General features: G+C 55.7%; 3 protein-coding genes and 1 long non-coding RNA gene across 6 annotated transcripts; 3 read left to right on the top strand and 1 right to left on the bottom strand.

Moving 5' to 3' along the window:
• The first annotated feature begins 7207 nt into the window (after window positions 1–7207).
• On the top strand, window positions 7208–187789 carry TG (thyroglobulin). The gene is made up of 48 exons (XM_016145636.2): window positions 7208–7274; window positions 8282–8390; window positions 9880–9977; window positions 10578–10769; window positions 11130–11289; window positions 15128–15234; window positions 15730–15873; window positions 16046–16237; window positions 19431–20531; window positions 20924–21511; window positions 23109–23348; window positions 26666–26797; window positions 27168–27245; window positions 27708–27820; window positions 28706–28808; window positions 29695–29895; window positions 32424–32636; window positions 32932–33080; window positions 34269–34425; window positions 35791–36015; window positions 40077–40226; window positions 41768–41938; window positions 45829–45945; window positions 46473–46588; window positions 47455–47563; window positions 52511–52702; window positions 56555–56719; window positions 58038–58103; window positions 59523–59603; window positions 61186–61323; window positions 62111–62287; window positions 63530–63641; window positions 65534–65613; window positions 66309–66452; window positions 70380–70439; window positions 89092–89226; window positions 90476–90640; window positions 94346–94565; window positions 95873–95966; window positions 98455–98614; window positions 103624–103826; window positions 158032–158196; window positions 158859–159026; window positions 168688–168869; window positions 171617–171724; window positions 184707–184841; window positions 186310–186500; window positions 187480–187789. Exons 1-48 carry the CDS (start codon window positions 7208–7210, stop codon window positions 187590–187592), a joined length of 8286 nt encoding a protein of 2761 aa, XP_016001122.2. The 3' UTR covers window positions 187593–187789.
• Window positions 109789–140964, bottom strand: SLA (Src like adaptor). Of its 3 annotated transcripts, XM_016145638.2 has the most exons (8): window positions 140730–140963; window positions 129348–129445; window positions 120858–120957; window positions 119969–120055; window positions 117977–118080; window positions 115892–116023; window positions 112070–112202; window positions 109789–111143 (listed from the first exon to the last, which is right to left on the bottom strand). In XM_016145638.2, the coding sequence occupies exons 2-8, from the start codon at window positions 129406–129408 to the stop codon at window positions 110930–110932; spliced, it is 831 nt and encodes a 276-aa protein (XP_016001124.1). In that variant the 5' UTR covers window positions 129409–129445; window positions 140730–140963; the 3' UTR covers window positions 109789–110929. The 3 variants fall into 3 exon arrangements, with proteins under 3 accessions (XP_016001124.1, XP_016001125.1, XP_016001123.1); XM_016145639.2 differs by lacking the exon at window positions 129348–129445 and having other exon boundaries at window positions 140730–140964; XM_016145637.2 differs by lacking the exon at window positions 140730–140963 and having other exon boundaries at window positions 129348–129786.
• A 15919-nt stretch (window positions 187790–203708) lies between the features above and the next one.
• Window positions 203709–211086, top strand: LOC118612020. The gene is made up of 3 exons (XR_004954675.1): window positions 203709–204142; window positions 209824–209910; window positions 210939–211086. It is a non-coding gene; the product is annotated as an uncharacterized LOC118612020 (long non-coding RNA).
• Window positions 211087–215931: 4845 nt separating this feature from the next.
• On the top strand, window positions 215932–244444 carry CCN4 (cellular communication network factor 4). The gene is made up of 5 exons (XM_036233051.1): window positions 215932–216313; window positions 226799–227078; window positions 233980–234240; window positions 237124–237317; window positions 239134–244444. Exons 1-5 carry the CDS (start codon window positions 216245–216247, stop codon window positions 239431–239433), a joined length of 1104 nt encoding a protein of 367 aa, XP_036088944.1. The 5' UTR covers window positions 215932–216244; the 3' UTR covers window positions 239434–244444.
• Window positions 244445–246660: the final 2216 nt, after the last annotated feature.

The raw sequence follows: 246660 nt of genomic DNA on the forward strand, positions 1-246660 counted from the left end.
CTCCGGCTCCAAACGCGCAGGCTTCCCCCAGGTGTCTGTCAGCAGTGAGCGTGCTGGTTCTGCAGGGTGAACGGCGTGTGCTTTCTGTTTCTCCCTCTCACCGGTAGTCCGCCATTCTTCATAAAAATCACGTCCCGGAGGTATTCCTGCTGGCTTCGTCTTCATTCTAATTCACAATGGTCACGTCCAGGCTAGAGGACAACTCTCAGTGAGGGCCTGCTCTGTGCCAGGGAACACAGGAAGGTCTTTCGGGATGGGGAGACTGAGGTTTAGACACATTTGGAAACTCGTCCTGGATGAGACTTAAGTGACGGGTTCAGGATGCAAACTGTACGTTTCGCCCTCAAAATCTTTTCTGAAGCAGGTGGATTTCAGCTTCCTTGTCATTTCAGTTTTCTGCCCTGAAACCTCTGTTGACTCCCTGTTTATAATCAGGTCTGTGTAATCTACCTTTGACATTGTACCCAACTCTCAGATTCCTGTAAATATAGCCTTACCGTTGGGTAGATGATGACTGTTTCCTTCTCTTGTCTTCGCATAATTTCCCTCTTTTGGAAAATTCTTTGTTGTGTCTCTACAAACCCAGACAATTCTTTTAAGCTTCAACTTTTCTAAGAGAAACAATCCAATATTGAGGCCTCGTAGAACATCCTGCATTGCACCAGCTGCGGAGGAGGAACTACATCCGTGAATGATAGTTTATGTCGTAGCGCAGGCTTGAACTTTGCAACCCTCTGCTCAAGTTCTCACAGTGGCAGTTTCTAGCTACGATCTCTCTGAGCTTTGTTTACCTTATCTATAAAATGGGAACAATTCCTAACTTAGAACCTTGCGTTGAGAAGTGAAGCAAATGAAGTACCTAGAAGTTCTTACTGAATTACGAAGTAGCAGACGATAGATTGTCATCTGTATGCTAAGCCTTAAGTTTTGTGGCTACATACAGAATTAATATTAAGATCAAAGTCTGTAAGCTAAAGGAAATATAAAAGCCATATTTTTCAATGAGACAGGTAATATCAAGTAGTACTAGGACCCAAAGAGGCAAAAGAGGAAAGATAATTAGACTGGTAGGTGGAGCGATTTGGGGCACATAGACTATGTATGTTAAAGTGGTCTTTGACCTCTATGCAGGAGTCTGTATAATTTCCTCCTGGCACTTGTTGTCTTTGGGCGCCCCGGAAAGTAGAGCCGGAGACGGGACTTAACGTATTGAGTTTACTTACTGGCGCATCCAAGGAAGTTGGGGAGAGGGGGCGGGGGCGGGGAAGAAAAAGCCAGTATGTGCAGAGTCGAGGACACTGCTGTGGGCCACGGGGCCCTGGATTCTGCCATTTGACGTGATACATTTAAACAATTGCAAAGGGCGTGATTTCCAATTTGTAAGTGTTGGCACATTAAAAATCAACCTTTCATTTAAAAATATATGCAATAGGATCAATATACTCTTGCTATTTAACATCTATTTTAAAACTACATGGCCAAGATTTTCCTTAATATTTGGAAATTTTACTTATTTTTATACTCTTTTTTTTTTTTTTGCCTTTTTATTTTACTTGCCGATAAAATGTTAAAGGTCTTCGTCATTCTCTCATTTTTGTCCACAAAAAATAGTGAATTGTAGTTTCAAAATATGTTTATAGGCTTCATAATAGAATATACGAAGGGAATATATGGAGGGAACATGAGTACCATGGAATAGAAAAAAAAAATCCATAATTACTGAAGATTTCAACCCTCCTTTAGCACTAATAGAACAAGTATGGAAAACTAGGATACAGAGGACTTGAAAAAAATGAACCCTCAAATTGACCAAATTAACATTTTTAGAACATTCTACTCATAAAAATACAAATGTCCTTTCAAGTGCACATGGAACACTTAAAAAGGTGGTCTATACATGAGGCTATAAAACGGGTCTCAATGAATTTAATTGAAATCTTGTGTGCTCTGATGACAATGTAAAGTTAGATTTGGAAAAATCCAAATAGTTTGGAAAATATACGTGGAACTAACATGAATCAAAGAAAAAGAAATTCAAGTAAAATTAGAAAATACTTGAAAATATGCTAAAATGCATGGGGGGTGGTTTAAAGCATTAAATGTTTATATTAAAAAGAAAAGTGCAAAACTACTGACCTAAGATTAAAAAGCTAGAGTGAAGAACAAATTAAAACCAAAACAAGTAGAAAAGGGAGGAAATCTGCTATAATCAGTGAAATATTAAAACAGGGAAGCAGTGCCCTTGGCCTCTTGTCCCACCCCTTACTTTTCCAGGGATGTCGTGGGGACCGGTTGGTGGGTACCTTCCCCTTTTTACTAATGTAAACATTGTGCTATGACTCTGCCTCTCGGCACTGCTTTAGCTGTGCCCCAGCATGTTCTGATACGTTGTGTAGACGTTTTTATTTCGTTCAGTACTTTTAAATTTCCCTTGCGACTTCTTTATTTGACTTATGGAATATTTACAAGTGTGTCGTTAAGTTGCCAAATGTTTGGACGTTTTCCTGTTGTTTTTCTGGGATTGATTTCCGGTTCGATTCCATTGTGGTCAGAACACAGACTCCATATGTAGCAATGCTTTTACATTTGTCGAGGTTGGTTTTACGGCCCGGGATCCGGTCTTTCCGAGTACATGTGCAATGAGTGCTCGAGAAGCACGTGTGCTCCGCTCTTGTCATATGGAGTCTTCTATTCATGTCGATTACATGCTATGATTGACTGTGTGGCTGAGTTTTCCTGTCTCCTTGCTGATTTCCTGTCTCCTTGTTCCGGTGGGGCCATTTTTACTGTTCTGTCTTTGAAGTTCGTGGGCTCTTTCCTCTTTTTCTCTCATGTTACTGTTTCGTCCATTGACCATTTTTTTTTTAATTTGGTTATATTATGTCTTCTACAGTTTCCGCATGGTTCTTCTTTGTAGCTTCCGTTTCTTTGGCGAAACTATTTCTTTACCGAAACTCTCCATTTCTTTACATCTGTTTCGGTGTGTTCATTGTTGCTCACTGAAGCGCTTTTGCGACGACTGTTTTAAAACCTTTGTCACATAATTGTCACATCTGTGTCCTCTTGGTGCTGGCATCTGCCTTCTCTCAGTCAAGGTGACACTTTCCTTGGTAAGATGAGTGATTTGTGGTCAAAATCTGGACAGTTTGGGTGTTATGTTAACAAATTCGAGGTCTCGTTTAAACTTTCTGTCCTAGTAGAAGCCTTCCGGCATCACTGGCGGGGGAAGGGCTTGCTACCTCACTGCCGCCCGGTGGGGATGGGAGTCCAGGTTCTCGGTCCCCCCTCCGCCGACACCCGGCAGGGACGTGCTCCGCGTTGCTGCAGGCCGGGGTGGGAGTTTAGGCTCCCCGCTAGGCCTGTGCTGGCTGTGGGTGGGGGTGGGGGGGTGCCTTATTATTGCTCCCATGTGGCCTTCACTGACTCCAAGGGAGATGGCTTTCCTGCCGCCAGGTGTAGGCGAGGGTCCTCTCCTGAAACCGCCCCCATGGGAAGGGGAGAGCAGCCCCTTATTGCCGCCCAGTGGGCCTGGAGGTCGGGCTCCCCACGGGGCTCCCCTGACTCCACAGAGACGGGGGGCTCCCGGCTGCCCATCCAGGGGGAAAGTCCTGGCCCCTCGTGTGGCCTTAGGTGTCACCACCCTGGCACGGGACTTGGGGGGCCTCCTTGTAGCTTGGCAAGGGTAGAATTCTGGGCTCCCCAGTTTGCTCTCGCTGGCAGGTGTGGGGGCGGAGCCGTGATGTTTGCTGGACTAAGGCGTTTACTGTCTAAAAGGTTTCTGTCTTGCCAGGCCGCCCCTCTACTGGACTTTTGTCTCAAGAGGCTCTCCTTGGGGCTTTTTGGGGGTCTGAGCTTATCAGAACCTCTAAGTTGCTGCTTCTCCATCACCTGGTCGGCGATAAACGAGGCAAAGTGAACTCCGGGGAACGTATTCCCATCCTGCTCCTGCGTTCAAGTTAGCTGGCTGGCCGTCTCCTGTCTGCCTCTCAGTGCGGTCTTCTGTTTGTTTTATATATGGCACCCAGGGTTTTGAGCTGCGATTAGCAGGAGAAATAGGGAAAAACACGTCTTCCACCACTTGGGAAGCAGAAGTCATGTGCCAGAAATCTCCGCGATTCCTCTGGGAACGCAGGAGAAGGAGAGACGTGGCTTTGGGCCGCCGGCACGGGGGAGATGGGGAGCAGCCGCTGCGGCCGTGGCGAGGCCGGGCGAGGGGAGGGCTGCCTGGTGGGCGACGGCCGAGGCTTGTTCTGGAGCAGTTGCCCCCTCTCTGCTCCAAGTGCTCTTATCCCCCCCGCCCTCCCCTCCCCGTTCTTCAGCAGGTGCTTACAGGCAGCTCGCTGGCGTCAGAGAGGAAGGGGGGTGACAGCAGGGGTTATAGTGGTGTGGGGGGCCGAGGGGGGTGGGAGAAGCGGCAGCAGGGCCCGGCGGAAAGACGGGGGCCTGAGCCAGGAGCGGGGTGGTGACGACCAGGCCAGGGCATCGCCCCCGAGAGTCGCCGTGGAAGCCGGCATGTCCCCCAGCGCCGCGGCGAGGCCGCGCGTGCGGCCACAAGGAGCTGAGTCACCGTGAGAAGGAGCTTTCGTGGCGGGGGGCAGTGCCCGGCGCGGGGCAAGGCTCTCCGCTTTGCTGCTCGGGCGGAGAGAAGCGCCTCTCCTTCTGGGTGCTCTCGCGCTGGCTCTGAAGGAAGCCCGGCGGCTCCGGCCCGCTGAGCCCCGGCTCCCAGTCTGAGTGTCGCCCCTTCTCCCGGTGGGGTCCGACGTGCAGTCGGCTCACGGTCTGCACCGCGGCTCCCCGCAGCGCCCTGCATTCCAGGGAGATGGAGGCGGCGCCCCCGGAGCACCAGGCCCGGTGTGCGGCCCTCGGTCCAGCATCCCCCAGGTCCCCGCCCAGCAGAGCGGAGCGACGCCCGCGCAGGCCGGGAGGCGCAGCTTCCACGCTGTGCTACCAGGGCCCAGGCCAGCGAGGGTGACTCAGCACACCGGTGACCCGGGCAGGCTCCGTGCACGCCCTGCGGGGCGGGGGGGAGCTCGGCGAGGGCGGCTGCGGTGGACCTCGAACCCTGTCCAACGCTTTCTAAAACTCGTCTGCTTTAGAAGGGGAGACATGGCGGGGGGCTGCACAAGGCCACGCTTATGACATCATTACAGTGAAGCGACGTCTCCGGCATCTGCGCAGCCCGGGGCGTAACTCAGCCCACGTAACGGCGGCGGCGGGGCCCGCGCGTGGGGAGTCCTCCTGTGTCTCCTTGTCCAGCAAACGCCGACACATCTCAAATCATCTTTGCCTGAAACCTGAGTCTCATCCAGCCACGCCCCTCACTCCCCACCGCTGAGTGGTCTCCGAGACCTGCCTGTGTCTCCTGAACATCTGAGGATGGGGTCTCCACCCGCTGCCCCTGCAGCTGGACAGGCAGCCGGCGCGGGCCAGGGTCGGAGGCGGGAGGCCAGGCAGCAGGCTGTGCTGGTCGGCTAGTCTGGAGCTGGGTTCTGAGGATGCAGAAGAGGGCCGGTCCCCGGGGACGGGGGTGGGGCGGGGCTGGGGCTCGCTGGTAGGATTCGGGAACTGAGGAGAGTCGAGGGCAGAGGTCTAGGCTGGCACTCAGGTTTGCTATGAGAGAGACAGCAACGGCGTGTTAAGGTGCAATGTGGGACGCGCTGGATTTGAAATGTGTGGAGCACCCAGGCGGAGTGGGCCTGAACGCTGGGCAGAGAAGGCTGGCTGCAGCTCGAGCCGATGCTGAGGCCGAGGCCGAGGCCGAGGCCGAGGCTGAGGCCGAAGCTGGTGCTGGTGCTGCAGGTGGAGCTGGAGCTGGAGCTGGAGCCGGAGGTGGAGATGATGGAGCTGGAGCTGGAGCTGGTGCTGGTGCTGGAGGTGGAGATGATGGAGCTGGAGGTGGAGATGATGGAGCTGGACGTGGAGAGGCCGGAGCCACAGGCGGGTGCGAGTCTCCGGGACGGGTGTACTGAGCAGGATTTCTCACCCATTCTTAATCCCGCATCCTGTCGGTTGAATTAGCGATCGAGTTTTACTTTCTGTAGTTCGTATCACAGACACGATAAAAGGCGACAGTAGCGGCACTGGGGACTCACGCGAACGCCGTTCTCGGCGCCTTGGTAGCGCCGAGCCGTGCCACACCCACGGCGCCCCTGCTGCGTGGTGCGGCCCGCGGGGCCAGGGTCACGCGCCCTTCCTCGGCCTCCCCAGAGCAGCGGTGCTCCGCCTCCCAGCCAGTCCTCCTGCCCGCCCCCCTCCCTCAGACGCCGTCCCTCCAGGTCCTCGCCCCCCCTCCCTTTCCCGGACCTCACCTACCACCCTTCCCGACCCGTCCCCAGCCCATCGCCCTGCTGGGCAGTTCTGTGTACCTGGACTTCTCTGTCAAGATGCCGTTTGCACATGGGAAAACCAGTGCTAGCAGCTGCCGGCATTCCCTGGGCCCATGCTCATCGGCATCTCGTTTCTCCCCTTCAGCCACCCAACACATTCTTTTCCTCCTGTCGTTTCTGTTTTCCAGAGAAGGAGGCTGGGGCGCAGGGGCGCGGGGTGACTTTGCCATGCCCTGCAGAGACGGGGGCGAAGGCAGGAAGGGGGCTTCGTCCAGGCTTTGTGCGGGAGACACGGTTCCTGCTCCCTTTAGGTTGGCGGTGTCTGACGTCCTGGGCAGAGGGGAAAGGGGGACAAGTATGGACATGAGCGTGCGTGTGTATGTGGCCTCCCTCGCCAAAATGCTTACATTCCGCGTTAACGACCTCTGTTTTCGCTCCGCCGCACCCTCATCGCCTGGCACGCCGTCTGCCACCTTTGGGCTCTAAGGCGAGGATGCGTAGAAGGAAGAAAGGGAGGAAGGGAGGGCAGGAAGGAGAGAGGGAGGGCTCGCTGTTCTCCCTGGGCCCTGATCCTGTGGCCCACAGCCTCTGTGGCTTTGACTTTCCCCTTGGAAAGATGAAGTTTGAAGCCACCCCACCCACACCTGCCCCCGCCTATCCTCAGCAAGATTTTCATCCCCTGCTGGAAACATGAGTGTCCTCAGAGGAAGCAGGCGCAGGTGGAGGACCCTTTGTGACCAGCAGAGCGATCAGGGCAGGTGCCGCTTCACTGAGTGCCCGCGGGCGGGGGAGTGGGCCCAGCGGCCCTATAAAGGCTCCCCGGCCAGAGCCTGGGGCAGGCAGTGGCTTCTCCCCCGGCAGCCCTGGAGGAGCCCGGAACGATGGCCCTGGCCCTGTGGGCACTCAGCCTCCTGGGCTCCACCTGCTTGGGGGCCGCCAACATCTTCGGTGAGTTCCCGGCACGAGGCCAAGGAGTGTGGGGTGGAGAGGGAGTGCCCCGGCCAGCTGCAGGCCGCCGGGCTCTGCCCCAGGGTCTTCCAGCATCTGTGGCCTCATTTAATCCCTGCCACGCCCCCAGGTCGGTCGTTTGCTCTTTCCTTTACAGGAGAAGAGACAGAGGTTCCTAGAGGTGGACAAAATTGTCTGAGGTCCCAGGGCCAGTGGCTGGTGGAGAGAAGATGGGAAACCAGATCTTCCTGATCTACTTCTAACTGCCCTCATCCCGCCCCATTAGCAAATTCTTGACAGGGACGTTCTTTATTCTCTTAGCTGTCTCGAGGCCTAGGCTGCGCACATGGCGCGTTCCCGTGGTCAGCAGCTAGTCATCAAGCAGATGTCCCTGCGCAGGGAAATGTCCCTCGGTTCTGGCCGTGGCTCGGCCACTTCCTGTGGGACCCCGATCAGTCTAAGCTTCAGCTTCCTCGCTGGAAAAGGAAGCAGAGACGCCCGGCCTCCGAAGGGGTCGTGGTTTCTTAGCAAACTGCATGTCACACGCGTCCTCAGTGGAAAACAAGACACACGGGATCAGTCCGTTCGTTCCTCCCCCGGCTCTGAGCCGGGAAGCTGCTCTGTCTGCAGGGGGCGGCCTGGGGAACCCCGAACCCCTCCTTGGCGGGGCTCTCACCCAACCACAGCCTGGGTTGGGGCGAGCCGCCGAAGGGTTATGGTGACTCCTCTTGCCAGCGGCGTGACCTCGAGCGGGTTATTTTCGCTCGTCCCGGTCTTCACGCCGCGTGGGCAACACGGAGACGTGGCCCCCGCCCCGCAGGAGCGTTGAGGCTCCAACGAGCTAATGATGTCTTTCTCGGGCAAGTGTGAGTAGCTACAGGATTGCGAGCTGGGGCTCGACGGTGGTGACGATGATGGAAATACGGCCCGGAAGAGCGTCTGTGGCCGTCCTTGTCCCTGGAAGCCGGTTCGCGCCCCTCTCTGACGAGCCGCCTCCCTTTCTGCAGAATACGAGGTAGACGCCCAGCCTCTCCGCCCCTGCGAGCTGCAGAGGGAGGAGGCCTTTCTGAAGCGGGCAGACTACGTCCCCCAGTGCGCAGAAGACGGCAGCTTCCGGTAAGGCTCACGCCGGCCCGTCTCCTTCCTGCCCTGCGCCCTCCTCCATGTGCCGAGATGTGGCCGCTGTCGTTTGGAGGGCCCCTGGCCGCCTCACGGTTCTCCAGGCTGAGACACGCCGGGCGATCGGACCCAGAGCGCCCAATCCCTGCTTCTGCCCAGCTAGGACCAAGGCCCTCCCTTCTCTTCCTGCCAAAGCTTTTACTGTAACTGCTTTAATAAAAGGCATCGGATAATTTGCGCTTTGCTCCCCGCCACCCACCCCCCCATCTTCTCGAAACAGCAGAGGTGGAGGGAGCAGAGCTGGCTGGGCTTCCGGGTCAGTGGCTGCTGGGTCCAGCTCCGGCCTGTGTCCTACCGTGCCCCCCAGTGGGCTTCAGCTGCTCCATCATGAGCCAAGGACCAGGGCACTCCCCCTGAAGGGCGGAGTGACAATCTAAACAACTCCGCACACAGAATGCACAGGAATCCTTCGTGTGTGATGTAGTTTAACTTCCCGGGCTCCCCAGTCAGGGTGAACTAGGGCAACCCCCTCTGTAGCAGGGGCCCCCGACCCCTGGGCCGCAGACCAGTACTGGACCGTGGCCTGCGAGGACCCGGGCCGCACAGCGGGAGGTGAGAAGCAGGCCAGTGAACATGTCTGCGGCCGCTCCTAGCGCCAGCACCACCGCCTCGGCTCCGCCCCAGACCCTCAGGCACCAGACTCGCAGAGGAGCGCCGGTCCCTGGCGCCACAGGGGTCGGGGACCGCTGCCCTGCAGGACTCGGGTGCAGAGCCTCGTGAGACTGACAAAGCTCCGACGTGCTCCTGAGAGCGCAGAGTGACGCCCCTAGGCCGGCCCTGGCTTGGGCCCTTGGGAGTCCCGAGCCGGCAGAGGAGTGAGGAGAGTCCGCCCCCACCTGCCTCGCCTCGTCTATGTGGCCTTTCTCGTCCCTCGGTCCAGCCGCCTGCAGTTCCCCGCGGGCGGGCTCCTCCTCGGGAGGCTTTGCCTGCACCGCCCTCTCCACCTGGAACCCTTTCACCTCCTCCGTTCCTCGTGGCACAGCTCATCCTTCTGCTCGCCTCCGCGCGGCTGCCGTGTCCTCTGGCGAACCCCAGACATGCTTCCCTGTGCCACGCGTAAGCGAAGCCCTGGGCTCTGCCGGCCCCGCCCACCCCCCTTCACCCCTACGATGAGGCGTGTCCGCCCCAGGCCCGCGAAGAGGGCACCGCCTCACCCTCTGCAGCCTCACGCGGCCGAAGCGTCGCACGCCAGGGCGGGCGTTTGAGACGGAGCGTGCAGACGGCTGGCCGGAGGGCGAAGGGCCGCGGGGGTCAGCGAGACAGGAGCCCTTATCTGCTCCCAAGTCGCCTGGCCCCTCGCCCCACTCTCTGCCTGGTTCACATGACTGAAAACTTGGAAAAATGGAGAGGCAGAGTGAAGGCGGCCGGGGTCGTGGCTTCGGGAGCCGCTGACGGCGACCCCGCCCTGCGTCTCTCCCGCCCTCAGGACTGTCCAGTGCCGGCAGGACGGTCGCTCCTGCTGGTGTGTGGGTGCGGACGGCAGGGAAGTGCCTGGCAGCCGGCAGCCTGGGCGGCCCGCGGCCTGTAAGTGTGATGGGGGGGCGGGGCCTCCCGTGGGCACGGGGACCTTGCCAGGACCACGCGCATCCAGAAAGGAGCACCGGGTTAGGCGTGCGGCCACACGAGTGCCACACAAGTGATGATCTAACACACGTAGCACATCAGACACACAGCAGGTATTCAACTGGGGCAATCATCATGAGTGCCACTGGTCCTCAGGCACCGAAAAAGGCAGGTGCATCTCAGCCCTGCAGATAAGCAGAGTGGAGCACGGAGTGGAGAAGCGACGTCCCCACCTTACACTGCAGACACGAGGGGGAAATCGGATTCGGACGAGCGCTGCTAACAGCCCCATCTGCACCAGCGTGGCGGCGAGGGGCTGGGCGGGGGGTGCGTCCGGTGACCTGCGGGACACGGTGAAACTACCCTTCTCCGACTGGAACGAATCCTGGGGTGAAGAGGGACCGTCGGAAGGCTGGCCCTGAGCCCGCCCCCAACTCGCCGAGCGTCCAGGGCCTGGGGGCTCCCCTCAGCTGTGGGAGGGACCCTCTCCCCGCTCGCGGGACGGGGCGAGTCCTGAGCCGCCCCGCCGCCCCGCTCCGACGCTGCCCTCTGCGTCCTCAGGCCTGACCTTCTGCCAGCTGCAGAAGCAGCGAGCCCTGCTGAGCGGCGCGGCCACCTCCCACCTCCCGCGGTGCCGGCACTCCGGGGAGTACTCGCCCGTGCAGTGCGACGTGCGGCGGGCGCAGTGCTGGTGCGTGGACACGGAGGGCATGGAGGTGTACGGGACCCGCCAGCGCGGGAAGCCAGCGCGATGTGAGTCTCGCAGCGCCGCGGGACCCCACGGGGCGGGCGGAGCGGCTTCCACGCGGTGACCGAGCCCTGCCAGGCGTCCCCGCGGAGGGCGGAGAACCCGCCGCTTCCGACGGCCCCACGTCTTGGGCGGCACTCGCTCTGCCACGTCAGTTTCCACGTGGCGCATGGTCAGGGTTCCCCGGCCCGTGGTAGGAAGCAGAAGCCGGATTTCAACGAGCACTTGCCTGTCTCCTGTTGCAGACCTCTGTCCCCGTTTGGGTCTCTAACTGTCGCGTGCATAGTTACATACGTGAATGCAGACGGCAAAAGCATAGGCGCCTACTCATTCATACGAATTAACTCTTCCTTGGCAACGTGCAGGTCCAAGAAGCTGCGAGATCAGAAACCGCCGTCTCCTCCACGGGGTGGGCGACAAGTCGCCCCCACAGTGCTCTCCAGAGGGCGAATTTCTGCCTGTCCAGTGCAAGTTCGTCAACACCACGGACATGATGGTTTTCGACCTGATCCATAGCTTCAACAGGTAAGGGGAGCCAGCCTCCGTACCTTCCTGCCTCCTGCCACAGCGCGCTCACGTTGGGGCTGGATGCCAAGGAGTATCATACGCGCCTGGTGGGAGTTGCGAGAGGCCTGACTTTCCTACGCTGCCGATGTACATTTAAAAGGTGACAGAATTTTTAACAAAGAAAGCTGGCAACTGCTATGCAAATTAAAAATACATGAATCCTCTGGCCCAGCCAGCCCGTGGAAATAAAAACACCAGAACGGGAAGACATATGTACTAGGATGTCTACCGCATCTGTTTTCATTGTAGCAGAAAACTGGGAACAAAGTGTCTGAGCAACCCTGAGGTGGATGGCTGAGTAAATGTGTATCCACCATAAATATTTATGCAGCCATCAAACGGAATGCATTAGAACTACACCGGCTGACTGGGAGAAGGTTCTGCAGCATGTTACAGAGTACGGATAAGACAACATGGTTTAGTTTTTAGGAAACAAATATGCGTACACATCCCCTTACGTGCGTATATGAGTATATGGTTATACTCGGTCTGTACAGCGCTAGCTCAGCGCGGAGAATAATGTGACTATGCGCGTACTGGGTGATCAGGCTGCCGTGGGAAAGCGGGAAAGGAAGCGGAGGCAAGGAGAGGAGAGTCAGCAGAAAGGGGACAAGGATCGCACTGCAGAGAGCACGGATACGATCGTGTTTATGCATTTTTGTGAACCGTGCGTATGTGCGCTCTTACAAGTTTAGAGACTTAAATAACAAATATAAAAAGAGCGATGCATTATGGCGCTCAGCCCAAATAATCGGATAACCCGGCGATTCCGGTAGCTGCTTTGTGGTCGTAGAGGGCCCCGCGCAGACTTCAGATAAAATAGGAACGTCCTGAGGACATAGGGCCCCCCCGATCCGAAGTTTCGCGCCTCTTGGTTTTAGTCGTCCGAGGTCAACTGCAGTCCAGGAATACTAAATGGACAATTCACAAGTTTTAAACTGCTTCAATACTTACAAAAATAACTGAATGGATAAATATGGTCTCCAGCATACGAACAAGGAATCCGAAGCACAGAGGTTAAGGAACGCACCCTAAGAAGCACAACTAATGGGTGCTAGAGCCGCCCGGCTCCTTTTACTACCCCACGCAACCTCAATTCATCGGTTTCCCCTGGAGTGCATAGCACAGGGCCCTGCACACAGTAGGCCTACAATCAGTGCTTATGGCCCTGCACACAGTAGGCCTACAATCAATGCTTGCTTACAATTGATGCATCGAAGAACGTCTCCAAAGGTGTCAACTTGAGGCGCAATTCACAGCTCCTCCCACCAGAGGGCAGTCGAGTTAAATGCAAGAGTTCAGGACTTAGCCTCCATTGTTTCAGACAGACAAAAAAAAAATTTACTCTTGAAATGGGATCTTTTTCTTTTGTGTAAGCAAGCCTTTCTCAGCGGATTTTGATTTAGGTGGGTCATGGGAAGGGTCAGGTTGTTGGTTACTGGAAGCTGTGCCATGTTCGGGAATTTTCTGATAAGCAGATCTGGGCAGTGCGAGGCCCAGAGACCCTGCTGGGCACAGCGGCAGCAGCCATGGAGGCCACATAAAGATGGGGAGGCTGGAGCTGCCAGATAGGAAAAGAAAAAAAATACCGGACAGCCAGTTATATTTGAATTCAAATAAGCAAGGAGTAGTTTTTTAGTGTAAGCATGTCCGTAATATTGCACCAAGATTTTTAAGCTGGGGGTGAGGGGTGGGGAGGGGTTGGGTCTATCTTGATGGCCCTCGGAGTAGGGCTAGGATCCAGAAAAGAATGGGCCGAGATCGGAAAAAGCTGAGTGGGTGGCTGGGAGGCCACCCTCCCAGGGAGGTCCGGGTCCTGGGTGGCTTACAAGACCAGAAACCCAGAGGGAAGGGCTCGGACCCTAAGGGGATGGGATGAAGGTGGCTCAAAGACCCTGCTGGTTGCACTGGCCCTGGGAAAGAACGTGGAGGTGGGCCTTGGGGTTGAATCAGCCGAACGTGGGACTACAGCGAGTCAAACTTCACGTGCTCGTGCTGAAATGGAATTCGGACTCTCAGGTCAGCCAGGTGACCCATCAATGCATGCATCCAGCGTGTGTGTCTTTGACATCTACGAGATGCCGGGAAAGGCTAGGTGTCGGCATGCAGAGAAGAACATCGGGACAGAACGGAGTCACGTGCCTTTCAGGATAGGGGGCAGGAACCAGACACAACCAAACACACAGAGGAACACGGTTGGCAGAGACGGGTATCATGCAGGGCGTGGGACGTGGATTCGAAATTCCGGCTTTCCCCGCTATTTCGAGATGGTGACCAACATATCTTACCTTTTCAACCTCTAATACGGGGATGCAAAGAAACACCACCTGACTTTTAGAGGTGTCAAGTGGATTAAACAAGTCCACGTCACAGAAGACCGTCCTTTACAAAGTAGCGCTCGATCAATGGAGGCGATTATTATACTATTATCAGCACTTTGAGAATCGAATCATCTCAAGTTCCAGTGATGACCCTCCGATCAGTGGCAACGGGACACAGTGAGTTTTTAGTCTCCATTATGTATGACTCACTGTAATGTCCTTTTCAATTTGGCTCATATACGCATAATAATAGGCCAGCAACGTGGAAAGAAAATCCGTAATTTTACAGTGCTTTTCTAGGCTTTGTTTTGATATCCTTCTTCATTCAAATTAACTAATGCTCGTTGCACCTCTGTGTTCGGGCTCCGAGCAGGATCTGCACAACTCATTGCCTCCCAACACCGGCTTCCTTAGGCGGTAGTCATCGCTGTGTGTGAACAGGCTGTCGTGCACTCTGCCCTTTTTACACAGTGTCGTGTACACATCCATCGAGGGGAGTTGCTATAAACCACTTTTTAGTTTTCCTATCATTGTACCGTAAGGTTGTTTTCGAGAGTTCGCTAGGCCGGCGTATGCAGCGATAGGACCTCTTTGTGCAGAGAGCCGCTGCTTCTGCTAACTCGGGTGTATCGCCAGACGTAGGTGAGCTTGATTCGCGTGGACGAGCTGCACAGGGCATAAAAACTATCTCTCAGTGTCGCGTAAAGATGACAAATCTTCTTTGGTTGCTCAATCCTTGCACGTGGGGTGAGCTCCTTGACGTGGCTTCCTGTCACCTGAGTGCCAGATTCTTCCCAGGAGGAGGAACCCAGCCAGTTAGCTCCTTCCAGCAGTTGCCAGGGCAGGCATGGCTGAGGTATACTTTTCCTCAGCTTATGGAAAGGGCTGTGTAGCCCTCGGTGGTGAGGTCATATTGATCTGTGTGTGTGTTTTTCTTTTTTACAACTGGGAAACTGGGAAATGTCCTTCTCAAGAATTTCCTGTGGGGGAATCTGGCTCCCTTTCAAGCTCTTGAAAAGTCGTAAAGGGCTCTGAAGTCGTTTGATCTCCCAAATGAGATCATCGACGATGTACTGCATGTTTGTACAGCAAACTTGGCCTTTCGTCTCCGGAGTTCCAGTCTAGTAAGGGAACTGGCTAATGTGCTGTCTGATACCTGTTTTTTGCCAGATCCCGTGAGACACGGACTCGGGTGTAAACTGATCAAATGCTACGAGTGAGAAAAATGGCTAATTAGTAGATGACTGCTAAGCACAGCTCTGTTTTCACAGGTCCAGCCTAGCTCTGGCCGGGTAAAACCAACTTAGAAAAGAAATACCATTTTCTGCAGGAAGCATGGAGCAAATGGCATGGGGGAAATCAATCAGATATTCCTATTCCGCAGACGAGATGAGGCCGCATTTATTTATTTCCACAGGAAGAGCTCGTGATGACTTGCCTTTTATGAAACGGTGACCGTAAATCTTCTCTTTAAGGTTTCCAGAGGCATTTGCAACCTTCAGCGCCTTTCGGAGCAGGTTCCCCGAGGTGTCTGGGTATTGTCACTGTGCCGACAGTCAAGGGCGGGAACTGGCTGAGACAGGTGAGCACTCCTCAGGCAGTCCGAGGGGGCGGGTGGCATTTGCCAGCGCCGAGAGCTCAACTCATGACCTGCAGAGCAGGACGAGCAGTGGCCATCTGCTCCCCTGCCGGGCTGCGTGGGTACAGGGGGGGCACAGCCAGCAGGCTCGCGTCCGTGCGACTTTGGACACAGCTGTGGCTGGCCCGCCTGGCGCCTCTGTGTGCTGGCGAGGGGTGTCCGCCCTGGGCAGAGGCCGCTCTGAGCGTGGCACGTGGGGCGCAGGATGTACCTCGGTCCACTCGCTCTCTCAGCGGTGGGTGCCCCTTCGCGCTGTGGACAACCTGCAAGGCCACCCAGCGCGGCCCTCGCCTTGGGGACCGTGAAAGTCTGCTTCCGACCCGTTGCGGAGCGAGGCCCGGGCGGGCCCTGGCCTTCTTAGTAGCGGTTCCCATGGTGCGACGGGGTCCTCCTCTCCGCGGGAACCCGCACCTCGCAACGCTCGCGGCCTCTGCTCAGGTCTGGAGCTGTTGCTTGATGAAATTTACGACACCGTGTTTGCCGGCCGGGACCTGGCCCCCACCTTCGCCGAGACCGCCCTGTTCCGGATCTTGCAGAGACGGTTCCTAGCAGTCCAGCTCGCCGTTTCTGGCAGATTCCGATGTGAGTAATGCGCCAGCGGCCGACGTGCACGTTTCCGCCGGGAGGAAACAAACCCCCCTTGGGTTTTGGAGCCGCCGCAGGCTCCGCGGCCGGCCGGCCGACCCACCGAAAGGGGGCGGGGGGATGCTCGGATTTTAACGGGCCCCTCCTTCTCCGCCTGGGTTTGTCCTAGGCCCCACGAAGTGCGAAGTGGAGCGGTTTGCAGCGGCCAGCTTCGGCCACCCCCACATCCTCAGCTGCCGCCGAAACGGGGACTACCAGGCCGTGCAGTGCCCGAGGGACGGGCCGTGCTGGTGCGCGGACGCCCAAGGAAAGCAGGTCCACGGAGCACGGAGCCCGCCGCGGGGGGCCGCGCCGTCCTGCGGTGGGTGTCCCCTCGGGGTTCCCCCCCCGTCGCGCGCGACGCGACGGAAAACCCGCCCATCCTCATTAACTTCTAGCGTGTTTCCTGTCCCGCGTCAGGCAGTGTCTTCCTCAGGGAGCTTAGTGAACATCGAGGGTCTCGCAGGTAAAAAACAAGGAAGGAGAATGGCGTTTATGTGGGCCGCAAGAGGAATGTGTACAGGAGCACAAAGCTAGGCGGCTTCGATCCCGTCTCGAAGCGCATGTGAGAAGGAGACACTCCGGGAGGCTTCGTGGAGGAGGCGGCGCTGGTTTAATTCGTCTTCTAAAACAAAGACAATCCCCGAAGGGGGAAGATAAGGAGAGGTGTTCTCCATGTAGAGAGCAGGAGAAGCAACATTATAAGGACATAGAGCGTAGGCTTCGATGCGCGAAGGCCACAGATTCTGCAGGAACAGGGAAGAAGAGCTGGAGTCCGATCAGGCTGGGGCTGATGCTTTAAGACTTGGGAAAGGCAGGGTGAGGTTACGAGGTCTTTCGCATGGGAGCAAAGGCTTGGGGGCGTCATCCTGCAGGTCGGGGTGACTCAAGCGGGCGCGTGCCGTGCTGGGCTTTGCGTGTGAGAAAGACCACGGCTGCGTGGTGGAGGACAGCCCGAAAGCAGCGTCCGACGGGTGCGACGCGACCAATTTGGAGAGCGATCGGGGGGCTGTGTTACGTCCCCGGGGCCGCTGTGCCGCATGGCCACAAAGCGGGTGGCCTGGGTCCAAACGCAGGGTGCCAGCAGGGCCGTCCTCCCTCCGGAGGCCCCAGGAGAGAGCCCCTCCCGGCCTCTTCCTTGCTCGTGGTGGCTGCTGACAGCCTTCGGCGCTCCCTGGCTCGTGGCCTCGTCACTCGAGGCTCCGCCTCTGGCACCACAAGGCCGTCCTCCCTCCATGTCTGCGTCTGCGTCTCTTCTCGTCCCACAACGACGCCGGTCGTGCAGGATGAAGAGCTTCCTCTTCTGTGACGTGTCTTAACTAATCGCATCTCCAAAGACGCTTTTTCTAAAAATAAGGTCACGACCTGAGATTCCGGGAAGGAACATAAACTTTGGAGAGACACTCTTCACCCCAGTCCAAGGACCAGTCCTAAGGTTAAAAGCAGTGGGCTGGGGACGAGGGTGTGGCCTCGAGAAGTGTCCCTACGGGTTCCAGAAGACTCCGTCCCATGTCCTCGGTAAGCAAGGCCCCGAAGGAAGGAATCCAGGCGCGCGGTCGTCTGGGCCGCTTCCCACTTGGCCGGGCTGAGCCGACTCAGCAAGATTTGAAAGCGAAGGACTGAGGGTCCTTTTACAGCCTCAAAATAGCTTCGTATTCGTATTCATTCAGCGGTTCCCATTAAATCATTCGGTTTCGCCAACCTAACATTCCGAGTATCCCGCACAGCGTTTGGTGGTACTCTCTCTGGGAAGCATACGGATGTGGAAAAGGAAAAACGTGAAGCTCTGCTTGGAAGGCGATTTGCAATTACACCTTGTAAATGTGATTTACAAGACATAAATGATCTCGCGCCCCCCGGTCTCCAAGCGGAAATGAACTGCCGCTCCCCAAACCGAGACGCAGAGCGCTACCAAACGCATGGACCACATACTTTTTCTTTTTCTCTCCGGTGTCTCGGTCCAATTTCCATGGAGACACATGCCACATGGAACCAGTATCTGAATTTGTTTGCCATGGCAACTCTACATGCGAATGGAAGGGAGACGCTCTTGATCTGGAAAGAGAGCCAGCGGAGCAGGACATTTCATTCCTTCCCTGCCTTCCTGTAACAGCTGTCAGAGGAAGCCATGGCCTCACGAAGGGCTGTGCTGTGTGTTCCGGCGTTGCTGGTCTTTTCTGTCTGTCTGTCTGTCTGTCTCTCTCTCTCTCTCTCTCTCTCTCTCTCTGACCACTTGTTCCAGTTCTTTCTCTGTCGCCTGGGTACAGAGGAACATTGTCTGACTTCTTTTTTGGCATCTAGGAGAAAGAATTATTTTCAAAAGTTGGGGTGGTAGGCAGTCGAAAACCTCTAAGATTTATGGTTTTATGGAGCAAAACAGAACTTTGTTACTTTTGCCTATATAACTGAGACATTAGAATTTGAATTCAAAATCATTTTTTTTTTTCCTTAGTATGATTAAAATCAAGTTGGGATATTCAGATAGAAAGCCCTGACCATGCCTGGCATTGACTGAGTAGATTGCTATTTAATCGGTAATTTCAAGGGAAGGTAAAGAAGCCTAGAAAAATACACTAAGTGTGTTTGCTAAGTGGGCATCATTGTTATTATATGATAGGAGGTACTTCCTATAATACGTAACGATATTATATATTATGACGTAGAAGCGTATTTATTATAGGAAATAGCAACAGCATTTAAAGAATGGCTGTGATCCCCAGAGAGGCTGTAAACCAGTTAGCCGAGACCAGACGGCCCACAGGAGGAATCCAGTGGCCGCGCGAAGAGCGTGCAATGAAGCATTAAAGTCCAGCACGAGAATGCTGGGAAGCGACATTTTGCTTAAAAAATCGGCCCTTGCTTCTGCACTCGTTGCCTTGGGCGGCTGTAACACATGACCATGGGCTGGGGAGCCTGAAACGGCAGGCATTTATGCTCGTGCAGTTCTGAAGCCCGTGAGTCTGAAGCAAAGGCATCGCCAGGGCTGCGGGTCCTCTGAAGGCTCTAGGGGAGGCCGTGTCCTTGGCCCGACCCAGATTCTGGTGGCTGCCGGTGACCTTTGGTGACCCTTGGCTTGCAGCTGCACCCCTCAGTCTCCCCCCCAAACACCCCCGCCTCCCGTGGGCTCCTTCCCTGCCGTCTCTCCGTCTCTCCGTGTCTTCACACGGCCTTTTAATCAGGACGCCAGCCACAGGGTGCGGGGCCCGCGTTGACCCCGCGTGATCTTAACCGATTACGTCTGCAAAGGGCCCTCTGTCCGAATGAGGGCCCACCCCAAGGCCCCGGGCGGACATGAATCCTGAGCGTGGGGGTCGGGGAGGAGGGAGACATCATCGACCAAGGGCGGTTGACTCGTGAGTGTGGCGAAGTTTTCAGATACGGAGGAGAAAGAGGCACAAAATGCAGGTGTCCTGCACGGGGCCTTTTGACATTTCCCCACCGGGAAGACCTGGGGGGCCGTGTCAGGATGACTTGTGACGCAAAACCGTTTTTCCTGTTTGCTCTGTCCCGTGCAGCCGAGGACACATCCTGTCCCCGGGAGAGGCGGCAGGCCCTGTCCAGACTCCTCTTCGGGCCCGCGGGCTACTTCAGCCAGCACAGCTTGTTCCTGGCTTACGGGAAAAGACAGGGCTCTCGGGGGGCAGCCAGACCGGCCTCGCCCTGCCCGCCCTCCATCAGGGAGCTGCTCGTGGACTCTGGGGTCCTCCACGCAGTGGCGGGAGGGCAGGGCCAGCTGCTTCCCGCCTCCGAGAGTCTCCTCGAGGAAGCCATCCGAATGATTTTCCCCTCCCGAGAGCTGGCTCGCCTTGCCCTTAAGTTCACCACCGACCCACGGCGACTCCAGCAAAACCTCTTTGGAGGAAAATTCTTGGCCAACGTCGCCCAGTTTAACTTGTCTGGGGCCCTCGGCACGAGGGGCACGTTTAACTTCAGTCAGTTTTTCCAGCAACTTGGTCTCCCTGGCTTCCAGAATGGTGGAGGACCCCTAGATCTAGCCAAGCCCCTCTCCGCGGGATTGGATTCGAATCCTGCTGCGGAAAGCCCTGGAGCCGCCGAGAAGGGCAGGACTATGGATAAGCCAAAGGCCGGCAGCTTTGGCTTTGAAGTGAACCTACAAGAAAATCAGAATGCCCTGAAATCGCTCGCTTCTCTCCTGGAGCTCCCAGAATTCCTTCTTTTCTTGCGGCAAGCCGTTTCCGTGCCGGAAGACATAGCGAGGGATTTAGGTGACGTGATGGACGCAGCGCTCAGGTCCCAGGGCTGCGGGCAGACGCCCGGCGGCCTCTTTGTCCCGTCGTGCACTGCGGAAGGAGGCTATGAGGATGTCCAGTGCTTTGCCGGACAGTGCTGGTGTGTGGATCCCCAGGGCAGAGAACTTCCCGGCTCGAGGGTTAGAGGCGGGCAGCCGCGATGCCCCACGGAGTGTGAAAAGCAAAGGGCTCAGATGCAAAGCCTCTTGGGCAGCCAGCCTGCTGGGTCCAGTCTGTTTGTCCCTGCCTGTACCAGTGAGGGCCGCTTCTTACCTGTCCAGTGCTTCAACTCGGAATGCTACTGTGTCGATGCCGAGGGTCAGGCCATTCCTGGAACTCGAAGTGCACCTGGTGAGCCCAAGCAATGTAAGTACATTGAGTCCTCAGTCTATAAACTCTGGTTCTCAATCGAGGCTGTAACACAGAGCATCAGAGGAACACGAATCTGGTCATAACTAAACCCCAAGCTTCTATTGATGGAAAATGTTGCTTGGTTAATCTAAACATTTTCCAGAGAAGGCTTGATAGGGTTAAGCATTTTGATGAGCGAGTAGGGAGATTCATTTGGCCTTAAGGAATGGCCACGTACGTGCCTGCAGTGCCGGTACCAACAGTGCCTGTTTAGTGACAGGAACGCTGTCTGTCTGGACCTGATGGGGTCTGTGGCCGTAGACGCTTTCAGTTGAGATTCTCCATCTCAGTCTTCCGCGCTTGTGAAACTCCTTCGCCTGACACACCGGCTCGCCCTTTCTCCGCAGGCCCCACGCCCTGTCAGCTGCAGGCGGAGCAGGCCTTTCTCGGGGCGGTGCAGGCCCTGGTCTCCAATTCCAGCGTGCTGCCCACCCTCTCCAGTATCTACGTCCCGCAGTGCAGCGCCCGCGGGCGCTGGAGGCAGATCCAGTGCGATGGGCCCCCCGAGCAGGCCTTCGAGTGGTACGCACGGTGGAGGGCTCAGGACGACGGCGGCCGGGAGCCGACCCCCTCCGAGCTGCTGATGGAGATCGCGCGCTACAGAGAGGCAGCTTCCGGAAGCTTTCGTTCCTTTATTCAGAGTCTGTTTGAGGCCGGCCAACAAGGCATCTTCCCAGGGCTGGCAAGATACTCTTCTTTCCGAGAGGTCCCGCTGGCAGTGCTGGAGGGGAACCGGACCCGGCCTGGAGAGAGCACCCTCCTGGAGCCCTACCCCTTTTGGCAGATCCTAAATGGCCAGCTCAGCCGATACCCGGGGCCCTACTCGGACTTCAGCTCCCCTTTGGCACACTTTGACCTTCGGACCTGCTGGTGTGTGGACAGAGCTGGCCAAGAAGTGGAAGGAACCCGGGTTGGGCCGAACGAGGCCCCCGCATGTGAGTTAAACCGTGCAAAGAACTGACTCGTGCCTCTGAAAAAAGTGTCTGGTGGGTACAGGCTGGACTTAGCTTCAGATGTGGCCAGGTGCGTCCCTCCAGTGTGTGTTTGAGGAAACCGGTCTTATGTCAGCTCGGGCTGCTGTAACAGAATGCCCCAACCTGGGAGGCTTAACCAAACACATTGATTTCTCAGTTCTGTGGGGCGGAAGTCCAAGACCAAGGTGCTGACAGTCTGGGTTCCTGGCGAGACCATCTTACCACCTTGCAGGTGGCCACTTTCTTGCTGTGTAGTCACATGGCAGAGGAAGAAAGAACTCTGGTCTCTTTTCATAAATAAAGATAGCAATCCCCTCATGAGGACCCCACCCACCTCACCTCATCTAAACCTCATGGCTTCCCAAAAACCCACCGCAGACCCCACCTCACTGGGCTTTAGGGCTCCGGCCCACGCAGCTCAGCGGACACAAACATTCAGTTCATGGCGCGGGGCTGGCACAGTCAGTGTCGTTCGTTTGTTAATTTTCATATAATTGATTGTTTAAACCAATGCCTTGAATTTTAACTGGATGTCTTCTGTGTATGGAGCATTCTCTTAGGCCCGAGGAAGGCCGTAGGCTAGGACGACCTGGCTCTCGCCCTCTGTGGCGAATGCCGTAGCGATCTCTCGGACGTCGGGCACACCGTCTGATCGCACGGCATGTTTTATGGTGGCCTTGCTGCTCGCAAGGTCACCGCTGGGTGCTCGGGACCTCAGGAGGAGCGTCCGCCTTCAAAGTGCCTTTCGTTTACTCGAGGGGGTTTAATCAGGGGACTAACGGGCGAGCTGCTGCAGGGGGTCCGAGAGCCGCTTCGTGGGGAGTGGACTTGTACCACAACAGCAGCGTTGAGGCCGAAAGAGAATGAGGCTGACTCTGTCCCCAAAAGTAAAATGCCGCGTGACCCAATGGCCAGGCCAGTTAGAAACAACGCCCAGACAGATGCAGAATCTCTCCAGCCAGCAGTTGCTAATATCACAGGGAACAGTCAGTCAAGCCCAGCACATTCTCCATTCATTCTTCGCAATGGTCTGCTGTATCCAGATCCTTCTGGATACCGTTAAAATTAATCAGACTATTTTGACATGAGCCGCGGTGTAGGCTTTAGCAGCCAGGGGGTGGTGTTTACAATGTTTGGTGACGGGAACGTGTGACCAGAGCTGTCATAGCCTGGACATCGAGACCGAACGGCCTCGAGACGCCACCGCTGGGATTCCCCATTAACAGGCCGAGTTCCGGCAACAGGCCGGCCCTCAAGGCCCGCACAGATGCCGGCCGCTGCAGAGATTAGATTAGACTGAGTAACCGTGCTTAGCACAGTGCCTGGTGTGGATCAGACTCATCTGCCCACATAGCAGGTCCTCCATGCTGCGGAGCGAACATTCCAGGCTGTGAAAAGAGCTGGTAAGAAGGAGGAAACGGCTGATGTAGAAGTGCGTGCGTGCGTGTGTGTGCGTGCATGTGTGTGCGTGTGCGTGCGTGTTTCTGTCTGCGCACACTTCAAAGGGGTTGCAGGGCGCTGCGAGCCCTGGCGAACCGCGATGCCTCTACTCGCCCAGGTCCCGGTTCCTGTGCGGAAGTGAAGCTTCGTGTCCTGCAGTTCGTGAAGGAAACAGAAGAGATCGTCTTGGCCTCTAACAGCTCTTCGCTCCCCCTCGGGGAGAGCTTCCTGGCGGCCAAGGGAATCCGGCTGACCGATGAGGAGCTCGCCCTCGCTCGGCTATCCCCGTCCCGGGAGACCTTCTCGGAGGAGTTTCTGACAGGGGGCGATTACGCCGTTCGCTTGGCAGCCCAGTCTAGTGAGTGTCACGTGCTTCTGGTCTCGGGAAGCAGGGCCCTGAATTAGTTGCTCTTCAGTCTTCGGGACTTTGCTGCCTCAGTTTCCCCCAGGCTGAGGGGGTCCTGGGAACGGAAAGGCAAAATGGTTTTGCGATACCAGTTTAAGCTGGAGCGTAGATGTGTCTCCAAGACGCTCTGACACCCGCCGGCACAGCCCCTGGGGATTGGGGGGGGGGAGGTCTCCACATTCTGCACTGCAGATGGGACCTGTTAGAATGTGAGGGGCTCCAGCCTCGAATGCTCCCACTCCCCTCATGGCCTGTATGATGCTTCCCTCCATTACCAAGGATTTAAGAATAACCCCCCAGGGGAACCTGAGAACAGGCTGCGTTTCGGGCTCCTTCTACTGCTGAGCTCATCTGAGCCTCACGGGGACGGCAGAGGCAGGACCTCCTATCTGCCTGTGACAGGGAATCGCCCTCTGAGAGCCCGCGGTACTCGACCCCGTAATAACAGCTCCACGTGGCCTGAAGCTCACCCCCAGCCGAATCCCAGACCCTGTGAGAAGGATGCTGTCACCACCATTTGTGGTTCTTTCAAATGTGGAGACCAGGGTTAAGTCACAGGGCCAAGCCCACCTAGTTAGTAACCAGCAGGGCCCAGCTGTGCCGCTGCGGTCTGGCCGCTGAGCCTCTGGCCCCTGCCCGGCTGATCTGCAGCCTCGATCTCGTGCTCACCCCAGAGCCCCTGTTCTCCCTCCGCGGCCAGCAGCCTGCTCCAGCCGGGGGCCCGTGCCCCTCCCGGTTCTCTCACGGACCCCACACCAGCTCAGCAGGAAGAAAGGACTCCCGTCCCCAAGCCTGTCCCCCAGGCCCTTGTCCAACTATCTCAGCTGATTTCATGCCTGAGGGTCTCCGGGTTTGGGTCAGAAACAGCAAAGCCCCTGACAACATCTGAGCCAAGAAAAGAGCCCCCTCTCCCGCAGGCCGTTCCTGGGTGTCCGCCACTGCCTGGGGGTGGGGGGGGTCTCACTTGCCTGTGCTCTCCTGACCCCACGGGAGGCGAGACCCTCCCCAGCGCCACCTCCGTGTCCTGCTCCCTCCCTGACCAGTCGTCTGTCTGGGGGGACAAGGCACCGTGTCTTGTTCGTCCTGTCCAGGGCCCGGCTCAGGGCCTGGTGGATCGGAGGAGCCCAGGAACTGTTGGTTAACCATCTTTCCACTCCTCCCCCTGCTCCGTCTTTCTCTTCCGGCCCCTACGCGTCCCCCATGCCCGGGCATTCCTTTTCTCTGTTCCTCAGACACTCGGCGACTTCTGCTTTGGGGGGGGGGGGGGGCGGGGGAAGACCCAGTTGTTTCACATTTTGTACACTGGACAGGATTCGATGTAATTGGAAGACGTGGGGTGGGATTACGTACGCCCTGGAGCTGTGACCACTTTGGTTAGGGCAGCGGGGGTGGGGGGAGCGCGGAGGAAGGGGACCCGGGGCCGTTGGTGCCGCAGAGGTTTATTCTCTGAAAGGCAATGACGGCGTTTTCTTCGGAAGCCGAGCTAAGGAAGTTCCTCCGCCAGCTGTGCGCGCTGACCTTGGGTCCGATGCCATGGGGGGAAGAGGAAGAGTCTCTAGAGGAGGACCAGAGTTGCCTGTTTCCCCCCGAGTTCCTCAGAGCGAGAGGGGACGTCCCTGCAGCTGCAGAGGGGAGGAAGCTCTTGGCGTGTGGACCTCCGGGGCCGGGAGAGTCTGGGGACTGAAGGCCCAGGACAAGAAGAGGTTGAGGGCCACAAGGTGTCTTTGGACAACGGAACGTGGTAGCAACGTCCTCGGATGAGGGCCGGGGAGGCACACGGCTGTGCCCGGCGAGAGCTTGGCGCTTAAGAGCTTTGGCCATAAACGTAACACTAAACCCTGGACATAAACATACCAGACGCATTTCTCAGACGAGGAAACTCACGCTCGGAGAGCTTGACGTCTTGCTCATGGTCACACGGCCAGGAGGTGCCATGCCAGGGTTTGGGCGGTAGCTTATGAGGCTGCCGAGTCCTGCTCCCTGCACCAAAGGCGTCCTGCTCTCCTCACGTGGGTCGGCTGTGGGTGGCGGTGGAGTGCGGGCGGCGGGCTCTCGCCGCTGGGAGCCGTGAAGCCCGTCTCTGAGTAGCCAGGCAGGCCCCTGGCCCCTGGGCTGCCGGAGATGCGGCCCTTCTCCGCCAGGATCCCGGGGAGGACGCTGTGGCTCTGTCCCTCACCCCGCCCCACAAGCAGCAGCAGGAGAGGACGCTGGAGGCTGGACTTGAGCAAGGGCCTGGGAGACAGTACCTGGCTACTTGGAAGGATGGCATTGGGGGCGGATCCCACCGGGGAGCGAGAGCCATGAGCCCCGGACTAGCTGGCCAGCTGTCGTGGCCACTTCCGCTCCCTCCCAGCATGCATTTCTTCTTTGCCTCACTCACCAAAGGTTTCTGGTCACCTGCTATGGGGTAGGCACTGCTCTAGGTACAACACACTCAGATCTCTGCACCGAAGGGCCTAAGAGCGAGCGTGGAAGGGACAAACCGAAGCAAAGTAAGCAGTGCGCTATCTAGTGCTGGGGCAGGCTGCGGGGAAAGGCCAGCAGGGAGGGCGGCCCAGAGCCGAGGGCGGGCTGCCATTTGGTGAGCAGGGGGCGTCCACTGATCGCTCAGCCTGCCTCGTGGGTCAAGTTTCCTCACGCTTGGGGTAGATAGGCATTCCGACTTCACGGAGCTGTTTCGAAGTCAGGAGAAAAAAGATGTTGCGGAGAACAAAGCTTCAAGGGGGATAAAGGGCCGAAGGGTAAGGGTTCGGCAGGAAGGCACGTGGGCCGTTGGTGCGCACAGGCCGACTTCTGTGTCCACGCGCATCCCCTCCCTGGCCCTGCTGTGACGCCTTGGGTGAGCCGCCCCGTCCACCCGCGCCTCAGTTTCCCCACCCATCAAATAGGATAATATTAGCTCTCAGGGGGGCTGTTGTGAGCATTCGGTTAATTAAAACAGGTGCTTGGATTGCGCCTGGCACATAGTGAATGTTTCATGTGTTATTACTGGGACCTCACGTGCGGAAGACACTCCATTGGCCTGACTGACTCCGTGTGGAAAGTTACAAGAAAAAGGACTACAGCGATCCCTTCAGACTTCGTCCCGCATGTTTATTTCTAAAGGACGATCTGGCGAGTGCCTCCCCGCTGTTCCAGGACCCTCCCCGTCCTTTTGGGAGAGAAAAGAAGGCCTCCGTCTGTGGGAGCAGGGGCGTGCCTGGCTCTGCTGGCCCACACGGCTGGGGCTTTCGCGGGTCAGGCGCTCACCCCTCTGCTCCTCCCTGCAGCCCTGGACTTCTATCGGCAACGCCCCCCGGGCTATTCCTCGCGAGCGGCCGCCCTTCTCCCGTCCGGCCCCTACGTGCCTCAGTGCGACGCGTTTGGAAACTGGGAGCCTGTGCAGTGCCACGCCAGGACTGGTGAGGGGGACAGATGCCCTCGGGGGGCCAAGGGACAGCCCTCGTTTTCATTTAGAGGAAAGAGCCCCACACCGGGGCCAAGTGAGCTGGACTCCAGGGCCCTCTGTGGCAGCCGATGGTACATCCCTTAGTTCCTCCGGCCTTCGGTTGTCTCATCTGTACCATGGAGCAGTGACCTTCTACAGGCCTGAAGGTCAAGCGGGTGTTGGCTGCGGGATCAGGATACTGAGGCCTGTGACTGTGGGTGGTGTCGGGCAGAAGGGATGGACGAAGGCCCTTCCTGGCATTGCCAAGAAGGCAGAGAAGGCAAGTCGTCTGTGGGACACCCAGGGATGAGTCCCTGAACTTCCGGCCTGTGTCTCTTTTCTAGGCCACTGCTGGTGTGTGGACAGGGAGGGAGAGTACATCTCCGCCTCGCTGACCGCCCGCTCCCCGGAGACACCCCCATGTAAGTGCACCCCTGGGAACGCTCCCGCTGGACCCTGCGGTGGGCTCAGGGCTAGGAGAGGCCAGTTCACAGGCTCAGCCAAACCACCTTCTCCCAGGGTCCCAGCCTAGAGGACCTTCGCCGACCTCGGCCCTCCCGAATTTGTGCTCCCAGGTTCCCAGGTGTAGAGGGGCAGCTGAGAGGAGACCCAGGCTTCCCTCCCCGCCCCCCACGAACCCTCCTTCCGGGCAGTCCATCCGCTTCTGCGGTTTCTACAGCTGCCTCCCATCCGCCCCACAGCCCTATGCCTTCACCTGTCTCGAAGATGCTGCATCCCACACGGGTCTTTGTCCCGGAGCCTCGGCCTGCCCCTGCTCTGAGGTTCCAGTTCTGTCCACAGCTCTCGCACTCTGGCCAGCCTGGGCGCCCCGCCCTCGCTGGAGCCCGCACAGTCCGTGAAGAGACCCTCTCTCCCCCCTGCAGGCCCCACCGCCTGTGAGCTGTCCCGAGCCACCGGGCTGATTTCCAGCTGGAAACAAGCTGGGGTCCGAGAAAACCCGTCTCCAAAAGACCTGTTCACCCCAACCTGCCTGGAGGTAGGGCCAGGAGGGCCCTGGGGGCCCGGGGAGGGAAGCCAGAGCTCTGCCCCAGGTTGCGGATGGTCTTTCTAATTTTCAGTAAACCGGTTTTTGCGAAGAACTCAACGGAAGTTCTAGGCCTGGGTAACTGTCTCAGTCCTGACAGACCCTGGCTGTGCGACCTCGGGCAATGTAATTACCTTCTTTGTGCTATAGTTATTTTTTGTTTTTTGTTTTGTTGTTGTTGTTGTTTAATCGTAAGATCGGGCCACAGTTTTATCCCACGTAGTGCTAGGATTGTTTGGAGAACCCAAGGGATTGTATTTCGTGAAAACTCCTTGAACACCATCTGCACATATCAAATTGCCGCCATGCTTTTCCCGAAGTCGCCACGGCAGAGTGGCAATGCCTGTCACGTCTCAGTTTCTCATTATAAATGGCAGACCCCATGATCGCGCCGGCTCCCTGGGTGATGGGCATAACTGAGTGCAGCGGCTGACTTGAGCAATAAAAGCTCCTGGAGAAAGGATTCATGCTAGAACCTTAACCACTCCGGGCCACAGAATGGCAGCCCCTGTACCTCGGTTTGGGCTCCCTGACGTGGGGAAGGTAGGAGCAGTCTGCCTGTCCCGCTCAGGCCCCAGGGGCTTTGGGCAGATCGGACGAAATCCCTCCAATGGGACAACTGTGGTCCCTGCCTCATAGGACTGTTATAATCATCAGTTCAAATAATACATGGGAAAGGTCTGGACGGGATAGCGCCTCCCCCAGGCCGCCTCCCTCCCTGTGGAGACGCCATCACCGGCAGTTTTGGAAGGGACATTCTTGACATCTGCCCACTGGCCTGTGGGCCGCAAAAGCATTATCTTCCCTGGGGTGACATTGACCTCGGCTTTGTCTCAGACAGGAGAGTTTGCCAGGCTGCAGGTGTCGGAGGCTGGCTTCTGGTGTGTGGACCCGGCCTCCGGAGACGGCGCCCCGCCTGGCGCTAACAGCAGCGCCCAGTGTGAGTGCCCACCCCTCCCCCGCCCTCCCCCATGAGCACTGGCTGTCGAGTCGTAAAAGGTGGCTCGATGTCCCAGCTCTGCAGTTTCCAGAGCTACGGACAGACGCCGCTAACCTCACTGTGCCTCAGTTTCCTTGTCTCTGCCATCGGAGCAGCATCCCCCGACCTCAGTGGGTTTGTGGGAGGAACACACGTGGCCGGGGGCGGGGCCGTGCTCGGTCCCCGAGAGACGAAAACCAGAACTGGTCCCTGACAAGCCGCTTTCGTGGGCTGAGCGCATGTAGAGCGCCGACGCCACCCCGGGGCCCCACCTGGTCCCTCGGCGTCCCGGCTGGGCCTGCAACCTGGTTCCCATGGTGAAGCCAAGGCGCAGGAATGTGCCGACCCCCCTCGTTTGCCTTAACGCCGTCCGCGCTCCCCATGGTCCCGAGGGGCAGGCCCGCGCTCCTCGGCACGCCGCGAGGGCCCCTGCGCGTCTGGCTGCTGCGCCCCTTGTCTCCCCGTCTCTCGCCATCCAGCATCTGGGCGTAGTTAACTCCGGTCAGACTTTTCATAGCTGAGTCAGCGCCTTCCCCTGGGCCCCGAGACTGCCCCGAGTATCTCCTGTTGTTCTCACGACTCTGAACTGTGACTGCTCGCTTACTTATTGAATCTTCTAAGACTCTAAGCATCTTGGGGGCAGGCAGTGTGTGTGTGAGGGGGGGAAGTGTGGGGTGCTGAGCTGAGCGAGCCCCAGACTTTGCCCTGTGCTAGTTCAACGCCCCAGAGGGAGGCAGTGCAGACCCTGGATGGCCACGCAGGAGGGCAGCAGTGGGAGGCGGCATGCGGCGGCAAGGACTGGCAGCTGTGCAGGTGAAGAGCCCACCTGGCTTGTCTTTGTGTCAAGGCCCGGGCCTCTGCGAAGCCCTCCGGAGCGGCGTTTCCTCCCCGAGAGCCAGCCTAGGCTACGCCCCGGCCTGCAGGGCAGAGGACGGAGGCTTCTCCCCAGTGCAGTGTGACCCGGCCGGGGGCAGCTGCTGGTGTGTCTTGAGCAGCGGAGAGGAGGTGCCGGGCACCCGCGTGGCCGGGAGCCGGCCGGCCTGTGAGCGTAAGCTGTGGCACCCCGCGGGGGCTCCCTGGGCTGAGGTGGGGTGGAGTAGGGGGCGCTGCTCATCTCTCCCCTCTCCCAGGCTGGGGGACCCCAAAGACATCACGCCGGTGGGAGCGGGAGGGGAGACGGGGGATGTGGGTGCGGGCGGTTCCCACGAGGCTGAAATTCGCGTCTGCCCCTTCAAAGCCTCGCCCTGGAGCCGAGGTCAAGGTGAGCTTGTGCGGGGATCCCCAGAGCCATCGCCCCTGGGAGCTCCGGTGCTGGCGACTGAGGGCTCAGGTCTTGGTCTCCCACCCTTGATGGGGGCGGAGGGGCCTGAGGGCAGGATCGCAGGATCCCACGGTAGTAGCTCATGCGTGAAGAGATTTACCTGTTAAAAGGTGCTTTTCACATCCCTTGTCCCATGTGGGTAAATAGAACAGTCCTATCTCCTCAGTTTACAAAGGGAAAAACTAAGGCTCAGAGGTTCATTAGCATGTCCCAGGCCGCACAACTAGCGGTCGGAGAGTCCAGCATTAACGTGAGCCCCCAAATTCCCTTCCTTCTGACCTACTGCAGCGTGTGCTGGAGGAAGCTCAAGTGGGGGGGGGCAGACAGACTCGAAGTTCAGCTCTGCCACTCCCTCGCTGGGTGACATTGGGCTGGTCCCCTAACCTCTCTGTACCTTAGCGGCCCACTCTGTGAAACAGGCATGCAGAGTCATAGCTATTTCTCCACTCATTGTCAAGACGAACTCAGTCTCTGTGAATTGCATGTCTTGGTGGCACAGCCTCTGCAGGCTGTAGGGCAGAAGAGTTTACCTCCCTACGGCCTGTGCCCCAATGCCCTCACCTGTGGAGTAAAGGTTCTCATCCCACGACAGTTGCTCGGGCACCCATATCCTAAAACTTCCAGCGTGGGCAATACTGTACACTCCCTCTGCTGTCATTAATAATAATGACGGCCAACATTTATCGAGCATTTATTATGTTTCGGTAACTCTTCCAAGTTCTTTGCGTGCCTTAATTTATGTCGATTCCCTCCATCCTTCAGGGGTAGGCTTGACTGCTGTCCTCGCCCTTTTATGGGCGAGGAAACGGAGTCACAGAGAAGTCAATTAACTTGTTCTAGGGAGCTCAACTGGTAAATAACTGAGCCGGGATTCGAAGGCTGGCAGGCCAGCCCCAGAGCCCAGAAGCTGACTCGACCTGAGCCCCCTCCACGAGCACATGGCATTCTGGAAGGGCCACCTCTGTCAGCCCACTGCAAATCCCAGTGCAGAATCTGGCCCAGAGGCCATCGATCTTATTAGACAGAAGCAGAGCCTGTACCGTGGAGATCAAAATGAGTCATTCTCCACTTCTGAGGCCCCCGAGTACTCCTGGATCACATGCGGATCGCAAATCTTAAAGCCAGATGTCAACGGGCAGCAGGGCTGTGCCCAAGAGTCAGATGATTAACTAAGTCTCCAGCCAGGCGCGAAACTGTCATCCTGAGTGTGCGCACGCTTAATGCACTCATCCACCCACTCGTACGACCCACACTCACAGAGCTCGTGTCGCGGATCGGCACTGTGCTTTGGGGGCACCAGTGTGCAGGGGATCAGACTCGCGAATAATTGATAACCTGGAGGGCTAACGCCAGGTGACCAGCAAGCTTAGAGGAAGGAGAGCCAAGAAGCCGCAGGAGAAGCATGGGAAGTATCAGAGAGCTCGAGGCGTCGAGCTGATAATCAAGGGCCAGAAAAGGAATCTTCTAGGCAGATGAGCAGGCGGGAGGGAAGGGCGTGGGGCACGTGGCCACGCCCGCAGGGAAAGGGGCCTCGGGGAGCCGAGAGCGGAGAGCGGAGAGGAGGGGCGGGTTGGCAGGCACGGGTGGGAATCCAGAGTCGATGTCTAGCTTGGCCACGATCTCTTTGCTGGCCGTGGGGACTGGATTGGACGTGGGAGCAGAAAGGCAAGGGATGAGGCCCAAACTGGGGGGGCCCAGTGAGGCAGCTTCGGTAGCAGTTCAAGGGAAAGATGACCAACGTCTAAACGAAGGAAGTGCAGCGGGAAGGACAGGACCTTGAGAAGGCGCGCGGCGCAGGCTTTGCTGGCAGAGGAGCTGGGGCCGCCCGGGATGTTTCTGGCGTGAGACCCCTGGGTGGCCCGAGAGGCCTCACGCTGAGCTGGGGTGCCGGCGGGAGCTGGCCTGGGCAGCAGACGAGGCGTGATGACACGTTGGCCTGGAGATGGAGAAGACCACGGGGAGCTGGATTTAGAGATGGGAAGACGCTCCAGAGGTCGGAGCCGGAGATGAGGATAGGGGAGTGAGTCAGTCGTCCAGGCTCCGTGTCTGTTAAGACCGGGAGAGGATGGGCTCGCGGAGCGGGGGTGAGGAGGAGCAGGCCAAGGCCAGGGCCCCCGGGAGCCCCCGGGCATCCGCGGGAAGGGGAAGGGAGGGGAGGGGAGGGGAGGAGGACGGTGCCTGAGGGGAGGGGGCAGCACGCGGTGGCCCCCCCGTGCTGGGCAGATGCCACCGCGCCCCCCTCTTCCCTCTCCTAGGCCCGCGGTGCCCGCTGCCGTTCGACGCGTCGGCCGCGGCCGGCGGAGCCGTCCTGTGCGAGCCGGCCTCGGGCCCGGGCGGGGCCGCCGCCCAGCAGTGCCGGCTGCGGTGCCGTCGGGGCTACCGGAGTGCCTTCCCGCCGGGGCCGCTGCTGTGCAGCCTCGAGAGTGGACGCTGGGCGTCGCCGCCGCCTCAGCCCCGGGCCTGCCAGCGTGAGTGGCCTCGGGGGTGTCTGCGGGGCACCCCACTCCCTCCCGTTTTCCACACCCAAAAGTACAGCTTTTCCACGCGGGTCAGGGGGGCTGCCGAGAGCAGCAGAGGGTGCTAAGTGATTTCGGAGACGAGCCATCACGCCAGGAAGCATTTCCACTCGGCCATGCGGATGGCGGAGCTTGTGCGCTCCAGGCTAAACGAGGGGGCGTTGTTTCCACAGAGGAAAAACCAAACAAAGACAAGAGCCCCGCAGGCCCGTCACGGGCGCCCGCTGACCTCTGACGCTTCCCGCAGGCTTCCAGCTGTGGCAGACCCTCCAGGCCCGAGCACAGATCCAGCTCCGGCCGGGTGGGCCGTGCGGCGCGGACGACCAGGGCTTGCTGCTGGCCTTCCAGGGCTTCGTGCTGGACGCGCTCACAGCCCGTGGCTTCTGCCAGATCCAGGTGTGTGCCCAGCCTTCCCCACGGCGGGGGCCTGGGCCATGCTCGGGGCCACCGTGTCAGAGAACCTAGGGCTCAAATGAGCCTACAGCTCGACCTTCAGTCATCTTACTGGTGGGCAAACTGAGGCCCAGGATGAGAAAGTAATTCGGCCAAGGCCAATCACAGGGCGGCAGAGGCGGGATCAGGACCTATCTCCTCCCTGGCCATTCCGGCCACGTAAAGATGTCACGTCAAACGTGTCCCGAGTGTTTATCACGTACCAGGCACTATGCCCCCCTTGGCACGGATTAGCTCACACAATCTGCACAGGGACCCTATTAGTGCCACTTTTTAGATGAGGGGAGGGAAGACTGGAGGATTAAAATAATTGGCCAGAGTCGCACAGCTGGGAAATGGCAGAGCCAGGCTGACTGCCCTGAGGACAGACCTGCGGTCCCAATGGGGCACCGTGAGCCTGGGAGCGGGGGGCAGGACATCTGGGGGGCCATGAAGGGCTCCCTGAGCGGGTGAGCCAGGCGTGTTTCTTAGTGATCCCGCCCAGAGGCATTATGGGTCTTCTGCAAAAAAAAAAAAAAAAAAAAAAAAGGTAAACGCCACCTGGAAAGAAGAAGAACCATAAATAATGATCGCCAGAGCTTTTAGCTGCGTGATCGGCAAGGGCGATCTGAAGTCGCGAGAATTCACAGGGAGAGTCCTTACAAGTCACCCAGTCACTAGGTCCTTGTCCCCTGCTCACAGCTAACTTGTCAGAGCAACTCATTTTTAGCACCTCGTCCTAAAGCTTTCGTAGAACTTGTATTTTTATAAAACCAAATACTGAGAGTGTTGATTCTAAAACAACATTGTTTCCTTTTGTCCAAAGACATGCACATAACGACAATGTCAGCAACATCTAGTAATTCATTATCGAGCCCCAGCTGCGTCCCTGGCACCAAGTGAGAAGCTGTAGGTTCCTTAGCTCTAAGCATGTCGGCGTCTGCTCTGTGGGCGTCCTTAGCCCTCAATTTGTAATTGAATTAACTACCAACCCTAGAGGGTGAGCTGTTCAAGATTCCGCATAGCTCAGTAAGTCCAGATCCATCTGGACTCTGTCATTACGCCAAGCCGGCTCTGGTGTCGTCTTGCATGGACTCACCAGAGCTGGCCCCCTGCTCTGTGTTCCTGACCGCGAGGTGTCTGTCTCCCCAGGTGAAGACATTCGGGGCCCCCGTTTCCATCTCTGTCTGCGACGACTCCGCGGTGCGGGTGGAATGTCTGGACCAGGAGCGTTTGGGGGTGAACGTCACCTGGAAGCTGCAGCTCGGGGACATCCCGCCGGCCTCTCTTCCTGAGCTGCGTGACGTCGGTACGTTTCCTTTCACGGCCACCTTGAAGAAGCCATGCAGACGCTCTGGGTCCCGGTTTCCTCATCTGTCAGGTGGAGCTAGCGAAGCCATAACGTCGTCCCGGGAGCGTCTAGGGAGAGTAGTAGGTACCTGGCTTGTGTAGGGGCTGAGTGTTAAAGAGTATGTAAAAGCCAAGAGAATAGCTTACGAGACTTAAGAATCAGCTGATTGTGTTTTTGTAAACATTTTCTAATTCTTCCCTTGATTTTCTGGGCACAGAGAGGGGACATTGGTGTGAAGGAAGGGTGGGCGGGGTGGGTGAAGGAGTCTCTATTGCTTTATAATTTACACCCTGCCCGCCTCCAATTACAAAACTTCTCAGCCACTCACACTATTGAAACCCATGACTGCACTGTCCAAAATGAGCAGTTACGGTATGGATGATTCGAGGATCCAGGAGAAGCAGGGTGGATTTTACCATAACCCGAGGGTCAGGACCGGCTGGAGCTTGACCTCTCTCTGTTCCATGTCGGGAACCTTCTGGAAAACATGGCCGGGGCGTAGCCAGGAGGGAGGCTGCATCTCCGCCATTCCATAGTCCTTGTGGCAATAACCACGCCCCCTACAGAAGCATCAGTTAGGGGTCCCCTTTGTTTCCCTGAGGAAGGCCCGGATAATGCGGGTGTGTTTAGAGCTGTGAAGAATGAAATGTGCATTCCTGGCATCCACGGTGACGGCCGTGGCTTCCTGCCTCGGGCCGGCCGTGCAGGACCGTGGTGTAGCCCACACGCTCCTTGGGTGCCGGGATGCGTCTCAGCTCCAGACGAGGGGCTCCCGTGCTTCCTTCCCAGGAAACGCAGCGCGACAGCCGGAGGCCTCTGTGTTTCGCTGAGCGCCGGGGCGGAAGGCCGCGCGCCTCCCGGAGCTCTGTCTTCTCTTTGAGGGGCCTCGTCACACAGTCTCTCATGATCCTCACCAACTGCAAGAGAAGCACTTCCGTTTTACGGATGGGGTCGCTGAGGCTCAGAGAGGGTGGCCCGCCAGAGCTTGAGACAGCTGCGTATCTCGATAGCGCACCTGAGATGGGGGACCGAACCCACGATACCCTGTACCCGTGGGGATCACACCGATGCCACCGAAGGGACAGGAGCCGGGGACCTGGGGTGGGGTGGAGTCCTAGTTGTGCTTCCGACTCCCGTGTGACCTTGGGCCAACCAGTCCCCTGCTCTGGGCCTCAGCTGCTCCCTTTGTACAACGAAACACCAAGCAATCAATGCCTGTGTCTCCTCGCGGCGTGGACGTCCAGGTGGCTTGGCCCCTGGGAGCTCCCTTGCCCTTGCGGAGAGCAGTGAGGTGACACTCCTGCCTCGTCCCGTGTCTTGCAGAGGACGCCTTAGTGGGCAAGGGTCCCGTGGGGCGCTTCGCAGATCTGGTCCAGAGTGGGGCGTTCCAGCTGCATCTGGAGAACAAGACGTTCCCAGCGGACACCTCCATCTACTTCCTCCAAGGGGACAGCTTTGGCACCTCTCCCAGGGCATGGTTTGGGTGCTTGGAAGGATTCCACCCGGTCTCAGCCACCAGCGACGCCCGTCGGGAACCCCTGGGGTGCGGTAGGTCTGCCCTGTCTCAGGGCTGCTGTTACCTAGCCATGTGAGGCCGCGGGACAGACCGGAGGATCGCTGACAGATTCCGACACCCAGAACGGAGACTCACTCATTTATTCATTCCCCAAAAGCTTTCCAGTCACCCACTAGGCCTGGGCAGAGGGCCATCACTCATCTCATCCCTGAAACTGGAGGTGCAGATGACATGTCGGAAGGACGAAGTGACCCCGCCCCTACAGGCGCTGACAAGCGTGGGCCCTGGGGCCTGGGCCGTGCCGTCTTTGCAGAAAAGGCCGATGTCCTCCCTGAGGGCTCGGTGGCCCTGCTTAGTCTGTCACGGCAGCGTGTTACTCACCACTGCTGCCAGGGGGCCATGGATCAGCCCAGGACCTCCTGCTCAGGGGACGTGACCTTGGTGGGCTTGACTGGGATGCCCTTGGCCCCGCACGGGGGCCACCCTCCCTAGAATGTGGCTGCCGCCTCCTCGCATGGAAGCTGCGTGAACTTCCTGTTGCCACCACAGATCGCCACAAGCCGAGTGGCTTAAAAGTTTATGGTTCTGCAGGTCTGAACTCTGACATGGGTCTCACTGGGCTGAAATCAAGGTGTCGGCTGGGCCACACTCTGACCAGAGGCCCCAGGCAGGAATCTGTCTCCTTGACTCTTGTAGCTTCTAGACGTTGCCTGTCTTTCTTGGCTTGTGGCTTCCTTCCTTGATCTTCAAAGCCAGCAGTGACCATTACTCTGCAGTCACAGCAACCTTGGACTTGTCACTTCCAAGGCCCCTTGTGATTGAACTCAGCTGCATAACCCAGGGCGCTATTTCTTCCTTCTTTCCTTTCTCCCTCCCTCCCTCCTTCCCTTCCTTCCTCCCTTCCTCCCTTCCTTCCTTCTTTCCTTCCTTTCTTCCATGGATATATCCATCCATCCATCCATCCATCTATCTATCCATCCATCCATCCGAGATTTCAAAATATAATTATATTGCAAACACCATAATATATACTCAGGAAAGCAAAAGTCATAGCTGCACTTTCAAGGAACTCACCATCTAGTCGTGGAGAGGCAACTGAAGAGAGCTGAAATATCCCATAGAGAAGCTTTTCTCACCTCAGCTGGGGAGACAGGGAGGTCCTACTGGGGAGGAGAAGGCTGGCATGGAGTCCCGAAAGGTGAATTAAAGTCGCTGCTCAGACAGGAGCCCACGAGAAGCGTGTGTGTGTGTGTGTGTGCACGCGCGCACACATGTGCCTGTGTTGAGAGAATGCCAAAGTGGTGAAGAACGTTCCAGAAATGTAGATTACTGCAGAAGCAGGGGGCAATGAAGTGCCGTGTCTTTATGGGGACAGTGCACATGGCTTATATGGCTGGAGGATGGGGTGTGGGGGGGACGTGGTGGGGCGCAGGGCCAGAGAGACAAGCAGGGGCCAGAGTGGGGGAGGCCTTGGGGAAGGGGGCGGGGCTTGAACGGGTTGAGGGGGTAAAGTGCCATGTAAACATTTTAAGGTGGGGAGTGGCAGGCTAAGGGGGCGAAGGACCTTATGCTTCCTCGTAGCTATCTGTCTGCGGCAGAAACATGGCTGTCATTGTTGGGGGGACACGCGGGCATGCCCCCGAAGCTTCGTGAAACTCGCAAACTCAGGCCAAGCCGTCTCATCTTACGTAAGAGGGAACCGAGGCCAACGGGGTTTCCCAGAGATTTTCATGGAGGGAGTTAATCGAAGGATGAACGTCCAGTTGTCGGCGTGGGCTCGACGGTCTCTGAGAGGACCCGCCTGTCGAGGGAAGGGTGGCTGTAATTCAGCCACGACCTCATGCTGACCTACACGATGGTTCCTTACGGTGGGAAAGACGCTCGATGTCGGTGATGGTGAGGGACAGAATGAGCGTCCTTGAGCACGGTCCCGAGGCCCAAACCACGAAGCCACAAGTGGGCTCCAGCTCTCTCCTTTCTATCCCTCCCCTGCGGCTCAGGCGTGGGGCAAGGCAGCCCGGCCTGGCTGACAAGGTTTTGTTTTCCTCTAGCAATACTTTGGAGGCCCCTTGAAAAAACAGTCGCTGTGCCAGGGTTAAAATACTCAAGCTGATCAACAACCTGACTCATAGGAGTAATGAAACCCCGCTCTCCGAGGGAGGATATTAATGGCTCAGGGCAGACCGGAAAACACACCGCTTAGTTTCCAGGATGTGTCTTGTGTTTCTGTTTTACTCAGAAATGCCAAGCGTGCCCGCCTGCTAGAGACGGGAGTTGTGAAGTCAGCCCCGGCTCCGTCCCAGCCTGCCTCACACGTCCGTACTCACCACTTGGTCAAAAGAACGTGCCTCAGTGGTGTGTAGAGACAGGGCGTTGGTTTGGTGAGAACGAGGCTCAGATCCCACCGCTATCAGCTGGGTCCACCTTGACCTTGAACATCCATTTTCTACAGTCTAGAATGAGCTAAAACCTTTCTGTTTGGGCCACAAGATAACACGTCGGAACACCTGGCACTGTGCTCGGCAAATCTTATAATTTTTCGTCCCTGCTGCCCTTTGCAGAAAAGCGTGCTCGGGAGTCTTGCGTGAATGTCCTGGGCCCAGCGCCTCCTCTGGGAAGTGGGGGCATGCGAGGTCACGTGCAAGAGGCTCACGGCGAGGGGCCAGCACACAATGCCCATCCTCGCCAGGCGATAGCGCGCTTCTGAAAGTTATTTGGCAAACGCTTGGGAACACAGCTCTGAACTAAGAAGGAAACCATAGACCACCCTGTCCCCAACCCCCTTCTCTGAGCCGTCGGAATCGGTGTGGCCAAGTTCATGTCCTCTCCGTTCGAGCAGGGCTTCTTGGGCTCCAACTTGGACGTTTTATGAGATACACGTCTCTCCAGCTCGGGATTCTGGCTTCCCAGTGCGTGCCGTCTTAGGGGAGGCCAATGACGTGGGGTTGGGAGTGGTGGCCCAGAGCGCTGGGAAGCACTGTGCTCTGGCAGACGGACAGGCTGACGGGAGGGAGAGCGTGGCCAGCAGGGCACCCAGGGGGCCAGGCACAGCTCGTGGCGTTTCCGAGGGAATCAGAGACCCGTCAGCCCAACCCCGGGGGCCGCCGCGCATTCTGTAGCCCGGCGCCTCCCTCACCTCACGTAGCCCCATGACTGACCGACCGACGGGGAGGCCCCATGAGTCAAGCCAGACGGTGTCGGGCTGTTGAAGTCGCAGCACAGAGGGGCACCCCGTTTGGGCAGAGTGGGTGCTGCACGGAGGGACACCCTCGGGCGTGAAAATAGTTGCCGTGCGTGGAGCCCACATGCGAGTTCGGCCCCATGACATGTGCTCCGTGTATCATGTCTACGCTCCGACGAATTAGCGTTTATCCCTCTGCGACAGAGGGAAAAAACGGAGCCTCAGAGAAGTCGGAAGTCACTTAGGTACAGTGGGGAGAGGGGTGTGACCCGATCTGCCCGTCCCCCTCAAGTGTGTGCCTCCCACTGGGCTCCGGCACGGCCCTAACTTTTAGGATGCGTTCCCATGGCGACCCAGGATGAGCCCTCGTCTTTCTAGATGATCTTTGCCTTCACCTCCTGCTGGTCTTCCTTCTGTCTGCCAAGCTCTAGCTCAGCAGTTCTGTCTGTCTTGTTTCTTCCGGTCCCTCGAGTAATCCAAACGCATTCCTACCTTGGGATTGTCACACTTGCTATTGCCTCTGCCAGGAATTCTCTTCTCCTAGGTCTTTGCCTGGGGCAATTCTCATCATTCGGGTCTCAAGCATCTCCTTTTAGAAGCGTCTTCCTCACTAGAGTGAGCTCCTCTCCTGCTCCCTTGTACCCGTCTCTGACATTCTCGTCTGGAACCCTCTCCTCCCACGCGCCCTCTCCTCCGGGACAGCGGGAACTTCAGGGCGGGAATGTCATCCACTGTCCTCACGGCTTAGTCTCGGTTCTTAGAACCGGACACGCAGCAGAGCCTCGATGTGCATTCGTTAAATAAATGAGCTCTTGTGCCCATTGTGGGATTTCACGTGCCCTGCGTGCTGCGAGGTTGTAACTAAAGCGAGTGTCTCGCCTTTAACATTGTTTCTCTGTTTTTCTTTTCTAGTTAAGTGTCCTGAAGGGAGCTATTTTCAGGATGAGCAATGCATTCCCTGTCCTGTTGGATTCTACCAAGAACGGGCAGGGAGCTTGAGTTGTGTCCCATGTCCTGTGGGCAGAACCACCATCTCTGCTGGAGCCTTCAGCCAGACTCACTGTAAGTTCTGCAGGGTCCTGCTCTGAAATAGAAACCCTGCAATGCAATGGGGCCACAGCAGGGGGCCTCAGCCTCGGCACTACTGAAACTTTGGGACGGAGAATTCTTCCCTGGGGGGAGCTGTTCCAAGTACGGCAGAATGTTTTTTTTAGCAGCATCACTGGCCCTGACTTGTTAGATGCCAGCAGCAACTCACCACCATCACTACTGACTAGTGACAATTACACGTGTCTCCAGACACGGCCGGGAGCCTCTTGGATGGGGGACAAAATTGCCCAGTGTTGAGAACCATTGGGTCCACGGCACGACAACCCGAGGGGCCACTGTGTTTGACTCCCTGCACCCTGCCAGGCTGCAGGCCAGGCCTTTTCTCACGTGGTCTCATTTAATCCTCCCGATTCTCCTTCTAGGTGAGTGTTGTAAGCCGCACTTGTACAGATAAGAGGGTCGAGGCTCAGAGGAGCGATGTAGCCGAAGTCACTCAGCTAGTGGGTGACATAGCCGGCCTTTGATCTCGGCATCGGCTGACTCTGAAACTTCTGACTTTTGTAGGTTGTGACCTTATCAGATTGAGAAGTGGAAGGTGTTTTCCACCTACAGTCATTACCACCCTGCGCCTCATGTTCCCTTTGTCAGGACTGTGTGTACGTGCGGCCTTCCCATATGTCACGTGATTTCGCTTGGCCTGCTCACTTGATAGTCGCCTGGGTATCGTCGGGTTTTCCTAGCAAGAACCCATAACTTGCCTTGTGTATCTTTTCATGTTAGTCCGAAATTGTGTCAGCAAGAGGCAAACCGTCATTGCTTAAAATCCGAATACTGTCTAGAGTTTTAAACTGATGAAGCGATCAAGTCGCCTTCTCTGATACAGCCAGTTTCCGTGGTCCGTGGAGCAGTGGGCATAGGCGGTAATTCTAAGAAAGTGAACGCGAGAGGCACTTTGTGGGACAGGAGTCTGGCCTTCCTCCCGGAGAAGGCGCACTTCACCGGGGACTCGGGGTGTCCCTGACCTCCGGGCATCACCCTCCGTTTGTACCCTGACTCCGGTCGCTGTGGTCTGAGCTGACCTGAAGTGCTGTCGCACTTGTCAGGGGAACGTTTTCTTTAAAGATGACCGATGCGATTTGTATCCCTGTTCATGGAAAGGGGGAGCTACAGGGTTGGCAGGGAACAGGGGGGGGGCTGCGGCTCGTCGCAAACCAGATCCATTTCCACCCCCGATCTCCCTTCTCCTGGCGCTGTGACCTAGGCCGAGTCGCCTTTCTTCTCTGAATGTCAACTTCCTCGTTCATTAAATGAGGCCGGTGATACCTCACTCATGGGGTGGTGATAAAGCTAGTCTCAGTTCAGGCTGCTTTACACAAATTAGCCTGGACACCGTCCTTCTGTCGGGGCGGGCACGCGAGTGAGTTCTAAGCTAGAGGGTGTCTGGCTCAGCGCGTGACTTGGGTGTCTGATCAAAGACTGGGAGCCCAGGGGTCTGGAGGGGAGGGGATCCTGGAGGCCTGTCGGGAGTCATCGTGTCCATCTCTTGGTTCCAGGCGTCACCGACTGCCAGAAGAACGAGGCGGGCCTGCAGTGTGACCAGGACGGCCAGTACCGAGCCAGCCAGAGGGACGGGGGCAGTGGGAAGGCCTTCTGTGTGGACGGCGAGGGGCAGAGGCTGCCATGGTCGGAAACAGACGCTCGACTCACGGACTCCCAGTGTCTGGGTATGCGCAGGCCCTTAAACCAGCCTCGCTCCCGGGGAGCGGACAGGTGCTCTCAGGGGCTTCCTAGAAAGGGAGAGGCAGGCGTGCGAGATGTGCTTGTCTCCAGCTTCTTATTTTGGAAAGTTTTAACCTACGTAGGAGCTGAAAGAATGGCAGGATGGGCAAACACCGTCACGTAGATCCCACAGTTGTTCGTGTTTTGCTTTCTTGTTCTCATTCTCTCTTTTATTTTTAATCATTGGAAAGTCAAGTTTCAGACGTCATAAAACCTCAACCCTGAATACTTCGGCGTGCCTGAGAAATGAATTTTAAACATTAATCTGCAGGAACTTCCGGTTTTTTTTGTGTGCGGGCAGCTGGCCTCCGACAAGCTTGTCAGCGCCTCTGCCTCGGCGGGAGGCTGTGGGAAGCCCGCGACAGTCCTCGTTATATCACTTACTCGCTGGGCGACCCAGAGCAAGTCGCTCAACTCCTCTGACCCTCAGCCCCACAGTGGACGCCCGCCTGCCTCCTGAGACACCCCGAGGGTCACCCCATCCTCGAAGACGGCAAACCTTCATCGAGCCCTACCCTGTGCCAGGCACAGGTCTCCAGCGAGATAATGGGCGGGAAAGTCCTGGGTGAACTGGGTGTCCTTGCAGTGGGGTCCGAACTAGTTTAATCCCGACGGTGCCCTTTGCTGCCTTGGCTGGCCGTGTCGTCTCGGGCAGGTCGCTTGCCTTCGGCAGTTTCCTCGTCTGTAGAATGGACGACTAAAGCTACCTTGCGGGGGAGTTGGGCATGTTAGCGGCGATGCGCCCAGCAGAGGTGACCGTTAGTTCAGCGAGGTTAGCACACTCGGCGATCCTAGTCGCCTTGTCAGCTCATCTGTTAAAGTGGCCGAAGCAACTGCAAGGTCCTTTGAGTCTGCCGCCCCGCCGTCTGCAGGACGCAGCTTCGCCTTTCTGCAGAGTGTGCTGCTGATGCCGGCGGCTTACCTCTGCTCGCAGAGTCTCAGACGGCTGTGTAAAGAGAGAGTCAGACATCCTGGCTTCCTCTGGGCCAGGTCCCACACCTGGCATTTTACACAGAGTGTCCCTTCTAAACCTCACAGGGGTTCCAAGGGGCGGGCGTTATTATCCTTAAGGATTTAATTGAGAAAACTGGGGCACAGAGTCTTCAAGTGACTTATCTTCATCTCATAGTCACGATACAACACACATAGAATTGGGACCGCTATGCGCCTGGCTCTCAGAAGCAATTTTTTTCATTACACAGTCTGTGTTTACCTGGATTTATCTGCCTCCTTGTTAGACACACACCCGCCTATGCACACTCATGCACACATAACACACGTACACACTTACGCACATAGCCAGCCTGCTCTCTGGTGCAGCTAATGACCTAAAACACCCGAGAAGGTTCGAGTGAGAAATTTTCACTTTTTAATGTTCGGAACTATCATTTCCCTTCTCCAGCAAAGGCACCAGTGAATCCCAAGGATCCGTGTGCTGGTGTGTGTGGGCAAATTGCAAATCCAATGCAAGTCAGTATTTTTCCCCAGTAATCCTCCCTGTCGGGCAGACAGAGCCATCAGGGGAGTTAGAGCTGGAAGGTGTTTTAAGAGACCAGGTAGCCGATCTTTGCCGTCCTTCCAAAGTGAGGGAGAAGATGTCACAGATGGGAAGCCACTTGCCCAAGGCCGGTCCCCAGTCATCCCAGGGTCACCGCCCCATTGACTGCGGCTCTCTTTGCAACGCTGTCAGTGGCCCCATTACAAGCCTCTCATGGCTCATCCCACCCTGTGCTCGCCTGGAGCTGAAAGGTCACTTTGCTCAGTGGTCCAGCAGCGCTTATGAGTGACAGCTCGGCTTCGCCAGCTCACAGATGCCTCCTCGGCGGATGGCTCCCAGGAGCCTCCAGCATCTTGGCTTCCTCTGCGAAACTCCTCGCTGAAATCACCCTCTCTGGGTACCAGGAGGATTTCTGTATGAAGAAGCTGGTTCCCCAGCGAGGCGTCAAGAGGCCTTTTCTCAGAATCGGCTTGCCCTTGGGCGGGGCTTTGTCTTTGGGAGTGAAGCTACAGTCTCATCTTTGAAACCTTTGTCCCCTTGAACAAGCAAGAGGCATGGAGGTCAGTTATATAATTTCCTGAACAGGTACCTACCTACCTGGGAAGGGAATGGCCCTCCCCACCTCCAGCTCCACCTGCTGTGTCCAGGCCTGGGTTCAGGGCTCCTTTCCGTTCCATTTGGCCGTGAGCTTCTTCCTAGACTGCTGTAATGTGAAGGTCTCTATTACCATGATGCCCTTTTCCCAAAGTCAGTAGATTCTCTAACTGAAGTACGAAATTCACTGCATTTTTGGTTGCTGGGAAGACTTTAACTGGAAACTGAAAGACTCTCCACATTTTATTGACTCTCCTAGAATGCCGTGAGCTCTAGCCTGAACTAATTAAATCTTAGGGACTCCAGGCTGCATACAGTGTGCTGTTTGGTGGCCCGGAGCTTGCAGTCTCTACAGATCGGATAACAAGAAGTATATAAAAGGGAAAAAATAAAATAAAATAAAAGAAGAGGAGGAGGTGAGAGTAGAAGGCTGAGCATGGGCTGAGCACATGATCTCGGCAAACTCAGTGATCAACGCGGAAGGGCCACTTTATAAAATTGCAATTTTTTTCTGTATCAAAAATGTTGAAGGCTTAAAGCAAGTCATTTGTTAAACTAACACTTCCCTCTCCCGACCTGATCCCAAAGGAATAGACCTTTTGTTTCTGCACTTACTATGAAAGCCGAGAAAAGATTGCTTTGGATGGCCTCGATTTTACTGACATAATGACAACCAAGACATGTTGTATGCAAAAGAGTGGTTACATACACGCTTCTAATCATCTCTGCAAAAAGCAAGTACTCATGTGCTTCGGGGCTTGTCTTTTTGGCAAAGTACTGATACCCTTGGGCGTTTCAGCTTGTAGGGTGAGTCTCATTCCTGAAGAGTTACCCACAACGCTTTTTGGCTTGGTGTGGAGTGAGTTCCCCGTCTCGAAGCCTTGAGAAACTGTGTTTCTTTTTCTTCTCATGTCCCATGGGCATGTGGTGACATTAGTCCTACCAGATAGGACCTCAGCAGTGTTGATAGCAGAAAAAGTAGGTGCTAATATGTCATTTAAATAAATACTGTCATAAAAGCGCCACAGCCACATGCCACCTTTTCAGATTTACACGGACCTGCATGTCCATGTTGTTTTGTCTTTTTAAAACTAACTTACCTCTTTCCAGAAAAAAGTCAGGTTGTGATATGGAAAGGGAATTTTCAATAAAATAATTGTAAGATATAATTAGCACAGCGAAATATCGATTTAGACAGAAAATCAATATCAAAGAGATAACATGAGTTGTGAGAGTTACCATAATCTTCTCTGTAATTCCTGACGATGGGATTGAAAAGGGGAATTTTCTCTGTACTTCCTGGTAGTGAGATAGAAAAAGGGAAACACGGTATGTTAGAGCAGGGGCCCCCCAACCCCTGGGCTGCAGACCAGTCCCTGGCCTGTTAGGACCTGGGCCACACAGCAGCAGGTGAGCAGGCGGCCGATGAGCAAAGCTTCCTCTGCATCTGCAGCCGCCCCCAGCGCCAGCATCGCCACCTCAGCTCCCCCTCAGATCCTCAGGCATCAGATTCTCACAGGAGCGCCGGTCCCTGGTGCTTAAAAGTTTGGGGACTGCCACATTCTAGCTCTCGGTGTTACACATGAGGCAGCGTGCTGGACCTACCGGCCAAGGGAATCCTTTCCTTGGGCCATGCGTGTGACCCAGGGCCGTGCACGGGAAGTGACTTCTATCTAGCACTCTTGTATAAATTTTATAAATTTTATAAATTTCAGATGTCATACATTTCCAATTTTCTTTCAGTGATGCGTAAATTTGAGAAGGCCCCAGAATCTAAGGTGGTCTTCGATGCCGACGTTGCTGGGCGGGTCAAGTCCACAGTCCCTGGCTCTGAGTCCCCGCTGGTGCAGTGCTTGGCAGGTAAGGAGGGGAGGGGAGGTGGGCACCTGGCGTGTGGTGCTCTCTGCCGATAGTGGCAGGCAAGTCAAATAAAACCACGAGAACTGTAATGAGAAAACGTGCCTTATCAAAAACACTCTGTGGTCCGTTGGTCCCCCAAATGCACTTCTAACTCGTAATTTCACTTCAGAGCTTATAGTGCACCTGCTGTGGGGCAAGAACGATACTACGTGAACAGTTAGGGAGCAGAGATGAAGGACGCCAGCTCCTTGTAGGGCCGTCCGCCCAGGTGGGGAGATAAATCCGTCTATTTTAATAGTGAGGCCAGGGAGGCGTGATAACAGCTACTGTTTATTGAGCACGTAACTGTACAAGGATTGTCTCATAATCCTGCAGTCATTCATGAGTAGTCATTGTTGCCGCATGTTGCCGGTGTGTGTGTTTGTGTGTGTGTGTGTGTGTGTGCGCGCGCGCGCGCTGGCTGGGGTATGTTTCCTCTGTCCTCAGCATCACCCGGGAGGTGGGTGACGGGCCCCTGTTGCTTGCAGAATGTGCGTTGGATGAGGCCTGTAGCTTCCTCACAGTATTCACGCCGGGATCTGAAGTCTCGTGTGATTTCTATGCTTGGACGAGTGACAACATCGCTTGTACAACTTCCGGGCAGGTGAGTTACGGCGGCCACGTGACATTTCTGCCTCTCGTCCTCTCTGCCAGACACACTCTGATTGAATCGACACTTGGCTGATCAGGTGACAGAATGAGGTCGTCACTAGCCGATACCATGTTGCTTCCATTGCTTCAAAGTGACAAATCTTCAAGGACTTGAAACTGCATTAGATCAGCGCAGGCTCCGAGTGAGCCCGACGTGGGTGCCCGACGTGGGTGTTCATCAGAGCAGTATTGCTTCCTGACACCTAGTCAGACAGCGTGTCGATGATGAGCTCCCCCTCTTTGTCCCCTGCCAGTCTGTCTCATGGGCAGCTTGGACACTGGACACTACAGGCCATTGGCCAGAGCTCTGAAGGCCATCTGTCTCTCTGAGTCCCGGGGCCCAGAATTTCTTTCCATCGCAGAAGTAAAATATGATTATGGTTTAAAAAGAGAAAGGTTAAATATTAGTTAGAACCACACGAAACTGCTTTTCCTGTCAAGTCGAAGCTGGTAGAATACTGGCAATTCCATCGTTACCACGAGTTAGCACAGAAGGACATGTAGTGGAAGCCGACTTCATATATTTCCTAATTTCCTAATTCCTAAATACACGCAAGTCTTCATTTTTTTCTCTCCAGTTCCTTCTGGACCCATCCAGAAAATGTCTGTGTGTTTATTAGCTCCCACTCCGGGCTGGAATTTGCTGCTCACACGTCGCGTGCTCCAGGGGCCCGACGGGTCCAGACCCCCGAGCAGCGAGCGGCCTTCTCTCCTTCATTTTCGCAGCCCTGGTGCCTGGCCGCGGTTAGGGTCTGACCCTCGTTTGTCGCATTGGGTCGGCCGTCGTGGGATGCCGATGCTGCCTTTCTCTGTCTTCAGGATCAAGCCGCGATGGGGAACTCGAAGGCCATCAGCTTCGGAAGTCTGAGGTGCCAGGTCAGAGTGAGGAGCGGGGCTCGAGGCTCTCCGGCCGTGTATTTGAAAAAGGGTAGGTGGGTCCGGCTGGGTGGCTGGCGGCCTCGGCGCCGTGGCCCGGCCGACGTGTGGCGCTGCTTCCCAGCTTCACGCACTCAGGGAGGAGCGGGTGGCCCCCGGCCCACGCAGTGCACGGTGCCCGGCTTCTCTCCCCTCGGCCTGAATCACCATGGCTGATCCTCAGCACAGACCTGCAGAGGTCAGTGGCTTGCTCGGCAGGTGAGGAACGGGGGTGCAGAGCAGAAGCAGAGGCCGCCGTAGAGCCCGGTGGAACCCAGCCTGGGTGTCGGACACAGCCCCGTGCGGCTGCCTGTGGCTGGGCAGCATCTGGGCTCTGAGCTCCCTGCACCCGCCCTCCGGTGCCTTCCGCCCTTGGAGCTTCACCCTCCTCTCTCTCACCCCCGTCCTCCCCGCAAGTGGGCAGGCCTCCTCCCAGCCGGACCAAATGTCCAAGCACTCGGTCTGTCATCAGCCTGTGCTCAGGATGTCCATGGTGCATGTGCACATTTCCTGGCGGGGGTGGGGGGCAAATGCAGATTCCAAGGCGATAAGTCAGGCTTGGCAGAGATTTCGCCTTTCCAACAGCCTCTCGGGACCACCAAAGCTGCTGGTCCCTGGGCCACACTTCGAGCAGCTGGGGCGTATCATTTTCAACAGTTTACAGCTCACTTGCCCACGCATTCTTTCATTGCACCCTCACAGAAATTCTTGGAGGAATCCTCACTTTGCACATGAAGAGACTGAGGCTTAGGGAGAGTGAGATTGCCCGAGGTCATCCTGCTAGAAAATCGGGAGCTGGGTTTGAACGTGGGTGTGTCCGCGTTCCCCTTTGTGAAGGGGCAAACAAGGAATAAATACTTCTTAGTCTTCGCAGCGCATGTGGGAGCCGCAACAGCTCCCTCCTACATGCGGTTCTGCCTGGTCCTGCTCCTGCCCCTCTCCTGCCGACCCTCCGACCCTCTGTCAGGGCCGGGAGGGGCAGGCCACGGCGAGGCTCTGCCCCATGAGCTGTGACGCCTCCACGGGTCACTGCTTCCCGCAGATCAGGGTGAGGACACTGGGGCCGCCTGCCTGGGTCGTCCCAGCTCTGTCACACCGTATGTGATCAGGGACACGTTCCTTGACCTTCTAGGCATCCGTGCTTCCTTGCTGGTAAAATAGGAGTCATAGTCACGAGGGGTCGCGTCTGAAGATTTTAGAACAGTGAGTCGCACATGGAAATGGCAAGCCCAGGAGACATCGCCGGGTGTGCCCATTCTGGCTGAAAGTTCTCCGATAGCGCGAGGCTAAGGCTGGGGACCAGATGACAGCCAAGGGGGCCCGAACGGGGACTCGGGGGTGGGACTGCAGGGCGGCGGGCCTGCCATTCTTTAAAGGCTGAACTCAGGGCGGGTGGCTCGGCTCCCGGCGGCTTTGGACTGCAGCCGTGAACAGCTGGCAGGGAGCAGGGTCGAAGCCTCATCTGACCTCGGCGGTGGCTCTCGGCGGGGACAGGCGTTTGTGCTTTCTGTCTCTACTGTTATTTTTGTCACCTGCTGCCTCCATCCTGTGCTGGCGGACATTCCCCCTGGGAGGGCGGAGTCCGGCAGAGCGCCGCGTCTGCGATCGCCAGCCAGGGGGACCGGAACCTCCGTCCCGGTATTTATTCCCGTTATATTCACTATCCATTTCAAAAATAACAAAGCAGACAGGTTATTTTCTAAAAAGGAAAACTTCGATGACAGAAGCAGCCCCTCCCAAAAATGTTCTTAAAAGCCATACCTTGGCCTTTAATCACATCTTTTAAAAATACAATTTTATTTCTCCTTAAGTTTATTTTTTCCCCCTCCTCCTTCTCTCCTGAAAGTTTGTACTTTGGGGGCAGATCGCAAGGGAAATTGCGATGCTTCCTTGCTGCCAAAGTCACCAAGGACAGAACTGTATTTTTTGCTTTTTTATTTTGTCTTGCTTAAAAAAAAAAACAAACACACATTATTTTTAAAGCAGAAAATGCACAGACCCAGCCATTCTGGATTCTGGCGTAGTGGAGAGAGAAAGGTGGGTCTGGCCTCAGATCCCCACCTCCCCGCTCTGGGCAGGAATGCCTTCCTGGTTTCACGGCCTGTAAAATGAGAATGAAATGCAGTTTCTGAAAGTCCTCTGCACAGTCCTGACTCCTAGCGGGCAGTCGGCCGTGTCCATTCACGTGCCCGAGCTTCAGTGACCTGGACCCTGGGACAGCTCGATCTGTCATTGTACCGTGTCCCGCCTACACCCACTTCCAGTGTGTGGCCTCGAAGATGGAGGAGGAGCCGCGTGATTTTTCAGCGTCGAAGGAAGACCGTGCCCGAAGGTCGTCCGCGGACCGTCCGGCCCCACCCCTCATTTCGCAGAGGAGGCCTGGAAGGAGGCGGCATCGTGCCAGGACTTCGGGGCACGGCCTGCCTGACTCTGAACGATGTTCCCGGGCTGCTGCTGCAGCGACTGGGGCCCTCAAATGCGTCACTCGGTGCCGGCATGTCCCTTACGCGTTTGCCGAGACCCCCGGTGTGATACGCACTTGACAGGTGCTGTGGATGCAGCTGTGAGCGAAACAGACAGAACCACTGATCGGTAAAGGAATTGATCCAGGAATGAGACCATTTCAGAGGGTGATGTGTGCAAGATGGGCGTGGGCTACCTAAGACAGTCCCATCCGTAGAGACAGGCGGTCAGTCGGTCAGTGGTTGCTGGGGACCGCAGGGGGGAGAGGGAGAGTTGGGGTTTGGCAGTGACGAGTTTCAGTTTGCGATGAAGGAAAAGTTCTAGAGATAAACGGCGGTGATGGCTGCAAAACGACGTGAATGTATTTAATGCCGCTGAACCGTACGCTTGAAAACGGTTAAAATGATCCATCTCACATCACACACGGTGCATCACGATCAAAAAATGGAAAGAAGAATGGCCATGAGCTGACTTAGGGTGGTCAGGGAAGGGACTTCAGGGGTGGGTGTTAGCGCTGGGATCTGCGGGGCGAGGTGGAGCCCCGCCCCTGCCCCCCGCAGTGATCTCGGTGCAGTGGTCACCTGTGCAAGGCCACGCAGAGGATGCCAAGGTGAGCCGAGACCTGGCTCTATAGTCCAAGGAGCACTGCCCAATGGGACATTCTGCAGTGACGGGAATGTCCTACAAATCTTTACTGTCCAAAGTGATCGCCAGCAGCCACACGCGGCTACGAGCACTCGGAATGTGGCTCTTGCAACATGAACTTTGAAGAACTGACATTGATAAGTGGATGCTCAGCTACGGCTAGTGACCACTGCCTGGGATGGCAGGGGAGGGCAGCAGAGAATCACAGGCTTGTGGAGGAAGCAGACGCTACCTCAAGTGGCTTAAGTACAAGGTCAAGGATGTCAGAGACCTTAGTGTTAGAGTGTAAGAGAGATCAAGGGAGGGAGAAATGAAATCTAACCGTAAAAACCTGGGAGATGGACCCTTTATAACCTAAGGGATGGACCCTTTATGTGCAGATGGGCTTTGGAGAAGGATGGGTGGGCTTTCCCGGGACAGCGAGAGCCAGTGCTCGGAGGGGAAGATGCCGGCCCTTTGGAGACCCGAACAGCAGCTAAGGGCGGGCTCCTCGCTCAGCCCTTTTACGTACTGTCTGTCTTTTTATCTGTTTAACATCTGAGAGGCTCACATGCTGTCATCCCCATTGTACAGATGGAAAAGCTGAGGCTCCAGAGAACTGGGACTTTGCTTGCCGGGGGCACTATAGGGGTTTGCACGCAGGTGCGTCTTGTCCTGAAGCTCGTGCTTTGGGTCCCACACGGTCCATTCTCTGCTCCCTCTGGGTGCACGAGTCAGGGGGGACTGGTGGGCTGCCGGGCCGGTGGGGGGGAGGTCGCGGCCATCAAGAGTGTCGGGGTCCCTTCTGGCACCCACCATTTGTGCGGACCGAGGGCTCTAAGACTCTTCGCTGGGCAAGGCTCTCTCTCCTCCGATGTAAAATGAACATAATAATAGGACAGATATTTTGGCTATAGTCCCCGAAAGAAATCTCATATTTGCAAAACGATGCTCTAAAAATAACAGGGCTTACGGGAAAACTGGAGTTCCTAACTCCCTAAGCCACGGCGTGTCTAACCGGGAGCGTGGCAAAAACGGTAACGACGCCATTTAAAACCCGCAGTTTGCAAACAGACGTATCGAACCCATCCCAAAGAAATGCCGCCGGAAATGTGAAGGGCCGGTGGCTTGGTGGGGTGGGCGTGGGGAAGGGTCGGGACCGCTGAGTCGCGAAGGCGAGGGCCAGATGGACGAGGAGGAGGGGCAATCACCAGTGTCGCTCTGAACACAGAGCCGCCGGCCAGTCCGAGGCGAGAGCGAGGACGTGGGCCGAGGGGCCTGGCGTCCGCTCCCGGTTCTCTGCGGCTTACCGGGTTCCGCCGTTCTTGTCTGTTCTGCATCCACCTGTCGTTCGATGGCCCGAGGCAGCGACATGCTGGGGAAAACCGTAGATTAACCGACACGACTTCAGCATGACGGGGGCCCAGCTTCTTGCCCACCACGCGTTGGAACCGCTTCGAATGACGGAAACGCACGTGACGGCAGAGCGGGTGAACGTGACTCGCAGGGCCGTGAAACGCAACGAGGTCCCGCCGGCGAGGCACACGGCACAGTGTCCGTGTGCGTGGGTGGTGCTCATAAGTATTTGCTGGTGATAAAAACAACGACGGACGCCAGCTCTCCACGCTGCCCTTTACATTCTCAGAGGCGTCACAGGCCAGGTCCGGGTCTGCTGGTTTGGGACCATGGCCGTGGCGGGTTCCACACTCCACGTGCACACGCACGTCCAGAAGCTTCATGGCGCAGAAAGTATCTCGTCGTGGGCCACGCGCTGCCCCCAGCACAATCAGAAGGTCCCCTGTCCTATGACCAGCAAACTCCAGTCAGCTCTGCGTAGAGATCTTTTAACTTTTTTCCTTGTCTTTTCCCTCAGACCAAGAATTTATCACAACGAGCCAGAAAAGCTTCGAACAAACTGGTTTCCAAAACGCCCTCTCGGGAATGTACAGCTCCGTCGTGTTCCCCGCCTCGGCGGCCGATCGGATGGAGGGGTACCTCTTCTGCCTCCTTGCGTGTGACCGTGACTCGTGCTGCGATGGCTTCCTCCTCGCGCAAGTCCGAGGAGGTAACGTAGTTTGCAACCCGGGGTCCGCCACAGACGGGTCACAGAAGCCAGGCTGTACAACGTGGAAGCTGTTGTGGAGGGCTGCAGGCGTGCGGGGCCACACTCATGTAGAAGGGGACGGTCACAGACACAAAGTCGGGGACCACCCGTGACCATTTTAACGTGCCACCTGCCGTGTGAGCCACTTCACGCGGTCACGTCGATTTTTTTCCTTACTGCTATCTTCAGGGCAGGTATGGCGAGCTCCGTTTTACAAACTGAGAAACTGAGGCTCAGGGAATTTAAACCATTTGCTCATGGTCCCTAGCTTGCAAAGTGATAGAGCCAAGATATGAGCCCAGACGTGTCTTTGACAGCTCCTCGCTGGCACCTCTGAAGCCCGGGCTGGCCACATTTGTCAAAAAATGAGTTCATTCTCATCCCTCATGACCATTCAGCCAATGGTTATCTACTGGGTGCCTACTGTGTGCCAGGTCCCGTCATCTGTAGGACTCGACTTTTCTGTTGTCTCTCAACAGCGGGGATGGACTTCTGTTCATAGAAATGAATTTGCGTACTTGGCGGTGTGCCCTAGTGATCGAGAAGGGACTTTGGTGCCAGCCAGACCTAGTTCTGGTCACTGCTCTATCACTTTCTGGCCACATAATCTTGGGCAAGTTGCTTAAACTATCTAAGTTGCAGTTCTTCTGCCAATAAAATAAAGACCATGGTAATTCTCATTTGAGTCTTTGTTATGAAGATGATGGGCACGAGACGCTAGACTTGGATTTGGTTCCCGGCGTGCTGTGAATTTAGTAACAAGGGGGCTTAACAACCTCCCGTGGATCTGGCTGCCTTCACGTATGGGGAATTCAGAAAATGAAAAATATTGAAGTAGTCTCACGTACCTTTTATGATTTCACTTCCGGCCAATAACAAACTTGATGTGTGCAGTCCAACGTGCTAGGTGTCGGGAAAGGAGTTCAGAGTTGAGTTGAGGAGGGGGGTGTATCGTGAGGGACCGCGACCTTCACTCGGTCATCTGTGCTGTCATCCAGCAGACAGGTACTGAGCACTGCTCGGCACTAGGCTCGAGAGGCAGCAGACGTGTCGAGACCGTTAGAATGCGAAGGAGGGAGGTACCCAGGGGCCTTGGTGGTCAGGGAAGGCTTCCTGGAAGAGGAGACATACGGGGCCAGTTTTGGTGAGATGAGCAGTGTTTACATGATGAGAAAAGAGGAAGAGTCTGTCCCCGGTGGCCCTTTGTGTGAGCCGAGCTAGAGGCGGGAAGACTGTGTGTCCTGAAGAATATTAACTGTGGCATTGGGCTTCTCGGTCGGCAGGGGATTTTAAAGCACCTACCACAGACAGCACCTGCGATCAGCTCCAGCATCTGCACGGCATTCGTCCTGAGAAGGCAAACCCCACCTCCTGGCTGCTAGAGCCCCTGCCTCCGCCTTCTCAGGGTGGGGTGGGGGGCCCGGCTCGGCCCTCATTCCCATGCTCCACCCCATCTGTCCTCGGCCAGCACCCTTCGCTGTCCCCAACTCTGCACGTCCTCTAAGATTCTTGGACTCTCTCCCTCCTTAAGAGCCAAACGGAGCACAACGCAGCCTTCCCTCCAGGTCCTGTTCTATTTCTCTCCTTTTCCACCAGAGCCAAACCCTGCGATCTGAAACTTCAGCAGCCCGGTCACCAGTCGCCAGTCCCAGGGGCGTCTTCCGTCCTCTTTGGCTGGTTGTCTCTAGCAGTGACCCTTTGGGCCGCCCCCTGGTTCTTTAAACCCTCCCCTCCTGACTTCCCGGACACCCTTCTCTTGCTCAGGCCTCTCGGTCTCGTTCAGCTTCCTGAGTGTGTTCCTTTGGGCTTACCCGTCGGTGGATTCCGCTGGCTGAGGTCTAGGTCCACACGGCATGTGTGCAGCATGGCTTTCTGTATACCTGGACTTTTAGAAACACTGCAGCTCAAACCCAGAAGCCTTCTGCCTTCTTTGAACTAAACGCCTTTTCTGCAGATGCACGCGGGCACTCGCCAGACCGTACGATTTATTCAAATTGGAAAGACTGACTTCATTTTCCTTAGGATCGTGTATGGAAGAAGTATTTTGTTTCATGGAACAGTTAGCCTACGACACCCCCCTCTTTCCATGCCGTTTCTGGCTAGCACCTTGCTTGCTTCCCCTCCAAGACTAACCAGAGATCTGTGATTTCTCTTGAGCGGAGCAGCCACCTCGCCATCCTGCAAGTTAAGCTTTCTTCGAGACAGACGTAACGCATCAGGCAGATATATTCCCCAGGCTTGCCCACTGGGCAGGTTTGGAGTTTTAACTTGCAAAGCTTTGGCTGGGTCTGCTGACGACCAGGAACAGAATCCTGCTCCATCCTTTCCCTGCAGTCTGGAAATCCACTTAGCTTTCTAGTAGATTCCCCCTCCTCCCAGCGACACTCCAGCCTCCTCCAGCCTCCAACCCCTAAAATGGCTTCGTTTCCACTGATCGTTATTAATGAAAATCCAGGAGGCTGCGGACCTGCATTTTCGTTGGGGCTACGTGGGGGCAGGGTTCAGAGGGGCTCCCGCGGCCCGAGGTTCATGGGCGCGTGATCGGAGCTGGCAGCGTGATCGGCAAAGCAGCCTCTAACCCCCGCCGCCCCCACCTCTCGGCCGCGCGGAGCTCTCGCTGAGGCGATGGCAGAACCAGCTGCATGTGTGCCCTTTGGGGTCTGCCAGCAGGAGGAAGGCACGGCCGCCTCCGGTTTAATCCCGCGATTCTGGGGTTTGGCCTGTGACGGGCACAGCCGCAGGGCTCAGGCTGCACCTCCGCACCCCGGGGCTCAGCCCGGGCCTTGGCGAGCCACTCGCCGCCTTCCGGCCACTCCGCTTTCCCGTTGGCCAGCAAAGCCGCCTCCCTCCCTGGGTGTCCGGGTCCGTTCCCTCCTCTGTGCTGTGAAGTGGTCTAAGGAGGTCAGGGCGCCTGGCTCTGCCCTAGAATCGTCTGGGCTGCTGTTTACAGACACCGATTCCCAAGTGCCCCTCACCTCCACCCGCACACATGACCCCAACCAGTCAGAAACTCTGTGGCTGATACCAAGGAGCCAGCGTTTCCAGAACCTTCCCTGAGTTTTTACATGTCAGTTTGAGCACCTGGTTTGGGAACCAGGACGTTACAGGATCTCCAAGCTCCTTTTTTTTTTTTTTTTTTTTTTTTTTTTGCACGGAGATGCTGTCGCTGCTGCTGATGATGACTTTTAAATCACTGCAGGGGAAAAGTAGCCAGTGAGAGGGAGGAGAACAAAATGTCCAGTTCGTAAGCCAGACATGCATGAGTCACCTATTTTGGGGACATTTTGATGAGAGATAAGTCCGAAGCTGTATCTGGAATTGGATATAAATTAAGAGAGGGAGAGAGAGAGAGACAGAGAGAGAGACAGAGAGAGAGAGAGAGAGAGAGAGAGAGAGAGAGAGAGAGAGAGAGAGAGGCTGTCATTTATTTCCTTGGAGTTTCACAAAGATCACTCTGATGGGTGGGAGTAGAAAGTGGGACGGAGGATTCTGGCATGAGACCCCAGGGCACAGGAGATGTTGCCCTCACTGCCGACCCGCGAAGATGGCCTCTCATGAGGAGGAAAGGGCCGGCAGGCATGGCAGTCGGCAGTCGCACTTCCCTTGGGAATCTCCCAGCGACATGAGAAGGACCCAGTTTCAAACCAGGCTCCTGAGTTCCAGTGTCCCTCTCCGTTCCCGAGGAACTGTCCCCCATCTCCGCCCTACAAGCCTCTCGGGGCACAGAGGCGAGCTTCTAAGGGGGCCCTGCCTGTCCCCTGTCACAAATGTCCCCCATCGCATCCACCCCTCGTTCCTCTTGTGACGCTGCAGGCCCCATCATCTGTGGGTTGCTGAGCTCCCCCGACGTCCTGCTTTGCAATGTGGAAGACTGGAGGGCTCCCTCCGAGGCCCGGGCTGATGCTACCTGTCCCGGCATGACCTACGACCAAGGGAGCCGCCAGGTGACACTGCGTCTGGGAGGCCAGGAGTTCACGAGTAAGTCTCTGTCTTCAGCCCACGTTCCCTCCGGATGCGTTTTCCTCCCCAGCAGGGTCTTCTGCTACTTTCTTAGGGGCCCTCTTCGCAACCCTCAGGAGTCTATACCTCTGAAAAGAGATTGTCCCGTAAATGTCGCATAAAAAGCGACCACGTCTCCGCAGCGTTCTGTGAGAGGCATGAGTTAGAACCCGAGGCCGCAGGTCGCTGGAGGCCGGCCGGCTCAGCAGGCGGCTGGCCGACCTCGGCCGGGCTCACTCGTGCTCCTGGGGGGTCTGGTGGCAGTTGGCGGGTCTGGACCTGGCTGGGGTGGCTGGCGCTGCTTGGCCTGTCAGGCCCTCATCCTTCTCCTGGATGGGGACGTTTTCTCCTGCACACGGCAGAAGCAGGAGAGGGCGGGAAACACGGGTCAGGCCCGGGGAGGTCGAGGCTTGGATCTGACCCCGCGGCTTCTGCCTCATTGTGCTGGGCATGGCCGACGGCAGAGCCCGACTGCACGTGCGGGGCGGGGACATACACCCGGCGGCTTTGGGGGCACTGCGAAGTCCACGCAAAACACGTGACTGCAGGGAGGGGCGAAGCCCCGGGGCGAGAAATGCCAGCCGTGCCCCGAGTCGGTGCCCGCTGGCCGTGGCCCCGCTCTGCGCCAACGGCCCCGCTGCCCGTTCTGTGCGGAGGGCCCCCCAAGGGGCTGCGGTGCCTCCGTGGCCCCGTCAGCAGAAGTGCCCCCCGAGCTTGCTCCTTGCCCCTCCTTCTTTCGGGAGCCCTTCCGATCTTTTCCACAGTCTCGGCATTAGAGCGGGAGGTCACCTCTGAGGTCGTCTGCTCACCCCCTCATGTAGGGAGTGGTGCTAGCGCCCGAGGCCTCCCGGGGGCCAGTCGGGGGCCATTCAGCTCTCCTACCTCTGCCTCCCCCCGCCCTGCGCTGTCCTCTCTCAGCCGACCCCCGGTCCAGGAGGAGTGGACCCTGCTCTGTCCTGAGCTGGGGACTGCCCACACTGGTACTTGGTGTGCTGGTCTGGTCGGGACGGGCAGGCTCCGGATCACCAGAAGCTCATGAGAAATGCAAATTCTCAGGGCCCGCCCCAGACCCCCAGGTGGACCCGGGATCTGTTTGGTACCAGGGAGCTGGAAGAAGCTCCCAGAGACTTTTAGGGGTGTGCCTCGTGTGGGAAACAGCTCTCGGGCCCAGGAGAGGCCAGTGTGGAGAAAGCAAGGCAGTCGTGGTTGTGTGTGTGTGTGTGTGTGTGCGGGGGGGGGGGGTCCCAGTGAGAGCAAGCACATTCGAGCTCATAGAAATAAACACCTTCCTCTGCAGGCCTGACGCCCCTGGAAGGAGCTCAGGACTCCTTCGCTGGTTTCCAGCAGGTTTATCTCTGGAAAGGTAAGCTCTGCGGCGGGGGCGGGCAGGGCACTGGCTACAGGAGACCGTCTGGCCCCAGCTCCCACTGACAGGCGCTCTGCTCCCCAGAGAGAAAACGCTAGGGATTTGCTTTGCAAGTTAGCACTCTGCGTGGGATAGGAGGGCCTCCGCTCTCCTCAGAGAAGATACCGAAGTCTGGGGAGGCGGGGAAAGGAAAGTGTGAGAACCCAAGAAAGGATGGAGGAAGGAGGCACGTGGGATCGAGTTCGCCGACCACAGGCTGCCCTGGTTTCCAGGATGGGGGCTCCCAGCTTGTTGCCGACTACGGGAGGCTTGTCTCCAAGGCGACTCGGCTCAGGTGCCTCCCCTGAGGTCAGGCCGAGGGGACGGGCCGCCAGACGGGTGGTACCATGGACTGACTCCTGCCACTGTGGATGCATAGGACAGGTTGGGGGCAAAAAAGGGAGCCTCGAGTAAGCGCATGCTTGGCACCTCCTTCCTGCTTTTACTCTTGCCCTCCTTTGAGTTGACCGAACATTGACCGAGGGGCTTCTTGGAGCCAGGCATTTGGGACGAGTCTGAGTAACGTGAAATGAGAGAGATGGGTGAGGATCGGCCTCGGCCTGCAAGGCGCTCTGGCCTCAGGATGGAGCGGACGAGCTGTGGGCTGTTACCATCACGGCCACAGGTGCCGAGCGAGAGGCGTGGAAAAGACCCGGCCTCTGTACCACCCCCCTCCTCTTCCCATGACCCCTCCTGGCCGATTCCACCTCAGGAGAGGACTGGCGACTGGTTCCGTGCTCATGAAATAGTGTGCAGGAGCACGAGGCATGGACAGGAGGTCCTGGGGGTAGGACCCGCACACGGTGCCAAGTCCAGCGCTTCCGGTTATCAGAAGTATCTGGTAAATTAGGTGCTAGCTGGTAAAGAGTTAAGGAACTACTTTTCCCTGGGGCATTTGTGACACTAACCAGAAACGCCCCAAAGACTCACGCTTCCCCTGCTCCCCACATCAGCTCGGCCTTCACGGAAGACCTGGTGTGCCCAGGTGGACATTTTACTGAATTTTCTCGAGTTCCAGTTGATCTGCTTCTCACCTGCAATGTCTGAGATTAAGTTACTTCACTCCTTTGCGTCATGTTTTTTTCAAAAGGAAAATGGAAATCTTACTTTTTCCCTTTACAGGGTATGGCCACGACCAACATTTATGAACATGTTTCATTAACTGTAAAGGGCTTTGCAAATATTACCAATTTCAAAATCAAGGACGACAATAGTTCTGTTACTGAGAGTCGGCTGACGCTGCTTAAAACGCCAAAAAGAGTGCAGCCCTCCGGCCCTGGGCCCCCCGGAGCTGGTCCCGGGCACCTGACTGCGGGCCGTCAGGGTTCCCCACATTGCCTCCCCAGCGTTGAAACTCGGTCCTTTTTCTTCTCCTAGATTCTGACATGGGGTCTCGGTCTGAGTCTATGGGATGTAGGAGCGACATGGAGCCAAGGCCAGTGCCTCCAACCGAAGCAGGTACCACCCCCGATACCTTTGTATGAACTTGGGCGTCTGGCTGTGGAGACCAGGCGGGGGCACCGTTCTGCAGCCACAGGCCCCCTCTCGGCTTCGGACCCACTTACCCCCTCATAAGGAGGGACGGCTCACAGGGCGGCGGGTGCAGGGAGCAGGGTGAAATCATCGCAAAGCCCCCACCGCTGCTGGAACACAAAGCGACCACAAGACCAAAACCGGCAATACAAACAAACGAACAAACAAAAGTTTCTTCTGACTGTGGCCAGTGGTGTCACTTAGGTAAACCCTGAAGGTGAAGACAAAATGTAAACATTCTGGAGTCATTTAGTTATGAGATGCCAATGAGAGGCTTTCGAGAGAGAGTCATTTTCTTAAGTGGAGGATAGAGATCCGTACATTACGAGGGGCCGGATGTGTGCGATGTCTGAGGTTCCTCTCCCACCCCCCGCGGCTGCAGGCCTCATTCCTTAGGTGGAGCTGGAGCTCGGTGGGGAGCCAGCCCAGACCCGGGGGTGAGGCGACATTTTGGCGCCTCGTGAGGGCTCTGTCTTTCCAGAGGGTCTCACGCTGGGGGCACAAAGCAAACCATGCAGATGAGCGGGGACACGTTTGCAACGTCCCTTAGCTGGTGGCTCTGGCGTAAGGGGCATCGCATCCCACATACACCCCCACTTTGCCTCGGAGCTTCCTCGCCAGCAACACCTCCGAAGGGGGGTGCAGGGTGGAGACGGGGCAAACGAGAGAGCCATGCTCGACGCAAGGGGCAGCGCCACGCAGTCAGGGCATGCCTGGTCACCGCGTTGGCCCCGGAAGCGCAGGAGGACCGGGCGGGCGAGGAAGGAGGGTGCAAACGCAGGGCGAGCACGGGCGGCTGTCCCACGGCGGCCAGCAGTGGAGCAATGCGCCGGGGCTTGCCTGCTGCCGGAGGGTGAGCTCAGGCCACGGGAGGAGAGGCTCCAAGTGCAGGTGCGGCCTGGACCCGGAAGGAAGCTTGGACTTCCGTCGTCAGGCAGTGGGGTGCCAAGGGGGAGACCTCGGCTGGGGCTCGCGGCACGTGAAGACACGGGAGAGAACGGTTAAGCCAGAAGCGTCAGGCTCGGGGCAGCTCAGAGCTGAAAGCTGCCATTTGGGAGAGAGGACTTCCAAGTGGCTTCCGACGACGGAAGGAGCATCAGTGGCTCGAAGTCACGGGGAGGCAGATCTGACTCCACGACTTCTTGATGATGGGGTGGGCAGCTGTGGTCAGCCCGAACGTGTCCTGCGGGTCTGCAGGGGCATCGCCGGAAATATCACGGGGGAATACCGCCTGGGGTGAACAGTCGAACCAGGTGACTCCCAAGGTGTCTTCCAAACCAACGTTCTAAGGTTTTGCAACTCCATAATTTTTAGGACTTTCTGGGACCTTCTGAACCTGCCTGGTCAGACTCCAGCCCAGACCTGCTGTGGTCTCACACCGTGTGTGTGTGTGTGTGTGTGTGTGTGTGTGTGTGTGAGAGAGAGAGAGAGAGAGAGAGATTGTTTGATTGATTGATTGATTGGGGAGATAAAGGCGAAGGAAATGGACTCCCTGCTTCTTTTCCAGACATGACGGCAGAGCTTTTTTCCCCCGTGGACCTTACCCAGGTGACTGTCAGTGGGAACCGGACCCTGCCCAGCCGGCAGCACTGGCTGTTCAAACACCTGTTTTCACCGCAGCAGGCGAACCAGTGGTGCCTTTCTCGTAAGTGTCCTCACACTGCATCCTTGTTCTTCTGGACCCTGTGGTCGGCGTCACGGGCCTAGTTTAGCAAGTCTTGAGAAATAGGTAAGGTCAGACTCAATGGCATAACTCAGGTGCCATTTTGGTGTTAGTACCATGGCTGACAGAGAAAGACAGGGCACAGCCTGTATTTTCAAGGAGCTCATAGTGTAGTTAATCTCTACTACGCTCCCAGAACCTATCATCCATCTGTCCCTTTGTCCATCTGTCCGTCCATCCATCCATCCATTCCTTACCCAACGGACATGCGCTATGTTCTAGGCCTTGTGTTTGACCTTGAGGATGAAACAACAAAACAAATAAGAAAGAAAGAAACAAAACCCATGCCAGGGAGCTCACGTATACCAGGGGCAAAGTCCCACATGGGCGTGAGAGCAGGGGAGATTGTCCCAAAGCTCAGTGTTCGCAGTCCTGTGGCCTGGGGCCCAAAGACGCCAGCAGTCTCTGAGATGGCCCTGGGCAGGCCCCACGGGGTTTCACCGTCTCTCCCCCTGTGCTGCTCACCCCTCACTCCAGTGGACGCTGCCGTTATTCAGAGCCTCGTGGACCCTCGGGGGCGACCCTCTCCCCAGCTAGCAGAAGCCCAGCATTTTCCTTGGGCCTTCCAGACTGGGTGTCTCAAGTGTCCTGGGTGTCTGCCCTGCCTAGAAGAGTCCCTACAGGGCATCTCTCCACGGAAGACCCTGCAGCAGTAACCGCCCCCTGCGGGCCTCCCAAGCACTGAAGCCCACTGCTCTCTCGCCTGCAGGCTGTGTCCAGGAGCCCTCCTTCTGCCAGCTGGCGGAGATAAGGGACAGTGCCCCCTTGTACTTCGCCTGCACCCTCTACCCAGATGCCCAGGTGTGTGACGACGTCCTGGAGTCCAGTCCCAAGGGCTGCAGCCTGATCCTGCCCCACAGGCCGGAAACCCTATTCCGGAAGAAAGGTGAGCGCAGGGTAGGGTCTGCATTTCCAGGGGGCAGCCGCCTCTGTGAGCTTGGAAATATCCGGATCCATTCTTTTTATAAAAAATAGTGACCCATGCTCCTTGTAGAGAGGTGAAGCCGTCTAGAAATGCATCAAACTGACGATAGAGCGCAACCCTGCCTGGAATCCCACTCCTCAGAGAAAGCCACGGCCAGTGCACGGACCTGTCAGAGTCCCACTGGCTGTGAGTTACAGGAAGTCTCGGCGACAGGGGCTCTGGCGAGACACGAGTTGATCTCTCTGAGGGCACAACCAACACTAGGCTTTTTCGGAGGGAGAGGGGAGTGTTTTTTTCGCCCTGCACAGTCTGCATTTCTTCCGAGATGTTGTCATCTTTCCTCTGTCTGTCATCTCTGCGGGAGGCCTTTCTCTGTCTGGTGACTCTTGATTTTTCAACCCAAATGTAAGAGAATGGTCCGGAAGCTGGTGGTCAAGCTCCGAGTGTGCGGTAGGAGTCGCCAGCCTTAGGTTTCCCCGTGGGGTAATCTAATTGGGCCACCCCGTGGGGACTGCCTCACATCGTTATGTTTAGGTCCTTCGTCCCGAGGCATCTTGTGCTCTCTGGCCTGCGGGCGCGCGACCGGCTGCTGTGGGTTAGGATTCCAGATAAGGCTGAGAGATGAAAGGGTGTCAGAGTTCACCAGAGATTCACTTGCAAGAACCCCTTACTTTCCACACGGTGCTGCCCCCGAACTCTGCCTCGTGTACCCAAGGGAGCCTCGTTCTGCAGTCCGCTCCAGAGAATGAGCCTCCCATCCTCTCCTGAGGAGGGCGCTAGACTCACCACCGCTCCTTGGAGAGACCTCCAGCTGCCGGGTCTTAGCCCACCCTCAACCCAGCGCTGCCAGTTCTTAGACCTCCTGGGAGTCCAGACGATGTACTTTTTGGCTCTTCCTACAGCAAAGTTGAGAATTCGGCTTATTTAGGTCTATTAAGTCAATTCTGCACTCTTTCGTATGCTTTCCGGCTTCCGAAATCGTGTGGCCACATCCCCCGGCCGATCCTCTTCATCCGGTTGTGTGTATACCTCTCCGTAAGAACCCCTTCACTGTTATTTCAGTGAGATTTGGGATGGGAGCACATGACACGCCATCTTTCCCTGGAAGCTCTCAGTCTGGTTTGGACACCTTCATCCTCATGCTTTCATGGATATAGCAAGTCTGTCCCTAAATAATGTAATTCCTCTTTTCTCCTCGTGTAGTTGTACTGAAAGATAAAGTGGAGAACTTTTACACTCGCCTGCCATTCCAAAAACTGACTGGGATTTCCATCAGAAGCAAAGTGCCCATGTCCAACAAGCCCATTTCCAACGGGTAAGATGGGTCACCCTGCCCTTGCTCTGCTGCCAATATTTATTAGTAAGGGCTTCTGCTTGAGTAAAGAGGGTGACATAATATCCGTTAAAGGCACATGCATATAAAAATCCATAAAAGCCAAAGCAAAGGCTGAATGAAACAGGTAAAAAGGAAGTAACCTTATCTTAGAACTGTGGCTGAGATAAGTCACTGATAGTAAACACAAAATTTAGCCCTGGACCTAATGCAAAAGAAAATGCAAAAAGACGTAAGCCCTGTCTTATCAATTAATAAGAATTATCAAGCGTTATAATAGACTTAATCAGCTAAATCTCACTGTGTACTGCATTCAGAATCTGGAGAGCAAGTAGAACTTCTAACGGGACTGTAGGCTTAAATGGACTTTCAATTTATTATTTTAGAAATGTATTTTATTATATACGTGGGTAGCTGTTGTTTAGTTGTTATCATCGATGGGGATGCTTCTCCCAGCCTGGTCTGTGGGCTTCACCCCTCAGAATCACCAGGAGGACTTTTAAGTGGCCACTTCCTGGGATGTTCCCTGGTTCTCCTGAACCAGTGTTTCCTGGGGTGGGGCTCAAGAGTCTGAATTTTAAGTAAGTTCTCTTCCTGGTGATTCTTTTGTACTTTAGAAGTCAGATCATCGATCTACAAACTATTGATCTAGAAAGCGTTGCCAATTTATCAAGCTCTGTCATGTGTCATGTTGCTGGAATTTAAGGTTTACTTTTGAAAATGGATGCAAAAAGATGACATGGGATAGTCTGTCCTGAGATCTGGGTGGGCGTGACTCGTGCAGATGGGAGGACAGAAAAAGCAGGAGGGCCGGAACCCGGGATTGGCTTGTCCCCAGTTCCCGGGCTGGGGCTGGGGGACTCAGGGCAGGGTCGTTTGATGGGAAACCACATCACTCGGGCTGGTTTCCAAGGGAGAAAAGTGTAGCGAGTGGACAGCATGCAGGTGGGCAGGGCAGGGCATGGGCGGGGGGCGCAGGCGTCAGGGTGGAGATGGAGGGCAGGTGGATGGGCAGGGCTCTGGGAGAGGGAACTATGGGCGGAGCCCCGGCCGACCGGGACGTGATGGAGGCAGCATCGGAAAAGCTGCCCGGGAGATGGAGGCCTTTTCCACTAGGATGTGCTTGGCTTCGGGGGCTCCTAAGACAGGGAAGGAGAATGGTAAGGACCAGGCGGTTTCCCCACACCGAGAAGGAACTCAGGGTGTGAGCGAGCTCTCAGGAGTCGGAATGAGCGATCAGAACTGGGACTCGCAGGCCGGGCGAGGGAGCTGGGAACTGGTTCCAGAGCACGGGTTTGGGGTCACCGAGTTCCTCTCTCGGGACGGATCCTAGAAGCTGTGGGTGGGGTCCGGTACTGAGGCCCCCCGTACTGAGGCCCCCCGTACTGAGTTATCCGCTGAGCAGAGTCGGTCCTGAGAGCGAGCCTGACACAGCGAACACAGGTGTGTCCGCGGGGTGTCGTTAGCCTCTGCTGCAGAGTGGGTGAGGGGGGTGGGGACCAAGCTCACGGGACCCCCCGTTTCTGGAGACGCTTCCCCCACCCTTTCTTCCCTCCCCGGTGTCCAAAGCCGCCCCCCCCTGCCCCCCGCCCACGAGAACCGCAGCACGCGTCGGGACGGGGTGAGCGCAGCGTGGAGCCGAGCACGCCGCAGGCGCCCATGCAGCTCGGTGGACCCGCGAGTGCATGAGCGAGCGAAGGGAGGCAGAGCGGAGGTTTGTTTTCGGAGAGAAGCTCAAAGCTGGGAATCGGCTCTCGGGCACTGGCCGGAGCACCCCCAGTTCAGGCAGCCGGGCAAGCGGGCCCCCCGGGGTCAGAGTGACTGCCCCCCAGCCGCCTCGGACGCCCCCAGCCTGCACCTTCTCTTCCCGCCAGCTTCTTCGAGTGCGAGCGCCGGTGCGACGCGGACCCCTGCTGCGCCGGCTTCGGCTTCCTCAACGTTTCGCAGCTGAGAGGTAAAGGGGGGGGGGGCGCCCCTCGCCCGCCCGCGCCTGCACGGTGCTCTGCCGCCAGGGGGCGCGCGCATCCACCACCTGCCAGACCTCTCCGGGGCAGGGGCCACCTGGGCACCGGCGGGAAGTGGGGGCGCGGGCAGCGGACGCGGCGAAGCGCGGCAGCCGGGGCTCCGCTCCCGCCCCGAGGCCCGGCGCCCCGACCCAGCTCCGTAGCCGGCCGGAGCCGCCTTCCTCCTGCGCTTCGCTCGGCGCTGCTCAGTTCGGGCTCAGGTCGGGCGGCTCCGTGGGCTGCGCTTCGGGTCCCGTCACAGGATCTGCATTTCAAACTTGATTTGGTCACTTGCTCCTGGTATGACCCCGGAAAAGCCACCTGATCTCTGCGCCTCACTTCCCTCCTCTGTTAATAGGGAGACAGGTGCTACCTCTTCAGAGGGTTGCGTGAGGACCAGGTGATAAGATGCAGACGGCCCTGGGCACGTGACCGGGCCCCATCAGTACTAGCTGCCTTCAGCCCTGAGCTCTGGGCCCAGAAGCCCATCAGGGCGCTGGGATTCTCCTCAGTGGCTACGATCACCCCTGGAGTACAGTCGGGAACCCCAGATGTGTGCAGAAGAATGAGTTTGCAGAACTGCCCTCTTTCAGTTAGAATCTTCCGTCTCAATCATTTTCTTGGTCCTGGTCGTTTTTTGCTCCAGGAGGGGAGGTGACATGCCTAACTCTGAACAGCTTGGGACTTCAGACGTGCAGTGAGGAGAATGCAGGAGCTTGGCGGATTCTGGACTGTGGCTCTCCCGACACAGAGGTCCGCACCTACCCCTTCGGTTGGTACCAGAAACCAGGTAGGTCACCTGCCCCGGACAGCTATGCGGCGTCCTTAGTTGGCTGTGTATTAGGTCGATGTCCTTGGGCTGGGAAGTAGACCAGTCAGGGTTCGTTGGGCACAAGCCACAGAAACGGACTCTGTTGAATGTAAGCGGGTTCGATTTCCTTCTGTAGTAGACAGAAGCTCACCGGCGTGATGTTCAAAGGGCCGAGCGAGCATGTGGCTGTCCTCAGCGCTTGTTTTCCGGATTAGACAGTCACACACGTCACCACAGGAGGCAGCCTCTGCAGGGCTGGGGAAGACCTCGAAGGGTGGGTGGGACCCAGCCTTCCCCTAGGAATCGGCACAGGAGCCGTACGTTTTTAAAAAAGGAATTCTTGCGAAGAATTTCTACAATAGGCTTTGCCCCGGCTTCAAATCCGTGGCGTGACCGTTTAGTGGCTTGACAGCTGGACTGAGTGATCGCCATGGACGCTGGCTGAAAGCCAGCTAGCAGCATGAGGCAGAGCATAGGTCCCGTTTCTGGAAAACAGCCGAGGAGGGGAACGGGAAGGCCGCGCTCCTACTGCGTGAGACCACGTGAGAGAAAACACGCATTTCTTAAGCGCTGTGTTTCGGCAGCATCTCTGAGCACATCCCCCCCCAGAATTCACGCACGAGCCGCTGTGAGGTGGGCGCTGCGCCTGTCCCCTCGCGAGGAGATGCATGTTCTCTCCGTGCTCTGAGCGACGTCGCCGAGGCTCGCGATCCTGCACCAGCCTCCGCCCCGGCTCCGGAGGTGCTTCCGGAGCATGGAGTCCCGTTCTATGGGGACTATGCAGAGCGACTCCCGGGGAAACCCAGATGCGGATAAAGGAAAGTGGAGTAAAGGGCAGTGCAGGGACGGGCAGCAGGTCACCTGGGGGTCAAGGTGAGCCGTGCTCCTGTCCTCACAGCCCTCCGGGCCTCAGAGACCTGCACACAGGCCAGGACGACATGCCTTTGGTACCCGGGCTGTGTTCCCAGGACGAAAGTGGAAGCTGAGCCCCCTGGAATCCAGGAAGAGAGAGCCGCATGCCACAGCAGGGTGCTTTGGGGGCGACCCACAGAGCCGCGGGCATGTGCTTTCTGACTTAGCTGTCCACAGTGAGCAGAAAGCTCCCTGTGTCTCAGTGCAGAACTGAGGGCCCAGAAGAGCAATTGTGAATGCAAATGAGGCTGTTTGCAGCCACTTCCTGGCAGCGGGACTCAGAAAGGAAGTGTTCTGAGCATCCTGGGTGGGAGTGCGGGGGGACAGGGCAGCTCTGTGGTCAAGCAGGGCCCCAGAGCCCAGGGTTTCCTGGAAGGGGTGGGCCCCATGGGCTGGGCGCCCTCTGCTCTTTGAAGCAATCAAGGCTGCCATCCTTCCCACAGCTGTGCGAGGCCTGCAAGTAGGGCAGGGTCTTTGTTTTGTTTATGAAGTCAAATGTGGCTTCTAAAAAAAAAAAAAAGCAATCAAAGCCTCAACAGTTTCTCTCTTCTTCTGGTAAGCAAATGCACTTGGACGCTGTAGCTATTCTAGACATGGACACATAACCTGGAAAGGAAATGACCAGCTCTCCTAAGCAGGCCCATCTGCACCCTCCTGTAGAATGTATGTAGAGTTTACTGTTCAAGCCGTTCTCCACCATCATTCTCATTCTACCAACAGCCCATGCCATTAACTGAGCACAGACTCGGCTCCGGGCACTAGGCTAGGGTTCTGCAGGCACCGGCTCATTTAGTCCCCAGACCACCCTGTGAGGTAGGGCCCGTTGTTCCCCCTCGTTTGGTGCTGTGCTGACGCGTATGCTCCAACCAGAAGGAAGCCTCGATTTCTAGCGGTTGCCACTTGCCATGGTGTAAATACTCCCACCACGGTCAGTTTCCAGCTACGCACTTGAAGTTGCTGAAAGCAGAGTTGGGAAAAAGCTGAAAGGTTAGGCTTATTTGTTTAACAAATGTGGATGAAGTGAGCGACTTGCCCAAGGTTACACAGTCAGATTCTCAGCCGGAGGGTCCCCAGGGCAGTGACAGTTCTGCCAGGAAGTGAGGACATTGAGGGTTTCAGTGTCACAGGCGTCCAGGGACGCTGAGAACCCTCATGCTCAGCCACTCCCGTACAAGGAAGAAGGACCCACCCAAAGGGCTAAGAGCACCCTGTTAGGGACCACCGACGGTGGGTGAGAGAGTAGGCGCGCGTCGCCAGACTGTGCGTTCGAGCCCCTGCTGAGATGAGCTGCATGGCCAGACTCCCCGCAGATGTCCTGTAGGGCAGTGGTCCCCAACCTTTGTGGCACCAGGGACCGGTGCTCCTATGAGGATCCAATGCCTGATGATCTGAGGTCGAGCTGAGGCGGCGATGCTGGCACTTGGGAACATCTGCCATTACAGACGAAGCCTTGCCCACTCCCCCCTGCTCACCTCCTACTGTGCGACCTGGTTCCTAACAGGCCACGGCCCGGTCAGTGGCCCAGGGCTTGGGGATGCCCACTGTAGGTAGCTCACCCAACCGTTTCAGGGTTTCATTAGTATCATATAAGTGTTCTTTTGAAAACCAAGCTCACTTTGAATTTCAAGGTAAATTTTCAGAAGCACAGTTACTGGGTCCAAGGCACGGACACTTGAGTGGCCTTGATACAGATGGTCAGATTGTCCTCCGAAGACCTCATTGACTCCGAGGATCTTTGCTCCAAGAGCCACCGTCTTCCAGGAAAGACAGACATTTAAACAAACAAGCAGGGTGTGAGTGCCAAGCCGGCCAGCGGGGTGGGTACGGCAGAGCGTGGCTGGTTGGCTGTAATGCTGAGTATTGTCTGAGAGCCCACAGAACGTGGGTGACACGAGCTGCCACTACCCCGATTTCACAGACACGTAAACCAAGGACAGGGAGGTGGAGTCACTTGCTCAAGGTCACACAGAGGAAAGCAGCCTAGCCGATTCTGTCTTCAGCCACTTGCCTTAGAGCCGTCACCTTTGACCTCAGACCACGCTATACAGCGGAGCGTGCTCCGAGGTCAAAGGTGCTTGGGCCACTCGGAGAAGAGAAAGCTGAAGCTTCGGAGACTTGGATGTGTCCAGCGAGGGGGGCGGACGGGGGAGAAGGCGATTAGCACTTGCAGACAACCTGCCGGACGTGTGCGGCTTTCATTAATTCTCGCGGCTTCTCATTCCATCAGTGCCGCAGGTGGGTCTAGAAGTCAGATAGCTTGTCCCTCCACATGGCTTCTCAGTGGCATTTGGAGACGTGAGTCCAGATCCGTCCCCACTCAAAGCCCGGGCTCCGCCCACTCTGCCGCACTGCCGGCCATTAAGAGCTGCCATTCGCTGAGCTCTTTCTCTGTTCCTGGCAGTAGGTCACCTCCTGTAATCCTCACAGTGATGCTCAAGGGAGGTCGTATTGTCCCCATTGTACAGACATGTAAACCGAGGCCCAGAGAGGGTGAGTGACTTGCCCAAGTTCACAGTCAGTAAGTGGTGGCCGTAGGCATGTACGTCATTTACGAGAAGGCTCTGGAACAGGGTCACCTCCAGCCTCACCCCTGGCTTCGGTCGGTAACATGTGTGCAAAGTGATGGGTGTCCCCGGTAGGCAGAAGCTGTAAGGGCAGAGGCGGAGTTCGCCCCGTCCCCTTTGCTGCCGAAGCATCGTCGGGCCTCGGGGGGAAATGACAAAGCGCGAAGCCCCCGGCCCGCCTGCAACGGGCGCGTGGTGTGAGGACGAGGCGCCCCTGCGTTGTTTCCCGCACGCGGGATGTTGCGATTGTCGCCGCGGCGTGACCGAGCCCATCCTGGCTACCGCAGGAGCGGCTCGGGCAGGCGCACGCGCCCTTCCCGCCTCCGAAGCCCGGTGTGGCGACCACCGAGTCGCGGCCGCGGTAATGCCGTCGGACGCGCCGCCGCCCGGGGAGACGGAGCACTGACGGGGGCCTCTTCCTTCCTTCTAGTCCAGAACGACGCTCCCGGTTTCTGCCCGCCGGTGGGCCCGCCCGCCGCCGCCGAGAAAGGTGAGTGCCTCGGCTGGTCGGTCTGTCTGCTGAGAGCGCCGGCTGGTCCCTCGCTCTGCCTTCTCCCTGCCTTTGTCTGGTGGCTGTAGCTCACCTGACCCTCTCCCGCCCCCTAGTTCCAGCGCCTCGCAACTACGTGCATGCGCGGAGGCGGCAAATGCCAGCGCTGCGCGCATTTCGCAGGCGTGGAAACTGACTCGCGGCGTTAAACGACTTGGTCGGACAAAGCAGCCCAGGGGAAGCAGAGGGGGACTGAAGCCCAGGAATCCCGGCATTCATTCCCAGGGTTCTTTCCGCCTATTGAGGAATGACTAGACTAGCACGGACCCAAAGCCACGTCCGCAAGTGGTACTTGTGTCCACAGAATGAAAGAATTCAGCTGTTGATTGGTGCAGGAGGGTTTGGGGTCATGGCCACCAGCACACTGGGTAGCATAGTGGCATCTAAGGCAGGGCGCTGGCCCTGAGCCCAGGAGCATGGCCCGGACTGAGGCTGCGGTCCCCTCCTGCACATCCTGGCCAGCCCGCTGCCTCGTGCCCGGGTCGTGAGGCAGCAGGAAGTGTGGGGAGGGGCTGCAGGGCCCTCTGGGTGGGGTGGGTGGGGTGGGAGCGGGCAGGCCAGCGTGGGCCTCACTGCGTGTCCCTGTTCCGCCAGGAAGTGAGAGTCTCTGAGAGCCCAAGTGACGTTACTTCCTGCCCTGTGACATGATGTCTGAGGGGCTCTAGACATCCGTCATTATAGTCCTGGCTGAAGAGACAGAATATAGCCCCGTAGGAGGCATGCGGTTACAGAGAAGGCTGTGGCTAAAAGTGTAAATGCTCTCAACCCATGTGGTCAGGTTCCTTCTCTCAGTAAAAATAGCTGACTTTGGAGAATATACATATACACACACACACACACACAGTATGTATGTGTATGTATATATAGTGCACATTCTACGTAGAATGTCTGTGTCTAAGCACTTTGAGACTTTGGAGCTAAGCTCCCCACAGGTATGATGTGGTATCAGGTTCCTGGAATGCAACGAGGTGAGTACAAGTCCTGCCACATCATGAACGATGGTTTATACACGCAAGGCTAAACAAAGGATACACGTCCGAGCCAGACTTTGGTCAAAATAGATTTTGATTTTTATCAAGATAATGTACAAACAATTGCAATAATCAAACAGTCCCCAGGATGCGTGGTTTGCGAACACCCACTTGTTCCCTGCGCACCTCTCCACGCCCACCGTTCCCACGCCTGGGGCTGTCCCCTTCAACTCTGCCGGCGCCTTAGTTTCTCTCCTTCTGGCCTCTCTGTTTCTAAACAATACGTGGATCCCGCTGTTGCCTGATTTGCCGGTTTGGGAAGTATCGATTGCAGTTCCTGCTTTGATAGATGAGGACTTGGGGCTCCCTTTTATCACCCTTTTTTTGATTTTCCTCCTTCACCCTCCAAACCTAGTAATATCAAGACCCAGGGTTGAGATGAGAGCTTTGAATTGTGGTGGCCGTGTAAACAGGCTTCGCTGGGGAGCCCGAAGGAGTCATCGCATCCCCTGGTCCTGCCCGCCCCCGTGAGCGGGACCCACAGCCGATCGATCCTCCTGGTTCCAGCCCCATGGTTCCCCCTGCTCTCCAGGGCCGATTGTGCTTCTCGGGCTTTCCTGGGGGTCTGCAGGGCAAGGTCATGTTCGCAGCCCCTCTGCAGGGACCCGGAGCCTCGGCCGGTCCACGCTGCTGTATCCATCAGCACATCGTCCTCTCCTGCACCTAAACATTTGTCGAAATCCCTTATCCGCTGTTTGCTCATTTCTGTTGTTTTCTTTTGTTACCCTTGTGGGTTTAGACTCTTTCATTCCTTTACTTCGTTTTGTAGGGGTTTGTGGAGGGAGAGAAAAGAATTATGCCGTGTTTAATGAAAAGCAATAGTAATGGTACTTTTTTGAAACTTACGTTCCGAAACTACAGATAGTACTAACCCTATTTGTACTATGTCTTTCCTTATGTAGACGTACCTATGATAATGTTTAATTTATAAATTAGTCACGGGAAGAAATTGACAACAATAACTATTAATAAAATAAGATGGTTATAACAACATGCTGTAAAAAAAGTTAAGTGGATGGCTTTGGAGCTATTATTAAGTAAAATAAGGGTGACATGAACACAGGTACTATGAGGCTGTGACAGGTGACCTGATAACCAAGAAGACCACGAAGTGACTAACAGTCGGGGAGCATGTGCACTGTGCAGATGCTGGACAAAGGGCGGCTTCACATGCCGGGCATGGCAGAGCAGGATGGCTTAAGATTCCATCATGCTGCTGAGAACAGCATGCAATTTACCACTTACGAATTGTCTATTCTGGAATTAACGTTTCCTGGACACAGTTTCGTGTGGGCAGCTGATACCACAGGAAGTGAAACGATGAGTCAGCGGGGAACTACTACTGTATTTGGTTGGAGTGTCTGGAAAGGGCGACAGAGGTGGACATTCGGGTCCTTGCTTTGTCTGGAGACCCGACTTCTTGGCCCCGTGGTAGGAGTGTGTGTATAAGTGTCCCATTCAAAGTCTGCCATGAAAGGGGCTTGCAACACTCTGGTCGGTCAGTGGCGACGGTGTGAAGAGGAAGGTGACTTCTGAAATCTCCCAGGCCTGTCTTGGGCACACACTCTGTGCTGGAAGCCTCTCTAAACGCTTCATTTATGTAGCCTCAGAGAACGCTACTGCCACCTTAGCTAGTTTAAAGACGGTGGGAGTTTGTCAAACGGGCAAGTTTCAGAAAGTCTTTCCAGAGACAGTGGTCTATCTGTGCGAAGGCCCAGGGGCATGATGAAATCAGAGATTGGAGAGTTTGGCATGGCAGACTCAGGCCATCAGTGGGATGAGGCGGAAGACGAGCAGCAGAAAATGCTGGAGCCCGAGCCCGAGCACGAGGCCGGAACCAGAGCCTCGTACTGGGTTCGGAGCTCAGCAGGAGAGTGCCAGCGAGCTCCAGGGTGGCGAGTGCGGAGAAGCCTGTTAAAGTGCGGAGAAGCCTGTTAAGGCAAAACGGATCGTCTGCCACTACAGTTGAGGTCAGGTCAGTGAATACGTATGTGCCAGCCACTCGTGGATAACGGCTTCTGAATTTTCACTTACGTTCCAAAAACAGGTGCTATGCTGGGGGGTGGAGTCCTGACTGAAAAGACAGGAGCCCGCATCCCAGTCAGGAGGAAGGCTCGGAAAGACGGAATTCGAGATGAGCCACTTACACCGCAGGGAAGTCACCTCCAGGCTGCAGCAGGAGCATGGGGCGGGCGCCCCAAACTCACGGGGCTTCCTGGCCATGTGGAGACACCCAGGATGAGCATGCATTTGTTGGACGGCCGAGAGGGGAGGGGGCAATGTGAGAACAGCAGCTCAGGGGCTTGCATGGCGGGGCGCCCGCAGAGGAATACAAGCAGCTCGGGACTGCGGGACCGGCAAGGGGCAGGAGGGAGCCAGGATGCAGGGCGCAGGCCAGACGATGGAGCGCCCTGGGTACCACACAGCCTCAGAGGTCTGTCACAGTTGCATGATGAGCCTTAAAACTCTTCTAAAGCTCTTCCGTCGGGCCGTGAGGGGGATGCGTTGGTGGATGGACAGGCTGTCTTTTGAGAAAATAAGGACCATTGTGTCACCATAGGGGATCATTTGCTCTTTCCGGGGGAAAATTGTACTTAAAGAAAAGAAGGAGAACAGTGAAGATGTCATGTCTTCTTCAGAGGAGAAAGTCCACTGCTCTTTAAATGACCCACAGCAACCCGTCCGGAGAGGGTGCCCAGGGCTGGCGCGAGTCGTCTTCTCAGGCGTTGGAGGCCACCTCTGGGATGAGCGCTCTCTCCCCGTCTCCTGCACGCCCAAGCCTGGGGTCTTCCAAGGGCTTAGTCCCGGGATGATTCACATTTTGCTTTTCGCTTTCCATTTCAGAAGCACGTTGCCCAGAGGGGCCGTTGGAGCACCCTGAGCCTTTTAGATGGCAGGCCAGAGGAAAACACAGGATAGGAGTCTTTAGGAATTTGTATCTGCGTTTTAAGTTAAATGTCACCTGAGAAACTTCAATATGCCCGTTAGGATGTGCTGCGGCCCTTGACCTTGAGCAGCTTTGGAGCAGCCGGGACAGCACAGGTTGCTGTCTGCAGCCCAGAGGGTGGAGGGGGTGCTCGGAAAGGGGCCTCGTTACACTGAGCCCTGCTCAGCTTTCCAGCGCCACCCCGACCTCGTCCTCCAGCTCAGTGACAGCGGCGAAGCCTGAGTTCGGGGTGGGTGGAAGAGGAAGTGGCCGCACGGTCTTTTGGGTCACGGCGGCGGTCAGTCCACCTGGCCTGCTTTGTCTCTGCCCTTTGCTTTCGGCTGTGCCTCTGGGTTACTGGACTTCGGTTGATCTTCCCTGCAAGTATTTCCCATTAAGCGGGAGACGGCGTCCTGTGATCCCCACAAAATGTCGGCCCTGCAGGGAGCTCACACGCCATCTGATGGAGGGAAGCGGGGGTGGGGGGCGTCCTGGTGCGGCGTGAGCTTTGAAGCGCCTCTGCCCAGCCGCAGGTCCTGTTCCCTCACTCAGCCACCGAGTTCTCAGCCGGGGTCCTCGGCCCCTCCCTGCCTTCGTTCGCCTCCGTGACGTGAGGATGGTGGTGAGAAATGAGAGGCACCGCGGTAGGCGTGTGTTACGGAATAAAGCGCGGTGCTCAGCACAGACCCCGATAGCGAGCGAGCGTTTCAGAAACATCGGCCCTGATTCCCACGTCCCAACTCAAGTATTTGCGGAGAAAGTGCCCCTCCCAAGTCACAGCCAGCTGGTGGCGGAGCGTGACAGTTGCCTGTTTTAAAACTCCTCCGTATCGAGTGGCCAGGCCAGTCACTGCGCTAGTGCTGTTCGTGGTTTAAGGGTGTCTAAAGGGGACACTGCGGTGTGCGTCACAGGGACGTTTTGTTTCGTAATGTCATTTGGGGCAGCTTTGAGCATGAAGTAGGTGCTGCTAAATCCGGGCGGGCTGTCCTGCCCCAACCCGGTGCGCTGTCACCAAACCCCCGCCCCCCGCCACAACTGCAGCCACTGGACTGGTGGCCGTGACCCCACGGAAGGTGAATCCTTAATCCTTGAGGTCCTCGAGCCGAAAGATCCAGGCGAGCAGGTGAGCAGGCACCGACCCCACATCGTTTAGTGTCTGTGCGAAACTTCGATCTCCTTTTAAAATACGCACATAGCTCTGGAGGGCATTGCGGGCATCACAGGGCACCTGCTGCTGCTGCTGCTTCGCAAGACTCGCCGTGTGGGGACGGGTCCCCCAGCCCGCAAGGCCAGGCCGGGCCGGCACAGTCTCCTCCCGTCGCTCGACAGCGCTGAGCGGATTGCCTGTGCTGTGACTGCAGGCTCGGCGCGTGGTCAGTTCGTCTCCCAGACGCGCGAGTGTAGGCAGGACACACCTCTCCCACGCTGCCCGGGCGGCTGGGATCAGCGGGGCTGCGTGTTCTCCGGCCTCGGCGTCTCATGCGGCAGCTCGAAGGAAAATTGGAAATGGGAGGAAACTGGCCCCCGGCTTCGAAGGCTTCACGCTCTGCACAGACACAAGCGGGAGCCTCGCGCCCGCTGGGGAGGCGCTGGCCCCGGCCTGCAGTGGTGGCTGCTGCTTCCTCGGCTGTCCGTCACCTCCCCGTCCATCCGCACGTTCCTTCACCATGCGTCCAGTGAGCGCCGACTCTGCGCCAGGCACCGTGAGCCGGGGCTGCGGCGGCGAACAGAGCCTGCGGGAAGCCCAGCCCCGTGGAAATGCATCCTGGGACAGCTCAGTACGTCTCTCCAGGGCTCGCTCCTCTGCTCTGAGCGTAGGTCGCCTCCTGAGACAGACCTCCGACCACCCCATCGAAGCTCCTGCCTTCGGCACTCTACCTCTTCCCCGGCTTTATGGTCGGCAGACGGCTTCCTGCTGTGAGATTTCCTCACTTGATTACTTCTCTGTATCTGCCTGGCCTCTAAAAGGGAAGCCGCACGGGGCAGGGACTTTGTCTTATTCGCTGCTATATTTAGTACCCGAGTACTGACTGGTACATAGTCAGTACTCAGGAAATACTTACTGATTGAATGGATGCATCTCTCTTGCTCGCCTGCGTCTTGCATCTGATGTTCCTAAGGGGAGGCGTCTTGTAATTCATGGTTTAATCCTAACACTTAGCAAAGTGTCTGGTATATGGTAGATGCTCAATATTATATTTATAACTTAAAAAAACATATATATATATATATATATACACACACATACACACTTAACTCTAGGTTAATATTTAAAGCTAGTAGTGATTCAGTTAATGTTTGGTGAAAGAATAAATCAATAAGGAAATAAATCAATGAATGAGCAGTAGTGGAGTATTGGAAACCACACGGGCTATGGGCATCCTTCCTTTGCCACTCTTTTAGGTACGTGACCTTGGTCAGTTTAAAGGATCTTTCTGAGCCTCAGTTGCCTTGCCTGTGAAATAGAGCTGATGATGCCTATTTCAAAAAGGTTGTTGTTATACTTGAAGAGATGTTGTATATAAAACTGCAGCACCCAATGTCTGGTGAAGGTTGGCAGTGGAGGAATAGCTGGGTTAGGTCAAGTTCAGCCAGTTCTCAGGGATTTATCAAGGAGGTAGCCGCCTTTCCCTTTCCCGTGTGCAAAGTCCAGGAGGTGAGAGGGGCCCAACCAAGGGGAGACTGAGGAGCAGCCTCAGTGTGGACGGAGAGCCTGGCGTCATGGGGGGTGGGGGATGAGGTGAGGGGGGGTAGGGCCGCGCGATGGAAGGAGAAGACGCTGCGTCTCTGCCGTGACGGCGTCAAGGCACTGAGCTCCCTGCCGCGGGAGGATGCAGGCAGGTTGGAGCTTCCCTCGCTTTGTGAGGGCGTAGCTTAAATGGACTCTCAGTTTCTCTTTAAGTTCTCTATTTTCGTAATTCTAATGATTCGCTCAGTTATGCTTGAAGGTTTTGTGTGTGTGTGTGTGTGTGTGTGTGTGATAACTTACTCACAGGCAAGCAGAAGGCGCTTAGCAGGTGTTTGTAGAAGCAAAAGCAATGAAGCAGAGAGACTCAGCACTGGGCAAATCTGGGTTTCGATTCCAGTTCTAGTTCTAGGGCGAGAACTTGATCCTCCCTCCTCTGAGCCCGAGTGTCCTTAATTAAGATGGATTTTATAATATCGCCTACATCCACGAGTTGATGTGAGATGTGGATGAAGTCAGGTAGGGCAAGTGCTTAGCACGTCACCTCACCCAGATGGGAAGTAACTGACAAGTGGTGACGGCAGCCGCTGCTCCTGAGACCGCAGCGGCCACGGAGGCAGGTGTAGGGCTGCGTTCTCGGACATCTGACAGCCGGGGCTCGACCAGCTGTGTGACCTTGGGCAGGTTCCCTGCAGCCCACTGAGAGATCAGGAGGGACTCTGCCCGCTGCCTTTGTTTGTTGCACGTTCCTGGGGAGGCCTCCGCGTGACGGGGATCATTTGGCTCAGCTCACGTCGGTTCCACATATACATCTGTGCATCTGCGTTTCTGCAGCTTTACTCCGCTGCCCAGGATTACGTGCAAGGACCCCAAGAAAGAGGAGCTCGGACGCTCTTAGGAAACCCAGTTAAGCCATCTCCCAGGGAGCCTTTGTTTGTGGGGGGAGTTTGAGCGGGAATCTACTTGATAGAAGTGTTCTTAGGGAGAAACCCAACTTAGTCTGAGCCTTTGACTTTCCACTAGGAATTTTGCTTGCGATAAGCTTAGTAATTTATCACGAGGACATATAGCTCCAAGTCTGTTTCCACATGTATGGCTTTTTATAACATAAAAACTTCTGAAGGAGTGCCTTTGAAGTCAGCGGCATAAAAGATCATTCCTCACCAGCCCACAGGCTCATAACCTCGACAGATGCTGGGGCATTTCACATGTCTTTGGAAACCTCCGCCTGTGATGTAGACGTCCCTGAAGAGAACCGATTTATGAGTCTGCAGTTGAGTCATGAGGAGAAAGAGGCAGCTGTGGAGGAGCGGGGGCCGGAGGAGCAGTCTGGGTCAAGCTCCTGGTTCGCAGATTTGGCCGTGTTCTCAACCCCTCTGAGCTTCGGCATGGCCTCTTGCAAAGTAACAATAGTAATACGATCAACACACAGGCTGATATAGTTGTTTAATGTCTCAGAGTAAATGAAAAGTGTCTCATAAACCGGAATGCACCACATAGAGGTGCGGTATTATGAAATCGATCGCTCATTATTTGCTTCCTATGTGAGTAATTGACCCACTAATTGATTTATTCAATAATTATTAAGTCTTAGGGTATGTGAATAATTAACAGTGTTAATCTTTATAGAGATGGAAAAAATAATTAGTATCTCATTTCTTTCTTACTAATTAAAAAAACTTTATTAATTAAGTCAATACACACTATAGATTGAGCTGTACATACAAAACAGTAATATTATTATTCCCTTTAGCACACAGAACACTTAATAAATGCTAGCTACAGCTTTATCATTGATTTTTTTGTTAATATTTTTTTATGCTGTTGTAAGAGGTCTTTGAGAATCAATGAAAACTGGGGCAGTTTTTGATCTCGAGGGGCTTATAATTTAACAGAAATAAAAAACATTAAGAAAATTGCAATGTAGTGTCTTAGTGGAATAGTAGACGTATCTATAAGGTACTTTGAGCAGGAGAAAAACCATTGAGGGGTAGCGGAGGAGGGAGCCTCAGAAGGGTTTCAGTAGGAAGTATCATCTGAGTTGGCTTTGGAAGGATGATAGGAGTTTGTAATATGAATACACTGGCTTAATTCTGTAAGTGCATGTCAAACAAAGGGAATAGTGAAAAAGGCCAGATACAGCGCAGTGTTTCGCTAGGCCGGCAGACGTGAGTTCGGGATGGTAGGAAGTAGACCGGCGAGTGCTGAGTCTGGAGAGGCAGGTGAGGGAGGCGGCAGACAGACCACGAGGACACTTGGAGGCCGTGTTCTTTTGCTAGGAATTCAGACAGGCCGTGTTTAACCCAGGGAGAACGTCCACTTATAATGGTAGAACCTGCAACGTAGACTGGGGAGAATATCTATTCTTACTTTCCTTCTGCAACATGCTTTCTAGGTGGACAGCCAGTCAGTCTACTTGAAGACCAGTCGGGGATAACGTTTGACGTTTCAGGTTGAGCAGTCCCACGGGTGGCGGTGCCGATTCCCGAGACAGGGAATGTGAGGAGGGAACCATCGAAGTCTGTGGGCGAGGACGAAAGCGAGGGCCAGTGTTCGGCTCTCCACGCGCTGACTTTGGGGGGCATCTGCTGAGAGGTGTCTAGCCAGCAATGCGCATCTCAGAACAAAGCTTGGGCGTAAGGTCGGGCCCGCGGAGGTATTAGGTAATCAACCGTTAGCATGCTGGTGCTATTGGAAACTACGCGGATGGTGAGATCATGCGTGGAAAGCGTGTGGGGTGTAAAGAGTTGAGGTCAAGGACAGGCCCCTGAGGGGCAGCACCGATGGAAGGTCGTTGAGCGCCGATGAAAGCGGAGCTGAAATGACGGACCCGCGGGAAGCCTCGGTGTGTGATGCGCCCGTGAAGATGAGTCTCAGGGAGAGGGCGAGAGAGTAGAAATCGCAGTGACATTGAAGAACCGGCTTCAGTGGGATGGAAGTGCGGGAATGCTGCAAAGAAAAGAGGCTCGCGGGACGGAACGGGAGTGGGGCTTGGAGAAGCGGCGGATGGAAAGGCGGCGGAGTCCAGGGCCCAGACGGGGTTTGCAGTGTGGGTCTCAGAGGCCCCTGTCTGCAGCGGGTGCAGGTAAAAGTCTCGGGGTTTGCAGAGGTCAGGAAACAGAGACCAGAGCATTAGGCGGGCTGCCCGCTTCCCCCACGGATGATACAGTTGCTTGATATTTTAGCATGAACGGGGGGCGAAGATGACAATTTTGAGCTGGCAAGTAAAGAATTTGCAGAACGTGGGTGAATGCGCAGGTATCCCCAGTTAGAGAGGATGAGCAGGGCTAGAAGGTTCCGGAGTCAGAAGCTTGCGACCCACAGTGAGGGCAGGGGACATTACAGTCATGGTAAGGACCCCGGTTTCCGGCACACAGTCGATGGGGGAGGACGAGACGGGCCCAGGAGGCAGCCGTGGCAGCCGCGTGAAGCTGCAGGGCCTGGGGTCCACAGGAGGCCGGATCAGGAGCGGGGAAGGCCACGTGGGTGTGGAGAAGACAGGCTGGGCTCACGTCCCTCTCTGGGACCGGAGGGCAGCTTGTGGCCGTCAGCTTTTCATTCCACCACAATCAGAATGATTTTTAAGAGCAAAATACATTCACTGTCGCTTTATGAAAGGGCGTTAACACGCCAGCTTAGGCAGGACATCCATCAACATATAAAATCGTGATATCCTCCCCTCCAGACGACACCCTCCAGACTACCCCTCCTTCCTGAGACAGCCACGAAATCTCCCTGTCAGGTTGCCCGTTGGACTTTTTGTTCCCGAAACATAGATTCCCGTCCATTACCGTGCAGTGACTGAGCCCGTGACCCTTCTCGGCCCCTGACTTCTAGATCAGGGGTCCAGCCTGCAGCATATTTTCGTACGGCCCATGAGCTGAGAATGGGCCTCAGACGTGTTTAAAGGGTCGCAAAGGAATGCAGGATAATACCAAATGAAGCTGGCGAACCCTACAGTGTTTACTATCTGGCTTTCAAAAGAAATACCTTGCCCACTCCCGTCCAAGCCTGAAGAGTCGCTGTCTTCTCTGACCTCTGTCCCCAAGTCCTCAAACCATCGGAGTGTGTCTTTTCTGGTCTTCCGGGCCCGCACGACCAGAGCCATGCCCCACTGTGTGACCGTCTTGACTAGGAAGGCGGGGCGGCGGCATCAGTCATATCAGTACTGTTCATGTTTGTGTTTCGGTCGAAAACGCCCTGTTTTGCGAGCGACAGCGTCTGTGCCGTTGTGTCCTCAGCGGCATGGCGCAGAAGGAGGAGCGGTGGCTTCAGGGGCTGCCACCCAGGGGTCGCGTCTTTGCTCGATGCCGTTGAGCACTTCCCATGCAGCAAGCAGTTTGCAGGCATTGCTGCCCCGAGCCCTCGACAGGAGCCGCTGACTTCTCCATGCCGTGACACGCATTGGGCCTGGTGACATCTGCATCGGGTATCCAGACGAGAGGGCCAGCCCTCGCTGCCTGCACCTCTCCCGGAAGAGTCACTAGCAGACTGTGCCCCTTACCGTACGGTCATACTGGTGACATGACTCCTCCAGTTCACAGATTAAAACAAAGCAACAGTCGCGACTTAGCATGTAACGCACCCCGAGTCGGAGCTGGCAGTGGGCAGAGCAGGGATCGGGCCACAGGGAGTGCCCTGAGTGGGTCCCCCTTGAAGTGTGGCATGTCACCTCGCGGAGCAGGGGTTGACCAGAGCAGCCACGTTCAACGACACACGCAGCACATCGCAATGTGTCTGAAAAACAGAAAGTGCTTAATAAGCGTGAGCCGCTGTCATCCGCGCTGTTCACACGGCAAGGCTCATCCCTAGGATTAGCACTTCGGTGCCGGAGCGGGGCGCAGCGGGCTCTCTGGGAATCAAGAATGATGTCCCTTCTGAGTGTCTCTCGCTCGTAGTTTGGGGCCCATGGCACAGCACCCCAAACTGGGGCCTTAAACAGTGGAAGTTTATTCTCTCCCAGTTCTGGAGGCCGGAAGTCCAAGGCCACCGTGTTGGCAGGGCCGGATGGCTCCGAGGGCCGTGAGGGAAGGACCTGCTCCCGAGCCCTCTCCATTGCCCTGGCGGCCGACCGTCCTCTCCTCCCTCCCTGCGTGCACGGCTCCATGTCGGATTTTTCCTTTTTGTTAGGACTCCAGTCGTTTTGGATCGAGGACCGTTCTACCTACCTCACTTGAATTTAATCACCTCTGTAACGGTCACATCCTGACATGTGGGGGCGAGGACTTCAAACCCTGAGTCTTGGGGTGGGGGCGGGGGTAGGGACATGATTCCATCCACAGTGCCCACCGCCGTCCCTCTGCTGAGCGCAGGAGACATAGAGTTAGACATGAAGGCGTGTAGCTTAAAGAGTATCTGGAGGCCCAGCAGAAGCAAATAGGTCTCTAGGTATTTTTCTAGAGTTTTAAATAGGACAGGAGGCCCAGGACGTACGAGAAATTTCTCTCTGAGGAAATGCTAAGTCAACAGGCAGCTGTGGCCCCATTTTCATCATCTTTCAAGTGAGCACAATATAACGAGGGCGTCTTTTTTTTTTTTTTCTTCCTCTTCTTCCTGTTATCAAAGGAACATCTGGTTTTCATTTGAGTGCTAACCAGGGCAAAAATAGCCCAGCATGACGTCTTTGTCCCTCGCAAGAAGGTGGCTCGTGAGATACCAGGATGTGTAAGCGTCGGTCCTATCTGATAATGACAGCACAGGGGACCTTCCCGTCGGCGAGCACGGCAGGCTTTGGCTTTGGAGGCTTCTGCGAGCCAGTGGCACTGTGCTTGGGACCAAGGTCACAGCGGCGTGCTGGTGCCCGAAATGCTTTTCCTGCCCGAAAGGCTGCAAAACGTTGACATTTCACCCCGGCCAGGCGGCCTGGGCGTGGAAGCCACCACGAGCATCTCCCCGAGCTTCTCCAAGGGGCTCTCACGGGGTCTGATTGCAAAAGGACAGTAAGAATCTTGTATTCTTTTGGAAACCTTAGAGCTTGCACTTATTACCTTTATTCTTGGCGATTCTTAAGAAAAGCTCATTTTCCTATTTTTTTTTTTGTTTGTTTGTTTAAAAAATGGGCCCGTGAGTATTGGAATGTTGGAAAGAAGGTAGCGTCTGCTACCAGTTTGGCATTCCCGCGCTTTGATCTGATTCGGACCCGTTGGAAGGCGGGTTCCCCTCGCTTTTCAAATGAGAAAGATGAGGGTCAGAGCCCGAGCCTGCCTTTGTTTACCCAGACAGCGAGCGGCACACCTGCCCCTCCCGTATTAACACGGCGCTGCCATTCCGTGCGATTTTTAGTCCGGTTTTATTTTTTCGCCATTATTAATGGTCGAAAATAATACTCTCAGTCAGCCTGGAAATCAAACTCAAACATTTCCCCTTTAACTGGTTTCTGGGCAGGGAGGTGGGAGGCGCAAAGGAAGGGAGCGAGGGGGAGCACAGCGCCCCACGCGCTGGAGGAACTTTCCAGATATAATTTTCAAATCTATTTTAGTCTAGTGGTTTTTGTGTTGTCGCTGTTTGTTTGTTTGTACCTTAGTCTGTATTAAAAGGACACAGTGCTTCCCAGGAGGGACTAGAAGTAACTCGGTGTCACCGGAGGCCTGCGTGTGCCGAAGTCGCGTGCCCTGCTGCCCCAGAGCCCCGGAGGGGCCCAAACTGCTCACACTTTGCCCCCCGCTGCTCTGCTGCACCCTCCCCCCTCCCAGAACCCCTCTGTCCCCTCTGCCTGTCCACCCTCAGCAACTCCGTGGTGCACAGTGGGACATAGCAGGGTGGTCCTGGGTGCAAAGGCCGGCCTGCCGCCTCTCAGCTGGGTGTCCTTGGGCAAGTCGTCGGTCCTCTCCGGAGCTCTTTTCTCGTCCATAAAACGAGGGTGATGTCTGTCATTCATATCAGTGGAGTGTTGCAAGACGGAATCAGAGAACGAATTTTCCAGCACTTAACGCCCGCCCTCCGACCCCTGCCCCTGATGGCGGCTCTGTGGCTAGTGCCTCCCAGCGTGGAGGAAAGACACCCGTGGGTCTCTCCCCTGCAGAGCCACCACGCGCCCCCTGCTAAGGGACCCGCTTGGCCTCTTACCTCAAAGGGTGCGTCCTCCAAGGTCAGGAGCTGTCGGCGAACTGTTTCACGCCTTGGTCGCCTCCACAGCGTGAGAGCTGCCCAGACTCCCCTCCGCCCCCACAGCAGGGGGAGCAGGCACTGTGCCCAGCTTGTCAGCCACCACCTCGCCGAGGGGGCCCGGGCTATGGGGAGGCAGAGCCGAAGCCATCCTGGCCCGGGCCGAGGCCAGCTTCTGTCCTGTGGCTTTGGGGAATACCTTTGTGACCTTGGGGTGCGCCCTGTGACCTTTCCCCCCTTGTGGCTCAGTGTCCCCGTGTGCTCTGAGGAGGCCTGATCTGAGTTAACATTAGTAACTCAAATTCTGTAGTAAAGTGATGCCTCTTTCTGATTCTTACGATTATGGGACATGTTTGGGGTGCACTCAGGCCCACCCAGTAAAAGTGGGGGGAGTGATGCAGAGGACTTCGCCTGCTACCCCAGGGACGTTGGGGAGTGCGTGTCATGGTCACCTTGCGAGGTGACCTCGGCCGCGTGTGACGACGGCGTGAGGAGGGGTGAGACTGGGTTGCAGGGAGGCCCATCTGGGTCTCAGCAACTGGAGTGTCAGTGACTGGAACGAAACTGCTGAGGCCAGAGTCCGGACGGAAAGGAAAGGACCGCTCCCGGGGGGCTGAGGAGGCAGGGCCGGCCGGTCGAGGAGGTGGCGAGGACGACGGGCGGGCGGGGCAGGTGGCGGATACTCAGCATGGGGGTGAAGAGCGGGGCGGAGGGAGGGGAGCAGGGCTCCTGAGACCTCGAAGCGTCGCCATTTATGGATGTCACTGTTTTCGGCAGCAGGTCTCCTAGGGAGGTGGAGGCTCAGCGGCCGGTCGGGCGCGGTCACTGCCCAGCGCCACTGTGCCTGATGACCTGACTGAGGAGTCACAGGGCCAGAGGGCAGAGGGCGACGTGGCCGATGGGCGGGAAGCAGGGCGTCCGGGGACAAGACGGGGTAGGGCGAGGGGAGTCGCGCAGAAGGGGCACCACGCGGTGGCCGGGCGCTTGCACCCCTTCCAGAACGTCCCCCCGGTACTGCAGGCAGGCGCAGGCCTCCCCGTTTGAAGAGAGAGTGACGGAAACGTAACAGGAAGTGTAACATGGAAATGCGGCAGAGTGTCTGCATTCAGAGCCCTTCCCCAGGCCGGCTGGGCGCCCAGCAGTTCACCGTGGTGACTCATTCGCGACCTGTGGGAGGTCGCCTCTCGTAAGATCCCCATTTTACAGATGAGGAAACCGAGGCTCAGAGAGGCGGAGTGGTTTGCCCCAAGCCACAGAGCTGCGAGGTGGAGGGGCTGGGATAAACTCAAGGGGTGCGACCGCGTAACCAAGTACGTCTCGTTTGTGACGGGGCCGCTCGTTAGCCGCCGTTGCTGGGTGGCCTGTCCTTGCTACGTCTGGAATCCGGTTTGAGCCTGTTTCCGAAGTAGCCACAGAGAGAAAGGCTGAATTTCAACTATTCTGTGAGTTACACTGAGTGCGACTTCAGTGGCCTGTGGGAAAAGAAATACACACAGATAAGTAACTTTCCTTTAGGTCAATAATAACCGTTTCGAAATATAATGGAAAAAAAAAATCCCATTTCATTCTTAACTACATCGAAAATCAAACATAATAAAATGAAAAAAATTTTTCTCAAATTAATTTTTCCGATTAATATCTCAAAAAAGCTTTCTTGAAACTTGACAAAATGGTTTTGAATTTTATGTGATAATAGCCACAAATAGCCAAGAGATATTTCTGAAAGAAAAATAATACAGGAGACTTTTACCATTAAATGATAAACTATATTATAAAGTCACTAGAGTTTCAGTAGTGTGGTGGTAGAACCAGATTTAACAAAATAAATAAAAAAGAATACTCACCAAACAAAAGCCATCTACCAATTAATACTTAATATATGACAAATATGGCCGTTTCCCATGCTGGGGAGGTGATGCCTTTCTAATAAGCGATGCTGGCATTGCAATCTATAAAATGTACTTTAAACAGAGAAAAAATTAAAGCTAATCCACAAGCCACAGATGCTGCTTTTGGAGCCGACTCACCCTTTGGGCGAGCCTGAAAGCTGTCACCACCACCTCCTCCCCTGGCGGGGAGGCCCGGCAGTGCAGGAAGCCTTGGGTTTCAGGCCTGGCGCGGTCATAACCCTGGGGAGCGGGGCCCGAGGCCTGGCATGGGCGCTCCTCAACCAGGCCCTTCGGAAGCGCCCTGGGTCTCGTTCCTCCTCCGTGAGATGTGCACAGTACTGGTGCCCGCGGCATGGCTGACGGCGAGTGTTAAATGCAGTCATGGTGCCGGGTTCTTGGCGAACGGCAAACTCTCATGAAATGCTACCAAGACGCTCGGCTTTCAGGCCTCGCCATGCTTTCGCCAGAGTTTTCACGAGAGGCACGGACTCCAGGTGTTGGATTCTGCACAACAGCGGTCGCTCGTCCTGGGGGTTCCTGCCCGTGGGAACGTGGCCACAGGTGGAGGGTGCGGCAGAGACTTGGCTCCAGGCCCCGGGATGGCGACCGACGAGCCGGCTCTCGCTTCGGAGATGAAATTCACCCTTCAATTACAGCGTTTCCCCTCCAGACATCAATCTAAACGTGGAGTGCCCCGAGGCTTCCATTTTAAGACCATAATTGGCAAGTTTGGTCCTGAAACCTCATCATACCTCTTCTTGGCAATCGCAGCGTAGTCATCACATGAAAATATGCAGCTCGGTGTGGTCGAGTTGCAAAAATGCCACTTGTACTGACCACGAAAATAGCAACATGCGGAGGATGCTTAAGAAAATGAGAGCCCGCGTCTCTTGCGGGGAGACAGGTCCCAAGTTCAGAAGGACACGGCTCCCGATTCCAGGACGGGCATGGGGGCCCACCTGCCTCTTGCCGACTCTGTGTGAAACCCGCTTGCATTAATCATCGACTTCTCTGGATAAATCTTTTCCTCTCCCTTTTTCTGTTTTTATTTAAGAAACAAACAAACAAGGTTGTGGTTGATCTGGGACTTTATTTACTATTCTAATTGTAGTAACACCCCCCCGCCCTCCCCCCCCCCCGCTCCTTGCGCTGGGTGCCAAAGACAGGTTAGAGATGAAAATGACTAGCTTAGCCACACAGCTAAAAGCACGGTGCTGTTAAGGACAGTGGCCTTTTGCTACCCGGGGGTAATTTTCTGGAAAGGATGCTCAGCTACATAGGAAGCTCAAAAGGGACAGAGAGAACACTGGCTCAGAGCCAGGAGGCCTGGTCCATCTCTGGCTCGGTCACTGTTCAGCTGCGTTCTTGAAAAGCCACGTAGCTTCTCCCAATTTCTTACTCCTCATTGGTGAAGAGGCATTGGAACCCCTATGCCACCCCTCACTCGGGGTGCTACATGGATCACGTGTGAGGATGCTTTGCAGACGAGGAAACTGAGGCAACGGAGTCACAGCCCCGAAGGGCTCAGCTCGTAAGGCTGCCACAGTGTTCTGCTGGCACAAGGTAGATGCTCACAGATATTTATTATAAAGCTTAACTACTGTGGTCTTCTGGAAAAAATGTCAGACAAAAAAACAAAAACAAATAGATGTTTGCTGTTAATGATCAATGATGTTCTCACTGAATAGCTCCCTAGAATGTTCTAGAATCAGCATTCCCAATTGGTCACAGAGACTTATGTTGAAAGGCAGCATGTTGCCCTCTGTAATGCTATTTGCGGACAGAGTTATAATTCATGCTCCTGTTGGCCAAGCCCCACAGCCCTTCCTCACGGTGGAGGCTTAAACCCCCGGTTCAAGGCCACCTCCATGTCCACAGGGACACAGATGCTCTGATAGATCTCTTCACTTCCACCCAGCATCTCTCTGCAGCTGCATCCCTGGGTCTTGCCGTGACAGCATTTCCTGTGTGCAGGATGCGGGAGGCGGCCCCGGGGAGCAGGCGGAGGGCACGGGCCCTGTGGATGCGCAGACCTGGTTTCGACCTTGCTCCGCCCTTGTGAACAGCACGCTCTCGGGCAAGCAGTATAGCCTTTCCGTGCAGCGCCGTCTTCGCCTCTGAAACAGGATGTCTCAGCTGGGGTTTTCCAGGAAAGAGCCTCTGTGGTGAAGATTTGCATGCAGGGAGTTTGGGGTGCAGTGCTCTGGGGAGCAAGGGAACAGGCCTGGGCAGGGACAGTGGTCACACTGCCAGCAGAGCCGAACGGTGGCCCCACCGATGCCTCAGTGGGCTCTGAAGCAGGGCTGGCTTCAGCGCGGTCCCACCTGGAGGCAAGGGGGGCTGGGCCTTCATGTACCCCGCGCGGACTAGTTTTCAGATGCAGGCTGACCCTGGGGAGGGTCAAAGGCAATTCCTGGAGAGGGACTCAGCTGCAAGTGGCCAGCCACCAACTTCTCACTGGCTGGAGAAATGGGAGCCTTAGTCTTGCTGGAGGCCTGGACAGCACACCACGGCGTCCACTGTGGGGACTGGTGGTCCTCCCCGCAGGCCGGGGGAGGACTCGGCGATACTGTGTCTGCGAAGACCAAACAAGCACAGCAGCACGGAGCAGCCCCAGGCGTCCGTCGTTATCGTCGTTACGTAGTGTTAGTCTAATTATCGCGTTATAACAAGCATGTTATGTTTGTCTCGACTTCTCACCCATGCTGCTGCTGCTTAAAAGAAACAGCCATGCTTTCGTTTGTTTATTTGTTTGTTCGTTCACTTTTGTATTCCTAGGCTTGGGCACAGTACTTGGCTCATAACAAACCCTTAATAAATCACTTTCGCATGGAGAGATGAGGGACAAAGGAATGGCGACCCAGAGGAGGGTCTTCTGGGGCATTGGGTGGCTTCCGCTGACCTTATGCTCTAAGTGACCCCGTGTGTGACCAGCATCCCCTGCTCTCTCTCCTAGTCGCTATGGACTTGTGGCAATCCCTGGCCGCCTCCTCCGTAGTCGTTGATCCGTCCGTCAGGAACTTCGACGTGGCCCACGTCAGCACCGCTGCCACCAGTGACTTCTCTGCCGCCCGAGACCTCTGTTTGTTGGGTAAAGAGAGGAGTTTGCATCCCTCCCCCAGATAGCGGGGTTACGAGGGGAGAGGTCCCTGTCATGTGAGTGCTACTCACGATTCTGACCTCAGAAACGCATAGGAGACCCCAAGATAACCTGGGGTGCCTGGCAGGAAGGGGTCAAGCTGGGGAGAGGAGCCTGGGTGGCCCTCCTCTGCAGTCGCCTCATCCTCCTGCAGGGTCAGCCCATGGTCGAGGTCTTCGTGGGGGGATACGCTACACAGACAGTGAGCGACTTTGAATTAGGTCGGAGGAAGGGTCCAGAGGGCTAGCGTGAGACAGAGAGCTGAGTGGAAGCTGTGATGACCATGCTAAGACACACGCTTATCCCGGCCAGGCTCACGGGGCAAAGCTAAGACCTTTGCGTAAAACTCAGATTTTAAGAGTCATTTTTCAGCACAGCATGAAGAACTTTCTAACAGGCAAAGCTGTCCACCAATGCATACTTCCTTTAGGGGGTGTTTAACCCTCACTGGTATTTAAACAAAAGCTAGGTGACCACTTGATAGAAATATTCTACAAAGATGTTAGCGTCTGCAAGAGCCTGGGGTTAGACGACATTCACACTGCTCCAATTCTAAAATTCCATGAATCTCCTCCCTTGTGAGGTCAGATAACAACGTGCAATTCTTACATACAGGGCGGCCATGTACCGGCTGTGAGCTGCACAGCTCTGGGCGGGCCATAAACAAGGACTTTAGGGCGTGCATAGCCTGCCCAAGTGAATGAGCTAGTTCTATTTTTGAAGCTGTTTTTAAGACGAAAAAACCCTGCATGCCATGGATAATTTAAATTGTCTAGTGCAGGACCTGGGGCATAGGAGATGACCTAGGCCCTGGTGGAACATGGTGGGAGCAGAGAGAGCCTCATCCAGTGTGACTTAATGCTGAGGCCAGTGGGGAGTCGTGGAGGTGTTTTAAACAGGGAAATGACAAAAGCACATCTCTGGATTAAACTAACAACCCCAAACCAACCCTACTATGACCTGGAAATGACCACCGTTTTATTCCCAGCCTCTGAAACGGTGCCTGGGATGTAGAGCAGGTGCTCAGATGGGGGCGTGAGTGATCGCATGGCCGCGTGGCCACGTGGACGTGTGTGCGGGCGGGTGAGTGGGCGGACGGATGCAGAGGAGATGTTCGATCGTCGGCGTGATCGGATGGGTGCGTGGCTGTTGCGGCACCTCCGAGGCCCGAGTCTCCCTCTTCTCCCTCCTCTCCCTGCAGAGTGTTCCCGTCACCAGGCCTGCCTCGTCACTGCTCTGCAGACGCGACCTGCTGCCGTGAGGTGTGTGTTCTATGCTGATACCCAGATCTGTACGCACAGCCTGCAGGCCCAGAATTGCCGACTTCTGGTCCGTGAAGAGGCCACCTATATCTACCGGAAGTCGAGTAAGTCCGTCCCTGTGACTTTGCGGTCATTCCTGAGAGCCTGGGCACGGCTGAGAGCGACTGTCTGAGCACACGGTGACTTGTAGGCGCTGGCTTTTGGGGCCCTGGAGGGAAAGTTGGCCGAGGTGGTGCTCACTTGGGAGGGACCGAAGGAGGACGGAGAACCTCAGCTCTAACGTAGGGCTGAACCACCTTTATTCATGCATTCCTTTGGGTTATAGAAGCCATGTTGGCCGTGGAGTTTCTTAATACAATAATTACGTAGGCCACGTTCTATTACTGCTCTGTGGTCTAGAAAGTTCTCTCACATGCCTTCTCTCCTTCGGTCCTCGCCCTAATCCTGAGACGTAGCAACATAAGGAGTCGAGCCCATCTTAGAGCTCAGGAGCCCCTGGCCCCGAGGGGTTAAGTCACTTCTCTGACCTCGCACAGTCCGCGGTGACGGAACAGGGGCCTGGAGCCAGGTCTCCTATGCCTGGGCGCCACCTTCTCCCATAAATCCATGGGGCCTGATGATCCTGTTACAGCCCCTCTGGAGAGCTCGTTTAGTTGACAAATATTCCATAAGCTGCTCCTGTGTGTCAGACACCGGGTTAGGTGCTGGGGATGCGGGAATGAGGCAGGCAAGAGGGGAGCAGCCTCCGACTGCATCACTGAGTGTAATTAGGTAAGATCCGCGTAACAGGACACGTGGGAGCGGGGGGCCCAGCGGACACGCCTCCCCCAGCAAACAAGCTTATTGGGTGAACTAATACCTTTTCAGAAATGCTGGCTGTGTCCGCCGTCTTCTCTTTCAGAGAAAAGCCCGGCAAACTTTGTCTGTTAAGGGCCAGTTGAGAAATATTTCAGTCTCTACAACACACGTCTCTGTTCCAAGCCCTCGGCTCTGCCGCAGAGGCAGGAAGGCGCCACGGACAGTGAAATATGTAAATCCGCGGGCATGGCTGTGTGCCAACGAAGCGCTCTTTATAAAGCCAGGTAGCCGCTGGACGAGGCCCTACCCCGTCCTGATCCAATGGTCGCCTCCTCCTCGGTCACTCTCCCACCTCAGCCCTCAGAGCGTGAGCGTGCCCCCAGACCTGGGGGTGCCTCAGTCCCTGTGCGCCGAGACCCCGGGCCTCGATCTCAAGGCTGGTCTTCTATCTGGATGTTTCTATCATAGCCCAGTTAGATTTCAATGGTATGTTCCACCCACAGTGTGACTACCCCACGTGGTAGTCCTGCTGAGAAGTGCCTATCGAACTGTTTCTCTGTTAATTCCACGTGACTCACATGCCATGTGAGATGGTCGCCTCTCTGGCAGAAGATGCTCGCCCGCAGGTGTCTGCCCACAGAGGCCTCGTTTGTGCCTAATGCGCGTGGAGAGTTGCAGAGCGTTTTCCTAACCCAAGTAGCTTAGAAATACCTACGTGGCCTAAACGTGCAGGCATTCTGCAAAGGATTTCAAAAGGCAGGACTGCGCATGGAACGCTTTGCCCGCGTCGGCTCTCGTTCCGTCTGGGGTTCGCCGGGCGGCCTCTGGAGGGAAAGCGGGCTCGCATTCCCTCGAAATCCCCGGTTTTCACGTCTTCGCTCACTCCTCCAGATGCCACATCCACGAAATGTGGCTGCTCCCTGCAGAGCAAAAGAGCCGACCCAGAGGCTTCTGCTGCTGCTTTGGCATCGACAGCCTTGTGCGCGCGTCGAGACCCTGTGATTTACGAGTGGAACAGGAAATCGTGTGAGGAGAGGGAGCTGTGGGGGCGAGATCAGTCAGTCATGCTTCGTGACGGAGGCCAGATTAGAAAGTGGCCACAATTTCTTTCCATCCCGCGTTTCCGTTTCAGATCTCGTACTCCAGGGTTTTTGCAGCCGGTTTTATTCCATTTCCTTCCTTCCCTCCCCTTTCATTCATTCATTCGCTCATTCATTCATTCATTCATTCGTTCGTTCGTTCATGTGTCAGGCGCCTGCCGTTTGCCAGGCGCTGGGCCGGGAGCATTGCAGGAGTCACGTTACTTATTCCTGACATCTTTGTGTTGTAGGGTCTGCTATTGCTTTCATTCTGCAGGTGGGGAAATGGAGGGTCGGAAACATTATGATGTTTTCCCAAATAACTGGTCTAGAACATAAAACGCGGGGCCGCTTGACCCCCCCAGACCACCTATTGCTTCCCCCTCACCATGCTGACCCTCAGCGGTCTGGAGGTCACGAACACATCGCACCAGGGTTGCTCGAACTGGGTGCCATTGATGTGCGGGTCCTGGATAATGCCTACGTGCGAGGGGCCGACCTGGTCTATCGCAGGGTGTCCAGCAGCCCTAGCCTGTATCCGACTAGATGCCAGTGGCGTCTCTCCCCACCCTTGTGACAACCAACAATGTCTCCAGACATTGTCGAATGTCCTCTGGGGGCAAAATCACCTCCAGCTGAACCGCTGCAGTTGTACCAAGCTCTTGAGGAACGGATGGATGTCCGCCTGCCTGTCTGCCTCCTCTCCTTACTCCGGTTTAGTCATCATATGAGTATTGTAAACAAAAGCAGCTGCAGAGGAAACAGCGAGTCTTTCTCAGACGGCCGACGGTGAAGCTGAGTGAAGCAAACACTCATGATGGAAATAGTTAAGACTTTACGCACCACGTACAGACCCCGCACACCCCGAGAGAGAGTCTCCTTACCAGAGTTTCCTTTGTGCAAAGCCCTGAGCCCTTTGGCTTCTGTCAGATCCTTGAAGATGGCATTTGGCACCGAGCTGGGCCCAACGAAAGTTCATGAATCAGTGAATGAGTGAATGAAGGGCAGCGGAGTGGCGGAGAGGCTGGAGCGTCTGGCGGCTACCGTTTCCAGGAGGGACAGAGGCGCCCGGAGCACAGAGCAGGGATGGCCGGCCGCCCCTCCCTGGCCTGACGGACCAAGTGGGATTCGGACATGAACAAAGGGAAGGAGGGCACTGTCCTCAAGGGCAGAGGCCCAGCGAGGGGCCCCGACCTGGCCCTTGACCCCGTGTGAACGGGGTGTGGTCAAAGCCGGGTCTCAGAGCAGTGCGGCTTTGAATCCTCCGTCACCCCGAGTCCTGCCAGCCGCCCGCCCTTGGCCCCCACTCCTGTTTCCCCGCCCGTGAAATGCGAATCCGGGCCCCCAGTTCCTTAGCTGAGATTCTGAAATCCGAAAGCTCCGAAAGTCAGAGAAAATATATATATATTTTTTTGTAACTTTGTGGCGAACTTGTTTGATGGCAAAATGTGACCTGGCGTGACAAAAGCAATTATATTCTCATTCGGGCCTCTCAGCGGGAGCCGGCCGTGCACCTCACCGCGGAGGTACTGGGTGTGTGTGACGGGGCGCTCTGCTCCAGACCCCCTGGGTCCTGCTGCTCTCCTCAAAATCCGAATAATTCCGAGCGGCGGCTCGCATCTGGCTGGGGCCCTGAGTCAGGGGCTCGGGCCCAGGTTGGTGTCTTGAGAAGAATCAGTGAGGTGACAGTCACATGAGAAGGGATTAGAGCCACCCACGGTACACCCAGACCTAGGAAAGATAACTGTCTCTCCTATTTATCACCATTATTTTCACTTTGAAAACTAAACTAGACTTAAGCTATTGGGGCCTCAACGAATCACCAGCATTTTTGAAGTGTCCTAAAGCATATTTAGAATATTCCTGGTGAATACGACTCTCGCCACTCTCTCCCCCCTACCCCCGCTCCGCCCCCCACTGCCTTCCCCACAGGTCGCCCTCTGTTTGGTGTGGGGCCGTCTGCACCTTCTGTGACCATCGCCACCCATGGCCAGCTGCTGGGCAGATCTCAGGCCGTTCGGGTGGGCACCTCGTGGAAGCAGGTGGACCAGTTCTGGGGGGTGCCGTATGCCGCCCCGCCCCTGGCAGAGGGCCGCTTCCGCGCCCCGGACCGCTGGAACTGGTCGGGGTCTTGGGATGCCACCGAGCCGCGGTAAGTCTGAGTGCAGCACCCTGCGGTGAGTTCCTGTCCCGTTCTACTCCGTCCCAGGGAGACTTGGTGACGGGGCAGAGCATCCTAGATGGAGCGGTGTGTGGAGCGAGGGTGTGTTAAGGTGGCGGTATGTGCTCTGACAGATACCCCCCAGTATCAGTGGCTTAACATGATCTTGCCCCTGTAAAGTCCCCTGGGTGGTGGAGGGGCCAGCGTGCTCTGCTCCATGCAGGGACTCGGGGACCCAGGCTGATGGGGGCATTTTTCTGCCATGGCCCTAGGTGAGGCCATGCCTGCAGCGAGGTGCATACATCGAACGCTTGCACCTCCTGGCCATGTTTGATTTCAGTGGTGCTAAGTGATTACAGCAGAGAGGGTGGCGGGGGGAGGGGCATGCCCCTCCCCCTCTCTCGTCACCTCTTCGGTTTTCCACGCATGCATATGCCGCTTCAGTAGTTGACATTTCGAGAAGATTTTATGCTTTTTCTAATTAAACCATGGTGACAGTGCCCAGGGAAGGAGCATCCTTCTCCCCTGCCCTCCTCCCCCCTGCATCCGCCCTCCGGCAGGCAGCCACAGCGCTTTCGCGAGGCAGCCGAGTCCTTCCTGTCCCCTGCCACCCATGGGTGGCTGCTGGGCAGCCCCACGGGCCCAGGCCACAAAGAGTGATGAGCTGGAAGGTTCTTGGACGCTCCAGGCGAGGGCCGACGATGGCTGCACCTAGGGCCGTGGCAGGAAATGTGCCTCCACCATTAGGAAGCACGAGGAAGCGTGTGCACTAATGAGAGCATCCTACCCCGTGGCAACGTCCCCGCCGGCAGGCGAGGTGGGTGGGTCACACGGGCTTCGCGGTGAGAGCAGGTGCAGAGCCCAGTCCAGGGCGGCCGGGGCGGCGCGTAGACGTGGTCTCACCCTTAGGCCGGGAGACACCTGACAGCCACGCTCGGCCTCGGCGCCGATGCAGGAGGCAGGCCGGACGCCTCGTCCGGTGACAGGTCTGCACAGTTGGCGCAAAGAAGCGCCAAGGTCCCAAGTGGCATCCATTGTCCGTCCTGTGTCTTGGGCACACTTCCCTGGGTTGGGGCCCTGGCCCCGGGGGATGACCCTCCACAGGCCCGTGTCGGGGACCGTGCTGGGCACCCTGCTCTCCCTGCCACGCTCCCAGCTCCCCCTTCCGGAAGCTACGTGAGTGCGGTGGAGCTGGGGCGAGGGACAGCGGCCTCGGGCTGCGGCCGGGGGGCCAGGAGGGGACGTGAGGCTCGTCCCCTCGCTCGTCCCCCCGGAGGTCAGACGGCCTGTGTCTGCAGGGGCAGCTGCTGGCAGCCAGGCGCCAGGACGCCCGCGTCCCCCGGAGTCAGCGAGGACTGCCTGTACCTCAACGTGTTTGTCCCTGAGAACGCGGTGAGTTCCCTGGCCGTGGCTGCGTGTGCGCTGCGAACTGCCCCACGGGCCACCCCCAGGCCCCTCCGCCGCGGGCACCACGCCCTCCTCTCGGGGTCTGCCCCCCCCCCCCAGCGTTGTCCTGGCCCGTTCTTGGAGTCCTGAAAGCCAGAATGGCCGAGAGTGAGCAGAGGGTCCTCCTGGTTCCCACGTGGCCTTGTCCTCAAACCCTGTCCACATGGGCACAGTGCATGGTCATCCGCACCTGGTTCTCCAAGAAATGTTCGCCCCAGGACTGTGGCGGGCGAGGACTGTTCTAGGTGGGGACAGTTGTGAGCGGGGACCCAGCCGCTGCCCGGGCGGCTTGCTTACACTTCAGTGGGAGGAGCAGAAATAAACACATAAGCAAATGAATGTTAATCAATTGCACAACAATAAATATTGACAGATACAGCAGGGAGGAAGCACTAGGTGGAAGGAGGTGCTGGGTGGGGGTCGGGAGGTCCCGGCTGGGCGGGGGCGTGGAGGAGGGAGGGTGTGGGCCTTGCGGCCAGGGAAGGGCCAGCAAGGCAGGGTGGGGGGCTCTGGAGGGCCACAGGCTGCAGAGGGGGAGCCCGGATGCGAGTGAGTCTGCCAGCGAGGAGGCGCCCTCTCCTTGGGGAGACCCCCGGGGCCGCTCCTTCGGAGCCTTCCGGGTGGATGTTGGTTTGAGGAGGTTCCGGAGGGCGAGGCTTGGGCCTCCGACTCTGGCTCGGCCCTGTTTTGAGGGTCGTAGGTGTCTGAGTAGCCGCTGTGAGCCTGACGCTGAGTGTTTGCTTCCTGCTTCGGAGGGAGATGAGGGCATGGGAGGCGGAAAGGAGCGGACGAGCTCGAGGAAACGTGGCCGTGTGGCGTCCCCAGACCTCGTGGTGCGCGCGGTCACGTGATCACGTCCCCGCTTCCCGGTCCCCTCGCCGACTCGCAGCGGGCGTCAGCTGCGCGTCGGAGGCCCGATCGCAGCTAGCCGACGTGAGGAAGTGCTGCGCAGAGGCCCTAGAGGCGTGAAAGCTCTGTGGGCTGCATTCGTAGAAGTAGGGAGCCCAGGGTGAGGAAGGCGACTGAATTCATTCTGCCCAGTGCCGGGTGCACCATACTCGCCAGGGCCGAGTTAAGTTCTGGCTCCAGCCAAGCCTACCTCACCGGCCTCGAGGAGGGAACTCCAGCTCGGTGTGCCCCAGTTACCTCGTCCGAAAGTGGGGAGAGAAACGGCATCTGCCTCATAAAGTTCCTTAGAGAATTAATGGGAACAATGTGTACATCCTAATTAATCAATGGACCCCCCGACACATACTAACTGCACAATGAATGGCATACTTCCTTGGGATCTTCACGACACGGCCGAAAGGTGTTATTCCCATGTTTCAGATGGAAAGCCCACAGCTCAGAGAGGTGAGGTGACTTGCCCAAGGTCGCTTAGCTAGTGAGCAGTTGCTGTAGACTCGGCGCCTCCCAGAGTTCATGGCTAGAGCCCGCGAGTGGGGTTCGGTGAGCATGCGTTTTGCCCCAGTGAGAGCAAGGAGTGTGTAACGGTACTTTACCCTCCAGCGGGCACGTTTACGTCTGAGTTCCCTGGTCTTCATGTTAAGTCTCGCCTCATTTAAAGGTGTAGAAATGAGGCTGAGAGCGGCTTGGCGACTTAGCCAAGGACGCACAACGGCTGGGCAGAGTGGGTGCTCGATGCCTGTCTCCAGACTCCGAATCCAGTGCTCCTGCCTCTGGGACGGTCCTGGTGCCAGAGAGCTTTGCCATTCCCGTCCGGGGCTGCTCCAGCACGCCACCCCAGCCTTGGGGCAGGAGCACGGGAGCCGTAGCCCAGAAGGCCACAGCAGCGCCTAGGCCCTGTGGTGACAGACCGTGCGGAGGAGGGCCGGCAGTTTGGACACTTCCTCCTGGCAGACAGGGTCTCAGAGGCCAAGAGCCGACCCTCACCCCTGCTCCAGGCCCTAGCTCCATCCACTCTCGCTGCAGTTTCCCAAACAGCCGTCTCTCTTGCTGGTTTTGCCGCCCAGTGAAAACAACGAGTCCTTTTAGGTGGCATTGCCGGCAGGGCTGGTTCCCGCCGCGGCCACCCTCCTCGGCGTGCAGATGGCCGTCCACTCCCGTGCGTCCGCGTGGCCTTCCCTCTGCGCGTGTGCATGTGCGTGTGTGCACGTGGCCTGTGTCCTCGTCGCCTCTTCTCATAAGGACACCAGACGTGTCAGGCTGGGCCCAGTTGCTCACTCACCTCTTTACAGGACCTGCCGCCGGGCACCGTCACCCTGTGACGTCCAGGGGTTAAGGTGCCAACACGGTGGAATTCGGGGGCACACGGTTCAGTCCACAGCACACGCCCGGGGCACCGGCGGCAGAGCTGACGGGGAGGGCCGCGTGAAGGCTCAGCGCCCAGCACGTCCGTGGGAAAGGCGGCCCACCGAGCCCCGGCGGCTGACGACGGGCTGGCCTCTAGCGTCCGCCTTTCTCAACCCCGCAGGCCCCCGACGCCTCTGTGCTGGTGTTCTTCCACAATGCCCTGGGGGGCAGCGGGGGACAAGGGCACCTGGCTCCCGACGGCTCCTTCCTGGCTGCCGTGGGCAACCTCATCGTGGTCACCGCCGGCTACCGGGTGGGCGTCTTCGGCTTCCTGAGTGCTGGTGAGTTCCTGACGTGGCTAAAGGCCACCGACCCCTGAACTGAGGCTGGCTCAGTGTGCGTTCAGCCCCTTCTCCCTGAAGTCCCCTTCCCTCATGGTCCCCGGCCCCCCTCCAGTCCAGCTGAGCCGTTGGCGGGACGTCCAGCATGCTCATGAGACCCTCCAGCAAGGCCGACACTCACAGAGGAGGCAAGAGATGTGGCCTCGTGTCTGAAGCCGTTCTGAGCACGTTGCATGTCTTGTCGTGTGTGTGTGTGTGTGTGTGTGTGTGTGTGTGTGTGTGTGTGTGTTGAGGTCCCAGGAAGTTAGAGGTCCCAAGGTCACGTGGTCAGGAAAGAGCAGAGCCAGGACTCAGCACCAGGGCCGACCTGCCTGGGGAGCTCTAAGGCGTGGATCATCTACATCAGCAACTTTGCTTCCGGCCTCGTTGGGAACACCGGCCTGTCCTCTCCAGGCACAGACTCAGTTCTCCCCCAGTTACAGCCTCTTCCCTCCCCGTGGCCCCAGAGCTGAACTGAAGCTTAAGCCAAATCCCATTGCCATCTTTCCACTTGTTCTCCGTCCGCAGCCCCGGCCGGCTAGGGTGGTTTCCAGGCGGCCTCGGCAGCGGGCAGACCCACGGGTCTGCGTATTCGACGAGCCATTCGTTGTCTCTGTGGCCTTGGACAAAACTCCTTCTTTCTCTGAGTCTTGATTTTCTTCTCTGTAAAATGAGAATAATTTTACCCAACTTCCAAAGTTACTGGGAGGCTCAAGCGAGCTACCGGATGGGGAAGGGCTTTGGAGATGGCGATGGCTTCGTGAGCTCTCAAGGATGGGCACGGAGCTCCGTCTCCGCTCCAAGAATCTCGTTTAAGACCTGGAACGTCTCATCCGCTGAGTATGGTCGGCCGGGTGGGAGGTGGCGGGCCCAGACCGACAGACTCGACCAGCATGCAGGGTTGGCCTCCGGCATGGGAGCCAGGGGTGCTGGGGAATGCGGGCTGATGGACCGACCACCTGGCCTGGGGCCTTGAGAGCCGTGAAGAAGATTCCGGGCCTGTACAACACACAGGAAATGGGGAGCAGGGAGACCAGACGCCCGTGTGGGATAAGCGGGAGTTAAACAGACCACAGACTTCCCGCGGGGGAGCAGGGTCAGCGGCTGGGATCCTGGAAACGCTCGGCCCGGCTTCTCTTTCCTCTTCAGACACCCCACCTGGCCACAGCTTAAGTCCGTACCCCCTTCCGTGGAGAGGCGGGCAGAGTTCAGACGGCATCCTGCCGAGCCGTGGTCCGGCGGAGCTCCGCACAGACAGGGCTGACTTCTCGGCTTAGAGCATTTCCAGACGGAGGAGAGTGAATTTCCATATGTCCTCCGTCCCCGGGGGGGCGGAGGCTGATGATTTCATGCCCTGTGATCTTAGCGAGAATCCGTGTGCTTCTGGGAAGGCGGACTTGTTTTTGCTGCCGGCGGGGCGCCAGTGGGAAGAAACAGGACACTTCCAGAACACTCAAGCCCTCTCGTTCCCGACTGGCAACACTCCCTGTCCACCACGCTTCAAGCGCAACCACCGACCAGCAAGAGAGAAGGAAGGTCACGCCTGACAAGCGCCTCTCTTCACCCGCCGTTTCTCCTGGATGACCTCGTTTCATTCTCCGGGCCGCGGTGAGGCCAGCATCATGTGCCCATGTCACAGATACAGCCACGAGGCTCAGAGAGCTTAACAAACGTCACGCCCACAGCTCAGAATGACATGCCCGGCGACAGCGAGAGCACGGATACTGTAGCTTTCTCCCTCAGAGGTCCGGACACGCTTTCTGTTCTCGTTCTTCTGCGTACAGGGCAGGATGAGTCTTTTATCTTCGTTTCAGCACAGGCAGCTTTTGCCTTTGCTTTCTTTGCTGGAACTCCCAGCATTCCGCACAGGCCTGAGCTTTAAGCCTCTCACACTGTGCCTCCCTGCAGTTCAGCCGAGGCGGAGGAGCCGTTATCGATCAGTCGAGACACGAGGACACGGAGGAAGTGGCCGGGGACAGGGGAGCAGCAGGGCTGCAATGCAGAGACAGGCTCGCTGGGTCCAGACAGCCGGACTCCTGCCTGCCACACACGTTTGGTGACAAGGCTCTAGGGAGCACCAGCTCCTGCGCAGAGGGCGGGAAGCTCAGGGCAGCTGGGAACGCTTGGGAAGAGGGAAGGGGCAGGCGTGAGACCCAGCCAGCAGCCGACGTGGCTACAGCGTAAGAACACCATCCTCTTCTCTATTACAAACACATGGAGTAGATTTTGCTACCTTGAGCCGTTTTAAATTTACAGAAAAATTGAGCAGAAAGTACGGAGAGTTCCCATATACTCCGTCTTCCCCTGCCTCAGTTTCCACTTTATTAACATCGTTCATTGGCGCGGCACATGTTACAACCTGTAAGCTGGTGCAGATGCATTATTATTGACTAACTTCCATAGTTCACATCAGGACTCACTCTTTGTCTTGTGCACGTTACGGATTTTCACAGACGAATAATAATGACCTGCGTCCGCCGTTAGAGAATCGCACAGGATAGGTTCACTGCCCTTAAGTTTCCCTGTGCTCCCCCTGCTCGTCCCTCCCCTTTTCCATGTCTAATAGCTGGAGCCTGCAGTTCGGAACCCGGGTCTGGAGAGAGCTGGGCTATTGGAGCGCCGGCCCCAGCCGGGTGTCCTGTGCGGCTCATGGGCTCTGCACCTGGCTGGAACAGGGCCTGAGGGCAGCCCCGTCGCTCCGTGGGGCCGAGGGGCTCGGGGCAGTTCCCTCGCTCTGCATCCCACCACAGGCCGCCCGTCTCTCAAAAGGTGCTAAGACTCGGGGGGCAGACGACGTGAGGTAAAGTGTGAGAGGCGAACCCTTGGACCCTTGCCCGGGGCTCACGGGGTTCAGGCCCCTTTCTTTCCGCTGGCCGGGGCCACTTCACGTCCAGGCTGAGTCGTGGTCTCGTCCTGGCCCTGTGTCTGGCCAGCGGCTGGCACAAAGCTGGCATGCGCTGAGCCGGGCCGAGGGGCTACTCCACACACACCGTCTCTCTGGGGAAGTATGCGTGGCGTCTGCTGGCGTAGCCCGGAGCAGAGTGCCCCCCAAGAGCACCGGACCCCGGAGCGCATTGCAAAAGGCACGCGAGGAAGATGAGAGCAGAAGCCGGCACCAGTCTCGTCACTCGCGAGACCAACTTGTGTCCTCTGCGAGACGAGGCGGGCCCAACCCAGCAGCACGTAAAGGGAGCCATGGTTCCCGATGAGCTGAGCTGTCGGGAAGGAAGTGAGGGCGCCGGTCGCGGTTCTGGCCGGGCCGTTCCCCGGCCTCGATCGTGCAGGCAGGACAGACCCAGGGGACGCAGCAACTGCTCTTCTCTTGGCAAAGCAACGTGGAAACGGGGACCGAGGCCGGCGGGCAGGGTCAGAGGCAGAGCGGGTGGGCCATGGCCGACAGGCCTTCTGTAGTGTGTGGGGGCAGAGGAAGTGTGCTTTGGCCAGGGAGCCAGACACAGGCCAGGCACAGCGACTTGAGCATTACCTCATCGTCTCTGGGGCACACGGAGGCCTCCCGAGAGCCTCCGCCACCCTCTCTAACTGGAAGGACAGGGCAGAGGCCCGCCCCAGTGGGCACCCCATCACAGGCACGGTTTCTGCCGCCAAAGACAAGGCAGGCCCTGCAAAGGGCGTCGGCGAGATAAAGCTGGTACCTAAACCCATTTCATTTCAGAAAAAGCAAACGACTTCTTTAGAACTGTGCCAGGCACTGTTCTGTCCCTTTCACAAATATTAACTAATTTAATTATCATGACATCAAATGAGGTAGGCACTATTAGCACCCCCGTTGTACAGATGGGGAAAATCAAGTCCCGTCCGGGCCCCGCTGGCACAGAGGCTTCGCTGGAGGGGGGAGGGGGCGTGGACACAGCCGGCCGATGGCGATGGGAAACTCCGGGGAGAGGTGGCGGCAGAGGTCAGTGGAGCGAGAGAGCTCGGAGCACCGAGGGACGGCATGGGGATGCGGCAGACGGCGGCGGCGGGGAGAACCGCGAGGCCGTGCAGGGGCAGGATGGGGGCGACCCCGCATTTGGAGGAGAAGAGGAGACTCTGGAAGTGCTGCCGGCTGGGGCGCTCAGGAAGCAGGATCAGTTCCTTTCGGGACGGAGCAGCTCCGAGGGGCCCGGGGGACAGCCTCCTGGAGGAACGTGAGGCGTCTGGAGCTCGGAGGGTCTCGGGCCCGACGTGCTCCCCGAGACTCACCAGCACGTGGGTGGGAACCGAAGGCACGGGGTCTGCCGGGGTTTGCAGAGCAGAGCAGGTGTGAGCCTCAGCTCCAGCTGGGACGGGCTGGCGTGTCGGGGTCGTGGGTAGCGTAGACGGACAAGGAGGACGTGGGCACATGGTGTCCCACACGCCAAGGTGAAAAGCACGCTTTTGCTCTACGTTTTTCTGTCCGAATCATCCCATTAAAAAAAGTAATGCCAAGCTACTACTTTTCAATAAATGCTCACTGAAGTCTATGAAAAAGGAAAGAGCGATCGGCTCAGCTGACGGCTACCGAAGGTCACGGAGGTGGCGGCAGTGGCGAGGATTCTCTGGAGCTTCGCCGGGCCCGCGTGTCGGGGAGGAGGAGCATGGAGAGCCGCCAGCAGCAGGTGGAGATGGGGGACAGGAAGTTCCCCTCCTCCCTGCCACCATGCCAAGCCAGGGGGCGGCCTGGACGTGCGTTGCCTCTAATCTGAGCAGTTGCCACGGCACCCGCGTCATCAAGGATGGGAAAGCTGTGGTCCAGAGAGGCGAAGTGACGTGTCCAGGGGCTCCCAGCTGGCCAAGGCGAACGCGAGAACCCGGGCTGGATGGCTGTGATTCCGGGGCCCGTGCCCTTCCCCCTGGCCACATGGCAATCGTAACCACAGTCTCAGCCTGCGCAGCCGGGAGACACCACGCGCCTGCCCTCGACGACTCTGGGCCGATTACATTTCAGGTTGCAAAATCACACAGGGTAACAGGCTTTCTTCTTCCTGAAGGGTCCGGCGAGCTGAGTGGCAACTGGGGGCTGCTGGACCAGGTGGCGGCTCTGACCTGGGTGCAGACCCACATCAGCGTGTTTGGGGGAGACCCTCGGCGCGTGGCCCTGGCAGCCGACCGCGGGGGCGCCGACGTGGCCAGCATCCACCTCCTGACCGCCGGGGCTGCCACCCCCAGTCTCTTCCAGAGAGCCGTCCTGATGGTGAGTTGCCTGTGGCCTCCGGCCTGGCTGCAGGCCGGCCAGGCCCGCGGCCTTTCTCGCCTCTCGAGGCCCGTTGGTTCCTTTACCCTTTGTTCTGACTGTGTGTCCTGCTCGTGGGCATCTCTCCACGTGCACGTGAGCCAGGGTGCTGAGGGGCTCCCCTGATGGCTGTCCCCGCATGTCCACAGCACTAATAACTCCAGGCGGGGGGTGCCCTGTTTTCCGGGGGTGCCTCGCCGGGGTTCGATGGTCCGAACTGTCCATTGCTTCACCCGTCCATAGACAGCCGCAGGGCACAGGATGCAGGATGAGAGACTTCTTGCTGGAGGGAAAGTTAACGATGAGGGTACAGTTGAGCCAACACGATGCTGACTCCGCCCAGCGGCATCGCCCCGAACGGGAGGGAAGTAGAAGCGAGAGAGAGCGTTGCTTCCCTGACCTCTGGGTCTGAACTTCGAATCTTCCCTGAAGCCGCCTAGCCCGTGCCCATCCCTGCCCTGAGAGTCAGCTCTGGCGGCCTTTCATCGTGGGGCAGGATTGGGTGATTCTTACTCTCACTAACCCCTTCTGCCTCGTGGGTGCTCTCTTGCCTGAGGTGTGAGGAGAGGCAGGGGACCCTGGCCCTGGTCCACGTGGCAGGCAGCTGTGTCGGCAGCCACGGGGTGAGTCACAGAGCTCCAAAGTTTTGGCCAAATGAGTCGTTGGTTATGAATAAAGGCAAAGAAGAGAACTCAATGCTTGTGATTGTGCTGGGTGGTCTGGAGCACCCACTAAGTGGTGATGATGACGATGGTGGTGATGATGATGATGGTGGTGATGATGATGATGGTGGTGATGATGATGATGGTGGTGATGATGATGATGGTGGTGATGATGATGATGATGGTGATGAAGATATAACGATATTGATGATTATGACATAATGTTGATGATGACAATAATTGTGATGGAGGAAATAATCTGGTTGACCACAGCGTACTCCCTGAAAACTATTCTGTCATTGATTAGCTTCTAATTTTACTATGTCCAATTGGTGCCAGGTGCTATGCAAGGTATTGGAAATATCTTGCTAAATAATTCATGTTCCAGTTCTCAAGAAGCATATAGTTTCCTGGGAGGTGGCGGACCAACACTTCAAGCAGATATTTAAGAGGGGATCTTAGGGAGGTTCAGAGAGAACCCCTCGAGCATACACAGGGGAAGCAGGGAGTATTGGGCATGCATCCCAGGAGAGGGAACTCTGAGCCAAGTGCCGAGGCGTGTGACTGCCGGCAGAGTCCCGACACGCAGGGAAGGCCCGGCTCTTCGCTGAAATCGCCAATCCCATGATGCCGCAGGACAGGGTCTTTACAAGCAGTGGACGGGGGCGGGGAGGCAGGGCAGCCAGAGAGCACTGACCCCCTGGGGTTCGTCCTGAGCACATGGGAGCCACTGTGACTGGAGGTTTCGTTTGTCAGTGCGTTGGGTTGGGTGGGGTTTACCATTTCGACCCCTTTCTAAGAGTGCCGCTGGGTGCCCTGAATGTGCATGATGCTGGGCAATCGTCGCCACGGATCATTTCCAGAACTTTTTTGTCATTTCGAATGGAACCCTGTGCCTGTTAAACAGCTGCTCCGCCTCCCCCAGCCCTCACTAACCTCTGTCTAACTTTCCGTCTCTATGACTTTTCCCATTCTAAGACATCCAGTGAGCAGAATCACACATTCGTCCTTCGGCGTCTGGCTTATTTCACTTAGCATGATGTCTTCGAGGGTCATCCATGGTCCATGCCGTAGCTGATGTCAGAATCGCATTCCTTTATTAGGCCGCATAATATTCCATTGTGCGTATATACCATGTTTGTTTATTCGCTCATCTGTTGATGGACACCGGGTTGAATTCCCCCTCTGGCTACCGTGAGTAGTGCCGCCGTGCGCACGGCTGTGCCAGTGAAGCGTTTTCAAGCAGCCGGGAAACGTGCTGCCCTTTGGGAAGACTCCCCTTAGAGCTGGGTAGAGGATGAACTTGAGACCGACGACTCTGGAGGCCGAGAAAGCAATGAGGAGACTACTGAGTACCACAGGGTAAGGAGAGAGGGAGAACCATGGAAACCCAGGCCGCGGACCTGCCAGCAAGTCTGAGGCTGTCTGCCCGCCCCAGCGCTGTCAGGCCTGGGAGCCAACCCTTGACCGGGTGGCGGGTAACAGCGGCGATCATCGTCGCCGTCCCTGACAGGAAGTGGCGCCACCTGCCATTCCTTCCCTCGCCCTCAGCCGTAGGAGCCTGCTAATCTTCCTCGAGGAGGTCATGCTCTATTCTGCATCGCACAGGCAGCTTCCTGTACATAAGACACTTTTCTGCCATCCTCCTCCTCCTCGCGTGCCCTATTCGTCCTGCAGGGAGCCCTAACACCCTTTTCGGGCTGGAAATGGACCCCTCTTTATGTGGCTCGTGCTGCCGGCTCTTCTCGGTGTGGTTTTGATCATGATGTCCCACTGGTAAATAATTATTTCCGCTGCCAAGGCCGTCTCCCTCTCAAGACTCCGAGCTCCAAGAGAGCAGGGGCCAACCGCCGAGGACGAGCAAGTGAAGGGGGGACCCCTGGGCTACTTCATCTCCCTCCCCCGCATTCTTATGTGTCTTGTCCTCTGATTCGGGTTTTCTTCAATCCGTGCCTCTGTGGGGGTCCATCTCAGAGGCAAGAGGTCTGAGCCCAAACATCTTTCAATTCCCAATATTAAAAACAGAACTTCCTGACTCTGACTTGGTCTTGAAGTGACTTCTCCAGGGCCCCCTCGGAAACCAGGCACGCAGCAGGACCCAGAAGACACCCAAAACACCGTCTAGGAGGCCCAGAAGGCAGAATTTTCTTTTTAAAAATTCTGGAGAGTTTAGATGTTTGGGGGATTTCAAAGACAAATCTGTTTTAACAAATGGTAGTGTATTTAAAAATAAACTCGCCATCTGTGTTAGTCATTCAGGGGCGGCTTTTACAAGTTCCCCCAGCAGTCTTTGGGACGCATGTGAAATTATTTGGAATCGAGGGAACTGAAATACTTCTAGTTATTAGCTGTTCGTAAACGTTTTCTTTCCCGGCAGATATCTGAGGAATGAATGTGAGCTGGTGATACATTCTTGGATAAAATCTTAAGTCTTTCTGCAAATCTTGGGGCCAGAACTGTTGAAATAGTGGGTGAGACAGACTCCTGTGACAATTACTAGCTGATATTTATTTGTTTAGCATGTTTGGGGCCATAAAGCACTGTCAGTGTATAATCTTAGAGATTCCTCACATTAATTCACTAGTAGTTTTTTTTTGTTTTTGTTTTTGTTTTTTTTTTTTAAATATCCAATCTAGAGGTAAGACATCCAAGGCTCAGAGATGTTTAGTGACCCACCGAAGAAAACACAGCAGAGAAGGAGCCGCTGTAGGGACTAGAACCTAAAGCCAAATCCTGTGTTTTTCCATCGGATGAGGCCACTTCCCCAGGCACTTGGGGCTCTTGGGAGCCTCAATGTCTAAGAGAAAGAGCCCAGGCCTAGGATCAGACAAGCCTGCACTAAGATCCTGGCCTCGGGCAAAACCTTTCCCCCTCGCATTCTTCACGGATAAAATAGGTACAATTAATTCTGCCTCCCAAGGGCTCAAGAAGCTGTCATCATGTCAGGCTGATAAAGTGTCCTGTACACCGGAGAGCTGAAGAGCTCCAAGCTTCCCTCCTTCCATGCCAAGCAAGTTGGCCGCGAACCAAAGCAGGTCTGGGCCCCGGCTGAAGCAGGGAGGGGGTGACGTGTAGCACACGTGCTTTCTGTGACTCTGACGGCCCGGCCGGCTCTCAGAGAAGATAGAGGAGGTCGCGTCCCCTGCGGTGTGAGTCACGGGGCCCGGACGCGACCACCCCGTTGCCCAATGTCTGCATTCCTCGGTGTGAATGCCAGGCCCCACGACCTGGCCTCGAACGGAATTTTCCCGTCTCCCTTCCTGCACCATCCCCGCCCGAACCCGGCTCTCCAGGCTCGCTGGCCATCACCATTCCTAGAAAACGCCATGCCTTCCTCTAGATCTTTCCATCACTGCTCTGTGGTCAGCATGTCCAGCTGTCCACCTGGAAAGTCACTCCCTGCTTCAGGACTCAGCTGGAACGGGGCTTCCAAGCCTTTCCCTGTCTCTCGAAGCGGAAGAAACCTCGCCTTGGTGAACACGCTTTTATTTAGCAGTTTTTAAGGAATTCCACCTCGTCTTACGTCCTTCTTATGTTTCTCGCACGTACAATTGCACTTGTAATATGCCTGGGCACTCGGCTGGGTGCACGAGCTTATCCTCTCAGTACGCCCTTAGCTCTTAGCACAGCACCCAGTTCACAGGGGTCCCCCGAGACCATGCTGTTTTCACACGTATCTCTTCACCTCCCCCCCGCCCCCTCCCCCCAACCCCGTGTTTCTCTCAATCAAAACTGGCCTAGCCATTCATGGGCTTTGATGCCTCCACAGATTTATATTGAGAATAAGTGTATTGATATCTTTAATATTTCTGATGGGATTTTGGTTGTAGTTTCATGGAATGTTTCAATTAATTTAGGAAAAATATCTATGTTTTTACGACGTTAACCTTGCGTCCAGGAATCAGGTCAACACCATAAGCATGAATAGAGCGTTTTTGTCTCCTTAGGACTTTTCATCGCATTTTGAACTTTTCTCCCTCAAAGTTGTGTGAAGTTGTTGGCGCAGGTTCCTACCTATGTCAGAGTGTGACTGGCGTTGGGAACGGTGCTTTATTCTTCATCGTGCTTCCCAGGTGGTAAACGCTGGCGTAGGGGGATAGGCTGGTTCTGCCATTTTCTGAGCGTTCCTACCACTTCTCATACTTTGTCAGTTCCACGGAACTTTCCGTCAGGTTACCTCATTACCGAATAATGGCGCGTCTGTTTCTGTACCCACTGGAGCAAGATGCTCAACTGTTCTGACAAAGAGACCCAGCGCTCAAGCAGCCTAAGTAATAAATATTCTTCTCTCTCCCTCAGTCTGTCTGTCTGTCTGTCTGTCTCTCTCCCCCCTCCCCCGCCACCTTCCTGAGATACCCTCCCTAGTCGTAAACTCTGGTTTTCTTAAGACTGCGTCTCAAAAGAATCTGAGTTGCTAGCCAGTGAGGTTCCCACTGGTATTCCTCGTTCCCATCTCTGTCCAGTTGCACGTTTACTTAAAAAATTCAAAACCCGCAGGAAATTCTGAGTGAATCACCCACCCGGCTCACCCAGGAAGCTCTCCCTAAATTCTGGGGGTTAAATATTTATTAAGTTTATTTTAATCAGGAATAAATACATGATTTAGCAAAACGTAATGCTTCCCACTGAGAGACCCTTCCGAGTCCTCCCTAACGCATTCCGATCCCATTAGTCACAACGGAAGACAACGCGTAAGACATCGTACGAGCGTCTGGAGCGTGCGAGGTCGCCCGGCCTCGTGGCGGAAGTCAGCGTCCACAGCGTTACATTCATTTCCCGGACACTGGCTGGTCCCTTCGAAACAGCCTTTTGGGATTGCTGAGGAAACCACAAATGTCTGCTCGGATGAACGCACCGGAATCCGACGCTACAGAAGCTCCTGTAAATACTCGTACGCAGACGGGGAGCACGGGGGGCTCAGATCCGCAGGGTGCGTGTGGTGCCGAGCAGCGGGGCAGACACACTGCGCGCCCCCATCGTCCTCCCGAATCTCTTCGCAACAGGGGAAGATGAGTCACGGCTCCACCCGTGGCCGCCTCTCCCAACGCAGTGCGGATGAGCAGTCTGCGGGGAAACGTCTCCTTCTCCAGGTCTCGCCTGCGTTTCTCTCTCATCTCTTAAAATCACGTAAGGCAGGGTCAAGCCGCTGGGATCCACGTTTCCTGGAGCCCAGCGCGTTTACTCGTGTGGCCGCCAGACCCTTCTCAGAATGAAACACTGGATGAATTAACTCTTCAGAACTCACCGATTTCCTTTTTCAAAAAAAAAAAAAAAAAAAAAAATGCGACCATTCCGACCTCCTCAGTCCAGATAGCGCTCCCGCTCTCTGAAGGTCCAGCTGCAACGGCGGGTCCCGGGCGACCTTCCCTGACCCCGGTCCCACCTGCGGCCGCGAGCTGATTTCTGCTTGTACGTCCCACGTGCACACTGTTTGGTTCCAGACCTTTCTCCCTGTCTGCACTGTGAGCACCTCTGCTGAGGCCCGGGGCCTACTTATCTTCTCACCGTTTATCTTTTCTTTCGATGTGACACCTTCGCAGGACTTCGACAGTGTCTCTTCAGGCGGTCGTGAACGAACAGTCGGCGGGTTAATGTGGCCGAGGATCTCAGCGTGCCACAGAAGCTCTTTCTGTGCTGCAAAGCCGTGCCGGGGACACGGGGAAAAGCTTGCACGGTCCTGAGCCCACCCTCCTGTTTCGCTGCCAGCAGCCTCCCCCCCCCCCCGCCACCCCCAAGTCCCATTCGCCCTGCCCCCTGCAGAAGTAGGGACCCATCTGACTTTTGTACCTCTGGCTTTGGGACCCGCAGGGCAAAGAGATCTCCTGATTCAGGACTAATTAGGAAAGCGAATGTTTAGTGTCATCGAGTTCTCTTAGAGAGAGGAGATGCACACCGGAAGGAAGGTCTCTTTGTGGATCAGTTTTAAGAGTTCCACACGGGGCACCAGTTTGCCATCCCAGACCCTCCGCCAGCCCGCGGCTTTTGGCCGCTCTCCTCCTCAGGCTTTCCTCGTTCAGAGGTTTTTCTCCCGCGAGCTCGGAGTGCGGCCGCCTGGACAGTTCATTGGAGGGCGGTCCCTATGCACGTCCTCGAGTCCGTCTTTTGCACAAACCCGATGAGCACGCACGTAACATACAAGCAAGACCCTTCCGAAACGGTGCCTGGTGGCAGCGCCAGGCACCATGTGGCGATGTCCCGGAACCGAGCAGACACCAGGCGGGGCTCCCTTTGTCGTGATGTGGGTAGAGAAGATGCGAGTCTGAGTCTCGCGTGGCTCCTCCTGGCTCCCGGAAGGCGTGAGGCGCCTCCGGGGCCGGGGAACCACACCTTTCTGCGAGAGGCCAGGCGATGGTGGGAACCTCTCTGCTCCTTCGGGGCGCACGCCGTGGCGTGCGTTCCCGGCTAGTCTTCGAAGTAGGGCTGTGACGGGAACAGGGAGCTCTTCCTCTTGCTTCCGCTGTACATCAAGGACAGGCTTTTCTTCTTCCGATCCAAGGGAGCGTTGTCTTGGCCCGCCAGCGACAAGTAGGAGGCGATGCTCTCCCGGAGGCCGTAGCTGAACAGCGACTCGTCCACCATGAGGGGGTTCCCTGCTCCCTCGGGGTCCTCCCGCAGCCTGAGAGTGGGAAGAAAGGGGCAGAGGGAAGGAAAAAAGAGAGGGACGTCACGGGATGCAGGACCAGAGAATGAGAAAAGGAAGGGAGCATGGTTAGTGCAGCATTTCTCGAGCTCGTCGTTCTAGTTCCGTTTCGGATACTGGCGGCTGTGCGATCTTAGACGGGTCGCCGAACCTCTCTGAACCGCCATTTCTTTGGAAGACTGAAATGCCCAGCCGCCAATTCTAATGAATGTTTCTTTATGATATTTACAAGGAAGAGCAGTTTTATTCGTCTCCCAGGCAATTTTGAGCTCTGATTTTCTTGGAATTCACCAACGGGATGTCTGGATCAGCATTTAACTAGTGAGATAATCCACCAATACCCAATCACAGACACCCCTAAAATGCAATAGCTGACAGTCAAATAAAACAGATCCGCGGGGCATGTTTTTCTCTTAACGAAGGATGAGATCGCCCTATGATTTTGCTGAGGTGTTTGTTGAAGCGTTCTGAGAGAGTTTAAAATAATATTACATTTAGACGAGATTTACGTGTGTGTTACTCTCTAGGATGCTAACATGAGAAAGGCAAGGTGGTATCTTTCAGCTCAAAATATTCAGCTGACACTTAATGGGGACTCGGTAAACATTTGCAGAACTAGGGGGACCGACCGTCTCGGCAGGGAGTTGCTAAGGCTCTGCCATCCCCCCCACGAGGCCGAAGGCTGGGTCCGCCTCTCAGGGCACACTGGGGACCTGTGTGTCTGCTGCACCTGCTTAGTGCACCTACTGTCAGGTGTTAGCAGGGCCGGCTGTAACTGGCCAAGGTTCCCATGTGCCGGGCTCATGCACTGGTTTGGGGCTCGCGCGTCCGTGGAACACACACACATGCGCGTGCACGCACACACACACACATACTCACACTCTCACACACAGACACCCCACCTGGACATTCTCCTCCAGTCGAAGGTCTTCTGGCGCAAGGTGACGGGCGAGTCGGGGGCCCTCGCTGCCGGGGTGGCCGTGCTCTGAGTGAGGCACGGTGTGGTCAGCACACAGCAGAGGCCATCGGCCACCTCTGAGGAGGGAAGCACACAGCTGGTCAGTGACTCCAAGAGGCTGCGGCCGGCATGGGGCGTGGGGCCCGAGGGACTGTCCAGAGGGGCTCCCTGGTTGTTCTCGAGGGGAAGCCAAAGCCAAGATTTGAAAAGGGGTGTAGCAGGGCCGAGAGTCACGCGGCCCGCGTTTAAGCGATGCCGACGTGCCCCGAGTATACACTGTGTTCAGCCTGGTGCAGGTACAGAGTAGAGTTGAGGATTCAGAATCGACCAAACTCGGGTTCGAATTTCAGCTCTGAGCCTTTGTACATTGCCTGGAACCTCTCTGAGCCTCGGTCTCCTCAACCATGAAGTGAGAGGCACAGAGCTGATACATGAGAACAGCTGGAGAGGCCCAGGTGTGGCCCCGGCCTCCGTGGGTTCACACCGAGCGAGACACAGGTCCATCACCGTCTGGGGCCGGACCTCTCGCAGGCGGGGTGTGGCGGGTGGGGGGTCTGTGTACAATGCTGATCGCCCCAAAGCGCAGGGAACGGCGTTTGATACAGCGTGGTGGGCTCTTAGAGAGGTTCGTAGGAAGAAAGGAAGGTAAAAGAAACAATCGCAGAAGACGGGGAAGGAAGAAAGGAAGAGAAGAGGAAGGAAGGATGGAAGGAAGGAGGGAGGGGAAAGCAAGAGAGAGAGAAAAGGAGGGGAAAAAGTAAAGACAGGTTAACAAAGATAAAAGGCGCAGGAAAATGAGGCGAAAAACAAAGATCTCAAGGCTAAAGAGAGAAAGTGGACAAAGGGAAAAAAAATCCCTCCTCTTTACCACAGATAAGCACAAAGAGAATGAAAATGAAAAGAATCCATTTTTTTCCCCCTCGGCCAGCATGAAGTGTCTGAGCATCCGGGAGCATAGGAAACAGCCTCCATCTCTTCAAAGCCTTCTAGCTGTGCTGTCGTGGCAAGGATGGATTCTGGCTGTGCTCAGACCTTCTGACAGATTGAGGAAATTCTGTGTCGAAGACCCCCGTGCCCCTCACGCCTCGGCCCGGGGGAGGGTGATGGAGTGGCTGAGGGCTGAGCGTCCCGCGGGGTGGAGCCGCCCTGGCACGAGCAGACCTGCCCCCGGGTTCTAAGGAGCCCGTTCGGCCAGCGCTGGTCCCCGCCTCCCTGTAACCCGTGGAGCCCTCGGGGTGTCCTTCCCAGGGAACAGAGGGAGATTGTAGCCTAAGAGGCACACCCAGGAGGTCAGAGGGTGACACCCAATAATGCCGCGTCCAGTGTGCCGTCCGCCTTCCGTGTGAATGCGAACGTCCGCCCCGGCCCGCGCCGAGGCGGCGAGCCTGGACCCTGAGGTGAGAGGGAGCTTAACTGGATGTGAGCCTGAAATAATTACCTGTCAGGAGCAGGAAACTGAAATGGCCTCCCAGGTTGGGGGTTGGGGGGGGTTGGGAGACCAAGTCAGGCACAAAGACTAAAGCGATCAGCCCCAGGAGACAGCCCAAGAGGGGGACTTGGCGACAGCCCTTCCTTAGAAAGGTCACTGCTTAGGATGAAAAGGAAAGTCTGGCGAAAAGCAAAGGAACATGCCGAGCTGGCCGGCCACGCCGCACCCCGGCGAGGCCCAGATAGACCTGCGCAGTCGGGACTGTTATACCTATTTAGGGAATGGAGCGACTAGGATCCTGGGGTCAGGCAGCTGCTCAAGGTCACGGAAACGTGACCCGAACCTGCCTCATGGACTCAGGACCAGGCACTTGTTCCGGAAGCAACTCATTGCTTCCAGAATGGAAGAAGAGAGAAATCCTACCTTGACACACTCTTCTAATTCTCCCCGGCCTATAGAACTCTCTAGAACACTCATCCTCCTCCCACTCATCAACCCCAGCTCTGATCCCACGTTCCCGTCCCTTATTTTCCGGGCACCGTTGTGTCCCGCCCTCCCCGGCCTGTTCTCGCGGTGACGGCCTTAGCGCACGCCGGCCCTGACTCTGTGCCTCGAGGGAGAATCTGGCAGGAGGTAAACCTGGCCACGTGGTTTCCACTTTGGGGACCTGAGGGGCACGGGAAACATGTCGGGGTTTCAGGGCCTTTTCCGTTCCTCCCAGGGCGGACTGGTGGCCGTGAGCCGATAGCCAGGGACACGGTTCTGCTGGGCGCGGCTCCGCCCTGCTGCCGCAGCACCCTTGGGTCATCCCGGCCTGGAAGCCTCGCGGGCCGCCCCGTCCATGAAATCTTCGCCGGGCGGCATCCTCTTCATGTTTGCTTTTGTCTATGCAAAACTTATGGTCTCCGCACCTCTCATATGATTGTTATTAAAAGCCAAATACCACAACCTGTCTTTACTCATCATCAGTAAAAGGTGACTGTTTCCAGGACTCCCTTCCTCTTTCATTTTTAGCCTCGCTGCGAGGTTTTTAGGTCGCGCAGAAGCGAGGCTCGTTATCGTTCATTTTGCATCTGCCCCATGCCAGGCTGCGACGCACGTGTTTACATGCACGATCGTGTCTGATAATCATGACAACCGCCTGAGGGGGCCGCTCGCGCCCACCTTCCGCAAATGGGGACCTGCGTCCGGGAGAGGTTTCTGCGCAAGGTCTCGCGGAGCCCAGGTCCTCGCTGGGGCCGTGTTCCCTCATAGCCATTCCCCCGTCATGACCTGTGCTGCTCACAGGCCAGGTGTGATAACCGAGGTCCCGTGGACGCCTCCTTTCTCCTTGAAATGCCCTTCAAGACCCCACACCCTAAAACAATGCCCGCACAGGTCCCGGCGGTGTGAGGTCAGACCTCCTGGCCTGGACGGGGGAGACATTGACAAAGCTAAGGCGTCTTCTCCTCCTCCTCCCTCCGGTTCACAGCGGGAGGGCGGGAGAGAGACGCCCCGGCCGGGGTCTGGTGGCGGGCGCGTAGGAGCAGCCGCGCTTACGTGCCAGGCGCTCTCCCTGGCACCTTCCGTGTGCTGACTCCGTGAGCTGTCCCAGCATCCCTGCGGCGGGGGCAGTCAGCGTCGTCATTGCGCAGAGAAGGAAGGAGGCGCCGAGTTGAGCAACGAGCCCCACGTGGCCCGAAAGCTCTAGGGTATGAACACGGTGTTCCCGAGCCGGCTTTGATAAACGCGGCCAAGTTTTTACAATTCCTCCCTTTTCCATAGGGTGAAATTCCAACTCCCGACCTGGCGTTCGGGCCTTTCCCTCTAACTCAGATCTTTTTCTCCTTTTTCTCGCAGTCAACTAGACAGCGAGACAGAGTGGGCAGAATTCTGGGAAAATGGCTGGCATCAGTAGGGGCAGAGAGGACAGGTGATTAAGCCTACCTCCTGGCACCTCGTCCTCAAGGAGGGGGCTCCCTTTGGCTCGAAGGCCGAGGAGAATTTTGACGTGCAGGAAAGGGGAAACAAGCAGCATCTCCGAACGAAGCCCCAGAGCCCTGCAGATGTGTGGCCCGCTTAAGGAGGTGCGAGCTGTCTGTGGTCGTGAACACTAGGGTGTCCTGATTTGTTTCCCTTATGGGTAGAGGGGGGGCGAAGCCGAGATGAGCTACGTTTTAGTACCTTAGGCAGCGTTCACCGGCAGGCTGGTTTAGCCTGAAATTTGCAGTGTGAATTAATAAGAAGCGAGCACATGAGGCAGGCCGGATGGGCCGAGAGCGGGCACAGCGCCCGGGGTGCAGGGGTGGCCCGCATGCATCTGGCCTGAGGGTGCCATGGGGGCGGGGTGTTTCTTACCGGAATAGTGGTTCACCAGGTCCTCCAGGCACTGGAAGGTGAGCCTCGGGGAGATGTAGTACCAGTTGTTGGGCAGTCGGAAGATGCGGTAATGCTTCACCTGCCGGTGCCTCACGGAGAGAGAGTAGAGGCCTGCAGGAAGCGGAGGGCAAGTCAGGGGCGGGCCACGCGTGCGCCCCGGAAAGCAGCCGAGCGTCCTGCTGCCCGGGCCGCCGCGCCCAGACCCGGACCAGCACTCGCGCGTGTGGGCGGCGGCTGTGGGACCCCACCGCGGGCATGGCATGGGGCTCTCTCCTCGGAGATCGGGGGCGGGGGCCAGTGAGCAGCCTCACCGCAGTCACCACCCCGCGATGCAGGATTTCAAGTGCACGGCCCGCGCGTCGCTCTGTGAGGTCACTGCTGGGGTGCGTCCGTGTCCTTTGGGGGGCCTTCGGCCAAAGGAGACGACTAGAGTCGGGCTGCGCCCATAGGTCAGCTCTGCGGCCATCCTTGGGTCTGCGCTCTAAGATGTTCGGGCCCTCGTTTCCTTCCTTGTCCCACCAAGGCCACCATACTACGCCTTCGAAGGGGCCTTTTGCGTTCGGCCTCCCATTTCCTGGTCCCCGCTCTCTCTGACTTCGGCTTGCCCTTCTCAGAAATTTGGAGAAAGTGGCAGTCAAGGCATTTTTCTGGGTCTAGCTTAGAAACATGTGAACAGGTGTCATTTCTCCTTAAGCACCATTAGAATACCGACCCAACTTGGGTTAGTAAGAGTCCACCTTTGCCTGCATCTCTCTTAGCCTTGGTTTCACTCGATTTTCCCCAGTCTTTGCTGTATGTGCTGGGCTGGGGCTCAGCTCCATCCAAGCGAAATCTCCATTAATTCTCAGGAAGGCCCAGCAGGGAGGTATTGTCCCCCAAATAGTTTGTAGACAGAAAAATTGAGGCCCAGAGCCGCCGAGTGACATGGCCAGAGGCACGCGGCTTGGAAGAGGCTGGCTTAGGCTTGCCCTGAGCCGGTCTCCGAGACCAGCATCCCGATGGCCGTCCCTCGCTTGGCCCCAGGCCCGCCCTCTCAGCTGGCCAGCAGGTCAAGGGCGGCAGGTGGAAACTTACGAGGACTTTGCACACCCGAGGGAGCAGAGCCTGCCCCCTCTCTAGCCCCAGCCCGGCCGCAGATCCGCCTGCTGCCTCTTCGTGTTAGGATCGGCTCGGCTGCTTAGGCTGGGCTCTCCTCACCTGGGCTGTGCTGCTTTAGAGGCTCCGGCTCAGGCTCCCCCCCGCCCCCGGGGGGCGCCGAGACCTGCACGGAGTTTGCCTTTGTTTTCATCCTGTTCAACTCCAGCACACGACCTCTGAAAGTCGTCCTTGGATTTTTCTAACCACGGATGGTGGCCCCTGCCACACGGTGCTGGCATTTCGGAACGAAGACGCTTCACGGGCACCTGGGCAATACCCTCAGATGCCGCTCTCTCTTCCTCGAGAGCGAGCACACAAGGAGCAAGCCAAACTCTCGGAAACGTCTTCTGTACTTATGAACTTAAGATTATTCTAACTGAGTCTGGGAAGCCCAGGCTGTGAAGGGTTTTGCTTCTGCACTTTAAGCTGGGTGCCGGCCAGCGTGGGAGGCACTTGCTGTTATTAATCCTTTGTTGTAGATAAGGGAACCTAAGCTTGGAGAGGGGTGGTGACTTCTTAATAATTCGTACAGCCAGAGCCAGAAGCCCTCGCCTGAGCCTCTACAAAGGGCCCAGCCGAGTTCCTTAACACATAGGATGTTGGGAAATTGTGACGATGCGGGTCCGGGTGAGCACACAGGAGAGTACATCTGCTCATCCTGATTCTCCAAGCTGCTGACGTGGCCCTGGGGCGCAGAAGGAGTCAGTGCTGGGGGTCCCCCGATAGCAAGAGCACTGGAAATGGTATTACGGTTGAATCGCTCCACCACCTTCCAAGGCAGGGGCTTCCTCCCCATTTCCCAGACAGGAAGCCGAGCTCAGAGAAGGAAGTGGCCGGGGCCAGCCGCCCCGGGTGCAGAGCTGGAGAGCAGGGGCCGGGCCCGCTCGTCTGGCCTGAGCACGGCAAGACGAGGCGGAGGCTGCTCACCTTTCTTCGTCTCGCTCTCTCTGATCATGAAGGAGCCAATCTTCGTGTCTGGCAGCTGCAGCAGCTCCTCGGCCTTGTCCCTGCCGAGCCCTTCGAACAGCCAGCTGAGAGGTAAGAAGGCAGATTTCAGTATCCTGAGTACACCGTCCCCCGAAAGACAGGAGGGATGTGGAAATTAAGATCGAGGGCCAGTTAACACAAAACTGCTGGGATCAAAAACAGGAGGGTGATCGATGCTTCATTCGTTCGTTCGTGCATTCATTCATTCACTCATTCATTCATACTATTCATCTTTCAAGTAAAATTCTTGAGTGCCCACTGCAAGCCGGGTATTACATTGGATAACGAGGACACGAAGATGCATGAACGTCCTTGTTACTCCATTTCTCAAATGCCAGCCGGACCGTGCCTGTTCTGTGTCATGTGCTACATGGCATTTGGAAACCCGACAAGGTAGCTACTCGGTAGATTGTTTAATGTCTCTCTCCCTTATAAGCTGACTGCCCGGCCCCTCCCTCAGCGCCCCGTGAGGGCGGGGACTGTGTCTGTCATCTTGGGTTTCGTCTTTGAGTCCAGGTTACCGACCTTGGTATATATTTGTGAATGAATAAATGGGCACGAGAAAGAAAAAAAAAGAAAAGAAACGGTGGTGCATAATTTCACCAACTTAACTCTGCATTCGTTATAAGTCCTTGTCATCTTTTCGACAGAGTTCCAAAACAGCTGTCATTGCACGTTTGCCTGTCTTTCCTGCCTTTTTTTTCATGTTTTGGAGAGCAGCTCTGTGCGCGCGGGGATGTGTGTTCTCAGTGAGAGGGCCTCATTCTTTTAGCAGAGCAGGCCTGGGCGGACCGCGGTGTGGGAGGAAAGGCTTTGGTAGCAGTTGGCTGGTGTGCACTCAGCCCGCTTTTAACAGTCCGTACCTCCGTGAACGGACCTTGGCTTTTCATCCCCAGGTCGGAATTAGCGCGCGCTATGGAAAATGTGACTATGTTACTGTTTTGCGCCCTTTCCCATTCTCCACGGCATGTAGGCAGGTCACGGAAGGGCCTGGCCGAGAACTCCTGAAACACCGTGGGTGAGAGACCCACAGACGTAACGTCGGACACCACGGACTTATGTACTGGGCACCGAGAGGGCTTTGTTGTTGAGATCATGATTACGCCGCATTTGGCCAAATGTTTCAACTGTTTCCTTAGCTCTGCACAATGGGTGGCATATTAATTATTTTAGCATATATAACAAAGATTCATCCTTTCAAGTCCTTAAGTGAAATTCCACTTATAAAAATGAAGAGAATAAAACAATAACAACAGACAGGTATGAATGCTAAGTATTCACATGGGCCACATACCATATTAGTAACTCGAAAGTTTATCCTCATATCAGCCCCCTAGGACAGGTAGCATTATCTCTCTTTCACCGATGAGGATAGTGAGGGTCAGAGTGATTAATTCGTCCAAGTTACCCCACGTCAGCAACTCCAAGAGCTAGAAATGGACCCTGTATTTCTGGGACATCCCGTTCCGTAACCACTCTACGGCACCGCCTCTCTTTCTGGTTGCCGTTTCGGGGACATGTATTGCGTCGACTAGGTCGGAAGCTGTGCAGGGTCGTGACTGCATCCCGCCCATCCGGGTTGCTCCCCACCCCCAGCTCCTGCCAGCATTTAGCACCGCAAGGTGTGGCCGCGGTTGGCTAAGTGAACAAATGGATCGGGGGCACACAGCTGCCTCAGAAGAGTGACGTGGCTCGCGTCTCTCCTGGGACGTAGCTCTCCTAGCAGCTACTGCCCCCCCTTCTGCCTCAGAATGGGGGAGGAGCACCCCAAGGTGCCACCCTTCCTTACGAACTGAGCCGAGAGTGGACGCGGCCCTCTCAGACCAGTGCTGCCTTTCCACTGTGCCACGTGGAATCTCTCTATGCAAACCTAGGCGTCACTGGCATACATATCATGCTTTATTCGTGCCACTCGGGATGCTGGGTACTCACCCGTGGTAAACTCTGGCCACATGGATTCCAGGAATGTAGCTCTCGCGACCGGTGCTAAGGGAGATGGCCTTCCACCAGCCCCCCTCACTGTAGGAGAAGACAGGAAAGGGTAGATGGGTAAACGGCAAAGCAAATGAATGAATGAGCAGAGTAATCGGATTTCACCCGGGGCACATTGGGACCTTAGTTTTTCAAATCTGTCATTGGCTACGTTGACCCTAATTTCTTCATATGAAAATTTGGTTTTTAAGTCTCTCCTCCGGTTTCAAGCTAAGCAGATAGCCACCCTTCTGGGACCAGCAGCTGGCGTTTCTAACTTATGTTCTGCAACCGGAGGCTTTTTAAAAACAACTGTTTACTGAGTCACACACACCCTGCTATATCGCCAAGGTATGGTGGCGTGTGTCTCTGTCAATGAGGATTAGAATAAACGGGGCTTAGTGTCCCCGGCTCTTCTACAGCCTGTTTCGAATCAGGGAGCGTCGCAACAGGACAGGAGGTGACACTTTCTGTTTGTCACCGGAAGGTTTTCCAGACCCCCCGGGCCCTCCTTCCTGAGCCAGCACCGTAGATAGTATCAGCACTGCATGCATGCTGGGAGACGAGGCCAGCGTGAGAAGCAGAGCCTGGATCATCAAGGGTCTCAAAAGCCATTAAGGAATTTAACTTGTATCCAGTAGGCACTGGGGAGCCAGCGAAGGTTTTAGAGTGTTGGTGGCGTTAAGGAGGATCAAGCATTTAGGCCTCCGTCCGGGCCAAACTTCTCCCCTCTCAATAGGACTAGGGCCCATGTGGAATTGGACAGCTATAGCTAAAATCTAAGTCTTTCCACCCCAACCAAGTTCATCCTTTGTGGGGGGATTGTGAACGTTGTGGAAGGCTGACTCACTCAGAAATCACACGTAGTTTCTCCCCGCGGCGGAATATTGGGGGGCTGATGTCGGGGGGCGGGTAGTCGCTCAGCACAGCCAGGAAGTCGCTGTCCAGTCCTGGAGAAGCAAAGGCAAAAGGTTCCTTCTTACAAGGAGCTAAAAGGAGGCCCTGGGTGGGGGTCGGCGCGGGGCGGGGGGCAGGTGCAAAGGTGAGTCCCCCTTGGGGACTTCGCACCCAGAGACACCTGACCTGTTTTGAAACAGCGGTCAGAGCAGGCCCTCCTCTCTTCAGGGACAGTGACGCAGGCACTTGAAGGAACCCTGGGGGCCAGGTGACTCACTGCCATACTGCAGCCCAGGGACGTTCCCTGTCCTCGGGGGAGCTGGCGTTGCTGAGCCTGCCTCAGCCCTGATGCCCTCATCCGCGGGATGGGGACCCAGAGGACCTTGAGCTGAAGTCACGAGGTCCACCTTCAGGGTCAGCCCCACATCTCCTGGTCTGTGGAATCCTGGGCAAGTTCCAGGACGCCTACTAGACTTGAGCTCCCCACCTTTAAGATGGGGCCGGTGACACGTCACTCTGGGGTCCTCATGAGATGAGATGAAAGTCTGCGGCAGCACCTCGTAAGAGATCAGGGGCTCTAAATAGACCCCTTACATTATCATTGCCACCAGTGCCCTCTCTGGCCCTTGAGGGCCCCCCGTCTCTAATAGTGGGGGTATGGGGGTGGAGGCTAAGCCGCATGATTCTGAGGACCCACCAGGACCGGAAGACACCAGCTCTGGAACTCAATAAAGCTCCTCTTGCTTGCCAAATAGAAGGCATCACGCCGGGGGGCTCTGGGGGAAGTGGCGGACGAAAACTTAGGTACTTTTCGCCAGTCGCATAGCGGAGGTAATTCCGGTGCGGTTTTGGAAAGGGGGCTGCGCTCCCTGGCTCACGCGAGTACGGCTTGCCGCAGAGGAGACGGCGATGTGACCAGGGATTCGTCTTCTGGCACTAGGCCGAGCCCTCGTTTCACAGCCTTGGTGACTTGCCACAGGCATTGCATTGGGTGCAGGGTGATATCGGGGTGCATTTTGGGGGAAATGATACATCTCAGAGATCAGCAGGCAGAGTAACTATCCGCTACAGCGTTTATCACCCCCTCTGCTGGCTGGGCAGCAGAACTCATCGTTTTGGGTGACACATTTACTCATTCTTCAGCGTTTGTTCACTGAGCACCTGCCACAGGCCAAGCATGATGAACACGGCAAAACAAGTCCCCCTGCTCCGGGAGCCCATATTCTAGAGAGGACACAAATACCCATGGCAGGGGACATCCCCTGTCCCCTTCACCCAGGGAAATCTGGAAAAATCCAGCACTCGGGCATGGCAGGCTTGGCGGCCCAAACAGACCACTTTCTTGGGACTGCTGGACTCTGCCCCTTACAGCTCATATGTTCTGAAGCCTCCAACTCGCAAGCCCCTGGAAAGCCAAGTCGAACGAGAGCCTAAGTATGAGAATGCGTAAGAACGACGAGTGAGTGTTCTTGCCAAAGATTTGTTTATCGGTCGATAAATGAATCAGAGACGAGTTATCACCGTGGAACAGCTTACTGAAACGTACCATTCGCTTGGGGAAGATGAGTCGCAGACAGTAGACTGTTCCTCACTGTAAGATGGAAACCAAAAGTGATTCACTGTGGCCGTGATCACTGAAAGGGATCAGGGCTCACGGCAAGGAGCAGTGTCGGCTGTGGAAGGGCCGACCCGGCGAGGCCTCGGACCTTCCCTGCGCCTGTGGGGAGGCCTCCCCCACATCCTGCTTTGCCGAAGTAGCTATGCAGCCCAGACCCCACCCCAGTAATCAGAGACAGCACTCAGATGTGTGTTGAACTCAAAGCCAGACGTCCCGAGTTCTAACAAGGGGTGGATCTGAATTTTGTGGGGCTTGAAGCTAATGGTAATTTGGAGGTCCTCTTAAGAAAGAGAATACGAAATTGCAAATGCAAAGTTAGGTACAGGCCCTAGGAAGGTACCGGGTGGTGAGGGGGGCCTAGCCAACATGTTTTTTTCAACTTCTGGGTGAACACGCCTGATTATGAGACCGACTTTTCCAGTCTGAGTGTGGATGCTCACTTCCCCACTTGGGCCTGGGTCAGTCTAGAAAATGAGGCGTTGGAAGCCACCTTCCCGGTGGCAATATGTGTAAATGGCCCCGTATGTGAGCAGGCCGCGTATTGACACCATCTCCACCGCCAACGTCCTGTTGTTCTCAGTTTGCCAGTTTCCGCATCCTCAGAGCCCTCTGCCAGGAACACACCTGCTCTCCCCCCCCCCTCCCCCCGCCACCTCCATCAACTCGCAGGTCACCTCCCAGAGGGGAGGTTTGCCTGATGCACCCCCTCTCGGCCCCCGTGCTTTTCCCTTGAGACGATCACTTTAGGCCAGGTTGTATTTTGAATTTGCGTGACTCTCAGGGCAATGGCTGTGAGCTCCGGGCGGCCGTCAAGGATGCTCAAGGCAGGCTCATCACGTGCAAATGCGGAGAGATGCTGCTCCTTCGGACCTGCCGTTGTTTTAAAGCAATCAGAGCAAGCAAACCTGCTTTACGGCCGGCAGCGAGACAATGCGTGTGGTCCTCGCAGAGCCGGCCCCTCGTGAAAAGCAAGTGTTGTCTTGAGGGGCGCAGCCCTGGTGACCTGTGACGGGCAGGGAGCCTCGCCATAGCTTGTGTGTGCGCAGCGGGGCCGGGGCTTCCATCTCTGATTCAAGATTGAGACTGTGAAGCAGAATGACCCTCTTTTCTCACGTTAAATTCAGAAAGGAACAGAAAGAAAAACAAAAGCGAAACCCCCATTATGAAAACAATTGTTTCAACAACAAGGGGAAAGGAGGCTCGTAGGGCCACAGAGTTTTAATTTCGCAGCAGCAAAGTCGAGTTTCCTGTGGAGTTTCCCCCAACAGCGCTGTTTGTATAGCTGCCACACCAAAACATCCCTGAGAAAATCTTTCCCTGGGGCTTTTGCTTAAAGGCGAGGGCCTTGCCGTGGTCCTTCGCAAGGGCTCGGGCCCACCCGTGTCGTCTTGTCTTCGGCATCAGAAAAACCGAAGACAAAGTCAGTGGAAGGTGTCGGCGTCTGGTTTGCAGGATCTCAAAGCCTTTCCTGAGCTTTGGTCCCTGCAGCGAAATACATGCAACTAGGAAATTTACATTTGCTCGGAGTGTTCAAACATGTCGCTGTGCACACCTAGAGCGTGTCCTGGTTTTGTGGGGAGCTGAGCAGTTGAATTAAACCAGATCCGCTGAGGAAGTCGACAGAACTATTTCTGATGTTGAGATAAGGAAACAAAGTCAGCGAAGAGATGCCTGCGGGGCACGAGCGCAGAAATCCAGGGAGAGTTTTCAGAAGAGGGAATGGGACTTGACATCCGTCAGAGCCCAGCTCGAATTCTGCGTTCGCCCCTGAACAGCTCTGCGGTTTGGGAAGACGTTTGTTTTTAACCATTGCGAGCCTGCCCTCCTCACAGAGGAACTGGGGAATAGCAAAGCCACCTCCTCAGACTGGTTAGGATGTGCGAGGCGGCGTGTGCCCGGGGCCTGTGTCGGTCAATGGCACCTAATCCTCTCTCTGCATGATGCGGTGGGGTCCTCACCCCGTAATCCGACAGTGCCCTCACATGTCAAAAGCCTCTTTCCGAGTCGTGTAAATGTGAAAATATTCTTATACGATAAAAACAAACTTCGTTTGGTGAGGACAGACGATGAAATTCAACAGAGCAAATATTTTGTCTCCACTCAACTCAGAAATGAGTCACATCGAACAAAATGTACAAAAGCATGAAACTAGGAAATGAATCCAAGTAGAACTTACAAACTTACAAGCCAGAAATATCACTTAGTCAAAAGAGGACAGATTTTTTTTTTTTTTTGGCATTATTATTTCTTGGAATATTGTTACTATTTCATTTTGAATGCTGCAAGCCTTTCAGTGAATCCCATTTGGAAGCATCTAGTCAAACCAGACATTTGTTACCTCTAGTGCTTCATATAGAATATCTGTCCTTATTTAAAAGGTGAAGAAACCAAGTCCGGGGGAGTTTTAACAACACGTCCAGGAGAGATCGTAAAGATTTCTAAGTTCATGGTCATGTCACTAAACCACAGAACTCTTCTCAGTACTTAAGGACCAGGTTCTCCCCAGTTAATGTTTGATCCTCAACAGGTTGGGACAAAGGCTGACATTAGGCTTCAGCATTGGCACAAGCAGCTCAGTATGGTTGGTGAGCAAGGAACGAGCCGGCCCAATGATTTTCTGCTTGGTCCTTCCCTTGAGTCATGCCCAAGCTCACGGCCTCTGGAGGAGACAAGGCAGGCCTTGTTTCATATTGTTTACAGGAAATTCACCCACAGACAACTAACCAATCAGACGGGGCAGGGCAGACTGGCCCGGCGGAAGGTTCACCCAGTTCTGTTGGTCACCACAGACCATGAGTCACGCGTGTGGGTTCTGTATTGTGGACTGGAGAGCGAGACACAGTGGTCCAGAAAGCTTTTTTGTGTGTACAAAGCCTTGGTTCCTCTCTCTGTTAGATGGGACAGATTGGGACCGAGCAGACCCCGATGCTGCAGTGAGGTGGCGCGACTTGCCCGAGACCGCACACCCAGCAAGCCGAGTACCCGGCCTCGAAGCCAGGCAACCTGTCAGCGGAGAAGACAGACTCTGGTCCGCTCGCCATAGCCCAGTACCACCCGCCCCACTCGATAACGCTTTTCCGCATGTTAATTCCCTTCGAAAACATCTTTCGCCCCATCGCGAGCAATGCGGAACCGTGGGTTTGGTGGACTCGTTATTTTTGTCGCATCCCCTAAGTGTTTAAGGGTACAAAAGTCGACCGATCGCGTCCCGTCGCAAACCATCCGAGGGGCCGGCAGCGAGGGGGGACCCAGGCAGGAAGGTCCGACGCGAGCGCCCACCTCGACTGTCCCTCTCGCTGGCACTTGAGCGCTTTTGTCATTAAGTCAGGTGACGCGCTCACCCTCGCTCTCGAGAGCCCCCGACCCCTTCAGAACGCGCGAGCTTCCTGTGACGTGGGGGTGAAGAGAGGGACTGCAGATTGGGGCCACCTGGCTTTGAGTCCCAGTCGTCCCCGCCCCCCCCCCATGAGCTGTATGGCCTCAGGCATGTAATGGAACCTTCTCGCGCCTTGGCTTCCTCAACTGCGAAGTGAAGATGACGAGAGTGATTATTTGTTTGCTGTTGTGAGAACCGAGCCTTGATGTGTGTAAGGCACCTGGAGCCGTGTCTGACGCACTAGAAACGCCCAGCCACTCTCGCGACTCCCGCTCCGTGCAAATGAGAACAGGGCGAGACGCCGAGGAGGAAAAACGAGGCCTCTCGTGTCTTGTCGCGTGGAAAAGGGGACCGAAAGCGGGGTCCGTGGTCTGCGAGCCTCAGGGGCGCCGTAGGAGGTCACGCGTGTGCTCCTGCTCACCTCCCTGGATTCCGATTAGCGGGTCTGCGGAGGGGCCCAGGAATCCGCCTTTCGATGATTCCCAGGGGCATCTGAGGCAGGCAGCCCGAGAACCCCTCACTGAGAAGTGCACGCTGGGTCTGAGGCTTCCCTGCCCCCTCCTTCCTCCCCAGCACCCCGCCCACCTCTTTTTCCACCAGGCGGCAGCACCCTGGACGCTATGTAAATGCCCTGCTTAGCATTATTTCCATCCTCACCCAGAAAGGGGTCTAAGGGTGTCTGGGTTTGCGTTTCCACCTCTGTCAGTGAGATCTCGTTTTAGGTCAGGACGATAAGAGGGTAAGAAATGAACAGGGGGAAAAGATCACAGCGGTGTGACTGAATTCTCTCATTAAGGTGGAAATATGCTGTTTCCTCGCTGCACGGCCATCCCCTTGGCCTTGTTCAGGTCCGGACCAGCGTGGTCTGGCGCCGAGCAGGAGTTTGCAATGCGTGAAGAATTGTAGAGGAAATGAGCTATTCGGGATGCTTTGAAAACAAGTCAAGGAATCCCCAATTCCACCACTTTAAAACTTTTTTGGGGGGACGGCCGTTTAGACATAGTCTAGTACGATCAGATGACCCCAAACGGAGTTTAAAACATAGGGATTCTACCCACGTTTACCAGGTAGCTGTTTCGTGCTGTGAAGAAGGGCTTGTTTTGAGAACTGAGTCAGTCCCCTCTCGTGGGAGGCTGAGTGACTTCCCAAAGGTCACACAGCTTCTGAGGGTCGGTACCGGAAATGCAACAAGGTCGTTAGCCTCTGAGACCCGTCCTAGCTTCCTCAAGTCCTGCTACCTCTGTGCGTTTCGCCCTACTAGTCTCTGGGAACTAAACTAATCAGAAATGTTCTGGAAAGCGGAGTTTAGAAGAAAACAGATGGACAGAGTCATATTCCAGGGCATCCACCATCCTGGTGGGGGAAAGAATCAGCTCCTAAAAGCTCAGAAAACTTGTCTGCGTGGAAGTCCACAGCATGGGCCCCTGCAGATCCCGGCGAGGGTCTGGTGGCCTTTTAGCTTAGTTCTCCACCACCCAGGCTGGTGTCAGAGGAAGCTCTCTAACTGTACGATGGAGTGAAGCCATCAGCCCGTGTGCCACCTCCGGGTACCTGAGACTAACCAAATGAGTAAGCAGGACCGGTAGCCGAGTGGATGCTCGGGCCATGAGAACCCGAAGCCTTTGCTTCGTTCGGATAAAGACTAGTTAATGCATCAATTGCACTACCTTCTTCCCCCTCGTTCTAGTAGATGTCAGAGAAAAGAGGAAATCCAGTTAGGACCGATCACAGGGGAAACTTTTCGGGGGGGAGGGGGGATGGAAAAGCCACCTGCCAGTGCTTGATGTGGTCGCCCAGGTCGCAAGCTGGGTACAAGCTGGGGAATTCTCTAATCAGGGGGTGGAGGACTGGGGAGACACCTCTTTTTTTTTTTGAGGTGACCCCTCACCCACACAGTGGAAAAAGAGAAACTTATTTCATGACGATTTGCATTCAAAAAATAAAAGCAAAAAAGCAAGTCCTCGGAGGCCCCCTGTTTTCACGGGGTTCACTCGAGCGTGCCGGCCCTTCTGCCCCAGCGAGAGCGGTGGCAACCCGACATGGATTCGGTGGGCGGGCGCCCCCCGAGCAGGCCCGGGACCTCTGCGTGACGACGTCAGTTTTCTAGAAGGAGCTGTGACTAGAGGAGGAAGCTCTGGCCGAGCGGGGTTTGGGGGGCCCCGGGAGAAGGCCCCACTGGCGGCAGCCCCGGGGGGAGCTCTGCACGGGAGGCCAGGGGCCTCCGCTCCTCTGGGGCCCCGTTTACACGCCCGGCTCCGCCTTGGCACGTGGTCGCATCTCCTTGTGCCCGGGACCGTGCATGCTCCCCCTCCCGGGTTTGAAGGGGACAGTTCCCACCAGGAAGGGCAGGTCTCCGCGTGCTCGCCTCGGGCCTCTGACGGGCTGTGGGACCCTGCGTGCCCTGGGGGTCCGCATTTCAGAAGCAGCGTGAAGGCTGCCTTTTTAAGGAGCCGCAGAAGTCGCGGAAGTCGTAGATGACGCAGGGCGGGAACCCGACTGTCGGCTCTCGCTCTCGTGCTGAGCTGCAGCTCGGCAGAAGTGTCCCACGGTGCCCCTAGCCTCACCCTGGGGCCGCTGAGGGATCCCTCGGCCTCTTGACCAGCCCCTTCCCAACTCCCTAGAGGACCCGTCCAGCGTGCCCCCAAACAGCCTGGCTGGGAACCACAGCCAGTCAGCTCTAGACGTGGTGGGCTGGATCGCGTCAGGAACAACCGGCGCCCCTCAGCCCGGAGAGCGGCGGGCTTCGCGTGCCGCCCTGGCCTTCTGTCCGCTGGTGCCCCCTCCCGGCTCTCGGGCCAGGCCCAGAAGGCCTCCGGGACTCTGGCTCCACCTGGCCTTTCTGGGAAAAGTTGACTTTTGTCATCACCGACTGCCCTGTGACATTGTGCCCTCCCTGTAGAACGCCTGGCCCTGCGAGCCTACCGCGGGAACACCCAAACTCCTCGTTTTTAAGATGATTTCCTTTATAAAGCACCGTGCTTTATAAAGTTACACTGAAACAACAGAGCTCCCATAACGCGAATTGTACTGCGGTGACCTCAGACCCGTGATGGGATTGCAGCTGGGGCCAGCAGGGTGTGGCACGTAAGAGCCCGGCCGGGGCTGGACGTGCGACTCTACGGCGAGCCAACCTAACCAGACGAATTACACGCCCTCTGTGGGCCTCAGCTTTCCCCACCTATACAATAAGGGGATTGAATCCGCCGTTCTCAAAGGCCCGTCACAAGATGCCAGCAGAGCAGCGTCCCTCTGGGGTGCCACCGCTCGGTCTTTCTTAGCATTTTAATTGTGAAAGTGTTCACTATGAGCAGAGCGAGGGAGACGAGTATGAAAAAAAAAGAACCCACCGCCCCGTTTCAGTGATGAGCAGAAGGCCCCCCTGCCCCCGCCGCCGCCCCCTCTCGCCCCGAGCTCTCACGGGACGGAGTTAAGCCTCGCACCACACTTACCATCCGGGCAGGGCACGGGCCTCTCGGGAGGCGGTGGGCTAGATCGCACGCTGTTTCCCATTCCTCTCGCTCCGCGGGCCGTCGAAGGTGCTCGAAGCCTACGGCACAGAGGGTACACACGGAGAGTCAGCCACGCGCCCAGCCCTCCGGGTGAGGGGCGGCGCGGCTCAGAGTACATGGTGCCTCATGCTCTCAGGCAGCTCGCTTCTTGAAAGGCGGGCGCTTCTACGTGACAGTGACATTCGTGAATGCTGGTTACGTCTGCACAGCGCGGGTTCTTTTATCAAGGGAATGACAGAGAGAAACCACAGAGAGGGAAGTTGCTAGCAAATGCTGTTGGTGGTGAAAGTTTCCATTCCTTGTGCCCCGGGTGGCAGGAGGGTGCCTGAAGTGTTTGTGTGAGGGGTTGAGGGTGTGACCCGGCCGGCGTGGTCTCCCCACCCCTGAGCCCTGGCCCCGGAGCCCCCGTGCTCGGCAGCCGCTCTCGAGCCCAGGGCGGGTGAGCAGAGCGACTTTCTGTCTCACCCCCCTGCCTCCCGGTGGCGTTTCTCAGCGTGCTCTACCGAGCAGTAGGAAAGGCGCCCTCCGTCGCAACACCAGCAGTCTCTGCGTGCTTCGCCTGCCGCTCCTGCACGCCGACATCTGCTGCTCCATTTTTTTTTAACACGTATTTTTCGGTTATAGTTGACGTACACCGTTATGTTAGTTTCGAGCATCCAACCTCACGATTAGACGTTTATCTACATACCTTACCAAGTGGCCACGTTATGCCCGTGCCCGCCCGGCTCCACCCACGGACATCGCGGGGGCCTCGAGCCTGGGCCCCCTGCTGTACTCACGCTCCCACGGCCGTCCACAACTGCCGATTCGTGCTTCTTAACCCCTTCGCCTTTTTTCACCCAGTCCCTCAACCCCCGTCCCGCCCGGCAACCATCGGCTCGTCCTCTGCACCTACGCGTCTGTTTCTGTTTCGTTAGTTCGTTTATTTTGTTCTTTAGTTTTCACATACCAGTGAAATCATATGGCATTCGTCTTTCTCTCTCTGACTTACTTCACTTTGCAAAACATCCTCCAGGTCTATCCACGTTGTGGCAAGGGGAAAGATTTCTTTTCTTTCTTTCTTTCTTTTTTTTTTTTTTATGGTTCAGTAATACTCCATTGTATAGATTTCATTGTATGCTTTTGATAATCGTAAAGTCCCTGCACCCTAATCCCATTCCGAAGTGAAGGAAACTGAGTCTCAGAGAGGGTAGGGGACTTGTCTAAGGTCACACGGCACTTAACGGTGGAGCTGGAATTTGAACCGCGTATGCTAAGTCTCTGTTTTGTTCCGTAATGGTTCAGATTCTGGCTCTTTACATATAAGCTAGTGACCTTGGGCAAGCTATTGACCTTCTCCTGCCTTTTATTGGGGAGGAGGGGGTAATAATAAAACAGCATCAGGTTGCAGCTGTTAAATTAATAGATAAAGCATGTGAAGCACTTAGCGACATGGCTCGACAGTAAATCTAAATTAGCTATTGGCATTTATACTACATTTTCTGATTGTTCATAATGACAAACATTGACATTCTGGGCCCTCGGCCGGAGTACTTTAGAAAGGAACTTAGATGACTAGAGGATGATAGTGTCTTCCCCGGCCGCTGGGCGCACAGAGAAGGCCACGCCCGTGGAGCGGTTCCATCCCATGGGGACAAAGAAGACCGATAGGGCAGGTCCCCAGCCAAGTCCAGTGCAGCGAGAAACCCGCGCTCCACCCCGTTCTCTGTCTCTAGTTCAGGAGCAAGGCCCTAGGCGTTAGAAAGGGTCCAAAAGTCAGCCAGTCCAGCCCCGCCTCGGCCTTCGGGTCCTGGAACGCCCCTTGCTCTCAGGGCAGGGCCTTTCCAAGGCTGGCGGGGAGAGGTGGGGTGCCTTGCATGTTAGGAAACGGGGAAAACCAAAATGAGTGGGTTTTGAACCTTGATGTATTTTAAATATTTTTGTGAATAGTTTATCACTTATAACCCAAACTAATAGATCGTAAAACATTTGTGCTGCTCCCAAGACAATTACACGGCTTGCGAAAACTGTAAACTCAGAACGCAAGTGCGGCCGGGACAGACCCCGTGTTCGAAGTGAAGAATCCTGTCTTCCTCTGCTCCCGCTGGTCTTCGTGCCGGAGACAACGGGCCGGGGCAGTGGTTTAAGGGTGGGCCGCTCCAGATTCAAGGCTCGGGCCCTTCTTTCCACATCTTGCCTACCCTGCTCCAAATAGAGCCAAGGGGATGCCTTTGACCTTGACAGGGCCCTTCCTGCAGGCCAGGCAGGTTTTAACAGCATCACTTGGCTCCAGCGGCAGGGACCAGCTTTCTCTGTGTCTGGCCCCTGGCCTGGTATGTGCAGTCAAGAAAAGATGTTCCAAAAAGTGCTCGAAAACTCACGCCCGGTAGAATGACGGAGGCCTCATTCCCTTCAGGTCAGCAGACACTTCCCAGGGGTCTCCAGAGCTGGGCCCTGAGCCAGCGCCAGGGGAAAGGTGGGACCACGTGGTCCCACCCACCTGGCCTTAGATCCATCCAAGCAAAACAAGCAGCTTCTGCCTCCGAGGAGCTGGAAGCCCGAGCGGTGTGCACAGATGTCCCGCGGAGGCCTCCCGCCACCCCCGCCCTGTCCCCAGCGCCTTCCTGGAGCCCACCGGTCACCCCAGTCCCTCGGGCTCCTTGTCTGTCATCAGCAAGGCCTTCGGGCTTCTGGGGAAGGCTCCCAGAGGCCCCGGCGGGCCGCCGTGCAGAGATAACTCTGAGCCGTGCGTGCTGGCCTCCCCTCTCGCCCTCTCTCTGAGATCCCACATCGCAGTGCCCGGCACGGTCCCTAACAATGCCGCTCTGTTTCCTGCGGCCGGACACATGGGATGGTGCCTTTCACCCCCTGCTCCCGCGATGCCCACTTGGGGAGTCACCTCTCACCCCTCCAGACACCCCGAGCACCCCCTCAGCCTGCCTCAGCTTCCCTCCCACCCCGACGCCATCTCTGAGTCACTTCCGAGCAACAGCCTGTGGCCATCAAGTCCATCTCATCCCAAGTCCAGAAAACCCCTCGGGGAATACTGGCACCTATCAAAGCGAACTCCGGATTCACTTCTCTTCCCAACAACTTTGCAATTCTTGGCAAACATCCATGTGCCCTTCTGGGGGAGCGTCACGGAACCCAGGACAGGGGAACAGAAACCAAAGACATGAAACTTGCATTTTTCAGATGGGAAAATTGAGCACCATCCAAGAAAAGCCACATACCCGGGGTCTCGCGATGAGGAAGGTAGAGTGAATTCTAGGAGCCTGGGCTCTTCTGCACTGACACCCCACGTCTCTGTCTTGGGGGGAGGGCGGGGTTCAGGTCCTGAGAGCAGGGCCTGGGGCTGGGTTGCAAGCCCACCACACCCCGGGCTGTGCAGAAAAACCCATCCGGTCTCAACAGTCCCTCAGCTCGGCTCCCGGCCTTCCCGTTAGTCTCCAGGAAGGAGTTAAGGAAAGAGGCTTTGATTTGAGAAGAGCGAAAGATGCCCCCAGAGAATGAGAGCTGGAACCTCCCTGGTGAGATGGCTGCACGATCGGATTTAATCTGTGACAGTTTTACTTGGAGGCCGGAGGTGGGAGAGAGCGCGTGAGACATAATTGCTTCTAGGAACAATGAGGGGAGAGAAAAAGAGAAATGGCTTAATTAACTTCGGTGCTAAAAAGCCTCGATTTCTTTCTCCCTTTTCTTGGTGTTGCGAAGGATCGGAGCTGGTATCTGCCTCTTATTCCCCCGCCTCCTCCTCGCCCCCAGTCCTTGGACCAACGCTGTCTTCTTAGCATGACCTCGGGTCTCAGTTTACTCTTCTAAAAAATGAGAGGAGTGGAGAAGATGGTCTCTGAGGAGAGAGCCACTGAATCCCTTTTAATTCTTGCAATCAAGCCTCAGGAACTTTTTGAAAATCATTAATAAGGGAAAAGAGCCATCCTCAGGTTCTTAAGAAGTCCCGTTCGACAGAACGCAAGCCTCATCTTTACAGTCGTCAGGGTCGAGGGGAGGCGGTTCGTGTGTGCTCTGCGCCCACCCTCTGCCGGTCAGTTAGCCGACATGGCCCTTGCGTTCCATCGCCAAATATCTCCCCGAAGGCAGAGGTTCCTCTCTCACCTCCCCGGGGTGAAGGTCAGCAGGCGAGGTCCCCGGCCACACTCTCAAAGCTGGAAACCCGCAGGGCAGGGAGGCGGGGGGCACACCTACCTCTCCAGGCTTCAGAACCCACGTCCTGTCCCCAGGGCTGGGCTGCTCTCTCCACGGGTGGGGGGTGGGGGGGAAGAAAGATCACCAAGGAACTCTGGCCGCCTTTGAGGGGACGTGTGGCATGGGAAGGTCACACGCCTGCAGGGAGTCGCCCTCAGGAATGTGGGATGTGCCTGTCCCAGCTGGGCTTCTGTGTGACCAGGTCAGGCGCTGCTGCGTTATCTCGTTATCTCACTCAACAACACAAGGGACAGGCTTCTCGGAGCCTCTCAGAACCTTCCAGTCCCGAGTAGTTCTGTGCACCTGGTCCTCTCTGTGCTTCCAAAAGCCAGGCCTCGCTGTTGTAGCCCGAGGCAGCTGGAAAACCTGGGCACCAGCGGGAATCCACAAGCCTGCTTCGGGACGCGATCTTCCCATTGGCCTTGGGATTTCCTCCACAGGGTGCAATAGCGCTAAGCCCGTTCACGTGACCCGCTTCTGACGTGTGGGAGCATGATGTCACGAGTGAGGAGCCCCGCCATGCACCGTGTCTGCACCCCAACAGCAGCAGTAATAACCAGAATCACCACCCCCCTCCTGGTCGGTCAGCTCTTGTTCTATGCCAGGCCTTGGGCTAAGCATTTTAGAGCTGTCATACTCTGGGCTGCTCACAGCTCCACTTTATAGACGGCATAAATTAAGTGACTTGTCCAAAGTTACATGACTAGTACGAGGGAAGGCTGGGGTTCAAGCCAGGTCTGCCTGGCTTCAAACTCTGTGCCCTCGATCTCCCCGAGAAGCCGTCCTGTCCCCTGGTCTCGTCTTAAGAATGCAACGGAAAAGTAGTGTTTAAAAGTCAGCAAAGCAAACTTCAGGGACTACAGACTTTTGGGAGGAACTTTAGTACAAGAAACGCAGAGGTCCCCAGGGGTCTGTTGATGTCTGTTGGCAATGTTTGGAAGCCCAGGTCTGGGGACTGGCTGCGGCAAGAGAAGAAGGGGCAGGAGGGAGAGGCCAGTTAAGGCCGGCTCAGGTGTCGGCTGTCATGGCTGCTGCAAGGTGGCCCGGGGTGGTCCGAAGGGCAGCAGCGAATTACACGGAATATTTTCTAGGCTTTCATAGCATTATTTTAAAGAACTGTTCCCACTATGAGGGGGAGAAAAGAAAAGAAAAACTAGCCGTGCTTATACCATTCCCAGTTTATAAAACTTTAACACACATATGCATATAAGTAGAAAAATATTAAAGGAAATTATCTCCAAGGTGTCTCCGAGGCTCTCTCTGAGTAGAGATTTTATAGGTGAATTTATCAACTTGTTAATACCTTTCTAAAGTCTCCGAATTTTCTCCCACGTGCATGAATTGGTTCTGTAATCAGAAGCAGAATTCGAAAAGAATAAGGGAGCTTTGAAAAGGGGGTTTTCAAAGCAGGCAAGCCTGCGTCCGGAACCTAGCTCCCGATACTGGTTGCGTGTCCTCTGGCAAGTTACTGCACTGCTCCGGGCCTCGATTTTCAAATCCATACGTTTGAGATACAAATACATGCCTTGTGGAGTTGTTCTGAGATCAAATTACAAATCAAATCAGAAGCGGAGATAAGATGGGTGAGGTAGGATAGCAAAAAATTTTACCAAAGCCAGATTCCTAGGGCGGGGTAGCCAGCTAACTCTGTGCAAGTTGAGCAAGTCCCTTCCCCTTCTTGGGCCTCAAGCTCCTCAAATATGTGGGGCAAAGTTTGGCGCAGACAATGGCCTGTGGCCCCTTTGCGCGTCCCCGCTCCGTGCCCGGTAGCCGGTGCCTGCCCCCGCGGACCTGGGACCTGCCCAGCGCTGCCTGTGGCCTGACCCTCAGCACCAGGGACAATAAGCCCCGGAACAGGGGCTTCGCAGCGGTTGGTTTCCCTGCCGAGGATCTCGCAGGCTTTCCGGGGGGCACCCCACCACATCCTGACCTCGCGCGGCGGTGCACCTGTGCCGTGACCCACATTGCCCCCTGCTTTCCTCCTGGGGCAGGTGCTGCGCAGGCCCGTCCCGCTGTCCCCAGTCCTGGGCGGCCAGCGCGGAAAGTCGCACCGCCGCCCCGCCGCCTGCACCGCCTGGCTCAAAGTCGGAGGCTCTCGGGGGCCACAGGGATGACCCCTGGGATCCTCTCGTCCAGGGTATTTCACGCCTGCTGGTTCGAAGCCTGTTTTAAGAAAGTTTCTCCGGAAGCTCAATACGTAAAACAGGTAAAAGCCAGCTGCTGGCTGGGAGCTGGGGCCTCAGCACTCTCTACACCCCCAGATGTAACACCCCAATCCTAGAACATCATGGAGCACCAATGGAAAAATAGCATCTTGATGCCCTCGTGTTACAAAGAAAAGGCTCAGAGAGGGCGAGCACCCTGCTCGAGGTCGCTCAGTAAGTTTGGACGAGCGCTCTGCGAGTCTGTCCGGAGCTCTGTCCATCACGAGAGGGCCCTTGGCCACTTATTTGTCAGCTTGGCCATCAGGCCTGACGCATGTCCCCATGAGCCTGGGTTCTGACCCTCTCTACCTTCAGGGACCCAGAAGGGGATCTCATACTCTCTCAGGCTAACAGGAAGGCTCAGCGTTCTCTTAAGGCCGTGATGGAAGGGTCCTAGAGAACATTCTATGTTCATTTCAGCCTGTCATGGGAAGAAGCTAGATTTGGGGCCAGTCGGTGCTGAGGCAAATTTCAGATTCACCCCTTATTAAGTCACTGAACTTCTTTCCGCTATTTTTTGTTTGCTTGTTTTTATTTTAAAAGCGGGCATAGCCATGTCTGCCTCCCTGGGCTTTCCCAAGCGAGGGTTAGAGAGCCAGCGTCACAGGATGAGCGCATTAGGGGCGCGTGGCCTGTCCCTCGCTGGCAGGAAACGTGCCCCTGGGTTGCGCCTTTATGCCCCACCCCCCCAACACACACCTGGCGAGAGTCTCTGCAGCGGTGTCTGGCTTTCATAGACATCACTTTCTTTTCTAGATCAGTTTTTCATACATGGAGGCCGCTCAATACACAAGGCTGGTGGGACATGGTGCCACCCAGTCTGTAATTCTGTCGGACCCTGAACACATTTTTTTTTTTTGCAAAAAAAAAACCATGTTGCAAATGGGGTTTGGCCCCAGGCCAGGCCCTGGACGCCTCCTTCACCTATAAGCCGGTTGACGTCATAGACTTTGGCAGTGACAAAAGCAGTCGTAAACATGACTATTTTGATGTTAGACTACAACAGATACACAAGGATGCAGAGTGGGAAAACGGTGAATTCGACGTAGGCTTTTTCTTTTTCTTCTTCTTCTTTTTTTTTTTTTTTTCCATTTCAAATGTGGATCCTTAGAAATGCAACTTTCATTGGAAGGAGGAAGTGGATGTGGAGTCATGTGGGGTCACTAAAGGCCGCCTGGACACCTGGACCCAAGGATTGTTGAGCTAGATTTATTACATCCCATTTCCCGGCAAGACTTAATTTTGCTTTTTATTCACACGCGTGAATCGCCAGAGTGGCTCAGGATCTTACGGCGCGAGAGGGAAGTCGGTATTTTGCCTAATCACAGCATTTGCGTGCCCTGGACTCCCTGCCGGGGAGGGGTCCTCGCGCCTCCCTCTGAGTCAAAACGCATGGATGCGGAGGGCGCGATCGGCTGGGCTGCTCCTCGTCCAGCTCGGCGTCCCATCCGTCCCCCCTCAGGACGCCTGCGAGGCCCTCGAGGTGGACCGTGGCTCTGACGAGCGTTTGTGCGAGTGTGTGCTGAGCGACAAGGTGCCGTGAAGGCTCAGAGCTCAGATCCGGGTTCCCGACTTCCAGCCGGAAGACGGTGGGCATGTTATAAGGAAATAAAAAGGAAAATGGAAGAACCCACGCGTGTGGAAGAGGAGCATCACTGTCATCACGCCTTTTGAATAACAGGAAGTGGAGGCCAGAACATTTACATAAGTCATCTGGGGTCAGCCAGCCGGGCGGAGGTGGAGGCAGGATTTGAATCCAGGCGTCTGGCTCCAGGGTCCGCGCGGCTCTTAGGCCCAGGAGTTGGAGGAAGGGCTGCGCGAAACTGACCCTGCCCTTTATCATGACGAGCTCATGGTGCTAGTTCTCTGTGTGCTGGAGGGTCACGCGCATGAGAGATATTCAGCAGGTGGACCAGTCGGCGTTATCGATAGAGCAGTAAAGGGAGAATCGATTGGGTCCTGACACTTCGAGCGAATGGAATTCGTATCCGGAGGACATCAGTTTTAAGCCGACCCTCTATGTGACTTGGAGGGTGTGGGGGTGGGGGAGATGGCGCATCTGTAAATTGTGAGGGAGCGTGGCTCCCTCCCAGGGTTAAGCGACAGCTAAACGTAACAGACTTCACTGACTAACCTGGGTCCCCCCTGCTCTCTGTTCTGGGAGCCGTCTGCTCCCTTTATGGCGCATGCCACGGTTCGTCATTATGTATTTGTTTCTCCAAGTATTTAAACCCGCAGGCTGTAGCCCTCCTGAGAACACGGTCCATGCGATTATATTCCTCAGTGAAAAATCGTGGCCTGGCAGGTAGGTGCCCAGCGCATAGTAAGGGGCTGGAGGTCTTAGCTGTGCCTGGCTCAGTGCCGGTGGGCGGCGCTGTGCTGTCGGGGGCAGCCGGACCCCTTCGAGGTTGTCATCTCCCCCTAAGGGCCATAGCAAGGACAATCCCCACTTTCTTCTGAAGCTCTTGGAGTCTCCCCACCTTCCCCCACTGGGATATACCCCGAGTCCTCCAGCCAAGGTTCCAGCTTCCTGGAGGGTGCCGAGGAGGGAAGTGTGACTTTGCAAAGCTGTTTGACAACAAAAGTGAGCCACCGAGCCTCTGAGGCCCCACAGTTTCTGTCTGTAACTAGAGTCAGAGTTACCGTAATGAAATCAGCTCCCTCCCTCGGCGGTTCTCAGATGGGAGGAAGTGGTTTGGACCCAATGTACTTATTCCTTTGGAACTTTTGGGGAGGGGAGGGGGGAGGAAGTCTGTCACATGATATGGCCTCAATGCATATTTATTAAGGGAAGGGATGGATGGATGGATGGATGGATGGATGGATGGATGGATGGGAAAATGAATGGAATACTAATAGAAATACTAATAGGTATTATTCAGGTTGCTGACAAGAACCAAATGATCTGGTCTGACATGCTAAGAATTTTAAGCTCCAGCCTCTCTCAGAGGTGGGGGACATAAATTCTTGCTGAACATAAGAAGATAAATTAAAAACCAGCAGCATCTATGAATGCAGGAAGCTGACCGAGATTTACCAGAATGAATAATTTCTACATCTTTAAGAGGCACGCTCCCCTTGGAAATATATCACCAGCTCTTGAAACGCTGAGTGGGGAAATTTTTTCTGCATTAGGAAAGTGATTTCGGTTTGCTGCTATGCAAACTTGCCCTATCTGCTTCATCTACTAGATCAGATGGGGGAAGGAGCAGAAATAAGCACTTAAAAAAACTGAGAAGGAAGGGCCAGCTCATCAGCTATGTAGTCTTTGAGCCACTGTGTTTAATCCTGCCCGTCACTCTCAACTGCCTAGAAGGACCTAAAAGTATCTTAATGTATCTTGGCTGGTTTAGGAATGATGTTAATAACACCTATATAGTATTTAGCATCTCCTCCCTATTGTTTACAGTTTAACTTTCTTACAAATGCACAAGGAAGCTAGTCTTTTTTTTTTTTTTTCAAGTGGAGGAAGCTAATGCTCAGAGAGGCAAAGTGACTTGCTCATGGTTACACAGCTTATTGGTGGCCGACCCAGAAAGTTGACACAGGTGGAGCTGATTAATTCACATGAAACTGTCTCACTGCCCCAATTCTGGGTCTGTTTAGGATGCAGGAGTCTAAACAGATCTCAGTCTCTCTGTTTCATGGGTTTTAATATTATTATTAGCATCCTTGTCAGAGCCTATTAAGCACCCTTGAAAAGCATTCTCCTGACCAGATAATGTCAGTTGCAAAGGATATTGCCAGACCTCTGATTTGGGTGTACCTGACCAGTTTTAATAGGACCACAGCGACTCAGCATCTCATAGCAAACCACAGAATGACAGTACACAGAATGTGGGGTGTAGTTCTCCTAAAATGAAGAGCACCACTTTAAATGCACACTTTCGTCCTTCACACCCTTGCTTTCACTGAGGCTCCCCCACCCCGACCTCCGCCCTTAGAGCCTCTCACTGCTGTGTGACTGGGACGAATCGCTTAACCCCTCTGAGCCTCATTTTCTCGTTTGTCAAAAGCAAATAATCGCTGTAACCTTACAGAATTGTTCTGAGGATTGCAGGAGAATGGCTTTTCGTGCGAGGCCCCCTCCCTGCCCCTCGGTACGGCAGACACCATCCCTTTCCACCAGCGCGCACAGCCCCAGCCGAGGACATTCTCCTCGTTTTCCTGACACCAGGGTCTCTGGACGCCCAGGGACGTAAAATAATGTGCAGCCCCCCCACACCTTAGAGAACGCTAGTCTTCCAAAACCTCTCCTGATTCTACCCCTGCCCCATACACATGCCACCTACTTTGACTTTTATTATTTATTATTGTCGATTATTGTTGGCATTTTTGCAACGCTGATCCACACAACCCCCTGGAAGCGGTCCTGTGGCCGGCCAGCCTCTCCGGGGTCCGCACACCTTCGGACATCACGGCTTTGTGCCGATAGTATTGACTGAGCACCGCCCGTGGGTCTGAAACGGACCTGGGCACTTTGCATACGTTAGCTCCTGTAATCCGCCCCATCCCTGCGTGACCTGGGTCCTTGTATTCTCACTTTGCGGAGGAGAAAAGGAAGGCCTAGAGAGGTTTCAGTGGCTTGCCCAAGGTCACACTGCTGGCAGGCCTGGCAGCAAGCAGCGGCCGTCCTTCGCGAGGGGCCCGCTCTGCGCCCCGCCGGCCTGCGGCTGCACAGGCTCCTCCGGCAGGAATGCGCCCGCCCGAGCCCCAGCCCTTCTCCCCGTGTAATGAGGCATCAGGCACGACACCGAGCAGCTGCGACGCTCTGCACTCTGGTTAGGTGTGGGGCCCCCAGACCCGGCCCTGCCTGGCCTCACAGTCAGCAGCATCTCTGTCTCCAGAAAGTCACCCCCCCCCCCGCCAGCTGTGTGTCCAAGGGGTCCCGATGTCTCTCCCTGCCCAGCCCTCACCATGGCCCCCAAGATACCTTCAAAGGCCGGACATGGTCTCCCCTGGGGGCAGCTGAGGGGTGGCTGTCACTGCCTCTCCGTCAGCTGCTGCTGCAGCGGCAGAGTGAGCGGGCCGCCAGGCTCCCCGCGGGTGTAGACGAGCGCATGCTATCGAGAAGAGCAGCAGTTGCTAAACCAGCCCCACACTTCCTCTGCTAGAAACGGGGAAGCGCGGGCCTCACACGGGCAGGTTCCTGTTTTCAGCAACTGCTCTGTGTGGCTTTCTCTCTGTCAGGACAGGGAACACAGCAGTGTCATTAAGGTTTTTTGTTTTTTGTTTTTTGTTTTTTTTTTTGCAAAGCCCCTGGGAATACGGGCAGCTTGATTCTAAGCGTCCAGGCCATGCTCAGACTTTCAGAGGCCAGGCCTTCTGTCTCTAATTAAAAGGCAGAAGAGGCTGAGGACTGCTGTCATGGTCCCTGGAGCTCACTGTGTCCAAGGAGGCTGTGACTCGGAGCTGCCAGCTTCTCTTTTCTGAGTTTCCCAATGATTACTGCTTCCTCGTACTGCTGCTGCTGCCTAAACCCCAGAGCAGAGCTTCGGGCCCTGGCTCTACTGTAAACAAGGTGTTCATTGGCAGGGGCTCTGAATAGTGGGCATCACAGCCCCTCGACAGAAAGGAGCCACCCACCAGCTTTCCCGGGCAAGTCAGACACATTTGCCGCTTAGCGGTGCTACCACGAGAAGAAGCTAGAAAGGTTATGAGAAACAGGTCATAGATTGCATTGGACTAAGAAGACATGGCAACCGAATGCAATGCGTGATGCCCGATTGGCTCCTAGAGCAAGGGCAAGGGCCTAGGAAGGACGGTATCTGGTGGGGGGGTGTCTAAATCTACAGACTGCACATTAGATGATACTGCGTCAAAGCCAGTTTTCGTGGGTATGATAATGCCAGCGTCCGGTGGGAGACGATGTGCTTGTTCTTAGGAGATGCATGCCGATGTGTTTGGAGGTCAAGCGTACAGTGTCTGTCCGTAACTTTCACGTGGTTCGCGAAAAGCAAAAGAAATATAAACGAATACGAATGAAGAGAAAGAAAATGAGAGAGACAGAAATAAATGTGGCGAGATGTTACTAGTGGGTGAATCCAGGCAAAGGTCGTATGTATATTGCCGTGTTTCAACTTCTTGATGGGTTTAGAAGTGGTAATATATGGCTTCCTGTTCATAGCACGTGGGTCTCCAGCAGGAAAGCCCAGGCTCCTGGTGCCTAAGGGCTTGTTACATGTAGAAACTGCTGGAACATCAACTCCAGGCAAGAGTGTCTGGGAACTGCCTGTTTGGGCTGGGAGAGCCAGATGACCCCGCTGGGGCTGCTTCTGAGACCTCCGGCCACCCCCCTCTTCCGAGAGATGCCAGAGCAGAGTGTCCAGTGACTGGCCCAGAATCCCGCAGCTGGTCTTAGAGCAGAGCCCAGGCCAGTGTCAAGGGCTGGGGATGCACGGCCTGACCCATGAAGGCTGACGCAGCCACCAGGGGCGGGGGGGACAGTCATTTAGAAACCTCGCTCACTATAGTTATCGAAGACGCTTTCAAAACATCAGGCCTGGTTCTAAATTTAGAACCAACTCGGTACTAGATAGATGCTTCCTTAGACAGCTCGTGAAAAGATCTGCTGTGCACGGGGCCCCCCGAGAAGGAAGAGAGGAAATCTTGCAAAAGCCTGAGCGTGGAGCCCGAACGGGGAAGGAGCAGCAGCCTGGCAGAATTACGCAGCAGTGGAGTTTTAGAAAAAAGGGATGAGGACCAACAGCCAAAGGGCACGAGCTCTGTGGCAACTTTTCAGAACACATTTGTTGAGAACCTACTGTGAGTGAGACTCTGAATTCCCTCCCTCACTCAATCATTTGTTCAGTCAAACTTCACTGGGCTTCCTTGCACGACCGGAATCTGGCCGTGCACAAAAAATCAGCGAAACTCTGCTGTGACTGGGTGCGCTTTCCCCGGGGGAGCCACGAAGTAAAGACCTAAACGTGGCAGCTGCCGGTCATGGAAATAAAATGGTCAGTGCGACAGAGACCAGAGATGCTACTGGTCACCGGCGGTCAGCGGCGGGAGGGATGGGCTCTCTCTGGAGGTGCCATGAGCTGAGACCCATAGGAGGAAATAGAGCCAGCCTGGGGCAAGCCAGGAAGGAAGGAATTACTGGCTTAACACAGGCTTTGGGGGGCTGGGACCCTAAGAAAGCTCCAAGTTTGATGGCGGAGGCGGACGGCAGAGAGGCTGGGACCATAGAGTGGTGTTTGCTAAGGGACACAGTTCAACAGGAGAAGCTGCTGCAGAAGCAGCCGCTCGGGGCTTGGAGCCTCGGGCCCCCGGGTTGCAGGGTCCGCTCCACCCACTTCTGTTGGGTAACCAGGTGACCTAGGGGACACTGCGAATGTCCCCTGGCCTCGGTGCTTCGTTGCCTCCCTCTTTCGCCCTTGGTGTAACTGTCAGGAAACAGAGTAAGTTGGCTTCCAGCGGGTGGGGGGAGGTCGGAGCCCTCACGTGGCTAGGGGTCCCTCCCCCACCCCCACCACCTCCTTCAAGCACAAGTACAGAGTCAGTCCTGGCCCAGTGACCACGTCAGGAGGCCAGGCGTTAGAGCTCATGAAGACACCCAGGTCCATCCGGGTAGAAAGCGCTTGATTTCCGGAGGGCTTTGTGAATTAATTAGCTATTAGAGCCCGGCTAATGGCCACGGGCAGATCAGCAAGATGCCTGTGTAGGCTGAGTGTTGCTCAATTAAGTCCCATGCTGCGGTCATCACCTTACTGGAGTTAAACGTTCCACTATGTGAACGACTAGCATTGCACACTTATCGTCGGGAGCCAGATGGTACCTTCCCCAGCTGGGGTTTGGGCAGGTCTCTCCAGCTGCAAGTCTCAGGGGCTCCAAGTTCTAGGAGGTAAATGTGACTCGGCTTCACGTGGGAGGGACGCAATGCTTAAGCTCCACAGTTTACAGCTTGGCTCAACATTACCAGATTCCTAGTTCGCTCAAAATATTTTTTTTTTCTTTCTACATAAATGCTGGAAAGGTTAGAAGACGAAAAAAGCCAACCTCAAAGACTAGTACACTCCCTCTCGGTGGGGAGATTCAAGCGTAAGTTAGTGCGCTCAGGAGGGAAGTTCCATAAGCATGCGGTGAATGCAAAGTGTGGCACTTGGCGCCAGGAAACCGTCGATGGGATTGTTTTGTGCCAGGAGGGGTCAAACCTCCCGGGATCCCACGCAAGCCAGACGTTCTCCGAGAGCCAAGTTTATGCCCTTTCTATGGCTGGATGAGTACTGACACATTCATGCATTCGATCATTCGTTCAACAAATATTTGCGGACCACCTGCTTTGTTAGGTGCTGTTCTAGGCGCTGGGTTAGAGAGACAGACAGGGAACGGCTTAGGAGGCTGCTGAGGGGGTGAAGTCAGGAAGGAGAACTCGCACCTCGGACGAGAGCTCGGAGAGGAGCCCAGAGTGACACCAGAGTGAGGTTGGGGGCTGAAATCGCTTGAACCAAAGCACCTGCGCTGTGAATGCTGCCTCCTTCCTCTGGGGAAGACGATGAACTCGCCACGAAAGTCAGCCGGGAGAGAGCAGACCCCGTCGCGTCCCTAGAGATGGGGGGTCTCGTTTCTGGAACCCTCTCCAAAGCTGGAGAAGTGGTCCATCAAGCGGACGAGCTGACGTCTCTGGCTGGAGTGGGCTTAAACGGACATGTCATTAGAATCTTTGTGTGTCTCTTTGAGAGGCCTCTTGGCACGAACGGTGTTCTCAGGGGGGGTTGGGGAATGTGGAAGCTTCGTTTCCCCTGTGTGTCTCTGCTGGGGTGTGTTGCACAAATGTGTTGATTCACTAGAGCATCCTTTCCTGTTGTTGCTCAACCCAACCCCCCTGCACCCTCTGTGCTGGGGGCTGGGGGTGCCTTGCTGCGCTTCTCAGTTTTGTGAAGGGTGATGAAAAGATCCGCGGGCTCCCCAGAGGTTGGGACGATCTCTGAGCAGGGCCCGATTTCGGTCTTTGCAACCTGGAAGCTTTGCTCTTCTCACGAGCTTCCTCTAGATGCCCTAATGTCTAACCTCTTATTTCCTAGATCTAACTCAGACATTCACTCATTTTAATGAACAGCATATTGAATGAATGTTGACCTCAGGCCAGGCATGAGGCCAAGCTCTGGGAGGATAGGGGTGACTGCGATGCATGCCCTGACATCTCATCCTCCCTCGGTGCAGACAGGTCTGTTTTCGGGGAAAGGCACAGAGATCCTAGAACTCCGCTCAGGAGAAAGAAGAATCATGCACGGGGTGCTGGGTGGAGAGGATTCTTTTTGAGGGTGTCTCTGTGTCGATATGACTTCTAAAAACAGTAAGTTCTATAAAGGCGGGGGGCCCAGCTGTTTTGTCAATGATTGACATGGACAGAGGAGTCATCGAATATTTACTAAGAGGAAGGGCAGGAAGAAGGGAGGCTAACTGGGAGAGAGGGACAGCAGAGCAGGTAAAAGAGAAAGAGAAACCTTCCTGCTTGTACGTTCCAAACTTCCTTGACGCTTTAATCACCTTCTGCCTCCCTGCAGCACTTGGCACGAAAGAGCCGCTCAGAGACAAGCCCGCAATTATCCAGGGGACGGACTAGCTCGCAACCTGCGGGCAGGCTGTGTACCAGGGCGGTCAGAACAGCTGGCTGGGTGGTTAGCGGCAAGGCCTCTGCAGCGACCTGAACCAGCCCGCTTAGCGGCGCCAAACTGTTACTTTTGTCCCATAAAACTGGCCCGACCGCCTCTGAATGGGCTTTCACAGCACAAGACGGGGTCGAGATCTGTAACAGAATTAGCGCGGCTTTGGGGACAGTCCCCTCTAACTCTCACTCAGCGACGCCTGGATAATTAATTCTGGGAGGTACACTTTTCCAGATTCTGTTGCCGTCGCCTAAAGAAGACCAAGCTCGAAACTGGCACCGACGGCATTTGAAATGGTGTCGTCCACTCGTGAGCGTCTGGGGGCTGTGAAACCGCCAGGCAGTGTTCATTCCGTCACCCACGGAGCCAAAGCTCATTATACCCAGCGGCACGGGCGGCGGACGGGGGAGGGTAGACGCGCCCGGCGGCTTAAAATAGTCTCGGCCAAAGCAAAATTTCAGCTCCCAAATCCATCCTTACCTAAGGGGAAAATCTCCCACGATTTTTCATTTTAGTTCGAGGGGCTGTGACTTTATAAATCATGAGAACCGATCTCTGTCTAGCGCTCTGCAGGTTGCAGAGTATCTTTTGAATCTGTTCTCCCCTTTCGATTTCGAAAGAACTTTATGAAATATTGATTACGGTTTTAGTGGTGACTTCTACTTATCGGGAACCCAGGGCACGTGCGCACTACGCATGTTATATCGATGCATCTCGACAAACGAAGGAGGTGAATGTCCTGATCCTTGTACATGGAGGAAACCGAGGCACAGAGAACTCAAGCAGCTTTTCTGAGGACGCACAGCGAGCGGATAAGAGGCGATGCAGGACTAGAACCCGGGTTGTGGGCCCCGTGGCCCATGGTCTCCTTGAGACACGGTTATAACCCACTTTACAGACAGAGAGACCAAAGCCCCGAGCGTAAAGCCAATCGCCAAGCTGTCAGCACAGGATTCAGTAAGATCCGTCCCAAAGCCGATGTCCTGCCCATTTTTCCTACAGGTGTAATGGTTTATATTTGTTTGAACCTCACCGATCCGAAGGGGACAGTGGTGGAGACTGGGTGGAAAGCAATCAGGGAGCTGAGCGGGGAAGGGGTTCAGCTTGTGCCCGCTCGGCTCACAGAGAGGCACCCGCACCTCAGCAAGAGTCCCCGGGAGGATCCACGCAGAGGGTTCTGGGGAGAAGGTCTGCTTGAATTTCGGGCCTCGGGGAGCCACGCCCATCCTCCTCGCAGGGTGGGGCTGGGCTCAGACCTCACAGCCGCTGGAGCTAACACAAGATCAGTGGAAAATACTGAGCCATTCTGAAGACACGAGGCCGAGTCGGGGTGGGGTGTGGGGTGGGGTGTGGGGTGGGGTGCGAAGCTCAGGCCCGAAGACACAGACAGGCAGCGGGACAGGTCCGGCTGTCGAGGAGGTAGTTTGCCCTCAGGAACCCGGAGAGGTGTGCTTTGGATGTTGCGCGGAGCCCTGAGCAGCTCGCTGCCGGGCCAGGCCCCGCTCTGCAGCCCAGCCTCCCCCTGCTGTGGCCAGACAAGGATGCAAGCCCAGCACCCCCTAACTGCGCTCCTCTGGGCGGCAGCTCCCTCGCTTACCCCTTCTAGCGTGGCACGCGGCAGGCCCCTCCGAGCCCGCGCCCTGCTCTGCAGCCCTGCCTCCTGCCACGGCACCCCGTCCCCCTCCAGGGACGTCGAACCGGGGCCAGGCCGCATCTTTCCTCCCCACTGTGCTCTTCGCTCACGGAGCCCCCGCCAGCCGTGCCCACGCGACCCGGGCCACACCTCCGCGTGTACTGTCCCGAGAGGCCCCCCTGACCCCGCCTCCCCGCCCTGGCCCTCACCGCGCTTCCCTGGGGCGAGCATGGCAAGTCCTTTCTACTGGTCAGGGGCTGGTCAATGAAGGAAGGAGGGAGGGAGGGAGGAAATACAGGAGGGGAGGAATGGAGAGAGAGGCCGTCCGGAGGTGACTGGAAGACAACAGTAACTGGGACCTGGCTTTCTCACACCTAGAAGTCTGCTAGTTTCTCCTGTCTGCGAACACTCCTGTTTCTTGGGGTAACCTTTCATACACCCTGGCCAGCTGTAGGAGCCAAAGCCTGCAGGAAAACAAGGGGCTTAGCCCATCCCGTGGTGCAGAGTTCGAGTGGCAAGGCTTCCGTCCGGGCCGGCTTCCTCCCAGCCTGGGGACCCCGGCGAGCCCCTCACCTCTCCTGGCTTCCATTTCGTCGCCATGAAACTGATACAGGAAAACAGCACCGGGCATGAGCTGCTAACCCCCAGAGCTGCCACCAGGTGTATACATATACACACACCTACCTTCACCGATCCACGCCGCACACCTAAGGAGTACGGATAAAATCCTGCCTCTGTAAAACGGAATTAGTGAAGTTAACTGATTTGCCCAAAATGACAAGGCCGCTGAGGGACAACGCAGCAGAAATTCAAACGCAAGCCTTTCTGATTTCCGAGCCCAACCTCTGACCACCTTGCTACGCCGGAAGTCGTCTTCGGAGTTCGCGAGAGAACGGCAGCGCAGGATCCGTGAGCCGAGTGCCGGCGCGCGGCTGCCCGGGGGCGGCGCCGGCAGCGCTAGGAGCCGCAGACGTAACAGCAGCCACGGGGACGTTTGCTCCGCGCCAGGCCGTTCCCTCCCACAGCACGTCTCGTACATTCCTCGCCGCGGGTCTTCGAGGCCAGCGCGTCACGCCGCGGGACTGAGGCTTAAAAAGGTAATGAATTGTTCACAGTCAAAGAACAAGGAGATGGCAAAGCCACAGCTCGACCCCGGGCCGTCCTCCTCAAAGGTCAACACCGAACCTCTCTCTGCACAGTTCCAGCTGGTCTCTGAGACGAAGCTACAGAGACAAATGGCAGGAAGGAAACACCCAGGCACTTTTACGAGTTATGATTATAAAGTTATTTTTAAAAGGCGACGTATACCCAGCGTGTGTACAGGGTGATACCTTCGCCCAGGGAATCAAGTGCCAAGCATTTAAATGGCTTCTGACAGCCAGAAGGTGACTGAGGCACTTGGACGTTAATGTTTGCGACAGATGGAGAAAAGGCATTTTGTCAAGTCTGCAGGAACCCGGAGGGAAAACCAAGCAGGAGGGCAAGCTCGGCTCTCGAGGGGCAGAGCCAAGGCCCTGTCCCCCCCTGCTGCCCACGCTGTGCTGGGGAGGTCCTCTGTGTTGGCAGGCTCCCCACGGATGCAGGCCGGCAGCTAAAAGCGAGCGGCATACCGCTCGGCCTCATGGCGAGCAACGTTGGCATATGACCGGAGAAGGGGCCTTGAGAGCCGGTGGCGGCCTCCATTCCTGTCCCTCTTCAGCCAGTGGAGGCTAGTGGTGCAGAGGCTTTGGAGACAAACGGCCTGAACCCCGGCTCCCAAGCAGTGAGTGACACGCGGCAAGTCAGGTGTCCTCTCTGAACCCCGGTCACTCCTTCATAAAAGGGGCTCAGTCATCCCTCCCTGGTGCGGGGATTTTTTGAGCACTGTCGAGAACATCATGGAAAGTGTTTGGAGCGCAGCAGGCACCCACTGCCCGCTGGTACCTTCCTTCTCTCCTCCATGTGTAGGCACAGTCAGTGGGTGATTTAAGTTCACAAATAAAAATCCACCAAGGTCCTACCTTCCTACAGGGCAGCTAGGCAGCACATAGAAACATACTTCTATTTAGAATGCAAGGTGGGCCTCCTGCCCCTTGGGTTAAGCGACAATTTGACTCCAAAATGCACAAGCAGCAAAGAAGAAGTAGATGCATTGGACCTCAGTGAAATTCAAAACTTTTATGCTGCAAAAGGTACTGTCAAGAAAGTGAAAAGAGAAGCCACAGAATGGGAGAAAATGTTTACAGATCCTATATCTGATAAGGGACTTGTATCCAGAGTATACGAAGAACGTTTAGAACTCAGTAACAAAAGACAGCATCATTTAAAGATGGAGAAAGGATCTGAGTAGATATTTCTCCAGAGAAGATGCACGAATGGCCCATCAGCCCATGAAAAGATGCTGAACACCGTTAGACATTAGGAAAATGCAAATCGGAATCACAATGAGATACCACTTCGTTACCCACTAGGATTGCTATAATGACGATTTCTTTTAAAAAAGCCATCATAAGTGTTGGCGGCGATGTGGAGAGCTTGGAGCCTTCATACATTGCCTGTGAGAGTGTAAAATGATGCTTCTGCTTTAGAACTCATTTTGGCGTCTTCTCAAAAGGTTAAGTGTAGTGTTCCCATGGGACCCGGCAACCTCACTCCTGGGTATATAACCAAGAGAAAGGCAAAACACGCATCCACGCACGAAAAATAGAGCATGAGTGTTCAGAACAAAACTCTTCGTAATCGCCAGAAATGGAAACAGCCCAAATGTCCATCAGCCGATGAATAAACACAATACCGCATATCCATACAATGGAATATTCTCCAACAATGAAAAGGAATGGCGTATCAACGCATGTTATAACGGGTGAAGCCAGAGACGCCAGACGCACAAGGCCACTTGTTATGTGATTCCATTTAGATAAAATGTTCAGAACAGGCAGCTCGATAGAGACAGAATGTAGATTCGTGGTTGTCTGGGGTGGCAGCAGGGGTGGGGAATGGGGAGTGACTGCTAACGGGTATTTGGTTTCTTTGTGGGGTGATGAAATGTTCTAAAATTAGGTTGTGGTGATGGGTGCCGATGACTATGACTAAAAGCCATCGAACTGCGTGCTTTATTTAAATGAGTCAACTGTGCAATATGTGGGTTATATCTCCATAAGATCATTTTTTAAAAAGTTCACTAGTGAGCCCAAGAAACATAGCTTAGAATACTATGTCAATGTTCGTCATACATATAGAAAACGATAATATTTTCCTTTGGTACAAGTTTTCACATAGTATCTGTTTAAAGCCCATGACAAGATGCTCAACATCATTAGACATTAGGAAAATGCAAATCATTTAAAATGACGTACCACTTCGTGGAAAACTAATATGTGTTATGCAAATGGCTCATTCGATACATTATTATGATGTCTTGAAAAAAAAAAAAACTGTACCTTCTGGCCTTAGACATAGTCTCGGAAATGTATAGGTGTCAGCACAAAATGTTATTCACCGTGGACAGTTAGGTGGAAGAGACAGGGGTAAAACCAGTGTGATCTCACTTATTTCCTACATGTGAACACACACACACACACGCACGCGCACACACACACACACGCACACACACACACACCGAAGAGACATGCCGGGAGGCTAGCGTTATTCAACAGTCCTCCTTGATTGGGAGGTTTATGTATAATTTTAATCTTCTTCGCCTTGCTCACCTGCATTTTCTATCATGGATTTTTGTTGTTCTTTTTGCTTTAAAAGCCGTAAACGTTGCTCTGCTTCCCCTTTCGATAAGCGAGGGTAACACAGATGGAGGGAGAAGGACATTTCGCAGGCTTTTTCTGGGGTGTGAAGAGGAGCGCCCCTCCGGCCGGCCTGCGAGGACCGTCAGGCTCGCTGCTGGGACCACCGGGCTCAGTCGGGACCACCTCCCTCCTTCCCCGGGGGTCTTCCTTTGTCCCACCTCTCATTCCTCCTGAAAAGTCGTCTTCAAAGGTCTCGGCTGCGCCGCTGGTCCTCTGACCGGCTTACGGGGTAAGCGAGACGGACTGCTTTCCTCTTGACAAGAGTCAGTTATAGTCCAGTTTGGAATCGGAATTTACAATTCAGTTTGGAATTTTAAATGTAATTACATTTCTTTCTACTTAAAAAAGTTAATAGGAATTTATTGGAGAAAAGTTAGTATAAAGAGCCAATAAAACTCACCCATTGTTCCTTCACCTTGAATCGAAAGGGGACTCTGGGAATTGATAAAGTTGGACCGTCCAAAGGGCCTGGTGGAGTGGGCGGCAGAGGGGAGCTGGTGAGGGGGACAGCGAGCCCGTGAATGTCACACGGCCTCTGCCATCAGTGGGGCAGCCTGGGGTCCCGAGAAAGCCGCAGCGTCGTGCGGTCAGGACCTCTGGGTTCTTAGCCTCTTTACCTGGCAGTAGCAGGTTCCTGGGCTTCGCTGACACTCTTATCTGCGTCTGCCCCGAATTCTTTCTGGGTTCAAGCAGGGAATGCGAAAAGAACGATCAAATAAGTCGTGCGGCTTCTCGGTGAATGATACCGGTTCTTCCGACTTCACAGGGTGGTTGTGGGTATTTAAATGGGAATGTACAAGCCAAAGCTTTAAGTCAAGGGGAAGGTGGTGGAGCTGTAAACGCCTATCAAAGCGACCGAGGGCGGATTCCGCTCTGCCTCCCGTGTGGCTTTTCCGGGCTCCAGACATGACGACGTGCCGCGGTGTGAGCGCGCTCTCCGGGGAGCGCTCCTGCCGCGGGAGAAGCCAGGCCCTCTCAGGCCCCCTGGCTGTCCTGGCCGCCCTCGCAAGGACCTCGTTTACGAGTCTCTGTCCACCGGCCACTCAGGAGCAGGGCGGGACACGGGGGGAGGCGATGGGCGTGGTGGCCGTGCTTTCCGGTTGCAGGTAGGACTGTGCGGGGAAATAGTTCACGCTCTATAATCCCGGAGTGGCTACTTTCAGTCCCAAGACCTGGAACGAACGACCTCCCCACTCTGTGCCTCAGTCTCTCCACCTGTACGCAGGGATCCTCATATTTATAGGGTCGTGTGGGCGCCACATAGGAAAACGTGCATGAATGACCTGGCTCTGGAAAGGCACTCTGCAAATGTTGGATTCTCTTCCACCTCCCCTTAAAAGTTACATAATTTAAAGGCAGAGAGATGGAGCCAGAGAAAGGCGGAGGGGTCCCGAGAGCTCGGAAGGTATCCCACAGCAGGGGGCCAGCGTCCCCACGGGACACCTTGCCCCTGCTCGGTGCTCTGTGCCACGGAGAAACCGGGCTGCCCATTGTCCCCGCAAGCTTGGCTTCCGGCAGTCCGCCATGGCTGAGGAAGAACAAGCCCACGTTTCCGCACGGGGAATTGTCTTCGAAGTTTTAAAGAGAGCATGTGTCCATGGAGTGTGGGCATGCAGCTGCCCTGCTGGCAGGACCGATGAGTAACAGTACTCATCGGGACCATTAATCATTCCTAGTACCAGTACTAGTAATAGTACTGAGAGCAATCGTGATTGGGGAGACACGACGGAAGCCCGGGGAATCTCTGCCCTGCGCCTGGCGCTGCGCCGACCCCTCCCACAGCATCTTTTGCGTACCTCCTGCCGCACGTCTGTGAGGCAGGCACTTCGCCGCTGAGGGGACAGAGGTTTAAAGGAGGGAAGAGTTTTGTGCACACACACGCACTTCTCCGTGACAGAAAGAAGGCGCTCGAGCCTGACCTGTCGCCTATCTCACCTGGGCTGGGATTCGTACCTGGACCTGGTTGTAAGGTCCTTCGAGGGGAGAACGCCCCCTCGGCTGATAGTCAAGTGGCATTAGCAAGGGCTAAACTGCACCCTCTGCTTTCCTCATCCAGATCCCCTGAGCTTTCACCAAGTCACATCCCGTAGCTGCCGGTTCTGGTTCTGACGCAGGAGGAGGAAGAAGGGGGCAGGGAGGGAGGGGAGCAGGAGCAGGAGGAAGTGTTCGCTTACGCCCAGAGGACAGCGGTTCGGGGTGAAAGTTGCATTATCATCCCTTCGACTGAAGTTTTGCCAAAGCTGAAGTGCTACAAATTAGAGTAAAACTCATGCTTTTAGGGATTAGAAAGGGGACTTCAGTGTCGAAAACGTTAAAGAGAATACTGTCAACTTGGATGAAGAGCAGTTAAAAAAAAAAAAAAAAAGACAAGTCTATATCTGCTTTAGAGTTCTCGCTCTTTGCCAGCTTGGTTGCTGGCTAGGATCCCCTAATTCAATTCATCTGTGATATTCTGGCGGCAAGCTGCCAGGCGGGCCCATGCCCAGGAGGGGGTCTGCTGCAGGGCAGCGGAGGGATGCTCTGGTTCACGCCTCGCCCCTCTCCCCTCTGCTGGGCCCCCTATCCCAGACTCCACTGCCCCCCCCCACCTCCACCTCGCCCGGCCACCGCCCCAGCTCCGTCCCGTGCACCACTGTTCAGGGAGGCTGCCGTGTGCAAGCGCGGAGCCCGTCCGGGGGTGAAGACATAGAAGACATGGCCACCCAACCTCTGCCGCGGGGGGTCCCTCTTTAGGAGGCCTCCGTGCTCAGGCGTTTGCTGAGAGTCCGCCGAGGCCTCTGTGCCGTTTCCAGCACTGAGGATATGAAGACGAATGACTCGGTGACATTCCACCACCTCCAAACCGAAAAAACGCCTCCTGCCTCAAAAGCCTCTGCTGCTTCCTCGTTGCCTGTGGGATGCCAGACCCCGCCACCCCCCGCCGCTGGGGTCTGCTGCCCGCTAAATGCGTCTCTTGCTCAGGCTGGATTTAATGCCCTCAACTTCCTTGCGCACTACCCCTCCACGCAGACGCCTCTCTTCACTCGGGGAGATGGATCTGTCTGTCCATCCATCATTCATCCATTCTCAGCCTCGCTCACATAGTCACCGGCTCACTCACTCAGTACAGATTTTTCTGAGTTCCGGACCCTGCGCTGGGCATGCTGGGATGCTCAGACAAGCTCTGCTCCCAAAACCAGCTCCTTTGGGTCACCAGGCCCCTGAACCCACCTGCCATCCCTTCCCCCCGCCCCCCAGGAGAGGTGCCCACCCTCTTCCTCCAGCTATTTCCTCCCATCGAAGTTCCCCCGAGTTCTACTTCCGTGTGCGACTTCCCCCAGGCCACCCTCACGCTCAGCAATTTCTCCCTCCTCTGAATCCTCACAGCGTGGGAAGACCTGGCTCTCTCGTGGCCCCGAAGATGGAAAGAAAGACTCATCTTGAGGCCACTGCTACGTGTGTCCTTCTGGATAGAGAATGGGTTTCAAAACGCAGACGTGAGCGTGAGCCGCCTCCGAGATGGGGATGGCTAGGGACTCGCCACTTGCCAGCCTGGTCTCTGACGAGGGGGTGGTTTATTAAGTGACTTTTTAGGCCACGGTAAAAGGAACTCTCGTGACAATTGTTGCCGTTGTTCATACGCGCAGGGAGCCACTGTGAGGGCTCTGCGTGGATCCGATCCTCACTTCCACGCGGTGCCTGCAGGGCGCCGAGCTGCTCAGACGTCGCCTCTTCCTCCCCATGAGGTGAATGTCGCCGTCCCCCTCACAGACGGGGCGCCGCGTGTGAGGGATGCTGGGAAGGCACCTTCTGCAGACTCGCCTTCCACCCGGCCCCAACTCCTTGGACTCATGATGCCCCTAAGAGAGGCAAACCAGGCCCCTCCTCACTGCTTTTGCAGTCAGTGACTTCTTCATGGGTGACCCGCGCCTGGCTCCTCCTGGGAGACTCCGCAGGGTCCATTTCAAGAAAGTCCGAGTGCGTGTGCGCGTGTGTGTGTGTGTGCGTGTGGCTGTGTGTGCGTATCCGAGTGCGGGTGTGCGTACGTGTGTGTCTGTGTGTGAGTATGTCTTTCTGTCTGTGATCGTCTGTGTGTCTCTATGTGTGCTTGGATAGGGACAAGTCCTAGCTCTGGGGTGGCCAACCGAGGTCGCCTCAATTAGTGTCTTACAATGTTTAAGACACACCACGTTCAGAGGCTCTAGGGAGAAAAAACACTGGTCAGCAGTTGTGGTTTTGCCCTGAGCTATTTTTAAAGTAAAAAAAAAAAAAACCTCATTGCCATTTAATAACTAGGTCAGATTTAGATAAAGCACCAGCTCAAGGCTCAGGGACCGCAGGTGTGACTGGGCAGGCCGACAAAACCCTGCTCCTCCAAACCCTCACGGCGCCTGTGAGCCCCCAAGGCACAGACAGCATGCAAACTTCCCCCACCCCCCATGCATCTTCTCCTGTGGACACCCCGATCTCCTCTGCACCCTCACGATGACTGGGAAGTACGGCTTATCATCCCCTCCCCCCCACAGATGAGAAAATCGAGGTCCCCCAGATGTCAGTCGCAGGCTCAAGGTCACTTCATCAGCCAGTAACAAGGCTGGACTCTGAACTTGGTCCTTCTGCCCCCGAAGCCCCTGCTCTTTGCCCAACTCTGCACGGTGTCCCCGGCCCCCTCATTCTTTGTCTCCAGCCAAGTGCTCTAAAGTGAGGGCCGAGCTTGCTGTTGGCTTGTCTGACCACTGAATGTGCATAAAGGAAAATGTTTTCTCCAGAAAGATCAATGGAAACAAGACACTTCAAAAGGGAAGTTCTCTAGGCCGTCTTGCAATATCGGTATAACGCACGCCTCTGACCACATCCTCGCCATGTCCGGACTCTGACTTTCGTCGCTGTGGACAATGTTGAAACGTTAGGGGAACCCATCCCCAAATCCACATCTCCCCGGAACCCCACTGTGGGCAAAGCTGGGCTCGGGGGCTCCCACCTCAGGTCCCACAGTTTGCCAGCTCAGTTTGCAATTCAGAACAGGGGGCTTTGACTTTGAAGACTGTGAGCGTGTGTGTGCGCGCATGCTTGTGTGTGTGTGTGTGTGCGCGCGCGCGCGCGCTGCCTCTGGAGACAAAGCACAGCCGGTGGTTCTCAGGCCAGCCCTGCCGTCCTTGGAAACAAGGACGCCGCACTAAGGCTAAAGCTCCCTGACCCTGTTTGCCATCACCACTGCTGCATTCCCGGGCCTGGGGCGGCTGAGCATTTTGTCTTCCCTGCTGCTTGTTCCCATCACGAGCCCGGGACCCTCCTAGTTCACAGGTGCAGAGCAGGGACCCTCGCAGCACACCTGGCTGTCGACGGGACTGACCCTGAGCTTGACTAAACGGGTCGAGGACAGGAAACACTGTCATGTCATGAACGCTGCCCGCGCTGTCTTGAGTCTGCGGACCCGGCCGCCGGCCCTGTTCTGAGCAGCCCGGAGCTCCCGGACGCCCTGTGCCTGTGCCAGGATCACCCCCTCCATGCTTCCCTCCCTCTCCCTCGGTTTGGCTTCAGGCTGCCCAGCGCCTCCTCTGACTCTGGCCACAGGGTCCCTCCTCGGACCTGCCAACCAAGTAGAAATCACAGAGATGACAGCGCTTTCACCGACAGCCGACCGGGCGTACGTGAAAGGTCGACTCGTGGCTACGGACCTGGCCTTGGAGCCTGGCTGCCTGCCCCTGCCTCTCACGAGCCCGAGCCCCCTCATCTAAAAAACAATGAGACGACGATGTCCCCGCGTCACGGGCAGGCGCGAGGCTGAGCGCACGGGGCAGCCGTCCACCCACGGCGATGTCCCCGCGTCACGGGCAGGCGCGAGGCTGAGCGCACGGGGCAGCCGTCCACCCAGGTCGGCGCCCGAGACGCCGTACACGTCCACCCCCGAGGCGCCGCGTGTTGACACTCGTGAAGCCCTCGTGGGGCGCCGGAGGCCGGGTCCAGGGCGCGGAACCTCCGGCCCGGGCCGTGTTCAGCCTCTGTGATTCAGAGCCTCCGCTTCTCGCCCCGACTCTGAAGCACGAAGCCACTGGGACACTCTGGGGGCGCTGCCGGAATGCGCTCGCTTGCCCCAGGAGGCACGGCCAGCTGAACGCTCGGGGGGGCGGGTCTTCCCCTCGGGGCGTCTGTCCGGTGTCTCCCTCACACCGTCCCTAACAGCGCCAAGGACCCCGATGAGGGCGAGCGCCCCACTTTGCAGTTTCCAGAATGCCTCCTCCACCTTACAGCAAGGGCCCCCTGCGCAGCCCGGTGAGAGCGGCTCCCGATTTCTGTCTGAGCAGGCTGGGTCCTGCGTTTCTTGTAATTTCGGTTCCTGGTAGTTTTAGCTCCGGGGGGGGGGGGGGGGCCTAGGCCGGGAACGTCCACCGAGCGGTCAGCCAGATCAGCACGCTCTTCACGCTGCATTGAGAGGGTTCGGCTCGGCTCAGGGTCACGCCGCCTCGCTCCGGAAGTAAAAATGCACACGGCACAGTGTGGGGGTTGAGAGCACGGCCAGAGGTGGGCCGCCCGGATTGGGGTGCCGATTGCCACGCGGCCGGAGGTGGCCCGCCCGGATTGGGGTGCCGATTGTCGCGTGCCAGCTGTGTGATGTCAGATAAGATCGGAGCCACCACGGTGCCTTTTTTTTTCCTCGTGGGCCTTAATTTCCTCCTGAGATATGACTCCCGCCACCCACGTTCTCAGAGAGGACGTGCTATCAGCAACCCGCAGTGCCGACGGAGACTCGCGGTGGCTTTGCCGGTACCGTGGGCTTCCACGGCGACTGTTTCCATCACCTCCCGGGCGGGCATCTGTTTTAAAGTCCAAGTCTGTCTTAATGGGGCCAGGGAAGCTTGCTCTTTAAGGAGCCCCAGCAGGTGTAGTAGTGGGGTACGGCGCCACCTTTCGCGGAGCCCTCGTCCCAGAGGACAGCGCCGGTCTTTGCCCCTGTTCGGCCACCATCAGCCCTTCTGCGTCCAAATGCGGCTTCGCTTCGTAGCCGGCACGGTACCTATCCAGCGCCCTCGCTTCCCAGGTGAGGAAGCCGAGGCCGAGGGAGACGCTCATTCGGGATCACGCAGCGTGTCGACCTGATGTCGATCCATCCTGACCTCCCCAACGTGTGTGACGACCTCTGCGAAGGGCCCAGGGCCTCCTGAGGTCTCCGGGCTGAGCAGGCGGGAAGCTGGTGCTCTCGACCCTCCGCCTCGACCCCGCTTCCTCTTCCAGGGCGGCTCCGTACTATCCCCCGCTGCCGTCATCAGCCAGGAGAGGGCCCGGCAGCAGGCGGTCGCTTTGGCAGAGGAGGTCGGCTGCCCCACCTCGTCCGTCCAAGAAATGGTGTCCTGCCTCCGCCGGAAGCCCGCCGATGTCCTCAACGATGCCCAGACCAAGGTGGGCCCTGGGGAGCAAGCTGGGGAGGGACACTCTCTGACCTTGTGCCCGTGGAAAACCAGGCCTAGAAAGGAGACAGCCCCCCGCCACCCCCACAAGGCCACACAGCAGGTCGGTCACCAGCTAGCACTAGGACGCCCACTCCCGGCCCCGTGTGCTGTGCACAGACCCGGCGTGCAATGATCACACCTGGGCGCTGGCGGCCGACATATCTCTGAGCCAGTGGGATTTTATAGGTGAAACGGGATTAATAACGGGGGCTCGACAGAGTCGCAGGATAAGAGGGAGAGACGTGTGCGCAGGGGCTCGCCTGTGCTGGGACCGTGGTGGCACTCTGTCCGGTCACGGCCGCACGTCCTGAGTGTTCCGCTCACGCTGCCGTGGCGTGGGGCCACCCGCCGCCTTGGAGGGGACGGCCGTGTGCTCCGCTCTCCGGCCCGCGGAGCTCCTGCTCGCGGTTTCAGGCCGGCCCGGACGTTAATGAATGGCAGGAGCAATTGCTGCCCCCATGGAGCCCCCGATGGATGACACACATTGGTGTTCATAATGGTTAAGACCTAATTAAGTGACGCGATGCAATTGACGACTTCAGTACCATTTTTTTTTTAAAAAAACGGATAAAACCCACATAAACAGTGGCGCACCCCTCTGCTCCAACGCAGCTCCTGGCCGTGAGCGGCCCTTTCCACTACTGGGGTCCCGTGGTCGACGGCCAGTACCTCCGGCAGGCCCCAGCCACAGCGCTGCAGAAGCCTCCACGGGCGAAGGTCGATCTGCTCATCGGGAGTTCTCAGGACGACGGGCTCATCAACAGAGCGAAGGCGGTGAAGGTAGGGGGGAGCAGGCCTCCGAGGCCCTGCTGCGGGCGGTCCTCCCAGTCCCACCTTGGGCAAGAGCGTCGACTTACTTGCTCGTTTACAAAACAGTTGCTGAAATACTACGATGCGCAAAGTTTGCACAAGGGGCTTGGGAGGCGGCGAGGGGCTCGCAGAACCCTGAGTGGCGTAGACGGGCTCAGCCGCACGCCCCATCTGTGGATGAGTCCCTGTGGGAAACGGCGAGCAGAGGCCGACCGAAGAGCTCGGTACCTGCAGGGCTCCAGGGCGCGGATACCCCTGTCCCACGCAGGACGCTTGTCCCACTGAGTCTGGGGGAAGGAGAGGCAGGCGTGTGAAGAGGCATCGCCCCCCAATCCTGGCAGGGAGCCCCAAACACCATCATTCCAAGCTGGTTCTCTTACCCAGGACAGTGGGTGCCACACACCTGGCAAGAGCAGCTTTGTGTGGCCGGTTGTCGGCACAGCCACGTGGGAGTCAGTTGTGAGGTCACTTATCTGCCTGACCACACACTTCCTCCTCTGACCAGACGTCACCTCCCCTAATGAAGATCTGGCTCATGTTGGCAGAATCCAAGCCACGCTCCCCAACACACCCACCCCTCCTTGTCCAGCCTCTGTTGACAGCCACGTTAGGTTTGTCAGACCTGGGACGGTGGCCCCAGAGTGTGGAACACAGCGAGGACACACACACTCAACGTGGGGCTGTGTCCGACTCTACCAAATACAAGGCAGTGTGATTGGAATTAACACCAATGACAAAATCGTTTCTGCAGATGGGGTCTCGCCTTCTCCTGAGTTATTCTAGTCCCTCGAGCAACATCTGTCTCCCTTGGGGGGAATCTGTCCTACAGCGGCAAAGGCACCAGCTTGACGTGATCTGCATTCCAGGGTGTTTATCGCGGCATTAACTGTCGCACAAAACGTCAGGAGAGACCCAAATGCCCATTACCAGGGAAATGGCTGAATAGATTAAGATGCACACAAACTGCTAGATGTTATGCAGATGGTGGACCGGATCCCCCTCTGCGGGCTCGAGGCGTGCCCGCCACGCATCGTTAAGTGGGAAGCGAAACAAGAATGCCAAGGAAAGGGAGACGAAGGGCGCATTCCTAATTCAACAACCGACCGACCTGTATCTACCTGTGAATGTGTAGCTGTGCATAGTTTTACGTTTCTATGTGAAAGGGTAATGGTGTGGAAAGGTATACAATAAGCAGTTGACATTGGCCTCTCAGGACATGTGAATGAGAATGTTATGAACTTAATATTAGTAATATAACGATATGTACATGTATATGTTACATATAACATATGCATAGATATTTGTGTGTGTGTGTGTGTGTACACGGAGAGGTGTGTGTGTGTGTGTGCATGCATGTGTGTGTGTACACGTGTGTGTGTGTATGTTGGTGGCGGAGGAAGGCACAGAGCACAGCTTAGTGACTATTAAGTTCTGTCCAGTCAACTTACAACCCTGGAGAGAGAATATTCGCCCCGACCCGTCTCTACACTTTCTGCTGGGCGCCCACATATACCGCAGCCTTAACTCAAGGGCTGCGACCTGATTGCTGACCCCGACTAACACCCAGGAAGCTCTGAAAAGGTTCCACTCTGAACCACTAGCCTTGGGCCAGACACCCTCCTGGGTGTCTGGGGTATTAATACAAATTTAACCTGCCCTCAAGGAGCTCACAGTCAGGCAAGGAGACAGAAGATGAGCAAAAGCAAATAACTAAAATGCAGTTTAATACCTGCTGTATGGCGAGGTGGACATCCCACTGCAGGCCCTCAGAGGGCAGCTCTGGGACAGGGGTCCCTTGACTCACAGTGGCACTGCCAGCAGGAGTGACACGGTGTGGAAGACACTGACCAGGACCCCGTCCCCCAGGCATCTGTCGGCGGAGCAGGGAGAGTGTCCTGAGCCTCACTTCTCTAATTCGCAAAATCAGGAGATTATTAGTGCATCATCGCATAACACACGTGGAGAGGATTCAAATAAGCCTGTGTCTGACAGAAAAGGATGCGCTCAATAAACATGACTTTTTCACTGAATTCAAAGCTATTGTCCCCGATCCAGAGACTTATCCAGAGAAAGCCAGAACACGTAGGACAGACAATCTGAATCCCCTCGCCTGACCTGAGACCAGTTTTCCAAATTCCAGCAGATACACGTGTGCACACACGCGCGCGCGCGCGCACACACACACACACACACACTTTCTCCTCATGCCAACCTGGCATCAGTGCCATCGAAACCCAACCCACAAGCACACATGGTCCAGACCCCCGGGGGAAGTCACAGGAGGGCCACTCCCCCTGCCCCAGGTGGCCACCCCCTGGACCCACCTGTCACTTCAGTGCCGAGCCACCAGATTCCCACGGACCAAAGAAGGTGGATGGGCAGGGCTTCATCGAGCCCGTGTGGAGACCCTCATTCACCTGCCATCCCGCCCAGCTGCAGCCCACCGAGGAGTCCTCACGACACCCACAAAGTCGACGACATACCCGTGGCTCATCGGGGCTGCCTGGGACGCCTGGAAAGGCTCCGTCCTCGGAGAATGAGCTTATTTTCCGAAGTAGCAGCTTTCTGTTGAAATTCTTCATCGGTCTCCGTGGTGGGATTTTTTTTTTCCCCCCTTTTTCTCTCTCTCTTCCTAACTGCCGAAATTGACAGTCTGCCTACATTAACCGGGCATTAATTTGCATGATCAAAAGCAAATTTGTTCCAAGAAGCAATGTTCCGCCCGCCCCTCCAAGCACAAGCATCTCCAAGGAAAGCAAGAAAAATCGGGCACAGCGCACCGCCGCCGCCGCCTTGCCCGGAGCCTGGCCAGGAGCCGGCCTCGTCTGGGAGCAGGTGGAGCGGGGGCCCTGGTGGGGGGAGGGGGCGGGCCGCCCATCTGAGAGCTGGAAAGCGGCACCTGGCAGCCTGAGGCGCTGGCACCAGCCCCAGCATGGGAAAATCAAGCCTTCGGTGACAGATTACAGCGGAGGACCGTGCAGGAGTCCCGGCCAGTACATGCAACGTCCCGACGAGAGGCGCTGTGGCACCAAGTCCCTGTCACTCGGGGGATGTGTGTGTGTGTGGGGTGGGGGGGTGCGGGGTGGCAGGGTCAGGGTCTGACCCCAGGGTCTGAAATCAGAAAATGGGGCTCCATTTCTGGCTTCAGTCGTGCAATTCAGGCAAGTGGCTTACTCAACCGTGAGCTGCACTATCCTCCATGTGGGTGCGGCGAGACCAGCCCTGTCCGTCGCCTGCAGGTCTGAGAGGACTTCCAGGCCCAGGGACAGACCCCGCCTGGGCCCCTGGCTCTGCGCCTCCCTAGCCGGGTGAGGTTTGCATTCTCAGTTCAGAGAAAGCTGGGGATCAACGGGCTCGACTAGTTCCCCCAAAACAGGAAAAATTATGTTTGCTGTTTACTGCATTGTTAAAGGCAGTTTTTATATTTAGCATTTCCTGAATTATATTTACCATTTATGACACTGGTAAAAGATGGGTGTTAGCCAGGTTGGACTCTTTATTATATAGTGTGTGTGCGCATGTGTGTGTGTATGTGTGTATGTATGCATGCATGTATGCATGTATTTATGATTTTAAAGGAAGTTAAAAGAAAAATATTTTCATGGGCCCCTAACATTGTGGCAGGGCCTGGGCCCCGGGCCTGCTCGGCCTGGTGGGGCAGTTGGCCCTGCCTCCCTCAGCACCCGTAATAGGCAGTAGAAACGGGAGCCATCCGCGCACTCATTCACGCCTGCATCCGACGTTTATTTATCGAAGAGCTCTCCCGGAGGCTCTGGGCGAAACTGTCACCCACATGGGCAAAGCTCCCGACTTGCGGCGTTTACGTGCTAGGCGGAGAGGACAGACGACCATGCCATGTAAGCAGATTCATTAAGAGCTTCAGGCCTTGAAAAAGTGCCCTTAAGGACATGAACTGGTGACGGGGAAGGAGGTATCACGACGGGGAAACGTTCCTTAGCAGGGGGCAGGGGGGCGCCTGAGACCCCAACGAGGAGAAGGGCCAGCGGCAGGGACATCTAGGTGGAGAGCAAGGTGGATGTCCCGGGCCGGGGCTTCTTTGGAGGACAGGAAAGGCCGGGGTGGCAGGAAACTCGTGGGTGTGGAGGGAGGGGCGGGAGAGGGCGTCGGACGTGTTGGAGGAATGTTTGATGAGATCTCGCCGGCCGTCGGAAAAGTGCTCGTGTTCTACTCGCAGTGGGCAGACGCTGAATGGTTTGAAGCTAGGAAGTGATCGTATTGCTGTATCTTTGTTAAAAAGAGCTCTCTGGAAAAGCGACCGCGGAAAGTTCGCGAAGGGAGTGGAGACCAGGCCGCGCTCTGTCGTGAGGCTGGGAGGCACGTGAGTTAAGGAAGTCAGGGTTAGAGACGTGGTAACAGTGAGAGACGGCGGCTTTCAGCTCCACAGTGGCTTCGTCCGCCGTGGGGGGAGAGGAGGTGGGCGATCAGGAGAGAGGTCAAAGCTGGAGAGACAGGTTTGGAAGGAATCCAGGAAATGTTGACGCCATCCAAGGCAAGAACAGAAAGCTTCTGAGAGGAAGCCGAGGTAGACGTCATGCATCGTTGGACGTGGACTGAGATGAGGGCAGAGATCTGGCCACCGGGCCTGACAGGATGTAGGTCCCGGGTGACCTTGATAAGGGCCGTGTCGGTTGAGCGAGGGGAAGGGAAGGCCAATGTGAGCAGGCTGAAGGGAGAGTGAGGAGTGAGGAGGGGGTCGCTGCTCCCCGAACCCACCCTCCTTCCACTGCACCACCGTCTCCACTGGGCGCAAACGCCCAACCAGCTTTCGCGGGGTGCTTTGCTCATTGACAAGTCACTCCTCCAACTTTACCGTCTCTGTTCCGTGGCAAAGTCTGTATCATGTTAATTTATTTTATTTTATTTTTTTAGACAAGGCAACCCTTGGTTGACCTCACAGATTGCAAGGACCTTTTCAGCTTACAATCCCTTGCTTTTTACTTTTTTACACTTGCAGCACCCGGTCTTCCTGGGTGGTCTCCCATCCAAGTACTAACCAGGCCCGACCCTGCTTAGCTTCCGAGATCAGACAGGGTTGGACGTGTTTAGGGTGGCGCGGCCGTAGACAAGATTTGTGTCATGTTAATATTGAACACACAGTTGCTAGCTGACAGTGAGCCTTTCACTTGTGTCCATTAAATGAACAAATGAGTATTTGTGTCCCTATGTACCTCAGGGCTCTAGAGAATGCTGGGGACATTCATTAATTCACTCCTCCATCCGCACAGACTGGTAAGGATCTGGCGGCCTCTGAGAGGCTGCCTGTTTTTCCTTTGGGGATTCTGCTCTGGGTCTCTCCTTCTCGGACCTATGGTGTCATAGCCATTTTGCATCACGTCAAGAGGAACCAATGTACGAAGACTAGCTAAGCACCTTCTGCGTGCAAGGTGCTCCTCCCCCCGTCCCCGCCTGCCACAGCGTCGGCGCTTCTGCCCCAGGATGGGGAGATGACGAGGACAGGAGCCGGGTCAGGGCCGAAGGAGCGGGCGGCAGGTGTGGGCCAGGACGGAGTCGGCAGCACCGGGGCACAATAGGACGCGGGGGCGGGCGGCGGGGGAGACAAGGAAACGCCTCTTTTTGTTTGTTTGTTTTTGATCAGGTGACCGCATACTGGTCTTAGAGACTGAGGATAGGAAAACGGGAAGGGAGGACGTTCTGGAGGTGAGGAGCAGCACGCGTAGGTGATGAGGTTAAGCCGTGCTCGTCTTGAGTTCGAGGGACTTGAGAGACTCCTGGCAAGTGGGGGACTTCTGGATCTGGGAGTCCGAGGTCCAGGCGGCAGGGAGACTCAGGCGTCACTGGGTCACAGGTCGCCGTTGAAGCAGAGGCAGGAAATGGAGCCCCCGTCCCCCGGGCGTGCACGGACACGGGGCAGGGAGGGGTGGGGGCGGCTGCTGGGCGGCCTCCGCATTTTAAAGGGCTTTAAAAGCTCAAAGGCTGCAGAAGGGGGTTCTAGACACGAGCCCGAGACAGGAGTTTGGGGAAAAGGCGGTGGGGAGGATCATGGAGTCGAGGGGCAGTGGGGGCCAGGACAGGAATGGCCAGCAGCGCCACAGTGGGCGGGGGTGGGTTCCCGGGCCATCGGCGACCTTGGAGAGGGCGGCTGGGTGGGCCAGTGGAGGAGCCAGATGGCCATGGGGTGAGGGGTGAATCGACATGTTCACTGAGTGCACAGCCTGGGCGGACAGACAGACAGACCCTGCTCGGCGCAACTTCCCTTTTCCTAGATGGATAGAAGGTCCCCATGTCCATGAAAAGGCAGGGGTTTGAGAAGGGCGCTGGACGGCCGAGTTCCCTGGGAAGGAGAGGGCCGGGCAGGTGAGGGAGGCCCCCGCGGGTCCCCTGGGGGTGTAGCCGGACCACGGGATCGGGGCGGCACGAGAAGAAGCCAGTGGCTACCGGGATCCTTACGGGGACCCATGGAGCGGAGGACGCCACTCGTGGGCACCTGGCCGCTGGCCTCCGCCCCATGCAGACCCCCGTCTCTGGCAGCTGCGGACCACAGTGGGGGACCCTTCTCCTGGCCCCTTTCAAAGCAAAAGCAGGGCGAGGCCACACGGGTTGGCCAGCCCTCCTCCACTACGCTGGCCTCCTCGCCTTCTCACTCAGCTGGCCTCACCCTAACCCCCCCCCCCCCAGTCTCCGCTCTGCTGTCCTCCGGGAGGCCTGCGGCCCAGTCAGATGACCCGAGCTACGACCGCGACCCTCACCATGCAGCCCCCACAGGCCCCTTCCTGTACGCGGGCCTGGCGTGTGCCACAGTCCTTATCAGCATGGAACGTTCTGTGTTGCAAAGATGTGTCAGATATTGTCGGTCCCCTCGACTTGCCGAGAAGCCCTGGAAGGGTGGGGAGCTCAGCCTGTCCTGTCACCTGATACAACCCAAGTGTCCAGAGCTGCTCCTGGTGTGTGTTGGCCTTCAATAGATACTTGTTGAGCGAAGGGTGAATTAGATTAAGATGAAGACCCTGTAGCAAAGCGTTCTCCATCATGTCTCTCAAACTGGAGAGGAAGAGAAGGGCCTTTATTTTTAATAATTTATCAACCAGAGGGAGAGAGAAGTAATATTTTTTGTCACCCATGTGTCGGCCATTCGATCATCACTAATTCAAGTCTAATGTCAACCCCAGGCAAAATTACCGATTGGCAATGAACCTTCCGAGGTCACACACCAGACCTCAAATGCCAGAGTCACGCTCAGTCCCTAGGCTGCCGGCATTCCAGACGACAGCGAAGCCTTCCATAGTCTCTAAATGTTTCTGAGGGACTGTCACTTTTCTGTAAGACATATGAACGCAGCCCTTCAAACACACAGACTGAGGACGTGCCAGTTCTGCACCGCCCTTAATGGAGCCCAGCCCATGGCCACGCCGCTTGCTGGCAGATCGCGCCTGTAACCGTGCCTGTAACCGCACGTGGTGGCCCCGGCCCCTCCTGCCGACTCGTTCATTAAACCGGCAAGAGCATCTGTGTGCTTCGGTCCTTGCCAGGAACGGAGGGATGTGGGTCTTGCTGAAAACACACCCTTTCACGTTCCCATGTGCCCCTGGGGGCGTGGGTCCTCCCTCCAGCCATGTCCAGAACCCTGACCCGTGCACAGGGCCAGGCCCCAGCTAGTATCAGGAGCCCAGAGCCCCTTAGAACATGAAGCTCATTGCAATCACGGAAGCATAACCTGGGTCCCTTCCTTCAGCCTCCCAGCTGTGGGACTGTCTAGACGGGTTTACCTTAGAGGCATTGTCAGTGACGTCCCGGCTTGGTGCCCTGGTGATCCTAAAAGCGGCCTAACCAGGGAGAGAGTGTCTGCAGAACCCGCGAAGGAGGCTCTGTCCATTAGGTGGGGTTGGCATCTTCCAGCAGTGATGCGGGTTCCAAGGGTTTGGACTCGCAGCCCGTGGCATGAGTATCAATTGCTCAGGCCTCTCTCTAAGACACGACTTCCTTGGCCCCTCTGAGCCAGGCACGAGGTCGAGTCTACACATGTCTCACAACTGTAACAGACGTCGTGCTAGACACTTAGCAGGTGTCATCTCATTTAACCTCGTGGCGGTTTAATGAGGAGGGCGATACTGCCGTGCCCCTTTTACAGATGAGGAAGTGGGCACAGAGTGGTTAAGTCACTTGCCCGGGGTCACACAGCTAACTGGAAGCTAACTTCCAAGCTCAGGTCTTTCTAGCTCTGGGATTTGAACCCAGGATGTTAGGCTTCAGAGTTCTCCTCGTAGCCTCTGGTCCGTATCATCTCCACGAAGGTCAGCGTCTCCTCCATTCGTCTGCCCAGCATGTACATGTTCACCAAGCACCTACGAGGTGGCTGGTGCCGTGTGGAGCAGAGCATGCTCCCTCTGCCACGTGGTTGTCCTGGCAGTAACAGCAGAACATCTCGAGGGCACACGGGGGCCCCTGCTTGAGCCTGGGGACCGGTCAGTAATCATCACTCACATCTATTGACCATGGACCCAGAACTGCGCTAAACTCTTTGTGTGCATTTTGCATTGGAATTTGGAAGAAATTCTATTCGCAACAATTTTCATATCTCAGAGAAAGACACCTGTTAAATGTTTGGGCAATAACTGGAGATATGCAAATGATGTCATTTTTGTTGTTGTTGTTGTTATGGAATATTCCAAAAACTCGGTAAAGGATAGAGAATAATGTGATGCAGTTTTCCCCCTAAACTGTTAGTAGATTCTGCAGTCCACTTAATAGAGTGCAGGCAAGCATTTCTGAAGAGACTAGGATGGGATAGAATGGAAACTACCAGAAGTAGCATATATGGTAAGAGCATGCATATGAACGTTATTCATGAACATATTTCGGGCGTGCGTGTGTGTGCGTGTGTGCGTGTGCTCTGTGTGCATAAAACGTCTCAGAAACATTTGAAAATCTCTGACATTATGAAGACTCGGGTATTCGCTATTCAGATTTAACATATACTAATATTTCGCCATATTCGCTTCAGATCCTTTCCCAAGAAATACATGTTATAGGTACAATTAAAACGGAGCCCTCTCCCTGCTCTCCTTAGCTCACCTCTCCTGAGCTGGTGGACGTGCCTTCCACCCACTATTCCACGGACAGGTCCAGCCTCTTCTTGGCGAGCCGGGCTGAGGCAGCTCGCCCCAGGACTGGCTGAAAGAATGTCCCAGCCAGGAGATGTCACTAACTGATCATACCCGCTCCCCAAATTCTAATCACAGGTCCCGCGAGCTTGGGAGGGTTTAGCGAAGCAATTTAAACATGCTAGAGTGTCCTGATAAGCACATTTCATCGTTGACACGAAAGCCTGGAAATATGTAAACCCAATCACAGGACCAGACAAGGCTCCATGGGGTCTGGCCCTTCCACCCAGGGGTGGCACCTCTGACATTCTGCCGCCCCTTGTCTTCAGAAATGAAGAAGCCGAGTCCTGGGGAGGGAAGTGGACCTCCCCAGACTCCCCTAGAGCAGACAGCAGGGGTGTCAGGGCGAGAAAGGGAGGAAGAAAGGAAGAGGAGGGACAGAGAGAGAAAGGAAGGGACAAAGAGAGAGAGGGAGGAAGGGAGGGAAGGAAGAAGGGAGAGCCTTTCGGAATCCGACCGGGGCATTTTCATCTCTCTGTCTCTCCCCTAAGCAATTTGAGGAAAGTCAAGGCCGAACCAGTAGCAAAACAGCCTTTTACCAAGCGCTGCAGAACTCCTTGGGCGGCGAGGATGCCGAGGCCACCGTGCGGGCCGCCGCCACGTGGTACTACTCCCTGGAGCACTCCGCGGACGACTACGCCTCCTTCTCCCGGGCCCTGGAGAATGCCACCCGGTAGGAGTGTGGGGACCCAGATCCCTGCTGCCCGGGGGAGCCCGATCGCGAAAGAGAACCGAGGGTGTGGGACCTGGTGCTCCCACTGTCCTCTGTGTCATTCAGCCAGTCCACAGCCCGGGGCGACCGTCCTCCAGTGGGAGAACAGGAGGGTGACCCAACTTCCCTCAGCCATCTTGCACCCTCAGGGGGCACAGACAAAGGACTTCCCAGAGGCACCTGCCGGATGCCCTGGGCCGGGAAGCAGCTGCCCAGCAAATGCTGCCACAGAGCCTGCCCACCATGCCTGGTCAGCAGAGAGGATGCTGGGGACCCCCACCCTGGCGGCCCATGAGAACCATGTGGGGAGCGTTCCAGAATTAGAGCGCGCAGGCCCCGTAAGAGTCAATGTTTGTCCAAGCTTCTCAGGCGGCCCAGAGTCCACCTCGCACTTGGGAATCCGAGGCCTAGACGGGGGATAAGCTTATGCCCAATGCCGCCCTGATGTCACCCGCAGACGGGAGCAGACCTAGGACTCTGACAGCCGCACAGCCCTTTCGCCCAGGGGAGCCATTCCTGTGCTCAGTGCTTGCGCGCCTTGCTGCTCAAGTTCATTGCTTCAAGCTTTCCTCCCCTGGGGAAGGTGACCGTGACTGTCCCACGCCAAGAGCAATCAGCAGGTGCCCCCGGCCACCACAGGTTCCGCACGCCCCAGAACGTCCCTCTCTTTCAGCCATGTCCCATGCCCCCTGCATTCACCAGGACCAGCCTGTCTCCAGGGTTCACGGTGGGCTCACTGGGGCCGAGAGCTGCTCTGCTCTGAGTGTTGACTGGAATCAAGAAGTAGCCAGGGTTCCCGTTCCCTCTGCCCGCGAGTCCCGTGGGGACAAGACCACATGGGGGCTCCAGCTCTCTGTCACCTTCGAGCCCCTTGCAGGCCCCTCGACATGCTGTTTCCCGGCAGATCTGCCCCTCCGAGCGAGAAGAATGTGGCTGGTGGTTTCAGGATCCGTAACTTCCGTCCTCAGCTCTGGGACATCCACACAGGCCTTTGCTTTGCCCCCAGGGACAGAGCCAGGGCCGAGGCTCGGAGCCCTCCGCTGAACTTGACTCCATTGGGAAGGGGTGGACTGCAGGGTGTTGAAACCCGCTGCCCAGCTGGGTCTCTCCACCCAGCAGTCTGTGGCTTCCGAGCGGTGGGTCATTAGCTCAGAATAAGGCTGAGTGCTGCCCACGGGGACCGCGGGGACCGGGAAGCCTTTAATTCCCCTCCAGCAGAGAGCTCAGCTTTACACCAAACATCCGACAGCTATTCTGGGCTCAGCCCTCGATGGGCCCTCAACGCACAGATGCCCGAGTCCTAGACTCTGAGAGTCTCACAATGACGTTGACACCAGCTCGGTTCACGATGCAGTGCGAACTCAGGCCTGTAGACTAGAAACCTCGGTTCTCGCCCCCACATGGCCTCTAACCGGTTTTGGGGAGTCTGTGAACTGGGCAGGGGCTGAGGCCCAAGGGAGGACAGGCAACCAAGGAAGGCTTCAGTGAGGAGGCAGGCTCCAGTCCTCCCTCGCTCAGGCCCCCTTCTCTCCTGGTCAGACTCAGGCAATGGCCTCCACGGGCCTTCCTGCCTCCAGTCTCCTCGGCAACACCCCTCTACAGGGCCGCCAGCATGCGCCTTTCCACAGGGCTGCTCCCTTCCCTGTCCCGCCTGCCTCTCCCAAGGGACCAGGGAGCATGGAGGCCTTTACCTGCTCTTCCGGACCCTTGCTGTCCTCCCCACCCTACCTTAGAGCCTTTCCTATGACTGTCCAAGCTGCCCATCAGCTGGTCTCAAAAGAAGGGGGCTGAGCATCGCTCCTCCTGGGTGGACTTTCGTGGTTGCGATCAGACTCAGCTGGTAGGCGGGGCCCATGGGCTCCTTTCTCGGCTGAGGAGATGGCAAGCCAAGGAGTTGCAGGGGCTGCGGAGTGGGGTCGACGCCCGGGGGCCCCAAGGCCGGCTCGGGTCTGCCCGATTCTAGCGCACGGCTGAGCACCGCCACGAGCTGACCCTGCTGGTGTGAGCTGCTGCATCTGAGATGTGTTCACATCGCCCCAAAGGGGGAGCGGATGCGAGACTGTGGGGCTCTAAAGAAAGGTTCCCCGCAGCCGCACTGCCGACGTTGGGAGCTGGAACGTTCTTTGCTGGGGGGAGCCTTCCAGTGTGTTGTAGGATGTTTAGCAGCTTCCCCGGCCCCTACCGGCCCGATGCCAGTAGGAACCTTTTCGCCTCCATCTGTGGCGACCAAAAATGCCCCCAAACATTGCCAACTCTCTCCTGGGGACAGAGGGTCCTGGTTGAGGTATCATGTGCATGAAGCATCTTTGAGGCCTCTATGTCTCTTAAAATGCACAGTTATTCTATATTTTGCTCCATGGTATGCTGTATTTATCTTGCCACAGAGTGTTTTGCTCCCAAATCCTTAAGTGAAATTGATCTTCTGTGACGATGTTCATCTCACGGGTCTCTTGACCCTCAATGCATCCCGGGGACACCACTGTGCCGTGACGGCCAGCCATAAGTTAGACGGGCCCACGTGCGGTGCGTGCCCCTGGCTCGTCCATCCAGCCGGCTGTGGGGCCAGCTGGGGAGTGCTCCCTGCAGGCCTGTGCTCACAGGGGCTTGGTGGCCAAGGGCCCCTTTACTGGTAGAAGCACTTACCTGGCGCAGTTGTCCACAGAGTTTCGTGGAACTAGTCCCCTTCCTCTCTGTCCTCCTCTCTCTAGGGACTACTTTATCACCTGCCCCGTGATCGACATGGCCAACCGGTGGGCCAGGGAGACCCGAGGAAGCGTCTTCATGTACCACGCCCCCGAGAGCTACGGCCACAGCAGGTAAGGTGGCTGTGTGGCCACAGGGGGTGTTCGCAAACGGGGGGGAGTCTGGTCCCTCCTTCTTCCGTGATTCATAGGGAAGCTGAGAAAAGACGGCAGGACCAAGGTACAAGTCCCGACTCGATGCCATGGGACTGGTCACGTAACAGCCGCGCGCCTCAGTTTTATCATCGGAAAAATGGGTACAATAGTCACAGCCACTTTATTTCACAGGATTGTAGGAAGGGCAAGTAACATGAAAGACAAAGGCAGGCCCTTGGAATCGCGGTATTAGCTGTTTCCGGATTGGCCTGGCTAGGGAGGAGCCTTCTTTTTATTAATCCTACATATTTATTGCCTCTGAAAACTGAGCATTTAGCTTGAGAAAACGACTATTCGCAGTATAAAAAAAAATTTTTTTTACAAGGGCAGTAACCAAAAAAGACATTTTGTTTACCCCTTATTTACATACGCTTCTTGCATCCAGAAGAGGTTCGATGAACCTTATAATAAAAGTTTCAAGTGCAATAATATCATCCAAGTGGAAAAGCGAAAAAAAGAGGTGCAAGTAAAGGAAACTGCACAGTAACGGAAGGGCAACCAGCGAGTGCAGAATGCCAAGGAAAAGACTAGAAAATGAAGAAGAAAAGAAGAAAGGCTCGGTTCACAGCTCCGCTGGGTAAGCAGCGGAACGGAGAGGCGGAGCGGCAGGTCAGCCCTCTGGACAGATAACAGAATGTCAGGGATCAGGATCCGAAAATGCCCGAGCCGGGTTGTTCGATTTTATCTCAGAGAGGAAGCCGGGCTGCCGCCTCGGTCACCCACACCCGTGGTCTGCCTTACGCACGAGCCCCAGTCTTCAAGCTGGAGGCCGAGCTCCGCCACCTGCCCACTGGGCCCGCCTGGGCAGCATCCTCCTCTCCAAAACCAGGCCAATGGTTTCTCCTCAGAGCGTTGCCATTACGAACATCTGCGACACAAAGCATCCAGCTCATGGCAGGGCTTTTAGCTGAGTGACTTCGCGACGGCACTGAGTTAACACACCTGATTTCTCATCGTAACTGGCAATGTCCCTGTGGCACACTGAATAACGGCCACCTACAAATACCAGGCCCTGACCCCTGGAACCCACAAATGTTACCTTATAAGGAACAAGAGGCTTTGCAGATGCGATTAAAGTAAAGATCTCGAAGTGGGAAAATGATCCCGCAGGCGGGATGGGGGCCAAAGGCAATCACAAGCATCCTCATAAGAGGGAGGCAGGGGGAAATTCGACACACGCGGAAGAGGCAGTGCAACCTTGGAGGCAGAAACCGGAGTGGTGCACACACGAGACAGGAAGTCCCGGTATCCACCGGAGCTGGAAGGGCAAGGAATGCCTTCTCCACGGTGGGGCGGCCCTGCTGACACCTCGATTTGGGCTCAGCGATTTTAGACTAGACCCCTGGCCTCCCAAACTGTGAGACGGTACATTTCTGCCGTTCTAAGTAAGCCACCAAGTTCGTGGTAATTCTTTTGCAGCAGCTGCAGCAAACTAATGCTATCCCTGAGACGCTCTAGTTTTCTTAAATAAATGCCCTTTATTTACCTGGTTCTCCCTCATTATTCCATTAAATATATAGCACTTCACAAAATATCCAGAATTTTTGTAAGGTCGGCACGGTCGAAATGGTATCTCTATTGTACACACGAAGAGTCTGAGGATCGAGGAGTCCCACGTGATTTCCCCAGGGACTAGAGTGACCTACCCATAGCTGATTACAGAGCACTGACCTACCCACAGCTTCCCTGAGCCCCAGAACTCTTTCCACTGAAACATGTGGGCTGTTTGCTCAGAATGTTTGTAATTGCAACCTGGTCCATTTCCTCAATTCAAGCAACCGCCTCCAGGGTGTCGGAAGAAAAATAAATGGCAGGCTACGTTTCTGGTAAGATGGCATTTGAGAGAGAAAGAATGAGGAAGGCAAGCTCACGGTGCGGCCAGAGAGCAAAGGAGTCCTGGAACCCAGGGGCCACCCACAGCCAGGGAGGCCGAGTGCGGGAAGTCGCTCATAGAACAAGCCGTAGCTACGACTCGCGAACGCCAGGCTTTCGGGAGCCCAGACCCAGGGCATGAGTTCATCGGCCTAGTTCCCTGCCCTCCTCCCGCTCGGGCAGAGATCATGACAGAAGGTGGGACGCTCCTGCAGCAGGTTCAGCGAAAGCCTTAAAAATGTGCGCGCACCTTGGGATTCCAAAATGTACAGTGGCAAATATATATATAACGCATCTGCTACAGGAGGACAAAAGCAGTCAGAGCAAAATGGAAAAACGGGTCCGCCTGACTCCAGCCAGAACTGCGAATGCTTCGACTGCGCCCGTAGTCATTCCCTAGGGCTGCCCTAACGAAGAACCACCAATTAGGCGGTTTGGAACAAAGGAAATGTGTTCTCTCACGGATCCAGAGGTTCTAGAGGCCATGGGTCTAAACTCAAGGCGTCAGCAGGACCCTGCCCCTCTGGAGGCTGCGGGGGAGGGTCTGTTCCAGGCCCGTCCCCAGTTCCTGGTAGCCTCGGGCATTTCTTGGCTTGTAGATGCTCATCTTCCCTCAGTGTGCCCGAGGGCAAAATGCTCCTGTTTTAGGAATACAGTCATGGGTTAAGGCCCGCCCTCATATCCTCGTTTTAACTCCTTTACCTCTGCAAGGACCCCGTTTCCATAGCCACGTGCTGGGATCCTGGAGGTTGGGAATGCAGCACACCTTTTAACGAGGACACAGTTCACCACACAGGACCACCCTGCTCCCGGACGTGACCGAGCCCTGGGCAGCGAGGGCCCGCAGCGGGCTGCCGCGGACCTGGGGCTGCGGTGGTCCTTGGGGGAGCCGTCCTCAAACGGAAGCCAAGTCACTCCCACAGTGGCTCGTGGCCGGGACAGGTTCTCTGTCATCTCAGAGCATCCTCAAGCCCCTCCTGGGTCACAGTCCCCGCTCCACTGGGCGGATCCTGGGACCCTCCTCTGAAAAGAAGCCTCACGCAGGCACCGGACCCCGACAAAGCGCCTTCCGGGCCTTCCCAGCACAGCACCCCAGGGCCCACTGACGCACTGGCACAGAGGGGGACATTGTGGGTGCTTGGGCAGTCATGCTGCAGGACAGAGCTGACCCGCCCCCCTCGTCGTGTGACAGGCCGGGGACAGGTTCTGTCCACTCTAGTTTGTAGGCTCCTTGGGGCTCCGCTGTGCCGTCCGCAAAGCGGGAGCAGGGAGCTGGGAGCCGTCAGGAGCCCTGGCGTGCCCCGGAAACTGCCTCGGTGAGAAACCCGCCGTGACCGTCGTCGGCCCGGTGACCGAAGCCAGGCCACTCACCCTCCTTGGTGACTCGGCTCCTTCATCTGAAAAACGGGAATAGCGCCTATGTCAGAAGGTTCCGGTGCTGACGCTCTTGTCTATGAGACAGGGCCTGGCACACCGGACGCGCCGAGAGGGTCGCGTCATTCTGGTCCGTCAGAACGTGGCCCCGACGGCTTTCCGTGTGCGCGCCTTCCTTTCCCGTCACGATCACAGTGTGGCACCGTCAATGGGGCAGATACTTGGATCGATAAATGAATCGCGGACACTAACCCACGTAAGTGTTGGCAAGTTTGTCGTTTCTGGCAGAAAAGATCTCTCTCTCTCTCTCTCTCTCTCTCTCTCTCTCTCTCTCTCTCACTTTTCCCTGGAGCTGTCACTTCGCTCATTTATTTCTGGCTCAAAATCTACAGGCTGAAAATATACGTGGGCGCCTCGCGTCCTCGGCCATCTGTCTCATGCCTCCGTTTCGATGAGCATATCTTATCTCTCCCGGCACAGCTAGTGCGCAAAACGTAATAAATCGCCACTTTCTCACAGACCACTGTTCATTAGCGTAGCGCTGTAGCTGCTCGCCGAGATTGCAGAGGGGGTTTTTGTCCCTGAAATGGAGGGTCAACCTCTGTGAAGAAAGACTTGACTTATCTTTGCATGGGGTGTGGGGTAGGGAGGGTCTTGGCATTAAACGCCTACCCAGGCTCCAAGTGGGATGTTGGCCCCCATTAGTTTTGGAAGAAGCAGCTCGGTATCGTGGAAGAACACATTCTTTGAGGTTAATTCTGACTCTCCCACTTATTAGCTCTCTGCATCTGAGCAAGTCCCTGCACCTCGATTTCCTCGCCTTGAAAATGGGTACAGGTAACATTTGCTTCCCGGTGTGAGGCTTCGAGTCGGTGGATGTGGAATTCCTGGCACACTGCAGGAGTTCAGTGCTGGTCATTCTCCCTTGAGGAAAAAATAAAGTTCTAAGAAGAAAAACGAAATTCGGAACGACCGAAGAGACAGTAATGTTCTTCTGTCTTTACAAGCTGTCCTACCCTGGAAAACAAGGCCATAAATTCTAGACTTGGGATATTTTGTACACCACTGCATTTGAATTCTCGACAGATCTGTGCGTTCCAGGGGCTTTTCACAGTTCACATCCAATATATTATCTTTCTAGTTGACTCTCTTGGTGAGTTTGCTGGAATTAGCGAACCAAAAAAAATACTAAGTGACTGGATTCTTGAATTGGGTCCATACGCCTAGCTACATCCTGTGCGATTAACAAGATTATTTCCCAGGAAAGATGAAGTAAGTCGTTTTCTGAAGCTTGCCATTCCAACCTCGTGACATGTGAGGGCTTCTGGCGCGCACCCTCTTCAACATGGATCCGGCAAAGACGGACCTGCTGCGTTCTGTGCCCCAGAGCCTCTTTAGATCCCGGAGATGGAGCAGCCAGCAGGTCGGAGAAGGGCTGCCCTCTTGGGAATAACACTGCGGTCAGGGAGCGGGGCCCACGAGTGTCTAGGGACAGGACGCGGAGAACAGACAGCACATGCAAATGAGCAGAGAAAGTTCAGACGACCGCCCAAGGAAGGAGAAAGGAAGAAGTCCTGGCTTGCTGGAGAATAAAGAAGGAGGTCGGGAGCTGGAGTCCCTTGAAGAGAAAGAAAGCTGTTGGAGATTCAGGGCGAACAAGACAGGGTCTTGCAGTTCCCATACGGGTTTGGTAAACAGAGGCAGGCAGGAAGGTATTTCATCTGAGTACGATGGAAAGGCACTGGAGATTGCTAAGAAGACACGTATATGGAATGCTCATCGGTCTTTTCTTTCATACTCAAAACACAGCTCACTAAAAGCCAAGGTTGTTTTTTTTTTTTTTTAACAGAATGTAGAAATGAAATCCTATTATCCTATGTGATGATCAGCTAGTTAATTAGAAAATTCAATTAAAATGGAAGCATGTGAAAAATGAATAAGATAGGTATCCCTGCGAACATTTTATTTTAACTCTAAGTGTGTAAATGTGCGTTCGCTTGCTGGCCTCTCAGTGCAGGGGCAAAGGTTCGAGTCGGTAAATACTCTTCGGAACTCTCACTTTGAATGCCTTGCGAAACCGTAAACATAATGCATGGTCTATGATTTTCAGGTTTGGTTTCTTGAAAGTGGGGCATCCACAGGATGTATAATTAAGCTCTTTAGTTACAAAGACAAATACGGCGGGCCGAAAGCACAGCGTGACCTGGGTAAACACATAATTTCCTGGTGAGAACAGAGGAGATGGGCCAGGAAGATTCAGCCTTTTCTGACCAGCAGCCGTTACGCTTTAGGTAGGGGACGAGACGTCTGGGTTGTTCCAGCAAGTCCATCGGAAGCTTCGACGGCACTGCCGGGCTTTGGGGGGTTATGGAAATATGATAAGCATCTCATTTGGGGATGAGGGGGGAGTGGGATTGTATCATTTGAAGTAAATCGGGGAGCTCATATTTAAAGGATTGCGTAGCGACTCCTTTCACAGAACACAAGCCGTTTGTAAAGCATATTAATGACTTCGCCATGAATTCACAGGCGAGAATCTGAATTCGTGCATGTTAGATGTGTCCAGGGAGAAGCATACGAACAGGCTTTTATTTGTAAGTGATTAAACAGTGCCTCGAATCCTCACAATAAAAGCCTGGGAAGCAGAAGGATTTTCATTCCTCCTTGGTCCCGCATTTCTTTTGGAGGAAGTTATCTGGAGATGTTGGGGAGATAATAAAAAAGGGAGTGTGTTTTATGCTGATGAGGTCAACGAACTTCCCCTTGCAGACAGCACAACAGGGATAGAAGTTTCTGGAATGACAGGCTCTCGAATCAGTCAGTAACGGGGCGTTTCCTAACAGAAACCTCTTCAACCCATCATCCTTAGAAGGACAACGTCTGCAACACAAACATGTGGCTTGTTTCTGTCAAGAAAGATCCTACCCGCTCTCTCGGCCCACCTACCCAGCTCAGGGCATTGGGGCCGCAAGGTCAAGGTCAGCTGTGTTCCTTCGTGGATTCCGCCTGGATCGCTATGCTCCCTAATTAGCCCTAAATGTCGGCGAAAAAGGCTCCCTCACACGGGAAGCCAAGCTCAAGTCAGGAGCTTGTGCAATGAGTAATCTCCAAAGTGTGGCTTTTGGCTTTCGGCTTTTGGCTTGCCGGGATGCTGCTGAGGCCCCTGGCCGTCCACGCCAGCAGGATCTAACCAGAATGGGATCACTGAAGAGTACGTCGGCAGGACAACTTCAGCGACCCTGTGATTTCTTCCTTCTAGCCTTTCTCCCTGTCTCACTCCGGGTGGGGGTCTAAAAGGAAGGCAGCTTGCAAGTCGCCTGCTTAGAAGTGGCTAGTGTCCTGTCCCCTTTGAGATGTGACTCTCAATTCCTCCAGCCTCAGCCTCACACCCTTCACAGAACCGGAACCCCAAGCACCTCGGTGAGCATATAATTTTGTGATTCCAAAACTTTTGATTTTCCCGGGTCAGGAAAAATTCCGGTTTCACTTCGCAGCATGACGTATTTCTCAGCACCACAAACGAGACCCAGAGCCCTGGGGACCCTGCCACCCGTCACAGCGGCTCCTCTTTCTGCCCACACTCCCCCCGTGCCCGGTCACGTCTCTCTGTCCCCTGCCCCCTTCATACAAAACAAGCCTACCCCTCGATGTCACTCCCACGGAGTCTCCGCCCGAAGTGCCCCTCCTCGCTTTTCCGACTGGCTGGCCCGCCCTCACCCTCACGGCGGCTGGGACTTCTCCTCTCTGACTTGCCACAAACTCCTCTCCACGTCCTCGCCTGAAACAAATGGCGTCACTTCTGCCTCTCCCCTCTGGCACCATGCGAATAATTCTATACCATCTGAGTCTCTCTCTCTCTCTCGTTCTCTATGTATGTATCGATCGAGCGTACGACTCACGGCATTTCATTTATTTTTTAAACGTTGGCCTCTTCGCCATTCCCGCTAGGCTGCGCGCTCCACGACAGAGTGGCCGACTCATTCCTCCTTTATCCCCGGTGCCCGTTCAGAGCTGACACGCAGTAAGCGTCCGGTGACGTGGCCTGAGTCCAGTCTCGTCCTGGCATTCTGTGCTTTGGCCCCATTGCCACTGAGCTACAGTCACATCCTGAAACCGAACCACACACAGTCATCCTGTGTGGCGAGCCATGCTGGTCAGTTCTCCCCACAGTCTGGTAAATGGCGCATCGCCAGCATCATCAACGTCATCGACAGAAGCCCTTCCTTAGCTGGCCATTCGTCATTCCTATTCGGAGGGATGTCCAGCCGCCCTGTCTCGCTGCGTGTCTGATAGTACCATGTGGGAACCTGGCTAGGGATGAGTGGATCCATTTTACAGATAGGAGAAACAGAGGCTCGGAGACTCGGCGGTGGAAGTGGGGTTTGAGCCGAGCTCACCCAGCTTGTGTAGGGAGCCCCACACCCACACGTGACAGCGAGAATCCAGACTAAGCCCGAGCACGAGACAAGTTACCGTGAGAGCTGGGAAAGTTTGCCTGGAGTATTGGGACCGAAGACAGAAAATGACAACTAAGCTAAATAAAACCACCAGGACCCGACGCGGGTTTGTGTATCTGACTTTTCCGTGATCAAACCCAGGACAGAGCACAGAAGCCAACTCGACATGTGTGGGCCACCTGCTGCCCAAGCTTCCTACGCTGTGGCCGCGCGGCTATCGAGTTTCTCCTTTACCTCGTCTGGGCCCGGCGTGTTCGTCCGCGTCTCCTGCTGACGCCGCGTCCAAATCTCCTCTTTCTCCTCGAGACGGTCCTGGACGCCCAGCCAGGCCCAGACTCTCCGCAGGCTTGGTCTTCCCAGCCCAAGCGCCCTCCTCCGAGGTCCCCACTGTCTGCCCCTCCTCCCAATGTCTGCATTAAATTGCTCAAAATAACTCCAGCATCCTGATAAAGATCAGCCCTGCTCAGGAAAAAACAAAGCAGAAATCCTCGTGCACAGCAGGCCCTCGGATTAAACCTCCGATGGGCTGGAGCACCAGGCCTTGCCCCAGACGCGGGGCTCTGTAGCCTTGGGGGTCATGGATGTAGGCGGGCTGGCGCCTACTCACGCCGGTCCACAGGGGCCAGTGTGCACATCTTCCCCCAGCTCTGCGATCCGTGACAGCACCTGGCAGTGTGACACCATCCACGGCGGGGGTCTTTACGCCATGGAGACTGGCAAATGCTACAAGGGAGGACGTCTCACCCCACTCTGCAAAGCCAGTTGTTAAATGGTCACCAGCACGTCGTTGGCACAGGGCTCCCGGAGACCGTGACGAAAGCCATGACGCCTCTCCCAAGGGGGACGTACGGTTTCATGTAATTCCAGGAAACTCACAGTCCTCTGAAACCCGATGATGGAGCCCCCAGGTTAAAGACCCACCCCATGCTAAAGCTTCCGTGTGCCCCTCACAGGGAACATGGAAAACAAGACAAAACAAAACAAAACTGGGCATGTGAGCCAGAAACTGGGCCAGACATTTGACGTATTTTATTGCGAAGCCTCATTCCACGTCTGAAAGCATGGCCGCGTCACCCTTTTACAGATGGGGATGCTGAGGCCCAGAGAGGTTATGTGTCTGGTCCAAGATTTCACAGCTGCTAAGTGACTGAGCTGGGATTTGAGCTGAGGACTCTGGTCTGGAAGGTTTGGCTCCGTTCACAACGCCATTTGGATGGCGGCTTTCTTTAGAAGAAATGGAAGACAAGCCCACGTGTGGGAGCAGAAAAATGGCCCCTTGAACGCCCACGCCCTACTCCCCCAAACTGTGCCGCCTTATGCAGCAAAGGGCGTTGGCAGATGTGATTGAGACGGAGGACTTGGACGTGGGAGATTGTCCATGATCATCCAGGTGGCCCGATCAAATGGCACGAGTCCTTCAGAGCAGGAGGCGGAGGCAGGGGAGCGTGTCAGAGGGGCAGACGTGCGGAGGACTTGAACTCGCCGCCGCTGGCTTCGAGGACAGGGGGAAGGGACCACAGACAGTGGCTGCTGGAGGCCGAGAACGGCCAGAGAGCAAACGGGAACCTGGGTCCTCCATCTCAGGGGGCTGAATTCTGTCATAGCCCCCAGAGCCTCCTGCCGACACCTGGACCTCAGCCCGGCGAGACCCGCGCTGGACTTTGGAATTTCAGGAGCCGTGAGGTGTGGCACGCTGGCGTCCTCTGAAGCCACCACTTTTGCAGCAGCAGTGCGACGAGCACGGCCACTTTCCCCAAAGGCCATTTCCCCTTTCACCACCCCGCGAGAGGAAGGAATGGCCCCGGGGGGACGATGGAGGGGAGAGGGCCCTCCCCGGCCACTTCCCTTCTTTCTCTGCAGCTGGCACCGGAGGGGCGCAGCCCATGGGGAAGCGCAGACCTCGAGTGCAGCAGACCCGAGGGAGCCCGTTGGGGCCGGCGATGCCGACCGACCGTCGCAGGGCAAACCCAAGCAGTGAGGCCAGGGGCTCGGCAGGCATCGGAAGCGTAGATTGAGGCTTCGGTCTTGGCATCGCCACGGTTACGGGGCCTTGGCGAGGAGAAAGCCTCCTGGAGCCCAAGCTTCCTGCACTGTGGAAACCCTACCCCGTACTCCGACGTCTACCCGCAGGGTCCTCGAGATGATAAGGCCGAACGTGACTTATGAACTACTGCGCGCGGCTTTATACGAGAGATAGTTTTGATTGGCCGCGTGGCGGCTCATATCTGCCTGGCGTTTTTTGTTTGTTTCTTTGTTTGCTTTGTGTTCATTTTCCCTTCATGGATGTTTACACGTCATTCAGAACTTGTGTCCTGAAGATGTTTTAGTGACCCGTTCGCTCGCCCGCCTGCGGGAAGCGTAAAAAGAGAAAGGAATGTGGGGCTTGGGAAACTCAGCCTTGAATCCCGGCTCTCCCGGGTCCCTGGTGTGCGGTTTCATCTTTCCGACCCTTGGGTCGCTGCCCGGAAAACGGGCGGGTGATGACATTTGCTTCCCCGCTGGGCCCGAATGCTGGCGGTCAAAGGTGTCGGCAACTCCTGGCACATCCCGGGCGCTCAGGAAATGGCACCTGCACACAGGCCGACCTGGCAACCGCAGAAGCCAGCTCTGTTCTGAGCTGGACCACGGATCCTGCCGGCACTGGACAAGGGACTTCGCTCTTCAGGTCCCAGGATCCCAGAAGTTTTAGCGACGCTGCCACTTCCAGCTCCCCTCTGGGGACTCGAGTCAAGCTTTACCTGTCCTGAGGAAGTTCAGGGCGTCCGATGAAAGATACGCTGCACTCCGTGTTTGCTATTCCCTTCGTCCTGCCTGGATGCTGCTAGTCCTGTGTATCCACGCAGGCGCCTGTCCCACCCACGATGGCCTCCAGTGCCTGGGCCCCAGCACCGCCACCGTCACCGTCACAATACCCAGCATTTGTAAAAAGGCTTGTTTTAAGGAGCTTCCCCCAGCCGTGGCTGATTCGGTCTGGTATTTCGCGATGAGGAAACAAAGACACAGAGAAGTCAGATGACTCATCCAGTGACACGGGCAATAACTGAGGGACCGAGCTGAGTCTCCGCTGAGTCACTCGGTTGTGCGTCCATCCTTCTGTCCCCTGCTACCGGTCACACGCACACCTGCCGATCGATCTTGTGGCCATAGGAAGAGCTCTGGCTCTTGCGCCGCGTGGGAGTGCCCGGGCTGAGCTGGTGCCTGACCACCAGGCCCCAGCCCCGTCCCCGTTGTCACCACGATTCCCAGCCCAGCTCGAGGGTGCCCTTTCCCAGGGTGTGGGTTGACCGCAGTGAATCAATCGGTCTGAGTCAGAGCCAGAGCCGCACTGTGCAATCACAAAGCATCTTCCCTCGCTGTCCTCCACGTGGCTGCCTTCACCCGGGAGCCACCGAGTCTGGGCCCCTCCCGGGAGGTCTGTCCACTGGGGGCACCTCTCCCCATGGTACCAGCACGGACGAGACTCGCTGGTGGCTGTGCGCCGCTCAGAGCCACCGCCATTGCCCAAAGGACGCCTGGTGGTACCTGGACGTGGGCCAATGGCCCGGGCTGCAGTCTGCCTTTCAAGTACTGCTCCGTACGGCATCTTCTTCTGATTGCCACGGTGACCCCAGGAAGTAGGTATTCATGAACCCATTTCATAGCTGCTGAAGCAGGGAACGTAGCGGGTAAAGTAACCTGCCGGAGGTCCCCCAGCTCGAGAGCAGAGGGAGGGGCCCGGGGCCCTCACGCCTTTGTGAGCGTGACGCTGCCTAGCAACGCTCCTACCCGGCTCTGCCATGCAACTTAGTACGCGCCTCTGCGTCAGTCGAGAAATCTCCCTGGGCCTCGTTCTCCTCGTCTGAGTAACTTACCGGCACTTGCGGTAAGTTGGGGCCGACTACTTATCAGAGAGTGTTGGCTCCACACAAGACCACCTCACTTCTGACCCCAAGTGCAAGTTCAGGGGGTTCCCCAAACCACCCTTAAGTCGGACCATTTATTAGAAAGACTCACAGACCTCCCTGAAGGATGCTCTGCTCGCCGTGATGGTTATCACAGGGAAGAATGCAGACGAAGACCAGTCAGAGGAACCACTGCCCAGCGCGGAGCCCAGGGGGGTCCCAAATGCAAAGCTCTGTCACCCCCTCTATGTGGAATCGGGGGGTAACTAACTCTCTCGGCCCTGACGAGGTACAGCACGCACAGGGAGATGCACCCGAAATGGTGTTCAGAGGTTTTATTGGGGTTCCATTATACACACATGATGGATTGATTGGTTGGTCGGTGACCCGTGTGGTTAATCTCAGTCTCCGAGTTCAGTGATGCCACGTGACCCAGGTCCCCCATCCCGAGTCACGTGGGTGGTCTTTTGGCACAGGCAGCCCCAACCCTGACACTGTGGGGCGCGGCCACATCCACCAGAAGGTCCAGTCCAGCCAGCCTCAGCCCTAAACGAAGACACTCCTGTCACGTCCGATGGCCGTGCAGACAGTGAGAGCGAAGGCCAGGGCGCTCTGTGGGAAAAGCCGGATTCTTCAGAGCCCAGCTGTCATCCCGTCTAACTTCTGCACTCTGTCACTTCCCCAGGGCTCACTCCCACGGCCCCACGTGCCCCTGGGCTGGTCACCTCGGCGCCAGCTCCAGCTCAGTCCACTCATGCCATGCATCTGGCCGCCAAATCTTTATTCTCTACCTGCAGCTCGTTAGACATTCATTCAGTCATCGTATATATTTATGGACCTGCAGCTGTGTGCCGGGCACTGGACTAGGGTTGTCTTCATGGATAAATGTCAACCTTTAAGCGCTGTGAGTGTGCACGCCATATTTGAACACGGGCTGGCACAGAGAAGAGCTCGAAACAGAGGCTATTTTTAATAAATGGATGTTCAGCTGATGTGGTAGGTATCATGATTGAAGTACGGTCAGAAGAACATTCTCTTGGAAAGTTGCCAATAGCCTCGTCTCCAGAGAGTTCAATATTCAATATTGGATGCGCTTCGGCCAACAGATGTGTCGTGGGCCCACCCAAGGGGACCGCTGGACTCATGGCCAAGCCAGATCTCGGCTAAACTAAGCATTACTCAGGACAGGGACCCTAAACGTAAGGAGAGAAAGGTCTTCGCTTCGGGAGGGACACCGGGCGTTGGCCCATCTGCTTTTCCCAACGGTCTGTTCCCCCTTTAACCTTGGCTTCTCCCGATTGCTGTGTGTTTTCTCAGCCTGGAGTTGCTGGCCGACGTGCAGTATGCCTTCGGGCTTCCCTTCCATCCTGCCTACGACGGGCAGTTTACCCCGGAGGAGAAGAGCGTGTCGCTGAAAATCATGCAGTACTTTTCCAACTTCGTCCGCTCTGGGTGAGTGGAGCACGTGTGCCCGAATGCTGTCGCCGGCACCCCTGCCCCAGCTCCAGACGCGAAGGCCGCATTTCCCGTTGGACCCCAGATGCTGTGGTCACCTGCCCCCGGTCACCCTGTCTCAGCCGCTCCCTTCCAGGCCACGCCACTTTGCAGAGATTATTCGTGGGGAAGCGAAGTTTCGATGGTGCACTCCTTGCTCATGCACACCTGATGGCTCAAGATCAGGGTTTCCCAACCTCGACCCCAGCGCCCCTGGGGCTGGGCACGTCTCTGCAGGGGGCGGGGGGGCTGTCCCGGGGATGCTGGCAGCACCTCTGGCCTCCACTCCCCAGCGGCCAGAATCATCTCGCCCCCGTCCCGGCTGTGAGCACTGAACATATCTCAGACGTTTTCCCTCAGAAAGCTGCATCACCTCAAGTTGAGAACCACTGCCTGAGGTTATCAAATTAAGTGAAAACGCTCAGGACCCCTGATTACCTACCTCTGGCCTCCCACACACACCTCTGTTCCGGCCCCGTTAGCGTGCGACTGTCCGCGCTTCCGAATTGGCTCCTGCCGTTTCTTCCGTCCTGTAGTTTACCCGGCTCCCTTTACACCCTCGCCATACATGCCATGGTCACCCAGCGCGGTATGAGGTCCCCTGGAAAGGTAAAAGGTAAAGTAACGGTTCACCTATAAACTACAGATAGTCTGAAACATAAAACCCCGCCATAATTGAAAGCGAGACAAAATAGAACTCGAGATAGTATTATGTGGGAGTCGTGTGGAAAGACATTTCTTTAGAAAATGTTTCGCTGAGGAAGTGACATGGAACCTGGTCCTTGGAGGATGAATCAGGATATTCAGATAGACGGAGGAGAAGAGGGCACTCTGGGGGAGGAGCAGGTGAGCGGAGGGGTGAGAGGCACACCTTGTCCGGTGAATGTCAGGAGGTCAGGGGGTGCTGGAGTGTGGGCTATGTGGGGGGACATGCTGGGAGACAGGCCTGGGCGGTGAGTCCGGGCAGGAACCTGGGTCTGAGAGGAAGTGACTCTCCTTCCAAGGGAAGTTGGCTTGTGGGTGATGGAGGAGTCTGTCTGGCTCTAGGCCCACCCTCCTGCCCACGCCTTGAACAAACAAAGGCATCCCGGAGTTTGTCTGTGTTCTCAAGGCTAAAAGTCGCTGGGACAGAAAGGGGTGCGGTGACCTCATGAACATTCGGAAAGACAGACGGGCAGTGCCAGATGCTGCATAATGCTGCTGGGTCACAAACTCACGCCTCTCCTCTCCCAGAAATGGCCTAAGAGCGCGAGTCAGGGGCCTTCGCGCCATTCATCGTCAGCAATGGAGCGGTTAAATCTCACGCTAGCACGTAAAGATGTGTGATTTGGTCTTTAGAGACCAAGCGCAAGTAGGAAGTGATCTCAAGTGATGAAGAGAAAGACAGGTTCCCTTTACGGAGGATTCTTTCTTCTCATTTTCCCAGAAATCCCAACTACCCTCATGAGTTCTCGAGGAAAGTGCCTGAATTTGCGGTGCCCTGGCCCGACTTTGTCCCCGGTGCCAATGGAGAGATCTACAAGGAGTTCAGCTCCCTGCTGCTCAATCGACGGGGCCTGAAGAAGGCCGACTGCTCCTTCTGGTCCAAGTACATCCGGTCTCTGAAGGCCCCGGCAGGTAGGGAAGCCCGGAGCCGGCGGGGGGCCGGGTGGCGGGTGGGGGCGTAGCTGCTCGACACATATCGCACTGGCTCTGCTGCCTGGACTGGAGTCGCTGGGTCGCTGGGATGCCTTCGACACGGCCCCTGCCCCGAGGGGCTGACAGTCCGCGGCTCCTCTTTGCCAAGGTGCTCCTGTTCTGATGGGGGCCGGAGGGGGAGGTGACACAGAGGGAGGCACAGGAAGAGGGTGCTGGGAGGACCGGGGTCGGGCGGGACTGCGGGGTGCTTGGCGGGGAGCCCGCCTCCCACGCTGGTGGCAAGAGAGAAGGTAGAACGTCATCCTCACTGCCCTTGGAGGGTTGGGTATACGTCTTGGGGAGTGAATTCTAGCCAGGGGAGAAGTGAGCATTCCGCCGCTTCCCGTCGACGAGACCTTCCTGGAAGAGAACTTCCTGTTGAAAGGAACTTCCCACTGAAGGGGTTTTAAGGAGAGGAAAGAAATCGTAATAAGAGCACCGGGAACAGAGAGATCAATGCAGTGCCGCGAAGGCGCCCCCGAGAGGGCGAGGGAGTGGGTGGCGTAACCCAGCGAGTGTTCCTCTTTCCCGGAGCCACGGCGGAGGTCTGCTCCCAGGCCGGGCCCTGGGAAGGCTCCCTCGGAGAGAGGACGCCGGCCGATGTTCTCGGAATAATGAGTCCTTCACGCCGGGACGGAAGAGAGAGGGTCATTCAGCAAGGACGTGACCTTGTCGGAAATATGTTGCAGGGTCTCAACTCTGCTTTCACCTTCCAAGGCCGAGGGGCTCTCCGGTGATGAACCCGAGTCCTGTTGTATCCTGAGCATGTCCCCACAGCCAGGCGATCTGGAAACGCCCCCCTGTAGGGCATCAGTAGGGCCGGCCCGTCAGAGGTTGGAGGCTGTTAGGGTCGAAGAGCAGAGACAGGGGAGGAGGAGTCCTGATCCGGATTAGACCAGCCTTGTGCTTGGTGTTTCAGACGAAGCCACGAGTGGGCCATCAGCAGAGAGTGAAGAGGACCAGCCGGCTTCCGGCCTGAGAGAAGACCTCCCGGGCCTCCCAGATCCAGACTCCAAGAGCTACAGCAAGTGACCGGCTTGAGGTCCCCGCCCACCCTGCCAACCCCACCCCAGCTGTCACCCTAGGCACCGTAGTCTCTAAAACAGCCACTAGCTCTCAATAAAGTCTTTACATGCAGTGAAACATTGGTGACTGGTTTGTCGACTCAGGACAATCTCTGGGAGACATCAAACTATATATCTCAATAATCTTCTAAGCTTAAAAACCTTCCTGAGGTTTGAATCTCAGGCTGCTGTTTCCTTCCAGCAAATATTCGCGGCGCACCCTCTGAGCACCGGACCCAGCTCTGGGCGCAGGGGCGGCAGGAGCCCTGTCCTCTTGAAAACTACAGAAGGAGAGGAGAGCGCGTACAGAAACGCTGCAGTGACATGGGAAACGGGGACCCATCGAGGGCAGGCCCCGGGGTGACACAGTCCCACCTGTGTGCAAGAAAGTGTGCTCCTGTGAAGGTTCCAGAAGGGACGTAGGAGACCAGCTGGGCTCTGGCGCGACATGCTAAGTGAGAGGCAGTGAGGTCTGAATCGAGGCAGTGAGGGCAGAGGTAGGGGAGGCGCAGGTCCGAGAACCACTGAGGAAGCAGAGCTGAAGGCTCGACTGAGTGTGAGAGCAGGGGCGCGAGGAGACGGAGTTATTACCCCAGCTTTCGGTCGATTCGGGTTCCCAGACAAGCTTCCGATTTTATCATTCACCTTCCTATGACACACACTTGTGAAGGCAAATATGATGCGTAACACTGTCTCTCTGCCTCTCAATTTCTCTCTCTTTCAATTCCTCTCTCTCTCTCTCTCTCTCTCTCTCTCTCTCTCTCTCTCTCTCACACACACACACACACGCACACACACGCACGCACACACACAATTAACCCAAAGTAAAAGCAGATGGAGCTCGTTAATGCTCTCTGTCATTTGCATGGCATGTCATAAGACGTGTTTACACGCATCATCTCATTTGAACATAGACCAAATTCAGTGATGATTCGTATGTTGGGACTGTCACCCCATTTTGCAGACATGGAAGGTAAAACCCCAGAAAGGCTGATGGTGTGCCTAAATTTACATAAGGAGGAGGTGGTGGATCAGCATTCAGCTCGGATCTTCTGATTTCTCTGTTTCCTTGCACTTCCTGAGCTTCCGATCGGTCTACGGCCATGTCGTCCCTCCTACAGAACCTACTGGTAGAACCAAAGACCCCAGGTAACCTCTAACCTGCATTGTAGGCTCGATCAGTTAGGATGCTTCAGTATAAGCACTAAATACCCAGCTAAGTGCCTGAACCGAGGATACTCCCAGGGGTGGATGATCCAAGGGTAGAGCAACGGCTCAGTTATGTCGCCGAGACCCAGTCTCCTTCCAGACCTCCTCTCTGCTGCCTTCATCACATGGATGACATCTCACTGCAGTGACACAATGTGGCTGCCACAGCTCCAGATGTCACAGCCCCTCCTGGCGGCATCTTGCATACAAAGGGCCATCCCTCCAACTGCCTTACTTTTCTTGGAGGCGAATCTTTCCCGGAGATTACCGGTTGACTTCTCCTTACATCTCACGGATTTGTGTCCCCACTTTTAGGAAGGATTACCATGGTCCGATCAGACCAGTATGACTTGTTCCCTAGAGCAGGGGTATGGCTGTCCCAACAAAGCAGGTTGTCGCGGCAGGTGTCCGGGGGTGTCATACGACGGTCAGGATGATTGAGCTGGGGTAGACCTGAGCCCAGGTCATGATGAAGACGCTGAGAGCAGGGTGGAGAAGGGCACACCCGGGGTCCCCCCGGCAGCCCCTGTCAGGGCTAGTTTCAGAACTCCGGGCCGAGCTCCTGCCCTGGTGTCCTCTCTCCTGAACGGCAGGTGTCCCCCTGAAACCCTTGTCCCTTTCCACATGGGACGGGCTAACCCGATGAGTGTCAGGGCGACTCTGAAGACGTCATAATGTCATAATCTCTTCTCCCCCTCTGCAAAGGGCAGGAAGGCCACAGTACACCCAGCATCAAGGTAAGGGTCACCAGAAAGTCAGGAGGTTGAAAGGGTCAGCACCCCACCCCGGGGGCCAGAGTGACCATCAGGATCAGTAAGGCAAGAATCAAAGAGTTAAGTGAAGACCTTTGCTCTGAGTACAGTCGTTGGTCTGAGTCAGCTTCCTGCTAAGCTGGATGCAACTAGACAGGCAGAAAGGTGAAGCAAGTGACTTTCTCAAAAGGTCATTGCAACACAAGCCTGTGAGGCCCTCCACCCCCAAACAGAGGCAGCAGAGTGTCGGGGCCAAGCGGCTCCCAGGTCCCCACCGGGGCTGGGACAGCGCCTCCCAGACCAACCAAGGGCATCAGGCAGTTGTCCTCAGGCAGGTCTGAACGCACGAAGTCCCCTGAGAAGGTTGCGAAAACACAGATTTTTATTCCTAAACTTATGAGGAAAAAAAAAAAAAAAAAAAAAACGGGTGTGAGGTCGGGCTCGTCAATCTGCACTTTCAAATTAACAAGACCTGTACTTAAGGGGCGACCACCCAAGGCCCCCTCTGCCGTAACCCATTCTGCAGAAGCCACGTCTTCCAGTTGGCGTCTCTGCCGGTCCCCCGGTGCCTCCAGGTGGCCTGAGTGTCACCTCTGTGTGTGATTTATCCACTCTGCACCAGAGAAAGATGAGGACTCGGTTCCCACCCGGCCTCTCCTCACACACCGCCCAAGAGGGACAACAGTGTTATTCTTATTTCTTCTTTTGGTTACTTTCGTAATTCTAAGCAATATATTCTTCTCATTCCATCCGTTTTCCAACCATATCCTGGCTTGCTACTTCGGCGATGAGCATGTTCGCCTCTCTATACCCCTTCATTTTCTTCTTCTTTTTCACTGTCCATGCTCTTAGATTTCTTGCGTCCTGCAACCCCAGCTCAGCCTTCCATGCTTCGTGCCGTGGGGCAGTTCCAACAAGTGAAAGCCCACTAACTGCGCTGATCACATTAGGACTTCATGAGCGTTGTCCACAGGCCAAGCGGCCCACTGGAATCACACTTCATCCACTCCTGGTCTTGAGACGGACCAGGGCGTTGGCGGAGAAATATTGCTAGTCTCTAGATCAGAGAGTCTCTTCTATTATACGTTAGTTGTTGCTAAAATCATGCTACGTTTTAGAGCAATTTCTGTTTAGACCTAAATATCACGGCTGAGATCCTTGTTTTATTTAGCATTTATAATCACGTTCTCTTTCTCTTTCTCCCTTGAACTCTGTGCTTGTATCAAATCTTCAAGGAATGTGCATGTTTTTACATCACCCTTCGGGGCTCAGCCGTGTCTGGGTATCATTGTCTTAAGGGCCCCCAGAGCAAGACTGTGGCATCCGGTGCCACGCCCGGACACCCCCCTCCCAGCTGTGCCTACGGGAGTCAGGGCCTTTCTGAGGCCAGAAAGAGAGTGAGGGTCACGATGAGGAGACAGACGGGGCGGGGAGCTAACCGACAACCCCGGGGTGGTGACCAGCCTCCAGGCTCTGCTGGAAGTGCCACCTGGCCTAGGACGTGAGCGATCTTGGGAGGGGGGCCTGGGGCCCTGGTTTGTCCAAGGCCTTTGCCAGTCCTCCCCTGAGGCAACCCGGGATCCTCCCTGTCTCTTTATATTTAAGTCAGAGCTCAGCAGGTCTCCACTCCCTCTAAGACTTACCCCCTTCCCCCCACGCCCCCATCCAGCTGTTCCCCAGACATCTGGGAGCCCAGGCACGTGCCAGGCCAGAAGCGAGGGCGATAAGAGAGAGAAGGGCCACTCCAGTGCCCCCAGGAGGAGATGGCATCTGTCTGACTGATAGGCTGGAGCCAGGCATGGAGGGGCTGGGGAAAGGGTGTTCCGAGGAGAAAAAATGGCAAACGAGGACAGATAAGGAGGAGTCACCCCAACCTCCCCAAGCCCTGAAGCCGAGAGAAGACCCGGGAGTTCCAGGCCTGTCGTATCAGGTGAAAAGCCAGTGTCACCTCAGATACCGTGCCGTCTGGGCCAGTATGTCCCCAGGGAATGACAATGCAGCGTGGACATGCCAAAGCTTGGCCTCCCGGTTGCAAATTCACCCTCCCTTCCTATCCCACGCCCCCTGCTACCCCCAAGCCGTGGCCTCGGCCACGTCCTCTGGCCCTTCTGAAGCTTGGTGTGTTTCAGTGTAGAGCAGGGGGAGAAGCTGACCCACTGCACAGAGTTACTGTGGGAAGGCCACGAAATCATGGCCTCGACACCGCTGCTGGCTTCCGTGTGGCCTGTGGGAGGAGCGTGGCCGTGAGCCGGCGGGAGGCGCACCTGCCTTTGAACCCGGACTCTGCGCGTCGCCAGCTCTGCGTCCCAGAGCAAGATCCTTAACCCCTCCGAGCACCGCCCGACTCAGTGACGAAATGCCTGCCCCGACACTCTCAGGGGCGTGTGAAGAGAGAAATCCGTGGTCGTCCATCACCGACACATCAGAGCCCCGGCGCGCGGCGGCCACTCGAGCGGCGACGGTCGTAGCTGAGGATCGTAGTAACCGGAGGTGGCTTTCTCTTCCTGGGCAGCGCTTCTTTCATTTAGATTTTTCTGGCTTTTTTTCCACGGCTCCTCACTCTGCTCAACAGTATGTATTCATTTGTTCCTGGTTCGGTCTAAAGACTGAAGCTCACAGCTCACACCCTTTGAAGGATGAGTTATAAATACATCGGGTCACCAAAAAGAGGAAGGACTGCACCTGGACAACCAAGAACATGTAAATTCGGCCAGAGGAGACTTCAGGGCCCAGAGCCCACCCATCGGTACAGCCTCCCTTCCCCACCCCCCGCCCTGCCCCCCAGCTTTGCAGGAGAGCTCTGGGCTCTGCAGGCCAGACACCTCTCCCCTCCGGTGCCTTGGGAAACCCCCCAAGGTCCCTCAGGAGGGTCACAGATGCAGACAGCCTCCCCCTCTGGGGCAAGAGGGAAGTGACCCCTCTTGGGGAGGGTCTAGGGCTTGGTCCCAGAAGGTGTGACATTGCCCTCTGTTGACTGGAAGTGTCCTGAGTAACTCAAACCCCAGGGTCAGAGAGGAAGAAGGGGGCGGGCGAGTCTGGACTCTGCAGTGTATACACTGCATGACTTTGGGCAAGTTACGGAACCCCAAAGCCCAGCTTTCTCACTTTTACAATGGGATGCCCTTGGCATTGGAGAATGCATGAAGGGTAGCTATGCATGGTGAGTGTTCGCCAGAAGCCACGTCTCCTCCTTCTCCTTCCGCCTTTTTTTTTTTTTTAGTAGTATCGGCATTTCTATTTCTATTCCAAACATTTAGTGAGTTCCCAGCACACAATGAGGGTTCAATAAGCGCTTTGGGGAGGTGGGGGAGGAAGAACTCAGATTTCCCCAGCTCAGAGTTACTCTGAGATGGAATTCTCGCAGTGGGACAGAAGCCACTGGAGCATGCGGCAAAGATGTCCATGGCCTGGAACCCGGAACCGACGGATAGTTTGTTACGAGACAGAGGGGACTTTGTACATGTGAGGAAGGCTAGAGACCTTAACACAGGGAGATTTTCTGGAGTATCTAGCTGGAGCCCAGTCTGATCGCATGCTTTACAAGCAGAGAACTTCCTCCGGCTGGGACAGATGGAGGCCACACATGACAAGGATCCTGTGTGCCGTCGCTGCCTCCGGAAGGCGGGGGGCTTGCGAGGACCAGGCAGAGGCCTCCGGGAGCTGAGGACAGCCCCAGCTGGCAGCCAGCCAGGAGGTGGGGACCTCGTCCTGACCCGCAGAAACGATGGCACGGTGAACGTGTCTTGTTCCAGGCCGGTTTGTCATTGCCAGTGGTAGAAGACCAACGCGCAGTGTCCAGCTGATAAAGAAGCCAGAGCCGTCCTGTGCTTGGCCGATACACACGTTTGCCAAGCGCGTCGGAAGGGCAACCATCTCCACCGTTTGTGGGTGTCTCCTGAGAGCCAGGCACCACGCTAGTGGCTCCCACGTACCCCCCACCCTCCTTACATGTCATACCACCTTCCGAGATAGCTATTATTACACGGCTACTGAGGCCGACGGCCTTGGGCCCCAGGGTGCCAGGCAGAGTAAACTAAGACCAAGGTCTTTTGACTGGAAGATTCTCGGGGGGATCTTATTGGAACTAAACATACCTCATGCAATGGGAGTCCAGTAATGTTCCGAAAAGGGCAAGATCCCCCCTGCCCCCCCAAACTTCCACAAGCCCTGTGTAGCGCTAATGTCCCAAATTCCTTCCCGCCGATGTCGGCTCCTCACCGCTGCGTGACGTGCCACCACCACCTGACGATGGGTCACGGGGTCGGATGTGGGCATAGGGAGCAAGGGGAGGACACGTCGCCGGGGAAGGCACTTGGCAGCCCTCCTACCTGGAACTCCGGTGTCTCAGGTAGGGCGCACCGCAGCGCTTTGGGGTGAAAGCTGCCAGGTGCGGTTTCACAGGCCCTGGAGGCGAGAGCCTCCGCTCTCCTTTCTTACCTTTCTTCTTGCTCACGGGGGCTGAAACTGGGTCAAAGATTTGAGCAGATAACGGTTCAGACAGAGACATGGCGGACTCAGTCAGCTGGGCCAGAAAGAACCACGAGAATTGCCTGGTTTCCAATGACCTCTTTGAAGACCTTCGAGGTGCCTCGGGGAGAAGGGAGACCAGCTGAACGTGTCTTTTGAGTCCGTTCCCAGTTTTCACAGAAGCCACCTGTGCTGATTTAACAATTATGTCCATTCCCCCTTTACCGACGAGAAAGTAAAGCTGGGAGGATTCGTGTCAGTGGGCAGAGCGTCCGGGAGGAAACGCCGCAGTGAGGCCCAGAGGCAGGAGGGTCACTTCTTACGCAGCGGACGGTGACCGGGACAGAGGCTATTATCCTGGGCCGCCACGTAATAGGCCTCACCCCGTCTTCGTGTGACGCGAGGGGTGAAGGACTCATTTCGCCCAGTGCGGGGGAGCGAGAGGTCCTGCCCGAGGCCACGCCCATAAGAGGGGTTTGGACCTGGGACTGTGACACGACGGCTCGAGCCGCGAGTATCCATCCCGGGCGGCCTCCGTGCAACCCCAGGAGGAAGGGGCTTCGGGGCCGGCGCTGGGAGGGCGGGTCGAGGCTGGCCACGTGGGGGCAGCGGGGCTGCTGTCGGGCAGAGGGCCTGCCGGGCGGCAATGCCAGCATGCCAGGGGCGCTGGAGGGTCGTCGAAGCGGACCTCGACAGACTCCTGGGAAGTCCGCTAGATACCGTCACGTGATAAGCCCTCTCGGTGATGGTCGAGTGGCAGGAGAGGAGGTCAGCAGGCTGGCCAGGACCGGGGCCCCTGGGCATTCCAGCCCCCAGGAGGGTGCAGGCCTAAGGCCCCAACACCCCTCCCCCATGCCTCCGGGCCTCGCTGGCTGCCCCTCGCCGGCCCCAGAGCTCCGTGGGCTCTTCTGGCGCGTTCCTGTGAGCTGAGTCCAGACGGGACAGCTGCCTGTGCGGGGGAGAAGGGGCCTCTAGGACGAGGGGCCCCCTCTTCGGTGACTTCGGTGCTCATAGAGCCGCCCAGCCAGACAGCAGATGACGTCATAACCACAGCCATGCGCTGGCCCGCCAGGAGACAGCACAGGCCCCGAATGCCGCCGACATTTGTTAGCAGTTAGAGCGCGAGCGTCACTGTGCCCCCAGAGCTCCCCACACCCCGCCAGCCACTGCCACGCTCCCGAAGCACCACCCCCCACCCCCGCCGCCCAGGAGCTCCTTCCCAGCTGCCCTTCAGATCTGTGGGTGACTGACAGCTTTGATTACAGAGGCATGAAAATCATGACTGAAAACAGACCATCAGAAAGGAGAGAAATGAAGTCACCCCAAACCCTAATACCAAAAGTCACGTGGCACGTTTGGAGTCCGTCCTTTCGTAAGGATTAGAAACACATTCCCATAAGCGGATGGTTATTCATGCGTTTAAACGGACAAACCAAAGGCCCACATGCCACGTACTGTTTTGTAGCCTGCTTTTTAAAGACTCTTTTTTCCAACACATGTGGACCCTTGTCGTGTCATTATTCTTCTGCGTACTTTTCGATCCATGTGGAACTAGCATTAGTATTACTCCAGTACTGACTCTAGTACTAACACTAGTATTACTGTAGTACTGAATCCTACGATGTTGGAGGGAAATAAGCTCTGGTATCTTGAGTTCGCAGTCAAAATCGATCTTCAAAATCCATCATATTCAATAGCGACAGTCGTGGTGCTGATGTAACCTTTTTAATCTAACAGTCGAGTTTTTTGGGTTTTTTTTTTTTTTTTTTTTTTTTTGATGTTGGAAATCCCTGTTTCTTTGGTCGAGCACAAAAAAAAATAAATAAAAAAAAAGGTGGCTGCACATATAGGCGTTTGGTTAAAAATGTTCCGTCTTTTCACCCGACCGTGTTATTACTATTTGCCTAGTGCACGGAGAGAAATAGTCGCAAGTTAAACGCAAACGGGAGGCCATTCTGTACCTTCCTCCTTTGCTAGACACTCCGCAGCCCCATTCTGACCTCCTCACTGAGGCCCCGGGAGAGGGTCCGAGGGCCCCGTGCAGTCCTATCACAGAGACGGAGCTGTGTAGGGCGGTAGTCCTGCAGGGTGTCAGCGCTCAAAGGGACATTTGGGATCGATCACCTGGTCCCTCTCTGCCATTTTCTATATGGAAATTAGAGAGAGGAAGGGGCCCCATCGAGTCAACAGAGGGCTTCCTGGAAGAGTCATCAGGGACTGTGGGGATTATGTAACTTGGCCCCACCAAGTGGCTGGACACAAGGTCCCTCAGTGGCCAGGTCCGGTCACCAGATTTCCCCACCTGGACCCTTACATAAGTGCTGCTGTCTCGTGACTGTGCAGATGTCTATAACCCGCTTGACCTTCGCAATTCTGCATTTTACAGATGGGGAGACTCGGGCTCAGAAAGGGCGAGTGACCTGCCCAGCATCATAGAGCTGATCCCCGGGGTCTCCTGCGAGTCCTTACATGACGCCCACTCCAGGGCACTTTTCTCATCACGTGCTGTTCCTCTGAGTCACTGTGCTACACCATGTTTCATAAGCCGGCGGGGAAATAACGCCTCTTCTCCGGAGGTGGGGTCGGGGCAGGACCTGCTGAGTAGCCAGGATGGGGTTAGAACACAGGGCTCCTGACTCCAGGCAGTGTTCGCGGGACCTTTGCTTGCCCGTGTAGACCACCATGTTACTTATGAAAATGTGTCCCCTCTGAGGAAATCCCACAGGCTCGTGGCTTGGGGACAGACAAGCCGTGGATTTCAGCCACTGCACCGTGCCTGGCGGGAGCTGAACCATTGCCGTTCTGCGGGACACGCCTTCCCCGGCCAGGTGCGGCAGGCTGGTGTGCACTTGCTCGGCCCAGCTCTCTTCTGACGACTGCAAATCGCTATCGCTCTGGCCGGACACGTGTTTGCGGAAGTCTTATTTTCCCCCTCCGTTCATCGTCCGAGTTAAAGTTGCAGAATTTCTCCCAGCATCAACCCAGCCGGGAAAACGGGAGCAGCGGGTGGGTCCATCGGGCTGCTAAACATCCGCAGCCGGCACTTCCGGGCTGAGAGCCTGGGCTCTTGCGATGCAGGCGGTGAGGGTGGCGGAGCTCGGGGAAGGGCAAACAGTGTTGCAGAACCGACCGCTTCTTGCTGGGGTGGACCTCAGCCCCGGGGTCACGCAGTGTCACACTGCCCAGCCTGGTGCAAGGCATTTCCCCGGGCGCGCTCTGCTCCCGTCTCCCCGGCCAGCCCCTTCTCACTTCTTCTGTCTCCCCGTCTCCCTGCCTGTGAGGCCCGCCTTGGCCCCTCAGATCCCTCTCCTTTTCCCACAGAATGGCACTGCCCCCGCTGTGCCATCAGAAGGCCGGCTTGCGATCCGTTATCTGCCCGTCTCCGTCGCTGGCAGCTCGAGGGCTCGACATGTGTCTCGCCGATTTCTGCAGCTCAAAGCCTGTCTAAGTGACATCAGGCCCCCAAGCTCTCCAATCTCTTCTGTGGGTGCCTTTCCCTCTAATGAGAATAAATGGCTCCAGCGCCCATCTCTCATGCCTGGGGGAGCCTGCTGCACCCCCCCCACCCCCGTGAACTCTAGAAAGAGTGATAACATGTCTGCGAGTGACCTGGGGAACCCTCCTGGGCTGGCAGGACAGGGAGCTGCCCGAGGCTGGGTCACCCGAGCCGAGCTGCCCTCTAGACCGGGTCTTCCGGCCGCAGCAGCTGGGACCGCAGCTTCCCGTGCTCCTCTGGGCCACCAAGCACCGGGCAGCTGGTTTCCCGGGCGGTGGCTGGAAGCATGTGGCTCCCAAACGCTGACCTCCAGGCGCTCAGCAACCTGCGACCCACCGGGCCGCTTTCTCACCAGGAGAGGTGCCCACCCTGGGGTGGGGCAGACCCGTATGCCTCGGCCCCGCGTCGCTCTGTGCGATGGTCGCAGGAGGCGGCTCCTGAGCCTCCTCCACTCGCCAGCCCAGCCTCGGAGGTTTCCCTGGAGCGAGAAAGCCAGCTGCCCACCTGTGGCCTCGCGGCGTCTGTCCCCAGCCCCGAGGCCGGGCCGTTGGCGGCTCCCCGGCACTGGCCCGAGGTGCCTCATAGCAAGGCGATTCCCCACGCGGGGACTTTCTCTCGCTCTCTCCCCTCTCGAGCGTGACCTCTGAACCCAGCCCCCCTCACTCGGCCTCGGCCCTGCGCCTAACGCCTTCTTCCCAAACGCCGTGGACATCGGCCTCCGCTCTTCATTCCCCAAACCCTACCGCTCGTGCGGCGGAGGCAGACAGGAGCTTGGGCGGTGGGCGCGGAAGATGGGGAAACGGCTCGATCTGTGGCACGAGGTGTTCGGATTTCTCGGAAAAGGACCACTGGCGATTGGTCCTTCTCCACGCCGACCCCGGGCCCTGCCTCCCACTCACTCGCGGAACTTCCCGAGTGAGAACCCGTCTGTGTTTTCCTCTTCCCTTTTCCAGACTCTGCCTCTGTCTCTCTGTCTCTCTGTCTCTCTGCCTCTGTCTCTCTGTCTGTCTGTCTGTCTCTCTCTCCCTGCCCATCAGAGAGAGTCTGGAATTCCCGTTACGTGAGCAGGTGAGTTCCCTTCACCTACGGCCCGTCTGCGTTCATGTCCTGAGTGGGGTTGAGGAGACAAGTTTGTTTTCTTAACCCGAAAGCCTCACGGCAGCGTTTTTCTAAACCGAGAGCCGCCCGCCACCATCTTGGCGACGTGACCCGTTCTTTCTTTTTGCCCTTAGCTACGTGAAGACATTTCGGGGGCTTCGCAGTGGCAGTTCCTCAGTGCGTGCTCGAGCAGGTTTGCACCCTGCCCCTCCCCAGCGACGCGGCTGATGCCGGGTCCCCTGTCCAGGGGGAGCCCCACGTTGGGCGTGGGTTGTGCGACTTCTTCCCTTTCCACTAGCACAGTGTGAATGAGCGAGTGAATGGTCTATTTCTTTATGTGCGTAGGGGGTGGGATAGTATGTTAAGGTTGAAGGCTGTGTGTGTATCAGGGCATGTGATGGTCCTGGAGGCAGTGTGCGTGTGCGTGTGTGTCTGCGCACGTGCGTGTGTGCGTGCGCGCACACACGTGTGAGCACAATGTGCTTACATATGCTGGAGCTGGAGGTCAGGTTGGGTGTGGGACAGGCAGAAATTTGTATATGATCTGAGATTTCTCAGGCGGCCTCTGACCAAATGATTTCCTCTGCGGCTCAGAATCAGCCCATACGGCCCGGGTGGAAAATACCTCTGTCGGCAGCGAGCATCTGACTCATTCCGAGAGGCTGCTGGCCAGCCGCCGACCGCCAGCCAGCTGGGCCCTGCCTGCAGGCTGGGCCTCTGGGGCTCCACGTCCCGGCAGCTCGGAGGGGCCACGCAAACCCTTCATCACGCCCGTCACGTTGGCCCCCTCCCCACAGCTGGCCCTCTCCCCAGAAACGCGGCTCACTCTGCCATTTCCACTCTCTGTGTTCCCCAACTAAAACCTCCCCTGCTCGCGCCAGGAGGGCTTAGGGTGTCTTCAAAGTCCCACTGGTCCTAGTGGCCATATTGGCCCTGCCGTCCCTTTCTCTCTGTCCTGCTAGGAGGCACCCCCTGTGGGGACCTGTCACCCAGACCCAAGGAGCAGTGCGCGACAACCCGGCTCCTGGCCACCACCCGCCGCTCTTTCAGCTGGTCTTTTGTCTCTGTGGGTAGGCGTGTGTAGATTTACAAAATTCTGCTTATTCTTTACATATACTTTACATTCCATTTATTACAGGGTTTTTGTTGTTGTTGTTTATTTTCTTACCTCTGCTATTACGCCGTGCATCTTTGACTTTTCCCTCAAAATATCTGTGAGGCTACAAGAGAACAGGATGAAAAAGAAATTAAAAAAAAAAAATCTACCTCTTCCTGAGAGTATATTATGTGCTGGGCACTGTCTGAGTGGCTAAGATGCTGTGTATCACTTCCTCTCGCGACAGCCGTAGGGCGTAAGTACTACTTCGTCCCCCGTTCGACAGATCCAGAAACTAAGACTTAGATGAGTCAGGCAATGCTTATCATGTAACAGAAAACGAGCTGTGGAAATGGAATGGAAAGTTGGGCTCTTAAGCCCACCGTACCATGTAGTCACTCTGCATTGCTCTAGAACACACTGAGGATCAGAACAGGCAAAAAGGAGTGACCTCATGGGGTTGTGTCCTCTTGGGGGTCAACGGGTTGAAAAGAGACGTGAATAAAATAAACGTCAACATTTTGCCGTGTCGCAAATCATTGTAAGTGCTGTGAAGAATAATAAAACAGGAAAGGGAGAGGAAGGGAGGCAGAATAGCATCACGATTTGAAATTCAATGCTAACTAAGGTCGACCTCACTGAACAAAGGCTTGAAGGAGGCGAAGGAGTAAGCCAGATGGCTCTCTGGAAGAGAACGTCCCAGCAGAGAGCATGGCCACGTCCCTGAGGTCAGGGGATGCTCGGACCGCTGGAGGAATAGGAGGGGGTCAGAGTGGCAGATTTGAGATTTGGATCCAAGGAGTCCAGCTATTCTTGTAAGCCAATGTAAACTGTGGCTTTAGAGGAGATGGGAAGGCATTAGAAGACTGTGTAGATAACAGGATCTGACGCGTCTCGGAAAAAGAATCCTTCTGGCCTCTGTGTGGAGAAAACACCATAAAGGGAACAGAAATACACGAGAGAAGAGTTAGGAAGCTATTGCGCTGATCCCCCCATGAGATATGGGGCGTCGGGTCAGGGCAGTAACAGGCGAGATGGGAAGTATCAGATTCCAGGTCTGCTTTGAAGGAGGCAGAGAGGACAGGAAGTGTGTGGAATGCTGAGTGTTTACTGTAGATGATATTCTGAGCTTTCAGGTGAGATGAGATCACCGTGGGGGGCGGGGGTGGGGGGTGTCCTGGAGAAGAGAGAAGCCTGAGAACCCGGCTCTGGGCCATTCTAACAAGCAGAGGGACGACGAGAGTTCAGGTGGCAAGATGGAAAACGGACCTTTTTTGAGAGCCACTGAGCAAGTTGTTCATACTTCACATCCATTAGTTCCATCAAATCTGCACTCGAGTTTTGTGAAAAACAGTATTCTCCCCCATTTTATAGATGAGGGAAATTGAAGCTCAGAGAGAAGAAAGGCATGATCTGAAGTAATAAGGGAGGAACAGGGCTGGGATTGAAGCCTCTTCTGGACCACGCACGAAGCGAGTTCCCCGGCCTGGCCGTGTCCTGTGCTTGCCCGTCAGATAAGCTAACACAGAAGTCTGCGTTTATTTCCCTTATTTATTTCTACACTTGCCCTCAACCAGAACGGAAAGGGAATTAACCGATACACATTCCAGCATCCTGCGCCCTCAGGTGGAGTAATCCTGAGACGTGTTCCATATTCTCGGCCACGGCTCCCAGTGGGGTTGGGTCCCCGTTGCCCACGGTCGCCATAGGGCTGACAACGTTCTTCCCCGTCCCTGCCTCACTCGTTCCTGCTCTCCGTGGTATTCCCCACACCGCCTCTCAAATAAACCCCTTGCTCTCGAATTCTTAACTCAGGGGCTGCCTCTGCAGACGCCCCAATGTCGACTCCTCGCAAAGATACAAGGTCCGGGGAGAAGAATGGTCGCGTTCCGGTGGCACCGCTGGGTCTGTGGTCCGTGGTGTGTGGGGACAGCTTCCCACACGCACTGAGCCTGCACGTGCGAGGCTCGTGTATGTGGGCACGCATCCTTGTGTGCGTGTGGGTGGGCGTCCACGTCTGCGAGCCAGCTCATAAGTGAAGAGCAGGAAAGGAAAATGTAAGACGATTCTTATGTAAATACTGGGCAACCCAGAATACTTTTCTTTTGCTTCTAGTCATTTCAGAGTTTCTGACCCTTTGCGGTGCCTCTCCTTGGATGGAGGGCGGAAGCGGAGGTGGGGGAAAAGGAGGTTATTTTTGTCCTGGGGATTTCAGGGTCCCTCACTTTGTGCATGTCTCCCCTTTCTCTCCCACCCACCCGAGCCCCCAGGGAGAGTGCCAATGAAGAAAGGAGGTTCTTGTAACCTTGGCAAAGCAGGCGGCACCTCTGGATAGCACAGAATTCAGTAAAAGACATTAGATGACCCGCTAGCTGCCCCTGCCCACCAACCCCAGCGCTCCAGGCTCCAGGGAACAGCGGTGGGCGCTCACCACAGATGAGGTTTTAGATTCGATGGCGGAAACTATAGATTTTAATGTACCTTGCTTGTGACAAAGTCAAGCCATTCGGTCCTTCTGAGTCTAGGAAAGGGGATGATGGAGCCTGCCTTGTATCCTACAGGGTGGCTGTGAGCCTCACATGAACCCAGGGCCCAAGGGAGAGCATTTGAAAAACTAAGATTTAGAACTAGAACTAGACAGACATAGGTTCAAATCACGACTCTGCCATTTCTACGATCTTCGGAAGTAAATTCACCTCTCTGACCCTCTGTTTTCTTACCTGTCAAATGAAGATTGATTTTTTTATTGCATTCAATTAAATAAGGCAATGTACAAATTAGGCGGCCTATTCACTGGCATTTACAATGTGCTTATAAATGTCGATTTCCTCATTTCTCCCCATCTAGGTACTTCCCAGGAGAGCGAGGGGAGAGAAGGCAAGCAGATGTAGAGGCACAGGATGGAAATAAAGGTTTGAGGCACAAAGCAATTTTCTTTGAATTTACCAATACGGCACTCATTAGAATGTTAATTTAATCCAATTCTCAAAACTTTACTTCAGCAGGTTGTACAGGTGACAGACGACAGGTGAAGGATGAATAGCTGTAATATACAAAGATCTCTACTTATAAATTCACACACACACAAAAATACAATCATCCCCTAAAAAACGAGCAGAAGCATAAAATAAAGCAATCCTAACGAACAACCACCACATTAAAAGATACTTAAATTTACTAGACATCGGGGAAATAAACATCAATGTAAAGGTGAGACATCATTTTCCTATACGAGCTCTGAGCCTGGAAAGCCTAGAATATTCTAGAAATGACGAGAAGGTAGAATAAGAGAAGGAAAAGATGTGAGGGCAGGAGATAGCAGTTATTGTTTAACGTTCATACATATAGTGGTATGGGCTTCTTATGCCATAGGAACTAAGGGGAAAAAGTCAAAAGTAGTGACTTCTGTTAATGCACTTTGTATAGTGTCTGAATTGTTATTTTCCAGCGAAGACATTGACCCGATTAAAAAAAAATAGCGTGCTACTAAGTGGACAGAGCAACACACGAGGGGGCGAATGAGCGAAAAATGAAGGCTCACCCCGATAAAAATGCGGATCGATACGGTATCTCCTAGAACTGAAGGCAAAAGGCTGCGTTTCGCTGGCGCCTCGAGGTCGGCTCGCTCCTGCACCTTCTGTGATGATGGCCAAGGTGACGGGCAATGCGGTTCGCAGTGCACGGCCCCCATCCTGGAATCCTCGGGGCTCAGTCTATCCTGGGTTGTTTGAATCCTCGGCCCATTTCTATGTTATTGTTTTTAAAAAGAATTTTTAAGTTAGTTTACTTTTATGACTGTAAAAGAAATAGAGGCATCTGTAGAAAACTTTGGAATACAAAAACAGAATGAAAAAACTCAGCCGTGATTTCATAAACTATTGAGGATCTCTGTTAACTATGATTTTTTTCCTGCTAGACTTTTCTCTGTAGTTGAGATCATGTTAGATAAACTCTATCCTGCCTTTTTGTTTGTTTGTTTAATGTTCTAACATTGGCTTTTTTATTTTCTGAAAGAGAGTGAGAGAGATCTTCAAAGAGCTGGTAAATGCCATACCTCTTAATTAACCAGCATTTTCAAATGACTGGCCTATTCCACCTCCCAAACATTCTGGAATCGTGAAGTTCATCACTCAGACTGTATGTATTTGCAGACTTATTTGAAATTAACAAGCATATAAATCCCAAATGTGCAAGTATACCCTGGGTCAAAAGAAACTTCAAAAGAGGTTCACGTTCTTTATCCCACGTCTTAGCAAATTCTCGACTGCTGACCCTGCTCCATTCCTTCTCTCTGACAGATCGGTTAGCAGGCTCCTGCTTCTGTCCAGGGAGGAAGCTGGGGTCAGAATGGTAGCAATGAAGAAGGAGAGGCATCACGAGAGTCAAGATCCGTTTAAGAGGTAAAGTCAAGAGGATCCGTTAAGAGGTTAGACAAGGAAGTGAAGAAACAACCCCCATTTTTCTGGCGTTAACAAACGAGCGGACGCTGGTACCCTATTAACCTGGAAAGACTGTGGGCGGACAGGTTGGAGGTGCCACCGGGAGCCCAGGTTTGAACATGCCGTCCTTGGGATGTTCATGAGGCTGGGGTTCCCGGGAGAAGGTGTGTACATCTGGGAGTCGTTGGCATATGGTTGATATTAAAGAGCACTGGAACGCATCAGCTCACAGGTGAAGCAGAGAGGAGACCCTTGAAAAGTTCAAAAACGAGCTCAGTTATTTCCTCACAAGGTACCCAGATACTTGAGGATCTTGTAAATAAAGGGTCTGGGAAAGTTTTCTCCGCGGCGCTGGGGTCGACAGTACTCTTTGTCCACAGGAGTGATGTTGCTGGCCCCAGTCCTCGGCTGGCCCACGGGGTGCCATGCCAGCCTGGAGTCCGGTCTCCCCCAGTGGTCCCTGGTGCCAGGCCCTGAGATCTCACTTCCTCCCGCTCCCCGGCCTTCCACTCCACCCCTGCCCCGAGACAACGGGACTTTGGTCTTGAAGTTCTGGAAGGGTTTGGAGTATTTTACAACTAGATTTTGCCTTCCTTTTCATATGCTACAGCTTCAGGTCCTATTAGTCGCAAATGTCTAGAACGGAAATGAGAAAGCCAGGTCTGTAGGATTTTATTTGGGGGAAGCCTCGAGGCCAGAATGAATGGGCGCTGGAGGGGGTCTGGCAGGGTAGACACAGAACTGGGCACGGCGCTGGTGTCAGGGAAGGTGGAGGCCACCGCCGAGGGAGGAAGGTGGTGTGAGCATCTTTCTCAGGTAGAACTCTGGCTCCAGGAAACCGCCTCCCTTTCTTCCTGGCCTCCACATCCAAGTCTGTCTCCGGAACAGACGCCTCTCCTTGCCCCGCCTGCTGCCTACTCGTTATTTCCACTGAGGCCGTCTCATGAGCGTCTCACTTACTACACCCGAAACAAAGTTCTGGATGCCCCTCTTGCCTCCAAAGCTGACCTGCGTTCAGTCTTGCCAAATTCTGTTAACGATGTCGTAGTTCGTGGAATCGCTTGAACCAGACGGGCGGGTGGACCGTCGATGGCGCTTCTTCCCCTTCCCCGTCACCCGCAGCCCTTAATCTCTTCTCTCCACCGTCACTCCCAGCGATCCTTGCTTGCCTCTCTCTGCCTGGAGGCTCACCCCCGAACCCCCCTCCCAACCACCACAGTCTAACCTCCACGCCGCTGCCTGGTCTTTCCAATTCGTGCATCTCATTCCCGTTCTCTCACATAAAGCCCTGCCGGGTTCTCCTATTTCCTCAGGATAAATCCCAAGGCCCTTAGCTGTGCAAGGGCCTCAGTGGTGTGGCTGCCGCCTGCCTCCCCGTTGCTCGGCCCCAATTCCCTCCCAGGCTTCTGCTTGGACCTTGGCGAGGTATTGCGCACTTCCCGGAGCACTCACTGCCACCTCCCCCTGCATTCCTGCTCGTGTGCTGTCCCCCTTGGCGGAGCCTATTCCTCCAAGCTCCGTCCTGCTCGTCCTTCCCTGATTCTCTCCCGCACGCCCTCGTCTCAACCGATGGGGATGCCTCCTCCTCTGCGAGCCCATCACTGTACCGTCCTGACGCTGTTCACTCTGCGCCCCGTTCTCCAGTCTAATCAGCCGCCTCCCTGATGGGTCCGCGCACTTTGCAAGGCAGGGGGCGGGGCTTCCCGGACTTAGCGCCAGGTGCAGAGGGGACGCCGGGGCGTTGTCACGGGATGAGAGCTGCATGATCGACGTGACAGCCTCATGTGCACGTCCCAGTCAAGATCCCTGCAGGAAACGGAAGTGGCACCGGTGGAGGGACAACCGATTGGGTTGCAGAGTGGGGGCGCAGAGGTTCCGGGGACCCAGCGATGGCAGATGTCGTGACCACACCTCCGCTGAGTGAGGCGGAGGAGGGCGAGAGCCGGGACTGTGGGGATGGGCCTCGGGGGCGGGGGGAGAGCCGCGGGACCAGCGGGTGGGAGCGCAGGATGTGTATGTAGGTCGTCTGCGCCGGTTTGCTTGTCTGGCTTCCTCAGGAAGCAGGGCCTCCTCGCGGAGCCGTGTCTTGCCCATCTCTGGACCTTCAGGATTGAGCTCGCCATTGAGGAAGTGTTAGTTAATTCATTCATTAATTAATAAGTCCTCTTAATTTCCCACGACCATGAATGCCGGGAAGGTGACCTCTGTAACCTACCAAGTGTTCCCCCAAAAAAGCCAGCAAAGGCTCGGCTGACCACTCCTGCCCCCAAGTGGCCACACGGAAGCAGCCGTCAGTCTCAGGGGGACGTGTGCCTCCCCAAACAGGGGACAGGGCTTCGGATCCTGTCTGTCAAACTCAGAGGCCATTCTACACCGACCGTGCACATGGCCGGGCAGCAGAGAAGTAATGGCCGAAGATCCCCTGGGCTCCCATGCAGAACTCAGAGAATGCCAGGGGGTCAGAACTGACTGGGACGGGAGGAAACGTCCTGCAAGGCCCCGCCCGGTCCCTCCGTCCTCTCTGGGGTCAATGCGACGATGAGCCACCGAGACTCGGGCCGGCCTTAGGACCTTCAGGTCAACATCTCAAGAGGAAAGTCACCTGTGTTTTGAACACCGTCCACTGCCTCATTTCATTTTTCCAGCGGCTACCGTCAGGCAGGTGTCTTTGTTGCATTTTACAGATCAGAAGTGTGAACTCGGAGGAGCTAACAGACTCCCTGGAAGTCACAATGAAAGTGGCAGAGCAGGACCTGAGCCTGTACCCGTCCAACGCCGACAGCGCTCAGCCCCCCACTTCACCTCACCTCAAGTTTACTTTTGGTCCGTGGGGGTGCGCATCTCAGCCGGCTTTCCTGATTAGTTTGGTTTTGGCCTCTCCCGGCCTCAGTTTTCCCATCTGTGGAAATAAGTAGATGGTCTAGATTACTGCCCACAACCTCTGAGCTCCGGTCCGTGACCCGCAGCTGGGCTGTGAGGACTCTCAAGGCTGAGGCTGGATCTCCCTCCATTCCTGGAATGTCTGGTTGTTCTTCTGGACTTGCTCATGGCAGGGATACAAAGCCAACAACTCGAGTCCATGAGGTTCGAGGGATTTAAGTCTGAGGCTCAAATGTTGGCTTTGGGTGCCTCTAACCAACCACAAATCTACCCCAAGCCCAACACAGGCTTGTCTTAGCCAACATTGCTGGCTCATGAGTGAGCGCGCGGTGGGCAGGCCACAGCATGAGCTTGTGTGCTCCAGTACGTTGTCCAGCCACAAGAGAGAACGTCCCTCTTCCAGATCCACGGAATGAGCTTAGGTCATGGGTCTGCTTTAGAGGCACAGATGCCTGCAAATGTTCACCCTGAAGCATGACCAGTCAAACCTCCGGTCTGGCCGTGGTTGAACCGAAAACCAGGAAGACAGGAAGAGAGGAGGAGAAAGGGGGATCTCATCTCGTTGCGGAGGCGGGCAGTGGTGTCATGGCCGCCCTGCTCGTCACGTGAATTCTTATCCAGGCCCGATCTTGTCCATTCTGACTGCTCTTTCAGATCTAGTGTGTGGATACCCAATTTCTAACGATAATTAGGCTCCAGATCATTAATTATGTAGCCGAATAGACTTTATCGAAAGGTACTAATAGGTGGCTCCAGAGTCCCTTCAAGTCATTCATTTATTCATACGTGCAAAAATGTCCACTGGGGCCCTGTGGTGTGTCTACACTCTTTGGACTTTGCGGAATGAATAGTGATGAATAGTTCCTGCCCTCCTCAAGTTTGCATTCTTACGGGGAGAGAGACAAAGACAAACGTGCGAAATACGCATATTTTCGGGGAGGGGTCTGTGATCTGAATAAAATACAGACAGGTTAAAGGCACAGCGGGCAGGGTTTTGGCCATTCTTGAGTTGCTTGTCCAAGAAGTCTCTCTCAGATGGTCATCATTTTAACACAAATGTTTGTTTAGGAAGTGGCTTTGATCTGCTTGAGTTGATATTGGAACTTCAATGGCATAAATGAATAAGAAACAAGAAATCGAGAAGTGTTAGAAATAAAGATGGATTGAAGGTCAAGGAGAGGGGACCAAACAGAAGAGAGAGGCCAAGTCACACGGCCGAGAGGCTGGTGACCCGATAACATGAGAGGCGAGCATTATTCTATTTCATTTTAAGTTGCGGGTATGACTGTCACCGAATTCCTTTCATGTCCCTGAAGCTTCGTGGTAAATTGTGCTGCATGCAAACGTCTTGTGTATGTAAATTTGTGGATGTGCATCATATGTGTATGAAGAATAAGGCTGAGTCTCAAGTTCGAATCCATCCCAGGACAGGTTGCGAAATAGGGAGGAAAAATGCAGGGGCAGCAGAAGGGTGTGACTATGGCGGAACATAAATCCAAGGCTTGCAAAATCCCAGAGCAGGAATTTCGGTTATCCGTCGTTGTATAACAAACAACCCCAAATTCAGTGTCTTGAAACAACCATTTTATTTCGCTCACAATTTCATGGATGAGGAACATGGGAAAGACTCAATTAGGCGGTTCAACTCCGAGCCACAGGTCATCAGTTGGGACGGCCGCGGCTGGAGCACCCACTTCCAAGATGGATGCTTCAAGATGGCACCTTGGCGAGGACAGCTCAAGCCTGGCCTTGGGTTGGCCCCTCTGCCTCTCTGCGGAGTCTCAGGGCCTCTCCAGTCGGCTGCAAGACAAAAGGAGGAGACGTCCCACCCTTTTAAAGGAAAAGTGTGGGCCCCAGGCTTTAAAAGTTTGGTCGTTCCTTGAGGACAAAAAAAAAAAACTTTTGTGGATTTTAAGAAAGGGCATGCACTGGTCAGGTTTTTGTTTTAGACGAAGCACTCTGGCAGCCGGGAGAGCGGGGTCTGGGGGTGGGGGGCTGTCGAGATCAGAGGACACCGCTGTGGTGGGAGGTGGGGGCTTCCGACCTCTACAAGCCCATGAAGTTTGGAGATTCATTTTGGGGCGATTTTCACACACCGCGGGAAGAGGGGCTTCATCCAGCAGCCCAGCAGCCTCTAGACTTGAGTCCTTCCCAGCCCCTAGCAATGTTTTCTTAAATGTGGAGTAAATAGATTCAGAAACACATGACACTGGGCTTTTCCCACTTAGGAAAACAAAAACAGATTTACCAGAAAAACTTCTGAACTCGTGCTTTGAAGCTCCGGGCCAAGCCCTGAAGGACAAAGAAAAGAAAATTCTCAGCAAATACCATTCTTCCTGCTCATGGTTCCTTGGCACCTTCCTTCACCCACCTTGTCCCTGAGTCTCTCTTCTGCACCCCTCCATCCAGGCAGGCCTTGTGGGGTGCAGAAATGGGGGCAGGTTCTAAGAACGGTGCATCTGCAACTCCTCAGTGAGATGTGGGTGGCCATGGGCTCCTGGACCTCTGAGGGAAGTCCAGAAAGGAGCCATGGGGAGGACGAGGAGAACAGAGGTGACGTTTAAGAAACTTCAGGGACTTTGACCGGAATTGAAGCCTCCGCCCCACACGAGGGCCTCACGGGTAATGCAATCACCCAGAGCTTCACTCTGGACAGCCTGGCTTCAGATCCCCGGCCCGTCCTTCTGGGATACGGGGTTGGGGGTGAGGGGTGAAGAGCTGGAAAGGAGCTAAGTGTCCGATGACAGGGATTGTTCTCATAGGTCACCGTGGCTCCGTACAGGGTGTCATGCCGCCGTTTCAGACCAGACCCTCCCAGGACGTCGAAGGCTTAAAATGCCAAGTAAAGAGTAAGTAAATAAAAGTGGCTTGACATCAGTTTCTAAATATGCGTGTGTGTGTGTGTGTCTGTGTGTATATATATACACACAGGCGCACACACACCCCCTACATAGACTTCTTGTACACACACACACACACACACACACACAGTCACTCAAAATGGTAATAGCGCTTATCTCTAGGAGTACGTTTCAATTCTTTCTTTAAAAAATTTCTTTGATAAGCAAATAGTATTTTTAAAAATATATAAATTATATACGAATACATACATACGTACACGCATGCATACAGACAAGCGCGCACACACACATAAATTGCTATTCAAAATAGCCAGCGTTTCTCCCTGGGCCAGACATTTGGCCAGGCCCTTTCTAAATGTTCCACACAAAAGGCCTTCCTGCTCCATTCCTCGTAATTCTCATTTACAGACGAAGGAAACTGGAAGGTCGAGTAGCTTGTTCAAAGGTACCAGCAAGTCAGCAGCGAAGTCTGGGTTCACTCTCGAGTCTTCTCCCTCCCGGCCTGGGGCTCTGGGGCCCGGTGCACCCTGCCCCTCCCCCGACCCTGCTGCATCTGCCACTGTGGATTGGGGCGAGTTGTTTTGGGAACCAGTCTGGGCTGTTTTGCTCTCACTGAGCTTAGTTTGTTGAAAAATACCAGATTCCCACTGACCTGGCAGCTTCCTCTGGGGCAGAATTTGCTGAAACTCCTAGAAAATAAGGGGAAAGAAGAAAGCAGACAGTTTATCTAACCCAGATCTCGAAGAGAGAAGACAGGGAGCATTGTGTCCGGGAAGGACATGCAGGCCAGGGACAATGGGGACCAAGCAAACCTCTGCCCAGGCTGCCCACGCAGAGCCCAAGATGCCCCCGGAATCTTCAAAGCAAATGGATCGGGTGCCCTCGCTGCCAGGGGCTGCTGGCCAGCTGGGCCAGGGGGCTGTCCCCGAGTCCCCTCGCCCCGAGGAAGGAGCTGAGGTTTGCCAGGCAGGGGGAGTTGGGGGCAGAAGCTTCCAACCCCTTATTTTACAGAACAGGAAACTGAGGCCCAGAGAGGAAAAGAACCAGCCCAAGGACTCACGGTGAGGCCTGTCCCAGTGAGCTGCAGAAGCCAACACCCCACGCCCGAGACCCAACGGGAAGGCACCCGAACTCTGCACCAAGCACGGGGCAGTGGCGGGCAAAGTGCAGGAGCCTGTTGTGGATGGCGGCCACACACCCATGAGTTTAGCACCGCACCCTCGTGTACCCCCAGAAAGAGCAACTGAGCACCTGGTGATTGGGCGACGTGCTCCAGGACCCCCACGCAGGACTAGCTGAGGTCTGTCCTACTGTGTGCCCGCACGCAGGTCCAGGGGGAGGAGGAGCCCTCAGTTTGGAGCCGGAGTCAGATCTCTAGGCCCGGCTGCTCCAACAACCAGCCAGGGGACCCTCTCATCCGCGGAGGCACCAGACCATATAAACTGTGACCAACATCTAATCTGCGTGCGTGTGTGTGTTTTAATTGCCGGATAGCATTCCACGGTGTGGCTGTGCCGCAGCTGGCTTAAAGGTTCGCCCATGGAGGGGCCGTTTTGGTCGGTCCCAGTTCGGGGCCTTTGGGACTAACGCGGCTGTGGACAGCCCTGCATAGCTTTTTGTGCAAACTCATCTTTTCCTTCCTGTCCCTCCCCCTGCTTCCTCCTTCCTCTTCTTTCCCTCCTCTTCCTCCTCCTTTTTCAGTTTCCCTTATACTCGTGCTGTTGCCCTCGGGTGCAGACAGGTGAGGCTCCCTGCGGTTTTCAGTCTAAGGCTCTGTGTCATTAATGCTTTTAAATCTCTCCCTTGGTTCACTTGGCCACCTGGCCAGGCCAGTCCCAACCCAGTCCCTGGTGTGCATCCTCGGATATGCGCATTTATTTGTAAAAAGGTGGACTTGACTGCTGGCCTCTGACTCTAGTTCACATCAGCGGTGCTGGCTGGAGGACTCGCACTCAGCCCCGGGTGGTAGGTCCCCTTTCTGTCGCTCTGTGCCCGGCTGAGTGCTGCTTCTGAGGGCCGCACGGGGCTGCACGTATGCACCGTCCAGAGTTTACACCCTCACCCCACCGCGACGGACACTAGGCTGCCTCCAGCTCCACGTCGCAGCAAACAAAGCCTCAGCGAACATCGGCCCTCACGTGTCTCTGCCTTCCTTGGGGAATGTCTCAGGGGCAGGTACACAGGAGTGGGGGTGCCGGGCCATGGGGCGCAGGCTGGTTTTATTTTATTTGTTTTATTAAGCGCCGACAGAGCTCTGCAAAACAGCTGCCCCGGCCTGCACCGAGCGTGGCATGGCCAGGCCTCATCTTCAGTGCACCGTGTCCAGGAAGCAGGGGGAGCAAGAGGATGTGGCTCTAAGAATGTGATGACTCCCAGCCCATGGTCCCAAGGATGGGACAGTTGGCAGGCAAGACCAGGCACAGCAAAAACAATCCAGAGCCTGGGAGAACCGGGGATGGAGCAGAAGGTCATGTGTGTAGAATGTTTTTCTCCCTAGAACAACATGTGGACAAGTAGGATATATGTGCGTGTGTGCATGTGTGTGCACGTGTGTACATGCATGTGTGCGTGTGCGTGCACGTGTGTGCATGTATGCGTGCATGCATGTGCGTGCATGTGTGCATATGTGTGTGTGCATGCATGTGTGCGTGCATGTGTGCATGTGTGTGTGCATGCACGTGCAACACTTCTGTTGTGATCCTGAAAGAAATCCTTGTCTTTTGTAGCTACAGGGTAGAGATTTCTGAAAGAGGAGCCCAAGGCCCAATCCTGGGGTGGCTGAATCAAAATGCAATTTGAAATCACAGCCTTGCAAGGAAGGAGGAATTGGGAGAATGGGACCATCATCCTGGCGAAACTCTGAAAACCTTGAACCTTCTAACTCTAATAGCCTCCTTTTCAAGTCGAAGCACCCCTTCCTCCCTCCCTGTCTGGGAAGAAAACCCTTCCTGTCTGTAGAAGCTCTTAGAAATGCCCTTTGGTAGCTGCACGTAGGGGGTGCCCGTCCCCCAAGATCCCACACCCGCCTGCTCTCATTGCTTCTAGGTTTATGGCCAGATGCAACTCCCAGAAGTGACAGGGGATATGATCTATCGCCTGCAAAATTTCTCGCTCATTTTTAACAACAAACACCCGGGTCACATGTGTTTAAATGATTCATAAGGACGTTGGTTCAGGGTGAAAGGAACATGGTATTGGATTAGGCCTTATTTATTGACAGGAGCTCACTAACTAGAGGTCAGATTCAATGTGTCAGCTCAAGCAGCTGGGAGTGGTTCTCATGTTTTTTTTTTTTTTTTTTTTTTTTTTGTAGATTCGCTGGACTCAGAGGTGGGCAATGTGGAAGAAAGTTGAAAGGCCAGGATTTCCTTGGTATTCCATAATGGAATGAGGGAGACGGGATTGCTACCATAGGTTTGTACAATCTGCTTACTAACCCCCTAGGGATATCCCAAGGAGGATCCAAAGGATACTGTCTGCCCCACATTTTGGGGAGACGTGGATGATCAGAGAATTTAACAGCGAATCAGACAGACACTCTCCCTGGCCTCGCTGTACGCTCTGCATCACCCAGGTCCTATGAGACAACCAGCTCACAGTCAGCTTGTCGGCGCTCGGCCTCAGAGCCGGTGGAGTCAGAGTCAGTGTCTCTGAGCCCACGGGGGAGCCGCTTGCTTCCCGAGCCTCAGTTTCCTCATCTACGAATGAGGCGCGTCGACCCCTGAGGAAGCTGTCGGCGTAAGTGAGGAAGAAAGCCCTCTCAGCAGGTCCTGGCGAGGCTGCGGGACACTGGATTCAGAAGCTGCGCCCCCTCCTGCCCAACCCACAGCCATGCTGGGGAGAGGAGACTCAGAGAGAGTGAGGGTTAGGACCGAGGTGACCCAGGTGGCGGACCCAAGAGGAGCCTCTGTGATGACGAGCGGAGAGTATTAGCAACAACCATTTATTCGGCATCGACTGCAGCCGACGCTCATTTCGTCTCCGCACGTCGCGAGGAGGCAGATTCTGTCGCTATCCCCACTTTACAGATGGGAAAACCGAGGCCCAGAGAGGTGAGTAGCTTTCCCGAGCTCCCCCAGCCGGAAGCAGCACAGCGAGGGTCTAATGCAGCCCGGCCTGACCGCACGCGCCTTGCTTTTCCCCTCCGCCCTCCTAGGTGAGAAGTGGGGAGTCCTGGGCCCCCACCAACACCCAAGGCTGGTGCTCCAGGTGTGCGCCTGACCAAGTCGGCTGTGGTTCGAGAATGGCGTGGCAGGCGGGGGCCAGGCAGGGGCTGTCCGGTGGCCGCAGCCTCCCAGAGCACACCGAGCTGCCTGGGCTGGACACAGGGACAGTCGCCCTGACCTGTTGGCCTCTAGGCAGACCGGGAGCAGCCCAGGGTCTCCCTTCGGGGGTTCGTCCATTCTTGCTCGGGCCCCAGAAAGAAAAGCAGAGCCCCACCTGGGCCTCCGAGGCAGCCGGCAGGCGGGGCAGAGGACCGAGCAGGCCCACCTGCACCTCCTCCGCCTTTCGAAGCAGCCGGAGCGGCTCGCCCACGGCCTCTGCGCCCGGACAGCAGCGTGGCGAGCGCGTCTGCGTAGCCCCGGGGCTGGCATCCTGCTGCCTGTGAGGCGAGGGCCCTGCTTATCTTCATGAGACAAATGACAAACAGATACGCCGCGAGCAGATCCGAGGCCTCCGGGCGCCTGGTCCTGAAAGCCTCTGGAATCTTCTGTGCATCTGGCTCTGGTCAAGGGGGCCTTACTGTTTGGCGTGGGAACGTTCTCGCCTGGCCGCTGTTCTCGACCCTCTCCCCCGCACCGGCCCCTCTCTGGAATTTATTTACAGCTGCTCCGGGAGGTCTGCTGGAGAGGGCGAAGCCTGGAAGCCATGGTCCGGCGAAGGGAGCCGTAGAAACAGCTGGATCAGGGATGCCGGCTGGGAGCGGTGGAGGCGGGAGGCGCGGCCTCGGGCCCCCAGGAGGCATGAGGCCCCGGCCGGAAACACCGTCCCCGCCGCGGGGTCCCCTGTCCACTGCCTCCCACATCGTAAGTGCCTACTGTGTGTGAGGTCTGCGTGCAGGACTCAGACGTCACCCAGCCCAGGTGCTGGCCTGCAGGCCGAGGGAGAAGAGGCATCACAGGTGAGCCGGTCGCTGGGCCATTACTGGCGATTGCTGGTCAACAAGCCTCTCAGTTACTCCCGTGCTTTCTGCCTCGGCGAATGGCTACAGGACACACGCACGCACACACACACGCATGCACACGCACATGTGTGCACACATGCGCGCGCGCACACACACACACACACACATGCACACACAGGAGAATCGTTTAGTGCCAGCTCACAGACCCAGATCCTTGCTGGGGCCAAGGGCAGGCTCCAGGAGGCGGCACCCAGGAGAGAGCCATGATCCTGCTTTGATGTTCCAGGGATGGTTCTGGTAGCTCTGAGAAGCCTGGGCAGTAAAGGGTGGGACAGGGGCTGGGAGACCCCTCAGGAGGCTGTCGCGGAGGTCCACGCGGGAATGCAGGGGCCGGAGAGGGCAGAACACCCTCACCTGTGCAGCAAGCATCCAGCAGGGGGTGAAGGCCAGACACCCCAAACCCACCAAGGATCACACGTGCCCAGATGTGGGGAGACAGCTCCAGCCCCAAAGGGCCTGGCTGAGGAACAGGGAAAGGCAGCTCCGAGAATCGGTGACCGTGGCCTCGGTCTGCAGTGCGAACCTGAGCCCAGCGCTGAGCTCGCGGGTGAATTCCTGTCATTTCTAGATGGGCGGATTAAAAGCCATTCTCTTTTGCTCACAGCCAGGGGGACAGGAGTGGAAGATGACAAATGAAAACCAGAAGTGAGAACAGACTGAGGGGAGGGGGTCCCCTCCCCCTGCTGAGCGCCTCCGAAGCCCCCCCCCCCGCCCACCGGGGTGCCCGTACCTTCACCCCGCCCTGCGCCTTCCCAGGCTTCCCCTCCCCACCTCGTGAGACACCCCCCAGGACGCCCCGCAGCCTCCTGAGAGTTTGCCATCCTGGTGTGAAATCATAGGCCTGTAACTTTCCCTTTAAGACTGTGGGAGCCAGGGAGGCCGGCCAAGCCTGGGCTGGAGGTGGGGACAGCGGGAAGAAAGAGAAAAAGGAGAGAGAGGCAGGAAAAGTTTTTTTTCAGAGGAAAATGCTGGGTTTGTCCTTGCCCCTGACGTCAGATCTCGCTTTAATAAAACCCCCAAGGGCTGTGGGAAGAGGCGTATCTGGTGCTCCTGATGGGCCGGCCAGTCTCGGCCCAGCTCCCCGGAGAGGTGGACCTCTGGGCTGCCCGGTCGATGCCTTTGCACTGACTTCCAGGCATGAGGTGGATCCTGCCCTGGACGCTGGCTGTGGCGACGGCGGCAGCCGCGGGCGGCGCCCTGGCCTCGGTGAGTCCCGCCCGGAGGGGCCGGGAGAGGGGACCCAGGTCCCTTCTCCACCTGGTCCTGCTGCGTGGTGGGCAGGATGAGAAGGGCGGGAAGGATGGGCAGCCAGCGGGCTGAGCGGACGGGGGTGAGGCCTGGGGCAAGGTGCTGGGCTGCATGGGGTCAGCGGACCCTGGCAGGGGAGGGGGAAGGGGTGACAGGGGCCTCCCAGCCTCCTCCCCGCCTGAAACAGAGCTGAGAGGAAGGGGCCGCACAGAGCTAGGGGCGGGGGGCCCTGGAGGCCAGACCCAGCTCTGCCGCGACGGGCTGTGTGACCTTGGGCTGGTCACTCGCCCTCTCTGAGCAGCGGAAGGTGAGGAAAGTGTTACGAGACCGCTAGAGTCTTTGGGTTTGGAAAGTAAGTCTCCAGCGCTGGAGGAACTACAGGAAGGAGGGCTGGGAAAGGCCCAGAAACGCTGAGAAGGGAAGTGCCAGCCTCGGCGAAGGCGCCCCCCGCGCGCCCACGGTGCCTAGGACGCTGACCGGCGCTGTTGCCGCCGCCGTGGGCGCGCAGCCCGCTGCAGCCCGCGGGGCGTGCAGGTGTAGGTCCCGCCGGCGACGCCCGCTGTCTCCGGGGAATCCCGATGTTCTCTGTCCCCCACCTTCAGCCCAGGGCACACCGAGCGGAGGGGAGGAAGGTCTGCACCTCCGAGAAGCCAGGGGAGCAGAGACGTGGCAGCCCAGAGCCGGCCCGCTGGGGCTGGGCGTGGAGGCGGCAGGCACGGGGCGGGCAGGAGGGGGACAGCTGGAGGGAGCTTCTGAGCCCAGTGTCCCACAGCCCGGCCGGGGCCTGCCGTCCACCGGAAAGCCAGGGGGCGGAGGGAGGATGGCGAGGGGGCTTTCTTCCCCACTGACGCCGACAGCTTCTTCTGGGGTCGACGCGCCTCATTCATGGATGAGGAAACCGAGGCTCGGGAAGCAAGCGGCTCCCCTGTGGGCTCGGAGACACTGGTTCTGACTCAGCCAGCTCTGAGGCAGAGCGCTGACAGCTGACTGTGAGCCAGTAGCGTCCTGGGAGCCGGGTGACTGTCGCAGAGCGGGCGCCCGGGAGAGTGTCTGATTCACTGTGAAATGCTCCTACCTCACATGGTGCCTGTCAGCCCTGCGAAATAAGATGCTAACTCCATTTCACAAATGAAAGACGTGGACACAGGTCACGGACTCGCCCGGCGGTCTCACAGTCAGTGGCCAGGGCTCAAACCGAGGTCTTTCCCGGCTCAGTCTCTCTCTATCTTCCGGAGCTTTCTGGGTTTCGGGGACACGGAGCATCTCCCACGGGCTGGAGCCACCAGAAGGAGCCAGCGCAGCCCTCATCACACGGTCAGCGAGCAGAAGGGTGTGCGGGGCAGGCGGCGAGGGCCGAGGGAGGGGCGGGGGAGGGGGAGGGTCTGCGGTGGGTCTGAGGACACAGGAGCCCCAGGTACCCCCACAGGGATCCCCAAGGCGGGCTGCAGAGCCCTGGGCTCAGCCAAGGAGACACGCGCCTCGTCGCCCAGAGCCAGACGAGCTGGGACGGCAGGACAGAGGGACAGCTCTGGGGAGGAGCCAAGGCACCGCGCCTGCCTGGGGGCCTTTTCGGGGACCCGCCCCCCCCTTCAACCCCTTGAGGGCTGTGACACAAGTGGCAACCAGCACCCTGCTCTGCGACCCGATTCCAGGCTTGGCCGTCCGCCTTGCACTCACACATAAAGGGAGCGCGAGTCCGCTCAGAGGCCCAGCGGGTTTTTCATGGAAAAAATGATTATAGCTGTTCCTATGGAAGACAGAGTTCCGTGGGAGTTGCCAAGAAAGCTTCGAGGAAGTGGGGTGGTGGGGGCAGGGGGAGGAGGCGGGATGCTGTTAAATAGCAAAGCATTATCTGAAAGTCCTGCGATCGGAGGAGGAAGAGATCAATCGAGCAGCGAGACGCAGTAGTGACCGCCGGAGCGGAGCCAGGTCCGCTCGGGGACGTGACGTGTGACGAAGGTGCTCGGCCGATGTGGCTCGCGGTTCCGCCGCTTCGTTCTTTCCCTTCCTCCGGGGCGTCCTCAGTGCCCCCCAGGGCCTCGGAGGAGGCGAGCTTCAGACGGGGAGCTCGGCGGCGTCCTGTGCCCGATGCCGTACACGTAAGGCCGTCCTCGGCTCACCCAACAGACACTTATGAAGCACCTCCTAAAATTCTCGTAGCGATACTGTTAGGCAGATGTTATTATCCTCCTTTGTAGAGGGAAAACCGAGGCTCAGAGAGGGTAAGTCATCTGCCCGAGGTCACACAGCTGGTTTTCAGCACGGCGGCATTTGAACCTGGGCCCGGCTCTTGGCAGCACAGCCTGCTGCATCCCTGCTCCACGAAGTTGTGCAGAGATGAGAAGCACACGGTCCCCGTCCCTCTAGAGCCCAGAGGGTAGCGAGGCAGGTGGCGGTCACCCACATGTCAAAATGGTCATCCAAGAGAGCGAGGTCGAGTGCAGCCTCTGCTGCTGGCTGTGCCAGCTCCGGCAAGTCCCTCGCCCACAGTTTGAACCTGAGTGGTATTTCAAACCCCACCCGAGGCCCGACACCCCCGGCCGCCTGCTCAGAGCCTCTGCTGGCCGCTGGATGCTCTGCCCCCCTCCGTCCACCGTCTGTCTGGGATGAGCATGTCAGACACAGGCATGTTCCCCTCGGCGCAGCCCTCGGCTGGGCTCGCCGCCTGCAACGGGCATGGGAGTGGTGCTCCTCGGGACACTAGACCCTGACCTTGCCCCGGGCAGTGCTTCTGGTCTTGTCAGCAGGATGGAGGGAAGACACCTCCCCCAAGTTTCAGAAAAATCCCCTGTCCCACCTCTGCCAGCAAAGTAGCCGAACTCCGGGAGGCTGCCTTCAGCTGCGAACAAGCAGAAACGCTGGAATTCACCCAGGGACTTCTACTGTCTCTCTGGGCGACAGGGAGGGGTTGCTACATCACTGTAGGTCCCTGCGGTCCAGGGTGGGGGTCCCAGGAGGGGCCAGGCAGGATGCCAACCATGGTCCGGGAAGCAAAGCAAGCAAAGAAGAAAGGGTCTCGATTGAGCCATATAACACTGAGACTCTCTAGGAGCGGGACGTGGGCACCGTTCACTCACAGCGCCTGTGGCATGCCCCGTGTCCCTGTGATGTGGGCGAAGATGAAGGCTAACACGAGCCAAGCGCTCGCTGTCTGGCACAGGGTCCTGAGCAGTCTGCAAATATCAACTCACCTGAAAACCACAGGTCTACGAGGAGGCAGTATCACCATCGCCCAGACCAGCACTCTCCAGTCAGGAGCTCCGCCCACCCGAGGCTACTAAGCACCGACACGCGGCTGACCCCGAAATTCCCGTTATAACTTTTCTATTGACGCCATATCGAAATGACAATATCTTTTTTATTTTGAGTTAAACAAAATACATTTTATTAAAACAAACTTCACCTGTTACTTCATCTATAAAAGACGTACTTGCTCTTCTGGGTCAAAGAATGAGTGGAGATAAGGCACGCGAAGTCCCTGCACACCGGAGGGTACGTGGGGAGTGGTCCTCGTCTTCCAGTAGCAAGGCAGGGGCATTGCCAGCTCGAGTGGAAGCACTGGCAGCAGGCAAGTGCCAGGTCCCAGCCAGCAGGGTTTGCAAAGACCCCAGGCTCAGCACCAGGTGGATGGGAGGAGGGGCGGACCAACTGTTAGGCTGTGCCGGGCTCCGTGCCAGGGGCGTCTTCTGAAGATCTAAGGTTTCCACATCCTGGCCAGCTTTCTGGCACAGCTAGAGAGTCAATGAACACTTTTTTGGATTATCATATAAGAGAAAAAAATACTGGTGATGATGATGACGATGATGATGATGATGATGATGATGATGGTGATGATGTTGGTGGTGATGATGGTGATGATGCTGATGATGATGCTGATGGTGCTGATGGTGGTGATGATTATGGTTGTGATGATAGTGATGATGATGGTAATGATGGTGATTGATGATGCTGATAGTGGTGATGATGGTGATGGTGTTGATGAGGATGGTGATGATTCTGGTGGCGATGATGATTCTTAGAGGTGAGACTTGTGTCTCGTAACCTCGAGTCAGGGTCCCTTGATGCTGGCTGTGAACGTCACCGCTCATTCTCTTACTTGTTCCGTAGATGCTAACCACCATCTATGTGCCCGGCTCCTTCTTACTGTGGGAGGTGTGGTCATAAACGGTTGGCTCTGTCCCCACCATTGAGCATGGCTCACAGGTTGGATATGGATTTTTACAGTAGCAGAGAAGAGTGTGTTGAGAAATCAAAGAGAAAAGTTCAGAAAACTGTGGAAGTGTAACTAATGTTATTGGTGTGATGATTGCATGGAGGGTAATTTTTTAAAGAAATATCTCATACTTTAGCGCACACTCTGAAGAATTTCAGGGAAAATTACATGGTGTCTGGGATTTGCTGAGAAACACTCAAGAAGAAAAAAGTATGCATGTTAAGTGGGAGCATCAGACGACGTGCTAATAATTATTGCAGCGGGCGATAAGTCCGTGAGGAGGTATTCTCCTCCCAACTTTCGTGATTGTTTAAATACGCCGCCAACAAAGAACGAACAAGTTTTGGTTTGTTCGTATGTAACGTCCGGATAGACATGGTTGGCACTTGACCATGTTCCGTGTTAGCTGTCACTCGTGTGAATAGCGCTGTCACCCTCCGCTAGAAGTTAACGGACGTTTCTAAAAGGAGCATTTAAGACTTATGAACGACCAGATCGTAAATAGTCTAAGCTTTGTGGACTAGAAGGTCTCTGTGGATAGTCTTCTTTGTTTTGTTCTTTTCTTTAACAACCCTTCAAACGTGCGACATTCGTTCCTTGCCCTTGAAAACATGCGGTGGGCTGGACGTGGTCTGGGTGGAGGTTGCCGTTTCACACTCTTGCTCCCTTGGAAGGCTGTGTGTCCCCCGAGGCTTTGTGCCTAGAACTTAGTCAAGGCTTTGTGTACGTTCGATGAATGAAGGAATGAATGAAGGAAGGAAGGAAGGAACAAAGGAACCCACGCACGAGGGCTCATTATTTGGAGAGAATCCTGGCCCCCTGCCCTTTCTACTCTCTTTGTGTGAAGTTATGTCCCCAGCCAGAAGCTCGCAAGACTGCTTGCTTACAAAACCAATTAGCAGAAAGCCTCAAAAGCCGTCCGCGTCCCCTGACACGCCCCCAGGCCAACACTGTGCCAGCCGCAGGGGCTTCGGTCCTCTGGCCGCCGCTCCCCGAGAGGCCGAGGTGAGCTGGGCGGGCTCTGGGCCATGCCCCGTCTTCCAAACAGGTGACTTCAGGGAAGCAGAGCGAAAGGCTTTCCTAGACAGGGTCCCCACGGGAAGCCAGCCACCAGGCCCCGCCCGGATCCTGGGGGTTCACTCCTCGGAGGGGGTCAGGCAGGAGGTGTCCACACGCTCACGTGGGGGTGCGTGTGAGGACGAAGCCACGGGGAGGGCCGGGGCCTCTCTTTTCAGTAAAGGAATGAACGAAACTTCCCCCAGGAGGCAGCCAGCCCATTCCTGAGGTCCCCAGGCCCGGTAGGTCTGGCCAGGCTGTTTCTGTCCCAACCCCGCCCCCTTGTGGAGAACCTAGGTGCAGCCTCCCTCCCCGGGCAAGCGGAGCTCGGGTACCATCTCTACCGTTCCCTGGGTGTGCTCGCTGAGCTCGCTCAGGGCGTGCCAGGCGCGGTGCGGGGAAGGGCAACCCATCCTTGAAAAGCCCCGCAAGGGGTTCCGGTCTCCCCATCTGGGGGCTCGTGTGTGCTCGGGCCCAATGCCATCGCAATCCTCACCCCCAGCAGCGCCTTGTGTGTGTCTCTGTACTGAGACTCCCTCTGGGTAAGGACCACGTCTCATTCATCTGAGCGCCAGCCGCACAGAAGATGCCTCGTGACCGTGCGTGGTGCAGGAATGAATGCATGAATGAATGAATGAGGGCGTAGTGCAGCATGGTGATTACAAGTAAGGGGCCCTCTGTGGTTGTAGGCCGCTGCCCGGCTGCGAGACCTCTCCTTAAGCCCTTCACGCCCGTTTCTTCCTCTGTGACATGGGGACAGTACTGTGGCCGCTCGTGAGGGCTGCTGTCATCCCGGCTTACGAAGGCAGACGTCGGCCCGGGCCCGGGCCGCAGAGCCGAGAGCGGCAGGGGCGCTCGGAGCGGGGCTCCCCTCACCGCAGGTGCCATGCTGCTTTTCCTCATGCCAGGGCCGAGGTCACTGAAGAACCGCACGCACCCCCGCCTTCGGCCGCCATGCCCACAGCCACGCGTTTCTGTAAAATTAGATGGAAAGTCCAATTATACTTACGTGTCCCCAGGTCCATTTCAGAGAGCTGGAAAACACCGTGAAACCCCTACTCCCTGCTCGCCTTGAAACAGCCTCTCAAAAATACGTGTGCAGCACTTCCTACAGGGGCTTTAATGTTTTTCCTTCCCAATTTCAATCTGATTAAATTTATCTAATAACTGAGACTAAGGGGGTCAATTTACTGATATAACTTGCCTGCTGATGCCCCCCCCCCCTTGTCCAGAGGGTCTGGCGCTGTCTTAGTCCGTCCAGGCTCCTCTGGCTTCTCCTAGACCATATTCTCGCCCTCCACATCTGCCTTATTTCCCTCTTAACGTCTGCTGTTGGAAAAAATTAAAAAGAACGATGCGGGCCGCATGCGGCAATGAGTTTGCCACAGTCAGTTTCTCCGTCTGCGGAGTGGGCACGGCCACCCCAGGTCGCGTGGCTCGCGGTGGATGAGAGAACACTCAGGGCCGTCTGGAAGGGGGTCAGGCCTTGCGGTCTGCTCCTGTCTGTGGTCGGGAGTGCAGGGACACGCTCCCATCCACAACGAAAGCGGGAGCCTGGTAAGAGCCTCGGGGGGTCCCCAGGGCCCAGCCAGGCCTCCAGGGCTTCTGGAAAGAGCCTCGGCCTCAGAAGAGAGCCCCATGTAGGAGTCTCTGGGCAGATGTACTGACTACACAGCACTTCCTCCAAATCTGCCTGGGTCACCACCTACCTGAGTTAACCTTTGCTCTGCGGGGTGTGCCCAAACACCTATTACTTAAACAGGAACAAGTTTGTTGCTTTTAGTTTAAGAACAGAGAATCACATGAGCGATATTCTCATTGTCCACCAGAGATGAGGAGGTGGCCGGGGGCCCTGAGTGCCATGGCCCTGTCACTCTGCACAGGCGCCACGGGTCGGGGTCCCGGAGCCCCTAGAGCAGCCTGGTCAGGTAACAGAGGCCAGGGTGACATCGTGGGGTGACTTGTGGAGCTGCAGCTCTGACATGAGGCTCTACACATTTTCTTGGGCCAGGTGTGGGGTTCTGGAGCGACCAGAGACACACTTCCCGAAGGGCCCCGTAAGTGTCACAAGCACACCCCTGCCACCCACAGTGAGTCCAGCGCTTCCTCATGCTGATGGCCGGTCTCCCGGCATGTGGGAAGGACGAGTGTGCTGGGAACTTGGGGCAAGGGAATCGCTGAACAGAAGGTCTGGGGCCTCAGTTCTCTGGCCAAGATGACACTTCTGTTCCTTTTAAGATGAAAAGGAGAATGTGTGTCTTTATGACAATGGTCCACATACCAAGGCAAAGGTTGAGTGGACATGCCATGCCGCTCTGGGCATTCGAGGTGGTGGTGTCGTGTGTGAGTGTGTGTGTGTAAGAGAGAACATGTGTGAGCCTGAGTTTGCAGGAGTGTGCAGGTGAGGTCTGGGAGGCTTTCCACCACCAGATGGCGCCAAGAGCAAGGGCCTGGCTCAGGGGACGACCCAGAGCCCATCTCCACTGTGCTGGGCGGGGGTGATGGGGACTCAGCTGCCTCCCTCAGGTGGGCGGGCCTCCTCTGCGATTCCTCCTGGGGACTTTTCACTAGGCATGCAGACAGCAGGATGAGCAGCGCCCATGTGGAGGGGGGTGCCCACCAGGTGACGGCCCATCCAGCTCAGCTCGGAGTCCAGCCCCCCTAGGTCTGTGCGGGGCACCATGGTGCTGGGAGACGCACAACAAAGAGGAGCCGGGGAGTCGTGCTTTTGAGGGTCCGCCGCGTGCCAGGCTTTTCGCGCACAAAGTGGTCTTCACCCTCCTAACGACTCCTGAGGGCGCATTACTGTGGCCATGCCGCAGATGGGGATGCTGAGGCTCAGGACGGTCAGGAAGATTGTCTGAGGCCACCCAGACAGAACCCACTTCTGCCTGTCTCACATCCCATGTTCTCTCCGTGGGTGGAGGCCAGAGATTCTGCTATGTGCTCCAGCGAGGAAGGCAGCTCCTCTAACGTAGCCTGGGGAAGGCACGGAAGGCTTCCTGGAGGAGGAGGGGTTTTCGTGGTTTTTTGTTTTGTTTTGTTTTTTTAATTTCCTCTGCCAAGGGTGTGTCCTGAAGGCCTGGAGACTGGTTGGAGGTGGTCCATGGGTGCTCATGAAGCGCCTGCCTTCCACGGTCACAGACGGACAAGGAGAAGTCTGCGTCCGTGGAGTCAGAATGGGGTAGCTATGTGTGTGTGTGTGTCTGTGTGTGTGTGCACGCACTCATCACTTTTAATGATTTGGAAGTTTAGGATTTTGTTGTGTCATGTTGCGTTTTTGAGGAAAACCAAACAAGGGCAGACAAACAGCTGCTTCTCAGGTGAGCGCGGGCCGGCACTGCCAACCCCCAGAGCAAGGTGCTCCCACCAGCCCACCCGCCTAAAACCAAGCCTAGAGGGGACGAAAACCTCAAATCGAGGTTCGCCTTTTTGACTTTCAAGGGCTTTTACTTGTCGAGTCCATGTTTACCGCACTTATGATGCGCCAGTCTCAGAACCAAGGGTCCGGCTAATCTGGATCTCGACCTGGGCCATCTCTCCCAGCCTCTGGTCTCGGTGGCTGGGGGGACCCCTGGGAGAACCAGCGCTCTGCGTACAGCCCCACGTTGGAATGAATCACCTTTCACGTCTGCCTCCGTATGAGCCGTGGGTCCCACAAGCACAGGACAGTTTTAAATTCGCCTTCAAATTCCTAAAACTTGAAAGAAACTAAGAACAGTCTCTGCAAATGTTTGTTGAGTGACTGAAAGAACCCAGAGGAGGCAAATAGGGTAGAAATAAGAGCTGAGTTGTCCGTGGCTTTTCCCAGACGTGGACAGTGTCATTCCCGGACACTGTCCCTCTGCCTTTTTTGGTCTCAAAAGACCAAGTTTCCTGCTTGGGAAAAGGGAGAATCTGTCTGAATATCTCAGCATCCATTGTTCAAAGAATGAAACGCGACTCTGTGTGTTCCACAGCGCGGGGCTCCTCTGGTTTGAGACGGAGGGGCGGCCTGGGCCCCCACTCCCAACTCTGGAGTCACGGTTGAGAAGCCCAGGCAGGGGGCTCCCAGCAGGGGCCACCCTGGCCGGGGAGGCTGGAAGCAGTTCTCCCAGCCTAGGCTTCCAGTCAAAGAGGTAGCCGAGGGAGCCGAAAGGTGATCGGATCTCAGAGATACAGCCGGCTCGAAGCCCCTGCACACACAGACACCCCGAGCCGTTCTGTCTGCCCACGGGGCGGCTCTTCGGGCCTCATTTCCCTCTCCCAGGTGGACATCTGTTGCGTCCACCATATTTGCCATGATAAAGATGAACCTGCTGGCCGCGGGATGGGAATGGTGCTGTGGGGAGGAACACGGGTGGGGGACTGGAGCAGGGGCCCGTCGCCCTCGGTGCAAAATAAAAATGGTCCTCGCTGCAAGGGCTTGCGCTGGAGCAGAATGCCCCGCCCCACACACACGGGGGTGGGGGGGGGGGGGGGGGTGGGGGGGGGTGGGGGGGGTGGGGGGGTGGGGGGGGGAGGGCAGGGGAGGAGCCGCAGGAGCCGCAGGAGCTGCGAGGTCGCTCTCTGCAGCCCTTTCCTCGTGCTCAGAGGGGGAAATAATAACACACATAATAATTAATAATAATAATAATTAATAATAGGTCAGCTGGGTGACACCCAGTTTTAAATATGAGTCAGCTGGCTCTGTGGGCCCTAAGGGACCCTCAGCAGAGCAGAGCGTGGGCCTTTGGGACACAGAGAAACCAGTGGTGGGATCGCGGCCAGGCGCGCAGACGACCGATCAGAGGGCGCGTCCTCCTCGGCTCCCGCGAGGTGCAAGGAGGCGACTCAGCAGGCTCCCCGGCTGTGGGACGAGGATGGAGGGAAGGGGAGCTGCAGGAGGCTTCGCAGGGCCGGAGCTCTGACCTGGAATCTGGGCCCCGCCGCCCAGCAGCGGGGCGGGTGATGGTGGGGGCAGGGCGTGGGGGAGGGTTCCACACGACGCTTCGTTCCTCGGAACTCCAGGACGCTCTGTCCTGTTTGTTTTATAGACGAGAAAGCTGTCTGGCTATCAAAAGCGTGGTGGAAAAACACACTTTAATGTGAACCTGCTGAACACCACGGAGGTGGGAAGGCGACGGCAGGCCCTCTGGGCTTAGAAACCCCTGCCGGAAGCCCCCCGCCCCCTCACCTCTGCCGTTCCCCCGCAGGGCCTCTCCCCAGCCCCCACGGCCATGGCCTGGACCCCGGCGCCGCTGGAGGACGCATCCTCGCGCCCGCAGTTCTGCAAGTGGCCGTGCGCGTGTCCGCCGGCGCCGCCCCGCTGCCCGCTGGGGGTCAGCCTCGTCACGGACGGCTGCGAGTGCTGCAAGATGTGCGCACAGCAGCTCGGGGACAACTGCACGGAGGCTGCCGTCTGTGACCCCCACCGGGGCCTCTACTGCGACTACAGCGGGGACCGCCCGAGGTACGCAATAGGAGTGTGTGCACGTAAGTAAGTGAGACCTTCCCTGCCTTCCGCGGGCCGGGCGCCCAGCCCCGGCCCAGGGCCCCTCCCCCGCGGCTTCCCCGGGTCAGGCTCCTGCTCTGCAAGAGGTACCCCACCCCCAGCTGGAGATTAGGGGCGGGAGGCTGGGCGCCTCCCGAGGGTGGCTGAACCCGGCCTTGGGCCTCGTGCTGTCTTCTCCGTCCTGGAGGCTCGGAGGCACATCCCTGGCCGACTTCAGGGAAGAGGGGGCTGCCAGGAGAGACCTCAGCTGGTTTCCTTCTCTTCTTGGCGGGGCCCTCTGAGGGATGCCCACGGCCTCCCAGGGGCACCGAGACCCCGCGGCGCTCCAGATCTTTCAGTCGTATTGTAAATTAAGATAATATATATTTTTAACATTTAAGTCTTAAAGGAATAAAAGCCGGCAGCCTGCACCCACCTCTCCTCGCCACCCACAGCCCTTCAGCTACTCTAGTTTTAACTTTCCAGCCGTCTCTCTCGCTAGTTACGACTATGTAATGCATATCTATCTACGGCGGTAGCTCGCTTGGCTTAAAAATACCAATTTCGGATAATGTATCAATGGTCTTATGTGATAGCCGGTGCCCTAATGACTCGGCTGCTCAACACCACTTGTCCACTACCGTTGTCGTGTTTCTGTTCATACAGTAACCCTTATCCGTAACCATCATCACCATATTCTCGGTATGTACATACGGCTTGCGGCAGCATGAGCCAGCATACCTGCCCGAAGGTCCTTTCTCATGAAGCCTGCTGTTTTCCCCGGAGTTTCTATTGGTCTTTGCTTCCCCCCCCCCCCCCGGTCTTTCTAATGTTCACAATCCCCATGTCGGGGGGCGGGGGGCTGTCGCTGTCTTGTTTTTTGCTCTGCAAGCGCTCCATCATTTCCTTTTTTTTTGCTCCCAGAGACCTCCTTTCTGGGACTTTCTGATCTCCTGCTTTTATCTGGACTGGTGTTCATTTAACTTGGTTCATCTAAGCGTTCGTCCAGGCTACACGACCCGTCACGATGGGGAGAGGACACTGAGCGTCATGGTAAAGCAGAGCCCGACTCCCAGGACGCTGCGCAGAGCCTCATAAGCCCAAGAGCCTCTTTCCTCCCTTAGCGCCGGAGCGAGACGCCCCCGGAGCCGCGACTCCATGTATCCCCCTCCTTTACGTATTTTCACACAGCATGGGCTCGTCCTCAGCGAACCCCCTGTACCTCCCGAGGTGCGTTATGTGCTTGATTCCAAGTCGGACAACCCTGTCTCAGCCTCGTGGTGAATTTGCGAGCGCCTTCTGCTCTTCCGTTGTCGGTTCGTGCTTCAGCTTTCACGCCGAGTCCTCTGTGCGTAGCTTTACCAGGAGCCACCGTGATTCTTGCATTGTTTGTCTTTTATTCAGACTCATTGGTAGACCCCCCCCCCAAAACTGTGCATTCAAAGAGGACTCGCAGCGCGGCCTGCACACAGTCAGCTGACATGTCGGTTACAAACATCGTTCCTGAGCCCACCCGCACTTACCGAATATTCTCTGCAAGTGGGGGGTGGAGCCTCCACTTTAACAAGCTTCGTGGGTGATTCTCATGCATGCTCATGTCTGAGACTGACTGCTAGTGTACAGTGGTCCCCCTTTATCCGCGGGGCATGTGTTCCAGTGGATGCCCGAAATCACGGGTAGTGAGTGCCAAACCCTAAACACACTGTTTTTTCCTATATATACTCACCTATGATAAAGCTTATTAATTAGACACAGTGAGAGATTAACAATAATTAATAATAAAATAAGCATAGCAATGTACCGTAATGAAAGGTATGTGGGTGTAGTATTACTAGGTCAAACGAGGGGTCCTTGAACCCTGTGATAACACAAGTGTTGATCTGGCAGCTGAGATGGCAGGGGGCGTAAACAGGGTGGATACGCAGGAGAAAGGGATGGTTCCCATCCTGGGCGGGATGGAGTGGGACCCCGTTATTCAGAACGGCCTCCAATTTAAACCTTACGCATTGTTTATTGGATCGTTTATTTCTGCACTACTCCATTTAATGCTTTCAGACCACGGTTGACTGTAATTGCACCCGTGGAGAACGAACCCGCGGATAAGGGGGCTACTGTAGACAGTCAGTCATGTACTCTGTCCCCACGCCCGGGTAAGGACACCTGGCTGGGCCTTCCTGCACTACCGTCCCCTACGCTTACATGAGACTGTCTCGTTTCTTTCCCCTTTAACAGCTGTTCCTCAAGGTCATTAAAAAGGTAATTCGGTTCTCTGCGATTACACTAATCTCTAAAGCCATACTGACATCTTGCCACGTGCCAGGCAGCACGCCTTCTCCACGGACCCAGAGCCCGTGCAGGCTCCGGAGCAGCCTCTCCTGCCCGCCCTCCCCCACCGGGGCCTGGAAAACCACCTTCCCAGCCCACCCGCCCCTCTCGCTCCCTGTCTCAGGTCCCGCAGCCTCTGCGCTCCCCCTCACCATGAGCCTCCTTCCGTGTGCTCCTTCCTCTCATTCGGGGGTGGAGGGAAACACTGGCTGCGGGGGATTTTAATAGGTTTACACTTGCCAAGGATTCTCTGGTCATATAGGTTTGAAGACACTGGACTAAGGTTAAGCAAGTGTTACAGAACTCCTCAGAGGTTTTAAATGTTCACGTCCGTTGTCACGTTCCCAAAGAGCGGCTAGCATAAGAAGCCTTTTCTTTTCAAACCTATTTTCACAGTGAACTCTTTTGTCCAGGAAGATTTTAACCCAATCAACACAAACACACACGTACATACACACACATACTCTCACAGATACACGTATCACGTGCAAAGATGTGTACACACATACACACACATACACACACACACACAAAACTCGCTAGTATTCGACTGAACATCTTCCTAGAAATGCTGCCATGATGTCTGAGTTCGTGAGACCTTAGAGAAAAGAAGAAAATCCAAGTACTGACAGTTACAGAGAGGAAGGGGCCTCGGGGACAGAGGGACCAAAAAAAAGGACTAAATAGACAAATTCATCAAATGGTCAACTCAACCAATGGATGGTCCCCAGACGGGCTAAATCTGTCCTTGGAGATGTGCTAAAGCTCAGGCGGGACAAGACAGGTCATAAAAATGATCGACCACAATGCTGGCAAAGGGAGAGTGATGAAGACCGTAGCAAACCGGAAAATGCAAGCCCTGGCGCTCAGAGGCGGCCGGCCCCGAGAACCAGCCACTGCGGCCAGGCAGAAACCTAAGTTTCGTCTTGTTCGTTCTGCTCAGTTTTCAAGAAAATCCAAAAATCCAGATTTGGGTACGATTTGTCAATGATGACAACACATTCAAAAAAGATTTTTGAAAATACTCCGTGTGCCAAACTAAATACTTCTGCGGGCAGAGAGCGACCTCTGAATTACAGTCCTTGGCTATTTTGGTTGTACAAACACTGCTCTGCATTTACTGCAGCTGGGTCAGTGTGGTTCGCTGGAAGGACCGTGGAATTCACAGGCAGACAGACTCGGGTTTTGAATCCTAGCTCTGCCACTTGCCGGGCTACGTGACCTTGGGCATGTCGCTTAAGGAGCTCGATCAAACCAACCTCGTGTGGTCGCTGAGAATAAACAAGGAAACATATTAAAGCCCCAAATGCTATCGGCCGCTACGGGTCACCGACTTACTCGCTTTGTTTTAACTTCCCAGTGGTGTAGAGGTCATCTTAGCCCTGTCCGGGGTCATCCTCAGAGGAGAGGCAGTCAAGTTCAGGCTCGGACTCCCCAGTATTTAGAGTAAGAGAGTAGATAACTCATGAGTGGTCTTTGGATCTAGACAACCTAATTTCTCATCTCAAAACTATAACTAACTAGCATGATGACTTTAGCTACTTAAGCTTTTATGTGTCACTTTCCTCATCAAGGAAAATGTGACAAATAATGCCTACCTCTTTGAGTGGCCGGGATGTTAAGTGGCTGATACATGGTAGAAGCCCAATCAAGATTAGGGCTCACCCCACCTCCCATCCATCCATCCCTCTATCTATCTATCCATCCATCCATCCATCCATCCATCCATCCATCAGTCCATCTACTGATGCATTCACACAGTGAATTGAATACAGTCAGTGATCATATGACATGAGGGTTACAATGAGGCATGGCCCGCTCTCTTTGCTTCCCTGTAGCTGACAGTCCATTAGGGGTGTGGGTGAGGGGAGCGAAGGCCCAGATGCCAGAGCAAGGGCACTCGAGTTCCGGAAGTCCTTCAGTAAGAGGTCAGCTCACCAGCTTACAGGTCTGAGATAGGAGATGGAGAAGGAAACTCTGCCAGCTCCACCAGGAGCTGGTCCTTCAATGAGTTAGAAAGAAGGCAAATGAGGAGGGGCCGTGAAGCCGTCACACACAGCATCCGTCTCTGCTCTCCTTCCAGCCTGGGTGGGCAGGCCGGTCGGAGCCTCTAGCGCCGTAACCACAAGCCACGGCTCCGCCCAAAGCCCACAGGGATTGTGGGCAGCTTCTAGAAGCAACGGTTCTCAACCACGGCTGCAAACCGGATTCACCTGGAAGTTTAAAAAATACCAAGATCAAAAAATACCGAGTCCCAGGTCCACCCTCGTATTCCGGGGCACAGTGTGGGTGGGCATCAGAACTGTAAAGAGCTTCCTTGCGGTGGCCCTGTGCAGCTGGTGGCAAGAAACTCTTGTGCCAAGGGCTCCGAGCACCGGGCGCTGCCTCCCCCATCCAGAGCTCCCATGCATGGGTTCAGACGCGGGACTTCAGCTCACGCTGTCTGCCTCTACACCAACATGCATGTGCCTGCACGAGAACACGCATGTGCCCCCGCAGGAGCACACACATGTACCCACAGAAGAACACACACACGTACCTGCACAGGAACGCACGCATACACACATGCTTTCCTGGAACAAAAGGGCGCAGGTCAGGGTGACTCAGAACACAAACATGAGAGCTTCGCTCGGCGCTTCCTCTGCTTCGTTTGGCCTCCCCGCCCCCCACTTCCCTTCTTTTCCTGGTGTCTGGTAGAAGGGAATGTGCTGTGGATTCAGATCCCTTAGGTTTGAGGCTCAGTGCTGTCCCTCACCCACTGGGTGACCTGAGCTAATGAATCACTTGACCTCCCCGTCTGTCAAAAGAAGAAAATAAAACTGTCCTTGGGGAGACATGGGGAGAACTGAACGGGAGACCACATCAGACGGTGCCTGGAACAAGACCGATGGTCAGTGTTAGTGTCCTTCCATTCTGCACCTCCTCTGGGCACGGTCACCCCCCAGGAGAGACAGCGGTCACGTCCGACCGCATCCCCGCAGGCTGAGACTCTGCGTCTAGCTGCATCCCCTTTGGCACGTGACTTAACGTCACTGAGACTCAGGTGACAATGCGGTAGTCTTTCCTTACAGGGGGAAGTCAGCAACGCAAGAAATTGTGACACAGAGCAGGTCTGGGGACCAAGAACAAAGCCAGCACTAAGGAGCCCTCACTCCTGCTGCATTCTGGGACTATTATCAGTAGCCGCCTTCGGGCAAACCCGGGACGGAAGCTGGGACTGGACTAACTACAGATCCCGGACGAGCCTTCCCAGGACGGGTGCTCTTGCTGCCTGGGGCTCTCTGCCCGCACTTCCGCACACTGTCCTCAAGGGAGGGGGCGCTGACCGGGACCAGCAGCCCTAGTCCTGCCCTGGAACCCCAGGCTGCGTGACCAGCACCACCTGGCCACGCGGATGTCAACCGGGTGTCTCAGGTCTAATGTAGAACTCTGAGTCCACTCACCCCAAACCCGCTTCGCTAAGGACAGAGCGTCTCTTTCCAGGACTCAGGTCACAGAACCGGTCGTCATTCCCGACCCCTCTCTTCTCATCCTCATGTCCCGTTGGTCAGCGAGTCCCAGCAGCTCTTCCTCCCAGATGCATCGCCGAGCTGAGCCCTTCTCCTCGTGGATCTGGGTCCCTCCCTGGTCCAGGCAGCACCACTTCCCGCCTGGACCACGGAAGTGGCCCCCTGACACTGCCCTCCCTCCAGTCTATTCTCCACTCAGCGCCTTGGGGTGTCCCTGTGAAGCGTAATTCATGTCGTTGATCCAGCAGTTACTTATTAAGCATCTACTGTGTGTCAGGCGCCGTTTGGGGCTCTAACGGCTTCGCATCTTCCCCTGAGCCTACAAGGATGCCCTCTCTTCCCTCATGCCCCGCCCCCTCCTGCATCCCGGGTCTGCGCCCACCTCAGACCTTTAGGCGCACAGACCTTTAGGAGCCCTGCCAGGAAGGCTCCTCCCCCCACCCCTGGGCCGCTCGCCCCCTCCCCACCTTCCCACCTTGGCTGAAGCATCATCCCTCAGTAAGAACCTGCCTGCTCGGCTTACTTAGCTTTGCGACCGCCTCTGCTCCCAGCCCTCGTCCCGGTGGATCCCCTGGAGGGTCCATTTGTCTGTCAGCCCCACGACAGTGAAGCTCTGTGAGGGCGTGGCTTTTGTAGATTTTGTTCGCTACTGAACCTCCAGCGCCTAGAACACCACAGATACGCCCGGAATGAACGGAGTTCTTGTTTCCAAGTGTTCTGATCGGCTTCCCACGTCTGCCCCGTGGGACTCGCGCCCTGGCGGCAGGCGTTTGGCAGCACCAGGCTTATGCGGTGTGCTGGCCACCTGCGGTCCGGGCCCGGCCGCATCACATCCTCTCTCCGCGGCGCGGGGCGTTAGTGGGTGACAGCTGAGGCAGTAAAGGAACTCCCGCTCTCCCTCCGCTCGAGTCCCACCAACTCCCCATCACCGGCCGCACCCGCCTTTGCCCTCGCAGCGCCCGCCCCTCCCCCGCGGAGGGAGATTCCCGGGGTTTGAGCTGCCCACCCAGCCCCACCCCCCGCCCCCACCGCCGGGCCTGACCCGGCCACGGCCGCGCTGTGTTCGCAGAGGTGGTCGGCGTGGGCTGCGTCCTGGACGGAGCGCGCTACGACAACGGCCAGTCCTTCCAGCCCAACTGCAAGTACAACTGCACATGCGTGGACGGCGCGGTGGGCTGCACCCCGCTGTGCCTGCGCGCGCGCCCGCCGCGCCTCTGGTGCCGCCGCCCGCGGCGGGTGAGCGTGCCGGGCCGCTGCTGCGAGCAGTGGGTGTGCGAGGACCACGCCGGGAGGCCGCGCAAGACGGCGCCGCGCCACACGGGGGCCGCAGGTGGGTGCCGGGCGCGGGGCGCGCAGGGCGCAAGGGGCGCAAGGGGCCCTCGCGGCAGGTGGCAGACTCTTCCGGAGTTCGAGCCCCGAGTCCTATTCCCAGGCCACCACTCACGAGCTGTGCCACCCTGGGAGAGTCAGGCCTCCTCTGGCCCCTGTTTCCCCACGGGTAAGATGGAAATGACACCCTCTGTCCCGCCTGTCTCATAGGCCCCTCTGACAGGCCCCTCTGAGCGGTAAAATGAGGAAGCGCTTTGTCAAGCACAAAGCCAGACAGGTGTGATTCATTATTAGCCCACTTAAGAGCTTATTAGGTGTGTGCGGGCGGGGCAGTGTAGAGGAGGGGGGAGGGCAGGTGTGCGGGAGGGGTAGCGTGGGTGGCCAATGTGAGGGCCGGCCAGGGAGGAGAGGGCTTTCCCTCACTGTGGAGGATGGGGGACAGGTGAGGCTTCAGCCAGGTGAGCCAGGTCACAGGAAGACCTGGAAAGGGAGGACAAGGTCAGGCCTGTTGGTTTCGCCACAGTTTACTGGAGCCTGGCGAATGCCAGACACTTAGCAGGTACCAATCAATGTCTGTCATGTGGACGGGTGGGTGGGTGGATGGATGGACAGATGGCCAGACAGACAAATCGATGGATAGCTGGATGGGCCAATGGGGATCTGAACTCAGGCCGTGGGGGTAGAGGTGGCAGGGAGGATATTTCTAGAAGGAGTCTCCCAGGCAAGTGGACATGAAAAGGTGAAGGCACGAAAATAGAGTCCGGGCATTCTGGGGGTGCCGGCAACTGTTTAAAAATGGTCAGTGTGTGAGATTGCTCAGGAAGGCTGCAGAGGAGGCTTCCTCGGTCTTCGTTCTGACATTCGGACCAGATCATTCTTTGCGCGTGGCGGGATGTTCAGCAGCATCCCGCTAGATCCCAAGGGCACCTGCCCCGCAAGCAGTCATATTCCAAAATACCTTCAGACATTGCTAATTGTGCCCTGGGAGACACGGTCACCCCCTGGAGAACTACGGGTGTGGCCTGAGACACCACCATTTAAGGTGGAGGAGAGGAAGACGCTGGGCAAGACAAATCCAAGAGGCAGGCCAGAAACAGAAGAGGTTTTGCGGAAGTCGGGGGAAGAAAGGGCTTCGGAGCAGAACACACTGGAGAACAGGATGGGAGAGGATGCAGGGGGGCATCCCGGACAGGAGAGGATTCAGGGGGGCAGCCTGGACAGGAGAGGATGCAGGGGGGCAGCCCGGACAGGACCTGCCCCCAGGCTGTGCACCCTCAGCGGGTCCCACTGGACCAGGATGCAGGGTGGTTCCCATGACCCTCCTGCCCCTCCCCTGGTTCAGGGATGCACAGCCTCTCTGGGTGGGGCTCGGGGCGCCCCACCGGGACCAAGCTGGCCCCATGCAGAAGCAGTCCCTGTCGATGGAGGAGGCGGCAGGGAGAGCTCTGTCCCTAGCAGGCCCACGGCAGCTGTCCCACCACGACCCCCCTTGGCAGAGCCACGAGAGGGTCACGGGGTGGGGGACGCCCAACGGCCGTCTGCCCATTGTGTGTGGCCCAGTGACCCCATTCTGACGGAACACAAGCAGAGCCCCTGCCCGCCTAGCGAGTGACCCAGAAACCAAAGCCCTTTTATCCTCCTAGGCAAATCCCTCCCCGGCGCCTCACGCCCCACGGCTCAGCCCAGCCCGGTCCCTCCTCTGGCCTCGGAGGCCGCTCCTTTTTCCCTCCGTCTCACAGACCTCCCTTCTCTCTCATGCATTCCCTCATTCATTCATTCATTCATTCATCCATCAGTGTTCCCTGCACAGCCATTAACCTGGAGGGGCTGGGTCTCGAGAACCCACCTTTCCCCTTCTCTTTCTCCTGAACCGATTGGATGTCTTTTCTTTTCCATTTCTCCCTTTTCCCCTTTTTTCTTCTCCTCCCATTTTGTAATCACTTCCCCCTCACTCTTCCTGTCCGTCTCCACCCCTCCCCTTCTGCCTATTTCCCCCACCCCCTGACCCCTCGGTGTGTGCGGGGAGCGGGGGTCGGGGTGGCTTCCTCTCCTGTGGGATCCCTCCTTTGTCTCCCTCCCTTCTCACCTGCCTGCATCTCTAGCTCCCTCCCTTGTCCATTCCTCAGAGAGCTGCAGTGCACTCACCGTGACGTAGGGATATATACATTACTAGAACCATCCGAGAGCTGGCGTGTAGTTGGCCGACAGTCAGGAAACCACACCAGCGCACGTCTCCTGAGGGCTCGCTAAGGGCAGGGACAGCTGAGCACTGTCACGTGTGTGAACCCGTCTTTCCTACCCACGGCCCTGGGAGAGAGACGCCCTTGCTTGCAGGTAGCCATGCTTCAGAGTTGAACCCAGCCAAATTGACTATGAAACCTGTGTGTTCCCTTACCCATGATGCCCTCAGCATCACCCAGACAAAATACCAGATCCCAGGGTGTAGACACTCCCCTTTGACCTCCCCCCAAACAAACTTAATCTCTGCAGGGGCAGAACAGTGTCTTGCAGCTTTTATTCCCAGCACCTGACAGATGTCTGACACACACTCACTCACCATCTAGACACTTTTATTATCACACCAGCCCCGCAAGGTAGAAGTTCTTGTTCTAACGAGGAGACTTGAGTCCAGACCGAGTCGCCCAAGGTCACACAGCTTGCAGGTTCAAGGAGGATTCAAATTCAGGTCCGCCTGTCTCTAGAGCTAGTTCTCCCTCCGAAGAAGAATAAAGAGCTCAGAACAAGTCCCTCTGTCCCCAGGGGAGCGGGGGGCATGCTGGTTAGAAGCCAACTCGCTAGCTCAGGGCCGCCAGCCCTTGTGCGGCGATGTCAGGGCGCGGGTTGCGGAGGCTGGAGACTCACAGGAAATCCGTCCTGTCCACAGCGGCTGTGGGCGAGGCGGAGGCCTGGCCTAGGAACTGCCTCGCCTACACCAGCCCCTGGAGCCCCTGTTCCACCAGCTGCGGCCTGGGGATCTCCACGCGGGTCTCCAATGTCAACGCCCGCTGCTGGCCGGAGCAAGAGAGCCGCCTCTGCAGCCTGAGGCCCTGCGATGTGGACATCCGTCTACACATCAAGGTGGGTCCACCTCCGGGCCGGGGCGGGCGGCCTGGACCGCACAAGCGAGATTGCCTCCGAGCCTGGCTCCCAGACTCCCTCACGGGGCCATTCGTAAGGCGGGAATGGTTCAGCCCACCTCCTAGCAGTTACTTGGGATAATGTGTGTCGCCGGATAATGTGAATTTCCCTCAATGGAAGGGATCGTGGTGCCCATATTATTAGACTCAAGGTCACTCTGGAGAGAACCCAGGGACCTTGAGAAGTGCTGTCCTGTGACGATTCTGAGGGACCCTCGCTGGCCACCATTCTCTGCCTGCTTCTGTGCCAACCCACACCTGTGCGTGCTGTATGGCAGCCATGCTGGGTGGTAGGGGAGCCCTAAACGGGGCTGGGGACAGTTGAAGTCAAATGCTCGTCTGCTGCTCGCTTCCTATGACTGCAGCCAACCTCTCTGCATCTCTGAGCCCCTGTCCCCACGTCAGTAAAATATCGGAGTTGACCCCAGACATCCCTCCCAGCTTCGAGAGTCTCCGATAATGCGAACAAAGGGTCAAGGGTCTAGCGGGACACAGTAGACGGAGCCGCGGGCCTCAGAGTTAACAGTGAATCCGACTTGCCTGAGTCGAGGCCTCCTCGCTTCTGCCTCAGGCCTGGTCACGCGCCTTGATGTCACTTAAAAGAAACAAAAGAGAAAAGGGGATGCTGAAGGCAGAGCCGCCCAGTCACCAGACGGCCCAGCTCCCTCCAGCTCCTCCCGGCCCGTCAGACGGTGCTCCCTGTCCCTTGTCCTCCGCTCTGGTCACCTCCGTGCCGGTCAGCCGAGCCCTGCCGCGCCTCCTCCTTCTCCTCCTCCTCTCTCTCCTTCTTGCTCTCTGATGATGCCCCCTGCAATACTAGGCTTTGTATTTTGGCCGCTTGGTGCACAGTGGGTACCCAGCGTACATGACTTAATGAACACATGACCGGAACAGGTTACCACAGCAAGAAAACAGGGGCAAAGCTCCCGAGCTCGGCGCATGCACGGCGCCCTCGGGGTAGAGACGGGTTTGCCGCGAGGCTAATTGGAGTCTCCCTCCGTCATCCCTGATACCCGTCACCGCCGCCCAGTATTGCCTCCTTAATTACGTCTCCTCAAATCGTGCGCGTCTTGGGCCCCACGTAGCCTGGGTCTGCTCTGTCCCTAGTTCTGGCATGGTGCCGAGGACCAGTAGTTTGGTGAACCTGTTGGATGAGTGCCTTCACAAGCCCCCCACGCCGTGTACCAGGCACTGAATTAGACTGTAGAGACTCAGCAAGAGCTCCAACCTCAGGTGGCCCACAGCTCAATGGAGAGACAGAGCCACCTTTAAATAATTCCAGTCCCGCTGAATAGCTGCATGATAAGGGTGTGCGTGAGAAACTGCAGGAGACGGAGGAAGACAAGGCGAGGGCCGAATGCACGCCCAGTCACGGAGTCCCAGGACGCCTCCGCCGCCAGCTAGCTGGGGACGCTGGGTCGACCGAAGGAGCTACAGAGGCATCCTGCATTGGTGCCACTGTGACAGAAGACCGGGCGGTGGCCCGGCGGAAGGAAGTGCAGGAAGGAAGTTGCGGGTTGCGAGGTGCCACCCTAGTGAGACATCCCTCTGTGGTCCTCAGTGGACTCCTGTGTAATGCGGCCGGGTCTCGCTGCACTGGGGAGGGTCCTTCCTAGCTGAAGATGCCGCACATCTGAAAGTAAGGCGGACCGCTCCCGCATGCCGAGTGGGAAGGGGACAGACAAGCGCAGGCTCGGAGGGCTTGGAGGTGGTCGTTTATCCTCTGAGCACCCCCACTGACACCTCTTTTCCTGCAGGAAGGGAAGAAGTGTTTGGCTGTATACCAGCCAGAGGCGCCCATGAACTTCACCCTGGCTGGCTGCGTCAGCACACGCTCGTACCGGCCCAAATACTGTGGGGTCTGCACGGACAACAGGTGCTGCATCCCCTACAAATCCAAGACCATCAGCGTCTCCTTCCAGTGTCCCGACGGGCCTGGCTTCTCTCGCCAGGTGCTATGGATTAATGCTTGCTTCTGCAACCTGACCTGTAGGAACCCCAACGATATCTTTGCCGACTTGGATTCCTACCCCGATTTCTCAGAAATTGCCAATTAGGCAGTCAGCAAAACCCAGGGTGCGGGCCTGGCCCAAAGCTTGCCAAGCGGCCAGCCCTCCGAGGCTCACCACTGAGTCTTCCGTTGTCCACTTCCCACTCATTTCCAATTACCGTGACCCAGACCCTTGGCCCTCTTCCCTGTCTCCGGCCACCCACATGGCCCATTATGGTGCTGCTCGGGCTAAGACTAAGGGTCCCCACCCTCGGTAGGATTCTGCACATGCTACAAAGAAAGCGTCAGTCTCCAGCCTCTCCGGATGACACCAAAGCCTGATCCCGCCTGTGCAAGTCACCGGGAGTTCTGCTGGTCCTTGCTCAGGTCTGGGGGACCAGAATCAGCTGGACATTTGGTATCACTGATTTTTTCTGTAGATGCCAAACCACAAGACTCTCTGGATCCATTCGAAAGGATAGAAGGGATCTAGGACAAGGGACAGTCTATTATTTGGGCCCTGCTGAGTGGCAGGCACTCTAATAGTTCTGACCACAACACACCAAAGTGTCTCTGATTCCAAAGATCTGTGTACCCCACAGTCACCAAACGTTGCCAAGCGAGGGTGATGGTGGTTTGGTTTTGATTTTTTTGTGGACAATTGTATGCATTCGTCTGGGCATTGCTAAGGTTAAGTTTCTCTCCACCCTTGTAATGTGACGGGTCCACGTCGGGTTTGTTCCTGTCTGAAATGCAATTTGATAAATTTTATTCTTCTTCATGGGAAAAGTCCCCAGTCAATACTCCAGGGACAGAGCAAGATCAGCCCATTTTCAGAAGGGACAATTGACTCTAGCACCGAAACTGCGACTGACCGACAGGATCCTGGGGGATTGGCCAAGATCTTTCTTGAATCCAGATCCTCTCCCTACTTGGGGGCTCGTGAGAGTTGGAAGAACCCCTGGGACGGCCTCTCTGACCCCTGAGAGTGGTGTCCGGGGACATTCCTTTGCATTTATGGAGCCCGAACCAAAGTCCAGGCCAGACCCACCTGAGATGACCAGAGGTCTAGGCTGGGCGCGGGTCAAACAAAGAAGGGGTCCAGTCTGCATCATCCCGGCTGTCACTGGGCCGAGACATGACGTATCTTTCTGCCTCGGTGACCCACTTCACAGACTTTGGGTCTGCTCACCCAAACAACCCGGGTTGGGCGTGAAATCGGAGGTTTACCAGTTGTTTAGAAACAGAAATATATTTAATGAGGATTAAAAGCCAAAAAAAGAATTGAAGCTTAATGGAAGAGAAGGTTGTCACTAGTGGAAATGAGGCTAGTATTTATTTTATTAATGAAATATAAATATTTACTGTTATAATTCTTATTTTAGCATTGCTCCCAATGCTTCTCATATACAAGGTCATGGACACTTCACGCTCACGTTGAAAACTGCCCATTATTATTTCTTTCTTACAAATGTGAAACTGAAGCTCGGAAAGGCAAGGAAATTTAGCCCAAGTCACCCAACTGGTGTCAGGGGGAGTCAGGATTCAAATCCAGGTCGGACCGACTTGGTAACCTTTACTTTTCCCTACTTTTAGAGCTTCCAAAGGTGACAGGGAAGAAAAACATGACAGAATAAAGGACTGTCACCCCCATCTTTCACTCCGTTTTACTGTCTCTCTAGCTCCTCTCACGGGAGAAGAGTGGTTGACTTCCAGATAATTTAGGTCCTCGAGCATCCGAAAAAGCATGGCCTAGGTAAATATTCATGGATCCCATATAGACCATCCCCTGCTTCAACTCAGAACCAGCACTCGCCATGCATTTAAGAGATGGTTTTGATGGCCAAACACTGCCTGTCCAATGATGTGCAGTTACTCAGAGGGAATTATGTGTGGTTTGCCGAGGGATTCCTAAACAGGAAAAAAGGACAGGCGTGTGCCTTTTGTACTATGACTTTGCAAACACCTCGCCCAGCGCAAAGCACACAGTGGTGCTTAATACGGATTTGATGAATAAAAGAAATCGTGCACGTACTCCTTTTATTCAGAGGCTCTTTTCTCCCAAAGATGTGACAATCTAATTTTTATCAGCCGAATCTTACCTTAAATGCCGTACGAAAATGATGTATTTAGAAATATATAGTTCTATTTAAAAAAAAAAAATGAATTCTGAGTGAAGAGAATTTACCTCATGAATGATCTCTTCTATAAGTCTGTGTGGATCAGGCTGGATTTTCTGAGAGCAAGACCACCTGACATCTGCAAATTATGAGGACCAGATGACAGCTAACCCCACTCGAAATTCAGTAGAAACCCAAGAGCTAGATTCTTACCGAACTGACTTCCCAATGTGGAAAACTGAGTGTAGCTTCTAAGGTCACAGGAAGGCCGGTTGGAGGAGTTAAGGACCATCCTGGGAATGGGTGGGGTGGCCGGGATGCCCCAATTAGTTTTCATTTGGAGAAATGCTCCTGTCCGATACAGGTCTCTGAGGGCAAATCTCAGATTCCCGCGTTAAGGTCGTGAGGACAGAGATTCGGGCCAAACATAAGGAAGCGATCAGAACTACCATGCAGCGGAGTGACCTCCTTCACCAAAGGTTAAGAATAACAGTCACAGTTTTAAAAAAAAAATAAATAAGTCCTTTTATTGAGTGATTACTTGGTGTGGAGCACTAAGCTAAATTCTAAATGATCTTATTAATGATCACAGTAATTTTGAGTAAGCCTCTCTTCTTCATTTAATGAATGAAAAGTCTGAGGCTCAAAGAGGCCGAGAAGTTAGCCCCCAAACGCTGAAGCCCAAATCCAGGCTTGTTGCACTCTGCTTTGCCCTGGGGGAGGCCTCCAGGCAGAGCGTGAATGACCCATATTGGAGCATCACAGTGGCAGGGGGCATCGCATCCATCAGAGAGGTCACCTCCCTAGTCCCCTGTGACTCCGTTTTCTGGGATGAGGGAGAATATATAAGTATGAGGGAACCTTTGGGGAAGAAATTTCACATTTAGTGCCTAGGGTGGATTTCTCTGGTGTGCTTACGGGTGAGAGAGGCAGGGAGACCTGTAGTCCCCAAAACACTGGTCCTTACTAAACCTTGTCATAAGCATTTGACGAACACCCGCTGCGGCCCGGGCCTGTGCTCGCCGCTTCGCGGCCCTGTCTTATTTAAGATAAAGACATTATTATCATTTCCCCATTTGAGGGCTGTGACAGCTGAGGTTCACAGAGGTTCAGTCATCTGCTCAGCATCTTACCAGCTAGTGAACTACAGACCAAGATGGCAAGCCAAGGTTAGCCTGACACTGAGCCCAGTTAGCCTGCTCCCCAAATCCAAAGGTACGAGGGATGCTTTACTGACCAGAGCTGCAAGTTTGACTTTGAGGATGATCTGGAGAGTGATCAAAGGCAGTAGACGCGGATGACACGATTCTCATCCACGCTGTCCTGCGTCTACATAGGGATGGTGAGGAAGCGATGTGGCCTGTGACTATTATATCGAATTGGGTTATTGCTTTTGAAGGACTTATCTTGATCCAAAGTAGCTGCCGTGATCATCCCGGACAGCGGGGGCTCGTGAATAGTCAGAATGGTCAGCTTTGTATCTCTGATATACATCTGGGTGTATGTATATATACGTATTTTTTTTCCCCAAACTGTGACTTATTATTTAAAGGATATTTAAGGGATTTTTAAAAAGTAATTAAAAAATACATTATAAAAAAAAAAGTGACTTGGAATTTCCCAAAAGGAGAAACAGCACTTGGGCATCTGTCATGTTTTACAATATTTCTCCTTTTTCTCATGATTTGTATAGCATGAACATGTTTGTTCAGCGTGAAGGGTTTACATTGCTCAAACCCCTGTTTATAGCTTTTCTCCTTAAAGCAATAAGTCATCCGCAAAGTGACTTACTGGATTTGGTGGGGTTTTTTTGTATATTCAGTTATTATGAGTCAAGGATGGAGCATAGAGCACATTCAATAAAAGGGGAATTTTTATATATGGTAACAAAAATAGCTAAAAGTCTAGAACCACACTTAGAAATAGGAATTCTGGCATTCGGAAATGACCAATGCTGCCAGTCTGTCCAGGCTGGAAGACACCTCACATAAATGTAAAACGGAAATTATAGCATTCATTCACTCACGCATTCACTCAATGTCTTTCTATATCTCCACCCAGACGTGGGTGCCTTGAGGTCAGGTGTTGGATGGATGGAGAGATGGGTGCGAGAGAGTATCTATTGCCAGCTGCCTTGGGAAGCGAGGGTAAAAAGAAGTGTAAGGGAGGCCGCGTGATACAAGGGAGACATTTCTGACTCTGGGAATCAAGCGGGCCGTTCTATATTTTATTCCTTACTGGGAGTCCTCACTCGACTCATCTAAGCCACAGTCTCCTCAGCTGTGCAATGGAGAAAATACTAGCGGCTGCCTTGTGGTGGTGATGATGTCATGATGAAAATGCATGTTGCATGCAAAATGTTAGACTAGAGTTTGGCACAGGAAGAGCACTTCACAAACACATCTATTATTAGCCGAGTCTCAGTTTCAGCATGAACTGGGGGGTAGTCGGCAAGGCCGGTGTAAGACTTGGAGTCGGTGCGTGTGTCTGCACATTTTGCTGCTTTTGTTCTTATTTCAAAATAGCAAATACAAAGCAGAAGCGCCCGATGTTCGGTCGAATGCTTTTTTCCTTTAATCGTGTGCGGCTTGATCCTTTACCTTTTTGACTTTTACATTTTCGTTTGATGCTGTCATTTGAGTAAATACCCAGCTTCTTCGAGGCTGGAAGGGTGTCATGTTTTACTGCGTCTCTCAAATCAGTGGGCTATGTAGTACTTGCTCAGCTATACAAACAGATGTGCGGATGGTCGCAATGAAACGAATGGCACATTTGATACCTTCCAGCCAAACCTCCATCAGCCGCTACCTCTCCAAACACATTATGCGATTACAATAAAAGACAGTGGAAGAATTGACTCCAATAGAAAATAATAATAACAATTGCTACATGAATTGTTTCCAAGAATATTTCTGTTCTGAAACAAACTTTCTTTCTTTTTTTTTTTCAAAATTGGAAGATAAATCATAGAGTCCTATGGATGCCTTAGAATGAATGTGTAGACTTTGGGGGAAATTTCTGGTGGCTGAAGTTTTGGAAAAATGAGATTTAGGATGTTAAAAAGAAACAACAGACCCAAAATGGGGTCACTTGTGCAAAGCCCCACCAAGACATGGTACCTAACCTACATGCCGGTTCAGCCTCTCCCGGGAGTGGAATTTTAAACCAACGAGTCTGACATTTTCTGGTCACATTGCTAGTGATGTAGTTGGCCTGATAAGATCCGCTGCTTCCCCTAGGGAAAGGTGACCTTGCTCGAAATAATCTACTCTTTTAAGTTTCTCATCCTACCCTCTTTCTGCCGATAAAAACCTTCCCATGTTGTACCACTCCTTGGAGCCCCTCGTGCTTACTAGATGGGATGATGCCCGATTTATGAATCGCTTAATAAATCCAACGAAACCTTCAAATTTACTTAGTCGAATTTTGTTCTTTAATGAAATGAAATGGCCAGAGCATTTTATGATAAAGATTTAAAAAGCATATAGCACAGATATCAGTGTTCTCCGTCGAAAATGCAAAAGCGTCTGATGTACTCAGAGGTCCGAGTTCTAGCTGAGCCTGGGTTCTTTCCAAATATAGGACAGGGAAAAAATGGCTCCTCCGGAGATGAAAAAGCTGGCCCCAAGCCTGGTTTCATATATTATATTCCGTAAAAGAATATCTCCAGATCCGCATGCTAAACCGGGCCACTCTCGTCTTCCACACAGTACTAACCAAGTGGATTTCTTGGAAGTCTGTTCCATAAAAAGGGAAAGGAAGCTGCTCGAAGCAGGAGTATTGATAGCAGTGAGAAAATGCCAGCTTGCCAGGAAAGGAGAAACAAAAATAAATAGAGAACCAGATTGAAAATTTGATAAAAGCAGGTCACCCATCTGGGCGGGACTATTTAATGGAGGGACAGATAACCGCACAGGCAACACAAGCCTTGAGGGCATCCGCAGTGTTAGAAGTAGGAGCTAACCGATGTTCTACGATCCTGGGGCAGCAAGAGGTGCTTGCATCCGTCATGTGCTCCATTTTCAAAGCTGGAGGGATGTAATCCATTTTGGAAACGGCCCGGACAAGGCTTTTAATCTCTTGAGCTTTGGATTTCCTATCTATGAAGCAAGGACAGCTTAGTCACGGATACAAAGAGGGTAAAAGAAAGTATTGTATATATGCTAACTATTGCTATTATTAGAGGAAGTGTTTATTTAATGAAAACCTCTCATTGTGTGCTGGAGTCTTGTGCAGGCCCTGGGGATACCAAAGAAATGCTAGTGGTGGAAGGAAGGCCATGGAAGGGTGATGCACATTATCAATGCTGCGTGTACTACCGAGGCCATCTCTGCAGGGTCCCACTGCCACATGGTCAGCGCTTCCTAGGGAGGGAGAGGCGTTCAGGAAGCTTCTCGGAGCAGAGATGAAGGAGGGCCTGTCCTGTGACAATGAGTTTGGCTGTCAGTGGATTTAATTTTGCAAAGGACGTAGCAATTCGCCTGCCACAACTACATCAATAACTGAGAGCCTCTGCTGCGTGTACGTTGGGGAGGAGGCGGGAGTAGAGTTAACTCAGTCATAGCTGATTGGACAGTGAGTGGACACCTGAGTCCAGCTGGGCCAATTAGGTTCTTCCCCTTAAGGATGGGATCCTGGACCAGAGAAAGGACAATGGGAAAAAACTAGTGAAATCCCAGGAAAGTGTGGAGCTTCGCTAATAGTGAGGTATCACTGTTGATTTCCCAGTTGTGACCAATGCACCATAGCAACCTAAGACATCAATAAGAGAAAGCAGGTGTGGGGCGTATGGGAGCTCTCTGGACCACCTTTGCAACTGTTTTGTAAATTTTAAACTAATCTTAAAAGTTTAAATAAAAATGGGAGATTATACTAAAACCTATTGTGTTTACATTTTTTTCCAGTAGAAACAAGTATCACGGTGGTTGCCATTGGGTGCGAGAGAAACGATCTGTCCACATACATTTCTATAATAAAAATAAAATTTAAAAAAACCATTATAGGTTGAAAAGCTTTATCCTGTTGTCATTATGTGTCCAAGCTACTGAGCACTTGAAATGGGGCTGGCACGGATTGAGATGTCCTGTGATATGAAATATACACAGACTTTCTCAGCATAAAGAGAACGTGATAGAGCTTAATCGTTACATTGATTCTAGGTCAAAATAGTAATA

Source organism: Rousettus aegyptiacus, unplaced genomic scaffold (assembly GCF_014176215.1).
Source record: "Rousettus aegyptiacus isolate mRouAeg1 unplaced genomic scaffold, mRouAeg1.p scaffold_m13_p_15, whole genome shotgun sequence".
NCBI classification, from domain to species: Eukaryota; Metazoa; Chordata; class Mammalia; order Chiroptera; family Pteropodidae; genus Rousettus; species Rousettus aegyptiacus.

Bases quoted from the DNA above. Each gene is read 5' to 3' on its own strand.
- TG (XM_016145636.2), top strand. From the start codon at position 7,208: ATGGCCCTGGCCCTGTGGGCACTCAGCCTCCTGGGCTCCACCTGCTTG. The intron at 16,238-19,430 runs GTGGGTGTCCCC...TGTCCCGTGCAG, and splicing joins GGGGGCCGCGCCGTCCTGCG to CCGAGGACACATCCTGTCCC. The intron at 98,615-103,623 runs GTGAGTTCCTGA...TTCTTCCTGAAG, and splicing joins CTTCGGCTTCCTGAGTGCTG to GGTCCGGCGAGCTGAGTGGC.
- SLA (XM_016145637.2), bottom strand. From the start codon at position 129,525: ATGTACTCTGAGCCGCGCCGCCCCTCACCCGGAGGGCTGGGCGCGTGG. The intron at 120,056-120,857 runs GTGAGTCAGCCT...CTTCTCCTACAG, and splicing joins AAACTACGTGTGATTTCTGA to TGAGGGGGGCTGGTGGAAGG. The intron at 111,144-112,069 runs GTGGGGTGTCTG...TCCCACTCTCAG, and splicing joins GACTGGAGGAGAATGTCCAG to GCTGCGGGAGGACCCCGAGG.
- CCN4 (XM_036233051.1), top strand. From the start codon at position 216,245: ATGAGGTGGATCCTGCCCTGGACGCTGGCTGTGGCGACGGCGGCAGCC. The intron at 227,079-233,979 runs GTAAGTAAGTGA...CTGTGTTCGCAG, and splicing joins CGCAATAGGAGTGTGTGCAC to AGGTGGTCGGCGTGGGCTGC. The intron at 237,318-239,133 runs GTGGGTCCACCT...CTTTTCCTGCAG, and splicing joins ACATCCGTCTACACATCAAG to GAAGGGAAGAAGTGTTTGGC.